Raw genomic sequence first — 269439 nt, 5'->3', positions numbered from 1 at the left:
ATACATAACATTCTCATTTTTACTCTGTCCAAAAAATAATGTTCAAGTAACTGTATACTTCCTAATAGATACCAGATTAAATCCAGCTATAGTCCCCAGAGTTTCAAATACATATATTTGGGGTGTCCTGTATCCATTTTGGTTACATTAGCCCATATAGCCTACAAAACAGTAACGCATGACCCAGATCACCCTTATCCTCACAAAGACGGCTCAGGAATGAGTAAGGAAAACTGCGGGGTCATTTTGGAGTATGGATCATTGTGCAGGACCTGGGAATCTGGCTGGCAGAAGGAGAGAGCCTTGGGTTCAGCCTCTGCATGTTTCAGCTGAAATTCTTTAGTAACATAGATCTATGTTGCTAATCTTCTAATCAGCCAAATGTTCCTATACACACTGGGCTACAGTGCACCTCTAAAAACAAGGTCTGAAACCATTTTATAAACATCTATAAACTACTGACTCCCTTGGCTACAAAGTAAATAGTATCAAATCACTTTCAGGCTATATTTAATTATTTTAGAGAATCAGAGAGCCTACTAAAGAGTCAACACTTCACTATTTAAAGTCAAGTTGTTATCATTTAATCAAATCCATGTGATAATCAGCAATAGCATAATTTTAATTCCTGATTCAGTGGTACATTAGCTTTTTGTTCCAAAACATATTTAAAAATTTGACAGTGAGTTACTCTTTTTATAAACAAACAAAACAAGCTCCTTGAATTCCACCTTAACTGATCTTTTTTATAGAAGTCAGCAAACTAACAACAGACTTCATAAATATTCACTAAAGACACTGGATTATGTGACAGACCTGAAATAGTAAAAATATCTCTACACTACTGATATTTAAGTTAAAAAAAAAGATCCTTATTCCCAGCACTGAAAAACTGCAAGACTCTTTAATGCTTGCAGCTGGATTCCTGTCAGAAATAAGCAAATAGAATCATTTGTTTCTGAAAAGGTATCTCAGAGAAAGCCCTTTAAGATAAAGGGGAGGTATGTCTGACACGGAAGATTTCCTTAGGTGCAAAGCCTTTTTCTTCCTTCTGTGTACTCAAATTCAGAGGATGACAGTATTGCCAGTATTACATGACTACCCGCAAAACTGATGACAAATCTCGTTGCAAAGTTTTGAAAATGTTGTACTTGGGAGTTGTTGAAAATATGAGCCCATGCTTTATAGTCTCAACTTTCTTTTTAATTCTTTTTATTTTGATAAACCTGGTAAGACATTTTTCCCTTGAAAACTATCAAGAGCACTAGTCAAAAGACTTCAGCTCAAGAACCTCTTTTCCTTTGCTAATAGAATCACTCGTCTGTGCTCAAGAATGCTTTAAACCAGCAGACTTCGTGTGCAGTTTATCAGATTTTATGAAGTATTCTGCAGAAATTTTTGAATGCAGTAGCTATTTTTGGATGATTCCAGACATGTAGTTTAAAAGGCTACTTGCCTCTCTCTTCTCTGAAAGCCAAGTTCTAAATTGCAATTTATGAATTCATTTTCCTGTTTATCCTATTCTGCTTTATCTAAATGATCATCACTGTGTTTTTTTTTCCTTCAGACATGTGTCTAACTGTAGTTGTAAACAGGATAAGCCACTCAGTGCCAGTCAGAATCATATTGAAACTTGTAGTAGGATTTCTACTTCCGAATTCTCGTTCTTCCCTTTTTTTTCTCACCAGAACTAGTTGAAAAAAAATAAATAAAGAGCTCTGTGGAGCTCTTGGAGGTTTCTTGGAGCCTTCTTAAATAGCAAAAAATAATCCAAGAATCTTATAATCCTACTGCCTCAAACAGTGACAGTTCCTCTAAAAATGTCTTTATCTGGGCAGATAGCTATTTTCACTTATATCAATAAGATCTGTAATAGCATAAAGACATAAGGGAAAACAAGGTCAATGTAATTAAATGGTGTTTTCTTGGCAAGACAAACCATAGATAAAGAGTCTTTGGTTTATTTTCAGAAGTACAAACTATAATACTATTGTCATGCAAGCATAACTTCATGTTAAATGCATATTTTTAACCTAAATTATTTTAAAGTATCTCTTGTTTCCCAGTTTTGTCAGTTTTGCTCTGAAGATCTGTTGCATAGTCTACTTATGCAAAGTGCGTGTCTTGTGTATGATGCTGAACAGTATTTTTTAAGAAAAGTAATGCTGAAGAGAAAGAACACTGGAGACCACAATTTAGAGTTAGTTATACTCAGTCATTTTTTAAAGAGGAGAGGTCCTTTTGAGATTTCCTCAAGCAGGGAGTAAAATTTAAAGGCTGCCTTAATTTGCCCCAGCCTTCACCTTGCAGAGAGTAGGAAGCTGTTGAAAAAGTGTTCATCATCTCCATTGTGTCTTGGTTTACAGCTGATTTCTGTACTACGAAAATCATTCAGAAAGTGTTTTTATGCATGTTGTATTTTATTCAACTAAAATTTCTGTGTGTGTGTGTGTGTATATATATAAAACACTTGTGTGCATTGTTGTGGTAAGAATTCACTAATTGAAACTCAAGAGTTCAGAGGTTTCAGTAGGAATTTACAGAAGTCACTGGTTTTATTTCTTCTTTGTAATGGTGCTGTCTTCTGCAATCACAGATGTCTTTCAGTTACCTGAGAGAAGAATCTGACTGAAGATGATATTTAAATGACGTTATTTTTTGCCACATAATTTTCTCTGCTTGGAAAGAGTTAAGTTTTCGTTAGGACTCGGTTCATACCTAAATTGCTTCTGCAGATTCTAGCTTGAAGTGTTTTATGAACATGAAGTATATCAGGAGCAGTTATGGAGGTGAAATACTAATTTCAACTTGTTCTCATCATGATAATTATTTTGCTCACTTTATCTTGTTTGTTGGGTAACAATAATTACATTATTAATATGCTTATGCTGATCCCTTGTGCAGCTTAGTGGGTTGCCTTCTCTGCTCAGAGTTTATCTTAAAATCAATATATTCTCCTCAGTCTGAAAAAGAATTTCTCATTTAAAATTCAAATACAATATTCATACTAACAGACCTAGTGCTTTATGTTGACTTCTTATAACTGTGGTAGTAGGGAGTTAATTCCTCAGAGAAGCTGCAGAAGCAGGAACTGTTCTCAGCCATCTCCCAAAATAGCATGTGCACAAGGCAACTTTCTTGTTCTGCTGAAAGTTTTGTCTTCATTTTTTAAATTAAATTGTAACCAACCTGAGATGAAGTTTGGCTTTTTTTGTAGGAGGCCGCTTCTCCTTTCATAAGAGGTCTCATTGGATTTGACTGCACAGGTTGCTCAGCATAAAAAACAGCAAACCTGCATAGGATTTTGGAGTCTGGTAACTGAGCCTAGCAATCATTGCTTATCTCCTGCAGTAATTTCAAAGGTCGTTGAAAACACAACAGATCTGTGATGCCTCAAGTTTTATGTATCTGTTTGTAGCCTCAACACTTGTGGCTGTCTTCCTGCTAAACACAGTCTGAATGACTGTTCGTGACACACTTGTGTGGTGATGAGCGGTATCAGGATCAGGCAGTTGGAAAGGACACTTTCTAAATAAGTACTAGACATTCTTTTATAATCTTTGAATTGGACATTTAAGAATAAGACATCAACTGTCAGGAAAATATTCATTTCACCTATTAATATCTCTGTAGTTTAGAATCTTGGTTCTTCTTGAATTCTGCCGACAACAAAGTGGGTGGACCCAAGGGGTATATTTGGATCGTGGATCAGAGTTATCTAAAGGGGCATCTTCCCCTCTCTCTGTGCAGCACTACGTAAATCAGTGGAGCTGCTCACACAGAGCCTCTTATTTTATCAAGTAGAGAGCTACTGGCAATACAATCTCTCTAGGAGTACCTCAGTTTGCTGGAATTATTTGTTCCTGTGTTTCTCAAATTTTTAATTTGACTTTCCTGGGGATATGCTGGGAGCACCTGGGCAGGATTAGTTGGAACAGTTTTATTGGGCCTCTTACAGAACGGTTCTTCATGAGGCAGGGAGCAGGAGAAAGGGTATGCAAAAGGATGGATGGAGAGAGCACTTATAAGGATCAGTCTGCTGCATTTAAAGGCAGTGCTTGTGAACCCGCTTCTTATCTCCACTCCCTGTGGAAAGGACATGGTGCACTCTGCAGCAGGACAGCTTCTGTAACCACCTATTTAGCTAATGCTGTTAACAAACACTCATATTAGTTGATTTCTGCTCTGCATTAGACAAGATACCAGAAATGGTCCTTTCTAGCTGTACTTTTCAAATCATGACACTTTATAGAGTGATCCAATTTATTAATTTTCTTTGTATATCTAAAGGAGAAAAAGAATTCAAAAAACCCTCATGTGTCTTGTTACCACAGTTTTTAGAGTTCTTCTGCATGTTTGTCAGCTGCTAAAGAGACATGACAAAATCTTGATAATACATATATTTATTTTATCTAGTTGAATGTCATTGAATGCACTAAAAATGTGCTGTATTTTGAAGGAGTTTTGTACAAGTTATTCATAGGAGATTATTATCTTTATAGACACCTGAACAAAAGGTGTTCTTAATTAATTTCTTCTTTATTAATTATCCATTTCTTTTAAACCTCCATGGTGCTAGAAAAAGCTTTTGTATGATTCAGTTTAGAAGGGTATCTTGTGCAACTCTCATCTTTTATTCTGACTGAAAAACATTTGATATAATACATTGACTGAATTTATATTGAAAACTCTCCAGGCTAATAGCCTAATGACTCCCAGTGAAGAAAAATATCTTTCCAGTGAACATATTTTTCTGTGGTTTTGACAGTCTAACATTTGGTCTCTAGGGGCTGGATGGGAGGAGGTTTAATCTGTAACATTAGCATAGCTACTTACCTGCACAACTGGATATTGGACCTTTTATTAATGGATATATGTAAATTCTTGTCATCCTTTCAACACTGTCTCCCATAACATCCTCATGGACAAGCTCAGGAAGTGCGGGCTGGATGAGTGGGCAGTGAGGTGGATTGAGAACTGGCTGAATGGCAGAGCTCAGAGGGTTGTGATCAGCGACGCAGAGTCTAGTTGGAGGCCTGTAGCTAGCAGTGTCCCCCAGGGGTCAGTACTGGGTCCAGTCTTGTTCAACTTCTTCATCAATGACCTGGATGAAGGCACAGAGTGCACCCTCAGCAAGTTTGCTGACGATACAAAACTGGGAGGAGTGGCAGATACACCAGAGGGCTGTGCTGCCATTCAGAGAGACCTGGACAGGCTGGAGAGGTGGGCAGAGAGGAACCTCATGAAGTTCAACAAAGGCAAGTGCAGGGTCCTGCACCTGGGGAGGAATAACCCCAGGCACCAGTACAGGTTGGGGGTTGACCTGCTGGAAAGCAGCTCTGCGGAGAAGGACCTGGGAGTGCTGGTGGACACCAAGTTAAGCATGAGGCAGCAATGTGCCCTTGTGGCCAAGAAGGCCAATGGTATGCTGGGCTGCATCAGGAAGAGTGTTGCCAGCAGGTCGAGGGAGGTGATTCTCCCCCTCTCCTCAGCCCTGCTGAGGCCACATCTGGAGTACTGCGTCCAGTTCTGGGCTCCCCAGTACAAGAGGGATGTGGCACTACTGGAGCAAGTCCAGCGAAGGGCTACAAAGATGATTAGGGGACTGGAGCATCTCTCTTATGAGGAAAGGCTGAGAGAGCTTGGCCTGTTTAGCCTGGAGAAGAGAAGGCTGAGAGGAGATCTTATCAATGTGTACAAGTATCTGAAGGGAGGGTGTCGAGAGGATGGGGCCAGACTCTTTTCAGTGGTGCCGAGCGACAGGACGCGAGGCAACAGGCACAAACTGAAACACAGGCAGTTCCATCTGAACATGAGGAAAAACTTCTTCACTGTGAGGGTGACAGAGCACTGGCACAGGTTGCCCAGAGAGGTTGCGGAGTCTCCTTCTCTGGAGATATTCAAAACCTGCCTGGACGCGATCCTGTGCAATGTGCTCTAGGTGACCCTGCTTGAGCAGGGGGGTTGGACTAGATGATCTCCAGAGGTCCCTTCCAACCTCAGCGATTCTGTGATTGGCTCTGTGATTGGGTAGAAGTGGAAAAAAGGAGTATGTAGAAAAGGAAAACAAAAATGATTCCTCTTCATAGGTAGAAGTAGTGTAGCTTCTACAGAAGGAGGGTCAGCTTCTATTTATTTTGTTTGTGAGTCTTTCTAAAATCTACCTCAGGACCAGCAGAGGCATTCCTAGCAAGTAGGAGAAGAAGGGGAAAATCCTAACAGGAACTGTAGTGAATTTCTCTTTTAAAGGATTGGAGTGGAAGAAACAGTGACTTTCAAGACTGTTAGCTGCCTTGCTTTCTAGAAAGTCAGCAAAATAATCTATTATTGAACCTGTTTAAATGACAGAAATATTCCAAATTCATGTGAGGGCTATCTATGTAGTCCCATAAAACTACTGTTTCCATATTTAAACACTCAAATGATAGCTTTGTTTTTGTCTATACAGAACCATTCTGCAAGCCTGTGAAACAAAAGAGGAAGCATGCAATCATATATGCCATGCATTTTTTTTCACATTTACTGTCAGGAATAAACTGTCAGCATCAAAGAATACAAATTTCCAAACTTCTGTAACATTCGGCATGTCAGAAAAGGTCACAAAACCAATTTTATTTCAATGTATTTGTCAGCCATTAATTTCTGATATATCTTGGTTTTACTATGTGCTGACAGAATAGTGTTAGAGATGGATTTTTCTGCAGCTTGATCACTTCTGAGTGAATGCTGGTTTTCATCTCAAAATGCCCAAGGCCACATATCCGCTTTATTTTTTTCTTGAAATCAGAGCTGGCTCAAGTGTCTAACTACAGGTCAATAGGCCATGTGAGCAGTAAAAGGCATGACAGACAGATAGATGACTCATATGTCTAAAGAAGATATTGTCTAATGTGTAGTCTGGGCCTTCAAAAGACACAGTAATGCAAGGGTGTCAGGCTACACTTCCTCCTGCTGGTTTTTTTATGTCACTTTGAAGCCTGACCCATTTTGCTATCTATGTGAGATTCTTCAAGTATATGCACGTATCATGTGAGTCAAGACAGCTATTATCAGCGCTCATAGAAGAAAGAATATTTCTTTCTGGAAAATTATTCCTATTATATTTTGGCTGTGAACATCTAGCTATATCACTTTCAAAGAGAGATGAGATCTTCACTACTTGCTTTCTACCAAGAAACATATTAAAATTTAAATGAAGACTAGAAGGAGATGATACATAAGTGCAGCAAGTTAATGAAGGAGTTATGTTGTGGGAAAAACGAGGTAGCATATCTTAGCAAGCCATTGTATAAAGGCTCTATAAAAACATGCTTGGGATAAAACCTTTGAAGTTTATAGAAATTTACTCTAAGAATCATATCATAATAGAGAATACATTTACAATAATACATTTTCTAGACAACAACTTTCTTCATATTTCTATAGAAGGATTACAAAATGTACAGGGGTAATGCCATTCCCTACTTTGAGCTCATATGATTTCCCAGTGAGAGTCTGCTGGGCAGATTGTACTGTACAGTGCTTCTTAGACATGCTTATGGAAAAAACAGCACATGCAACCACCTATACTAAGAGTCTTCCTTATCTTGAAAGATGACAGGACCTTTGATATGATCCATGTTTTCTGTGAAGCCCTGTCAGCTTTGCTGGCTGCCTGTGGGGATGGGTGAGTATTAGGGACAGTGCTCTACCTTTAGTCCTTAATGCACCAAAGCTAGGGCAAAGTTTTTAGTAGCTTCAGTGGAAGGAACACCAAAAGCTTTGCTCAAGGCCTTTTGCTCTTGCACAAAAACTTATCCATGGACAGCAAGGCAGAATTTTGTCCTAGTTGTCTCCTAGTGCCAGTTTACCAGATATTATATCTTTTCTTTCCTTCTCTATATACTAGTCATCATGAACCGAAGGCTGTAAAATAATCCCAAAGTCACATACCCCATATATTTTCTATTATTTCTGTTGGTATGTTTCAGCTACTATAAATCAAATCACAAAGAAAAAGAATTTCTAGCATGTACTATTTAACAGAGCACACATAGCAGTTGTTTCTCTGATAATATTGGCTGCCTCTTATCTTTGACACTGGCAATTTGTGTACAAATCAGGATTTGAAAAAAACTTTACAATATGTAATTAGCATTCCAGGTTAATTGCAATGCTATGTGAGTTGAAAAGTGCTTGGGATATAATGCAGGCAGGAATGATACCATCTTCTAAAAATGGTCAAGACAAGAAATACCTTTTGTAGCGGAACTGGTTTTATAAGGAAGAGTGTGCTCTTCTTGTTCTTGCTCAAAATTGGCGTAATCTCATGTGGTTTACTGACCTTAATTTAATCCTTTTTATAACTTGGAATACCTGCAACAACTTGATTTCTTTCCATAGACCTTTCAAAATTTGTCTTGTTTTTCCTTTCATTATTAAAGATGACAGTTTGAAAACAATCAGAGGGTTTATTCAAATTCTCAGGTCCATTAGAAGACTATACACTCATTCAAAGTATCCATAACAAAAACATTTCCTCTGAAATTCCGATGGAAATTACACCAAAGGAAATCCTCTGTCATTAGTTTCAGAGATGTACATTATAAGGAAATCCATGAATATATGTCGGGGGACATTCAAAAGAACTTTTAAAAAGACTAGGATAATTAAATGGAAACCCTGAAATGATCTTTTAAAAAATGTTCCACCAGAAATAATCATTTTCACACAAACTAGCAGCCCATGAATGTCTTTTGTGTCTTCACACAAACATGAACTGTGTCCTCTCTCTAAGACACAAAGACATTTGGACAACATAAAACTCTGTAAATAAAGACAGAAATGCAGTCTTTCAGTGAAAGCAAGCAACAGTTAGTTTAATGAATCAAGAGTCGGTAACATATCCTATCACTGTATTAGCTAGGAATTTTGGCAAGTTTCCTGAGCTATTTTGCACCAAATTCTGCTTTCTTCTAGTATTTTAGGTGAAATCACAAAGATTGCTTATGTATGTCAGATAAAAAAAGATTTGGCTTACTTGTCTTATCTTGCTTTGCCGTCAAAAAGTATGATATTTTTAGTAGGGGTGTTGTGGGCTTAGCTGGTCTTTTTATATAGCCTCTCCTATGAATGTTCGCCCCTTTCCCTTTCCCTTTCCCTTTCCTTTCCCTTTCCTCACTGTGGATATTAGAACTGGTTAAGACACAGAATTTTTATTTCATGAAAATTTTTCACATTCTTAATTTCTTTGTAAATGGTAGCAAAGCCAATTCTAAAAATATCTTTCTCACAAAAAGTATACACCCTTTCACCTAGATAATTTAATTTCAAAAAATTGAAGTGTGTTTTAAAAATAAGCATTTCACTTTTGATGTATTGTTTTTATTATATTTCATAATGTACCATATTATGTACTGCTATTTGGAACATCTTCATAAAAATTATACCATGTTGTGCAATTAACTGTGTCATGAATTAACGTAACAATGAAATGAATTTTTTTTTAAATAATTTCTAAAATTTTCTAAAACAAATCCATTTTCATTCACTGAAGCTCCATTTTAAATTTCTTTGTTGTTATTTGCAGAATTTTTTGCCCAAACTTGTATGACTTTTTGTAGAAAAAGACTTAATCGAAATGGCGGTTCCAACCAAAACCTGTTACGAGAAGACTTGCTGACCAGCTTGACTGCTGGGCATAATCTTCAGCGGAGCACTGCCTGATGCATTTGCATTAACTGTCAGGGTAGGCGTATAGGATGTAACACAACACAACCAGAGCCTGGCAGGGCCTTGAAACTCTGCTGGCAGCAAGGCAGTTACCACTCTTATTAGTCAAGTGCACAGTAAGTGCTATTACTTTTAATGCCAAACTGTTTATTTTATTCTTCTTACGCATCTTTTTCTATACACCATTTCTACTTATTTAGCATGTTGGCACTATGGTGCAAGACTGAGTGAAGGCTGCTATTGCAAATTAACCCATTCCCAAGCAAAGATGCCAAGCTTTTTCCACAGCATACTGAGTTTGTTTGAAAGAAATCAAGTGAATTTACATGTTCTGTAAGCACAAAGGCTAACATCTATTTTCAGATTATATCATCACAGAGAACAACATGTTATCTGATTAATGTTGCTATACTGCTTGTGATAAAAGATAAAACTCAAAGTACTTCTTTGAAGGGGAAGTCCTATTAAAATGTATTGTGAAGAAAGCCCACAGAATTTTATTCAAGTAATCAAGTATTATAGAAGTCTTATGAAAATCATTGTAGTTATATGAAGATTATTTTTACATTGTTTAAAAAAACCTATACCAGTTAAGAGTAAGGCTCGTAAGGATCTTAGCTACCTCTACTGGTGTCATAGAAGGTAGACTGAGCCCCAGGTCCATATCACATGATGGAGGATAAAATTATAACAGCAATAATATTTGGTAGAGCAAAACAGTAGCACTTGCAATTTAGATGGTATGTGAATAGATAAAGATGTAAATTAATGGAAGCTAATGTAAATTAGTTTACAAGTATACACATAATACATAAAAAAAACCTCACAGATATTAGTGAAATCATTATCTTGATTCTCTATCAGAAATCTATATTATACTGAATTTGCATTTTCCTGTCCTATTCTTAAATTAACATATTTAAACACAAAACTCGCTGAGGAAGTAGATTACGGTATCAAAGGATATAAAATACCTTGTGAACTATTAGTTTTCAGGAAACAGTTGATAATATAGAAATATTGATACTTTTTTACATTTTTCACTCTTTGTACTTTAAATCAGTTAATCACAGCAGTGAGTGTTTGGTAGGCAGGATAAACATTCAGCATTAAGGAATTACATATGCACGTAAGTTCATCTCTGCAGCACAGTCATGTGCATTTACCAGAGATAAAGACAACTGTAATGACTAGCTTCTCTTCCAACAAAAAAACATTTTTCCACCATTTTTCTCTGGAATATTTGCAAGACAGTTTGCTTGCAGCACCTGTTTCATACCTCTATGCTATTCCCTGGGGAAGACAGAATTTTATCCTGCCTTGAGAGCCCATGCACTGAATAATCCAGAGCACTCTGCAGTCTGAGCAAGTCTGACAAGCCTGATATGGCCCACAGAATAGAACAGGATTTTCTTATGCAGAACTGCTTTATCTGAGAACTTCTGGCCTACTCCTAACTAAAGGGCAAATTCTTACTGCCAGCTGCAAAATTATCCTCATTCACAGGATGATATAAGCAGAATGCCTGTCAGTATGTCTCTTTTCAATAGTGGAGAATAAGGAACTGATGCAATATGAACTTTCTATTATTGCTCCTACTGCTGGCACAGTCCCTGCACAGCTTCCCTAATACTATCCTAGTACTAATTAATCCTATATGCAGTGTAACTGCACTGTTTATTCTGCCTGAGAAGCTTGATAACACATGAGTATAGGAAAGATGGTATTAGTCTCAGTCAGTTTAAAATTTCCTCATCTTCTATTGTGTTCTAATCTGAAAAAGTCCCTGGGTGCCTTTATTAATTAAAGAGGTCATGGGAGTGTTACACACGCACTAAGGACATGCATTGTAAAGTTTATATCTAAACTGGTGGACCCACAATTACTTTTGAGTCACATGCTAACCCTGTGTCAGAGCAAAACTCCTCTGTATGTCAGCATATGTGTGTACACATGGATATGCACAAACATATACTAGCCCCATATTTTGTTTTTCATGGCAATAACAATCTTGCATGCTTGGACTAGGAAGACACTGTGGCATGTTCATCTATCATGGATCAGTCTTGGTGCAGCCCCAGAATTTGCTGGCAAGTCCGGATGACCTACTGTTGCTATAGAGAACTGATGTAGAGAAAAAGAATGGTGATGAGCCAGATGAAGAGAACAGGGATACCTCTCACCTTGGCAATAGTGGGGTCCAACCCAGCAGAACATCGTAAACCTCAGTAAAACCTTTCTTGATCACTCTATCTTAATAGCGACATGCATGCAGCATAGCACAACTTGTAACAAGGAGGCAAGGTGCCACAACAGATTCAAGATGTAAGAAGTTACAGCATGTACCAACACGTAGTTTCCATACATATATATATATATATATATACACACACATTTACTAATGTTTAAATGCATCACAGAATTCTCGTGTGCTTGTCCACCTGCACAGTAGCACTCTAGGGATTTTGCTGGCTATCCCCAAACTTGCAGAGATAAGCATATGAGAATTCAGTCTTAGTGTAAAAAGGGGCCTGTAGGAGAAAATTACAAGGCTTTTTACAAGGCAAAGGCCATTTTCTCTGTTTTCCAGGGTTTAACAACTAAGTCTTCTTGTCTTGTTAGTATTATCTTGTCACTATAATAAACAATATACACTGTTCTTTTTTTGTGCAGTGTTGTTCTCTTAAATTTTAGTTGTATTATACATGCACAGATTTGCGCATGCACACCCACAAGCCTATTATAAAGCTTTTTAACAAAACCTTCACCAGCTAAAATGTGTTAGAGTTGTCACTGATTCTACAGTAATGCTAACTAGCCTCTGGAGAACATCGTTCTTTTCTTCCCTTAGAGTGGTTAATGGATTTTTTTTCATAACCTTACTGAAAAACAGTTTTAATTTTCTGTGTAAACTAGTTACACCTAAGAAGATAACAAAACGAGACAGCTGAGTTAAGGTCTGGAGCCTATAGCCAGTTCCCTCCTTAGTAATTCACACACATTCTCTCATTGCCATCACTCATGGTATACAAGAGCCAAAGCAGAAAGCATTCAGTTGGCAATGATATAATGAAGAAACCAAAACAAGCAGCTGTGAAGTGGTCCTGCTTCAACATTACACCAGCACAGATCAGCCAGTGCACTGATCTGTCCTATAACAACCACAAGGAATAATGAAAATGGCAGAAACTCAGAGGAAAGGTGATAGAGCCAGTGTCATTTCATACAGCAAGTGTTACTACACATATGTTTTCAATGGGCTGTGGTCATTACACTTAGGGGTATTAATGGTTGATTTTGACTAGCTTTTGTAGCCTTCTGTCAGTGCGAGACTGAAATTCAGAAAAGTGGCCTTTAGCAGACAGCAGAACAAAAAAAAAAAAAAAAAAAGTGTAACTAATCTGGGGAAGGAGAGAATGAAACACTTCAGCATGCAGTGATTATAGGTTGTCCACCATCATCTATCTTTTCCGAAGATGGCAAATGTACTCTGAGACCAGGACTTGCCTGATCTGCAGTTGATTTTCTACACAAGGGCACTTATTTCTTCTTGTCCTATCTTCTCCCTCATCTGGCCTCTTAACCATTAGTGCATACAAACAGAGACAATGTCATCTATTCATAATGTGCTTATGTGCTAGCCTAGTATTATCACCTTTTACCAAGATTACCAGACATTATGAGAGCCTGTTTTTTTCAATAGATCATGCTTTTGCTAAACAGCAATTATTTAAGCTAAACCTCTCCCTTCGAGTATCTCTCTCAAGCACAGAATTTTGGAGGAGGGAAATATCAGCCCAGATGGTACAGTGCTTCTGAGAACAAGGAAATGCATGCTGCTTATCCAAGTTAAAAATAAATCTGATTACCCTCTCAGAATAGTGCCATTTTTATACTTGTTCAGGAGACAGGAGAAAGATTTATGGCTACTACAAAGCTCTCAAAACTCTAGTGACTTCACACTTGCTACAGGTACAGGCAAAGTATAGGAGATACCTAAATGAAATGCATGAAAATCTTACATTTTCTTACCACAAGAGCTGACCTTGGACCATTCTGCAAGTACTGGAATATGGCATGAAGGGCCCTTTCTGACATATGTAGAAATCACTTATTTCAGGTCCTATGCAACATAAATAAACCTAATGAGAATAAATGCATATCCTGCCCTTCTCTCATTTGCAATTAAATACCACGAGCCCAACATAAAATGTCCTTATTATGGGGAAGTAGCACCAAGGCAAGAGTTTGCCCTGGGCACTGGGGTCTGGAGCATGCATGTAGCTGAGGGGGAGAGCCCTGGGTGCAGGGGGAGCGAGGCTAGTGGCACCCTGCGATTTGGAAGCAGGGAGGGGAAGAGGGGAAGCACTGAGGTACCTCCATGGAGCAGCGCTGAGACTCGAGGGGAAGCACCGAGGTGCCTCCGTGGGGCAGCCCTGGGGTTCAAGCTAGAAATGCTGAGGTACGCCAGGCGTGAGGCACCATCGAGGACAGCGATGTGCTTTCGGTGAGGGACATGGTGGCAGTGCCATGGTCCCTCGGCAGGGACAGCCGGCCCATGGTGACAGCAATGCAGGACATGGGGGAGTGGGATTGAGGTTGGAAACACTGAAATACCTCTTGGTGGGGGGAGAGGGGGCAGCCAGCACACTGCAGTGGGCTCCAGCAGCAGTACCAGCATTGTCCCAGTGGCAGGAAGAGGGAGGATTTAGATGTAAAAATGTAGTAATCCTCTACCAGGCCTCTCAGGGCCTTTCTCACATACTGATACAAAGAGGAATTAAGAAGGATTCAAACCAACCTGCGCAGCAGAATGAGGAACTAGATGGGAGACAGACTAAAGTCTATGGAGAAGAGCTTTTTTGTGTGTGTCATGACTGATGATTTTTTTCAGCTTTATGTTTTTTGAACGGTTTCCTTTCTGAACTTGCACATGTGACTATCCTCTTTGTCACAGTGTCCAGGTCTTTTCATTTATGCTAATTTATCCAAACTGGGTACCTTGTAAGCAGAGATGTTTACATTCACATTTTTTTCACTTTCATCAATTTTTCCTTATTTTAGGCATCACCACTGTCCCAATTTGTGCTCAGCCTCTCCCTTTCTTTCCCAGTGGATTCTCACAGCCAAGACTCAAACTTCCTCCTTCTCGTGTGGAAGACATGAGATTTTGTTAAGGAAAAAAATAAAGCACTGATCAGTAAAAACTTTCCCTTACCTTTGCCTAAACAAGAAGAGATCTAATAAAGGGGTAGTGAGGGTTGTGGGGGAGTAGTATTAAACCTAAATTATATTCACCTGGAAGAGAGGTGGGCTGTGGACAAGAGTAAGGGCAGGAAGAACACAGATTTGATTTTACTATGAATTAGAGCTACATTTCCTTGTTCAGAGCTAAGCTGGCTTAATTGTTCAGGCTCTCTTAACACAGTGTCATGATCTGGAGCCAGGATACTCTAAGACTGTTAACACAACAGCTATACTGGGGTCTCCACTTCACAATGGAAAATGAACCTATGAACCAGTTTAAAAAAAGAAACCACAGTGATGTGTTGCTGAACTTAGAGGTTCTTTAAGCAGGGGTTTTCTTCTCTGCTTACTGGCTAATAGATCCAGAAATCTATTACTGTAAAAGCTAAGACAAAATAAAAGCAAATAAAAGAAAATAAAAACAGATAAGTAAATTGTAAAACAATATGCTATTTCTAGATTTCTAAAGCTGAGGGATTGTGCAGCAATATTTCAGGTTTATCTAGGGTTTGAAGAGAGTGGCAGTACAGGTGTTAAAAGAGGTAAGAGGTATTTGGGTCATGAGATAGCTGATAATATCATAGTCTATTGCAAGGAATTGGTGGTTTAGATAACAAAGAAAATTACACTGTACCTAGAACATGCAGGATATTGCTAAGCTGTTTAAGGCAGTAAACAGAAATTACGAGCAATATTCAATCAGATCAAAAGCACAGATATGTTGTTACACAAAGCGAGAAATACTGAACCAGGTTAGAGTGTCAGTGCAGACCTACTAACCATGGTTTGCTTCTCTTCCCACTTGGCCAAGGCATCACTGGTATCCTTGAATTAGCTGTCTGCGCTTTGTTTTGTTATAGGTGTTTTCCCCTCTCTCTTGTTCAACAAGTACTTGTCAGTACTATCAAAAGATATCTTGGAGGGAAATACTGTCTCTGGGAGCTGAAGAAGAGGTTACTGCTCTCTGTCTGGGAAGGGGAATGACTGCAGCTGTATAGTCTTCGTACAGAGGTTTTGAATCACACAGTTCCCCCAGTAAAGATAAAAGCCCAACCTGCCATCTGTAAAGGTCATTGATATTTTTCTTGACTTCTGTGGAATTAGAGGACAGTCCTTGGGGGAATCAACAGCATCATAAACAGGCAGATTGTTCAATGAGTGGTAGAGAGGGAGTATTGCTGGAGCATTGCTGGCCGTGCTCCTTTCCTGCTTCTGTATGGAAAGGGTTCTCTTCAGTCTGCTTGTAGGAGATCAGCCTACTTTCCCTGGGCTGAGGGGATCTCCTGGTTTACATTTGTGCTGTACAGAACTGTATCGTGCTGGTGCTCTGTAAAGCTCAGTGTCCCTCATTTTCACCTGAGCTAGACACTTGACATTAATGTGAGATTCCTGCCATCTACAGAAAGGCAGGTACAGAACACCTCTTCACTGGTCCTAACAAAGTACAACCAAATCCATGGGGTTCAAAAAGCATTCACCTAAGGCAGAGCAGTTAGAAAATGAAAGTTAATGAAGTTTTAGAGGTCTCCTATGCCTAATTATTTCAAACTATATCCTGCTCATAGACTGATACTGGAGGAAGTTAAACAAAGTTAATTAGCAGGTATTTTGGCAGTCTGCTCAGTTTAATTCTCTTTCTACGTCCTGCTAGGTCAGAGTATCCAGATGCTAATAATGAAAAAGCTTCTGAAAATGCCATCTTGGCTGAGTAGCTGCACATCATGAATGACTGCTCTTACACCCTTGCTGCATAAATTACCTGGGCAGATTTTGCTGCTAGAAATGCAACTGGACATTTAATCATGTTGGTAAGCTTGGGAAATATGAGGAATAATTTTTTCTTGATTGAATTGCTTAGAAAAAAACAGCAATAAAGCCACAGCCTTCAGTTATTCTGTTACCTGACTCACCTGAGCCTCTTAAAATGATGGAGGAAAAGGTGCTTGCAATGGCAGAATACCCTTCAGGAGATTCCCTGGGGCAAAATCTTTGGTCCCAGATATAATAATGGTGAAAAAAGAATGGTTTAACAAGTCAGGAAGATAACTTTTCGGGGAAAATGGAGAGACTGCTGTTTGTACACTATACATATACAGTCCTTGGAGCAGCTAGCATGTTTGGTAAAAAGAGGTATGACAAGTAAATCTAAAATATGATCTTATTTTTACAGTCTGAAATGCATCATTTTGATATGCCTCGAAACCCCATGCTGGACTCTAGAATCAGAAGCTCACAGTACCCTTGGCAAGTACCCTTGGCAAGCAGCCTAGAGTGGTAAAAAGCCTACAACACCAGGTATACTTTGTGCATGGGCTCCATCTGTATTTCAGTTTTGCAGAGACACCAGACATAAATGGTGTAGAACTGTGTCTTCTCCAAGCATCCACATTCATGCAGTGGGAGAGCTCTCTCAGAGAGCAGGTCTCCATGGCCATATTGAACTCACTGGTTCTCTCTGCTTTCCCAATACAGCAAATTGGGGTAAAAATCAGCCATTCTGTGCCAGCTGCTTGAGCCAATTTCTGGGCAAATCTTCCACCTGTGATCTGCATAAAGCCATGTCATGCTTGCTTAAGCTCCTTAGTTAATCCTACCACATAAAGAACTGAGTACTTTACGGGGGATAGGTGGGTAGGGCCATGCTTTTACATCTCACCCAAAAGCCAAATGTGATAATTGCCTTTGGCTGGTGGGATAGTGTTTCCAACAGGATCAGCTCTTCAGAGGACAGTAACCTTCCCCTACACAGCACTTACTCTTTCTCCTAATCTATCTTGCCTCCTGCTCTCAGTTGCACCAGCAGTGTCTGCATATTCAAAGTGTTTTCAGTTCTGTCCTAATGTAAAATGCAAACTAAAAATATCCTGCAAACAGCCATACCAGTGAAAAAAATCCCCAACTTGCAACCTGACTTCATGCCCTGACAATTTTGTATTGGGTTCCAACACTAAGGTCCAATGCAGCAACTGCTCTTTGCAGGACAAAACACCCAGCACAGGGAACAGAACTCCAACTCCAGCCTCCAAAGTCCTTCATCCTGATTTTCTCTCTAATACCAACATTTCATGGCTGTCTGTGCACATAGCAACTCCATGGGCTCCTGTGGAGCTGGTGCCTCATTCCAAGGCAATGCTCCTTCTACTTTACCTTCCTGTATTCTCCTATGGGCAGAGGTAGCTCCTATACTGAGGGCACAGGGCTCCATTCCAGCTAGAATTTCAAAAATATCAGTAAAATCTTCCTCTGTCATTCTGTGTTAAAGAATAGGATATGCAGTAGCAGCATAACACAATGAGAGGCAATATGTAACAAGTTTTTATATATATATATATATATTTTTTTTAATAATGCTCATATGCATCACAGATTTCTCATGCATTTATGCACCTGCTTAGTAGCCTTCACTGGGGATTCTGCTAGCTATCCCCAAGCTTGCAGAAGCCAGGCTTGTGGCAAATAGGTCTGCTGATGAAAAGGGACATGTGGGAAAAAATCTCAAGATCATCTTTTACAAGGAAACAGCTTTTTTTTTCTGTTTTCCAAAGCATAACAACTAAATATTTTCATTTTGTTAGCATTATCTTGGTAATAAATGACCTATACTGTTCTTGTTTTGTGTAATGTTGTTCTCCTAAACTTCTATTACTTTATATGCACTTGGCTATGTGTGCACACATGCCCAAGTTTACCACAAAATTTTATCTTGAGATCCCCATCAGGTAAAAAGCATTAGAGTTGAAGCCGGAGAAAAAGAAATCTAGGCTGGCAAGGGGTTCAGATTAAAACTTTTCTTTAGCAAATAGAGGTTCTGATTAGTCTCACATTGGTTTCTAAAACTTAATTATTGTGTTAAATCCCTTTTGAGTGATGTACTGTACACAGAGGGTAAGCATGTCTTTCAATCTGTGGTATGTTTTTTGGAAATGTAAATATTACACAATACAATCTTTGGATCTGCATAACGTCACCAGAAACATCTGCAGATCTTCAATTCCCTCTAATCTCATTACTTTCTTGACAGCTATAAACTGATGCCTCAAAATGCAACACTTTATATTGGCAAAAAGTTTATTCTCACCAAACATGATTCCTCTACCGGAGAAATAATCCAGTGACAACACATTAGCAATGAACTTGTGGCATTTTTGTGTTGAAGAGTGAGCAAAAGCCATAATCCTTTCTTTTTAAATTTCCAAAGTCTCCTTTCTCCACTGTGACCCTTAAGATATTCATGTTTTTTCCTTAAAGAATCAGCCGCTGATGACACTTGACTGCAACCTCGGCAGAGTTATTGTTCCCTCTGCAGATGAATCAAAAGCCTGAATGCAATCAAAAGGTATCCACGCTTCCAGTATTTTAATTCTTAATGTTTTTAAAACAGTTTTATGATTTCAGGTTCTGGGGAAAGGACTGCCAAGATTTTGTTTGGGCTTTTTGCAATATCTGGGCTTCCAATATTTTAATAACTAGCAAGCAGTTACAGATGCAGTGGGATAGCCCACTAGCCTTTTATCAGTATAGCTTTGTATTTTCAAACAGGGTTTGGAATGGCCAGTAGTGACTTCAGCAGGCTGCAAGAACTGGTAATTCTATAATGAGGAAAAATAAGTTGGATAAATACCTCCCACTTGTGAAATACAGTTTGTGTAGATGTTCACAATGGATAATTTAAGGTTATCATCCTTTCTGTTATCAGGTATTATCTAACATTACTTGTGCTACACTTGTGTTACCTAACAGTCACTTTCTCGCATACTTTAATCAGAAGTGACATGTATTTTCAGATACAACACAGTGAGATGAATGGGGCCGTTCCTGCCTTGTAAACCAGGGCTTTAGCTGTGCCCAGGAAATGTTGACATGGCTGGAGCTCAGTGGCACAGAATCAGTTGTGTCTTGTCTTTGCCCTTAACCCAAGCTTTCTCCTCGAGCCAGGTCACTCTGTGTTTCTGACTCATATGACAAAACAGTAAAATTGAGTTTCCTTTGATACACTGTATATGACAGTAATTTTGAGAACATAAAGGACTGTGGATTTGTTGTTACAGGTTTTTTTCTGATATTATTGTAGGACGGGAAATGGCCATTCACACTTAAGTGTCAGAAGGATTCACAAAGCCATGAAAAAATTATGTGTCTACCAGGTAATGATGGTACCAGAAAAGCTTGTACCGAAAGAAAATCTCTGCAATCCAGAATGAATGGATTTATTGCTTTAAGAACAAACCTCGACCACCCAATCTAAAGGAGACCAAAGACTCAAGAACAAGAAGATGTCAAGATTTACAACTATTTCATGCAATAATGGCTATTAGAGTGTGACTTTTTCCTCCTTAAATTACTTTTAGAAATTTAAATCAAGATGCATTTTATTTTTAGTTCGATTAATTCAGTTGGCCTAACCATTAATTAAGACATTAGCTAATTAAACCATTGTTTAATTGAAACTAAAAAGAAACTTTATCATTATATTAAACTGCTACTTGTTCAAGTCAAACTTTTAAAAACGTGTACAGAGAGGTTTTAGCAGGTTTGTCTTAAGTGGTGGAGATAATGCTATGGTCTGAATCTTATGCAGGAAGTGAAAACAGGTAATTGTAACTGTCCTTTTCAGCTTTAGTCTTGGTGAAAATTAGTCTCTAAATCAATGCATAGTAAACCGGTTAGATATGAAATTCTGACTGAGACAAGAAATGAATTGGACTGAAACTTGAGAATTCATCAATAAACCTTTAAAAATTATGCAGGTTGAATATGTTCAGCAGATCAAAGGGAAAATGAAGTATAATAAAGCTGCTGCATAAACCTTTATACTAACAGCCACTTTCACAGAAAGTGGTCAAATACGCTGAAGTTTGGCAGCTAAACTGCAACCACCCTATATAATATAAAGAAATGCACATTCTGATACTTTGCTACTATGCTAGTAGCATGAAAAGATTGGTAAAAAGAAATGTTGTTTTATTTGAGATGTGATTATAGAAGCAAAAAGCACTTCAGAGATACCAGGCCTGGATGCTTGATTAGATAAAAACTACAAATCCTATTCTGTATATTCACACTCATAATTCAAGTGTAGACAGGTCTTTCTTCTAAATCCAGAGGCTGCAGTCATCCAGGTGCAGGTGATAAACACGAAACAGTATACTACTAGTTACAAAATGTAAATGTACTGCTCTGAGGTAACACTATTTTACCTGTATGTGTTAGATAGCTGTTGTTTGATTTTTTTGACAGAAGTGAAAATTCAGCCTGTGAGCAAAAAAAGGCCTCTGCTACTTCACTTGTCTGGTCAAGTGAATAGTATTTGGTTTTATATTGTGCTATGTTTAAAGTCCTGAAAAGGTTGCAATTTTTTTGCTATAGACTGATTGCATCATTAATATAGTTCAAACTAAAACTATCATAAAGCAAATTTGTAGCCACTATCTCTATCCAAGAAAACACCCAGCATGCTAGCTATGTTTCTGTTTAGTTTCATTGACTTCAGTGAAGCTGATGTGCATGACTGCAGTTATGGTAATCTTGTCTCCCATGTTAGTGTGGATGACATTCATGCAGCAGACGTTGGAATCTCCCTGATTACCTCACTCCTCATCTTGTTCACAGCTCCTTTTGACACAGTCTTAGATCTATGTAAATGTCAAGTACTATGAGGGCAAAATCAAACTTTTAACGGACTAACCTGTAGAAGAACTTTTTACTTAGACATAACCCTGTACAAAAGGGCTGCTTAAAACCTTATGCAGTAAATGCAAGTGTCAAAACAAAATGTGTTCTCCTATCCCCAAGCTTAGAAAATCTCCACTAGCAATAAGAATTAAACAGACAATCCTAAATCCATCCTCTGATGGGCTGTGATGGCAATCATGCAAACTAACGACCTCACTGCAACACCAAAATGCAATTGGAAAAGACCTGCCACTTGTCCTTTATTAGGCTTTATTATAGCTCTTTCTCACTTTTGGAAGTGCAAAACATTCAGACTACAGTTTTCAGTGCCTTGTTTTCATAACAAGCTAGACTTTTTCAGAGAGCTTGAACTAGACCAGTTGTGCTGTCTGAGAGCAAAATAAGGAAAACATGGAGGTTTCTTACTAATATTAATGAATAAAACTGGGAGGAACTCTAGGAGGATAATCTCCAAACATACCTGCCCTGAAGAATAATACATGGCATGCAGCATCCCACTTTAGTGTGGTGCAGGCAGGCAAAGAAGCAGTAGCAAGCTCAGAGTTTTTGCAGGAATCTGTTACCCAGGACCACGAGAGGCTCTTATAGCTGTCACTGTCATTCTCACAATTTTGGCAGAAGATCATCCCAGTCTTAACTGCTTCTCTTGTGGGCATACAGTGTGATAGTTACATACGGTGATAGTTATGTAATGACACTATATTTTGTTCACCGAACTGTAGTCTCCAAAAAGGTTTTACTACTTCTGTGAGTGGATAAGTGATTTTCAGGGAACCTCTCATTCCAGTAAACCTCTCATTTGTTATGGAGATTTTCATGTATTCTGAGAATGAATTTCCGAGAATGAGCAGACAAGAAAAAAAAAATTGCTTGAGGCCATTAAACGCTGTCTTCTAAACTGAATTCTCTTATGCTTCTGTTCTACAACTACGAGCAAAGTCAAGGAGACCTGTACTTTCTACGTTTAAAATGAGTATGTATTAAATAATTTCAATATACATACTAGAGTATGTATTAAATACTTTGAAACTAAATTTTAGGCATTTCAGACTGGGTATCTAAATTAATAGAAACTTCTGCCTTTAATTTCTGGCTGTATTCTTTACTTTGTGAAAGAAAGAGAATATTATATTTTTACATCATGTGAGAGTTGTGAAACATGCCAATGCTGCATTTACAAGCACCACAGAAATTTCATGAGAAGATAAATAATTCTGCCTTTAGAACAGCATTTATACAGTACATGGTAAATATGGTAAATAAGACATAATAAGGCATTTCCTGCACATTGATCAGGAATGGGAAAAAAAATCTCAATAGCTGTTTATTTAGTGAACACTGTGCAGTGAGCCTGTGTCCTCCTTTTTCATTTTTGCTAAGTTTTTGACCCATTTCCTGCTGTAAATTTTTCATACTATACTTTACCATTCAGCAATAACTGTTTTAAGTTTCACAGAGATCAGAACTAAAAAGCTTGTGATAGACAACCTGGTAACATCATGGAAGCTTATCATCAGTTTGTAGACAAAGTTCCCCTTATTTTTATGTTGTCGTGCAGCTATAAATTAAGCAGACTCATCATTATTCAATGCAAAGACAAAGAAAAAAGCAGTAGAGTCGCATGAATATTCAATTACTTGAAATTACTTAAACCTAATAAATAATTACCTAGCTTTGGACAAATTTATGCCATGTCTGCTAAAGATCATCATCTAACATGTAATTAAACTGTCCTGTAAGTCCAATATAGATGCAATGTGCAGTAGGTTCTCATTTTTTCACAGGCTATCTTTATGTTTGAATCCATGCCATCTGCACCATACTGACAAGTTGTCACAGTGAGGTCAGTTTTTCCTGACGCTGAAATGGATAGTACAGGAGCATCAGCATCAGCATGGGACTGGCAAATTTAGGAGGAACAGAGAGTCTAAAAATATCTGTATAAGTTGCTAGTTTCTTTTCTTTAACTTAGAAAGGACAGTACCATCACCAGATGCAACTTTCAGGACTGTAAGTACATAATAGCATTTTACTGTTTCATAGAACTGATGTTTCTTAGGTCATCATATGCCATCCAAATATCAAAACACTGTTTAAACCTTTGGAGAAAGAGTTCAGTGGGCACTGGATGAAAAACTAGGTCTCCTGCTAGCCCCTACTGAGAAGCTAACTGGATCACAGAGGTGGGCTGGGGGATTTCCCTTCGAAACAAAACCCCAGCTGGGCGGTGTTCAGCAAATGAATTCGTGGTGGTGCTGGGATCCCCTTCCCTCCTCCGAGGTCACCACATCCCCAGGTCCTCTCCCAGAGCACTGTGTGCAAGGGGATGGAGCAGCACTCCTGTGCCCTGATGTCTGGCTGCCGAATGAATACTGCAAACCAAGGAAGGAAACTTCTCCCTGCTCTGTGGGATAGGATGGAAAGGCACGTTAGCACTAGATGGCACTGAGAGAGTTACTGGGCAGTGCAGACAGTGGTAGGAGAAATTATGGGCTTAGTGCTACAGTAGTGCTGTAATAGCATTGTTAACTAACACTTTTTTTGTCATCTGGCATCGCAAACACTTAAAATTGCAGTACTGATGCAACAGAAGAATATTGTCCATCACTTCTAATCTTGAAACAAAAGTCTCGTGAAACAAATTTACTACCTTGACTGACCACAGGAACCTTTCCATTTGTGTTTCTCTTTCTTTCTGCTCAAACGGAGCTTTCTCAACCATTCACAGGAATTATGTGAGCCATTCTGTGTTATATATGCTAATGGAATAGAGTTGCCTAGGACAATATCTTATTATACTACACTCTCCCTGGGGTGCAAGTCTGCCACAAAACAATTGCTAAAGACTGTTGTAGCAAAATGGTATTGTCTTTTAGGGCATTACTTGTGACATGTTCAATCTGTATAACCTTCATAAAACTTGTCTAAATCAGCTATTGGGGAAAAGACTGATGTGACTCCTGATCCTTTTGTCCAGAGAGTCATCTTTTTTGCTATGGTTCTCTTACTTTCCTGCTCTGGGGAATGACTGATATCATGGACAATGAATGTACTGACTGAAACTTCTGTTAGCAATTAAGTCATATTAAATATTCTCTCTGTGTGGGTGGAGGAAGCTGGACCTCATTAGGTGTTCAGAAGGAAAGATCAATGTATTAATTAATATATTAGAAAATGGCAACCAGGATCTCTGGATCTGATTTCAGGCAGTATTCTAGCTGCAATGCGTTATACACCAGTTCTTCCAGATTTAGTCAGAATACATTCCAGTAGAAGACTATTCACATACAAGAATTTGAATAGGATTTATCATTGTTGAATATCAACATTAAAGATTATTGTCTCCACAGAAAAATCGCCTGTATCTTTTCATCATTATGTATCATTGATAAGACTCTAGTTATGCCAACACAAAACTGAAGATGAAATCCAAACAGAATTATCCCCCATATTCTTGTAGTAGGATAGCCAAAACACTGAAAAATGAAAATATTCAATTTATTATCATTATCTTATGCTCATCTTTAAATCTTGATGAGTAAAAAAACAGAGTAGAAAACTTTGTAGCTCTTGGTTTTGTAGCTGGATCAAAGCATTTTTTTTTTACTACTGATTTTCACCACCTTCCATATGCAGGAAGGTGCTAATTTTTGAACTGGGAAACTTTTTCACAGATGATAAATCTCATGCATATGGAAGATAAAAATTTCAAAAAAGAATTAAGTTCTGGATTTTGGATTGAAAAAGGGATTATTTATATAGATAACAGGGACATCCAGAGTTACGTAGCCGTCAAGACTACTATACCTAGAACCCTGTGGGCCTAAACTACAGTGTAAGGCAATTATCAGGGTTGCAGCAAGATCTTCATGAAGGTGAGCTATCCCATGTGTTTGTAAAGTTTCTGTACTGTATTGTGCTGTAAAGATCTTTGTATCCTCTGCTGAAACTTTTGGAGGCGGTTAACACTGAAAATATAATAAAATAGACGGTCTGGAGTCCGATCCAGCATACCAATTTCTAAGCGAAAAGTTTATTTCCAAGTATTTACTGCTCATTCTGTTTTTTTGGGGTGTTAAATTACAGCTGACAGCCAGAGGAGCCAGAAAGTGTAATAGAAGCTAACTAGAAACTTTGTTCCATTCACCCATTCTTTGTCACATTTTACAGCTTTTGTTGAACGCCACTTACTTTGCTCCTTATTCCCTAAGCTTTCTATTTTCATGCTTTCACTGCTGATAAGTACTGTTTTAATGCACAGGGTTTAGCTTTTTTGGTTAGACAAGAAATGAGTGGAATCCAGAGAGTATGGTAAATACAGTTGCCTTTCACTTGCTTTTGTTTGCTTGCTTGTGTCATCCATTTCTTGCTTTTTATTATCTACACAGATCATAAGTTCTTCCAGGTAAATGCATTATAGTTTCCCATACATTCATTTGATTCATTTTCCCTAGCATTCACTTGGTTCTATTTAAATCTATTTTAATAGATAATCCCATGACAACAATTTTTATTAGTTTTGCATGCACTTTTCTGTGGGCCCTGCTTTTAACTTCTGTTTGGAAAATACTTAGTTTAACTCTTTAAAACTGTTTTTCCTTATATATTGCTTCTTTGCATTAGAGAGTTACTGCTGCTCAGACTGTTGCTTAGGTTTTGAAACCATTAACAGTTTCTTACTCCTTTTCAGATGATGCTAAAATTCAATCTCATACTTAATGATTTTCATTAGAAAAGAAATCATTTCTTAAATCCATTAATTTAAATGGATTCTGGCAAGAGCTGCTTATGATGCAGTTATTAATACTCTGTTTTCATATTGGTCATCTCTGAGCAACTGCAACTACCAGCAAGTATTTTGGGAAGTATATAATTAATGAGAGCCAGGAGCATGCTTGGCTAACCAAAAGCTAAAACATTAGAGGAAGAATTAAATATCCTCTGCTGAGTAATATTTTTTATCCCAAGGAAAGGACAGCTGATAGGCCTGGATGATGTTCATCTTAGAATCACATAACACAATGCATTTGGAAGAATTTTGCTTTTGTTTTTTGGGGCAGAAGGGGCAGAACATTTTGTGCTACAATGTATTAGTTAGGGTCTTTTCTTTGCAGGGACAGGCAGGGCTGGGGGTGTCCTCAGGGTCTGACATTAGTTTAGGAAAAAACAGAATGTTTCACTTTCTTTCCCACCAAGAAGAAAACACTATGTGTATAAACAAGAAAAAAAAACTATTTACATTGCTAGAGATGTTCAGCTATGTATAACCCCTGGTGAAGATACAGGCATACACACTTCCAAGTAGAAGTTGCAGAGCACTAACATAAAGGTGGGACCTCTGGAATGTGGTGAAATAATAGTATATTTTATAATGTTGCAGAAGAACCCCTGGAGTGAAAGGCATATGATATATCGTGAGTGAGTTTCCAGAGAAAGAAGAGATTTGGCCATTATGCTGTATTTTTGTTGACACAGTGTAGTCTTTTTGAAGATTGTCAGTGCTTGCTTGTATACCAGCTGCACTATCTGACAGGCAACAGCACAAAATTGTAAATGATGGAGGTAGGGTGAGCGTTCCTCATCCCTGCATCTTCTATACTCTGTAGTACGCATGTTTTATATTGATTTTAGTTTGATTAATAAGGTGACTTTCTGGATTTCCAATATTTTGAAGTTAGCTAGTCTCCTGATAGTGGATGAGACTGAATATTTTTATCACCCATCTAAGAGGAATTCCCAAATTACCAGAGCAGATCATGAGATGTAATCATAATATGCCTCAAAACAACACATTGGAAAAGCTTCCAAAACTGAAGCTGTCATAGTGCCAATTTGTTCCCAGATCTTTGTTCAGAAGGGTTGGCTAGAGCTTTAGTAAGCTGTCACAGATGTATGCCACTGGATGTAGTAATAATAGTGCATTGACTGTAGAAAGAAAAAAAATAGATTAGGATTATGCGTATCCTCCTAATTATTATTTGCCTACAATATATTTTCTTCATGTTGATCTGCTGTGAAGACTAAAATCGAGTATTGTGTACCAGACAGTAGTAGAGAGCACACAGTTTATGAGGTTTAAAAATAAATCTTTTCTTTTAAAAAAAGAAAGCATGTAATAGATCTCGTCTGTCATTTCTTTACCTTTTCTTCCACTTTTCTAATAACAGGATTGGAAATTTAAGACAGAAAGTCTATAAACTTTTTTTCAATAACTGTTCTTAACAAGGAAATTCGAATTCTTCATATAATAAGCATGCAGGAATGCAATATATTGCATTTTCCAGTTCATAAAGTGTAAAGAATGAACTGATCTAGAATATTATAGATGGCAGCTCCATGCCTTGTACTCCTTTGCCTTCATATATGTGCAAGCCACGTACTAAGAAGAGGATGATAACTTTTGTCTGTGCTTTTGCTTTGCTCCTTCTCCATTACCTAGTACTCAAAATTAAGCAGGCAAACAATTTTTTCTGAAACCTTTCTTGATTTCCTTATCTGCTTTGTTCACAGCAAGCACTTCAACCACATGTGCTGTACTCTAAACACTGTGTGGGGAATTCTGCCTCAGAAATGTGTGCTTCATACTATCTAGCTTCAGATGATATATGGGAAATCTAGCAACCGGCTCTTGGTTAATTTTTTCTCCATTCATGAAGAGTGACTCATGTTCCCTACCCACACAGATTGTCTTCAGTTTCTTATTACCTTTTAGCCAGAGTCTTCAACAGGGCCTTCTTCCCAATTTGAGAAATTAACTAGCACTTAAGAATTATATAACACATGATGCTTTCTCTTCAACACTGACCATGTTCCACAGGGACAAATTGCTTAGGGAATCATCTTCTGATTCATAGATAATTCTGTTTGTATATTCATTTTTGTACAGAATGTTATAATTTTTCAAGGTCTGGGGACAGATATCGCTAGGCTCAAGGGAACTAGTGAGAAACAAAGAAGCAGAACAAATAAAACAGGCGAGCATGGGTTGTTCTGTGGTTTTATTTTTTTCCCCAAAAAAAGATTTTGTCTAAGACTTTAATTTGTGAAATTTGGGGGAGATTAACTGTGTATTTCAGATGTGCAACCAAACTTTTTCAAAGCTTGACAGACGGACTGTTAGATGTAACAGTTTTGTTTCAATAAGATCCGGATTTTCTTCAGCCATTGTCACAGATAAGCTTTGTGGGCTTAAGCAAGTCATTTCTCCTGTCTTTGCATCTATTTGTCTCCTAATCTGTCTTGTTTTCCTAGGCTAGTAGTTCTTCAGCCCATTGGCCATTACTGTGTTTTTTGACTCTGCTGTTACAACAGGCAAATATAATATTGGCAGGCTCTTGCAAGCAATGCTGTAATATCAATGATTAAAAATACAGTAAATACACATATATGGAGACAAACATTAATTAAATAGTGATTAATCTGTTTTGATAAATATTTGCAGAATATAGAAGTGTTAAAGAAAAGGTCTATTCTTTTTGTTTCTAAGCATCAGAGACCTACACTAAAGCAATATTTCAGAAAAGTACAGAGGTAAAGGCAGAGTAAGAGGATGGAAGTGCACTTCCAGAGTTTGGACTCATATGATATAGAAATATATGAAGTATATATGTCAGCTAATACAGGATTTTCCCATTTTGGTTTTGAAATAAATATAATCTTCTCTCCTACCTTCACAAAATCATACTGTCTTTGGAATTCCTGTCATTGCTCTGTTCACAAAGCAGATATTCCTGGGGAAAGCAAAAGCAATGTGTTACAAACCTTCTGGAAAGGATCTGCTGCTTTGGAAGAAGATGTTGCAGGCTTACTGGTTCATGAAATGTTTGCACTTCTATATAGCTTTCACTTCAAAGTTATGAAGCAGCTTGTGGAGCATGTGGTTTGGTTCTATTTTTTAAAATACTTTTTGAGCCTTTAATGCAGTGGAAACCAATAATGATACTGTGGTATTTTCCCTGCAAGCTTCAGATTTAACCATGACTCTCCTGATGTCTCCTGAAGCCCTCCATCTGGCTTGCATGGCTGAAATGCAGCCTGTCCCCTTACTCATTGAGGATAGGAGGATGTACCGAGGAGGCAGTGTTTTGCTGAGGTACCCAGTGTACGGATTTTTTGGGTGATGAACACCTTGTTCTTCTACTGTTATATTAAATCCCACTCAAGCTCAGTTACGGCAGACTGCAAGTACAAGCATTTATTCACACCATGCAAAACCAGCACAGTTACAAATTCTTATAAAAAGATATATATGCAGAAGTGAAAGAAAACCTTCCTTAGTCTACTTACAGTAAGGTTATGTCAGAAAAGTCTCTCTCCCTTATTCACATAATATGATGTCACATAATATGATGAAAAGCTGGCATTTGGGGTTTGGATCTTTGCGTATGCCTTATGTCTCACATTGCTTCTGCTCAGTACCCTCCACCTGAGATCTTGCCAGTTACAGTTTCTTTGAGCTTCCATCAGGGAAACACCTTCAGAGTGCACCTTCAGGTATGCTAATATCTCAGGTTGCTCTCTTTCCTACCACTCTTTGGTGGAGTGCTAGCTCTCCTCCCCTTCAATCTTTTAAGGACATCCAGGCCGATCTAATCTTTTGCTCCAAAACTCAAGTTAATCTGTTCTTATGCAAGAGATAATCAGGCCATTCTTAAAGAAAACCAGAATTGTTTCCCCTCCTTCAGTCTGTATATGTTGCTTTGTTAGCTAAGAGGTTGTCACCTGTATATAACTAGCTAGTAGACACTGCTTTCCTTCAGAGAGTAAAATTCTTTTCTCTTTAAGGACTGCTTGCCATGTTTCAGTGTGGAATGTATCTTTCACTGCACTTTATATTCTATATCAATTTGCGCATTAAAACCATAACTGAGACTTAGGTGCTTGCCTGCATCTCATTATTGGCTCTCCATTGAGCCCTGCCTGGAGTGACAATCCATTTTGGTGACTGATCTCCAACTCCTGCTCCAAAGCACACAATCGTACATACTAACGATCTTAGGATAACAAAGCTATAAATGTCATTTTTTAAAACTTAAGAACATGACTATATTAGGAGAGATGTGAGACTAAATTAGGTTTTTAAAATTGATAATAATTCAGTGACTTCTGATCAAGTTAAATAGAAATACTGGAAACTCCAGATATTTGCAAAAAGTTGTATTTGAAAGACTAGACAGACCAAGTGCCATCAAACTACAGTGGAGGTAATTCAGTCTTCTATTTCAGATGCAGAAATGGCATATTTTCTCTGAAGTGATACTGATATTGCTGAAAAACAGCTTGAGATAGGAAAATGGTGTTTGCAAGACAGAACTGAATGAATACTTGATACCAGGGATTTTGATGAAGAGCAAGAGAGGTTAAACTCATCAAGTAGTTTCCATACTTTTTTTCAAATATTTGTTTAAATTTACTAAGGAATTCTGACCTGACTTCAAAGAGATTGCTTATCTTGTCAGCAACATTTCAAAATTCAAGCTTTTTGACGGACCAGATGAAATAGTCACTGTGCCATTACTGATTGAGTATATGCTTATTGATCTTGATTCTTCAAAACACTTAATTGATATCCAGCTTGGAACAATTGACTGAATCCCACTGAAACTGCTGTTAGCATGTTTTTAAATGTCTTTTGCAAGTAAAGAAAGACAGAAACCTTGTAGATCTGCTTTGCTGGATTAGATTCATGATTTATGCCTTCTCTTCATCCTCCTAAAGTTAAAATCCTTACAGCTGTTTCAGCCCTGAAAAGGCTAGAGAGTCCTAGAAGACACTGTCTTCTAGACAATCTTCACTTTTTGGGGGCAACATAAATCCTCTGCCTGAGACATAATTCCTATGAGAATTAAGCTACTATCAGCATAAATGGCTGAATGCAAATTTCAATTTTCTCTTGTCATGGCTGGGCAATACAATTGCCCTAAAAATAATTCTTTTCTAAACCAGAGCTTTCCTTCTTTCTCCTTTGTTCCCCAAATCATCTGCATTTATTCCCCAATGACAGTATTTTTCTCTTTTTTTAATGGTAGGGGAAAAAATGAAGAAAAATGACTGTTCTTTTTCTCAATTAGACTAATTTTTCAAAAGTAAAAGGTATATTACAGTTTTTCTTAAATTAAAAAAAACAGAATATGTCAAATGGAAAGAAAATCTATCTCTTGCTCCAGAAAAGTGTAAAATACACTGGTTTTATCTCTCTTTGGAGTATTTCAATCTAAGCCTGTTAGGATAACTGGAAAGTTAATCTGCAGTCTCAGCAGAAGCTAGACACTGGGCCATACAAGCTGAGTACTTAACTCAAAGAAGCCTTGAAATGGAATGATTCAGACAGTTTCTGTGGAAAAAGGCAGGTGGCAGCACATCTATGTTAGATAGTTTTCTAATCATGTGGACAGGCAAGCTTAGTTTCTAGTTCTATTAGTTTAGTACCTTTCTTACGCAGTAAGCATGCGCATATGAAAGGCTCCTGATAAAACCAGTCATTGTACAAGAGGCAAGTGCAGCCATCCTGACATCCCACAGAGCAAGTAATTTTTCAGCTAATGTCATTGTTTCTGATAGGACTGTTTGTAGAAAAAGTACTCCCTATCATGTTAAGAAGCTTCAAAATGTAGTCCTAAAGGGAGATTCTGACAAGTACAGGCATCTAATAATGGTGCACTGTCTCACTAACTGTCTCACTAATTCTCAATACTACTGGATAAAGTAGAAATATTTACTTTGGGACCTAATATTTAAGACATAGATGCCAAAACTCTCCCTCTCTCTCTCTCTCTCTCACACACACACACATACAAAAGGAGGAGAAAGAAATTGATGAAATAAAAATAATTTTCTTCCAAATTTAGCACTTTTCAGAAGAAATATGGAAGAATGTGACATTATTAAGTATTGTTCTGTTATTGGAGAAACAGAATACTTTATTAACAGACATTGCTGAGTGGAAGATGTGTACAGCATGTATAAGTATTAGTTGATTCCTGGTATGCTTTATTTTGACCTAATATTTCACTTGAACAACAGCCTTATGACAGAAGTTATCATTAAAGTACTTTTTCCTCTATTTAATGAAATGGTTTCCAGTTCTTTTGTAACTACTGTTATCATCCTGAATTAAATCTCTGACAGCAAGCTGGATGCTACACATCACAGAAAATTCAATTCCTCTCCATGAAAAGCTTAAGGTCTGATTAAATTCCCATTAAAATCAATGGAGATTTGCTCATTAATTTATGAGAATGGGACAGATTACATAGGTCCAGGTTTAGAGTTTGAATAGGCAGCTTCAGTGAATCTGAGTCCGAGATGACATTTAGCAACCTGTTCTTTGCAACTGGAATACCTATTGAACACCCTTCTCTCCCCCAGCTACCCCCCCAAAAAGATGCCTTCCACTGAAAAAGTGGAATGCCTTTGGTGCCACTCATGGCACTCAGCACAGGAAGAGCAAAGTACAAGATTTCCAGTGAGACTAGAGAAATTCTGGTCAGCTTGTTCAGCCTTCAGGATCAGCAGGAGAGGCCTGATCCTGACAAGGATCCTTCAATTTCTGAGGTTTAGTTTCAACAGAACAAGTGTAGGAATTCATTCTAGAAACATACACTTATTGACAGTTTCTAGTGACATGGACGAGACTTGCAAACAGTGATTTAAGTAAGAACTACCCCATTTGATGGAAAAAAACAATAACTAACTAGGTATGAACTGAATATGTTTGTTCATTGTCAAAACAGATCTTTTGCCCATATGGCTGCAAATTAGATTGTATTGGAGCTCTTATTTGTGCCAGACTAGCAGGAAGTAGGCATTTTCATTAAAAATGTAGGTAGTACAGAATTGTTCAAAGATCTTCATGAACAACAATCCTACAGCATAAGAAACTGATGTAGTCAAAAGAAAAAAATGCTATAATACAAACGTGTACTAATTGTAATATTGTTTATGAATGTCATGATGGACCCAAGGCCTTGTCGTGCTAAATGCTTTTCTAATATTAAAGCAAAAGACAGTTGCTACTCCAAGGACTGTAAATATAAGATGAGACAGCAGATGGACAGAGGCAGATGGGAAGGAGTATAAGGAGACAAATGCTACTGGTCAGTTGTCTCAGTACACCAAGAGCTTAACCACAGTCTTGCTATGGGTTAGATTTTTGGGGGGAATGGGAGTGGGGAGGTTAATGTATGTATTATTGCAACTGAAGGTATTAAAGCAACTTGAAGTAGGATAATGAGATAGCTCTGCAGATGCTTAGAGGGAGAATTGAGGGCACAGATAATCTCACACTGTCAGCTCTACCTTACCCTCTAAGGATTTGTAAGTATCAGTTTTAGTGTGTTATATCCCCAGAAAGCAACTACCTGACTTAAAACCTTCCCTCTCCATACTATATGCCTGCTCTAATTTGGGTCGACTTCAGCTCTCAGAGAATTTTAACTGCATAAGATTTTGATAATGGGGGTAAGGTGTATGTTATCTCTAAAACTAAAAAGTTTAATGTGAAGCGATATTCAGTCCAAGGGTCTTGTGGTATTAAATAGGTACCTGATTTAATTTGGATTAATGGGACATGCCTGTCAGCAAAATCACATTTTCCCTTAATAGGCTTTCTACAACAGAACACTTAATATTCTTCATCCTATAATATGGCCTTTCTGAATGCAACATTTTCTCATGCTGTGAGATGCTGACATTTGATTTAAAAATTATGCACCAGCTACACTACTAATAAAAAAACACAACTATCTCCTGCTACTCTGGACAGGCTAGTGTCTCCAGTACATGCTAATTTACAGTAATACTTTCACAAAAATTATCTTTGAACAAAGTTTAGAATTGTAATTGAACAGTAAATCATGTTGATTTCCAACTGCAGAGAATAAAATCTATGTTTTCTTGCTTATCATCTTAAAATGGTTATTGTCAAATTATGTAACTTTCTTCTTATTGCATTTACTAATTTTGAATATTGTATATCTAGAAAAACACTTTATTTTGTTAACTTTTAAGCATTTTTGGGATTTTTTTCCAGACTTTCAATGAGATTGATGCAAAACTATGGAAGAGAAACATAGCCATTGACCTATAATCACATTTTACCAAAACTGAAATTTAATGAAAGATAAGCAATGGTTTATGACATGTGAAGGAAACATTACACAAAGAAACTTGAAACAACATATTTAGTGTTAGGATAATAAGGATGACTCAAACAGAGCTGTTTCCAGAAGAAGACTTCCATGGGCTAAAGCTGAACAATAGATAAAACTGGTCTACAAAAAATTTCTTGCTTTTTTTTTTGAGAAAGTTTTAGCCATTTGTAGCTGTACAGCTATGATTCATTTTTCCAGTAATTTACATCTATTACTATATAATTGCAACCTATAACTATAAATGTTGGCCTTCACAGGTTTTATTATTTTTGAAAACTTTTCTGAACATGTTCACAGAGCTGAATGCTCTGATCTGAAGCTTTAAGATCTTATCAAGTTCTGTCAACATAGTCTAGTTAGGAAGCCTGTTTCAGAAGTTGATCTTCAGATGATTAGAAGCTTTATAATTTCCATTCTGAATGATCCATTAGTTCAGATCCATTTGCTCTTATAAAAGCATTTTCTCACTTGTCTCAGCTGCCTCCCTGCTGCTTCCCCCCTTGTGTGTTTATAGAGGAGAGTCATGCTCCTACGCAGCAGTTGTTTGCCACTCTGATCAAACCAAGCTCATGCTTGGTTTGTTCTAGATAAGAGTAGATAAGTCCTAAGATAAGCTTTCATCATCGTTCTTTATTCGCTGTTCCCTGATGAAGATGCTAATAGTAAATAAAACAAACAAAAGAAGAAAAGTATTCCCCAAAACATCTTGATCTGTTCAATTTCCATTTGCTTTATTTCTTCTTCTTGGAAATTCAGCTCTGCGCAGACAAATAACTAGCATTTTTCTCTGTTTTCCATTTTAAGTACTTTTTTCCCTTGAAATGTCAAGTTTCCAGTTTACATCATCTAACATGATGCATCAAACTTCAGTCCTTCAACAGCTGTGTAAGCTGTACTTTGCATTTTCTTCTTTTTAGAAAAGGGCATTCTTCTGAAACATTGAACACTAGATGTTTCATCCCAGTAACCAGAGAGAGCAAATAGGCAGTCATTTATGCAATATTTAAGTAGCTGGTTTTGCCCCTCCAGCATTACCGTCACCCCTTTGCTCAATGGCAGTTCTTGACCAGAACTAATATCCTAATGTTTGAAGTTTTATTTACATATACAGTAAACATTCTTACTTTATCTACACATAGGACTGGAGCAGAAATGGCATAACTGTACACAAGCTTTCACTTTCACTTTTTAGCCTTGGCCTAATTTTGATTTCTAGTTTCAAGAGAACAAACCTCCTTGAAAAATTGTTCTTCTCAGGAAGAAAAAGGCAGAAAGCAAATTCTTAGACTGACATGCCGTTTTCTCAGCTAGCATCACTAAATCCCTGCCCTGGACTTGCACAGAATTTTAACAAAAACATTTCTACCTAGTATTGAATATTTCCTGTTATGAAGAAGATAAGACCTTTGTCAGCTATTTGGGCCACTTGATTTCGCCTCCATAAAACTGCCACATCTGTAGCATCAGTTGTGGTCTGGTGCTGTTGTTGCATTCCTTAACTCAGTAAGTATCATCATACCTCCTAATTAGTCCTCATCAAGACATTTTGGACTATAGAAAATATCACAGCTCTGTGAGCTTTATGGCCTTCACATGGCCAGCAGGAGAGATCACAGAGTTTGAGAACTGCAGGGGCATCAAGAAGCAACATCAAGAGGGATCATCTATGGCACCTGTGCACAGATACAGAATAAATATGTCCTATGTTCCTGGTAGGTGTTTCTTTGACCTCTGCTTTAAAGTGAAGTCTGTTCTCCAGTCTCCTGAGGTAGCTCATTCTAGTATTTTGCTATGTTTTTGGTTAGTGTTCTCTAATCTCTAAACTCCCTTACTACAACTGAAACTGCCTTCTTTCTGCCTTTGCTTGTCATGCTTATAACAATCTTTTATACACTGGAAGATTTCAGGTTCACCCTCACCCCAAACTCACCTAATGAACTTAATGGTCTATTTCCTACAGTAATTCTGCTTGTTCGCCATTTGTACTGATACATTTGATTTCCCTTTCCTAATGACATTGATATGGAAGGGTTTAGAATTTAATTTCTTCAAGATTTTCATTCTCATCTTGCCTGTCAAATTATTGGTATCCTTTCTCAATTGGTACCTTCTACCCATTTTGTGGGCAAACTTTCTATGTAGCTCACATTCAACAGATAGGAATCCAAACAGACATCTGTAGGGTTTGTCCCTGTTGAAGTACATTTGAGTCCCAAATCTTACTTTAGGCCCTAAGTATTCAATAAGCCCCTGTGATATACGTTCACAGCTACTGCGAATCAGGTCATTCATTCAGGTACTCTAATATGGATTTAAGAGCTCATTTTAGGCTCCTACTTTCAAAAATCTCAGCCTATATATTTTTGCCAGTGAATTAGTGAATATGTAAGAATGGTGGTAACTTGTATGTAGAAGTAAAACACTTTTCTTACACTAGGATTGTGGAGAATGTTACTTTCTCCCTGTAAAAACAAACAAGCAAACATATATTTCACAATGTACATCTAAAAACCCACTTAGGTTGTTTGTATTTAGATTTTACATCTACCATGCAGTTTAAAATGAATAGCCAATAACACTGTCCTATCATTTTTTTATAGCTATTTTGGCCCGGAAATGGAAAATGTGGCATAGTCAAACCCAGAGCTTATCTGAGGTAAAATTTTCAATATTGGCTGTGGAAGTTGGATGGCAATTATTCTGCTCTAGCCCCTTTTAAACTTTCAGGATAGCCCTGTATCATTTAAATGTCGTGAGGCTGTGAATTTTCAGAGCTGAGTGTTGCTTCTGTAAAGAAGGTATCCTGAAGACTGACATGTGGAAATGAAAAAACTCATAGGAACAGTAAGAATGGAAGTAAAGAAAATGCTATTCAATCTTTTACTGTTCATGAAAATAGAATCAGAATTGTATTTACAGTGATTACAGAATATTATATCTGTTTTAATAGATTCAGATTTCACCCCATCACTCTTTTTTTTACATTTGCTTCAATAGTCAGTCCAAAGAGCACACTTCTATTACTGCTAAACTCAGTTTTATTGGGTATATAAACTTGAAGCATTGGCTGAGATTTGAAGCATCCTCTTATCTACCATCTCTGAAGTTGGGGTGGACACTAATATTAAGCAATAGAGCACAGCACACAGTAAAGACTGAACTGCCACAGAAAGTCAATCTCTTTCTACTGAACTGTTTGCTTACTCCAATAGCGTAAATCAATACCTGTTGGTCAGACCAGACCACCAGGAAGAGACATTCTGGGGCACAAATGGTGGCACTGCCATGCTCATCTTTACAAATGCCTGTGACATCTGCACTTCTCTGGTCCTGCTTCACTATTTCATTGTGGTGATGCAACTCCCTGCAAGGGTATTGCATTCTCCTTTTGAAAAGACCTTATAGGTGCAAATCACTTTTGTTGTTCATCCTCTATTTGGTAACTTAAACCCTTTAAAAATGTAGACTTAAAACTTTAAAAATGTAGACTTTAGGGGAGGGAATGTTACACATTGACAATTCTACATCAAGTCAATAGAAGAACAAAGTTATCTGCACTTCATTAACATGTATCATAAGCATAGTTAATACAATTTGTTCTTATTTATATTGTACTAGCTATTTTATCCGCTCAGACTGAAACAAAAGATAAGAAAGGGTTTAGAAGACTGCCATGTATGAAAGAAAAAGGTATTTCTCAGTGGGGAAAAAGAGAAGGCAATGCAAATTAGTACATGCCCTATAATCTTGCTCTTTGCATAGATTTATATGGAAAAATGCTTTTTGTTTTGAAATTTCTCTAGAGTATGCAGCAGCAAACCAGAAAATGGAATAATTTCCTGTCCTATGAAGCTGAAGCCCAGCTACAAAATGTGATTGTTTTGTATTGGGAAAGGAGAGGGTGAGGACAGATGGCCTCAGTCCAATTATTGGAAATGTTTGCTAGTTTTTCTATGCAGATACTGCAGCAGCTGTATTCAGGCATTCTGGAGTATGTTTTATTTGTGAGGCTGGTTGTCTTCCTCCCATTGGGACAGCTCTGAATAGCAATAAAGCAGAGCTTTGTAGACTTCTGCCCACACAGTGACTATAGCTTTTTCTCTCTTTAGCAACAGGAGAGAACATAATGATGGCTATCATGTTTCAGATTAAAAGAGCATGTTTTGCTCAGTGTAAAACTGGTGTGAGCACACATGAAATTCTCCTGTGAAGATATATCATATTTCATCTACATTCTGTGTTTTAGTTCCAAATTGCAGTGAATTCAAGAGCTAGGTGATCACAAATTAAATGCAACACATATCTGAGCCCCTGTAGATTCTCATTTCAAGAATCACTCTGTATTGAAAAGAGTGTATAATGTCACTATGTTGTATCACATATTTTAATACATCTTTTATTCCCCTTATAAAATTTGCAGCATTCAAATGCCAGAATCTTATGATTATGTAAAAATAATAAAGAAGTTATTTCATTCTGGGCATCAGGCAATCATTCTTATTGGTAAGTACACTAATCCATTTTTGTATTCTAAACCTGTATTTTCCAATTACCCTTTCTGGAAACTTTGACTTGGAGAGTTGTAACTCTTCTTTTTTAAAACTGAGAAAAAACATTATTCCATTTTTGCATGAGGAAAAGTAAAAGGCCTTCCCATTGGACAGCCCCACAAATAACATTTTTTTCCAAATTCAGCGAGATAGGCAGTTAGAGGTTTCAGATCTCTGGACTAAAGCTATTTTCTCCAAATGGCTTCTATAAACTTGAATTAGGAATATAAAATCACTTCAACACACTGCAGCTGGATCCAACAAAACAGATATTGCATATGGATCCACAGACAGGCAGAACTTCCTCTGACACCGAGCTGAGTAAGGACTGCTATTCTAAAAATATTTATATTGAAATAGAGGAAGTGGTCATTCCAAACAGAAGTCCCAGATCTGAGGAATATTCAGTCTAAAACCCCAAAGTGTAATAAGTGTATAACACAAAGGGGAAAATAGGAAGAATAGGAGTTCAAGGTGGGTACAGTCTTTGATATATCCATTTCTGCCACTCTTAAAGTTAGCTTTCTATCTGCCATCAGATGCCTACTTAACCACATTATGCTATAGCTTAAGAAAAAATACATATATACATATATATATATACACACAAATAAATACGTGTGTGTGTGTACATCTATAAATAGTGAGTGTGAATACAGACACACTTTAATTTTTATAAGTGAAGAGGAATTTACATACAGGCTTGTTTTCTATTCATTCATTTGTAAATTAACTACACATATCAGGCATGTTTTTTCTACTGATTAAGTGCTAGTGAAAAACAGAAACATGGTAATGTGCTTAATTGAACTTAAACACATCAAATATTTTTGACTGACTTTTCCTTTAGCTGAAATGTTTGTATTAGAAGAAACAGAGGAGTGAAAACTGCTCGTATCATAAAAATAGAACTTTTTTGACCAAGAATACAGCAGCACCTGAAATCTGCTTGCACTAGTATACCAGATGATCAGTTCTACAGAAAACTGGGTTGTCAGAGGCAACAATTAAAGGACGACAAAAAAACTACAAAATGGAGAATCAGAGTTGAAAGTCAGACATATTCATCTTCACAGACACATGCTACTAAAACCACCTGCTGTGGAGTCTTTTGATCTTTTCCAGCAAACAGGATATTAGTGGTGTCATAAAAATAACGATCTGATCTTGAAAAATGTTTTATAATTTGAAGATAAAATATTTAGATAAACAAATCTGAACAAAAATTGTTTGATCGTTATTAGGTTATTTCTACTCCACAGTGTAATATGATTTAAATCTTTAAATGAAAGCATTACTCTATGCAATTACTTTTTTTTTCATTCAGCCAATAGTATCACATACTATTTGCAAGGACTCTCAATAGCTATTATATTGTCATTCATTCATTGCTGTCTTCATCTGGTAGGGAACCATAAAAACAATTCATTTACCAGGAGTAAGATTTTCTTTCCAAAACCTATTTACAGTAAGGTCATATGCCTTACTACCATGGGTAGTAGGAAATTATGATTTCCAACAAGATTTCTGAACAGGGTATGCCACTTTGTGTCTGGAGAACATCTTGTTGATTCTCAAGGTTTATGTAGAGAAGATGCATAGAAGATGTATTTTTTTATTTAAGACTCAAAGGTTTCAGAAACAGTGACCTTATCTCTGTCCCTTTCACAGGTATTTGCTGAAGGAAATATTTGAACCTTTTTTTTTTGCAGATTTGGCAGAGAATCTTGGTTAAGTCACCATGAATCATGGTTAAGCCACCACGATCATACAGAAAATTCTCAAAAAGCCAGCTATGTACGGCATTCATCAGTTACTAAATCACAGCTCCAAGTCTGCGACAGACCTCAGCATCTGCACGTAATGGTGTTCCGTTTGCCGAGGCATAGGCAAATAAATCGGTGCCCTCTTGAACAAAGTATCATGAACTTGTCCTGATTCTACTTACAAAAGTATTTCAAGCCTTGTGTTGCTATTTTCAAGCATACATATGTAAGAAAAGATTTTATGAAATATGGCAACCTCATAGTTTATATGAATCAATACTTGATTTGAAGACTTACCTGCACTGATATGAATAAGAATTGTTACCATTTTGAGTTCACTGAAGGACCACTCATTAAAAAATTTAAATGAGATTATAATTGGGCCTAGATTATGTATCCTCTGCACATAGAGCTTGATATCATTAACCTTGCATTGCCAATCAACATTTTCTTCATGAAATGATGGTTCCTCATTACAGCATTTTGCCATTCACCATTTTCAGTTCTTGAAGGTAAAAAGCTCATCTGTCATCTTAATTCAACACCAGCCTGTGAATTCTAATTAAATCATTCTTTGAGTTTGTATGACATTTGTACAGTCACCCATTATGAGGCTTTGATACCTAAACAATAGTTTCTCTAGCAAGTCTAACATATTGACCAACTATGTCAATTGTTCCTCATTAGTAATAATAAATAACCAATTCTAGTACAAAAGTATGTAAGAAATATTGTGCAAATTCCAATTTCCTTCCATTCCCTTTCTCTGATTTGCATAAGGGAATGCTTTATACATTGGCTCAAGTAATTTTTACTGGGCAGTTAATTAAAAAAAGCATCAAGATTAGTTTTCTTATGTCACTTGTTTTCATATTGTCATTTGTTCAGACAGAGTTCTTAACAGTGGCCCAAAAGGCTGGGGTGAAACAGTTTGGGGAGAACATTAAAAAAGATGGATTTTTCTTTTTTTCTATGCAATAGGAAGGAAATAGAAGAAGAAATGATAGTGGCTTTGTAGACCTGGACCCATAGTAGACATTGCTGCTGAATTATGTGTGCTTGCTTTCCTCATGAAGAGCTTTCAAGAGCTGGCATCAGTAGCAGGATTATAAGGGACATATCAGAATGCCTAAATTTCTAGCTACAAATGCTGTTCAATCATTCTAGTGTTTTTACAGAAGTTTATTTTTTATGAGTATATGTAAATGAACATACTGACATCTGCCTACATCCCACAAAATACCGGAAGAATAAGCGAAGCTACAAACTGAAAAGTAGGGACATGTTCAACACCGTAAGAGAAACTTGATACAGCTATGGCATATAACCCAAGGATATAACTGTACAAGGATAAGAATTTTTCAAAAAAAACTTTTTCCATGTATCATATGACAATCTATGATTGTCAGCTACAACTGTGACTCAGGCATTTTTATACCTTTTTTTACATCTTTTTTACATCAGGCATTTTACATCTTACTCAATAGTGTAAATGTGTGTAACTGCATGTACATACACACACAGGTGTATATATATGAGTGTATGTATATACACACACATCTGTAAGTAAAGCACACATATATAAATAAACGACCCATTCCCTGCAGGAGATTTATTTTGGCTCAAAACTACATGTAACATAAAAGCATGCAAGATGATACATCTACTATCTTTACTGTGATTTATTAATCTGTCTTCTGAGAAAGCAGTCTGATGAGATTTTGGAAGTAATTTTACTTTGAGATTTTACAGACTGAGATGACCACCTAAAAACTGAAATTCAGTGTTGTCTTTTAAAGTTGATAAATATTGATTTCTGTTGTGCTTAACAAAGTTGCTACTTACATGTTTAAAAGTTAAAATATGCATAACACTTAACTATCAAGCTCCTTTAACGTAAAATTTCCAAGATGAGAAAGTGATAACTTTTTGTGGGTGAAGGTGTGTGAGGAAAGAGAATGATTCAAAGTACTGTACTCTAAATATAAATATAAAGTCTGTACTCTAAATATAAAATTCACAGACTTTGAATTTCTTATACTGGTGACTTTGAATTGCTTATACTGGTGATATTCCATCTATTCTTTTCCTCTGCAATCCTCCTCTGTGATCTCTTTTATTTCACATTTCGGTGTTTACTTTTAGGTTTCAGCAAGCTAAATTGTCATTTTCCTATTTATAATAAAGATCCACATTACAAATGTCTCACTTTCAACTGTAAGGAATTACTTGTAAGAAGTTCCTTTCATACAGTGGAAATATTTATCCAAATAACTGCTTGTCCATAAGAACACAGAGTTTATAATCTGTCCCAAAATATTTTCAAAAATCTCCTCCATCTTCAGAAACAGATAATAAGCCAAAAAAAAAAGATTTAGATATTGAGGAACTGGTGGGTAGTTGACATAGTAACTCTCCATCTGCTGACATTTAAACATGAGGCACTAGACAGGTGCAACAGATAAATACAGTAATCATCAATGAATCTTACAAATAAAGTGAACTTATTTCTTCAACAAAATTTACTTCTTGTTTTTGCAATTTTGAGTAAGTAGTCTGTAATAAAAACAATGAAAACATCACATTTTTACAGAGCGGAAACATTATTTGCCCCAAACATTCATAAGTGTGAACTGGCCTCCAAAACTGAGCTGAAAGTAAAAAGGCAGTTCCTCTTCCCTCTGAAACCCAGCAGCCCCCCCACCCGCAGGGTGCCCGTTTTCAGGCTTCTTTCCACAAGCGCGGCCTAAATTCGTCTGTCTCACGCTAACGTGACAGCAGGTCACGGGGCTTCGAAGTACACCTGATAGCGTGGGGTTCAGATTAAAATCGCGATGACTGGCAGGCCAACGTGCTACCAGACTCCGATAGCTGCTGCTGGCATTTTGAGTTTAAAATGGTGAGCACTTTTTTTTTTTCCCTCTCCAGGAGACACTGTTTATTAAAAAATAATTACGACAACTTGCACAGACAAGTTATCAGCACATGGCTTTCAAGTCTGAAAGGGAAGCAGCCCGGCTGCGGCCGAAACCGCGTCCCTTGTCCCCGTCCGAGGGCGCAGGCAGCGCCCCGGCCCGCGGTCCCCGCCGCGGCCCCTCTCCTCTGCGGAGCCGGGCCGGCTGCTCCGGGCCCCCCCGGCGGGCGCCCTCGCCCGTTTCCCCTTCCTGGTTTCGGGCGGAGCGAAGGGGCGGGCGGCCGCGGGAGCGGGGCGGCTGCCGGGCGGCGCTGCCGCCGCGGGGGCACGGCGGCGCCCGCGGCACCGCCCGCGCAGGTACCGGTGGGAGCCGCCGCGCTTTGGGAGCAAAAAGCGACCCCCCCCCCCCCCCGGCACTGCCGCCGAGCGGGAGCAGCTCCCGCCTCGCCGGCAGAAGGAGGAAGAGCGCGTGTTTGCGGCAGGGACCCACACGCGCTGCCAGCGCCGCTGCGAGCAGAGGTTTCTGCCCTCCCCGCCTGCTGCAGCCGCTCCCAGGACCTCGTCCCCGTCGGGGGGGGCCCTGCCCGCCGCCGCCCACGCAGGGGCGGCGAGGAGAGGTGCGTGCCGGGGGGCTCGGCGCGGGCGGGCGGGCGGTACTGCGCGGGCACCTGGCGCGGGGCGCAGGTGGCCGCGGCGGCGGCGGCGGGGCGGGCGCTCGCCCCCGCTGCGCCTGCGGGGCAGGTACAGGAGGGCAGCGCAAGCCGCGCTGCCGCCGCCGCGTCGGAGGCGCTTCCCGGGGGGGCTCCCCGCCGCCTCGGCTCGGCTCGGCTCGGCTCGCCCCGCGGCAGTGCTGCCCCCGGGCGGGGAGCGGGGGCCCCCCCCGTCGGCGGGGCAGGCGGCGGTGTTGCATAACCCGGGGCGGGCGGGGGGGGCTGACACGTCCTCGCCAGAAGGACGAGGCCCGAGGGCGGTCGCAGGGGCTTCCGGTTTGAAATCGTGGCCGTGTCCGGAGTTTTACGAAGGGACGGCGAACTTCTCTTTTTTCACCTCGCCGGGGGAGCGGGAGGGGGGAGCGGGGGCAGGTGCGTTGCGCGGGCGGGCGGGCGCCGCCGCCGCCATCTCACCTGCAGGCCGCTGCCCGCGCTCCGCCCTGCGCGGGCTCCTGCGCGGGGGGCGCTGCGGGCGGCTCCGCTTGCGCCTAGTGGCGCCGGGCTCTCGGGCAGGTCCGGGGCGGCCCGCGCCGTTTCGTCGCGTAAAGCCGCCTTATGTGTGGCGAGCGGCCCTGGGGGCGCCCCGCTCGGCCTGCGCGCTTTTGGGGGGGGTCTGGCAGTGGCCGAGTCTGCATGAGCGTGTGGGGCGCCGCTGGGCTGCCGTGCGCGCTGTTCGCGTGCCTGTGGTAGCGGTCCTGAAAATCACCGCGCTTTGTCTTAAGGAGAGCGTAAACGTGCATTTTATAACCTGAAGTAGATTCTTTTTTCACAGTAATGAGTATTTCATGCGAGCATCGAATTTATCTTTCAGTACGTCGAGCACTACATTTGGAGCATTGATGATTTTTATAAAAATACGGGGAAACTGAGGAAATAAAGGATATAACCAAAATATCAGGTTTGAAAATGCCGGAGGCTTTCTTGCAGAGAAGCTGAAGTTTTCCCATGCCCAAGTTTCCACCCATTTCAATTGAGTCTCTAGTGATTAGGATAGTGACAGAATGTATATTGTACTATTTTTTTGTTGTTGTGTCTGTTAATTATTTCTAAACTTCTGAGATGAAGAAACATAATTTTGTGTCTGTGGAATATTACTAGTTCACTGATACAAACATATTAACCTGTAAATTGTGGGGCAGTTGTCTATAAAGGCTTGAAATCCATGGCTAGAGGGATGGTGTAGTGCTCCCTGTCATTCAAGGTAAATAATAACAGAGCAACAGTCTCTTCTTATGGTAATCCTGTGTTGATTACTGTTGGCAGTAGAGCAGGAAAGAGTTCTCTAAAGACTTGAAATAATCTTAGAGCAGTTAATGATGACTGGTGTGAGCTTGTTGAAGCTTTTGAAGCATCGTGGATTGCATACTTTTTGTATTTTACATCTACTTTTGCCCCTGTGCCTTCTGAATGCTGATGAGTACCTATGAGAACATCCAAAAAGCCATCCTGGGATGTGCCAGAGCTTCTGCGGTCAGTGGCCAAGAGTAGATGCCCAGAGAAGACTGTACTGGGGAGAGCTCTTAATGATGCTGCTGCAGCGCTCTGCCCAACAGCTTGTGGCTCAAGGATTCCCTACGGATGGGAGTGTTGTCTTTGTATTTAGCAGGCCTTATGCTTTTTCTTTGATGACTTTATACAGTAGTTTTTTTGAACCTATGTAAACTTTTAGTAAGAGAATAGAAAGATTAACTGGGGAACTGATGATGGATAGTTTTACAGACATTATTGGTAGCTAATGTGACAGTTGGAAGGCAATTTCAAGTTTGTAAATGCCCATGCAGAGAAGTTACATTAGCAGATATTAATTTACAAAGCAAGATTTGTGCATTAGCCTCTGAAATAATCCATCTAAAGCAAAGTATGATATTTATAACAAGAAAAAGGCAGAGAATGTAATGCTCTTCCAAAGTACAGTAATTAAATGAATTCAAATTCATTGTTGCTGAGCTGGGAGGAAGCCATGGATGAAATGTAATGTTTTGTTAGCCTCACTGGGTTTATAATAAGTAGAGAATTAAAGATAAAATTTAAGGATTTATGCTGTACCAGTACAATTAAAAAACCAACGCAAGCTTTCAAAGCCCCAGTTCCATAAAGATAATTACTGTGAATAATGTAGTGACTGCTAATGATTTGACTGGTCATTGTTGCACTGATAAACTTTGGGCCATTAAGCTTTTGCTTAATCGTAGAAATTGCAGTACATTGCTTAGAAATGGTTTCATATCTTTAGTCGCTTAATTTTGCATGTTCATGAAAATTTTCATAACAAAATTTTTCTTGCATTGGGCTTTTCTCAAAAGCTCTGCTCCAGTACAATACTTTTGTTTCTAGTCATCTAAGGCCTTTCATCCTCTTTAAAGGCATGCTTGTCTGAGTTACAAAAATCATAGACTCAAGATATCCTGCAGAAGTAGAGAAGCAGTATATTTGTTCTCAAGATCTGGCAACAATCAAGACTTGACCATGGTCACCCCATGAATCAATAGTAGAATTAGAACATACTTCTATTTTATTTAAATTCTAAGAGTTGGAGATGATCAGATAGATTGCACTGGGCTGCAAATGAATGTGCATGGAAAGGTAGTGGTAGGATCAGGCAAGGGAGTGAGTTGTCCTAGGGGAATGCCAACAGATCTTCTCTTTCGGTGTTGCCTGGAGAAACACAGAATTTGAAAAATAGAGGCTTCAGTCTCAATACCACTGGGTACGCACAAATTTCCTGTTTATTCCTTTTGAGATGTTTTGGTTCCATGTTCTTTGTAAGATATTCATACAGTTGAAATAGCTGCTCCGGTTATTTGTTCCATCAAATAATACGTACCATTATAGTTTAGACTCTATTTACTCTGCTACATGATAGTTATGATTAAATAAACACTTTCATTACAAATTGTTGGGAGAATGCAGATGAGACTGATACCCACATCTCATGCTTATTCTTAGCGTAAATAGCAGAATTAAGTGTTTAGAATCATCTGCTACCCGTTTTCTGTTAACTTCTTACCTGCCAGAAGAAAGTCCTGTGAAAATGGATGAATGCTCATATATTAGAACATGAGCAAATGTATTCAAATTTGTGCTTACCAGAACTAAATTGATTTAATTTAGATGAGAACATAACTATTTTTTGGCAGACAATTAAATACACTTAAGACTAAGGCAGATGAAATCTAATATTTTTCTATAGCACTGAAAACCACCAGTGTATAATGTGGGAGCAGGTCTGAAAGTTTGCAGCCTCAGATTTGAATCTTGCATTCATGCAGGTTTAAAGTTAAGTCTGTCATGGATTAAAGGGTAGTGCAATCTTCTGGATCATTGATGAAGTGCCCAGTCCTGCAGTGTTTAATTACTGAATAATTTTTCTTTCTGGCAAGATGTCACGTTGAAGCTGTGATGCGTGTTTTCTGTGGTGAGGCTCTTACTAAAATAAAGGACACCAGTGATCAAGAGTGCTTGATCAAAGTTAAAGTATTTAGATGCAGCTATGAATACAGACAGTTGATGCTGTTTTGTAAAGCAGGAGTTTGTCTGGTTTCTGTAAAATTCTGTGTTAAAGATTTGAAAGAGCTGAGTTGGGAAGGAAAGTAGTAGTGGAAAAGGCCATTGTAGCTGCCCAGAATTGTTAGGTGCTTCTAAGAGGAAAAACTGCAGGACACTGCCACTTCTGAAGAAGCCTAAAATATTATGTATAAAATAAAAGTAAGAACCAGTGGGAGAAGAGTCAGAAAAAGGGTATATGCTCAAATGACTTGTGCAACTGGAGTTTTAGATAGATGACACTAGACTCCAGTAGTTTATTTGCATATTATTATTTATATTATTTAATACCCATTTTTTGGGGCACCCGGCCTTTTGCACAAACTGCTTAATTGGAACCTAATTAGATACTCAGTATAAAATAAACAATTTAGTCGCCAAGAGTCTTGATCCAATTGCTACTGATGCCAAAGGCAGTAGCTAACTTCAGGGAAGATGACATTATAGCTGTATTATTAAGGCTGTATTATTGTAACCTTCAGTCATAGTTGTGGGCCTCATTGTACTAATCATTCTGCAGGCAGCTTGTTCCTACCCTGATGAGATAACAAGCAAATGCTGCATTTGAGTTAATGAAGCACAGTATGGTGATAAATGGTGATGTGGTCAAAAATTAATATGACACAATCAAAATCTAGTTCTCCAGGGATTTTGTCCACCTTGAGAATTTAAATTAAATGTTCTCAGTTGTGCTAAATACTGTAGAGTTAAACTGTAGTCAGAGTAAATCAGATCTTTGCATGAAACCTTATTGGCAGTTCTCCCCCTCAGCGATACAATGATAGTGTCTAATCTTTCACTTTCATTGACACTAAATAAAGGATGTGTGAGACTCTCTCTCTCAGATTTTTTTCCACTTAATCTTATCATCTCATTCAAATCATTATGTTTTTTCTCTATTTGTTTCTCTGGTTATTTTCATATATGTATTTTTTGCAAATAAAGTAAGTCCTCTCTCCTACCATCTAATCACCATTCAAAATCAGGCAGAATCCTGATTGAAGTACTTGTGTCAGATAGGCTTTTGGGTATAATAATAAACAGTTTTGATGCAAGTTATGTATATCATTACAGCAATTTCATTAGCTTTTCTGAACAACAAATTGTACTCATGACTTGCAATAAAACAATGTTTTCTTGCTTTGCCAGCTGTTTTCCACAGCTGGACTTATTTAAAAATAAGAAATTCTCCTGATGTTCAGGAGATACCTGTCACCCTTGTTTCCATTTACTACACCTCATTTTCTTACTTGTGAGGTTTTTGGGGACTGACATTGTGAAAGGTTGATCATACTGGGCTTAACTTTTCTCTAGAGAACAAAATACAACCTCCTACAATTTTCTTTAAAGAGTTCAGAATCTATTGAGAGGATATTTTTAGGGCTAAAGAAGTTCTAAAATGCAGACACTTAAACAGTTCCTGACAACCATATTTGGATTTTAACCTTCTTGGTTTCTCATATTCAGAAAAATGTTTTACACTTCTTAAAAATGCTTGGTTAAAAATAATTGGACAACTCTTTGGTTAATATAAAGTGGGATCATTCCTATTCTTACATCAGTTGCAATAACTGTGAAATCCCAACTCTGCTGCTTGGAATAGCTGTAAATCTTGGACACATCCCAGGAAAGCCCACGCAAAGGGCAAGTGAGAGAAAAACAAGAAATAACATGGAAACTTCCAGCCAATTTTTTCTTCTCTCTTGAAATGTTTTTGAAATAACCCAATGGAGAAGTTGCAGTTTTCTAAATCCTTACTTCACCATTAATTTTTTTTTTTCCTGAAGTCTGAGTAAGGTCATTCAAAGGGGAGAAAGAAGCAAAGTGGTAAATCTGAGAGCTTCCCTTTTTTGAAATACAGACTGAAGGTGCAATAGTTTGTTGTTTTTTAACTTCCACTGTTTTTGATCAATTTATCAGCTGCTCTGTACTGGATTTGTTTTGCACATCGAAAGGAAAGATGTTTCTGATAACCTTTTTTGCTTATTTTGTTCCAGCACTTTCAAAATTTCTTAGTGTATTATTTTAATTCTTAATATATAATTTCTTAAACATTTAAGGAATGTTTAAACGTTTGGGAGTGTTTAAATTTAAAACTTGCCCTTGCAGTTTGGGGAAATTAAGAACCAAAGGAGTCTACATGTTAGACTAACTATTGAAGTAAGGTAGAATGGCTTCTCTTTATAGGGTGTTTCAAAGTAATCCCAAGTTCAAAGTGCTATCAGCATGACCATTGATAGGAAGACTGGCATCCAAAGCAAAAGTTTGTACTTACCTAGCCAGATGCAAATGGTTAAATGTTGTCTTGGCCTCCACTGGTACCTGATATTCCAAACATACCTGTTTATCTACCACTGAAGTGTGAATTTAGGTTTGTAATGATGGTTGAATGCTTTCAGTGGTAAGCAGAGATATTAGTTTTTGCCATCTCCTCAATTTTTTTTTTTTCTTGCAGCCTATTGGTATCGCTTTCATCTTGTCCACTCCAGCTGGCCAAATTTCACCCATTCCTCAGACTTCATATAGGCTGGCTTTGTGTCTTGACTGAGATACAGGCTAGATTTTTTTTTTTTTAATGCATCTGTTCTGTAGACCTCAATGGACAGCTGTTAACTGCCCTCTTGCCTTAAAATCTGTGTATAAAGCTGAGGGTCATGAGTATACCACAAACTCATAGCCATTTTCTTCTCACTAATATCTTCAGAATTCCCATTGGCTTCCCATAGTACCCCCTTCCAGGAAGTATTTGTTCCTGGAGTTCATGACAAATTCCTTGAACAACCTAGATGATCTCAGGAGAGACTCACTGGCTTCTGGGATTACAGTTCAGTCAGCCACATCTCATGGTTAATAGCAAAGCAGTGATTGCTTTATGGTTTTGTGTAATGCACTGTAATGCTTCTTGCTCATTTTTCTTCATCATTATTTCCCAGATGTCGGCATCACTCTTTTCTTAGGAGCATAAACAATTCAGTCCTTAATTAGACTATCTTTTTGAATCGTGTTAATTCTTGGGGTGAGAAGTAATGTTGGAATATCATTTGAATAGTGAGCACAGGCAGGACTTGCAGTGGTTAAAATAAAATCATATACTTGTCCCTTTAAGTGTTAAAAAAGTAGAGAAAGAATTATCATGGGTTTACACACCTGCTGGTTTTTGCATGAAGAACAACTACACAACTTTGTGTCCAGAAAGGACCAGTGATAGTGAAAACTGTAATGGCAAGGACTGAAGCCAAAACAAGAAAAATAAGACTGATATTTTCCATAGATTCATGGTAAGGGATAAGATGCTAATGAAACTAGATGAAGTGGTAATTTTGGAGATTGATGTGTCCCTCAAATCTTTATCCATTAAAAAATGATATAATCATCATAATATGAAACTTTCTGACCCTTAGTCATTGTGCTGTATTCATAGCATTTTGACAGCTCAGATCATTCTAGAGAACTAAAGTAGGAACAGAAAACAGACTCCCCTAAAAATACTAAAATCCACCATCAGATTACACAGGCCCATTTTTATTTGGACCTTTAGTGAAATGGTCACTGAAAAATACTCTACTTAACAATTTGATTACAGGTTTCATCTTTACATTGTTTAGTTTAATGGAGAAAAATATGCCTGAAAGGTGGACCAAGAGAGGATGATGATGAGCTATTGTGTAAATAAAAGTTTCTTGATTACTGTAGTTGCATGAAATGATTCATATATCAGCAAAATTGGTGAGGGGCAGTACCTTTCCACATTTCTGAAATCAGCCTTGGTGTTAATTCTCCTTTTATTTTTCTGAAAGTAGGAAGAAAACAAAACAGTGATGTTCTATTCATGATTATTTTTGGCTTAAAATACATGCTCAAGTAATTGGGACTGACTTAGAGGAAAACAATTATAATTATCTACTACTTTGGCTCTTGTTGGGCCTTTTAGTGTCTTTTCCCAGATGGTGGTAGTTACTGTATCAAGGGGCTTCTTATTAATTAAAGTGTATAGTTTCTACAAATAGAAACTCCCTGGCTTGGATTTTTGCAATCTTTTATCTGTTTACTTTGCCCTGACTTGTTTGTGGAAAAGAGAGCTAAATATAAGCTTCTGCATAGCTTTCGTCAGCATAGTCTGACTCAGCACTGTTCACCTGGAGGGCAGGCAATAGTTTAGCTTTGTTTTTCTTTTTCAGAAAGATAATCTTGTCCAATGGGAAAGAACCCATAATAGGCTCACACAGAAAGTAGGTTTTGTTGTTGTAGTTTTAAAGGTAGTTTTAATAGGTGCTCTTCAACTAGATGTAGAACTGGTAGTATTGAAAAGTTCGTCTTAAATTTTGGTTGACTTGAGTGGGTTGCAAAATGTTTTCCTCTTTTCCTCCTCCTGCAATAAAAATAGCTTTATACTTCATATGGATGTGGGATTTTTTTTTTTTTTTAATTCTAAGTCCTGAATGCCTCAACCTTCTTTATTAACATATTTCTTTGTGTAGTGCTTTTGGTTCCGCATAGAGGCTGGAACTTGTACCTACAAGTCATAATTCTGTGTGCAGTGAAAAGTGTGAGAAAGGTTGAAAAAGTTTTCATTACTTTTAATTGGTCTTTTATTGTACATTTTTGTCTTTCATCTCTTTGTGAGTAATGTTTTGTCCAGCTATTAGGCTTTAGTGAGAAAGGCAAAATATACCTACTACAAATAGCATATAGCAACAACAGAAGTATGCTCCTTGAGTTAATGCAGTTGTCTGGTACAACACTGAATACCATCATATTCAGTATTCTTAACTGCATTTTGTACTCTACTATTAGTGATTATTGTATCAGCTGTGGAGTGAACACTGTACCTGTAGTCTTTTCTTCATAATTAACATTTGGTTTGGGGGAGTCTGTGTGTTTTCTTATAACTTCAGTGCTACTAAGTAAATTTTGGATTAATTGTAGTTAAGTTTGTTCAATCGTCCTGATTCAGTGAGCCAAGCAGCCTTATAGAGGCTTTTGAAGGACGTGCTCTGTGGGGCCCTCATCGATCACATGACTAAGGACATAACTGCATATGCAGTTCTCTTGTTGCGCATAAAGCTCAGTGAATGGTCAAGGCATGCAGTTTACCTGCATGTACATAGATTATTCGTACAGCATGTATTGAGTATGCTTCCAGAAACAAAACAGAAAATTCAGACATTGTGCTTAATTGTGCATGCTCTGCATGGTGTACGTACACAATTCCAACATAGATTTATAGACTCATTGAGGTTGGAAGGGACCTCGAGAGGGCTCCAGACCGTCCTCCTGCCCAAAGTAGGGTCAGGAATGAGATCAGACCAGGTTACTTAGGGCTTTGTTCAGTTGAGTCTTGATAAGCTCCTCTTGAAACAGCCCTGGATGTTGTTGGCCTTCACTGGCTGCTGGGGGTGGGGACTGCTGGCTCCTGTCTAGCTCACTGTCCACCAGGACCTCCAGGTCCTTTTCAGCAGAGCTGCTCACCTGCTGGACAGTCCTCAGGCTGTGCTCTGATAGGGCGTTAGTCTGTCCCAAACGCTGGACTTCGCATTTGGCCTTGTTGAATTTCAGGATGTTTCTGTCAGACCATTCCTCAAGCCTGTCTAAGTCCTTCTGAATGGCAACCCTGCCGCTTGGTGTATCAGGTGCACTCCCAAGTTTGATGTTTTCTGGACACTTGGTGAGGGTACCTTCTATACCCTCCCCCAGGTCACTGTTAAAGATATTAGGATAGATCTCGAATTTACTTCACTCGTAGCCAGCTTGTGAGCAGAATGCAAACCATTAACCAATATCTTTTCAGCCTGATGACAGGGATTCTTTTTTTACTGCCTAGTAGTCCACCCACCTGGACTGTAACTTAGATCAACTTAGATACAAAGATGCTACAGGAGGCTGTTGAAAGCCTTGCTAAAACTAAGGTAGATGATATTCATTGCTTCTTGCTCATCCGCAAATCCAGTCATTTTATCACAGGAGGTAATCACTTTGGTCAGGCATGATTTAACCTTGGTAAGTCCATGCTGTCTCTTCCCAATCACCTACTTCTCCTTCATGTGCCCCAAAACAGCATTCAGGTATACATATGATGGAAGCAGACTAACAACTGAAGTAGGCTGGACTGAGTTGCTTTCTTTCCCAGTGATACCTCAGACTTGGTAACGTGCACAGCCCTTTCCTGCTCGTCTTCTACAGGAGGGCAACAATTAAGCATCCAGAGGTGACTGTGTACGCGCTGGTCACGGATGGGACACCTCCCTTTTGGGAATGTGATGATGAATGAGTTGGGGCTTCATGTGGCCTGAGGAAAGATGTTTGTTAGGAAAAAGGATGTTGCTGCTAGAGTAATTCTTGCACTCTGTGTGTATTTGAGGATTTTGCAAGAAAGGGAGGTGGCAGCAGAAGTCATATTAAGTTTGATAATTATGTTGGTTTGACCATTGTATTGGTGGTCTGTTTACAGCCATTCGGCTTTGTCTTGGATATTCTTTCATGGGAAGAGAGCTATTTAGTTCCATAATCTTGCTAATAGCTTAATGATCAAAAGAAATGCATATATGGATGCCAGTGAGTAGGCATGTGGAAGTCTTTATTTGTATTCTGTTATACACATGTAAAACTTTTCTCCACAGCCCTGTGGGGTGTTTTTTTCCATTTACTTACAATTTTGAAAATTTTCCCATTACTCATAATTTGCCAGGTGGTCTTTGGACGGGAAGAAAAAGAACCGAAACCAAACCCAACAAACTCAATGTAGTAAGACCCACATGAATGCAGTCTAATGCATATATTTCTTATATTTTAGGAATCTGTTTTTCATGCTTTAATTATTTGCAAAGTGTAAAATCATGTTTTCTTTTTGTCCAGTTTAATAAACTAGGCTCTATGAAAAAAGGATTAACATGCAAATATGACACTTGAAGATGGCCAAATGGATAAAGGTATTTCAGGTTAAAGTACAGAACAGGCTGATTATGAAAGAAATAACCAAAGCTTGGGAAAGAGCAATTAAATAATTTCGTAATCACACATGCATTGCAACAATAATACTGGCACACGTAAATATGAAAGCTGTTTTTGCAGTGTCTTCCTGATGCGCAGTAGTACAGTTGTCTTCAGTGGGTTTGCTTGTGTAAGAAAAGACCACCCAAGTAAGATCAAATGGATTTATGATAAGATGAATCCATTTTCATATGACTCACTGAATATACTGTATATATGCAAGAAGAATTTGAGACATTAATGTCTGTTGTCACACTAGCTCTATATAGATGAAATGATTATTCTGTATATGTCTTTTTGTGGTATTGAATCATCTTGTAATTTTTTTTTATTGATTGGGAGAGATGTTAACTTCGGTTATTTTGACTGAATTTCAGTTTACAATTCCATTCTGCTTGTATAAAAATTTCTCCTGTAGTGTCATTTGAATAAGTAGCCTACCATTTACTGTTTCAAGCATTTTAAGTATTCTCCATGTTTAAAGTTTGCTGCATTTCAGAAATGTTTGAAATTATTCTTATTTGTATGTGATTGGGAACCCTGTGCTTCAAAGTTATTGTACAGATTTTAATCTTTATTGTAACTAAAATTGTCACTTCTAAGAGATTTGCTGTGTTTTTACAGTAATAGTCTAAGTCTGACATTATATGGAATACCGATTTTTATAAGGTCTGGTATCATTCAAGTTCCCAAAGGATAAGGTATCATTAAATAAAACTGGAGGATACACTTAAAATAAATTACCTTACTTCAACTTCTGTCATAAAGAACAAGCCTAGCACATCTTCAAAAAGATTCTTGTGGCTGCTGTCCTGACAGAAATTCTTAATAAAGAGCCTGAAATAGGTAAGGGACTTTTTCAGCCTCACAAAAGTAGTATCAGTTCACATGAGATGTGGAAAATAAAAATGACCTTCAGGGGAAACCAAGGCAAGAAATTAGAGTCCAGATGGAACAGAATGCAGAGTAGCATTGCCATATGGCACCTATATAGGATGTTTATGGCCAGTGACAGAAGATCGCTTCTGCTTACAATACCATATTTATCATACAAGGTCAGGGGAAAGAAAGTCATGAAAAAATTCTCAGTTGGGAAAAATTATGTATCCTGGATTGTGTTTTGGATATGATCAGGCTGCAGTGTGCAAAAGGTAAACAAGTGAGGAACAAGATACTGCCGGAGTGTTATGACTCTAAATGAGTAATACTTGATACCAAAATTATTAGGTGTCCTAATAATTGTGAGTATGTGGTACCAGTCTGATACCAACCTGTGCAAATCCCAGTCCTATTTAGCCTGGCCTAGCTATGCCTCTGGTTGCATCATTATCTGCTTATATATTTTCCCCATGTGGCCTTTGAGAGAGTATGTATGGTATGATCTGCAAAACTTCTCTGTTCTAGTGGAGAAGAGATGTCATTTTAAGTGTTTTAGAACTGGCTATTCATGTGACAAAGTTGCCAAAATAAGTGAAATTTATGTGCATTACTAATTGAATTTAAGAGTGAATATTAAGTGAACTTTAATGTATCCAGACTGGCAAAATGTTCATATGCAGCAATGCTAAAAAGCAGTTGTGGTGGTTACTGCTATCCACTTTGCTTAACTTTAGAAGCCTAAGTTTGCAGTTTTTTTAGCTTATGTTTTTAAACATCCTTACCAGATAATATGAAGCCTGTGGTTTGGGGGTGGGGACATGTTTTGATTTGGGGTGTTTTTTGAGTGAATATTATGTGCTTCAAGATCATAAACAAGGAAAACATTATTATTTTTTTTCCTAGTAGTGATATATTTTCATTTGGTGATTGGCATTAATTTTGGCAGATGCTCAAATACCAAAGTAGGAGTAGATTTACTGATAGATACTTATAAATGTAAGTGCATTGAGCATATTAGATATTCCAAGAGAAGATAGTGACTAAAACAGTGGCATTAGCATTGTAAGGGCAAGTTTCGTCATCCAGAATTATTGTAAAATTTTAAAATACCACCTATTAAATATTAAGGACCGCAGCTGGGAAGTGTTAGCATACAGAAGAGACTGGTGCTGCACACAGATCTTCTCCAATGTGTTTGGGAGTCTGCAGCTGCAGCTGCAACATCTCCTCAAACTAATCATAACCACTAACTTATGATAGCCAGATTTCCAGTAAAACAAAATGCAATTATAAAACAGTTAAAAGTTGTCAGTATAATTTCATTGCTTGCAAACTGATTGATCCCTTACAATTTCAATATGAGCTGTTTTATGCAAGATGCTGCATTATAAAAAAGACTCATTGTTTTCACTCATAGATAATTCATGTAAGTGTTAAATGACAGTTTTTGATTTAAGTAGTGCGTAATTTGTACTTCAGAAAATAATTTGTTGTGTTATTGACTGCGCTCTTAGTGTTACAAGCCATTGTTGCCTGAGAGCACCATAGGTGAATATTATTTGATGTATAATAGTAACAGGTTAGATGGAATTGTTTTTTGAGGTGCAAAAGTAAGGAATCTGGCAAAACAACACCTCTATATCTTTTTTTTTTTTTAACTTTGTTTAAAAAAAAGTTTGGAATGAAAGGCACCTTTATTGGTTGAATCAGTGGTATGATGCACACAGGTTTGAAATTTCTGTGGCTGGACAGTCTATGGTTTATATGTGTGTGTGTACATATGATGTACAAGTATTACTCATTATTGCTAACACACAATGGAGTGTTTACTGCAGAGAGCTGGAGGAGGGGAGGGGATTTTAAAGACTGTTTTGGAATATAGTCTCAGAGGAATGTTATAAAAAGAGCAGTCTGTCTGTTAGCGATTTGGCATGCAGAGGTTAAAAGTAATTTCTAGAGCCTCCTATAAAGCACCTAGTCCGTCTCCTGCCTGTGGAGAATTAGATGCTTCAGATTATTATTGAAGTCGGGAGGATGCTGAACAGTGGCGCCCTCGGTGTCAGTACCCCTGGAGGAAGTCTGGCGAGACCGAAGGCGACAGTGTGCTGCGCTGCTGTTCCCCTTCCCAGAGCGACTGGGAGGCTGCGCAGGGCTGTCTCCAGCAACCCCTTCCTGAAGGCTGGTGCTGACAAACTTGCAGAAGAGCTGCCTAGCCTGGGCCCTGCAGTGACGTGTTTGGGATGGAGATTTTTTTTTTCTTTTTTTTTCCCCTCTTCTGAAGGGATTCAGACATTGGTCTCCCACTCCCAGCAGCGTGCTATGATATTACAGGCTGTAGGGCGAGTGCTGGTCCCCTTCCTCTCTAGAGTCGTGCCTTTGTTCATCGAGAGTGGCAGTTTTCCTTGGGCCATGAGAAAAGCAAATAAAGAAGATCCTGGCTGTATGGTTACAGCAGCCACAGCAGGTGAGATGAAGGAATGCGAGTTCTGGTTCCCACTCCGCACAGGGTTATTTTGTATGAGTCATGCATCATATGATATCATGACTGAACAGGAGCTCGTACATGAGCTCTGAGTGGGGAACAAAATCCAGTTGTCCAGTATCCTACTGTGCCCCAGTGAAGTGCAGCTTGGCAAAAACTGTGCACGCTTTTGCCCTCCTTCTCCAGGGGATCCTGGTTTATCTGGTTTTGGAGTTTTTTTTGTTGTTTGTTTTATTTTTTTAATGTCTGTTGTCAGTATGTGAACAGGTTCAGCAAAAGGTACTCCCTTCCCTGCGCCCCCCAGGCATCTAGCTATACTTTCTAGAAATATGAATTTGGGTATCCTTAGGCAATAGGAATCTCCTATGTCATTTCGGTCCGTTCTTCTGCTGTGACAGGAACCAGGTCATGCAGTCTCTTCAATACAGCGGTCACGTTGTTCATGCCTATCTCAAAAGTGGTTAGGTTTTCTGCTCTCTTCTGGTTCTTGCAGAACCTTCTTGTTCTGATGTTTAGAAGCAGCGTTCTGACTTTCAGCTTAGATTTATACATGGGCAGTGTATATTTTTTCTTCTGTCAGCATTGTCATTTAGCTTTGTTTTTCTTAGGCTTCACATTTCATGGCCTTTAAATCTTACTCCTGTACAATAGGCTCTTACTCTTCTCGTCATCCTCACATCTGTTCTAGTAAAAAATTCATGTAGTTAAGTCCAATTCTGGCTGTCCAGAGTTGCATGCTGTATTTGGTTGAGGTTATACCCGGGGCTTGTACGATGACATTAATTCTTCCCTGTTTTGAATGGAAATAATATCTCATGATATGACATAGGAAATAAACTCTCATGATACAATGTAGGCCTGTATTTGTCTTTTTCTTTGCCAGATCACATTGGTGACTCACAGTTACCCTGTGATCAGTTCATAGACTGATCTTTCCCCTCAGTATCTTCTGAAATGATCCCTGGTTTCCCACATCCTGTGTGAGTATGCTAATCACAAGCTTATTGTTTAAAGGCATGAGTGACCACCCACTACAGCTGTTTTAAAAAAAACATTTACAGTGGTTTCCACTCTGTCTTGTGATAAGCCTGACGGTTATGATTAGTGTGTCTGAGAAAGTCTACTGAAATAAGACCTAGAATGGCAGCGAAATACCTCATTATTTTATTTTGATGGGGTTTAGGTGTAAAATGGTGTGAAGCTGCTTAGTCATGGAGTACTTAGGACTGGAGTACTATTTTGTATGACTGATGGCAGAAATTGAAGTTCTTGAAGAACTTTTAAAATAAGAAAGACAGTGCCTGTTGTGATTACAAACCCCAGAATTGGCTTGTGACTGAGAAGGGTTTCCAGAATTACAACTTTGGATTTAAGTTTCTGCTATCTACCAAAGCTTCTCCAGTAGGCCGTAAGTAATTTTTTGCGTATCATCCTTATCTCTGCCTTTGTTCTGTCTGTAATATGGGAGTAAGCTTTACCTCCTACACACATTTTGTATGCTCATGTTGCAAGACCTTTAGGGAACTTGCATCCTCACTATCTTTGCATCTTGTCTGGCCTTATGACTTTCTCTTGGTTGAGGCTGTGGGAACTATCACAATTTTAATGATTATACTTGATACATTTTCATTTTATTTTAATGGCATTCACTTAATAAAAGTAGAATAGTTTGTCCCCGCAGCTCAGAAGCGTAACTTGTTCAAAAACAAACTATTCTTGTGGCAGGTGCAGTGAATACTACCTTTTAAGACTACTGAACTTTAATAATAAAATGGGAAAGACAGAATAGGCTTTGAGGTGTATTTTAGTGTTCAGCTTTGAAAGCAAATAAGCTGCTAATCTCCTTATTACAACACAGGTTTTCTTATGCTTGAATTTACTCCGTTATTTTGTATTTTGTCACATTGCAAGATTTTGTAGGGGGGGGGTTGTTTGTTTTTTGGGTTTTTTTGGTCCACTGAATAAGATACAAATGAATGCTGAACTACGTTGGAAAACTATCCTAAAGAAACTGTTTTTTGACCTGACACATTCCTTTGTTTTTCTTTTAACATGAAATAAATGCCCCAGTTTTCTTTTTAATGAAAGGAAAGGAAATAATTGTGACTTGTGTACATTTTGTACATTCTCATGTCCAAATAGAAATTTTTTCCTGGGACTGTCATTGTTCTCTTTGATAGCTATTTAGTAATGATCATTTCTATACTGCCTTTTTACAAAGCCTGTGTAAAGGTTGCAAAAGCTACAGGAGTACATGACAATAAGATTTAAATAAAACTATACAATGCACTAAAGTAATTGTTAAAGCACATTGGAAGAAGCACACAATTACAATAATTGTAGCAGGGTGATGTAAAGACTTAAGTGGTCTCTCATGCAGACTTCGGTAGCAGGATTGCTGCTGTTACTCATTATTTAAAATTCCAAAGTGCGACAGCTCACAGCTTAGTGGCTGTAACCTGCTGAGCCTCACACCTAAAGCAATCAAGGCCGATATACCTAGACTAAAATTCCCTTTGAAAAGGAGATAAATTTGTTTATTTTGCAGATATATTAGTCCCTTTCCCATTTACAGTTGACTTTAGCAATGAGTATTTTCTGTCCCTCTGTTTAGAAAGGAAAGTAGGCTATCATACCATTGAGGGAGAAAATCCCAATCTGTTGTAATAATATCTGTGTTGCCAGACTGGTATCCACAAGCTCAAAAAAATTGCTTCCCTCCAGCTTGGAAGTCACTGTGTTCTCAAATTAGTTTACTGATTGAGAAGTAGAGGAATTAGCAAGTCCTTACTGAGGCTTCATGAGGTGCCTGTCACTTGCAACATACATAGCAAACCTTTTTCAAGCTTGTTTGTGTGTGTGCTGATGGGCTACAGATAATAACAGTAACCTGTCAGAAGGTAAAATGGATTTTTCCCTACTTTGTTACATGTGTTAAGCACATTCACAAACCAGAAAATTTGAGGACTAAGTTTCCATGAAGTCACTTAAAAAGAAATTGCTTTCAGAACATAATTTCATGCATGAATGCTCAGGCAATCAGGCTAAAAAAAGAGAAGGCAAAAAGGGGGGAAGAGCATAACACAGAGTGAGGAATATGAGCATATTGTTAAAGATGCAATTCTTCATGTTGAAAGAGGAAAAACTGGGTTTTGTGCGTCTTTGGCAGTGCATTTATGGGCTGGGAGAGCCCTGGCTTTACAGCAGTAGATTTAGCCAAGAGAGTCAGCTTAAAGTATGGTGAAAAGTCAGAGCCTTTCGTAATAGCTATTTTTATGCCAAATATGATAGAGGGGCATTTGTAGGAAATCCACCTCTTGGTTGATATGTTTACAGTATAAATGGACTATGTATGAAGTCAGAACAGAGGGAGAAAGATGGAGCAGAGAGAGGTGTATGGTTTTTTGTTTTTTGGGGTTTTGGGTTTTTTTGAGTTATTTAAATGAGAAGGATGTAGTGGTTAAATGTTTTGTCACAGCAAAGTTAACGGTGTCTGGAGAGGGTGAATCATCTTCGTGTCCTATCTGTCAGCCTGTTGAATACAAAAAGATAAGAGCCTGCATACAGTGCCTTTGATTCATGTGCATTTAGAACTGCAGGTGTGTGTTTTGTCATCAGTCACTGCAGTGTGTTAATGAAACACTGATCATCAAAGTGGCTGTGTTCCCGGGGAAGCCTCGGATGACCTTCCTCAGAACGGGAGAATATACCGTTCACCGTTTGGAGAGGACTTCTCATTTTTCTCAGACTGGAGAACAGAAGAAAATTGTGAGTCTTCAACTGTGTCTTGTTCTTGTTTTCATAGTATCTATTCATTGTTATGTGAAAACAGACGTTAGGTCTCCTCTGATCTCAGAGGACCTTAATTTCAAAAACTGAAAGTCACTAAGTAACAAATAATGGTGCTTGTTTATATGGTTTCTTCGTTGCTCCCTGCTTTTTCCCATCTAGTACTGGTAAGGTTGTTACTTTGGCCTGAATTCTCCATGCTTCGAAATTGAATTTCATTCTTCTTTTCTTTCTTTTCCTGATTAATGCTACATTTATGTTATATATTCTTGTGTACTGGTTTATTATTATTATTTTTTTAATATTTTAGCATTTAGGACAAGTTTGTGACTTTTAGCTATGATTTACTGAAGCTAAGAGGTGAAGCACACCTCTGCAGAGGTATAATCTGAAAGGAGATAGCATATTTTAGAAACAATGGTAGTGGAAGGTGACAGTCTTAGGAGTCTACTACATATCTTTACAGTCTACAGAAGGAGGTTATGATGCATCTCTTAGCCACTCTCTATCTCTCTTTTTTTCATTATGGAATTTATTTTACTACAGTGACAAATTCTTTTGTCCCTGGAGCACACAGGTGTTGGGGAAAAGCCACTGATGATCACGTGTCTGATCCTTTTCGGCAGGTTGGGGAAAAATTGATGCTTGTTCCTAGTTTTTATAGTCCATACAGACCTAAACAAAGTCCTCCATCTTTCATAATAAAAAAAATTGGCCCTTTCTTATGGGATATCTGAAAGGATGAAAGGTGAAGGTGTATTATATGTCTGATATATATTAGCATGTAGGCATTATGTATCAATCCACTGTAATTGTGGGTGAATGCTTTCTAGAGTTTCTGTGCAATTATAGATGGATTATAACAAATACTAAAGCATCAGTAAACAATAAAATAATCTTTTGTAATGGATGATTATATATTGTCTGTTTGGAAGACCCAAGACATTGGTAAAGACAGTGTGTAGCAAGGTAAGTGAACCTGCTGATTTTGCAGAATGAGATGAGAACAGAGGACTTGATTTTAATTTGATATTAGGGCACAATTTCCTTTTTGAAACAGGGTCAAAGGATGTGAATATTAGGCAGCATGGTCCTCTCTGCTCTCTGGTTTGTGAGTGAAGGCACAGGGGGTGTACAAGGGAAATTCCCTTCATGTCAAGTGTCTGAGGTGTAGGTGTTGCAGTAGAAATAAGGACACAGTCACCAGCAGCAGAGCTGGAAGGCGGGACGGTGTGGTGGTGGGGCTCAGGCATGCAGGGGGCACCCGTGCGTTACCCTCGAGCTCTGGGGACGATTGCTAGCTCCCCTGTCAAGCATATTGGCCTCTCTCTTAAAGTGGAGATAATTCCTTATGACCCTCCAGGCGGATTGTCACACAGTTCATAATACTCCACAAATCTTTTGTTTTGAAGACAAACAGTGACCATGTGGTTAATACAATTTGATCATAATTGTTCAAGATTTGTGTTTGCATCAGAGAGTAAAGCATGGATATCAGCATGTGGTAAATTATGTTAGGTGAGCATTTATCTGTTCATGAAGGGAAGCAGAAAAGCCCTGTTGAGAAATTTGTTTTAAAATTTTATCTTTTCTTTGTCTTAATGGGGAGGATGGAGCTAACAGTGTTTCAGAAAAGAAAGTGGAGAGGGCTGAAGGAAGAAGAGAAAAGCAAGAGAAGTCTGAGTTACAGGAAGTATACATGTTTTAACTATTTCATTATGATTGTTTTTATAGATTATTATCCTTCTTGTTGGAGACAGACAGAGGAAAAATGTGAACAAAGCAGTCAGAAAAGACCTTAAAAATTCTTGGGTCCTGTCTGCTGTGCTTAACCCATGGCATTTTTAAGAAATAGCTTGCAATAGTGTTCTTTCTCAGAATATCATCTACCCAGGGGTGCAGCCTTTCTGCTGTGTCATAATGTTTGAATGAAGTTATGCTGATTGTTGAATGATTTTGGTATCCTTTGCAATGAGACATGATGTTAAGTAAACTACTGAGCAAGCACTAGGGAGCCCAGATACCTCTTTGCTACTTGCGTAAGTAGCATTTCAGATCTTCGCCCGTCTCTTTGAAGGGTAATATTTTAGGTGTGGGTTCATTGCTTTTGTTAGAGCTAAGGAACATGCAGTTGTCTGTAAACATGAAAATTACTGTAATGTCTAGATAGACCAAGAAGAACAAGTTTCTATTATGGAAGGCACTGTATAAACATAACTAAATACATGTATTGGTAGTGAACTCCTGGTGGCTTTTCTGATTAAAAAAATTATGGTTGCCACTAAAATCCTAGTTTTGATCATTCACATGACTGACATCTTATTCCAGATATACTGCATTATATTTTCCTTTTAGAAAGGGTTGCTCAGAGAAGTACCGTTGTGTAAGGCAAAAGCAAAGTATGGTGTAATCTAACAAGTATTACACACTTTCATGGCTAATAAAAAAAAATTAAGTTCAGATTAAATAATGATGAAACTTGTAAGGGATTTAAAGCATTATAGTTTATGAAATAATTTAACAGTTGAATTAAAAGGGCAGGACTCCTAGGAAGGAATTTGCCCATGAGGCAGGTTACCTTTATTATGTGGTTGGTTGCATCTGTCACTGAAGTATCTGACTGCAGCTACTGGTGGAATTAGCGGCAGGTCACTCACCTGATCCATCTGGAGATTTTTCTTCCATACGTTAGAGTACCAGAGTACCACAGTAAGGGAATTCTGAATAAACAGTTTACATGTGCCCAGTATCTTGATCTGTTCTGAAAGAAGGCTGAAGTGCAAGCTCTTTCCTTCTAAAGATGTATATCACACTGAAAGCCTAAAAAACCCTCAGACATTTCCAACTAGGTGCCAGCCAGTTCTAAGAAATACCTCAGCTTGCTTCCAAGCAAGCTGCATAACCTGGACCAGATGTCGGAAAAAACTTTTCTTTGTAAGTCACTTTGCTGGGTAAGCTTGTAGTTAGAACATTAATTTTGGCAGCCTTCTAATGTTGTTGTAAACAGAATTTGCACATTTCTTAAAGGTAATTTAACTCTTTTTATTTTGTCTAATAAAATAAGGATATAGTAATAAAGTATTATTTTTATTTGGAAAAGAATATTCATTAATTTGGCAGGAAAAGTTTTAAGTAAATTCCTCAAATGTTTTTATTTTCTATGGTGACTCTTCCCATGAATGACTAAGAGCATAAGCACTTGGTAAACGTATCTAGCATTGTAGCTGCACATCATTATTCACCAGCATCAGTCTGTGGTGAATATGTATTCCTAGACAAGGTAGTAATTATGATCCGATACTTGTAAATATGTAAGTACTTGCATACCTTTATTATTATGAGTAGTTCTGTTGAGTCACACACTTAAGTGTGTGGGAGGAGGTAGGATCAAACCCTTATTTTACATAACTAAATTGCTCTTTGAGGATAATACTTAACAATCCACTTGCAGCATCCTGTGATTCACGTTTATGAATTTTAAAACTAGGTAACCATTAATGTTCAGCAAAGGCTCTCTAGGTAGATTACTTTTGTAATTCCTGAATTGCTATGATTCATTAGTTGTCACTGTAAACTAGCTCCTGGGTTGAAATTTGTGTGTATTTAGAATGTAGAAAAATTATGATATTCTGTTAGATATTATAGGAGGAAAATAGACACTATTAGTATCTGAGGATTACTAGTATTAAGCTTTTCTCAGGGTCCCTTCAGGGGAGGGAGAAAACTCCATTTTTTTAAAACTGCATAACCTGAAAAGAGTAACACCATTACCTTTCTTGGTATATTCAAAAACTTTGAAAGGCAGAAAACTGTTTCTTTAGTAAGACTTCTAATTAACTTTTAAATCATAATTTAAACCTTTTTTACAAGATTGCATGGGGAGGGGAAGTGGAGATGATTAGATCCTCTTTATTAACTACAAATACCCATTTAATATCAGCAGATGGCCTGCAATGGGATAAAATAATCATATGTGTTTACAAACCCCTGTTTTTAATCAACTATTCAGTTGGAGAAAAGTAAGTTGCATTGTTTTTTATTTTTATTTGATTGGCAGATAACAGGGAAAAGTTTATCTCTTTGAGTAAGTTGGACGGGGGGCTGTTTTTTTTGGTTTTGGGGGGCGCTTTCTGTCATGAAGAAAGCAGAAAAGAGAGCTGGGCCTGACTTCTCTCAAGGTTACCTGCTAGACTGACCCTGTAAGGAAGATAAGTTGGTTGGAGAGGCCACTTTATTTTATTTCCCCAGGTGGAATCCCTGGGGAATCACTTAAGGCGGTGTGGGACAGCTTGGGTTGTTTCTGTGTCAGCCTTTTTTTGGGCAGTGCCAGGGTTTTGGCAGCAAAGCTGGTTCAGCTCGTTGCTCGGTGGCAGGACAGTGCAGAGACTGTGGGGTAGCTGCTGGCAGAGGTTCGCACTGGCTGTGTACAGCTTGGTGGTGTGAGGCATTCATTTCATGCAAAGGGGTTGTTGGGTAGCAGAAGCATTTACAGCTGGGCCCTCAGTGCCATTAAATCAGTTTATTAATGTGGACTGTCATTTCCTGTGCCTCTAGGACAGTTTTACTGTATGGAAACCAGCAGGTTTGACAGGGAATTGTATAGGCGGACTGGTATGGTATTGGGATCCTTGCAGATCCACTTTGTGACTTAAGCTTACATGTCGAATCTCGTATCTCGCAGGAAATATGAAACCTGAGTTTCATCGGGAAGGTTTAGGACAAACACTGTTGGTGTGGTCATAAGCTTGATCTCATGCTCAGGCCTATTTTGGAATCTTATTATTAAGTGATTCATGCCCAATTTGATGAGGATTACTGCAATTCTACAATGCTTCCAGAGTAGTTTTGTTTTTTCTCATTATTTTGGAGCTTCATGACTGTTTTTGTGGCTGTTTATCTGTGCTAAAGCATGTATGGATTCCTATGCAAACAAGAATATTGGTCAGCTGAATGATATTTGTTAGTGACTAGCAGCAGCTTCTTGAATATATACATAGCTGCTTAGTCTGGCAACCTATATGTTATGAAGGTGACTAAAAAGAAAATACAAATCTTCTTCCCTGTCAGATTTTTTAAATAGTTGGCTATGTGTTCCTACAATGATTATACAATGAGTAATCCTATTGAAGTGACTCAACTCATTGCATACAGATAAGAACACGCATGAACTGCGCAGAGTGTGGTCTTCCTAGAACAATAAGAATTATAATCAGTTTTTAAGTCTTAGCAGCAACGGGTACTTGCCTCCTGAAGTGAAAATGACCCATGTTCTCCATTTTTAATCAAGTGAGGAGGCATTCTGCATAAGTGTAAAGAGAAAAGTTAGGTCTTTTTATCTCTGAATTATTTTAATGTTTATATGCCTTGTGTATACATATGTTTTCACTTCCTAGTCAGATGTCTACAGAATACTTTGCACTATGCATTTCCACTTTTAGATCACTTCAGATTTTTTGGAAGTCCCCCCCCCCCCCCAAAGAGTTAAATTGCAGTTTTCTCCATTTAATAGGTAGCATGAAGAATTCCGTAACTTCTAGAAGCAACTGGCTGGTTGCTTTTGTCCCTTTGAAAAGTAGCTTTATCTCTTTGTGGGGAATTTGTAGCAAGCACCTATAGCAAATTTATCAACTTGTGTTTAAACATCTGTGTTCATTTATGCATGAAAAAGATGAAGTAAAATCTGATTGCATTAGTGTTTAATTTCTAGATACGAAGGGTAGATCATATGAATTTTAATCACATGTTGTCCCTGTGACGTATTCAAAACAATGTAGGAAACGGGAGTGCAGATTTATTTGCTTAATCAAATACCATTAGTTTTCAGCTTTTTAGTCTCTTCGTATAGATAAATCTAATACTCAGCCCATGTGCAGGTGAACTGACCATACTCCTAAACTTCTGAACAATGTTGTGGTTTTCCTTCCTCCAAGCATTTTTTTTAATTCTATTCCATATGTAATTTATTAGCATTAGCTGGCTTTCAGTGTGCCATTTTGTGTGCTTATCCTTTTTTTTTTTTTTTTTTGCTTTGTTTGTGCAGATATTTGAGAAGAAAATCAGCCTTATCATTTGTAGCTATCTAGGTTGTAACATAACGGAAGTGTTTTGTTTATTGTTTTTGTTTTCACTAGCTAACAGGTATTTTTCAACATTTATCTGGCCTAGTTTCACATTGTGGAACAAAACCATTGTTCGTCTTTGGTATCTTGTTTGGTATCTTGATATGCACTTTGGTAGTGCAGAATTGGGATTCTGCTATGCTCAGTGTTTTATGGGAACGGGATGGTTGTTCCGAAAGCTTTACTCTGAAGAAACCAAGGAGAGAAAGATGAGGCAGGGCAGTGATCAGAACAGTTTGCAAGTTTTGTGTTAGCTCCAAAGTCTATTTTCTTAAATGTATATTGTAGTTCGATAGTTATTGTTTCTGTATATGACTGGAAGAGGTTTCCTGTAGCTTTTCCATCTGATATTCTGCTTATGTTGCCAAGTAGGCAATGTCAGGGGTGAGCTGTCATTCATCGTTTGTAGAGGAGAGGCCAGTCTGAGCTAGTTCAGCTCTGAAATCCAGTGTATATGCATTTATTTGTATTTTTCATGATAATTTTCATAGTTTCAGGAAAACACAAATTGTTTGTGCTGATTCTTTCTGGTGGTTAACAATTTTGAAGACTATATTTTTTTCTTCTAGTCTTTTATAGGATGGATAGCCCTGTTTTAAAACTGTTATTCCAATTTGCCAATAAATGCTACCTTGCATAAGCTTAATGAATGGTTTTTAATTTTTCCTTTGTGAGGCATCAGAAGTGAATATTAGTGGGGAATTGTTTAACAGATACAGCGACATGTGGCAGTCAATTTTAGAGTGACTGGAATTCAGTGAATGGTAGATTGGATGCTGTAGCACCTCATTCCTTTGAAACTTTATCATCTGAGGAAAAAACTAAATAGTTCTATTAGTCTCTCCAAAAGTTCAGTTAAGAGACATGATAGAATTGCTTTTGATAAAGCACAAATTTCTGTGATGGAAGATCATAAGTAATCAAAGTCTCTATCCTTAGGAGTATCCTTTGGTACGCAAATCCACCCATGTAGCTGGGGGATTATAACCATGTTTTCCAACAAGCATGACTAAGCGAATAGCCTAGAGTTCACGCATTTTCTACAGTAGTAAAGGTCTGTTGTCCTTTTCTCCCAAACCTTTGCATAAGATTGTGCCTAACAAAATAACTTAGCCATCTGATAGTGAGAGGGTTGTGCAAAGGTTTCTGACACAAAGTTTTATAACACTATGTTTATAATACTATTGCAGAGTAATGAAATATTACTGTTAGCCCCAGAAACTGAACTTCACGGCTGAAAGTTCAATCCATAATTCTGAGAGGAAAATATCTGCTTGATACTTCTTTTTGTATGTAGTTTTAAGTTGCAGGGCTTTAAATGCTTCCTTGCATTGCATTTAAATCAGCTGAAGGCAACAACTGTGTATAAGATATAAAAACATATGCTTCTATGAGAAGAAATATGAGCATAACCAAAAGTGTCAAACAAAAGCTGAAATTTGAGTATTGTGGTTTAACCTACGTCAGGTCAGTTAAATCAGAGATACAACAGGATGAGCCAGAAAATACAAAGAAAGGGTTGACACTCCATTCTTCCGCAGCTTGTCATGAAAGTGTGTGCTATAAAGAACATATCCATTCTCACCTCCACAGCAAATTGCTAGCAGTTCAGTGTGGGGTTTTTTTACCCAGTAATTGCTGTTTATATAATAGCAAATGTGAATTCTAAAGAATTTATTTGATCTTTTATAAAAGTTTATAGATACAGATCAGTTGATAGATATTACAGTGTTTTGGTATTTTAAACATAACGTTGAAAGAGATGGCCTCTACCTAATTTCTACTGCAGTCTTGGCTTATGTGCACATTTCCCATTAAACAATTTTTACTTTTTTTTAATTTTTTTCCTTTTTAGAAGAAGGAAAGCTTTCTGGTGTTGCTTAGATTTGCAAAACAGACCAGATAAGCATTTTTTTTCCTTAGTCTTTTAAAGATCTTACCCTGAGCTGTAAAAATTCTAATTGTACAAGAGCTGTCTTTTTGTTCTGTGTCAGATAAAATTTAATTTGTGTTGCAGTATAAAGGTTTCAGTATTGGTTTCAAAAATGCTATTTTGGTTTTATTTTTCAGAGTTTGAAGTTCTGGTGGTCTGTCATGGGGAACCATGTAGGAAAACGAGAACATAGCACTGAGAAGCCAACCAAGGTAAGAGTAGAAGATAGAAGAGGCAAGGCTATTTGAGAAATACATATGTTATCAAATACATATTATGTAGTATGTAAATGTGTTTACAAAATTACTTTCACCATTACTCTTCTACAGTTATCATTATAATATACTTTAAGAGGAGAAGGTTCTGTATGGGGTATACCCAAATTGGGATTTTGCTGTGCTAGATTTAATGAGAGATGTGGTGTTTTCATGCTTCACATGTCTATCAGATAAGAAGCTTCTCAGTCATGGTGGAAATGAATGGAATGAGCCTCAGAAGAAGGAAACTGGAGCAGTTTTTAAGAAAACAATTATCTGAATAATATTCTGCTGGTTGACAGCTTTCTATTTTGGCTGTCGTTGGCTATGGCTAAACATTTATCCACAAGAAAAGAACTGCATGAAGACATTAAAATAAGAGAATTATAAAGAAAAAGATTTTCAGTCTTGAGTGATAAGCTTTAAAATCTCCTCTCCAGTAAAAAGAAAATAATTGTCAAAATTTCATTAGAAGTTGGTATTGTTTTTCAGGCCTCTGATGACTGTGTTTTGTGCTATATATTTTTGACACTGTGTATTGTAGGAGTCAAAGGCTGTTTGCCTTGTGATAATACCTTGCTTTTTTGTTTTTCTAAGTTGTACAGAAGGAATATTCACAGAAGTCTTTACTATAAAAAGTAAAGTTGCTTCTTGTTATTAGCTATTGCAAACTTCCCTCTTCCCAAGCCCCACCCAAAAATATCAGTTTATGGTCTGAGCCCACACTCTAGAAAGTTCTGTGCTTCATCTGGAGGAATACAGATGTTTTGCTTTGCTGTGCCACAGATGAGCAGCCAACCCCAAAAGGTGAACAGGCTGGAAATCATATAGCTGCTAGCTCTTTGACATCTCCTTTTGGGAAGGAGAATGTTGGAAAATCGGTAAGGACACTGGAAGGAATAAGGAGAAAACAGCAGGAAAAGAGAATGACTGGCTACGCGTGTTTTTGTTTTGTGTATGTGCAGTGCATTACAGAATGGTGTTGTGGCCCTAAGGTTCAGTTTCAATGAAAAAAAGTAATGTGTGCCCCGAGTTGCAGTGGATACCTCAAGGCTTCTGGTTACTTCCCTTCTAGGAAATTGTGTTGTCATCATCCTGCCACATCGAATGCACCAAAGAGATATATTTAGCCAAATATTTCAATTATTTTCTGACCAAGTTTGTGAGATCCTGCAGGTGTGATCTGGCAGGTATACTGAGCTCGATGGGCTGTTGTGCAGTGTGTATCCACTGCTTGGGGTTTCTTTGAGCACAAAATCTTCTCAGAGAAACACATTATAACTTTTCTCCCACTTTAGGATCACATGTGTCTGACACATCTGGGTGACAGGTGGATGAGTTGTGTCTGGCACATGGATCCTCAAACTAGAAAGGATTCTTCAAAGCAATAGCAATGGATGTAGTTCCTGCAGTGGTGAGCATAAGGTAGGTGAGCATGAATCTTACAACTAATACGTAAGACAGGTCTACAAGGACATGGATTGTTTGAATTCTTTCTTTTGCCCAACTAGTCCATACAAAATGCTGTTTCTGCAATCAAAAAAACATTTGTTTACCTAAAATATTTTTGAAGGTGGAGTTTATTTCTGTTTAGTAATATCCTCTGTCCCTCACACATCATCATGTAAAAATAAAACATAAGCCCAAACTGAAAAATAGGAAATGCTTTATCAAGATCTCCCTTTCTGTACCTAAGACAATAATCATGTTGCAAGAAATGATAGGGCCACAGATTTAAAGTCAGGAAATATATGGTTAAGGTGCTACTATATATTCTGCGCAACCAGTCAATCTTGATTCAGGTTTTACAGGCTGTAGTAAAGTTCTTAATGGTAGTAGTAGCCGTATATCATACTTATTTTGTTTTTGTTTTTTTTTTCTTTTAAACTAAAAACTCTCTTTTCTCATTGTTCAGCTGCATAACTGCGAGTTAAAATTGTTTTCCCAGCAGTCTTGTAGTATGATACGGGAGACAATTGCTGAGGACTTGCAGAGACTGTAATGGAGATGAGGAACTGCTTCTCCTTGCTCTTAATGGCAGGCCTGCAGTTAAAGAAGCTAACATTTCATTAAGGGGCCTTCTAAAATTCATTTCTTGAAACTTCAGCCTGGTTGCAATTTTTCTATTCCCCCAAAATATAATACAAAAGGAGAATATCATCTTAGACAGCTCCTTTGAACCAGTGATACCAGATTTTCTGCACAAACACTGTACTGGGTCCTGAACTGACAGACCGGTTCTCAAGATAGCTATTACATGTATGGTGACTTTAGAGAAACTGTTGGCAGACTGTTGCAATCATAACTCTTACTTGTCCAATAAATGTCCTGTAATACATGACAGCTATTACTATGTCCTTGAGTTGACATCTACCTTTGTTTTATTTTCAGTAAATTTGGGTATTTAATTGGCAAAATTATAGACAGAGAACCAGAAAGTAATTAATTCATTAAATTTTTGTCATGAAACCAAAATGCTTTGAACTTGGCAAATTTGCAAAAGACGACACAATGGCTTCTCATGCTGTCATGTTTCTTTCAAAATATTGTTGTTATCTAGATTTATAAATATGCCAGCCTGTAATAATTATTTCATAAATAATGCGGAGAGATTGTGTAGCTAATTGGATGCTTTGAAAACAGATTATCAATTTGACCTAAATAAGGAGGAAAATATTTACAACAACCCACGTTTTACTCAAAGCAATAACATATTCTGTCTCATTTTCTTTTAGATCTTTCTCTTATATTTCCTATGTCTGCATTTTTAATAGTTTTTGTAAGATACATAAAAGCTATTCAGTGAATCCAGCAATATCTCTTGTTTCTTTTTACTTTGGATGGTTTTAGACTTTGCAGTCTTGTTAATGCATTACTAAATGTATAAATCTTTATCTTAAACATTTCAAGTTTATTTAACTTTGTTCTTAGCATTAATATTTGGGTTTAAACTTACATAAATATATCTAGGAACAACAACAAAAGGATGGGCTGTTCCCCATGCCCTGACTTTCTTTAAAGACTCTGAGAGCTAAATGTAGAATTTATGGAGTGGATGACTAAAGTTTTACTGGTCTTCATTCTGAGCTGTAGTTTGTTCTGTGTTAATTTGACACCCTTAAGCTACAAATTGCTGTGTGCTCCTCTAGAGTAGCTAAAGCTGCATTAAGTATTGTGCTAGCTCAGTTCTCTTCAACACTCCTTTTTGGCTGTCTCCCTCAGAGCATTCTGTACAGCGTATATACTGCCATCAAAAAATCACTGAGCCGCCTTAGTACCTAGCAAAATTGCCTTGAATGTCATTGTTGATTGTCCAGGAACACGGGCTTAGAAGGAACAAGGTGGTCTTTGTCTCAGGTGTGCTAGAGCAAATACCAAGTGCAGTGAGTCCACACAGCCTGGTTTCTGCGTGCCTCAGGTCACATAGTGCTGGTGGGGCACTGGAAAGCAAGCTTGTGACCTATAACAGAAGATCAAAACCCACATCCCTGCCTCATCAAAGGATTGCTCAGGAAGCTTAGATGAGCCTGGAATGTGTTAGATTTTTGGAAGTATTGGATCATCTGCCTATTTTCTGTCCTTGATGTATGTTGGGTGTGCTGTAAATAAATACCAAGTAACCGAAACCAACTGTTACCTCTGTTACCTCTTTAGAACTTTGGGAAATGTGTATTTGCCACAAAATATTACTTTTTCACAGACAGAAGTTGAAAACAGATGTAGTAATAAAGCATACAATCTATAGTTTAATATTTTGTTTGAACTATAAAACCGTCTGTTAACAATGATCAAGTCTTGCTGTGTAATAAACTTATGCCTTTAATTACCCTATGTACCTGGATTCTGTAATATGTCACAGTGGTTGATTTGATAATTTTGGAAAACTAACTGGTCTCCAGCATTTAAAGGGAACCCTGCGCAATTGGGTTCCACTTAATTGCTACAGTGAACATTGATATAAAAAATTATGACAATATAAAATAAATCAGATGGTTACTATTCTAAGTTTTTTTTTCTTTTCTTCCCTCCTTTTTGTCCCTGTTCATCTTGCTAATGTTCAGAAATCTTGTACCTTGGCCAGTCTTACTCTTGATAACATTGATAGAAAATTTTATGGCTGTCCCTGATGAGAGAAAGTTGAAATTCTGAAAAAGGCTGGATCAGTAGTTGTAATGTTCACTTCATAGACACTGAACAATCTGCAAGCAAAAGGGTTTTTACACTGATATCCTCTGATGCCCTACTTCTCAGTGCTGAGACTGTTTAAAGACATAAACCATCTTTGTGGTTTGTACCAGGTGCTTCCTCTTGGTATGCATCATAAAGTATCAAGAAAGGAAAAAACAGATTAAGTATTTTTTTTTATTATTAATTGCTCTCAAGTGTTATTTTTGTAAGATAAAAAGGGGTTTTTTTTTGTATGTGCCGTTTGAGAGATGCTCGAATTACAGATTATATGGATTTCGATGTCTGGGAAGGCTTTGTGGGATATACTTTTATTGAGAACATTTACACATGTTATTTGATTTTTTTTTTTAATATGTTTAAATACAGTAGTCCTGTTATCACACATAATCAGTGTAGACCTTTTGCTTTTTACATAGTGAAGCTGTATAACAGTATCTTTCTTTTCCTGTGCAATTGTTTTTTTCTCATAGTTTTTTGCCTTTTGCTATAAAACAATAAAGACCACAGGGGCTGTAGAGTATTCTTCTGTGTAATTTGACATATTGATTGAAATACTCTGTCTTAAACCAATATCTCTCTGAAAATAAAGGAAAAATAGGAAAAAGTTTAAAATGCTGTGAGAGCAAAAGTTTTGTGTGAGAGATTTGAGCATTTTCACCAGCCAGTTTTATAGATTATGTATTACAGGAATTCTCTTGAACAGCTTCTATCCACTAAGGCTGGTGTCTGGTACAGGAAAGTACTGCTTTTGCAAGAAGCAAAGCTCCTCCTAGAGAGCTAATGGAAGTTCAATTTGATAGATGCCAGTTTTCTTCAAAGTCTGCCATTGACCTAGTTTTTGGCCTTGAGCAAATCCCTTTGTGCTTGTTCTCTCCTTCTATTTCATTTCTTAACCTTCATGCTGTCTGACTAGATTGTTTGTTGGGACAGATGCAGTGTCATTCTGTACTAATAGCAGAGTACTTTGAGACCTTGAGTGGAGCCTTCAGGCATCAATGTGCTTCAGCTAGTGAGATGGTATCATAGTGGTTCACAAATGATTGTACTGTTCAAAGCCTCTGAGAATGTGAAGTATGTGGTGTCTATGACAGCTTTCCTCAAAAAATTGACTTTGAGACCACAGTTCAGTATGGTATTGGGGTATGTGTCTAACATGCAAGCAAGTAGCTCTGCTAAAGTTAACAGGATCAATTTATGTGTCTAAATCTAATTGTATTTAAATTCTTGACTGTTCATTAAACTTTATAGGCACTAGTCTATAATTGTTAAAGTATTTAATCTTTCCAGCATCTAAAATACGCAAAGCTCATTGTAAGTGTGTGTGAAAGATGAACTGTCCCTGATTCAGAGCTGGTAGTTTCATGCTTCTGTGTTTCAACTTCTTGTTTGTGTCTGAATGCTGCTGAAGGTAGCAAGGCTTCTGCACAGAGCAACTGGTAGAAGAGTTAAAGCAGGGAGACAAGACAGATATGAATAAGGAGCAAGTTCTGGTCAGTGCTGCAGCGCCTGTATTTAGAGTTGTCTGAATAGCATGGCATTGGCAATTTTTTCACTAGTTCTGAGTTTCACTGAAAACATGAGTAAATAAGGCAGATGTTATGTGAAACACATTGAGAACATGTTTTTCTTTTGTGCACACAACTGCTAGGTACTAATGTTTCTTGATTTAGGTCTCGAGCTGGTTAAGCCTGCATGGGTGTAAAAGGAAGAGGTGCAGTCAGTGTGGTTTCGGTTGGGGAGGAGGTGGGGTCTTTGGCTTTGTTCTCCCACCCTCTCCTCAGCCTGCAGAACGGTTGAGAGAAGAGGGAAGTGCACTCTCCTATTCTTAAGGTCTTGTGCATCAGATGCCATGCTGTTGCAGTACAGTTTCCATCATATCTGCTTTGTGTCAGCTTTGATGCAGAACTAGGTGAATGTCCTTTCAAATGAGTTTAATGATAATACCACTTAAATTAGGAAGGAGTTGGAAGAACAGGGATGTCATGCACTGCCCATTCTCTGTGAACTCTCTGTGAACCTCTCTAGTTGCTGAGGTGGCTTCTGTTGTTAGTCAACCTGTACTGCAGCCTGAGAACACTTTGTTCAACATTTTAGCAAGTTCACACTGAAAAAATGAAGGTGAGGTTGTTTATATTTTTAATCTTGAGAAAGCAGCAGGTGACGTGGAGATCCTGAAATAAAGCATTTTCTTTCTTCCTCTCATTACCTTTTTGTGCTTTGACTGTTCTCATGGTTTGTAGGTCAGCATGCTACGTCATGTGGTGATATGTTGCATCACCTGCTCTGAAAGTGTGTGAGAAAGGTCAGCGTAACAAAATGGAATTTCCACTAATTATATTTGATAAGGTCCTTAAACAAAAGAGGGGAGGGGGGGAGGGTCTTGTACTGTAATGCATTAACTTAGACCTTAATTACTTCTGTAAAACTAGTTACAGTGTTAGAGTAATGGGGAGTGCATTCTCCCTGTTGGAAAGCCTGCCAAAGTTTACCTATAGGTACCTGGGACCAAACCACAAAAGAATCTCCATCTTCCACTTGTGAGATGGAAAACAACTGACTTGTAACTAGTGTTCCCTCTCCAGTGTCTTAAGGTGACTGGTAATACTTCCTATAACACTTGTCACGGTATTAAATGCCTGTAAAAGTGCACTCTGAAGTTTGCCCTCGTTTTCCTCCCCTAGTGCTAGTTCTGTTGTCTTTGATGCTCCTGTGCACCAGCTGGAAAGAAGAGCATTGGAGCCAAGTTTTATTTAACTTCCCTATTTCGTCCTTATTTGTACTTCTGATCGTGTAAACTGCCTGTGAAGGTAGATAACTTGAATGTAACTGGTTGTGAGACACCATTTTACATTTTGCATCAGTACAGAGCCAAAACCCAGACCCTCCTGAAGTCTGATGCCAAATGTTCTGCCATGCAAAAACAGAAAACAGGGGTTCTGCATTGTTAAAGCTAGGTGAATCTTGTTGTAAATTCAGCAAATATGAAATGGACATTAGAAAGAAAAAGATACAGGGCTTTCCTGTACAAAATGTCAGTTTAACAGTAACAGTAACTTCTTTTTATACTTCACAACCTGAAGATGAATGATAAACAGTGATTTCTTTAAGTAATTGCAGTTATATGTACACAGAGTAAATTTGACTTCTCTGCCACTGCAGTTCAAAAACTGTTTTTTCACTTTGAGCTAAAATGTCACAAAATATTTTTCCTTTTTACTAAACTTTGACATGCCCTGTGCTTTATGATGATGAAAATACTTAGCTAGCATTTGCTGGAAAAAAAAGGCTTTTGCAAAAGGACGTTGACAAACTTTTAAGCAGAGTAATATAGTTTAATTTCAAAAAACTCGATTTTTGAGATAAGGTTCATTCTAAGGATAATTTGGTTTTTCACTGCAGCATCCTATGAATGTGGCCATAACGATATCATAATTTGCATAGAGCTGAAAGCTGCAAGATCCGTATCACTTAACTTAGATAATTAGGGCGACTTCTGACATCAGTTATAATCAAGAGGAGACAATAATGGAAATCTTGTTTCTGTCACAGTGCCAGAGTGACATTCAACTTGTCCAACTTGTCAACTTGTATTGCACCTGGACTTGCTGATAATTGAATGATGGTTGTTTCAGCAGTGCTGAATTTAGGGAGGTTGGGGACACTTAGCTTGCTCATGAGTTTCCATGCAGTTCAAAAGCAACAGAAAAGAACCAAGAGCCAGAAGTCTTACCAAGTCTGTCACCCATGAGCTCTATCTCAAGTCAGTTATCATAAAATTATCACTATTTTTGGGTCCACATTGTGAAGTGGCATTAATTGGCAGTACTTGCATCAGTCACTCCTGATCAATGTAAGAGCTACAGGACTGGGTTTGCTGTCTTGCAGTGCTGAGATTTTACAGATGAGTCATGGAAATCCTGATATACTGGAAACATCTTGGTTAAAAGGTACTATCCCAGACTGTTACGTTAAAATCTGAGTAATTTTTGATTTTGTGGTCATAACTGACTCACTAAATGTCTAACACATTTTTCCAGCCTTTCACACACCCCCTCTTCCTTCCTCACCTTTATCTTTACCTTCCTCCTACTCCTTACACCCTCTCTTCTGTCTGTACAGTAGTTCCTGCCAGCATCTTCATCTCTGATACAGTTGAATTTCAGTGCCGTGGTTTGGTTTTTGAGATATTAGAAATAGTACTTCATTATTAACAGTGCAGTTGAGCACTCAGAAACAGTGCAGAGGTGACCAGCAGAGCAGACAGGCAGTCTTATTAGGAAGGTAAGAGCATTGCAGAAGAAAAGAGAAAATTTGCACCTGTCTGACAACACATATCCACTTGAAAAGTGATTTTCTCCTCCAGCAAACTGTCTGTCTTCATTTTGACATATAACTTTCAGCAAACTATCCCAGCCTACCACAATAGCACTTCCAAGCAACCCATTGCCAATACTCCTGTATTGCCAATATTTGAAGGAGTTAAAAATTAAAACTATCTCAGGGTTTTCTCTGATGGACCATCATCATTTATGTACTCTTTTGTCATAAAATCAAGTTGCTTTTTGTCTTTGTACCTTGTGCCTGTTAAAGTATTTGTCTTATCTATAAAACAGAAGAATTGCCGTAGAATTCTTTTTGGGAAACATTGCAAAGTGGAACTGAGGCCAAGAACTTTAAATCCCACTTTAATTACAAATGTGTGTATATGTATCCCCATGTGACTGCAAGTGTGTTCACTATATTAGTTTTAAAAGGTGAGAAAAGTAGCCTTCAACCTCACGGAGTCTTGCTATCCATTCTGGTCTCCCACTTGAACTACAGGCTAAATGTTTCCTTACTGTTGAGTCAAAGCTTTCTACTGCAGGAGAATCTACTGCAGGAGAAATTGGCCTTACAGTGCACAGTCAGAAAGCCCTGTTTGTTTGTTTGTTTGTTTTAACCTAGTAGATTATAATCACTGTCTCTTTTTCTTTTTTTTTCTTTTTTTATCCCATAATCTGAAACCCCATTTAATTTTATGGCCATTAACTATGGCAGATGAGAGGTAAGTCAATGTGGAACTCTCAATCAGCGTTTCAGATTAGTGATTGAAACACCTGAGGAACATTTATATCATAAAATATATTAAATATGTTTACAAAATTTAACAAAAATGTAGTAATAATATTTATAAATATATTATATATACTTGGTGTTGTATGAAAGGCTTTGGAGCTCACAGTGCGTGAGTCCCACTGTTTAAAATAACTGCTTTATCTTTAGTATACTGTTACACAGAAAATTCAATATGCTTAGGAAAATTCATGTTATTTCTGGAGCTCAGTCACATCAGATGAGATTCTAGATCAAAAGTTCTACATAATAAAGATTAAAACTTATTTTTTTTCCATCTGATATGAGAGAAATAACTGTCTCATGCTGCAAGATACTTGCTGATAGAAACAGGTACTCTCCTATGATGTGGTGCTAATCTTCAGTTTCTCTTCAGAATCAAATCTGTGTTCAAATAAAACTTACTTATTTTCTTTGGGATACATTTGAACCACTGTAATACATCATGTTCAGATTTGGTTTAACTGAAGCTATGTTGATTTGTAAGTGTTGAGAATGTGGACCTGCAAATTTTAACTTAAGGATTCTTGCAAATACATTTAATGTTGTTTTGGTTTTTTTCCCCACAGTTCAATGTTTCAAGAAAATACAACTCTTAAGAAGAGGTTTTTCTTTATTTATTTCAGTAATTTCTTGCCCTATAAGTACGGGTATTGGTAAGTAGAAAAAAACAGATGAAAAACTTACTTAAAATTAAGTTTTGACACTTCTTCCTCTTACTTGACCGTAGTCCTTTGTATTCCCCCTTTCTGCAGTCCTCTTAGGAGGAGAGGACTCCATTCTGGATTTTCTTTTGTGTACCTTTTCTGCTCGTTACACCCTTTTTCTTTCCTTTGGTGTCTTTTCTGTATTTGCTTATTATTGTGTTATGCTGTGCTATATAGGCCCTATATAGATAGATAAAAATACCTAAAAATGAAAGTTTTATGGAGTTCAGGGGGAAAGAAAGCTGAAAGGACCCAGGCTGAGGCCTTTCAGTTAATGCATTTAGGTGGGATGGGGAGCCATGGATTCTCGTACCCTCTCACCGTATTGTTTAGGTTTCTTGGCCAGTGACATTTAGCACCAAGTACACAAACAGCAATGGGAACAAGTGGCATGTCTACCTTCAAAAGGGGATTTTAAGATCTTTTTGATATCAGAGAGTTTATAATGCGATAATACAATGCATATTATATTGCAGTTAATGCTGTAATAATGCAGTATTGCAGCTATTGAGTTACCTGATTATGGGAGAATAAGAAAGTTGTATTTTTGAGGGTTAAGGTACTTAAAACGTAGACTTTGCATTAACTAAATCACAGGTCTTTTATCATCTCTAGTTCAGTTTTTTGAACCCTGTGTTTGGAAGACCCTCTGAACACAGCTTATAAGGAGACTGCTCCACTCAGAGCAGGTGACTTGGCTTCAGTCCCAGGTTCTGAGCGCTGGTCTCGGCAGTAGAGAAGTCATCCCATTTTATCCATGATCAGCTTGCTTTGACCAATTAGGCTACTAACTGTGGGCTGGCAGAGAAGGTGCAGAGCTGCTTTGTTCCTTGCAGAGATCCAGACGGCCAGTTAATTGTGCCAATCACTGACTAAGGTTTGGCCAAGTCTTCTGCTCCATTCTCAATTCTGCTGCTGAGCTGCCAAGTTGAGTCTTGCGGCTCTAAGAAAATGAGGACATTAGGGACATCTCTGAGCATCTGGAGCTCTCTTAGTCACTATTTAATGTGGTTATTTTCATAACTTGATATGATTCATAGCTTATTTTCCTTAAAGGAAAAATTGTCTGATGCTTAACAGGAGTAAAGACTTCTTAACCTGAATTAGGCGATCTTGCTTGTTACAGCATTGTTAGTATTGAGATATAGTTGTAACAGAGAAAGTATTTCAAGTAGGAACTCAAATTTAAAGTGTTGATTGCTCAAAAAAAAAATCTTAAAGTTGTTTGGTTGTCTGGAGGTGGAATTTTGCAGAGAGCTTATATCATGACTGTTGAGTTACCAAATTATGGGAGAAAAGTTGCAGAAGCTGGGCGGGGAGTTTTCTGGAAACCCTTTTTAGGGTAAATATTTTTAATTCTTAAGAAGAAATGGGAAGTGATTTGAATGCTGTAGTTGGGAATAGATGCTAGACTGTTTTTGTAAGTGGTTATAAACTTGCTAATAGAATTGCAAATGAAATGTGTTTGCTTATCCATATTTTTATACTTAGTCATTCAGTGTACTAACAGCAACTATACTTTACATGTAACCTCTTCATGTGGATATATTTGTGAAATGCAATTCATGAAACTCAACCAGTTGCTTCTGTGTCAAGACAATTAACTTTGATTAGAATAAAACATTTTAGGAGATGAAATTGCTGTGTGCTAGAGGCAAAGAATGGGAAGAAGCAGAGTAATGACAGTATGCCCTTTGCAGTGGTAGGGAGTTGATTAAAAGATGCCCAGATATTTCCAGCAGGACATCTATTTTCTTCTATGCTGAAGAAGCAATCTTTTGGTCCAAAGTGATTCTGAAATCCTGTGCTGGTAGTTATTCAAGTAGTTTGAATAGGCTGTCATTTCACAGGTAGTCTGTTTATGGGAAGGATCAGATATATGTTAATGCAATATAGTTATTTAAGTTTTTAAATATTTAGAGTTGATGAATTCTAATCTTTATGTCCATCATGATCCACCTGTTTTCCTCTCCCCTACATCTAGCATGTTTTATGCAGCCTCTTTTAGTAGTACTTTGACTGCAGGTCTTGTGATGCCAATTCTACCTATATATTATGTAGGCCAAAGGATTATAGTACCTCTAGGGGAGAAAGGTGCCTCTAGGGAAGAGCTTTGTCTAGTTTCCGTTATATTTGTGCAATGTCTGAAGGCTGCACTACCCAGTATATGAGCTATAGCAGAGAATCTGCTTGAGCGCTAACTTCTCTGAAGTTGTATGTGCCCCTTTTTTATGTTGAAATATTGGAAGGACAACAGCAGTGGAAGTTCTTTGTTCATGCACAATTTTTCTCTCTCCAGTTAAATTCTCTGCCTAGAGAAGCATTCAAGTCTAGCTGGGGTGAGTTTAATTTACACTTCCCTTCATGAGTTCTTCTGATTCTGGTTTACCTATAGAATTGAGGCATAAATTTCAGCCTTCGCAACACATATGCAGTAATGTAAAATTCTATTTATGTGCAGAGGGTTACTAAGTAACAGTTGCTGGGGGAAATGCAATCTTTAATTTCATGATGTCTGTGAACTTAAAAGTGCCAGCTAAGTACTGCAATAACACAGATTTTGCACATTAATGTAATGTGACTTAATGTGGGTTATGTGCGAGCAAAACCTTGGGGAAAACGGCAGCAGTGTAGTTTGAAGAGTCAGAGTCTTTCCACAGCCTGGTTTTATGGACAGGAGATGAAACACAGTTTTCCCCTTCTTCCTCCCTGAGCCACACCAGTAATTATGGACCCTGATATATATGAAGAATTCCATATGTAATCTATATCTTTTGCACATATGCCTTTCTTCAGGGTTAGTCACAAGACTCAGCCACAGTCTAGATCAGGTGTTGGTAATACAAGAAGTTTGCCTTGAGCTCTGTCTCCTCTAATAACTGTGTTTACCTCTAATTTTGCACAGGTTATCAGAGAATTTGTTTTTTCTAAGGACTTTATTTTCAAGGAATATTACTTCTAAAAGGTCGTGCGTCCAGCCTGAGATGAAGCTTATATATTGAAAAAGATTCTACCTAAGTGAACAATCTACCCTTTAAGTTGAATCTAGGATGACTTACAATAGAGATTTGAGCTGGAGTCCTATATTGGTAATTCAACAGCTCATGTTCACCAACGTATAATTCCTATAGCTTTTAACTGATTTCTCAGCTACACAGCTACTTTTCATCTGCAGATACTAGAAGAAAGTAGTGAGGGGGAGGGGCTTAATTATTGGAGGGAGGAGCAATTATTGGCATAGGAAGGTAAGATGAGTTTATTAGGCTGTGTGATTTACTAATAATAGACTATATAGAACTTCTTCACTGTAGCAGAGTTCTTGTATTAATTTTGTCAGAGGTTCATAGAAGGTGTGCAAAAATAAGTATTGATAAGTAGCTACTGCCACAGTCCTGTTACAATGGAGACATAGATACCTATAGGGCACATTTAGTCATTGGTTTCTCGGGTTTTTATATCTTGTTGTTTTAGCTGAATCCAGAGATGTTATTTGTTAATCACTGAAAAATGCATTGTAGCCGTGAGTTGATAACAAACATTATTTGCCTGGATTTTTCAGTGGCCAACGTTTGCAGCTGTCATGTCAATGGTATGATAACTTGTCAACCTTGCAAAATTCACTTTATCTATTCACAGATGGCAATTGATCTTTTTTCTTGCTACAGATGAGTTACAAAGGATAAAAGGATTAGTGATTTTACTGACAGCATCATCACTATAAAAGCTGGATGCATTGATTTTTGTGCCTAGGATTGTACATTCTCTTGACATTTTTGATAGGGTACAATTCTAAAGCACTGTCTGGTTGCATTTTTTGCTGTATTTGAGATAAGAATGTATCTGAGCTTTTTTTGTAGTCTGTCTTACAGTCCACTCAGTTTAGTTTTGAGGCCAGAAGCCTTTCCCTCTGGGGAGAAATCAGTCCTGAGTTCTTCACTGTTCAGGCACACTACTGTAACTCTCTGACCAGCTGTGACTGTTCAAGTGGTTTTAAACTGATGTATTAGCCACAGCTTTTCCCTTGGGAGGCTGTAGTCTCCTGTGACTGCAGTGACTCCAAGCAAAATATCTTTAGAGCCTACAGAAGGAACAAAGCAGAACAAGAAAAATACTTTCTCAACACAACTCTAAGTATATGTCTGTCCTGCTAAAATCCTTTCTTCTGCTATATGAGGGCTCATGTAGGTCTTTTCTCTCAAATGAACAAGTTTAGGAGAATTAGAATTAAACCTTTTTGCTACTACCTTTTTGCTACATTCTTCCTTTGCTACTTCAGTAGCTGTTTATCTGTTCCCAGCATAAGCAATACAGTCACTTACAGTCATTTAACTTTAATGGGTGTAAAAAGTAAACAAAAACATTAATATTCTGTTGCTATGTAGCATTGCTTCAGTTTAAGATATCATTCTATATAATTTCAGTTGGAAGGGGACTCTGGAGGTCATCTAGTCCAATCCCTGATCAGAGCAGGTCCAGTTGGGTCAGGTTGCTGAGGACCTTGTTCAGTTGAGTTTTGAGTATCTCCAGGCATGGATATTCCACAGCCTGTCTGGGCAACTTTTTCAGATATTTGATCATGCTCATGGTGAAAAAGTTTTTCCTGATGTCTAATCAGTGTTTTCTGTGGATCAACTTGCATCAGTTTGCCTCTTGTCTTATCACCATGCACCTTCAAGATGTATCTGGCTCCCTCTTTTCTGCATGCTCTCTTAGGTAGCTGAAGACAACAATAGATCTGTTAGCCTTTTCTTAGGCTGAACAAATCCAATTCTCTGTCTCTCCTCATGTGTCACGTCCTCCAGGCCCCTAACCATCTTGACAGCCCTCCATTGGACTTGATCTGGTATCTCAATGTCTGTCTTGTACTGTGGAGCCCAGAACTGGGCATGGTGCTTCAGATGTGGTCTCGCCAGAGCTGAATAGAGGGTGGTGATCACTCTACTTGACCTGCTGGCTACATTCATGCTAATACAGCCCCGTATGCAGTTGGCCATCTTTACCACAGGGGCATGTGGTTGGATCATGTCTAACTTTTTGATCCTCAGTTCCATTTCTGCAAAGCTGCTTTCTGGCCAGTTGATCCCCAGCCTGTATGGGTATGTGGGATATTCCCTTTCAGATGCAGGACTTTGCATTTGCCTTTACTGAACTTCATGAGGTTCTTGTCTGCCTATATCTCGAGCTGTCGAGGTCCCTCTGAATAGCAGCTCTGCCTTTCAATGAATTGACCAGTCCCCCAGTTCATTATAATCCAGGACTTTATTGAAGACATAAAATGCTATTGGCTCTAGTATTGATCCCTGAGGGCAGCAGCTAATAACTGGCTACTGATTGGACTTTGTGCTGCTGATCACAATGCTCTGAGCTCAGTGGTCCAACCAGTTCTCTACCCACCTTGCAGTCCACCTACCCAAACCTTATCTTCCTAATTTGGCTATAAGGGTGCAGTGGCAAACTGTGAAAGACTGTGTTAAAGGCCATTTTAATGTCAGGTTATATGACATCCATGGCTTTCCCCTTAGCCACAGAACCAGTCGTTTCATTGTAGAAGGTAATCAGGTTGGTCAGGCACAATTTGCCCTTGGTAAGTTCAGGCAGGCTATTCCCAATCACTTTCTTGTACATAATGTTCAGATTTTGGTGTGCTTTATCCATGGAAAACAGTTACCATTAAAACTTCTGTCTTCTGCCTGTGTTAAAAAGATAAAAACAGCTAATCATTTGAAATACTATGTATTAAGTATGGCTTTCATTTTATCAATACCTTATTGCCCTTTCATTTTAGATACAGAGGTTTCTGAGGACAGAATGTGCCCTATCTGGCCATCTTTTATACTTTATTAGAAGTAACTGCTGCATTTTGGGATAAATGACAAAAAATAGTGGAGATGAGTTGCTTTTCTCATATAGAGTCCTCTTTGTTTAAAGACAAATCCACATAAAGGAAAGAAGAGGCATAAAATGTACTTTCTAGTTGGATGATCATTCCTGCTTGCTTGAAATCTTCCTGCTAGAAAGATGGGCACGGATCACAACCTTATCCTCTACTCAAAGGCTTAGCAGCCTGTGTATGGTAACTGGCAGCTTTTTGACTAGGTAGTGTTGAGTGGTTACAGAAGAAAGGCAATGCTGGCTGACTAAGGTAACTTTTTAAATTATTATTATTAAATAAATGCTGAAAAAGAGGAAAGATTAGAAAATTAAGTACCAAAGGGAAAAAAGGTGGAAGTCAAGGGGGAGAAGAACAAGCACTCTTGTCTCGTTTGACATTGACCCCAGCAGTGAATAAAAGTGCTTGCGGGTAATGCTCTAGTCTCCCCCACAGAGCCGGGCACTCGCATAGATGGTGAGTATAAATGCTGCAAAAGAAGCACTTCTGTATACTGCAAGCAAAACAGAAAAAATAGCTCTCTCTTGATATGTATCTCTTGAATTTCAGCGTGATGCAGACATTTCTTCATTCCTGCCTCCCCCTGCCATGGTACTTTTCTTCTCTGAAGCTGTGCAGAGTTTGCATTAGAACTGCATTAATGAATCAAACTCTAGTAAAATTGAATCATCCTTTTAAATGTCAGTTTCTATTTGCTCTTTGGCTGCCTGAGTGCTAAGGTGGATGCTCACAGGTGTGGCCTCATTTCTGGATTACTGTTTCTCTTGTCTATACACGCACTTGAGACTTTCATTGCCATCACTTCCAGGATTTCTTTATAATAGTAGTACAGAGGATGGACTTTATTTTTTACAGTCAGTTGGAAATTTGTATTACCTGGTCTCTCAAATTTGTTTTTTGTTTGACTTTATGTATTTGGAAGATGGTAGTTAGAGCTGTTTGAGACAATTCTGTCCCTATAAGCTGCTCCATTTAATTTAAAAAAAAAAAAGGGGGGGGGGAGATGGGGAATACTCCTGAGGAAAAGATTGTGTATAGTATAGATGGCATATTTCTTCTTCAGGGATTAGATTATCTGCTCATGATTTTCAAAAGGTATGAGAGCAGACTTATGAAACTTCTATATTATGGAGCATATATCTTGTTTTATCAGACATCAGAAGACACTTTTGAAAACTGCTTTCTGATCATAGGGTGTTTTTTTTGGGGGGGGGTTTTAAAAGGAAGCGATTAGATCTGTAGGAAAACCTCACCTATTTCCAGGTGAGTAATTGTGTGTTTGCTGATGAATCAGGTGTCACCTGGGACTGAAGAGGCACTCCTAAGTGTGAAATCTGAGTGAGTCATTTCCTTGGGCTCTCAAATTTTGTCTTACCTCTGGCTCATTGTGGTAAGCAGAAATAGTTAACTAGAGGTGATTGTTTCTAAAAGTCAGGAATGTGTTAAACTCTAGATCAATAGGGGAAAAAATTAACATTTTATCTGTAGTCATTACATTTGAAATCACCAAGACGTGTTAAAAACTAGCAACATCACTTCACTAAAGTTCGAATAAATGCTAACAGGATTATATTTGTAAGTATTCACACCTGCATGTTATATTGTGTGCTGCATTAGTTAGGGCATAAATATGTTCCAGAAGAGGACACTGGTATCCAAAGCTGGCAGTGGAACTGGTATAACAAACTACTTAGTGGAGTGGTGGCCACAACTCCTGAAGTTCAAACCCTGTATGATGTCTAAAAGTCCCAGTAAGACCAGGTGCTCCGATCAGGTTTAAAATATATGCTAATTAAAGTGTATCTATTTCACAACTGTATAACTATTCTGGTATTGCTGCTGAATGAAACAACATATTTCATCTTCTAATGTGTAGCTTGTTTCCTGTTTTAGGGACCCTTTGTATACCAGTTGCATGGCAAGTAATGAAGTTGGCCTGTGCCATTCATTAATCTCTGTACCTCTTCTCTCTCCACCCAGCGGTCAGTGCAATTTGAATGTCAATTTAGACATTTAAACACTGACTGAACAGTTGCCTGAAAATGAACAATTAAAATGTCATTTCTCTGGATGCCTTTAGGTACCCAGAGGAATTGTTGTTTTTTTTCCCTCCCAAATAAGTTTTGCCTCTGAGACTTCACTGTAGCCTTCTGAGAAATGTGAAATTTTAGTTATTTAACACGCAGTTCAGTATTTCAGCTTATTAGCCATTCTTGCATGTATTGCAGTGGTCAGTTTTTCCCAAGATCGTATTGGTGCAGTTGTAACTCTGCACAGTAGTTTTTGTGAGAGAGCCAGTGTTGGTTTAAAGCATGGAGGAAAGCTTTGTTCTTCTGTACTGATTTTGCGAAACAAAGTAGCAGAATAAGAAGGAAAATAATGGGAAGAGATACCAGATTTTACATGATGCGTTGACATGATTCATTGACATAATACCATTTACACGTAGGTGGTTGACAAATTTTACTATGAAGGCATTCGCCTTTCTGAAAAAAACAGAGCAGGCTTTAGCGGTCAGCTTAGCAGAGCCTTTCACTGAGAGTCTCTGGAGTTCTCATCCTCACCCTGAGCTGCACCACAAAATTGATTGCTTCTGAAGCAGCTATCAAAGAAGAAAATACCAATTCATATGCAATGTCAGACTCCTAATCTCCTTAGACTCTTGCAAAAAGAGTGATCTGTGTGGGATGTGATTGGGTGTTTGCTAAGGACTTTGAGAGAACCTGTGCCATGTCTGAAGACAAGCTAGCCTCCAAATGATTCCAAAATTATAGTCTTTCTTAAAAAAACAATAAGCCATCATGATCTTAGTGCACATGAACCCTATAAAAGAGAAATGATCATCTTAGTGTATGGGTTTGCTCTTCAGTTTCGTTAAAACAGATACTGGAGGCTGAAACCAAACAAAGCAGTCAATGGTGGCAATTTCTATTTGTGTTGGGATCTTTTTTGTTTGTGTAGTTTTTTTTCTTGTTGTTGGAGTAGATTTGGGGGGGGGGTTAATTTTTGTGTGATTTTCCTGAGTTGTGTTGTATTGCTTTGATGTTAATTAGGTGTATATTTTTTTGTTACTAATTGTATATTTTATGACAGTCTTTCAGATGCCAGATTCAGTTTAGACGGTTTCTTGAAGAATGCCTGAAGCTAGAATATTTCGGAAATTAATCTTCTCTTTAGATTTTGTATTTTGTGGTTAATAAGGTACTTGTGAAAAGGGTCCTTCTTTTGTTCTTAAACTCCCTTAGGCAGAATCTTCAACTGAGTATAGTAGGCTTCCTGAAATTGCTTTTTTAATCTGATATTCAGATAAGTGTGCGTTTATACATTCAGTGTTTGTTCTTAGGTTCTAGGATGATTTTATTTTTTTTTCCCCCCTAAACATGTATGTAGGGTAAAAAAGAAGAAAATGATCAGTTTATTGGGAAGGAAGAAGCAGGAAAATAATCCAAAGCACATTAGTTGGTCAAAAAAATGAATACGAGCTCTAAGATTTTAGAACAACAATGTGGTACCAAGAAACTCCAAACAAGTGAAAAAATCCTAGATGTTTCTCTGTGTTCTAGTAAGTTGTTTCATTTAAATAGATGGCATGAATTAGTACTTGTTGCATCTACTGCTGATGCGTAATCTTATGATTATAGCTTTAAGGAATGGAACTAGTATCATTCTTTGAAGGTATGTGTATGTGTGTTAGTGGTAGTGCCAGAGGAATATAGTTGATTTTTGCTTTATTTACTGAATTTCTTTGAAGCAGAGAGAAACCTTTTATGCTAAAATGCTAAAAAAGAATAAAAATGGTTTGCGGGAACCGTTATTTGTGACACACACTTTCTTACTGAGTTACAGCTTTTTGATTTACAGGGGGAAAAAGACAGGTCCTACTTCAGGTAATGGCTTTCCTTTGCAATTTGTGCAGCACTGTGTTAGGTAACTAATGCCCCAAATCTCTGAAGTTGCTTCTCTTTCAAAGAAATACAAAGTGAAGATACCTAATTTGCCAGCAGTTATTGTTTTAAAAGTTTATTTATGCCCACTCTTATTTTGGAGGCCAGTCTGCCTGCATATCTCCCTTTAACAAATAGCGATTACAGGATTTAGATCCAAGTTCTTAAACCATCATATTTTGTTGATACAAGAAGTGGGAAAGCTTGATAATTTCCTAATTTAATTTTTTAATCTGTTTTCGTTGAAGATTTCCAAAGGTGACTGGTATTTGTAAGAACATCTGTTTTGCAGCGTGTCTTGTGAGGAATGAGAAAGGGAGATAACTTTTGATTTTTGAATATGTTGAAAAACGAATGCCTCTGAGGTGCCTTAATATGATTCTAAAAATTAATATCTATTTTCCATACTCTTAAATTCTAGGTCATTAGTTTAGATGAACATGCAATTACATTTTTTGCTGCCCCTCTTTAAAAAAGAGGGAGATTTGGACCCAGGGCATCGTGGAGAGGCTGCTGAGGCTTGTCCGGCCCTCGGGACTGTTGCCTCTGCCTCCCTTCCACGGGGGCACCAAAGCTCTCCTGGGAAACCAGCACCGCTGGTGCCTCTCCGAAGCGCCCCTGCAGCAAACGGGAGGGAGTAGAGGTCCGCGAGCAGTTGCAGGGCCGCGATCTCCTTGGGATTGCAGAGCCACAGTGGGGTGGCTCACACAACTGGGATGCTGCCCTGGCTGGATGTAGGCTTTTTTTTTAAGGAAGGACAGGCTGGGACAGCGAGGAGGGGGGGATAGATACAACAGATACACCAGACTGACTGCACAAAATCATTTCCCTAGTCTTGTTAGCCTTAGCCTGATCACTTCTCTGTCCCGAGGATTTAAGTATCAGTTTCCTAAGCCTTTCTGCAAAACCATATACTATTTAAGTGCTTCTTTTAAATTTACTTAATCAGGAGTTAAGTGGCATCATATCGGTGTTTGTTAGAATTACAATATAGTTTGTGTCTTTGCCCGTTTCCTTCAACTAAAATAAACTTACTTCCCTGCCAAATGTATTTCAAAACTGTTATCTAAAAAAAAATCTTTAGTTACCTTTTGAAAAGGGCATACCATGTTTTGATTGTTTTATGCATTTATTTACACTACTCATAGGACCGGTGTTGCTCCTGGGAACACAGTGTAATAAAATTCAAGTTTTTTATTTCAAGCTCCTGCATTTAATATTGGCCTATTTAAATCAAACAAGGGGAGAGGTTAAGCTTGCGTCATTCAGATTTGAAGTCCAGAATTTTCTGTCTTTCACGGATAGACTGTAATGTGCCATGGCTGTGTGCTTTGTGAACGGCAGCTAGTTCCATGGCTGCTTCTCGGCGCTGGCCCTCAGGGTTGCATCTGGAACCAAACCATGTGCAGAACAGCTCATTTCTCCCATTAAAACTGGTTGTGGGGCTGCGTGGTGAATGGGAGCTAGATCAGAGAGCTGATGTCATTCAGTTCTAGCCCCCTCTCTCGCTCTCTCTCTCCTCCCCCAATGTTATTCACAAGATTATTTTTGGCCCAACTCCAGTCCCTCATCCAGCTCACTCTGGGCCCTACAAGCAGTTGTGCGAGCCTGGTTTGAGGGAATGGTGGGGAGGTGGGAAACTGGCCTGGGAGATGGGACACTGAGGAGGAGTGCATGCTAATAGGAGCTGAAACTTTAATTTTTCCATGTTAAAATACTTTGCCTATTGGAAAAGACAAAAACAAACAAACAACCTCCCCTCCTCCCCCTCCGGCCCTCCCCTCCCTTTGAACAAGGTTTAAGAACCATTCAATTATTTTCTCTTATTAAGGTACAAAACCAAAAATCATTGGTCAGTTCTGTAGTAAAAACTTCCCTTGAAGCTACAGATCTTGTAGGTAAATATAATATATTTTAAGAAGAGGCAACTTTTATGCAAAATTTCCCTTAACTGTGACCTTTTTAAGTCACAAGAGTGAAGACTGCCAAGTGACCTCCAGCAGTGAAAATGATCTTTTTTTCCAAATCCCCTCTAATATTAACTGCTCTGTCTTTTAATTAAAATTCTTATTTTAATTGTTGGCAAATAAGTGTAAAGTCTGTTATTTATTTATTTATTTATTTTTGATACTGAAGCTATCTTGGTAGTTTTTAGGGAGTTAAAGAAATGCAATTTTGAATATAAAGTGCTTTTACATTGCAGCCTGTGAGCTTGCTTTCGTCATGGGCTAAGTATTGGCAAATTAAAATTGAATTAAATTCAGGAAGTTGAAAGTCCATTTTGCTGTGTAGTGGAAATTGTTTCAGGACATGTTTTCTACTCAAATTATCCTAAGCTCGGGGGAATTTTGTATTAGTCTAATGTATCGCTGTGAATAGAACAGTAAAAAAGGTCTCTAAAGTTGTCTGGTCTTTTTGCCTTTTTTAGTATCTATTTATATATATATCTATTTTTATTTAGTTCTGTTACTTAGTAGAGGAAGTCTTCAACTGCATGTAGAAATGATCCAGAAGTATGTGGTGGCGTATTTATGTTGAGCGCCGAAGAACTGGTTCTTTCATGGAATGGAATTGAGAATGAAATTCCAGGAGCAAAATCCAGCCTCTCTGAAACCAGGCTTGCTGCGGGGGAGCTGAACAGACCTAAATCGTTGCGCAAGGTGCTGATTTTCTGCTGTGCATGTTTAGGTGATGCTGCAGTTATGCTGCAGTTATTTGTAGCCCACATAGTCGTGTGCTTTCTGTTTTGCTGCTGGAGGCCTGTGGAGTCAAAAATGGACATTGATGCATGAAACCTTCCCTGTTTTCTCTTAACACAGGTCATGCTGGCTGCAGAATCAGGATGTCAGTTGTGTTGGTTTTTGTCAAAGGTATTTGTCTGCTCTAAATTGATCTGGAAAACCGCAAAAGCAAAAAGGCTTTTCCACCTGGAGGCCAAGAAGAGTAGTTTTGTTGTTGATAAGGTGGCAGACTGGACTGTTGCTGATAGTCTTGTATCATTCTTAGGCCTGATGCTTACAGTGGATATTTCTAAAATGCTTCATAGTAACTTTTATTTCTACGTAGGTTTTATTTGCTTGAGTACTTTAGGTCCACGCATGATATTTCACTGGAAATACCAACCAGGTGATTGGAGAAAGAAATTAATGTTTAATTCAACTGAATATTTGATTTTTACTCATTTAGGACACCCTGAGTGTCATCTTGATCCTGATGTACTGCAGGCATCCATTTGTGTGATCAAACAGGTTTGGACTTTTTCAGGCTTCATTTTCCTCCCCTCTCCTCCCCGTAAGTAGGAGGCAAATGCAGCATCATTAGAGCTGTTGGTCAGTAGTAGCTTGAGAAAGGGCTGTACTCTCTCTCCTCTGAATATCATGACATCAGGTAACCTCAGTGCTGAATCATTGTTTTGAATGATGAAGTGTCCCCAGCTTGCTTCCTTACGGCCAGCCACTTCTGTGCACAGTTTCCCCATAGGGAAGGGTTATCTCGGTGCCTTTGCTTCCCAGGCTGCTCAGTGTGGCTTTGCAAAGGCACACGCGAAACTGTGCCACGCAGCTCCCGGCAGGAACCCTTGCCCTGCTGCTTCCAGGCAAGTTGGTGCCTCTGCCAAGTGCCCTGCTGTCCCATTACAAACCACTGTCTGTACCATGTGCAAGCCATTACCATTGTGCTGCGCTTTGAAAATTGCCATTCCCTTTTCTCTCCTCTCTTCCTGTGGTTAAAAGGAGCAGATCAACAGCTCTGCTGCCACGGCCAGTCCTGTATAGTCACCTGTGGAGAACTCTAGGCTGATGAGCATCTCTGGTAAATACGCAGTGACAAGAGTTTCATCCTTGGTTCGTTACGAGCTGCCAAACTCATATCCGTGTTGCGAGAAGTTCATTGTAGGAGATTGAAAGGCAAATTTTGCCTGAAAAACAATATTTTTAATCTTGTATTCCTGACTAGTGAATACCTAGCCTACACTTTTTAAAATCATCCTAGGCTTGGTTGTTTTGCTCAAACTATTGTGCATCATTCTGTAGCTAGTAGTTAGTTTTTTGGCTCACTGTCCTGCTTTACATAGGACGGATGCTTAGATGACCATTTTTTATCACTTTCTGATGTATCAGATATCCATACAGATTATTTTTAATCAATTTGCTGGAATATATTGATGGATTTACTAGTAAAAAGAAACAGGATTTCTTTATTGTATTTATTTATTTATTACCACCCCTCAGACCTCAGGTTGTGGCATTTTGAAAATTAGTAGTCTGTTGGATTTAGACACTTCCCTTGTTCAATGTATTTGTGAAGCCGTTAAGAGATATGCTGAGAGAGTTGAGGCTGCAGCATCAACATTGTGTTTATGACTTAAACCACATCCTTTTCATCAAAAATTAGAGTGAAATATTTGTACTTCCTTAGCATGTAGCTAAAATGAGAGTAAATTCGCAAAGACTCAGTGTAGGTAGGATAAAGGTGATGAGTGGACTAGGAAAGCATCAGTATTGATAACTATTACTCTTCAGCCTACTCTGGACGATCTGCTTAAACACCTTTGGTAAAAGACGTGTTACTGCACTTGATGTCCAAATTGCTTATTTTTGGTTTCCTCATAGATTCATTGCATCGAGAGCTGCGTCCATGAATGTGCCTACCAGAAGCTTTTCACAGTGGCGCTGTAGAAAAATGCCTAGGTTCAGAGCAGAGGAGCTCATGTGCTTTAATAATGTTAGTTTCAGGTCAAGTGTTGCAGAGACTATCAAAACTCAGTTAATTTCCAAGTACAGTTTTAGATCCTTGCTTTGATCTGCACTGTCTTGTATGGTATGTGCCACTGCACTTACTGTACATCTTATGTGTTGTTGCTCTTCATAATCAGGGTGGGATTGGTAGAGGAAATAGCAGTTCATATCTCTGCCTGAACTTGTCTGAATTTTATGTGATTCAGGTTTCCTGTGTATGGTTTCAGCATTGGTGTGTACAGAGTGAGAGTCATGATGGGATTCTTGCTTCAGATTAAAAATATTGGCCTAAAGCATATTTTTATGTTGTCTTAACTTGTTTTGCAAATTCCGTGTTGTTTTATGGGAACTCCTGATTCTCTTGATGTCTTAGAGTGCATACAGAGCAACAGGTCACTCGCATAGCTTTTCCCTTCCCTCTACCCCTATGCAGAGGATACTCTGGTTTTTTTTTCTTCCTCCCTCCCTCCCTCCCTCCTTCCCTCTCTCTCCAGTTCATAGTATTCATGGGAAAATCTGTAGAAATTAAAGTTGAACCGAGAAGTTAATGTCTGCAAGAAAATTGAAGACTGGTTGCGGTTAGCTTGTTTAAAAGAGTTATTTTATTTATCTGAAAATTATTGCAAAATTTTTGAAACTTTTACCTGCCGGGTGGGGAATTAACTGACATGGGTCCCCTGCAACATTTTCAAGAACTTGAAGAAATAACCTGAGTCCAGCCTGCAGTCTGGACTAACTGTGCTCCAAATGATGACTGTAATCTTTCTCAAGAGAGTGAAAACTAAACTGTCTGATATTGTTAAAATTCACCATTCAGGATCTGTGTAAAAAATATGGTAACATGTATAATGAGTTCCAGTACTAATGGAAATGAGAATGAAAAATCTCCCCAGTTAAGAGGAATTACTGACAGAGTTCAGGAACATAAGTTTGCGCTCTCATTGATGCAGGTGCAAGGAGATTGCTGGCCCCCTGAAGAAGACCAGCTAGTGTTCTGCGAATTCTTGCTGCTAATCAGGATCATCAACAAGATCTGTTGGGTTGTGTTAAGCTCTGCCTGTAAAATTCCTCATAGTGAACAGAGGCTAAACACTTTGAGACTGATGGGAGTCTTTGAGAAGAAAATAACAAGGAACTTTCCTGAAATTCATTCTAATGACTTGCAAGATAGCAAAGCTGTTAGTATTTGATCTTGGGGTGCAGAATACAAGAATGGCAATAGTGGCAAAGAAAATTATTACTGTTAAGAATGGCTTATCCCCTGTAGCGCCTGCTAAATAACGCCTGTATTCAGTATCCAGAGAAATGGTCATGCATTTCGACTCTTACTGGTATGCACCTCTTTATCATGCTGCTGTCACACTTTGAAGGAGCACATAACCATGATTTAAAGGGGTGTGTGTGTGTGTGTGTGTGTGTGTATGTATATATGTTTTTTTTTCTCTAGAACTTTGTGGAAGGTCACTTAGCTCTGTTGACAGGAGGCAACACATATAATATCCCAGAGGTGTGCTATTGCCTTGAACATCCTATGTGCATTGTGTGACTATTAAACGAAAGGCAGCTGTATGTTACGTAACTTAAGTGGATATCACTACAGAATTGGAAGATTAGGAATGTTTTGCTGAGTTCTCCAGCTGAGGCTAGAGTTGTGTGAGCTATTGCTATGGACACAATTTAGATTATTGCCTTCAACGGTTTATCTTTTTTGTGTTCTTCCAGCATGGAGGTGTATTGCCCCTCAGATCTGGTTTTGTCCACTCACTGGTGACTTTTGATTGTCTTTTGAGGTGGATTTCTGTTATTTATCTTAAATAATTTTACAGATCTAGTATAGAGGAGGAATCAAATGTTTTATCATGATATTAGTTCTGCTAGGTCTTGTGGAGTTGAGTGCAAGGAAGGTAACCTGGTATGGACAGTAATGGATGAATAAAAGAAGGAAATGGATAAATACTGCCAAAGCAATAGCTCATGTATTTGCAGCATGTGATGTTTTGTCACAATCAGAACTTTTGATTTCAGTGTGGTACTTTTCTGAAGATAAAGGGAAATTTAAGTGTATTTTCATTTGTTCCTTTGGGATGGAGCAACAGCTAAATGTGCTAAGTACGTAAATAAGAAAATGAAAATGTTGCTAGATTGTAAATGACAGGAATGAAAGCACAGACAGTACAAATACTATTGCTTCAAATTTAGTGGTCTTTTGGATATAACATTAATCTTTCTAGAATACTTAACTGATTTCTGATGAAAAGTTTTGACTTTCCTTTGTTTTTTTTCTTTGTAAAATCAAGTTATTGAGTATTAGTTCTATGGTTAAAGGAGAGGAAACAAGCCCTTCCTAACAAGGATGCAAATATGGCAATGTAGTTAAAAAGTTAGCTTGAATATTCCAGAGTACAACTTTGCACTTCCAAGTCTGCATGTTTTCTTGAGGAAATCGGCTTCAGTAAATGTAATATGTTTCACTGCAGTTTCTAACCTGGCCTGTTATTGTAGTGTCTGCAAAATACTTCTCTTTGCAACTCTGCATTTCTTATTATTTGCCTTTGAGGTAAAGATTCTATAAATAGGCACTGATAACAACAAAACATAAATAGCCTTGCTGCTTGAACTAATTTGTGTATATATAGCCAAAACGGGCTTTTGATATTGCTATTAGTTTGTTGCAAATATTTTAGTAGCTGCCAATTATTCATACATTTACATATCAAAATTTTTAAACGGGATATGGAGATTGTGGTGTTCACTTGATGCATAATGGGGTATGAATATAATGGAAAATGGGTAAAGTGGGTCATGAGGAAATAGTTGCTTCAATGGGAAACTGGTCCAAAAGTGGGTTGTAAAATGCAGTTTTTGTTTTTATCAATGATGAGTCAAGAGCAGCTGTATATATACATATGCACATATATACAACTGCAGTATATATATGCACCTCTTATTTTATAATTGCTTTATAATACAAAAGGATCCCAGTATTTTTAGATTGCAAGATCCAACTGTGACCACCTATTATGTTACATTAGATGCTGACCTGGTCCTTCAGCTATTTACAGCCTTTTGGAACAGGAGTGGCATGATTACCAAAGCACATTGGAGCCATGTTTCTTATGTGAATGGTCTGCGCACTAGGTGGTTTCCCTTTCGGTGTCAGAGCACCAGCAGAACAGAGCACATCCTCCTCACTTTCTTTGAAGTACAGGTCTGAGGCGTTAGTTCAGATAAGTGAGCATATTCAAAATTCTTATCCTTAGGAAGCTTCACTCTAATTCCAGTTTGAAGCTATTTTAATGGTGTTCAAGGAGATGCTTTGTGGAGAGAGATACTTTCTGTGCATTTAGGCCTATATAATTTTTATATCATGCTAAAATCAAGTACCTTCTATAGTTCTTGGAAATTGATGCTGAAAAATAAATCTATTTCGTCCTTCACTTCTGAAACTACATTGGGTGCTCAGCCAGAAAGACCTGTAAGGAATTACATTTAAGATGATATGCACAAAGGGCCTTTATTTTATTAAGAGCCACAAGCACTTTATAACTGTGGATAAAGAATCCCTCTTGGCACAGCTCAGACAGTGTAAGGGAATATGTTTTCACCTTTTTTGTTCATTGCTTAGAAGGATTGAGAGGCATTTTTAGGACCCTGGAAAAAAGAATTAAACAATGGACCAAACCTGACTTTTAAAATGCTGCTTATTATAAAAGAAATCATTTTTAAAGCATCTGGATCATTGATTGGTTCTTGCAGTGATTTTTCTTGTACTATATTCTGTTTGTTAATATAAATGTTAGATATGTCAGTAATAAAATGGCATGTAAAATTTTTAGTGTAAATAAAAAAGCAAAAGAAACCTTTTTAAAATCTACTTTTTTGTGTAAGAAGCCATGCCAGGTGGTTTTACATCCAACTATATGCTATCTTGCTTAAAACTTACATTCTCACACAGCTTTCCTGCCAGCATCTCAGAGCTGCCATCCGTCCATACCAACGTTGTGGTTTATCCGGGGAGCAGACAGCACAACTGCTGTGTAGTCTTCCTCAGTATTTTAACTCAGACTAAAACACCTCGGGACTCAGTCTTTCTAATTTCCCTGAGACTGCCAAAAGCATGTTTTTAAAGTATTGGAATGCAGACATCACCCTAGTAAGGACTTGAAGTGACAATTCATTTCACATGCACCACTGAATATCTGCTGGATAGTGTTTTTTTACTACTGCTCTTGCAGCAGCAGATTACAGATTCTTTGAGCCACTTTCCAAGTGTAATAAGACAGATTAACAGGGAATAGCAGCCCCTCTCCTCCTGCACCACCAATTTTACAATACACTAAATACTATGGAACCCATCTGAAAATGGAGCTACCAAGTGCTATCTTTATACAAGCGAGAATAATAGCTCTGATGAGGAACTGCCCCCTTCATCATGAAAAGCCCTGAACATCTAACAGTATGAAGCCCTGATCATCTTAACAGTATGAGTTTGTCTCCTTGGTGATGCCACAGTTTTTAGTGGCATTTTGCTTTGGAATTGACTCACTTCCCTGTATCAGGTGGCCAGTTTTGCTTATTTCAGAGTGGAAGGCTGTTCTCCATCTCTTCCTACAAAGAAGAGTTAATTGAGTTGACTTTCATTGTAGCGCAAACTAAAAAGACTGGAGATCCCACCTTTTAATTTGTAGCTTACTGGTCACTCTACTTGCAAGTTGTTCTGAAAGCCAGTACAGACACTGTGGACCTTGGCATGTGCCTCAAGTGTGCATGGACAGCACCTAACACATTGCAAACTTGGTGGCTCCGCAATTAACAGAAGATAGCTGTGGAAAGAGGACTTGACTTGAAGTATCTGCGCTGCTTATGAAGTTGTTTACCTAAAGCACTTGTCTCCCAGTACAGCCACTGCTGTTTTTGACTGGGTCCTTCCATCTTCCTGAGAGACAGTAGCTCACCCAAATTGAGGTGAGCGTCTGCTAAAACTGACTCTCCTCGGCTTTGGGTGTTTCATAATGGATGGATTGTCTTCATGTGATGTTCAGTTTGGTACCTTGAGGAAATGCAGAACCCCTTCTCTTCTGCATTTGTTTTGTCCTCGGAAGCACATTTTCTCACCTTTCCTCTTCTCTCTTCTTTCTCTAACTCCTTCTGCTCCTGCATGGCACCAGTAGGCTTTGTAGGTCTTACTTTCATTTTTTTCTGTCTAAAACTTGCCGTCTTGCTTTGAATCTTGAATTTCGTGCCCAGGGATTGACTCCTGTGTTCCATAGGGAGGTTGGCAGACTCAGTCAAACTGCTTTCTTGTATCTTCTGTGCAGTTGTTAAAAAGGAGAAATAAGAGATCATTTACTGTTTGGAAATGTGCTACAGTTCTGAGGGCAAAACTGGTAATTTCTGTAGAAAGACTGTGTAGCAGCAATTTTTTTGACTCTGTGCTTTACAGGTTAGGTTTTCTTCAGATGTTCCTAGCTAGAGGATGAAATGCTTTGAATTCTGGCAATTCAAGTCCTGAAGCTGTTCATGTAAACTCTAGGCCCAGTGTTACAGTACATAGCTAACTAGTAGATTTGTTTCAGAAATAAGTAAATTCTTGTACTTCAAATGGTAAGGTTAAAGATTGGAAGAAAGCTGCTTCTAAAGAAAAACAGCTGTCTCTAGCTCTCTTACCTGTACCCTGTAAGAAGAAATATATGTGCACTGTCTTCTGATCTCTTGGTTTACTAAGTCAACAACGGAAGATGTTAATAGAAAGAAAAGAGAAGAAGGAAAGAAAATGAAATATGCGAAGGAAAGGTGGAAACTTAGAAGTCTGTCCTGTTTTTTTAAGATCTTGCTCTTATTCTAGCTAGTTTAGATGTCCCTTACAGTCTTGCATCTTATGTGTTCTAGTGCTGTTGTAGTGTGGTTTAATATAAAGGGCGGTAATATGGGCTAAACAAGAGTGTAAATTGTAAACTGCTCTCTTTTATACTCATTGTTACTAGTTGAGACTCGGTGAGACACAGCAGTAAGGGTGGTATGGCACTGAATGTGGGGAAAGCTTGTATTACAGAACTTGCTGTCACTGAAGAAGTTATTAAACTAATCCCAAGTGGAAAATCTTAAACAAGTTCACATATCAAATGTTTAATTTAGCTTTGCTAAATGAATATTACTTGAGATTTTTCTGAAGTGTTTAGAAATACTAGTTCCACTGTGGTTAAAAAGAGAAAATCAGTTAAAAATAGGTTGGACTTGGTCTTCCCTGATAACAGTGTTTTTTGAAGGGCCTTGGTCTTTGGTGTTGGGCAGGCCACATGGGGAACTTGAAGTCAGTGAGAATTTTGCCACTGACATCAAACTGATCAGAATTTCACTTGAGCTCTCTCTCCAGTGAGTTTAATGAATGGACAAGAAAAACAAACTTAGTAGACAAATACCTAAGCAAGATGTCAAAGGCACACGTCTTGGCTATACCTTAGGTTTTTTAGATATATATTTTTTCCTCCCATGTCCAAGTTATTCACTGTTCTCTTGCATCACTTTGTTAGTATCCCAGTGCCAGTCTCATCTATTTATTTTTCACAGAAAAGAGAGGAAAATTATTTATGTTCTAGGACATAGCCATGCTTAGCAAGTGGGAGGATTTTTATTTAAATTAAAATGAAGTAGAGGTGTGAGGAAGTTATTGGTGAAAAGTTCCATAATGACGCAGCAGAGAAAATGCATAGATATGGACTTATGAACAAATGACTGGAAAGTAGAAAAAAAGAGAAACAAAAGTCAGATTAAAATGAACTCAGTAAAATCAGTGTTCTTTGAGTATTTTCCATCTTTATTTTGCAAAAAACACATACATATGAAAGAGTAAAGAAACCTACACCCTCTATGACAGTGCTTCAGTATTTTTTAAGACGATACAGCTTCCATAATTAAGAAGTTTGAAGGATGTTTTGAGTTGATGAATTGAAAAAGATGGACCTAATCTAAAGAAATGTTTGTTATTACAGAATGCTGAAACCAAGGTGGAAGAAGCAGCTAAAGAGAGTCCAACAGCAGTCAGAGTAACACAGCAGTCTTCAGAGGATAATGAAGTATTTGGTAAGTTATACAAACCACTGGAAAATGTTATTTAATCTGTTAAATCCTACTGAACAACTGATTTAACAGAAAAGATAGTTCCTCTCAAAATCCTTATGATGTATTTAGCTTTCATGTTGGTGCACAGCATTCAGTTATGGGCACTGCGGTTCCAGAAAGATAAGGAAAGGTAGAGGCTGAGAGGAAAACAGAGAGAGGGATCAAAGGTCTAAAGTGTTTCATCTCTGAAGAAGGATTTGTGGTTTGTTACCATAAAGAGGAGAGATTGAATGCAAGTCTTCAGCAAAAACAAAGATGTATGCAGTGAGAGGGAAAATGAACTTCTCTGTCCATGAAGGGTAGGACAAGAAGTGTTTAAATTGCAGAAGGAAAGATAAGTTTAAATGTTGGGAAGGATAATCCTTAAAAAAAACAAACAAACAAAAACATTGGGATGCGTTATCTGGAAAGTGTGAATCTTCATCATTGTGGGCCTTTTAAAAACAGGGTAGACAAAAACTGTCTGAATTGATACAGATGTAGTTTGTTTTGTGGCTGATGGATAGACTAGATGACCTTTGAGGGTGTTTGGAGGCCTAGATTTTAGATGAGCTCCTTTCAGTAGTTTTCTGAATTTTTTTTTTTATAGTTTTTTTGGGGTTGTTTTATTATTTGATCTGAAGGGTGTAAGTAGCTCTTTCTTTGACGTTAAGATCTGGAAAAGTGGAAGGGAACCTTTATCACTCCACCTCTATGTTGATTTTATGCTAGTGTAACTCCACTGAAAAACAATAGTCTAAAGAGAGAGGAGAGGGCAAGTCTGAAGGTTTATCAGTTAATGTAGTATTTGGCTCCATTATGTTTTGAAGCAGAAACTTTAGATCTGCATAAATCACGTGGATTTTATTAAGACTGACTAGCTTAAAGACTTGTGGATGATTCAACTAATTATGAGTACAGTAAGCTTTTTTTTTTCTTCAAGGTATATAAGGAATGGAGTCTGAATAATTATGTCTCTTACTGCAGGTGGAAACAATGCGTGTGACTGTTTAAACCTGTAGTGGATAAAACTAGCTTTCCTCTTTGAGTTAATGTCGTGTGATTGGCGCGTGAACCTGAATTCCTGGTGTGAATATTTCCAACATTGGTCATGTAATGCCAGTGTCTGAAGAATCCCCAAAAGTGGACTTAAGAACCAGGTTTCAACTTCATGAATTTAGTGGTGAGGGAGGGGCCTATCACCTGATTTCCTCTATGTCTGTTCACAAATTATTTGCAGTAGATGCAGTGCTACTGGTTATAGAGGTCTGTGGCAATGTAAAATGTTTCTGTCCTTTCTCAGTTCAGCTCTCTAGTGTTCTTCCCGTGGGAGCAACAAAGCAAGGAGAGCTCAGTCTGCCTCTTCCTACCAGCAAAATCTCAGCCTTATAAACAAGACCTTGGAAGTTGACCTTTCCTCTGTTCTGATCATTAGCCCCAAATAGCAGTGAACTAAACTAGTAACTTATCAAACCTGTGGCCCATACGGGTACTGGGAAGTAACAAAAAAAATAGGAATTAAAAAAAGCAACAACATAAAGCTCACTATTGATAGGCTTAAATTCACTATCCAGTGATCCATACCCTTCCTACTAATTCTTTTTTAAAAAAAATTAAGGTTGATATTCACTGTACTAAATGTCCCTTAAAGTTAATAATTTACTAACAATTTGCTACAAATCTCCGTGTACCAAATCTGTGAACTGAACTGCTTATCTAAGATAAGCCAATGATCAACCTTTGCTAACTTGGCACTGCAAAATTCCTTTCCAACTCCAAAAACAATCGGAGTATAGCATCTTAAATCAACTCTTTTATCACTTCACAAATTGCAATGTGGTTGGTTTGGTTTGGTTTTTAGGTCAGATCAAAACTGGAAAGAAAGAAAAGGAAATATGGGGCAAATGGAGTCTCTTTTCACTCTGCTCAAGTGAAGAAGTCAGTGTCCTGGAGTTGTAAAAAAAACAATCACTTTATAGTGTGAGGCTCCCTGAGAGTCAGGGAGGAAATTTTGACATATACAAGTTTTTATGTCTCTAAGAATTGCAGTGTTGTATATCCCTGCTCTTCCCAGCACTTCTTGGCAATATCTTAGAGGTTCATATCCATCTCTTGAGGAATAAATGATCAAAAGTTTAAAACCTCTTTCCCTGGGTGAGGTATTTGTTATCCTGAGATTTAAATGATTAGATTACAGACCCTGCTCAGTTATTTTCCCTCTGGCTTGCTCTGTTTCAAGCCGTCCTTCATTTCTTCCTCCTTTCCTTCTCCCCAGTGATGTTAATTATAATGAGCATCAAGCATGCACCAGGAGTTGGTAAATTTATAGCTTCAACTTTGACTAGAATCCCTCTTCTGAAAATTTTCGGTAGTCTCCAGTGAGTGGGTGCAGCGCCAGGCTCCCGTTTTCACATAGATCGCTCTCTTCCCTGCTTTATTTATTTATTTTCTCACAAAGATCACTTTCTCCAGCTTTCGCTGGCCAATGCCACCCCCTGCAGAAAGGCTGGCACAGCAAGCAAAGCAATTCGTGCCTGAGGCAGTGGCTGAGCCCTCCTAGCGCCTTGGGTGGCCTTTTGCTTTCCTCCCTCGGGCGCTGCCGGGTGCCGGAGGCGCAGCTGGGTCAGAAGAGGCAGGTCCCCCGAAACCGCTGGCTGTCCCTCTTCGCCGAGCCGCCCGGTGGCAGCAGCTGCCTGCCCCTCGCAGCCCCGGGAGCTCCTGGGCTGCCGGGATTCGTGGCTTTTTAACAAAGGATGCGGAAACCTCTGGCTTTGCTCTGGTCTCTCCAAGACTAGTATTATCTCGGACCAGGCAACAGCAGGATTTATCGGGAGAAGGGAACTTTCTGCACTGTCGATAACCTCGAATAGATGCAATTGCACAGAGAATTTTGAGGGAGCTGTGCTATTTGAATGCTTAAATATTTCTTTTGGAAACATTTGCTCCCAGAGGGAGCGTGGTTTCTGCAGTCCTCACCGTGCTTGCCCCCAAAACCACATCCAACTGTATTACTAACTGAAAATGTTCTGGTGATAAAGGGCCAAGTGGGACTATCTCATGTTTCCTAGACCCGTTAGTGCGCTTTGTGCTCCTTGTTAGTGCTCCTAACAGGTAAGGATTGCTCCTCTGCTGTGGAGGGCCCTTTGTGTGTGAACGCAAACGTCTTCACATTTTCTTCTGCTTGAAATGAGTTGGAGTTGGGAATTAACGCTACAGAGGCTTTCTTGCCTTTTTCTTTAATATTCATTTTTGTACTGGAGTAGGGCTGAAACGTCCCCATCAGCAATGGGGCCACACTGTACCAGGCACTTCTCAAAGACACAGGTGTGTCCTGTGTTTGAGAGAGCTAATTGTCAAAGGCGATGAACTTCTTAGAAGATGTGAGGCAGAACAATATGGGAGAGAAAAGAGAATCTAGCCTATACAGTAATGGTATGTGCAACTATGAAATTCTGAATTAACAAGTTTTGTTTATCCTTTGAAAGGATTTTTCTTACAATACCCAACAGAGTGCTGTTGTCTGTTATATACTGAATATGCATGTATGATGAAGAACTATAACATCTTGCTTGCTACAGGCTTTTGTTGAATTCGCACACAATTAACATGGTTTCCATTGCTTTATCAGTATGTAATCATAAAAGGATTGAGAATGACAACTTACTCCAGGGAAGATAAAAGTGATGCTGGGGAGAGTGCTATGCATTTAGAGAAACAGACCAGGAGGAGACTGCTGGCCTTACTTTCGAAGATAATTTTCAGAAGTTTATTTTGATCCATTGCTACTCCACAACTGTGAGGCAAAATCAGTGGGCCCAAATGCCTGTCATTTTGACTGGGAGATTGGACCGACCTTTGATACAATCCCATATTCCATTCAGTGGGACAAAAGCAGATTTTTATAGATACTTTTCTCCATTGGCTTGAACTAGCATAAAATTACAAGTAAGGAAAATTCTGTGTGGGGGAACTATAATGTGTTGACAACATACTTTCCTTTCTAGTTGGAAAGAAGAGTCAAAGTGTACTAGCTTTTCCAGATGTGATAAGCCTTGCCATTCTGAAACAGGAGAGTTTCATTTCTACTTAGTTCAGTACTATAATTGTATCTGTGGAAGTGGCCATGGTTCTTCATGGTTTAGTGTTTTCCAGTGATCTGTGCTGCATGGCTGGAGTTGCAATATTTTAAGGGTTTTTTTTAAATAAAAAAAGGTAAAAATGAATGTTCTCCTTTAAAAAAAAATAATTGTAACTTTTTTTTCCCTCTTTCATTTAAGCGGGTGGTAGGTGCTGTTGTGAGTGTGACAAAGCACCACTGTGAACCCAGCCCCATCATTCTGCCAATTCACAGTACTGGGGAGATCTTAAGATACTTGTTGTATGCAAAACTCAGGGATATGGCTAGAAACTGTACATACAGTGCAATTTCACAAGTGCGCTTGGGCTGAGAGGCTCAGCAACTGGCTGTAAAGAGGAGGCAAATAATACTAGCGGTTGGCTGGAGAGGGGACCCTGGTTTATTGCTTATGCTGAGGCCTCCTGCTGTGTCTTATGCACGATGTCCCATGGTCAGGTGCATAACCCTATGCAGGCTGAGGTACTCCTATCGTGTGGTGTCAATCTGTTATGTTTTGACAGCTAAAGTTGTTGTTGCTGTTGGCCTTAGCATGGTAGGACAATGGTAGCCCCGGTTGCTGCAGTCCCACTGCTGTTCACACCTAGCAGTTCTTTGGATGCTGTATACCAGGTTTGGGTTCTTTTAGTTCAATGGGGATTTAATGATGGTATATCAAGCATATTCTCCCAAAGCAATAGATAATGATCTCTTTACAAATTAACAAGTGGCTGTATAGAATGTTCTTGCAAGGTGGGAATGTATATAATTATGTATAAGATCTGTATGTATTTCACTTTTTTTTTTTTTTTTTATTCTCTTTTCCCCTTGGTTCTTACTTAAACGGAGAGGGCAGAACGCAAAAGGATGAGGGGGAAGGAATTTTAACAGCTCCCCTAGTTGCACAGTCTCTTTACGCGGAGAGGGTGTGGTGTTGGTACAAACTGTCTAAAAGCTGAGGGTTACTGTAGTTCAGTGACCTTCTTACTGGGAAGTGTCTCTTCTCATTCTAAACACGATCAATCGTGGGACAGAAGCTATGGCTTTAATGCAAAATAATGGCAAGCTGGCACAAAAAAATCAATCCAGTGAGACATCAGATTATCTAAAATAGATGTTATTACCATGGTGCAATTATTCTCTCTTGCATGAGAGGGAAATGGGGCAATTTAGTCTTCTATAATTTTTCATTATAGGCTAAGTAGTGATTCTGGTTTTCCAATTGTCCACACATTTCTACTTTCCTTCACCTGCTTTTTCCCTTCCCAGTTTGTTATAAGACTTTATGAAAGCTGTCATTGTGGTTAAAGTTTGGCCTGCCTGCTTCCATCCAGAGGCCACTGGTTTATGAAAGTTGCACCAGAAAGCCAGGACTAATTTTCAGAGGTGGAAGGAATAGATTTACATTTCAACAAAAAACTGTTTGGCATTTTTTGTACAGTTGTTAGAACTCAGAAGTAGGTCATCTGTACTGCTCAACCTTTCTCTTTTAGTGCTGTTTTTATGTTCACCGTAAGTTGGGTTTTTTTGTTTGTTTTTTTTTCCTTCTGGGGAGAGGGATGAAATTCTGTTCTTACAAGTGCTCGTGTATCATAAAATGCTTTGTGCAAACTGGATGTAGGGAGTCTCGCCCAATTTTCATATGGCCAAGAGAAGCCAAGGACTAGAGAACTGTTGTGGTGGAAGGAGACCCACAGGATTTCAGGGATAGCAGCTGGCTGACTGGATTTTTATTAGTTTAGGGTTTGAGGCTTTTTATAAAGTATAGCTATTTGCATGTTTGATGTTAATTTAGTGGTTTGTTTGGTTATGGCTCATGTGACTGCTCAATTTCATGGAGAGTATGTGTACATAGTGTGTGGTAGATCACATACCTAATGGGTCAGCTTTTTTTTTTTTTTTTTTTTTAACAATAGTGTTCTGACTTTTTTTTTCTGGAAGCCATTTGATATTTTAATAATAGTGGTAGCTTTTGGACGTCTCACTAGCTAATATGCCAATACACTTAATGTAGTGCTCTACAATAGCATTTGAACCTATAGGATGACTATTAGCATGGCACTAATTGTTGCTGCAAAATTAGTGCATAAGCACTAGGGGCATTTTAACAAGTCTGATCTAGTATGATTTTTTTTTTCCTTTTCTTTCTTTTTTTTTTCCCCCCCAACTTCACCACACACAAGCTGCATGCATAACAGGTTTGGGGTTTTTCCCTCTTTCATGTACTGGAGTTACTGCTAGATTTGTCAGCATAGGCAGGGACCTGAGCCAAAGATGCCTGTATTTTCAGCAGGGCAGGGCTGGCTGGCTGTGCTCAAGTGTAATACTGAGCACCATAACAATAGAATAAATGACTTGTTCATTATTTTAATATGTACAGTGTACAGGATCTGCTGTAATTTTTCCTCTTGTTTATTTAGTATGAGTGAGTCTGTATGCGAGGCTGGGGAAAAGCACAATAGGCACTTAACTTGTATTGTTATCCAGCACACACATTGTAGCTGATTGTATAAGTTAGGATGGCTAAGCGTGGCCTAGTGTCACATGCTGCTGTGTTATGATTATGAGCCTTTTGGCTAATTAGCTAACCATGAAAACAAGTTACTCCTTTCCCAGTGTATTTTACCCTCTTTGTCCTGTGAGCAGGCTTCAGCCCAAGCGTATTCTGTCTGCACAGCAGACACAGGCTCCTTAGTGTTCTCCTTCACTGATCCTTATGTACCAGCCAGTTTGCTTAAGGCGTGATTTTATCTGTATATGAATTAGAAGTGCTTCTGAAAGATCTTTATTTTGGGGAAAGTAGATGGGATATTGCTGTTGTCGCATTTCCAGTTTTGTTGAAGCTGAATAAACGCTCGGTTCTGGTTTGAGTGAAATAAAGAGCAGAATACTCCACTGTGGGCTAATGGCTGTTCTATCATGTTAGCTGAAACAGATGTTGTCATTAAAGTTTAATTATGATGTGACTCACTCCTTAACCAATGGCTAGAAGAAAACAAGAGTGAGTTATTGTACAATCTGTTATGATAATATGTGCCTGGAAACACCAGCTGAGATTGATAATCCTTTGTGTCTTAAAAGGAGTATTAAAGCCACCTCTTTTGGCTTCCTGCGTAACAAGAATTACGGAATTTTTTTGGTGATTCCTGGATCAAATCCATAATCACTGATTTGAACTGAAATAATGCCATGTTGTAAGAATTGTATAAATATAATGGATTCTCCACAGGCTTTCAGTAGTCAAGTTATCCTGATAAAAATAGACATGTCTGAACTGATGATCTAAATAGACTGTACCCCATAAGTACCTCTGAGTACCTCTGATTGCGAGGCCAGACCCCATCAGGCAACCCACAGCACAAATCCTGATTGAGATCGCAACCCGAATTGTTTGCTCTCTGGATGCAAAAGCTGGACCCTGGGGAGGGGGCAGGGAGGAAGGGAGCGCAGAGGTAAATATCTTTGCCTGCGGAAATATGGCAGGTCAGTATTCAGTTGGTGTTTCCCATCCATTGTACTATTGATAAGGTGAAATTTAATCCTGACAAGGAATAAAAAGGAATTAAGATAGAGCTAGGGACTCTAGTTCTCACTTGTAATTCTTAAAGTTAGTTTCCACTCACATCTCTGTTTGAGCCTTGTCCATTGGCGGTACTGCAGTTAGCTCTGTTTGCTTTGACAAAACCGTAAAGATGGTGAGCACAGCTTAAAATAAACAAAAAGCTATCAAATTGCCCTCCACCATGAAAGGGGAGCTGTGGACTATGAAATGTTGTACAATTATTTTTAGGTATTCCAGTTGCTGCCCAAGGAGTGTGGAAGAGAGGCAAGAGAGGTATTATAGCTATATCCCTCTCTTCCAGCAGTGTTTCTTCTGTCAAAATAGCAGGCTTGATATGTAATGGATGTAATTCTGAAAGCATTACAGAGAGCCGAGCAGCCCTAAGCCTGCGGCGAAGGGATTATGAAAGCAGGGAACGGCAGCATATTGTAAACACTGAAGAATTTGCCGTGTTCCCACGCAAGTTGTTTTGGTGGTCAAATGACCCTGACAGAATATTTTTATTTCTATACTGGATTTATCTAAATTATGCTTCAGTCTAAAGTATGCCATTTGTAACCTTGTCTGCAAGACTGAAAATAACTCTGGTGCTGTGGAAAGTGGAGATGGAAGGCAAGAAGGAACGCAGAGTGTGTGACTGAGTAAATGAAAATGTGCAGGACTTGGCATCTGTCCACTCTGGGTGCTCCCACCTCTGCATCCTGGCGCTCTGTGGCCCTCCAGGGTTCCAGGACCATGTCAGGCAGCAAATTCAATCCACACTTGAAGCTATCATTTTCTTTTGGGCATCTGTTCAAGCAGGCTGTCTGTGGTTTGGCTTAACTTCTTAAAATACATAGCTTAGCAGAACTTGTGCAGTAGCTCAGTTTTATGAGCATGGCAGTGTCCGTTTAAGTGTTGACAAGGAGGCATAGAGCAGAAATTCGCATCTGAGGTATTTATTTTTGATGAGGAAAATAGAAATGAAAAGGACTAGTATTTTCTGGTGCACACACTGGTACTTGTACCGAAACATCCTGGTAGTGACAAGACTGCAGTTGCTTACAAGCCTTGCGAGTAGCACAGCACAGCCATGATAATGCTGCTCTTTATTTCCAGTGCTGTTCACAGCAGGCTCACTCGTTCGTGCCTTCCCTATGCTTCCGTTCCCAGCGAAAAGCCTGGATTTCTTTAATATTCCCTGTTAATTAGAAGGAACTTTTTCTTTTTTTTACACTAGACGCAAAGTATCTTCATCCAAACATGAACTATAAATTAGTGTGAGTGATTTTCAGTAGCTGTAATCCATTGTGTGGGTTTTTTTTTTCCTGTTATTCTTGCTGTAGCATTTTAAAATTATTGTTGCATGTGATACTAACCATGGAGAACTACTGTTCCAGTGTCCCTGGTAGTGCTAGCAAGGAGGATCGCAGTAGGAATCACTGTGGTAAAGACTGAACTCCGTTATTCAAACACATACATGTGGCAGTTATTGCAAAAATACTTCTAAATCTCATTTTATCTCAAATGACTTTAACAGAAACTGGCTAAAGATGAAAGACATTCACAAGTGTTATAATTTCTGTTTTGAAAGATTTGTAATGTTCTTTTTAACCTTTGTTTGTGGAAAAATGATTGAATAAGCTCTTGAAACATAAGTGTGATAGGTTTTGGACACCTAATTGAGCCACGTAATGTAAATAGGCTTGGTTTCATTGAAGTCATGGAGACAAAATGAAAATATTGATGCTTCTGAAATGGGTACTTCACATTTGAGAAACTTTTTCTTTAAATAAGTGGGATTCCCTGAATGTTTCTCAGGACGTGGTAACTCTGCCTTGATTTATCTATGCAGGAACTCCTGTTTTTCCAGCACAGTAACTCTACTGATTTCAACAGAGTTTGTAGTGATTAGGCCTATGTACTTAATGAGGACGTGATTGAACTTAGATCCACGGTACAAGAAGTTCTCCATTCTGCTAGATTTGAGGAAGTTGTTTTTCATCTGAGACGTCCCGCATGCTGCTGGTGCAGTTTCCGTCAGAAAGAATGCTCCGTTTTCCTGCCCACATGTGTGTTGCAACCCAAAGTCAAATGGATAGCTGTTTGTGGATTACGTGGATTAGAGGAGCTACAGCCTATTAATTTGAGAATTTTATTCTTGAACTTTTGAAGGGCTAAGTTTCAAATGCAGTTTGGCTGTTTATTGTTTTAAGTGGGCTGAATTTTTTTTGAAGTCTATTCAGGCTGAATTAATTCTAGATGTGATGTGTTTTTGCCTTCTGTTTCACTTATTTGTCAGGACTAAAGCATTCCAGTATTTCATTTTTGAATGCAGGGTGATGGCATGAGCAGCACTTAGCCACATTAGAAGCATTATCCTATTTACTTTCTTTCAGGCTGCCCTTCGATTTCTTTGTCATCTTCAATCTCATATACAAACTGGCCGCTTTTGAAGTAACAAGTCCCTCTTGCTGAGTCTCCAGATTTTATTGCTGTAGTGTCACATTCCTTCAGCATTTGTCAACAAAGGAAATCTATTACAAAATAGGATGGAAAGGAAAATGTGCTGTGTGGACACCAATTTTACAGCAAGCCCAGTTTCAGTCCAAATCCCCTATTCAGCACTACATACAAATTCTGAAAGTTTTAAGCTAGACAATAAGAAAAGACACAGAGGCAAAGTGGAAGAATCTGGCCCTAAAATAACTCTCTGAGCTAAAGTGAACCACACAAAATGTTTCTTAGTGTGCAGTGTGCATGCAAGGAAGGGCAGAGCAGTAATGTATTGTCTGCGCTGCTTTATGTTGGTTAAATATTTGGTCTAGCTTAACATTTAACCTTACTTTAGGATTTAATGTTTGTTCTTTAAATGTCTTACATTTATATGCTATAATATTCCTAGAGCACAAAGCAAGGGCACTATCTCAATCGTTGACACTGAGCAGAAATGGAAAGAAAGGTTTTTTGTTTGTTTTTCAGGCCTGTAAAGGAGACTACTTATATTTTATTTCGTTCTCCAAAATTTCTTGAAATTATTCTAGTACTCTGTTTCAAAATACTTAATTCTGATGTGAAGATCTGGAAGCAAATCTGCTTCAGAATCCATGCTGAAAACCTCCTCAACCAAAAGCTGTCAGGGAGAAAAATGAAAGCTGCTCTCTTTTACTCAAAATTACACTGCCATTCTTCTGAGGGATCAGTGGCTGGCCAACATGATCATGATTTGCGCAGCCTCCAAAGGAACCTGACTGATGAAACTAAACAGAGGAACTTCCCCAGATTTCAGCAGAATTAGGAGTGTGCCTTGGAGTTTTGAAATACTGACCAGATTTTGATAGAGGTATTTGGGTGAATCTGGGCCTAAAATGGAAATCAGAAAATTGGGCAAAAAATAAATTTTCCACTTTCCCTCTATGTGATAAGTTCCCCTAGGCTACAGCAGAGAGTGTTATCTCTGTTCGTATATGCCAGCAACAGTAAATCTGTCTTCTCTTTCAAAATCGGTGCTCATCTGATTGTAGAAATTCATATTTAGTGGCCTGTTTTCAAGAGATAGATTGGAACAATCAGTGGGATTGAACTAAATTGACAAGATTTTCTGAAAGTGAGAAGCCCAGGCAATAAGCTTAAATACATGCATGCTTGGGTTTTTTCTATTTCCTTTTTAACTGGTTTAATTATTGTGATGGTGCACATGATTTTTTTTTTCTTTATTACTGAAGTTGCATAATCCATGTGCACATTCATTTCTAGCATGATTTCAGTTGTTACTTGTAGTACAGAAGCACCTAGTCATGGACTAGGACCTCACTGCGACTGTTGATCTGTAAACATAAGGGGAAGAATGTAAAGGAAGGTGCTTTACATCAGTTAAAGCCAGTTCCCGTTTCTTATGGTAAGTACCTCCTCTGCCAGTGAGAAATGTATTTGCCCCAAGGAGGTTGTTGCCCTCTAACTGTAGCCAGACAACTGAATTGCTATAAATTTATATTTAAATTGAAATTCACATGTACAAGCCTGTTCTAGTTGTGAAAAAGCAGTAGCTGAATCACTGCAGTACAAGTACCCTGCTGAGACCTTTGCTCTGTTAGCATCCACTGTACATGCCGGTTTTGCTCTGGACAAAGTTACAGCTGCAGCATTGTACCTGTACCAATATAGTTGTACCTGTACCAATATAGTTCTACCAGGCAGTTCTCCCTGAAGGTAGACCTTTAAATTGTATATTTTTTTTCCCCTGCACTTTTGATCAACAGTCTTTTTATATCAACTTGCGGTTTCTCTTTCTATTCTAAATAATTGTAGGGGTGAAAAATGTCTCTTTATTTTCTGAGTTACATTTTTCCCACCCACATTTTTTTAATATGTATGCTAATTACTAATGTCTCCTGCAGTGAAAATAGGTGGCCTTTTCTAATGTATTTTATTGGTTCCCTTGTAAATGACCTGTTTTAGCTCTGCCCCAATGCCTTAACTTAGGGCGCCTATTATATGATTCCTAGGTCTGAATATTCTTGTGAGTTATTTTCAAGATACCAGTAAAAAGAAAATAACAAAAAGAAGGCATGCAGAGCTGTTCCTTCAGGAAAACATAAGTGAATGAATGGAAATCAGCATGTTACTCAAAATCACGCATTAGTTTGGCTAGTCATCATGACTCCCAACCTCTTTGTAATAAATCACTAATGACATAAAATCTGACTTTTCTAGTCAGCTCGTGTTTTTCAGAGCATTGTAATCATGTTCTTCATCAGGAGTGAACTGTGGGGGAAAAAGCCTATGTTTTGATTCATAAACAGGCTGAATATCAGCAAGTTGGACATATGGAGTTATAAAATTAAAGCATTTTCTCCACAATTATATTAATCTGCTTATATTGACGTAGTTATGATGTACCACTGCAACATAAAGACTTATACTTTAAGGGTCAGATTCACAGTTCAGCTGTTCTGATTTAAATAAAAATATAACCCCTTTAACAGACTTTTTTATATTGAAAAAGTAGAGCAAAATTTGATCTTTATAATTGTTTTGCTTAGGATTTTCTGTTTACTTTTTATGGCTATCTGTATTTTTTAATTAGGAATTAAAAAGGGGTTTTGACATGAAGGTTATCAATCAGAATGTTGGACATAAGATTTCTGAAATGTGTAACTTTGACCTGTAATTTTAAGAGAAAAAAATCTGTGCAAAATAACATTTTTCCAAGTGAAACATCTTCAAATTTCTTGGCTGCAGAACTTCTAAGGTCACATCTTTTTGAAAAGTATAGTTTATTTGCATGAAGTGTAGGTTTTTAGAGTCCAGCAGATCTCCTTAAAATGCCATGATCTCAATAATCCATTTATTTTAAATATATTATTCACGCAGAAAAATCAGAAATCATGTTAATAAGCCATGTTTCCCACAGAGGGGAAAAAAGGAGCACTCAGACTGGGGGATTTTGTAAGGTGTGTTTATGTCTCTTTCATGCACTGTAGAAATACCTGTTTAATTCATAGTGGGGTCTAGTTTGTTTTCTGTGTTAATTCAAAAAAATGGTAATGTGCAAACAATGGAGATGCATAGACAACCTAAATCCTTTCTTTTGCATCAGTCTTCTGTGAATTTTAGCACATACTAGTATTGATTCGAGTTCTTGCCTATTTGCTTTTTGTGCTAAACTGGCATGAATCAAAGGGTTTTTATTTACACATGTAAGGATAAGAGCCGGAGCACTTCATTTTAGAGATTCTGGTAAGTAGTTTCATGCTTCTAACAAAACAATTCAAGAATCGTTAAAAATGCATCGTAAGACTACCTCAGTGATTTGAAGAATGGATTATTGTAAAACAAATTTTAAAAGGTAGGAAACAAAAACTTGTATAAAGCTTAGGAGACGATAGGACGGGGCAGCATGGAGTAACCTTGTTGATTGTTAATTGCATTAACTGTGTGTACAGCTTTGTAGCCTCGTGCAGGGTTTCTGAGCGTGGGACTTTCCTTGTTGTTTGGAGGGGTTTGGGGGGTCTTTTGTTGTTAAGTATCTACTTGTATTAAGATTCTTGGATTGAATGCACTTAAAGGTTTCTGCCTGTGGCTTTGGAGAGAGACGCAGGTATCTGAGATTTAAAACATATCTGTATCTATTTTTGTCACTTTTAAAAACTGCTTTACTATTCTACACAGAAAACTCTTCAACTTGAAATCCTTAAGTAAAGGCTTGCTTGTACACTTATACCTTCTAAATTAGCCTGGCAGTCAGCAAGTTCAACTTTCATCAGAAAATGCAGGAGATAAATTCCAGGCCTGTGAAAAATCCTTCACTGAAAACGTCCTGCCATCAGTCCTACCTCAGCCTTTATATGTGATAGCCAGCGTATCTCAGATGATCTCAACTCTCAGGGGAACATGAGAATAGAGGCATTCTCTGAGTGCGTGAGTGGTTAGGAAAACACTACGCTTAGTGATCAAATGAACAATCCCTTTGAGCTTTCGAGATAGTACCCCCTCTCACAGGGCATCGGAAAGCATTTCTTTAACAATTATGCAACAACAAAGCACAATAGCATCGCTGGATGCCATGATTTCTTTCGGAGGAAAAAAAGTCAGAGTTTGTGTGTTACCTTGTTGTTATGATCTCAAATTAAACCACTTCAGCAGTCAGGGAAGACAACCTAATCTGTTGTCAAATCCCCGATATTAGTGAAATAGACTGCAGCATAAATAAGCATTTCAGATCGATTTTTTTGTTTTGTTTTGTTTTTTGTTTTGTTGTTGCATATTAACCCATGGTTTTTTGCAAAGTCGTCACCTGCTGGCTGCCTTAGGCTTGTTTCTTTCAATCCTAGTTCTGGCCTGCTAGCTTTGCATTACCCAGTTTAAAAATCCACCTGGAGTAAATAGGCTTTGTACCACAAACTGTTCTTTTTATATGCTCTAGGCCATTTCTCCAAGCGGCTGTTCTCCCTGTTTACTACTACTTGTTCCCAGCGTGTGACTGTCCTATTTGACTGCTGTTGTCCACTTTCACTTATCACTAGTCTTTTCCCTGCGCTTTTCTTCCTGTATTTTCTTCTCACCTACTGCTCTCTTTCCCCCACCTAACCTTTTGCTGCAGTTGTATCTGACCATCTGGTTGCTTCCTTCCTTTTCTTCATTACTCTCTTCCTCTCTTCACTTCATTACGTGTCTTCCTTTACTGCCAGGTCAAATCTATCTCTGCTGCTTTCTAGCAGCTCTACTATCTCTTCCCCACATACAAACCCCTGAAATTCTGTTCTAGCAAGCTTTTTGATTACTAAGCCAGATGTTACTACAACTGTATTTCAGTAGATCAGCCATTCCATCTCTCTTCTTACATCACTGAACATTGCATAAAAGTCTGTATGTCAAGGATCAATTTTTAGGTTGTTTAGATTTTTCTTTTTTGATTTTTAAAAAAGAAAAGGTCTCTTCCTTACTTGTAATAAACCAAAAGGATGTATAGGATGTATCCTGCATGTGAGCTCCTGCAAGCCATATACCAATGAATATTCCAGGCTTGCACAGATGAATACTGTTGAGATGACCTGGGTTAATAGTTACTACTGTCACAAAGGAGCGTGAGTGGAAAATAACGTTGTGAGGTGGTAAGACCTGTAAAAATTTAAAGCCGAACAAAGCCCCTTCGTACAACTTACACCAGCCTTCTTCCTCCCACCATGGGGCTACTCGAAGCCCTCGTGACTGTTCTGCTGTTGAAATAACAACTTCTAGTCGAGACTTGAAACGTCTTCCTGAAAGAATTTTTATTAAGTGATTTTAGCAATACACGGCATCCCTGAAAAGCTGAAATTTAAAGAAAGCAGTAGTGACTTACCATCCGTCTCCTCAGCATGTTAACAGACCGCGTGGCCTATTTATGATGGTTGAGTGTGTGTATTCAAAGGGCAAAGGAATTGGCTAACTTGAGAACTTTAAAAGATGTTAAGTAACTTAGCTTACTTTGGATTTTTTTTTTTTGAATCTGAAAACTAATGATAATGTTCAGATTTTATTATTTTGTGTGTACACACAAACATGTCTGGGTTTTTTATGATGCACAGATGATGCCCAGTTTGTACTCAGTAGGATACATATAAACATATTTGTATTCTTCCTCATTCCTAATCTTTGCTAGATTGGGGAGTAATAATGGAAGATTGTAGATTTCTTTGATTTAAAATGAAGATTAGGTGCATACTTTTTTGCTAGCTTGATGGTACAGTGCCAACACCTTATTAAACTCTCAAAAGAGGTGGTAATCTTGGTCAAAACCACTGGTTCTCAGCCATTGTGTAGCACACTGTTAGGAAAGACTAGGTGCTTATTAGGCTGGGATTCGCACCTTCCTCTGGCTCTTGACAGTGCTGGAAGATTAGGAGAAAAGAGCGGACAACTGGATAAAGGATGACAAGTTATGTCCTAACTGGTGTTCATACACATGATGCACAGCCTTGGAGGTAGTACACAGAATCTCACATTTGTAAACTGGGTAAAAAAATAATGCATTAGTATCTTTCTTTCTCCACTGAAGGAAAATCTGTTCAAGCAGTGTCTGGATGAGCCAAAGACTAAAAAAATTCAAAGCGTCGATTTTGCTTGTTTAATTTTGAGCTTTGTAGGTAAGTGTCTGAAATAGAATGAGTCAAAGATTACTTTGCATTTTAATGAAAAATCTGTAGAGAATTCAGCTGTCTGTTTGAACCAACTCCGTTATACATCTGTCTGTAGCTCGCAGGCCATTGGAATGAGCGTTAATTTAATATTGATGTTTCTTGTGTGTGTTAGTTTTACAGGCTTTTTTTTTTTTCCTGTCTCTCTCCCCCCGCTAATTAGATTGATGCTGCCAGTTTGGCTTCTTTGGACCAAGAAGCATCTTCCTACTTTTGTATCTGTATTGTTTATATGTACTTCAAGTTTCTCATCAATTTTTAGGAGAGGGAATGAATTTCTATCTTAGCCCTAGATTTCCAATATGACCTACTTATTATGGCTGGAATCTGTCCTCATTAGCTCTTGCCATTGATGCTGGTAGTTTGAGAGCATTTTTTGCTCTGTTAGTAATTCTAAAGCATCTTGTTTGTTGTCAATCCTTGTGCTCATGCTAGTGCAGAAAAATCAAGTATGAACTGTTACCTGCATGGAGTCTAGAGCTCTACTTCAGAATCGCTCAGTGCTATTAAATTTGGCAGAACCGGGCTGAGATGGGCTTGCAGCTTCCTTTGTCTGAAAGTGATTTCTGTGTAGATTGAAACATTTTTAGTCTGCGCTCTAATGAGCCAGTCAGCTTAACAAGAACTTTGTTTCACTGCATAAAGGTTAAATGTTTCTTCATACTAGAGAAATTGCTGTGAATTTCCTGTGTTATTTTATTCTGCTTAAAATTAAAGTCTAGATTTTATTAAAGCAGAGATTCTTGCATTGGGAGGTCAGTAGTTTTGTGTGTATAAAGATGAAAATGAAGCCCGTTTTTATGTTGAAAGTGCATGATGTCAAGTATTTTAAATCGATTTTGGGCTTAAGATATTTTTACACTTGGTTATTCACTTTCTCCTGCCCTGTAACAAAATATATTCAGCATTGCAGTCTGTATTCTGAGGTGAGAAACCATCTTGCAGAATTTGGCATTTTGCTGCATTTTGGGCTGGATTACTCTGCCCAACTTTAAAGCTTTAATGTAAACCTCTGCGTTACTTTATTTTAAAAGATGTCTGTGTTAATGGTCTACTCTAACGAGAAACATTCACATAGATAATATCATTGATGCTGTAGGACATTGTAGGACAACATTCTACTAACATTTCCCTTCTTCCAGCTCATCCTAATAAAGGAGACTGTCTGATGATTGACTTCGAGCTGTTCACAATAAGGAAATCCAGAGATTGTTAAATTTGGCATCATTAGAGTGCCAGGGGCTGGAGAGGGGGACTTATCAGTTTGATAATTGATTTGATTCGATATTCTTTATATGTTGTTATATGTTCTGTTCTCTCCTGTCCTTCAACTTTTATAGGCCTGTAAGTTGATTAAATATATAAAGGTGCCTTGGACACTGAGTTTTAAGTTTTTGGCTGGGAGAAATTTTAGAGTCAGTAAGCGAGTTTTGCACTTCTGTTAATGAATTTCACTAAGCATACATGCTGAAGAGGCTACCGCGAGCTGTGCTTTATGATCCCTGCCGAGTTAAAGCCACACACAGCTCACACTTCTCGACCTTGTTTTCTCCTGATGGAGTAGAACATGTCCAGTAGCGAGTCTAAATCCAGGTGGTTATTTAGGTAGCGATTTATCTTTGTGTATGTTTCAACAAAAAGCTGCATAGCTGTGATCCCATGGAAAAACGCAGAGAGAGGTGAGAAAGTTGGGCTGGTTTTGGTTATTAACACAACCAGCGTTCTTAGGGTTCTGCTGCAGATTTGTCAGCATATAAAGAAGTAGTTTTAGTGTCTGAGTCTACTGCTAACCTTTTTTTCCTTTCTGTTTTATTTAATATATATTGAGTCCTCTGGATGGTTAGTATCTTGCTTCAGTTTTGAAGTTTAAATAAAACAGATGAGAATGAATGATAAATTAACAGCTCATTACCCTATCTGGTAGAGCATGAAACTGATACAATACAAAAAACACTGATTCAAAATTGTTAAGCAAGCAATTTCTTGTGTTGTGGTGGGTTTTCTGAAAGACCCAAAGGGAACTTTTTAATTCTTTGGAAAAATTATCTTAAAAATCATATTCTATGTGTGTTGTAAATAACTAAGAACATGTAAACACAGAAGTGAACTTTGCAGAATATCGTAGAGCATTTACACTTTTGTAGTTCAGTATCAAAAACAAAATTGTAAATGGAAGGGCAAGACGAGAAAAATCTGAATCATATGAGCATTAATGATGAGCACTACGTCAGTAACAGATTCTGGGAGCTCCGAGATGTGAAATAAAATTTGACATTTGGGAGTCTGTGTAGGGTTTTTCGAAGGACAAAATGGCTGATGCCAGACCACATATGAGCTCTAACCTAAAAGATGAAATTCTGATACCACTGATTTTTTCTGGTTTTGCTGGTAATAACGCCACTGACTGTATGGTGTTTTGCAAGAATGATGCTTAGGCTGAACACACGCATAGTGTTAGGCAGCAGCTGTCTGTAACATGCAGTTTCTCATTTGCTCTCTACAGTGTGCTCAAAAAGCAGCAGCAATCTGTTTGGAATGGCTGGTTAAGTTAGCAGTAGTGCAGAAGCAGAATTTAACAGCCTCTGCTTTACTGCCATTTACTGCCAACTCCTCCATACAACCCATTTCTAACAAAGCCTATTTTCATGGTGGAGTGATTAGATGTTTGGCTTGTTTGTTTTTAATTTCTGTTTGACTTTATTGCCAGAATAGCCTGGGATACCAGTGACTAGGCTGAAAGAGAACTTTACTTGCTAACAGTCATGGATGTTTGCCTTAAAAAGCAACTTGGTGAAGAGTCATACAAAAGTCATCTCCACAGAAGGAGGAGTTTTAAGGCAGTAACCACACAATTAAAAAAGAAAAATTAATTTCATTTTTGGAGAAATCTCATTGTTTAGATTGCTCCAGATTAGTGTCATACTGAAAGCAGGCACATAGCAGTTTGAGAGTAAAAAGACATGATTTTGTTATGGCTGCATGGGACAGAAAGAGAGGGGAGATGAGGAGTTGTACGAGTATGGAGAATGCATTTCTGCTGGTGGGTAAACAAGGCATCTCCTTCTTCTGCAGCTGCATCTTGGTCTGAAATTCATGCTATGCATCTCTCGTGCTGCCTGTGACCATGGGTGGAAGGCTTTAACCACTTGGCTAATTTCTCTCTGACTGCTTGTTTCTGACCAGATACGATACCAGAGTGTTCACATCCTAAACGGGGTAGAAAAGTTGGCTGATCAAGCACATAACAGAGGCAGTAATCTAAAGGTTTATTCCTGTGCTTTGAAATTCTTGTTTTAGTGATTGATTTATTTTATATGTACACCATTGAAAACACAGAAGTGTTTCTTCCCCCTTTCAAATTTAAGGAATAACCAGATACAAAGGATCTTGCTAAACTGCAAGACCCCAAGAACATCTTCCAGCCCTTTTTGTGGGGGGAAGGCGGGGATCTATGCCCTGGCTTCTCCCTGAAGGCATGGACACACAATCTCTTCCCTCCTCCCTTGCCAACCTGGATGTCCTTGTTTTCGTGTCAGAGAAATCTGAATGTGCAGGCTGGGTATTGAGGGCTTTAGAGCATGCTTCCTGCCAAATAGTAAGGGCACAGCTTCAGAATCTGAATATATCAAAAAAGCAAAAAAAAAAAAAAAAAAAAAAAAGTTTCTTTTTTTTTTCCCAGTCAGGTCATTAGCAGTATGCATAACATTGTCTTCTCATTCTTTTGAAGTTTACAGCAATTACTGCACTTGGTCTGTTTATAGTTTGTGCATAATAGATCTAGGAAAGATTAAGACTGCTTGGAAAATACAACTGATGCTTCCCAACTGTGTGTCACCTTAGTTCTGAATTATGATACTAAGTGATTACTATAGAGGAAGCAAGTAGTCCCTGATGTCTGCTTGGTCAGGTTTCACTCTTACACATTTTTTTGAAGGCTTTTTACAAATCATTCAGGGTGAACGATCTTTCTGTAGAGGAGCTCTTTCTCTGGAATTGTTGGCATCACTGGCATCTCTTCAGTCAGCATTCAAGCGCGATGGTATTCACTGAACATTATTTCTTCAAAAGCAGAGCCTCTTGCTCTGTATCAGTTGATGTTACAAAACATGAAAAGTCACTCTCTTTGGATAAATTTCTTTTCTCCAATCACTGAGCTTTATCTGTGTTTTTCTGACATTTTGAATGCTTCTCTGACTACAACTCCAGGCACATTTGAACTAGATAGCTAGCCTTCTGCAGTCTTAATGCTGCTGGTATTCTTGAGCTGTTAATGCTCATGTTCATGTAGATACTGTTACAGAGGCTGTGCATCCCCGCTGTGAGAAGCTTCACTGGCAGCAGGTAACTTGGTGCACTGGTCAGGGCTGTGTTGCCTCTGCATTGGAGTACATCCACTCTCGCGTTTTGCTGACTTTTATGCATTGGCTCAGGGCTTGTTTGTTAAGAGAATTGCCTTTATTCAAGCAGCAAGTGGGCTGGGGTTTGCTAATAACATCAGATTTGTGTATGTGTGCCTGCAGAGTAGTGATGACAAAAGGCTCCTTACTTTATGCAAAAGATTAGTACGTTTTGTATGTCTGAGATCTCATGGGTCTACGTTGTCTTGTAGCTGTACAGATTTTTTTTTTTTTTTTTTTTTCAGAATGGCTCAACAAACTTTGAGATTTGTGGGTTTTTTATACATTTATCCAATTATATTATATTAATTGTCTGGTTGTCTTAGATCCCACCACTAGACTGAGGGTAAGTGACTTGTAATGACTGGAAATCTAGTCAAAATAATTTTAAAGAAAATAAGATCTGTGCTGCAGTGCAAGCAAAACACTGGCTAAAGATCATGCAGTTTTTCTGCTGGTTAATTATGATGATGATGGTGGTAGTTAGCACTTAGGCAGCCCCTTACAGCTTCAAAGGACTGCACAAATAATGTGTTAGTTAAATGGAGAATATCCTCTCCGATCACTTCTACTGTAATCAGGAGACTTGGAGCCTTTTCTGAAGTGTAGCAGACCTGTCAGTGAAGCAGAAAAAAATGTAACCAGCATGACTTCCACTTGCAATCATCTAGTCAAACTGTAACGAATCATAAATTAGATTTGTATAAAAAAAAAATAGTTGCCAAGATAATGGTGTGGTACAGCCCCAAATCAAATTATCCTGTACCTTTTTCTCATTTTCTATATAGACTGCAACACACCACTTATACCATCAGTAGGAATTAGAGAATAATTTGACAATCACTGATTTCAACCAAGTTGTGTCAGCTAGCTGCAAAGAACATGGCCCGTAATTTTATTCCTTTCAGGCACACAGACAATATTTTCATTGTCAGTATAGAAAATCTCTCAGTTCAGAAATTGGGTGGATGTTCTTCTATTCCAAATATTAGGTCTCTCCTAATTTCTTTGTTGCTTGATGGGCCTGTCTTATTTAATGTCACAAAGAGAATTGTCAAGAGGAGGTGTGGGCAGGGAGGAGGGAGTTTGTTTCAGTAAATGCCTCTTTATGACGCTTTCTGAAAGGCAAGCAGTCAGAGCTGTAGGCTTTTGCAATTGCAAGTTTCTGTCCTAATTGTGAACTACTTAGGTTTTGTAAAAAGGAAATATCCTGTTTTGTTAATCAGAATGTGATTGCTTTCTCTTGCTTTCTTTTCTTAGACAATGCTACATCCCCTGGGGGCTGCTTCGCTGCTAGATGGGATATGCTTGAGGTTCAACCCCTCCCCAAAGCTCTCATATTTTATTTATGTAATTAGGATAGTTCGTTATATGCTAGAGGCAATTCTGCGTAAATTGGCATTGCAGATGGAAGCACGACAGAATCCTGCATTTTCCTTGTGCTCAGCAGATTGAACCCTGATTAGTTTTCTTTCAGCAGCGGTTGAAGGCTGAAGATAACAAATTAGGACTCCAAAATAAGTGCATTTGCTTTCTGAGTTTTGATGCTTGAAGACTGTCAGGGAGCAGCAGGGAGTGACCTGCCCCGCCAGGGCCAGCAGGAGGGGACCCCATGGGTGACCGCAGGACAGGGACCTCACTGGGGAGAGGCACAGCCCAACGGCTGCTGCGGTGGTGGGGGCAACTCGGCAGGGCCAGGTCAGCAACCGAGCAGCCTCATCCCAGGTTACGGCTGCCCTGCGGCAGAGCCGACCCTCATCACAGGCTGCTAAACTCCTGCAGGGTCGGGGGGAAGAGGTTGCAGGGCCTCCTGCGCGCGGGAGCCTGGCAAAGATAACCTCGGGCCGTGGTTTTTCAAACTATTCCTCACCATTACCAAAGCTAGAGTTGGATGCTTTTTTTTGTTGTTTCTTTTGCTTTTTCTTCTTCCTCTGTTGTTTTATCATCATCTCTTGATTCCAGTAGTTCGGGCTTTCAAGGGAAAAAACTGAGACACTCAGTAAACGACGAGCACAGGTCTGGTGGTACACAGGCGATTTGCTTGCTGCCCCTTCCAGTACACTGGGCCTCTCAAACCTGCGGCACCCCCTCGGCAGGCTGCGCTAGTTATCCTGGTCTCTCAGGGTAGCTAAAGTCCGTGATTCACTACCATGGGCTGCCTACAAAGCTGAGAAACTGAATCAAATTGCAAGGGCTTTATAAATAGGTTGCAGGGGTTTTTTACATTTACATATTCTCAAAGGACGGTAGATAACCTCCTGGGATAGCATGGACACAAGCAAAGCAAAACTTAACTCTGAATACGAAAGACTTCTTATTTTGCCAAATGGTCACAATTTATGGATACAGAAATGTTCTTAAAGCATTTACTTGCAAAACAACTGATCTTTTATTTTCAGAGGTAACACTAATACAGCCATTTTCAGTCTACAGAGCATTTTATACACATTCGTGAGTTGCCTGCACGGTTTCCCATGAGGTAGAAAAATGAAAGCTTCCACCTGCGAAAATTGAGGCAAAAATAGTTGTCTCTGCTCATTTCAGTAATGCGCGGAGGCTTGCGCTTTTGCAAGACAGACACATGCGCACATTTCTTGCCACATGTACGCAAATAGAGCGTCATTTAGAGCTGTGGGTTATTCAGTCTTTGGCAGGCTGCTGTACCTGGACAGTTGTCATCTGAGCATGATGTGCCTGGGGTTCACGCAGCACCGAGGCGCTTCCAGGGGTGAGTGGGGTTTGTGAGCCGTGAGTCGGCACGGTGCTGCCTGCAGCCCGTCTGCCGGGCTGGCGTACGCCAAGCAAGCCCTGCCGGTGGCCAGCAGGCAAAGTGCCCCTGTCCTTACGGGGCTGCGTATTCCCTTAGCGTATCTGGGAACACAGGGCATGTGCTCAGTTCGCGTGCACGCTGCTCTGTGATGCTCCACCTGCTGCATTGCCATTAGGCTCCTCATAAATCACTCCAGAAGCAGTGGTTTTCCTCATTATTATGCTTCCTGGGTGGATTGGGAGGAACATACCTAATTTACACTTGGTTTAAAAAAAAAAAAAAAAAGTATGTAACATTTCTCCTATGTAAAAATATTTCAGATAATATGTAGCTCTGTTTTACTGTTTACCATTTTAGTCTTCAAAACTAGTATTTCTTTAGGTAGAATGTGTTTTTACATCATATAAAAAGTGACTTTATACACACTCAAGTAGCAAAATAAATTAAAGTTTGTGGATTCTTTTTTTTTTTTTTTTTTTTTTTTTTTTTAATAGCAGTAACTCCCACGAACTGGTACAAGGCTTGGTACTGTGCAAGCAGTTTTTCACTCTTAGAATGCTGCTACTGAAAAGCAGATATTGTGTAAAGTACCATCGATCACTGCTGCTGTTTTATACAGTTTGTCACCATTGTTCTTCGTATAGCATTGAGTCACATTTAGAACTATGGTACAGCTCACAAGTGTTCAGCAGGGGGAAAAAATGATTTTTTTTTTTTAAACTCTTGTTTTTTATAATCTAATATTAATGATAGAAGACGTGTCTAATCTGGCCTCCTGTATACAGTACATGAGAACAGGTTTATTAAAATATTTAGTATAATGTGGTTTGTAATGGTGGAGTGGGATGGAGCTTCTGAAGACTTTGGATAGCTGAGGTTAGATACTAAAATACGCAGCAGTCTAAAAGCCTCTTCTGACAGATAGTTAGCTCAGAGGAAGGAATGAACTTTGATTGTGCCTCTAGATTTACTAAACAGCTTTGGGATTTCCTAATAATTTCCTGGGTATTTTCTGACTAGGAGCATACTGTATCTTACAACTTTAGCCAAAATCCAACAGAAACGCTAGGTATATGTTGTCTATATCATATCTATATGTTAATCTTTAGTTATCTGATGAGTTGCATGATTTTTGATAGCTTTTTGTCAAAGGCAGGCCGGTACTCCCACAGTGCCACGGCGCTCTTTGGACTCCCTGGATGTGCTCCGAGGCACCGTTAGCTTGTGTTTTCATCAACTGAGAATTCTGAGTCTATTACAGGATTCAGGTTTTTCCTGAGATTTGATTTATTTCTCCTAGTGTGACTTTGATTTAATCAAACTGTTTCCTTGTGAATGTGCTGTAGTGATTCCACGGAGAATTTTTTCTTCAGCTCAACAGACTTTTCTGGCTCCGTTGATGGGGATGGTACTTGACACTACCACCATTGCCTTTAACCACAATAGAAACGTTACTGCTTTTCTTTATATTAAATATGCCTCAACTTGTTTTAATATATGTATATATAACCCGCAGCTGGTCTCTGTGCATTCTGGGGAGGGGAAAAACAGGATTAAGACCCTAAAAAAAAAATTTCTTTCAAAGATAAAATAACCTGAAAAAAAAGGCAATTGGAAACTTTAAGGAATTCTTGGAGGCTGGAAGGATGTAATGGAGAAGAGCATACATGTGCATCGTCTTATTGCAATTTTTATCTAAAAAAAATATTTACAGACTGATAGCAGTTGTCAGCTTGCAGTAAGGAATCGGACCAATTAATCTTGCTCTAATAAAATAAATTTTCCTTGTGTGTGCACTTATGGGAATTCAGCAAACATAGATACTTGTGGAAGATTTTATTTTAGATGTTTTAGGCAAAACAATTATCAGATAAAAGAACTGAAGTAAATCTGCTGCTGCACTGAAGATCAGTGAAGGATTAGTAGAAAGATTGGTTTGTGAAAGCCTGTAGCATGTATTATAACCAAGTTGGTCTGGAGTATATTGGTATGCGTGAGAAGAGATTGGATATTATCTACATGTGTATGGAAAAAAGTTTGATATCAGGATAAAGTACTGTTGTATGGTGAAATGTGGGTATTATTTTTACAAGCAGAGTTGACAACAGAAGACCTTGAGATGAGCAAAAATAACATAGCAGGAAGGGAAGGCAAGGTGAGAGATGTAGAGAATTTTAATTGTTATGTTCCCTATTAGTATGCAAAAAGTAAATATAAATGTACATATAATAAGTCTGATATCCAGGTATGCTGTCCTTGCTGATAGAGTTTACAGCGTAAAAGAGATCTGACACACACTAGAGCTGTGATTATTTCTAACACAGGACAATAGCTGAGCTGTACTTATAAAGTTAAAAGTAACAAACCCCGTGACTACCTCTGTGCTAAGTTCCCATTTTTCCTTTGATCTGCTGGGGGGGGGGGGGGAATTGAGTTTTGCCTGGGCTGTGTGCTGAAAATTAACCTGGAAAGAACGTGCAGTAGGTCCATGCACCACCATTTTGTCCAGTTTAGGCATGCAGCAGGACTTGGAGCTTGCCTGCATTTTATTTTGCTTGCAGGTGGCCACATTAGCAGGTGCTAACTTCAGCTAATTGTCAGGATCTCTTCAAATTGAACCACTTATCTCATGACTTAGAAGCTGTACAGTTTTCAGTTGGCCTAAAGAGCATGCCAAACAAGGTGACTTTGGTTTGATGCATGGGCAGAGCAAATTTGTTCTTGGTGTGGAAAAGCTCATGTAAGTATACTTTTAAGAACTTTGAGATATCACACTGTGCAAATGGTACCAATATATGGTACTACTTTGTACACCTCTACTTTGATTTTGCCACCTCAGGCAATATAGAAGGCTTTGTTTTCCCTTCATGCACTACCAGAGGAGCAGCCATGGAGGAGGCATTGCAGTATGATCTTCACATCATGTTGGCGCAGCCACTTAAATTCCTCTGGAAGAGATGAGAAATGAACTGTTTCTTCTTGCAGTGCAGAAGAGACAAAGTTTCAAAATGTGATCAATCTGCACTTCCAACTGGTAGCAATAGTTAAGAGCTGATAAGATGCTTGTAGTTAGAAGGTGATCTGGCAGTGCTCTATTAGCAGAGTTGCAGAGTATTAGAGACCGTAGAGGGGTGATGGGATATTAATGGAAAACCTTATGTGAAATGACTCTAAAGGCTCCGACTTAATGTAGAGAAACGTTAATAATTCAGAGCAGAAGAAGGGTTTGAGAAACTGGAAAAGGCCCTGTGGTATTTGTTTTCAGAGTGGGAACCTGTTGAATTTAGATATGTCATGGTAACTTCTAGTACCTAAGGTACACATGTTTTTTAAGCATTTGACAGTAAAAGTTAGTAGAGGCAGCATTTTACTCTGTAACTCTGTTCACTGAGTTAAAAGTGAATATGTCTTGAGTTATAAGTGAATATGAACTTGTACTAGCTATTGACAACTGTGCCTGGAATTGAGCAGGTGGGCTTTGCAACCATACTTTGTAGGTGAATTTGGAGTTTTGTCCGGAAGTCTGCTAAAGTCTCCAGCAGTACGGTTAGGGATCAAGATTTTTGTGTAGGTGGATTTTGTGGAATTGGGATAGACTGCATGGCAGAGAGGTTCGGACAGCAGCTTTCGACATGGAGTGTAGTGAGGAGGAGGTGGGAGGAGGGACAGGCAAGTGATGTGGGAGGCAGAAAAGGGGAAAGGCTGCTTGATACAGGTGAGCAGCAGGACAGTGTGACAAATTTGAAAAGCAAATGCCGTACTTTCCTTCAAGGTGGAAAGACTTCAATCCAGACACTTTAACACTGCGGATTCTGTGATTCACCATCAATTCTACAGTATTTCCATGCTACCTTTTGTAATATGTTTCTTGATTCCCTTGCGAATGCTCAGAATTGCTTGAAGGATAAACAAGTTCATTAGCATTCAGCTCTAAATGTTTGAGTTCATGTTTCTCTTTAACCTTTTAGTCATCGAAAGAAATGCTCATCTCTCTCTCTGGTATTTTTCTTTCAAATATTTCATTCCCGGCTGTCTGCTGCTATTTTAGATTCCTTCTGTGGAATAATTTCTCTGCTGTAAGACCCTGTGCCAATTCAGTCAGTTCAGACTGTTTTAGTCCTTTGTATTTGTTGTTGCATTTGCTGGAACTTCCTGCTTGGTTTCAAGTATTCTTTATTCTGTTTTTAGGACTGCACTTGAGGCTATTATAAAGAAGATGCTGCCTGCTGTAAACCCTATGATAAATTCTGGAGATAGCATTTCCTTGTAGTGTATCTTTTTCCCAGGCAGGCAGACAGTGAAATCTAATATCAGTTGTTCAAGCATGTATTAGAATTTCCTTCTGAAAAATGGTTCTGTGGATACTAAATTTTGTTACTGAGGAAATCTTAAATTTTTATGCTGAACTAAAAAATAGTAAGAAAGCTCTGAATAGTTTACCATTGCTGTGTTATCCAAACTACCTCTATTTTTTTTAATGTGTATAGGTTATAAAAATGCGAAAGCCTTAACAAATATTTTAACAATGTCCTCCGTTAATTACATATTTTACAGTATTTTCATACCCTCTGCTTATTCTGCCATAGCAGTTAAATAAGTTCTGTCCCTAGATCTGTGCTGACGTACTTCATTATGCAGCTTCCAAACAAAGCCATTTAGACAAGCAAGATCGAGCATGATGACAAAAATCCTGTCCCTTGCTTCACAATAGTTAATAGGATACAAAGTCCTCAGGTGCTGTGTTCCTTGTCCCAATATCTGGAGAAAGATTTTCAACTGTGAGACCAACCAAATGCAGGCCAAGGGATTATGTGCTCCGGCAGCATCCTTGTCATAAATTCAGATGTGGGGGGTTTTGGTATGTGACTTTGGAAACAGCACATGGAATTTGTTTGTCAACTGAGTAACCTGGCTTTTGTGTTCCTCTTCAAAGCTCAGGATGATTGTTTTCACGGTCACCCTCTCGAAGCCCAATAATATAAATATATTTAAAAAAATTGTACTGAGTGAACATCGTCAAGCTGCCGAAAACTAAAAACTGAAACACTGAACATCCTTGAAGTAATGCATCTGTGAAGTGTTTACTGTATTTTTAAAATTTGCAGTTAGCTGCTTATCTTTTAAGCAGAATGAGGTTTTCAGGACTTAGCAGGAGCTGAGATTTGGCTATGTTGATGATAGAGAGCCACAGGAATGCATGGCGCTCTGCCTAGGATGGACAGTGGGCCAGGCGAGAGCTTATCATGGATAATAAGTTTATCATCACTTTGACGATAGTGTTTTAAGTAGAAGAAGGAAAAGCAAAGTTTAAACTTTAAGAGAATGAATCTTCTTAGACTTACACTTCCCATAGTCCATTAGTTTCCAGGATGTGAGTAGCTAGTTTTATGGTGTTTAATGGCTTTTCAAAAAGGAACTGTATGGAATTGGAAGAAAATCCTGCGCTCTTTTGCTCCTCTGTCCTTTCACCGCAGATAGAAGGTGAAAATTTGATTCCAAAGTGAAGATAATGTGAGACCAATACACTGTCTAACAGTTGTGGAATTGTCTAAATTGCAATTCTGTACAGTCAGAACAACTCTGAACATCTCTACAGTCACTTTTTGGCTTTTAAAAGATGCTGTCTATTTTTTTCATCAACTTCCATGTAGCTAGAACTTTCCTTTTGCTTTGTGTGAGCAAGGGCCTACCACAATGTAAAGTGGACTATGGGCTCATTTGTGCCTCAACATTTCAAATATTTATACAGAAATACTAGCCAATAAGTATTTCATATTCTGAATATCATTTATGGCGCTGCAGTGTCTCTTGGACTTTTCTGGAATAAGGTCTTCTACAGACTACCAGATGAAGCAGCTCCCTGCAGTGCGGATTTCATACTGACCGTGATTCTCTAGGACCAAGTGGGCTTACTGTTTAAAGCTTCAGTTTAAAATATATCAATGGTGAAAATGCAGAAAACCACAGATACAGCATGGTATGCCTGAAGTATGCATGAAGATTTCAAGCACGCTGACTAAGGCATCCTGCAAATAATGTATAGCTACCAAATACACAACATGTGTTGTGTGCTATTCTCTGTAGAACTGAGCAATAATGTCACTGTGATTTGTTTTTCCTGCTCTATATAAAGCACTTCTGGAATTTAAACTTTAAAGCGATGCTCCCAAAGCAGTAAATCAGTGCAGTATTTTGGGGGAGCTAGAGGCATGCATATTTTCTTTTTTTAACCTGTGAAGAGCTCATATGCAATACTTTATACTCTAAGTGTTTTGTTGGTTAGTTTTAGTTAGTTGGTCTTGGGAAAACTTAACACACGTGAACAGTTTTACTCTGTAGGGCTAAAGCTGTTTATATGAATAAGGGTTTATGGCCTCATGCTGTAAGTGTTTTTCCTATGATCATAATCCAGGTATTTTTCTTAAAGTTGGCGTGTTTGGTTAACATGTATTTGGTTTTAACTATTTTATTCTACAATTTATAGCTTACCACACAGAGACTTGACCTCTGATCAAGAAAAAATAGTAATGTTACTAAGCACTTTCTTCAAGCTACTGCATGATGGTTCTTAAGAGCATATATTCTGCAGCTGTTTTTTCATGCTGCTCATCATGCTCTGAATGACTTACTTTGAACCAGCTGGCTCAGTCACGGTCGTTACATCACCCGTTCCACCAAAATCTGTTCTCTGCTGATTTTAAGGCCCTGTTTCCCTATGGTGTTACAAAAGAAATCTAAATATATTATTGTTTATTCAGCAGTGGCATTGACAGAAATTGGTTATTTTTCAGAAAACCATAACTGCTAAGGAAAAATACAAAAAAAAATGTGTGTTATTGCAAAATTTGATTTAAGTACTAGTAATGTTGTTGTGCTATTAGTTTTCTTTTTTTAGACGTGGACAAGTTTTGTAACCTAACAATTGTTCAGGCTCAGTGTGACAACAGCAGAGAAGATGAATAATCAAGCAATCTGTGTTTAATACTAGTCAGTCGACAATTTTTAAAGAAAACAAATGCTAATGGTTCAACCAGGTGATTTAGTTTCTCCGCTTCAAGTACATGAAATTGTTTTTGTTACCAATGATGCCCCAGCTCACTTCACTGTGGGAGTATTCTTTCCGAGATACTTAAGATTAAAACAAACCTATATATTCTAGTAACACAAAGGAACATTTTTCTTTGAAACTGGTGGGTGGATAAAATTCTTTTGTTGAAGTTTTTTAAAAAAAACTCTCTGCGGGTTGTATGGAGAATTGCCACATGCTTCTCATAGATTCCAAATTTCTGCCATAGCAAGTCCCACTGGTTTCAGCCACAGGCTTTTTTGTTTTCTGTGCTCTTCTTTGTAACCCTAAGCAAATGGAGGCAATGCCAGAATTTCTAGAAAACAAGAGCGAGAGGCCGCAAGCCAGGCCTACGCTGCTGCATTCCTTTGCAATGGTAGGCCACCGTGTGGGCTTCCTTTCGTCTCTTCTTTGTAAATCAATGGCAGAGGGAACGAAGTGGCCAGCTGTGGAAATAGGCAGAGCACAAGGCAGCTACTGCAGTGGAGTGGCTTTATTTTAATTACAATATTCATATCAAAATTAATTTCCCCACATAGAATATTTTTAACTTTTTTGACTGATTTTATTTGCATGTTTCTGTACTTAAATATGCTCAAGCATACAACATTTCCATATAGCCATGAGGCAAATGAGAAAGTTCAGCACAGTTTTCTTTTCCCTGTGATTTGTGCCAAGTAATCCCAAATAGGTAGTTTTGTTTACATGTAGATGCTCAGTGCAGATATGTTAAGGCTTAGATAACTTGGCTGGATAGAAAACTTTTCTGAAAGGCTTCTTACAGTTGGAGTAACTGGTAATTTTTTTACAAAGATGCATCACTGAATTTCTGCAATATATATAGCCTGCACTACGTGACACCATTAGAACAGGGGAAGGGGAAGGAATTCAGCTCAGTAGAGCCACAGACAACAGGCAGCTTCCCTCCCTGCCACCAGCTAATTCCTTGCATGAGGAATCTGGTGGCAGTGTGACTTTTAAAGTTGGTTCAACAACTAAACAGGCAAACAAAATCCTCTGTTGTACCTCTGGTTTTAAGTTTCAGCATCATCTGTTATGGGACAATATGTATAGCTGGTATGTGATCACATCCATCTTTTAGCGGTGGGTCCCTGTAAATTATATGGACAAACTTAGAAAAGCAGATAAGACACATGATACTTGCTGTAAAATAACATAATTTGAGACACATTGCATATAGTTTAGTTTGTCTCAGTATAAATATCACCTTGGAAAAATTGTTGCCATGTTGAAAGAAAAGTGTGAGTATTTATTTTAAGCAGATTCTGTAGCACTCATGCAAACTGGTACTGTTTGTACAAACAATGCATAGAATAGGCCAGTACTTTAAAAATAAAATGTCTTTTTGACATATTTTTCATAATTTCTGGAAGAAAAGGAGACAGTTCAAAACTCAGCAGAAAAACATTACATTTCTTGTGGAAGAGAAAACAAATATAAATCTGATGAAGTAAAATATAAGTCCTTTCTTGTCCCCAAGCTGCAAACCCTCAACTCTTGAAACTTGTATTAGAAGACTAGGAGCAGCAAGATGAGATATAGCTGCATACAAGTTCAATATTTACAGAATATTAAAACAGAATATCAAAACCTGTAAAAACAGGTCTGTTTTTACAGAATATGGAAGGCTTTTGTTTTCTCTCATAGGCAGTCTTGTATTTTTAAATGAACTGATAGAAAATTAGACAGATGGTCCTGGTTGTGTTACCTCTTCAATTTGTTATCTACAGATAAAGGAACTAGTCTTTGAAACGGGATAAAGAAGCTAACGTTAAATATTCAGGAAGGTAGTAGTTCCCCTAGCTGAATTTTCTTGGAGGTAGGAGAGTCTTATCTAATTATTTCTTCACCTTTTTTTGCTCTAATACTGAGCTTTCGATTTTTCATTATTTTGTGGCTTGCTGTATGGAGTTGCTGGTTTTGATTGTTCTTAAGCAAATCAACAGTGGCTCTAACAGAGAATGTTTCTGCCAGACGACCTCTCCAGTATTGGTAGCCTTCAGCAGACACTACTTCACAGATAGGTTTTTCAAATTTTACTTCATCAACTCTGGGAATTATGTTTAATGTAGCTGAGGGAAGTCCTGAAAAATGGTGCATCTCAGGATTGTAATCACACCCACTCTTGTGCAGTGATGTCCATACTTAAGGAAGTGAGAAGAAACTGTTGAGTGAGCTTGGAAGCTATCTTTTTTCCCATGTCAGAACATGGACAGACACCTGTGGCAGCCAGTAGGTTTTTCATTTACTGGCCCTTGGAAAGAAGGTTGCTAATCATTTCAAGAAAGATTTTACTAAGTGTCTTAGCTAGTAAAACAACCAGTTATGAAGTCATGCCAAAGTATGTCAGATATTCCAGGGTTTTTGCAGATCTGGAATACATTTCAAATTACTCTCAGAACCAAAGTGAGAGGAACTACACTTTTTTCCTTTTTTTTTTTTTTTTTTTTCCCTTAGTGTTGTAATTAGTATCTATTCTTGGCAGCTTATGAAAGAATTCCTGGGTGTCATTCTCCTGTGCAATTTGATTTTTTTTTTTTTCCTACAGCTTAGCTTTCTACTTCATATATCTTTTTCAGTACAGATAACACCTCCTATTCTGCTTGAGTGAATGCAGTACTTATTTCCTTCAAAATACAAACATAAACAATGTGGACATACAGTTGCGCTTTTCTCCTGCTAAACTTGCAAAGACAGGTACTTGCATAATAGGATGTGAACTAGCACTTCCCCCATGGCTTCCCCCTGCCCCCCCTCCCAACATTTTTTATATTTTTGTGCTGCAAGGAGGCTTCTGCTTTTCTGCAACAGCAAGGCTCCAGTGGAAGAGGGCCAGGGAGGCATGGAGAGCTGAGATGTTTTATGAGGCAGAAAGCGACCGTGCTAACACTTAGATATTAGGGAAGATTAATAGATGATATTTGATTTGTCAGTTTTGATTCTAGCAGTGGCTCCAAGATGACATAATATTGCATGCATAGAACAGCTAAAACATGGTGTTCCATAAACCATCAAGCACCCAGGGGAAAGCAACATTTGTCAGGTGCTTTTCCTTGTGAAATTTTAAATGAAAATTTCATTCCTCATGGCCACAGCAATGCAATCAAAATGTCAACTCTAAAAATGTGTTGTGCCTTTATCAACACTAGTAAAATTCTTTTCAGGAGGCTCCTCCAATGATCTCTACTAACACAAGATGTAGCACAGAATTAAACCTGGTCTTTTATTGAACTTAGCTCAATGGAAGTAAATAAGTCTTTGCTAGTAACACAAATAGTTATGAACCTATACTGGGTAAGGGTTTTTCTTTTGCACTCCTTATTCTGTTTTTAGTACTATAGCTATATTATAAGGAAAAACCTGCCAAATTGGACCCATTATTCACCGCTTCATCAGATCAATATAGAACTGTGTTAGACTGACTGATAGAATGGAAAATTGGCTCCTTCATCACTTTTTGTTTGTCTGTTCAGATCCTTATATGCTTTATAGTATCTAATGTATACAGTAAAGGAGGAAAGTCAGAGGAGGGCATCTTACGCTTAGCAGAAGGTTCCTTATTTTTGTGGAGGTTTGGTCTACAGGCTGACCTGACGAGCCCACAGGGAAAGCCGAGTCTCCTGTGCAGGCAAGCATTCCTCCGGTGCTACAAAGCTATGTTGAAACTATAGAGAGATCTTTATTTGAGGGCCTGATGCAACCAGCTAGCATGATACTGTCTACAGCCAACTAAACCTCACTTTGGAAATAATGTAAGGCTTATGATATCTTATTAAAATATACTGGCTACACATAGAATTCAAGGTACATTCAACTTATTGTAAGATATGGGTATCTAAAAAGTAATTTGCAAACATTATTCAGAAGTACGGCATGTTAAAAACAGCACAGGCATTGATATCAAAGTTTGAAAAGGAAACAATTCTTGAATTATAAAAGACCTGAGCCATTTTATTCTGTCCTTATGCTGAATATTTCAAATGTTTCTAACTTAATTTTATCCTCAAAATTTACCTTTGGATGGAATCTTTTTCTCAAAAGTGGTAAGCTTTGGCTGGGATGGAGGTAGGCAAGACGGCTGCAATGGAAGTGGTCTCTTGACTAACAGTAGGAGAGTTACACTCATGTGAAGTTGTGTCATGAGGCATACTGGCATTTTTCTCTGCATTCATTTGGTTAGGAAATGGGAAAATATTTGAGTCATGGCTGAATGCACCAGCAGATCAAGTCTAGTTGTTGTCAGAGAGCTATGACCAACTGTTTGTTTGGAATAGATTGCATGCAACATATTTACAAAACAGATTTTTTTTTAAATTGATTTTCTACAATTTGACAGGCATCAGACAAAAACAGTAATTAGATCTGTGAAGTAAAATGTCTGATGGCATATTGCCTTCTAACCACATTAGTGAAGTTAGGCTGAGAGCCAGTTTTTGTTTGTAGTATTTTAGTACAACGAAGATGATAAATCCAGTTTTGCAGCTTAAATTTAACGACGCAAACATAATTCTTTTCTCCCTCTCCCAAATATTTATTTAGTGAAGCCTAAATGCTACAGACACTCCTCCATTCTGCTGTGCGTTGCACTGCAGCAAAGCCCAAAACTCGGAGCTAGTTTGTACCTGGTTCTTTCATGCGTACTCACAGGAGGAAGTAAAACCTCCTCAAGAAGTTCGATCGGTAACTCCTGTATTTGCTTAAACTCCTCAGAAAGCGACTAAGGGATCTGCAGCCTTGTTGGCCGAACCTTACACTGCACCAGTTACTGGTCTGCACCCCTGCTCTATCTCCCTTTCTCCAAGCACACTGGTTGGGTTGGCGGGTGCTCGCCCTGCACGCTGAGGCATTGGCTGGGGCAGCACTCCTCTGCGCCGTCTCCAGTGGAGAGCTCTGGCTAGAAGCCACCCCTGACCTTGTTATTTCTGCCGGATGACCTACACCAGTCCACAGCATAAAGAGTTATTGCTGCACTTGCCTTTGATACTTGAGGCTGCTGAGCAGCAGACAGGTGAATCCTATTTCCAAGGAAATTAAGGGTTGAATTGGCCTGGTTTTTATTTGATCCTGGCTTTCATAGTATATCATTGTGTGTAATTATTGCTTCGTGTTCAGACTCCTCGTTTACCTGCATGCACAAAGCTCCATTGCCTCAGCTACTCAAGAACTTTAGAGTTTGAAGAGAAGTGTGTGATATTGGAGGAAAAAATAAAATTATGTGACTTCATGATAGTATTTGAAACCGCAATTGAAGTAGGGCCCCCTGTGGTGCTTCATGCTGTACTTGCTGCAAAGTAATTCCTTAAGTTCCTTCTTCTAAAAGACTTAACTGTCTAAAAAGAAAAGACAAAATGCTGAGAAACACTATTATCTTAAAGCAGTTTGAACCCAGTGAACCTCAACTGCAGCCCATGTATAGTGATCATAGACTTGCTTTTTCTATCCTTTCATTCTTTCCAAATGTCTTGATATTACAAGGAGCGTTACTAAAAGCCCCATTTTCCAGAACAGTATTTTTTCAGCCTCTTAAAGTAATGCAAGGCAGACTATTACTACGACACTGCATGTACAGCTTACTATTACAGCTTACTGAAGATATTGAAATCTTAGGTGTTACGAAGCCTGTGCAATTTTTAGGTGTAAAGCATAACCTCCTGATGTTCAGATGACTGAATACAGGTAAGTCGGTGCAAAATCCCAGATGTTTTACTTTAATAATATTTTAGCGTCAGCATTTCAGTAACGTACTGAAATGCAGTTGCATCAGAATTATCAGAACTGTGCTGCATTATATTTGACTGCCCGATTGGCTCATCATAGAAGGGATAGGATTAGAGAAATTCATCATGTTAAATAGTAAGGGACAAATACCTGTCTATTTCATACGCTGAAGAGCATCACTTATATATATCACTTAGAAAATGAAAATAAAATGTTGATCTAAAAGGTCCCTAAAATTGAGACAATTTTTTTTTCATGTTCATATCCTGAGAAAAAAGGGACAACAAAAAGGAAATTAGTAATCAGTAACAGCCACCTATAGTTACTGTACAGTGTATTAAAATATTTGTAGTCTTAAAAATTTAGTTAACCTACTTCTGGTGTTTATAACTAAGGAAATAGTACCTAATCATTAGGATTTCAGACAAATATTTAAGCTGCTACCATATATCATTACAGTTAATATTTGCAGTATGCTGTGACTGTTGAACTAAGTTTTTCTTGAGAATCCAAACTAAAGGAATACACTTCAGGTTTTATCAACTGTTTTCCTCATTTACTTCAGAACATTTGTAGAGGAAGCAGCCATAAGAATGGGAGCTTTGGTGTAGAAGAATTACAAGTAGCTGCAAGAAAGCAAGACTAGAAAGGGGTGGAGGCAGATTTAAAAAAAAAAAAATGTAATCCCATGTTAAAAAAAAAAACTTTTTTTTTTTTTTTTTTTTTTTTTTTTACTTAAAATGTTAGAACGCATAGCAGACAACCTGGAAAGAGGTGTTTGAGCTATATGGAAGAAGACTACAGACTTGTATACACACAAGGAGGGAAAACCGTAGAGCAGCTCTACCAAGTGACCCAAAAGGGAGCATATTTCTTTCCAAGGGATCTCCGTCAGAGATTGTGTGTTGTATAAAACAGATCTCCACGAGTCTTGACAGCAGTTACAGTTTGAACCACTGGTCCCAGCTAATTTGAGGCTTATATAAGAGCTTTATTTTGCTTCTCGAGGAATAGGGTAAACTATTAATGTCAAACTGAGCACTAAGACAAAGGGGTTTGAGAAGTATATCGATGTGGCCTAACCCCTCTTAAGGGCAACAGTGGTTGGTTTTAATCCCGATTAAAAGCACTTTTACGATTTCCATAAATTTTTGTCTCATTAACAGACTGTTCCAACATTTTGGTCTGCCTTTATTCCTTCTTTTTGGGAGTGACTGTGGATGCAGGGAACAAATGGCTCGTTCACTCCGTGACCGACATGCACAGGGAAGTCTGTGCCAGCAGCAGGCTCGAGAGCAGCGGGAAGGTGGCATTGCCCCCAGGAGCGCTCCTTGCGCTTGGCTGAACCCCCGCTTGGCACGTGGCTCCCTTGCGCAGCTTCCAAAGACTTTATTCACTTAACTGTAAACAGACAAGTATACACTATAATAGCCTTCTGATAATGCCTATGGCAATGTGTTCTGCTGTACTTATACTTAACATTGACCCATTTTACAAGAGGATTTAAAAAAAAATGCCTGAAGCCCTCTTCTTTGCTGGGCAGCGACTGATGCACTGCGGGAAGGGTGACTCTTTCGAAGCAAAGCTTCATCTAGCAAGGAGAAATCAAAAAGGGAATCACTGTCATAGGCACTAGACTCATAACAGGCTATTCCTTTAAAATAAGAAATCAAAATATTTGTTTCTAAATGAACAAACATGTTTACATGACCTATTCTGGGTATTTTTAAGGCATTATTAAAATCATCTGTTTCTCAAAATGCACACAAAGACTTTGATTAGTTAGCTCAAATATGAACCATGTTTCTCTGCTATATATTTTTAAAAACTAGAGAAGACAGTGCAGAAAATTTGGAGAAAAACTTAAATGCATGCTTTCTTTACTAAAATAGAGCATACACAAAAGATTTATACTTAAGCTCACTGCGTATGCATTGGGAGAAGCTACTTTTGTGGCACAAATACCCTTCTTTGTTGCTTACAAATAACCGTATTCAGTGACACAAAGCTCAACTGTTGTAAAAAAATATTAGTATGCAGATGCTCTGGTGTTTTGTTAATGCATTTAATTAAATACAATAGCTCTTTTGTTTTATTTTTTTTTCTCTCCTTGAATGAATTTCTATTATGGTATAGAATCTAGGCTTATAGCTTCTGTTTAAAAAGTTTTGCAGTTTCAGAAAGTGCCATGTATCAATGTTACTTTCTATTTCATTCTTTCAAGAAAACCGTTTGGGAGATTTAATAGTTTCTACTAAGTTTGAAAGCACCTTTTTTTTTTTCCCTTCCTTTTTTTTTTCTCTCTCCCCAGGAAAACCAAAAATCCCAAAGTTGTCAGCAAAAACTTTCATTTTCCCAATTGATGTGGTCTTAAGTGACAATTAGCAGTGGTTAAATAGAATTGTATTCCTGAAAAATACATTCAAACTTTTTAACTAAAGAGAATTTTCTTGAAGTTTATCATCTAGGTAGTGCTTGAAGTTGCACAATTGAATTGCATGCTATCTTTTTATATGAAAAGCTGTACAGAATTGTAGCTGATTGACTGACTACAACAAATTGTAACCTGACAAACACTAGGTACATATCTGCAGAAACCATTATTGCTGTCTTGTGTGGCTATCCATAAAATTATTTCAGAATAATTCTAAGCCTAAATGAGAAAAGGTTTCTTTAATGCCGTATGTGGGTGGGAAAAGCAATACAAAATGACTGTCATAAAGTCAGAAACTGCTCTGGTGAATCAGCAAAGTGCTTGAGCCCCAAGTACTTTGAAAACCTAACATTACCAGGTCCTACCCTTTCATGGCAACAAGGACCAAATCAAATTGGGATTTAATAAGGTATTCAGAAGACACTGAAGGTAATATGTGACTGACTACCTTATCTCTGTAACATCAAGTCCTGTTAACTCTAAAAGAAATTTTATCTTGTCTGACATGGGGTGAGTGTGAGAAGTGTCTAATTTGACGCTTGCTTTTCAAGCAGGAGACTACTGAGTGCTTTTGTGGTGCTCGTTGTAGGTAAGACATATTCCTCAGTTTTCTTTGAAGTTGCTCATAAGTATAGAGACGGTTAACTACTGCTTAAAGAAGGAGCTACTACATGTTTAGGTTTAAATGTGCTATAAATCTTTTTTTTTCGGGTAGAAAAAAATGTAGAACTTGCATTCTACATTAGAACACAAATGTAGAAAAGTCAGCAAACATTTCACTCATACCAACAAGGTCTGCGTTGGTGCCTTTCTTGGCTGAGGGCTCATCTGTTTCTGAGAATTTTTTTTTTTTTTTCCTTCTTACAAGTCTTCCATGATAAATCAGAGTTTTGCACCAGGCCTTCAGGATCAGAACTAGGACACTGTACGTAGAATTTGGAGACCATCCATGAGGAAAACTTTTGTGTGAGGCCAGGCAGAGATTTCGGTTATTATTCTCCACTTCTTTTTTTTAAATGAGGACAATTTAAGTAGTTTTTTTTTTTTTAAAAAAAAGGCCCAACAACCTCATTAAACCTTTTTTGATTGTTGATTCAAGCTAGAATGAGGAATTCCAAATTGGGACAAAACACTCAGGTACAAAAGCTCCAATGTTATGGAGAGAAAATGTGCAGTTGAAAAGGCACAGTCCTTCAACATCATTTTTTTTTCCCCCCATTTTGAGGGTGGGGGGAAAAAAAGCACAGTTGAGTTCTGTTTTTCAAGGGAAAGTACTGGAATTTTAGTTGTCCACACATTGTAACTGAAAGCCTTATCATCAGGAAGCCTTCTGCATAAATAAAATGAATCTCAACTGTGCTTCTAATAAACTGTATTAATCTATTTTGGAAATATTTCCAATTTAAAAAAACACCTAGAAGGACAGCGAACTTTTTTGTGAGAACATCATCATCGTTTCAGCCCCAAGATAGCTTAATGTTCTTGAAGGCTGTCAGGGGCGAGAACATAGTTTCATTACAGCCGCACATATTACGGGGTTTGTATGAAATGACTAACTCAAGGCAAGGGAAAGAAAGCAGCATTGTTGCAGGGCTCTGTTTGTCACAGGCCTGTATTCATATCTCATCCTTGTTGTTTGCAGGAGAGGCAGATGTGAACCAGAACAATGGGACCTCCACGGCGAGCCCAGCGGTGACAGACCCCAAAGGCACAGCAGACCCGAAGAATGCCTGGCACGAGGCCAACCCAGCTGACACGACCGGTCGCCCCCACTTGATCCGCCTCTTTTCCCGAGATGCCCCAGGGAGAGAGGACAACACCTTCAAAGATCGGCCTTCCGAGTCAGACGAGCTACAGACCATCCAAGAGGACAGTGCAGCAGCTTCAGAGAACTCGGATTTGATGGCTTCACAAAAACGCTCCTCTTTCCGGCACGGATCAAAAATGGCCTCTGCGAGCACTACAGACCACGCCAGGCATGGATCGCCAAGGCACAGAGACTCGGGTCTACTTGACTCGCTGGGCAGATTCTTTGGAGGTGAAAGACACGTTCCCCGGAGGGGCTCAGGCAAGGTGAGCTCTGAGGAATAGAGAACTGCACAGCTACAGCAAAATAAAGTACAATTAAAAAGGAAGGGTGGGACTAAAAGCAAGGTGTAACTACTATAATGCAAGAGTTGACTTAGCCAGCAGGAGGGTGCTTGCAGTTGTGTAATTTAATCCTTGGCTTTAATCTGAAAACAAAAAAAGCACAGATCTGGGAAACATGATGAGCTATTTCTGGGTAGTAACAAGGAGTATCAGAAATCCAGGTGGCTCTAGAAACATTACTGATGGGCATTTTTATGAACATTTAATGAGGTGCATTATATGCAGTTGTATGCTGTGCCATTTAGAGAAACTTCAGTCTGCTTTTGTGTTGTTTTTAAACATTTGCAAAACTGAACTGAATGAAAGCACTAAATGCAAGACAATCTCTAGCTGGTTTGGCACTAACTGAGGAACAGACTTGGAAATAGATATTAGAAAAGTAAAAAGAACTGCGGCCAGATTCTGTATTCTCAGGCTGCTTGCACAACAGCATGTTTTAAGGTCAGCTGAAAGCACTGCGGAGGAGATGAATTAACGGATATTATCCTGAATCCCAGGTATACAAGATAGCCCAGCTGTTTTATTCTGGTGGGAAATGAAGACTTATTTCAAAACATTTCATATTAGAAATTGCATAGCAAAACACCTTCTTCGTTATGAATTTAAAAAAGGTGTCAGTAAAAGGATACTTGTATTCTTTCGTGTTCCAGGATTGACCTGCATCCTTTGGTAAGGATGCAGATAACATGTTCACTTTTGAGCAGCAAAATTTAAAATGTTCTTTGCAACCTTTGCCATATAAATGATAAGTCAAGTCTTGTGTTTGTGTGTTCATATGCTACATAAGCATTTGAATGGAACTACCCTTGTAAGGCTGTAAAAACTTTATTTAAACGCGGTTTGATGTGGTTGCTCAAATTTTGTGTGTTGCAAAAAGCAATGCTCATACTTGCTGGCTGGGCCCAAACTGTTCAATAATCTGTGACAACCTTTGCTGCTTGCTCAACAGTTCTAACCTGTGATGCTGCCGGGGATGGGTTAGTACTTGCAGCCTTCCCAAATGAGCAATCTCGGGTGTTGCATTGGAACATTGTGCCACGACTGTGGTTTAAAGCTGTTTGACTTGCGCTGAGCTGAGGTTTGCAGGGTGGCACTGTACCTCACAGCTCTGCACTTGGAAGCACAACTTGCCCCGCAGTCCTGCCCCAAAGGGTGGTTGTAATGCCTAGAAGAGCACTGGCTGAAAAATGCTCTAGAACCTTCAAACCACAACTATAGAAGCATCTCACACTTGTTACCCAATAATAAGCCAGCTGTATATTTAATCTTTGTTTCTCCCATTTACAAACTGGGGACAACAATGCTCATTGCAAACACCGAGCAGTTGCACAGACGTTTCTGTAAGTATGTAATGTTCGTATATAGCTAAAACATGCAGCAAGTAGCTGCTGTGAGAATAAAGAAAAACACTTTTCTTACTATTGTTGCAAATATCACGGACTGTTCCTAACAGTGCTGTACTCTGGAAGCTGGTTGGCTAGCTCAACTCTTGCTATTTTATTTATATACTATATTCCTCAACAAAAAATATACACCAAGGAACTGATACCAAAAATTCAGATTCTGCATACAGAATAGACAGAGGTATGTACATTCTTGCTTAGCAATAAAAAACAAACAAAACCACATTTTAGTAGGCTGACTAAAAATGGTAGCAAGTTGTACAAATTTCTGTATTTTATCCTTTGGTGTGAACATGATCTCTATGATTTTCTACAGATCTCTGCATAATCATGTACTAGAGGACAAAAATACCATCTGTCTTAACTCTGTTGCTGTTCAGCAAACTGTTATTTTGAGGCACTTAAATGTCTACAAAACAGTACAGAATTACGGACAATTCTAACAACGGTTTTTTACTTGGCAAAAGCAATTTTTTTAGAAGGCCTGCTTTTAATGTTACAAAGTCCTGACTTGCAGATTTCAGATGAGTTTTGTTGTCCTGGCAGAAGTCAGTCACGTTAGCACTGACTTGCAGTGCCAAAGCATCTCTGTCGCTGTTTCCCACAACAAAAAAGTTGATGATACACAAAAATTTGTCCTAGGAACCTATTATAGGAGAGTTTTAGTGTTGAAAATACTGAACAAGTGCCACAGACAGTGGTTTCGGCTGTTATTTATTTTAGCCTTTGAATCAATGCCTTTTGGTTTCTTGTATCAAGGAAGGCTTGTGGTGTCATTTATTTATACATGTGTATAAAGAGGAAGTCTAGATGGCTAATAGTCTTATTTGTACTTAAAACCTAAATAGTTGTCGTTTGCTGAATTTTGTAGTGTGTGAGCGAAAGAACATGCTGAAGGTATTCATGGAATAGCTGAAAAAGAATAAAAAGTCCCTTGGCAGTTTTCCAAACTCCACCAAGGAAATAGGTCTTTGGTAAATAAGATACCATAAAAAGCACCTTAAAGAATGAATTTAAGGGTTGAAATAGGAAAGTTCTTGTGGCTGTACTGTTTGTTTGTTTGTACTTGTCTGTGGTTAAGTTTTGAGGCATTTTTAAAGCAATGCTGCAGCTGCCTTTCTTGCGGTCTTTTCCTCTTTCAACCAACCCATGCCCCAGTAGGAACATATATCTGAACTACCCACACCACCAAGCACGGGAATGCGAGGACAACACTTGCTCTTTGTACGTGTTTAGGGCTGACATTCAAACAAAACACATTATAAATTCTGTGTGGAGGCATTTTCCTCTTGCAGGCGTGGCTGAGAACTACATTAATGAATAATACGTGCTATTGTGTAAGGAAAGGTGGGATACGAACAAAGAAACAACTGTTCTGTGGCCTCCTCTCCCATGGAGCAGGTTCTCCCTTATCTTGGAATCTTGAAGTTAAATTCAGAGTGTGGGGGAGGCCCATGGGAGTAAATAAAAATAGAAGTACTGGAATGTACAGAAACATTTTCTCCTCTAAGGGGCAGCAAATGCATTTGCCATTATCCCCTCCATCTCTGCCCCATGAAGATTTGATAACTGAAATGCAATCAAAAGCAGCTTGAATTTTGTACTTTTAAGATTTTTTTTTTAAGGTAGAATATGCCAGACAAAGCTGCTATTGCACATAGCTTAGTTTTAATTGTATTAAAGAAGATTAAAAAGGGTGACAAAAAAACTGTGGTACAGACTTTTAAAAAGCATTCCTAATGCAACACAGTAGTGTAATTACAAATTATTTCCTCTCTAATCTTTATGGAGTATTTATCTAAACAATTGTAAAGAGTATAAGGAAGCTTCTGTTAAAATGATTGCATCTCTGTGCCTCCTAGGTACTAGTCTGTATTCAACTTCAGTATGTACTGAGTGCTGTTTTGTTTCCTTTTTGAGAAGGCCTGCAACTAAATTAGTTGTTTATGCTTCTGCAATTCTGTTGCTTATGAATTTTTTTCTACTAAAGTTTGGATTGTGAAACAAGAATTTTTATGTCCGGATTTAACATTAGGCATTAACTTACTAAACTTAAACTACATTTGTGTGATAAATCCAACAACCAGAGTATTGTGAATGGCAAAAGTAATAGGTCAGGGCCTAACTTGCTGAAAGACTAAAGTCCATATTAGTAAAACCATTTCTCTTCTTTTACATTTTGCTTCAGGTTTGTGTGTAAACTTGTAATGTTCTCAGGTGTTGCCTGTATGAAGCCTTGCTCCTGTATTTCTTTCCCAATGTACAAGGCATTTGGGTGCAAGGAATATGGAAGGCGGACACAGGGATGATTCTCTTTCCTGCAGATAACTGGTATCTGGAGTACTGCACTGCTCAGATTGAGCAGAGCTGTGGTTTAGGGTCTAGGCTCAGCATTTTGGGAGTCACAGTCCCAAAGCCTAACCTGGTAAGCAGTCTGTGCAAATGCTGTCATAGGGATCTACAAAGAGGTTTGTGATAAACATGCACAGCCAAAAAGTTTAGGAACCACTGTTAAATGATGACATGGATCTACACCTCTGTCAGACTCTTCATGCATTTTTTTTCTTTTTGGGCTTGAACTCTATCCGTGGTTTTTGTCCAAGCTTTAATATATAATACATTCAGTGCCATGAAGACTTTGAAAAGTAGTTAAATCAGTGCTAGTTTGACTAGTAGATGATGTGCTTAAAGTAAATACTGTGATCTTTGATTTCTAAGTCTTAGTTTTCAAGGAGCGATATTGCTTTGTGATACACTGTTTTGTAAAAACTGCAGTGCAAGTCATAGGCTTGTAAAAAAATTTTTGTTATAGCTTATGGTGGTTGTAACAATTTTATCTTAATCTTTTGCTTTATGTGTGTTTTGTTTATATATTCATTAAACTGTTTAAGTCACAAAACTGGTGTACTAATGATTTAATTTTCTTTTTTTTAATACATTAACAGAACCTGCAACAAACTATTATTTATGGTATTTATGGGATACGGCATCATTAAGAGAGGCTGAATGTCTTTCCTCAAAATTCAGTTAAATCAGTGTATATGACAGAAGTGAATAAAACTTACTTTCTATGAGGAGAGGATTAGTTTTTAAGTAGCTGAATGTGGTAAATCTGGTATTTTCCCTTTGCAATACTGTGAGCTGAATCTGGCCTCTTTTCATAGGCGGTAATAATGGATGATGAGTGACCTAAAAATGAGTAAGTAGGTCTGAATTGTCTTCATTAAATGTCATTTAATTTGTAAGATAGGCCTCAAAGCCACTTTGGGTTTGTCTGTTTAAAAAAAAAAAAAATCTGTACAAAACAAGCAAGTATCAACAGGTAAGTACCACACATCACCAGAGAAGTGAACTTAATATGTTTGTTTAACATTTAACAGAAGTAAAACCATATACATGTTATTCATACTTAACATTTAACATACTATTTAACGCACTGGAACAAATAATCTTTTGCATTTTCAGGAAAATTACTGCCTGGAACAATTGTTATAAATTGTAGGAAGAATTTGGAAATCAAACTAGTTTAAATGCCATGCAAGAGAGGCTTGGAAGAGCAAGCACTAACTTTGGGGACAGTATTAGTTATGCATTGTGCCTAGACTAATTGCAGATGCATGCTTAGATGGAAGGTTTATTCAGAAATAGGACAAAGTAGTTAGGACACCCAGATTTGTATTGGAAATTGAAGAGAAGTTCATGACTGGATAGCAAGGAAAAGCCTATGCATTTACCTGAATATACTGTATGTTATACTCTCTTCCATCTTGAATTCAGACATGTATTCCATAATTTATTCAGGCTAAAATATTAGTTAATCAACTGAAACATTTTAAAGATCACTGTGTCTGGTCATTCTATAGCAAACAATTTCCATTTTTCATTAAATTTCTAACAGTATCTTCCACTTGAGTCTTTGCTATTATATTGATTCGTCTGTCCACCAGTATGGTTTTTTCAAGCTGAGTCATGTTGATAAGTTATACCAATAATCCTGTGTTTAAGAGAGATAAAGGTGCTCTCAGGAAGGTATCCAAGAATTCAGCGTAGTGCTTGGTGAAGACACAGGTGCCTCAAGGTGCTTCCCGTTCGACAAGGCCCTCGCGTAGCTGCGGTGCAGGTTCCCGGCTGTGGGAGGCAGCTCTGGTGCGCTCTGGTCAGGGCTGGTATTGTCTGCTCCTCTGGTTTCCTGCTGTGAGGTATCACAGCGCAGTTGACGTTTAGGTCTGGATATGATTTTGCTATGATATACCCAAGAGCACCATTATGTACTTGGTTAAACATATAATTGCCTTCTGTTGGCAAAGGAAGGGAAAAACCCCAAATCAGATCAAATTAATGTGTTCAGAGTTTAGCATAAGGCTTTCCTAGTGTTAATTTTTTTCTCATTATATTTGCTTTCCTCTCTGCAGATGAGGCAAATTCACAAATAAGGAACTTTCTATTAAAATCCATTATATTGTTTCTTTCTTCACACGTACATATTAATTAAAACTCAGTTCCTTCCAAATAACTTAGTTCGTTATCCTTAGCGCTTTCCATGCTAGGATGCCAGAATTAATGATTCTGTTCTTTAGTTGTTTTGAGATAGTATAATGGTAAACACTAACTGCCTAACAGAAAACTGCAGCAAAAGTTAATAGGATTTTTTCCTGACCTTTTTATTTCCATCATCACAGATCATTAGTGACAGTTGCTGGCTTGATTTTTATGTTCTGATGCAAAATATCTTACATAGTTCCTGAAATGGTCTCTGCTTAAAGGTGTTCAGTTACTCATTTTACTTTAAAGTTACTGTTTCATTTTTGAGCTATACAAATTCCTCCACTGCCATTTTCAGTTGTTTTTATTGAACTTTAGCCAGAGCAATTAAAAAAAAAAAGTTAACGAAACATACTCACTGCTGGAGACGCAGTATGATCCTTAGCTTGGTTTTTGCCTTTCACTCATTATGCCTCTACTTTTTCATTTCTGTCATAACGTACAATGCACATGCCTTGGAAACTGCACAGGCTTCAGGTTTGGGGTGGGTTCCCCCCTGACCCCCAATTTCTACTGACTACATCCTTGGAAACTTTGCCTCTGATGATAGTATTTATTCCAAAAAAGCAAGTTATTAACCATGCAGTGTCTATGTAGTAATAGTGAACTGTCCTTACTCTTAAGCTTGTCCATTAAACTACAGTAATATAGGCAATAATACTTTTTTTACATAATACAATACAACCTGTACAAGAGTTTAGTCATTTTCTTTACTTTAAATAGAGAAAAGAATTAGAATTTAGCCAATCCCCTCTAAGATGAGAATTGATATAGTAGTTTCAGGGGGTAGAGTTTGGGAGGTTAGTAACGTGTTATTGACCTGAGAAATAGAATGTGCATTTAAGAAATAAGCTTGTTGTGTATATATAGCATTACATACTATTATTATTCAGCATTTTTACCTCTGATCAGGGCTGGAACATTCTCCTTTTCCCCCTTTTTTTCCCTCTGGTCAGCAGCTACAAAGGGATGTATACACCTGATATCTATAGCTTTGTTTTCTAAATAATTATCATCTTGTTTACTATATGAACTTGCTGACTATATACAACTAGTATGCAACAGGCCTTTTTAAAGTTTTACAGATTTCTGCCTTCTTACTAATCTAATATCCAAAACCACAATGTTATGTTGTTTTGCTGTAGCAGCACCAAAAGATACTTCTCCACCAAATACATAGTCTATCTATAGAAATTTATCATTATGAATATTAATCTATAATGCCCTTCATATTTTTGCCATCTACATTTAAATCCTGAAGAATAGTCCCATAAGGTTTGTTGGTGGCAGAAGCTATCCCAGGAACTATTTCAAGAATACCCAGTATCCAAAATCTCTTTACTGCTGCAGCAATCATTCCTAAGGCACAGGATTTCTGTAGTGGATTATTTCAACAGTGTTTAATCTGTTTCATTGTCTGACTGATACCAATGTGAAAAAACATCGCAGAAGAGAATACTGGATACATATCAGAGACAACATCCAAGCAGAAAAACAGCTCTATCAAGAAAAATACATGAATAAAACTGCTTTTCTTAAGCATTCTTCTGCCTAGCATTAACCAAGGTAAATTTAACCATCTTCGTCTCCTAAAATCCTTTATGATACATCACAATAAGTAAAATTAACAGGGAGGAAAGAACAGCAGGTGTGATGGCACTTTGTTTGCAGTCCAACTACTCATTGCTTGAGCAAGGAATCAGTCTCTCACTCAGGACCCACCATAAAATTGAACTATTATCCTGAACAACCATTAAGGTTTTTTTTTTTTAAATGATTCTTTACTCTTACCTTCTAACCTGTGAGTCACAATCGCCAAGGCGCCAGGGAACAAGAGGGTTATAGAGAAATGTGGTTCTGCATTATCGATTATCACTTACCTCTCTTGATGGTAAGTGTTCTCCATGGTTTCCTTCTTCATGCTTAACCTTGTCTTTCTTTTCATTCTCCCTAGGTCTATTACTTTTCAGTCATCTCTATTATTTCCTCCAGTGTGTTTTGCTTCCTTCTTTCTGCCATAGGTCCTTCTCTTTCTGTTCACTGTCTATTCCTAGATTTTAAAAAAATACATTATATTACTGATCTCAGCACAAGACTGGAAGCCAGAATCTCCTAGACTTTTTTTTTTTTTTTAACCCATCTGCTGTGTCACTCTAAGCAAGTCATTTCCTTTCAGTCTTTAATTTCCACATCAGTAAAAATGAACAGTACCATTGCAAGGATGTATTAGTTCATCCTTTCTAAAGTGATTAGAGAAGCTTGCTGAGTTAATGAAACATTTATAATGTCACCTTCAGACTAGCATGTGGGGAAGAAGTCAATATCTTTCCATCATTTACAGCAACAGAGCAGTAAGTTGTGAGCAGCCTGCAATAATCACCATCATGAAGAGTAAATTGGTACTCAGGTTGTATGCGACAGAAAATGGAATCAACAGCTTCAGTATTAGTAATAGAATAAGCACACTAGACGTGCTATTCTACTGCTGCCTGATGAGAAGCTCGGTAATAACATGAGAAGTCTGGCTGAAGCCCAGTGTCTAGTATGGCCAGCAAAGCTAAGCCCTGTGTGCAAAGCGCTTCTGAACCTAGAGATGAAGCAATTTCTGTATAAAAACATCTGCCCATTTTTCATTGCTCTACTCAACCTGCATATAATAAATTTCCTTTTGTTCTTTTTTTAAAAAAAAGTGTATATTTTCATTAGAAGGGTGCACCTCTGTAAATTCCCATTTGCAATTCTAACTACAAAAATTCAAATCCAGATATGAAGTTTCTTATGCCAAAAGACAGTTTGGATTCAAAATCCATTTCAAAAGCTAACACAAAATTAGCTGAGTGGTTTATGAATTGTCTGGTGTTCTTTCATCTCGCTCTTCCCACAGACTAGCACAAATGGTATTCATCACTTATGGGCTAGTTTTTCTATTGCTGCTGTTGCAAAGTTCTTAATGGGGTTAAGCATTACGTCCTGTAGATTCTGGAACAGACAAGACAATATACATGTACTTTTCATTTATATGAATTTGAAATTCATCAATTTTGTAGTACTTATTTTAATATTATTCATGCACAGTAATTCATAAGGTATCTTTTCTTAAAGCAACCCAAATGTGTCCATTGTTGTTCATTCCTAATAATGTCCAGAATGTTTACTTGATTTGATTACAGTTTAAATCAGTTATAAGATTTTGTATGTATTTCCATTTTGCTAATACAGAAACAATATGATATCTTTAGATTTTCATTTTATATCTTAAAATAGGCAATACAACTACACTGTGTATTAATGATACTGAAAGGAATTTGAAGAACTATGAATTGAGTACTCCAGAACAATATCTTGATACTAGTATCGTCACTAACGCATAGCATTTACTCTTGGGGAATTAGATCTCTAATCTTATATTTATTTGTATATACAATCCTTAATTATATAAGGAATCCTCTTGTGGAGGATGAGAATTCTCAATGAGAGCTTATATGCATTTGAAAATCTTCCATAATCAGCACGAATTACAAGATCTAATATAACATTTATGCTAAGCAAAGTTGGGTATGTATTTCATGGAATCTCTTAATATCACTAAAAAAATATCTGCTACCGCTTATAAACAAGCATTATTTTTACACCAAAGTATCAAATACAAAAGCAAAAACAGATAGGACAAAGAATACTTGACTGCATTGGGTTTTATATGAAAATTAATTTAATCCCCACAATCTTACTATATCTCCTGCCACCTGTATACATATGATCACAAAACTAGTTTATCAAACTCAAGTGTTCAAACATTGAAACCAAAAGGGCCTACAGATAATCCACTCAATTTATCAAAAAACACAAAACATCTCCCACTAGTCTCTAGCAGAGTTACAGTACAGAATATAACCCCTCCTCAACCAATTATACAGCACCACAGAAAATACCAAGAGCACTGGTTAGGTCTACAGTATCAGCAAACTGAACAGCATATACGCAGGTATCTTCAGCTCTATTAGAAATGTAATAATCTTGCACAAAAGCCAAAATGAACATACTGAATTACATATGGATTCTTGTTACTGTGTTAGAGAAACAGCAGGTCTTTTTCAAACAGCTCCTCTAAGAATGTTTACATGGACTGTGTCAGTAGATTTAATCAGTTTGGTGTGAAAGTAAATGGCTACCAGGGAACACAATGATACTGTTTCAAATTAATGCAAAGAAAGCACACAAGTATTTTAATTTTTAAGTTACTCTTTCATGTCTGTCTCAGAGGCCAACATACATAATGTAGTTGGCATAGCAGAATAATGCAACTTTCCTGTGCATTAAAGAGGTCTTATTCATTGCTTAAATGTGCATTTCAACACACTCAAAACCGTAAATATTTTTGTCAGTAATTTTACTCAAGGGTTAACTCACAATAATGGACATTTTGAAGTCTGATAGTTGATGAACAGAAGTCAAACTTCATCAAGTGCTGAAATGATGCAATAAGATGTTTTAATAAGTCACCACTGCTCAAGAGGCTGGTAATCCAAACCACCAAAAATATGTTGCAAATGGCAGGTCTGATCTGTCACAGGCATATCAAAGCCTTTGGACTAAGGAACAGTGGTTTATGCTCAAAATACTCAGTTTTGTTAAAATGAATACATTGATGCTTTTAAAGTCAACAGAATCCAACTAACCAAGTATTTCCAAGTTCCCCCAGATGATGACACATGTTTAATAAATGAAAGAGCCAAGATTTTCCAAGATTTGGGAACTGAAATGTCAAAGCCTTAAAGCTTTCTCTCAAAAAACCTGCCACACGAAGCAGCTCTAAGAAATTCTAGAGTATCATCAAAAAGAGTAGCAAAGCATTTAGCTATTAAGTCACTCCTGACTACAGAATAACTGTGGTTATTTTATATGCATTTATATGTGTATATATACATATGTATATACATTTATATACTTTGTGAGTACATTTCATATTATAAAGACATGGAAACCAAGCTTACTTTACTGGTGATGCTCTTAAGAATGAAATTAAAAAGCTGTAACAGATTTGTGAAGCATGGGAAGAGCTCTCTGGAGTCATCTGGTAATAACGGCTGGACTACTCATCCATAAAACATGTATCGTAGCTCCACCTGGTGAGAAAGACCAGTAATGTAAAGAAACAACATAACGTAAATACCACCCCTTTTCAAAATGTGGTTGCTCTGTTGTGTTCCTATTAGGTTTTAAAGTTAATGCTTAATTTTCCAAGTGTTTAAAGCATATTTAAAAATAAATGGTGGTCTCCTGCACATAAGGTAACATGCAGTGACTAGATAAGCTCATTTTTTAAAAGTTCAACTGTGTAACAAAAACTTGGTAGACTATCTTAGCAGAATAAACCATTTTTATTTTCTTTTCCAGTTAGAATGCAAACTATTCCCTGAATCCATTCAAATTTAGCTTTTAAGCCCTAAAGATATGAGTTATTACTCTTTCGAGTGAATTTATTTTCATACATCACGTATGTGATCTCAGAAAAAACACTGTATTTTTCCCCCCCACACTTAGAGTCCAGAAATTGAAAGAACAAACCACAGATGGAGGAACAGTTACAGCTGCTTATAAATTAAAGGGAAATAGATTAATTACCTGGTAAAAATCTGGAATAATCCTAGAAGATTCCGACTGCAAATGAAGTTTGATGATGATAATATGAAAGGAAAGCACTTCATTTGTAACACTGGGAAGCACAATATATTAAATTCATACAGAACAATCACTGAGAATGGGTTCAGTCTCACAACTACCTGATTCACTTTAAAAAGGGGACCAAGTCAAAGACTATTTCAACATTTGGCACTGCAGATAGGAGAAAGTTTCTATTTGTTATGTGATACCCTTTTTCAATATGCAAAATTATTAGCACATAATAACTGATCAGAGAGCTAGATTCATGGAATTCAACCTCATCTAAATTGCAAAAAAGTTATTATACCAGTTTCTCTCTGGGTCTGGTAATCCACAGTCCACTGAGGAACTGAAGGCTACATCCAATCAAATCTAATTTTGAAGTTTTTTATTTCACATACTGTAAGAGTTTTGTGGTTAGACAGCAACCAATTTATCTGCAGCCAATACAGACATTATGCTCTGCAACACCTTTCGGGGAGAAGTATAATAGAAAAAGGACCATGGTATCTATCCCAAAGAATAGTCAAATAGTTTCCAAAGCAAAGCACAGATATGGATTGGGGAAAAAAAACAAACAAAAACCAAAAAACAACCCCCCCCCCCCCCCCCGCCACACACACACACGGCCAAAGTAACTTCTAAACATGCTGATATCTTAACTGGGTCCCTCTTCCGCCAACCACCCTAACCATGACAACTGTGGAGAATAGTCCAGCAACGTTAGAACTAAGGGGATTCTCTCCCGGTGACAAAGTATAAGTTACTGCCCAGGTATAAACAGGACCAACTGCCTGACACTATACAAATCTCAAAGACAACACAAAATTGGGAAATTCCTACTATTTAAAGAGTAAATCTCCATATAGTGTCAGTATGCAAAACAAACAAAACCAAAAAAACCACACTGATAAAATACTAGCTGAACTTCTCTGCATCAGCTACTCTTTTTTCCAAAAGGAAATTCATCTCCTAAGCAATATACCTGAACTCTATTTCTAACTTACAGGCACCCCACAAGATGCATACTTCTGACTCTCTTTAATTTTGGATGATCCAACATAACATAAATACATCTCTTTCTATATGACAAAATCTGACTGAAGTCATCAAAAATAAAACTTCCATTTAGTAGCTTTGAGCAACAACATTCGATAGTTTCATAGGACCTTTTAGCCAAAGATCTCAGAACATGTAAATCTGTGTAGCCAGTTTTCAATATTAATAGCTTGAGGCATTCAGGCTCATTTTGAAAGCTATTTATAGCTTAAAGGCATGTCATTAGACACCTCAAAATGCAAAAAGTCTCCTTTGAAAATGTTCTACAGCTATTAATTTATTTTTCAAAGATCATCAAACCACCAAAATGTTAGAGTTCTGCTCCAACAAGACAACCAAGCGTTTTCTCTGGAAAGTTTATGAATTTTTTTCTATATATGATGAAAGCAAATTATATTTTAAGTAACTTTTCAGACTGTTTTACAGTCAACTGTTGATTCAGGTTGTACCATTAAGGAAGTGCTTATGTGAGCTACTGTCTCACTACAGAAATCTATTTGATGTTAAGAGAGCAAACTTTTTAGTATCAATGTGATGCTTATAGCATCGTATTTTCAGGGAATTCATTACATGAAGAGAACCATTCTGTTCCTGTTTTTTTCATTTTCTCCTTCCTTCTTTTCCCTCCTGAACACAGCTTGGTTCTGTGCAACTGACAGTGAAAACTGGTGTCTCTGCACTCACAATGATGGCAATATGTTCATGTTTGGCTCACTCATATACACCATTCCTTTGTAAACTTAGTAACACCAGCATCAGTATAGCAATAATTACACATATTTTTGGACACTATTTTCACTGCAACAGATACCTGTCAAGGTATTCACTCTTTGCAAAGTCATTATTGTCCTTTTACCTTCACTTATTGAACTTTTTTCTGTATTGCCACTAGAAGCACTACTGAAAAGAGGAAGTATTGTCAGTCTCATTAAATTCTCTCATTCACAAAAAAGTTGTTCTTCCAAGTTCTTCGGTGTTATATAATGCATGAAAACAGAGATGATGCACAACCCATTCTTGCTTTTGCATGGAGGATGACCCAACATCATTATAAGTTTTTTTTCCATTTCAGGTTTCATTTCTAAAATTACATTTTATGATGCTACTTACAAAGTAACAAAAACTTTAAGGTTTCTGCTATCAGAACCCTCTAATAACAGGCAAAGTTCCACCACACTCGGCTCTAATGTTAAAAACATTTACATATATGCACAAAGTAACATGTATGGACTGTCAATTTGCCATTGTATTAAAAAATTGTTCCACCAGAGCACTGACAATTTTGGATTGCAAACTCTCTAGATTAATTAGGCATTTTTCTCCACTTTTCCTTTTCTTTCTTTACTTGGTGAAAATGAGCTTTCCCTTCATACAGTTGCCAATTACTTTTCCTTCATGGTTGACTTGGCAATATACCTATTCTGCTTTTCAGGATATACATGCAGGCAGGGCTAGCCACGTAGGATCCATCCCCCAGAGGTCTCAGCATGGGCGGCCTGGTGATGACAACCCTGTAGTCCACTTCTTCAAGAACATTGTAAGTCTCACCCCTTCTTGTTGTGTACTAGAACTGTTTAGGATTCATCAATAACCAAATACGCCACAATCATCACTGGCCGTTATGTTGAACCTGGTGAACTGTACAAGTGTGCCTTTGAGTTAATCCTGATATTTGATACAAAAGTAATTTTATTGGAAAACAATAATAAAATGCTACAAAAAAGTGGGTGAGCCCACCATGAGCATAGTACAATTTTAACAACAATTACAATTATATGGCTTCACCATTTAGAAGTTTTGTGATTTCATCTTTGGAGCTGGCCATATTTAGGAATGTCTTCTGTTTAAAACCTTATCAACTGTGTGCTAGGCAAAGTCTAGTAGCGTATTTTCTTAGTGCTTGCTATTCCTTAGATAGCACTTAATGGATGAGGTAAGTTTACTCCCAACTATGAAACAGTTTACACTCTTGGATACCATTTGAAACCATAAGCAGAATAGCCCAACCTCTTTTCCCTGATGATCTCATTTAAGACAATAACAATTTTGTTCAAGCTCTGAATTTGGCTGGTTTTACACCACTAAAACTCTCACAGAAAATATCCAGGAAAGATGGAATTTCCTCACAAATTAAATTCTTGAGCACTGGGTAAATACATAATGAAAAGCAGTATTTTGCCCTTTAGAACAGTGTATAGCTACTATCCAGAAATGGAGACTCCCCATATTATATTCACAATACATCTCATCACACATTTTGATCTGTACAGCTGATACTACTGATTTCATTCTTCACTTTTTTCTCAAAGGTCTCAATATTTTCATGCCTAAATGTTGAATAAAGAACCTGCAAAAGATAACAATACCCTAAACCAGAAGTATATCTAAATAGCTCTATTAATATCTCTATTGATAACCACCTTCACAAATCAAGTTTCCCAATGTTGACATTTAAAACCCTGAAAGTAACACCTTATCAGTCTGGAGCGGGATGGAGTTATCACTGGATTTAAAGTGTGAGACCTACAACAGTTTTTTTTTTTTTTTTTAATCAATAAAGAGAAAACTTTTATGATGGAAAAATACTAATACTTGCGATTAATTTTTGAACTATCTGTTAACAATGGGCATTTTGAAATATTCACAAGGCAATGAAGAGCAGGATGAAATTAGACAACAACTAATAATAAGGCATAATAACTCATAGACGATATGCAAAAGGCTTGATGATTCCATACATTTATTGTTGCTTTGTTTTAATAAAGTTTTTGTACCAATTTCCAGGTCTCACCCCGTACTCCTCCCCCAATGCAAGCAAAGGTAAGTGTCTTCAGGGGCTCATGCAATATCCAGTATCTTTTGTGGGCTAATTGGTATCAATTCAACTGCTAGTCTGATGTATTTTCTTTTATGGTATAAATACTAACAATAGTTCCTGTTTGTTACTTTAAAGCAAGAGATTAAGATGGAAAAGCTATGGTTCTCTTTCCCATGCGTTTCCTGATTTGCTGCATGCTCTTTAACAAATCAAAGCCATTCACAAGGACCGGTTTTATTCAAACTCTGCTGTGATTACTTATGTAACTAACTAATAATAGGCAATGCTTTCAAACAAACTTCACACTCCAGAAACTGTCCTTATGTTTACTAGACTCAACTGGCTCCTTAAGTACATGATACTGACACACCATGGCTAATGAAGTTATTTCTTGTCATTGTAATTGAGAATTTTGCCTTTTTCATTTTATGGAATAACTCTACACAGATTGTTGCTTTCAATGCCTCATTACTGGGCCAACGTTTTGTTCTTTTTTTGCTGCATTTTCGTCTTTTGTGTACCATACACCCCAGATGCTATGTTCCATAGTGATCATCATGTCATTGTTTCTATTTCTTACATGTACAGGGAAGAGGATTATCCCTCGCCAGATTTAGCTGGGTAGGTGACGAATGTGCTTTCAATAACAGACACTTTATTTACCAGGCCAAAGCATATCTTGCTCCATTGCCTCAAGCCGCTGCAGCAACGTGATAATTTTGTTTTGTCTCAATTTTGCTATTTTGCTTTTCCTGTCCCACTTTCCTCCCTCCTCCCACAGCAGTTTAAGATGGTAATTTTGTTGCTTGCTCTCATCCAGCAACTTCACAGCCTTGCAGTGATAATTTCTTCTGCTTTAGCACGAAAGGAGCAAAATCCACCGCATGGCAAAACTCTCTTCCTTTGAGATTCCTGGAAGACTCATCTACCGCATTTTTCTTTTATGGGAAGGGGAAAAAATAGAAGGAGGGCTGGGACAAGATGGGAACTTGTTCCACAGTTCCAATTGTTCTTAAACACTAAATGCTGCAAAACTAACACTGTCACTAATTCAAATATTTTTGTCTTACCTTTCCTTGCAAACATCCTTTAGTAAGAAGACATCTGCCTAAAAGGTTGTTAGATTTCTTTCTACAGTTGTCTCACAACTAATTAAATTCTACTTCTCTACAACAGGTTTGATTTTATATATGAGACCAACATGTAAATTACTTGTGTTTTAAGACAATGTATTAAAGCTTTAAAGCTGTTAAGCATTTCTTTTACCATTTATTAGTAGAATGTGATTTAGTTGATGTTTATCATCTTAGAACCTGTGAAATTGAGAAATATAAGTGCTGTCCTGTCAGTTAATATTCTGATATATTTAACCTGCTTTCATATTTTTTATATTCTCTACAAAGCCCAAGGTCTTTAACTCATACTCAGATAAAACTGTTTGAAGCCAATAATCAGTGGAATTTCTGTTTCCTCAAGGTCTTACAACATTTTGACTTCAGAATGTGCAAACCTCCTTTCCGATTAGCGGCAAACTGAACTATCATGCTGGTTATTGGCAATAGGCTACTAAAAGCTTGAGAAAACATCCATTTTGATTACTACTTTGTAAGTCACCTGACATTTTCTAGAGGTATCTCTCTCATGCTACTCATTTTATGGAGCAGGCAACTTTTCTCGTGGGTATCCTTCCACTTTGTATCCTTTTGCTGAAATTGGTGCAGGTTCTAAATAGCTGCATAATTAGTATCAAAATCATCATTACTACAGTAATTACACAATCATACAGCACTCAGACCCTATTGAAAGCTAAAGAGGACTCACTCCTGGCTCTAAAGATAGGGGATTTTGCCATGTTGTCCTTTTTAAAGGACCAGGCACAGTACTTCCTAGATAAAGAGTTTCCTACAAAAAATCAGAAGTTCAGAAATTAAGGTTATTCTCTACAAACAAGCTAGTCTTCATTCTTCATTAGCAAGCCTGATAGTACTAGCATTATATCCTTGGCTTATGCTTTTACCATTTTAGTGTATTATTTAACAAAACCAAAACCAATTCTAGCTCTTAGATTAGAAAGACTAAACAATTAAGCTGAACTCCAGAGTATCATTCTTGCTTTTCTGACTAAGCATTATAATTGTAAAAAATACCAATTTTGTGGATGGCATCTGTGATTTTGATACCTTCATCCTCTGCTTTAACCATTAGAGGTTTCAGGTGACATTTGACAACAGTACAAAATCACAAAATGTTAGTAGTCTTAATAACCAGGCCCACAGATTACAATAAACATACACTGAATTACATCTCTAAAAACGTCCTCCCACGACAGACACATGGCATTGCTTGCACTGAAGAGTAATGTGGTACTCGAGTCCCGCAGTCCAGCATCTTTCATAAATACATTCAAAAAAATAAAAAGACACAATGAAAAATTATCCAAGCTTACTGTTCTGCTTTTTGCAAGTCCAGAACAGAAATCACTCAGCAAACAGAAAACAAGTTAAAAACATTCTGTGTTTAAAATGGATTATCAAGGGTTAGTATCTGCAATGTATGTTGACTTAGTATCATGACTGGAAGCAGTTAGGTTTTCTTGACTTGATTACAACACTAGGCAAGTTGGCACAAAGCTGACAGGCTTTCCCCTGTGTGGGATAGCCCCGTGCTTCTGACTGTAGAACTAGCAGAGATATAGCATGCTCAGGTCAGTTTGTATTTAATGACACAGACATGGCCAAAATCACAATTTTTATTTAAAATCGTGTTTCTTTCAGTTGTATGAAATGAAGGGCATTTGAGAAACATTCTTTTACAAGACAGAAACAAAGTGTCTCAGGTTTTTTTTTTCCTCATAACTTGCATCAAAGAATAGACAGGACTAAAGAGTAATTTGGAAATAATCTGAAATGTAAAGTCTACTCTGAGAACAAACATGATTTGAATCACGGTAAGTTTTAATTCTTCTGCCTTATCCTTGTGTGCCATTCAGTATATTTTTAAACAGAACTCAAATAGACAAGGCTTCCTTCTCATAACCTATAGTTGTTGTTACTATTCTTCAACTGTTTCATGATCACTTCCTGATCATTTTCTTCCTACCCCACATTTGAGTATCCACTTTTGATTAATTCCTCTTTTGCAGATTGGTGCTTGCCCTCAGATTTGAATACGTTCAGATCCTAACATTTTCCTTCATCCTTGTTCATTACCTAAAGGATTATTTTATTTCAACACTTCCAAATTTCTAATACAAGTATTACATTTCAGCAATCATAAAGATTACAATGTGAATATGATAATTTGAATATGATAATTCTTAATACATGTAAAAATCTTTCTTTGCAGGGTGGTGAAGGACACAAGCCAGGATATGGAGGAAGTGGAAAATTCTATGAGCATAAATCAGCTCACAAGGGACATAAGGGATCCTATCATGAGGGCCAGGGCACTCTTTCCAAAATCTTTAAACTGGTAAAGTACAATTGAATTTATTATAAATACAAAAATTGAGTCTAGGAAAAAAAGAAGCCAAGCCTCTCCAGAAGCTGCCATGTTTAACAATACTACATTTCCCTAAGGCTTCTGAAAATTTTCATGGATAAAACATAAGTTTATCTCATGGCCTCGTAACTACATATATGATAGGAAACAGACGTAAAAATAAATTGTCAGGCATCATCAAGAAAGAAGGTAAGTTAGTGAAGTCCCATGAAGACCTACAGTAGGATCTGTGTTTATCAACAGACCCACAAATGATCTAGAACTCAGAAGATGGCTGAGGTGACAAAACTTGCTGCTGCTGAGAAACTATTCAGAACAGTGAAAACGAAAGTAACTGAAAAGTTCCTGAAAGGTAGTGTAGGGCATAATTTGACAAATACTTATTTCAGTTGCAATGGTAACTCCAAGAGACCCTGCTTGTTCCCACTCCAGGTGTGAGAACTCCTATGGTACGTTGGCACAGTGACTTATAAAACCAGACGGTAAGGCGAATTAGAAAACTCTGTCATATTAAAAATAAACATTTTGCCAGATCTTTAATTTGGTTCAGTTCCCCAATTTGATTCACCACACCAACACAGCTAATAAATGAAAACAGATCAGGAAAAGAGTAAGTCATGATTCTGCTACCAAGAGAAACGTTTATCAAACTACAGTCTAAATGACTGAGCAAAAAAAGGCAAGAAGATAAATAGTGAATGCCTATTCCCTACCTGCCTTATAAAACAAGAATTAGAAGCCTCAAATGAAATTACTAGATAGAAGGCTTAACATAAGCAAAAAACAAACACCTTTTTCACACAACATATAATTCAAATTTGGAATTTACCACCACAAGAAGATGCGAATGCCAGCAGTATGTAGTATATACGTTTAAAAATACAGGAGAGAAAAAAAGGTATGAAATAAAACACATGGAGGAATATTAAGGTCAGAATATCCAAGAGTCATCAAATTTTATATTTCTAGAAATTGGGAGCTATGCTGGAAGAAGTATCACTGCACCTTTGCTCTTGCACCTAAACTTTTCCAAATGAGCTTCTAATGGTCATACAGAAGAAAGGATACTGGCCTGGGTGGCACTTTAGCCTGACACAGTATAGTGGGTCTGACATTCTCAAATAAACTTGCCTTATAAAGTCATCTCATAAAAAAGGTAAACAGTTTGTCAAGAGCTTAGTCTTCAGATTTTTTTTTAAAGTACTACAAGACTTTAAAGACAACATCTGAAAATGGAAAAATTTTCAATTTTTGGATGGAATCATTAGAAATATGAAAGAAACACTTGGTTTGTCATTCTGCATTTCAGGACAATCTCTCTCTGATAAAAAAAATTTCCAAGTTGACTGGATACTTCCAATACAATAAACCTGCATTTAACATTTTTTGTAGTTTATACTTCAAAACAAAAGAAAAACACATCAAACAGTTAAGCCTTGTTTTTACCTGTGTAAATCTCCATTAAAATCATCAAAGTTACTCTGGTGTAAGTCCAGAGCATCTCAGCAGAATAGAGCCCATAATTTTTCACTTTCTATGTGAGGAAAAAGACATATGAAGAACACATCATATCCATCTGCAAATGACTGCATTTTTTCCTCACAGGCATTGAAGCATTCACTTGTAACAAATCATCTAATATACTGTTCTCATATAAAGAATGAAATCAGCAGTAATCTTAACTTCCAGACAGACGGTCTGAGAACCATTAGCATAACTTACCATTTCAAGCTCTTATTCTCCAATAAGAGACATGATGGCACCTTCACCTTTAATAAAAATACCCTTTGCCATGAAAAAAACATATGCATCTTTCACTGTAAAACTGTTTCAAACATATGCAGCACCAAGAGACAGGTTAAATACTTCAGTGAGGTAATAAGAATTCTTAAGCTGGAATTTAAGAAAATGAATGAATTCTTCAGATGCCTTCATTCGTCATACACTCATAAGTATAAAATTTAAGTATAATTTTCTGTGCACTTGCAGCTTTTTTTGGTGGAGTTCAGAGACACATTAACAATATCATGGCTATTCTGATACATTTACATTATTTGTACAATTTGTCTTTTGAAAATCTGAAAATATCAGATTCTCCTATTTCTCAAAATTTAATATTCCCTTGTATTTTTTACTAACTATCCCAACTATTTTAACATGGATTTATATGTATCCAATGATAAACATGTATCAGCTCTACTTTTTAGATAGGCATTTCTGAGTCATAACTTATATAACTCATATCAGAGTTTTATTCAGGCCTAGTGGATTTGAACCTATTATTTATTCCAGGAGGCACCAATAATTATCTCTTTATACACTTGTGCAGTCTTCTTTATAAATTACAAACCTGTTACCCATTCTTTGCGATAATTTCAACAGAAAAGATGCCAATTACCTAATGGATTATACTAAATCTTCCTTGAAATGGCTTAATAAAACTAAGGAGGCAAGGTATGAAAGATAAAAAAGGAAGGGAAATATTAAGAATAAAGAAAAAAACCCCAACAAGGTAGATGTTTGCTTAATATTTTTGAAGAAAAAGTAAACAGTTCAATCTTCAACTGACTACAGTAACAATTACCACTCTACCTCACAGTTGAGGTCATAACCGTATGGTTTAAGATTTGCCTAGAAAGTTGCTAAAACTACAGCAGAAAATACCCAGTTAGCCAAAAGAGTAGTAACGCAAAAACTGAAATGCCAGTACTTCAGCTTCGATTTCATCTTTGCTATTAAACTGCTGCAGGGCAGTTATAAACTCTTTTCTCAATTGCAAATTTACAAATTGTCACAAGTATACTCAAGATAGAGAATTATCTTTAAAATTTTTTTTTTCCTATTTCAATGTTATTTTCTGATTATCTGATTATTTGTAAAAATAACCCATAATTCAGCCCTTAATCTTATTTTTTCATATTTTTATCCTGTATTTGCATTTGTGGTTTCCATGAAAGACTGATGCTGATATAACTGCATAGGTTAGCAATTTACCCTAATAAATATTACAGAACAGAATGCTTACATTTCAGTTCTCTCAGATGCGAGATTATGACAACTTGTATGCAAGGTTTGGATTTTTAAAGTATATAGACAGTTCAAGGGATAGCCAAAAAGGTGTAAATTTCTAAAATGTCCAAGGAAATAAGTTAATTGCTTTCATTAGAAAGGCCTGGATAAAAGCAGGCATCTAAAAACATTTCAGGAGAGGCTGTCTAGCTCTGCATAAGAGATTTAATGAGAATAAATTAATCCTATGTGAAAAAATACTTATGAAGGCTTTTTTCCCCTCTCTTTGAAGTAGAAATTCAAACAATATTTAGCAAGACAATAGAGGTCTACCCAATAAATAAAGTGTAATTACTGCAGACAGTTTTCATTAGATAATACTAAAAATTTTGTAATACTACAGATTGATATTTTTAATTTTATAGCCATAAAAGTACAGTACCTTCCAATTAGCTTAACTTTGTTCTTCCTTTCACAGGGAGGCTCTGGTTCCCGACCTGGATCGCGATCTGGTTCACCAGTTGCTAGGCGCTGAAGCTCTAAGATGCCATTCAAGGATCATGTACTCTGCTTCATAATGTAACTGCCTTAAAATTAATAACAACTGCAAGAATTACCTAGATAGATGCAATCCATTACTTAATGTCAATTAAGTTCTGCATGCAGTAGATTATACAAACTTCTATTGGCAATCCCTGACCAACAGTTGAATGAAAGGAACACACAAAGTAGCTTTACTAGATGTTTTCCTTATTTTATGTAAAGTAACAAGATCTCTGACTTTACTCATTCTTCTTCAGGATGCCCTAACTGTATGCTGGACTTCATTATTTCTCCCACGCACCTAATTTAAGTGCAAGTGTTCTGGTTTCTTTTTACTGAGCATCTGAATTATAAATACAGAGCTAATGCCTTGGATACCGAGTGCCACAGTTAGTGTTCTGAAACACTGCTGTAATTAAAAAAAAAAAAAAAAAATCCGCTATGTGCAGAAGCTGTAAGGACTGTTTATCCAAATACTTTTTTTGATTTGGGTTTTGTTTGTTTGTTTTTGTTTTAATCTTCCTTCTCTCACTCACAGAATAATTTACTTTTCATAACAGGATTAGGCAGTCACAGAAAGGTTACCAAACACTGGGAGTTCAAGGTATGTGTAGTGTGGGAGGGGGCAGATGTTGTAGAATCAAAGAGATGCAGAGCAATAGTAATAGGGAAGTTCTTTCCATACTATAAATTGCTCATCATACCCAAACTATTAGAACCAAGAGTGGATGAGGGAGAGAAAGAGGATTTCAAATTTGAGTTAGACTAATGTTAAGAAACAAGGGATATTCCCAGAGAAGAAACATCTAAGTTTGCACATGTGACCACTGAAAGTCATGGTTGCTCCACACAAACTTTGCTGCAACAGCATTATCTTAGCAGTATATTAAGTACATAAATAAATAAGTCTAATTTCTGAAAGAAAGAAAGCCCTTCAGTACTGGTATTTAAGATAGTCCTGCACATCTCATGTTAGAATTTCAAATCTTGGTACTGCAGCAGTGTTATATTTGGTAAGCTCATCTTTTGACTGAACAACATCTGGATGCCAGTTAATGGCAGTGCACCAAAGCAAACTCATAGTAAACTACTGTGAACATTTAACTGTTGTACTGTAGTTGCCTTATAGAAATAAATAACTGAGTTAGATATAAATATTAATTGTTCACAAATTACTAAAATGAATGTGTGGCAATGGTATTTCCAACCACATGTAGGGGGGGAAAAAAAAGGCTCTTCTGAATTGCACTGTTTTATTACTTAAACTTACTATTTCTTCAAACTATTCTCCAAGTGTCTGATTAATTTCTTTGTTTTAGCCTATACTTTGTAGACTACAATTAATGCTTCCCAGGTTGAAACCGCATTCCTAATGAGTGCCCAGTAAAAGTTACCTATATATATTATGTTAATTCCATTTCACATCTAAATCTATTGTAGGTTTAAACCAGTGTCCATTAATATGAAGCAATGAAAAAGGAGAGGATAGAAAAGACATAGAGACTAAAGAAAACATAAAAACATCAAAATTATTAAGCATACATACACCTGTTACATCTTCTTTGATCTACATTGGTTGCTATGTGTATTTTTCTATTTTAACTTCATTCAGACGTATACTCTGCAACATAATAGTCTATTTAATTTGAACGTGTATTGTTCTTATAGGAACACAGCTTTAAAAAAAATTCATTATTGAAATAAAGTAATCAACTTGTAATGAAACTTGGACAAGTTTTGTTTTGTAACATAAAACTTTTTATATAAAATGTTCTGTTTTTCTCTCAGTTTATGAGGAATCTTTAAATACTGAAAAATGACACTTTGAGCAGAACTCAGTTGCCTACATACAGGCTTCTAGTCACATTGCAGCTGACTCAGCACAATGCACACAAATGTTTCAGATATCCTATGACACCCAAGACATCCAAGACATTAGGCTAGCAATCTGACACAGGATTTATGGGAGACCACTGTCTCTGTGAAGTGGCAGGCTAAAGGCCAGGGGGGTACTGCAAGGTGTAAAATGCCCACATTCAGGCAACAGAATCCTCCGTTCATAAACAAGTACAACCCAAAATATCTTCTTTGAACTGGGTATGTGAAAATCAAGTTAATTTTGAAAGCGGCCTTCAAAAATTGGAAAGAATATTTAAGGTGAAAAATTGAAAGATAAATCCTTCAAATTGCTGCATTGCAGAACTACAGAACTTATCCAAAGCTTTTTCCTTTCCTTCATCACTCTCCTCTTCCCCTAAATGATCTTTCTCAGAGGCTGGTAGTGGGTTTTTTGGCTTTACTTTCTATTAAAACAAAAAAAAAAGTACAGTATTTCTTATAATGATATAGCACTTTAAAACAACATTTTATCAACAGAAGTCTCTTGTAGGAGACTGAAGCTTTAACTGAAACTTATTCTTTTAGCTTTGATGAATACGTGTTCAAACAGGTACATGACCTGTAAGCAAATGGTTCTTTCCTGAAATACAAATAGACAACCTGTACTTTTAGTAGCATGTAGTAATGTGTGTCATTTCAAGTACAGAGGGAATGGACATAAACCAAAAGAAACAGTAGACAGACACAAGCCAAACACCCTAAGGCTATAGGAAAAGGATTCTTTCTGTTTCTTAAGGAAAGAAAAACCTATCTACTTCAACAGTGCTTTTGAAAATATCAACACATCTGTTACAGTTTCTGTATCTGTACAGAACATCAACAGACATTGCTTTGAAAATTTCCAATTTGATTTTACTAAGTAATCCGGGCCTTGCTGCAGAACAGCTCTTTCTCAGTAAAGGAAAAAAACCTCTATGTCAGAATATTCAAGACTGGATTCTTGAAGTTCACAGTAAAAAAGGCAAATCAAATACCATGTTAAAAAAAAAAAGTTTAAAACATCTATTTATTGTAACTGACAGGACTTCAAATACTGAAGGAGTAGCAGATTCAATTCAGAAAAAATGTTGAGGGGCTACTTAACTCATGCTGTTTATTTGTCATTTCCAAGATTTGTAACATGCACTCATTTCCTGTAATCAAGATTGCAAAGCACTTTGAGAACTGACCATTTTAAAATGGTATCTTTTTACTCATGAGATCTTCCTTTAACGTATGCTCATTTAGTGTCAACCACTACTGGTTTTTACTTGCTGGCAAAGCAATCACAGCTAGGATAGATAAATTCTTTTAAGCATTCAGGAATTACATTCCTATTAAAAAGAATAGAATTACACCTGGATGTGACCAGCTGTAAAACAATTTTACGTCAAACTATAGGTGGAAATCTCTGGAAAGTGTCATTACCTATTCAAGCAAACAAATTCCAACAAACTGCTCTGCGTTTATGCAGTATTCACTGAAAAAATAGTGCAAAGGTTTTATAGGCAGTACATACAATCAGCACATTTGAACTTATTCAGGGTCAAGATTACATAACTTGAAATACTATATTATTATAAACAGGGTGCTACACCATGGGCTTAGTATGTCCAGACAATGACTGTAAAAGTAAAATATCTCTTTCTAAAACAGTTAAAAGGCTAATACCTTACCTAGAATGAAAAGCACTGCTGCAAGAACTTCATATGGTCTAGACTTATAAACAGGTTTTTTTTTTGTTGTTTTTGTTTTTGTTTTAGAATTTCCTGCTATCCAGAATCAAATAAAAATACACAAAGCAGAGTTTGGAAAAAAGTAGTATTATTTAACAAGGTTTTGAATTAAATATTCCACATAACAAAAGTGTTATTTTCATGTCACCAACTATATTACTTATATACATATGCCAAGGAGTTAACAAAAGAATTAAGAGATGCCCTATCAAAAACAACAGTGATTTCTTGCGTCAAGAATCTGAAATACTAGTTTGTATCATAGACAAAGTATAGACAATATTTACAAAAACGGGCTTTTTGGATCTGCGGGTAATTATTTTTCAGAAAGTAAATTAAAAACCAACTCGGTACTATAGTACAATGAATCCACCACTGATCTAGAAGTGCTTGCATGAAACTGAGAAGATGAACTTCCTGCAACTGGGATTAGTATTTACAAAATATACTGATCAGCCACACAGAGGCTCATATAACCTTTTATATATATACATACACACACACACATATATGTAACATATAAATAAAACTCAAAAGAACAAAATAAAAAAAAAGAAAAAAGCTTCTGTCTTTGGAATGTCTCAACAATGACTATGTTTTTACTCCAGTGTTTCTTTGTTACAAATATAGTTAACAAGTGGCACCTTTCAAAGCAGTACTTGGTTAACTAGGTAGTTTTGCTGAAACAACTATTTAAACAACAAGAAGAATGTAACATATTTCCAGAATTCACAAAGAAAATAATGAGGAATTTACAGACTTGAAATAATAACTGTTTACAGAACTGGTGACTTCTGTATAATACAGGTGACCTAGTGCACAGCTAGCTTTCTGACTGCTGCAAGCACAAAACTGTATGTTCACTTGCCAGCTGTAGTATATGGCTGTGCTTTCCACAGATAATGAGATATGCACCTGCTGATCCAATACAGCAAACTTAAGAGGTTTTTATTTTAACTTCTTCTAGTTTGGATTCTCTTTCAATAATTATTGCTGAGTTTAAAACCTCAGACATTTTAATGTAAAAAGTATCAACTACCTCTGCGGTTGGAATGGAAATGAACCTGCTCCCTCTTGCAAGAGTTTAGCTGCAGAAACGCCCTAAATTCATGGCAATTTATTTTTTTTCCACAAATTCTCATAATGCACTAAAAGAAGCTTAAAAACAGAAACATAGCATTTTCCTGTGCCTTGTAAAAAGAAAAAAAATACTGCATGCATCTACTTCGTAACATTTTGTTTCCAAACTCAATTATTTCTTTAAACCATTAGAAAAGCTGTTTCATGATTTTCCCATAAAGTTATTTTTCACCTTCTTTAAAAATGGGAATCATTCTATTCTGATATGAAGTTCCAGTTTATTATTCAATTAGATATACTGACTGTGAATTAGAAGATGAAGAAACTGTATATAGTATTACCTGAGTTCATTGATTCATAGACAACTTAGCACAGATTAAACGATGTTTTCCCAATATTCTTCTACAAGCTTAAAAAAGACAATGATTCTTTTAGGCAATTTCTGGAAATAATTAAAAAAACTATAATATATTATTCTATTGTTAATATTCTCAATGCTTGAAGCTTCAACTGTAAAATCCATCTTTTACTTTTTGAAAAATTATTTAGAGAAATTCAAGTCCTGAAAGCATTTTCAGCTTTCAAATATTAAGGTGTCATCGAAAAACACTGCCTATACTTTGCCATTCATTTGAAGATTCTTGTACCACCTCTTCTAAATTCAGAGCACGACTGATATCTTCACCTTCTTGTTCTTGATGACTAGCAGGTTCTTGTACAGGACCTACCAAAGCACACAAGAAAAAGAAGGGTGAGTACATGAACAGGCACATAGTATAAGAAAAATGCAGATACAGCATTTTGGGGATAAAGAAATTATGCTGGGAAAGGTATTGCACAACTACTACAAATTCTGTAAATCCGTTAGACATTGCTTGAACATTGGGGAAAAAAAAGTCTAAGATAATGGATTACTTCCATGTAATAGTTTTTGAATGCTGTATTTTCTTAATACAGAGCTCTACATAAAAACAAGGAACCAGAAGCACTAAGCAATCTTTGTTTCAACCTACTTCTGGAGTTTTGTGTTCAACTGCTAGCTTATCAGTTTTGCTCTCTGGCTATATGCTTAATTCCTCTATAACTCAGAAGTAGTGTCCTGTGCTTTCCTGGTAAAGAATATGGCTTTCTGCACTCGCTATTATTATGCTACATACCAGTGTAACCATGAGCCCGTTTCATATGGAGTTTCATATTGCTTTTCTGTGTAAATCCCATTGCACAGTAATCACATTTGTAAGGCCTCTCTCCTGTGTGCTTTTTCATATGAACTTGAAGAGCACTCTTCTGGTTAAAAGCCTTTTCACACAGTGTACACTGAAATGGCCGTTCCCCTTATAAAAGAGAAAGAAACACATTTAATAACCTCTCATTTCTACATAAATATATGGTTCAGAATACAGTAAAAAACATTGTTAAGATGACCTAGAAATTAAAGTAGACACAACCATTTTTTCTTGAATCTATCTCAAAACAGAACTATGAGTCTATATTATCAGCAACACAACCCAAATGAAATATCAAACCATTTAGAAGACTCCTAAACCACTGCATGTTAAACTGACATTGTTATTTTTCCTATATATTATAAATTATCTTAAATCAAGTGCGACTTGAATAGTTTTAAAAGTCTCTAGTTTGAAACAATGTCTTCACAAGCAGAAGAGTGTGCTTTTATAACTTACCTTTAAAATAAACTATTTAATACAGAAGTAAAAAATCAGATTACCAGTTTTAATTTTCTGTACTCAGGAGGACCATCAACTTTTTACATCATTTACCAATAATACAGATAAACCAATATTCTAGTATTAACTAAGCTGAAGTTTGTATGAAACTAGAACTTCAAAGCTTTTGGGGGAAAAAAAAAAAAGAAAGAAAGAAAAAAAAGACTTCTGGTAATTCTACACATGACCTGTGGTCTCCTATGCCAATAACTATTAGTGATCCACCTAACTTACCAAAGCAAGCATATTCTTCCAAATCTGTCAGAATATTAAATTCTAAATATAACCTCAAGAATATATTCATTAAAAAAATCCAAATCTACTTAGCAAAACCAGACCATTGCTTCAACACTCAACATCACAGCCTGGGGTGTCAACACAAGTCACACTGGTGTACGTCATTAAGAACTTATAAAGAACTTTCTGAACTTACAAATATTTTTTGTTATTAGTTAGCACAATAAAACATAAGAAGAAGCATAAATACCTTTCCACAATTTTCCTTAAAGGAGTAATTTCTCTCTTCCTGCATTACCAATATGCTAATATCCTCACATGCATTATAGCTCCCAAGCGAAACCCAATTCTCAGGCAATTAATAAAAGGTCTTCTAAAGCTATAGGAACTTCCCAAGAACCTGATTATCAGTAAACTTTAAGTAGAGTATTAACTAACTAGAACCACAGGTCAAATAGCAACGAAAGAAGTTCTTATTGTGGTAAACACCAGACAAGCAGCAGGATGAATGGAAAAGGAGAAAAGTCTCCAGCACAAAAAATAAGCAAAAAATAGCTCCCTAATAAGCAAATATTTCACTTTATCTCACTTACGCCTGCACTTGTTGCTACTGAGTATAGTTATTATACCTGGCAAACAGGAATGGAAGTTTCTGTGAAAATCCAGTCAACACTAATTTCCTACCAGAAAACAAATGTTGTTGTTACCTCAACAAAATTAGCTGCTTGAATGGGAACAAGGCAAGTTAAGGCTGTAAGAAAAATCTTCTCCGCAGGAAGCAGAGCAGTGTAGCTTTAGTACACAGACCCAAACTGAAATCGGCATTAAGAACAGACAACAGGCTTCCTGGCTAACTGAAATGCAAGAGTGTCTCTGGGACAGTGAGAGATCAGCATTGTGAATTCAGCTTTTCCTTTTTCTCCCTTTTGCATCTTTTGTATGAAACCAGTTGAAAAGTAGATGATTTTTCTTGGATTAGGACATTATTTCCCTTCCTACAGGGATATCTGATTTCTGGAGGGCTAAAAGCATGGATCTTACTGCTTTGTTTCAAAGTACTCCTGGGGCATCCTAAAGGAAGTATATTAGTATAAGAGAAATTAGAGAAGTATATATAATTCTATTAGAATGCCCTTCTCCCATGAGTACCTGAGATGCTTCTGCTACTGTGTGTTACCATGAAGCAAATTATTTTCTTATACCTTTATGTCAAGCTAAGCTATGTAGAGAGAGGACAGATTTGGATGGTGAATAAACTGAGAAGAGATGATTACTGTTCAAACACTGCACTAATTCAGCTACCAATTAAGGTAATACATCTTTAAATCTTGAAAACAAAGCTTCTAAATATATTTCTACTGTGACTTTTGAGGGAAAATTGGGCAGGCTTGCAGAATATTGCTTGTACATACCTGCGAACCAAAGGGACATGGTCCAAGAAGAAGGTTTTTGGAAGACTACTGCAACAAATTCATTCAGGAATGTAATCACTGCACGGCATTTCCTCTAAGGCTTCTGAAAACAACTGCGTGCAAAGAATCACTTCAAGGAAATCACTCAAGCAGTGAAGTTCTATATCATTACAATCTTCATTGCTGTGGCAAAATTATGGTCAAAGCCACACCAACTTTAGATACGTGATCTAGTAGGTATGAATTATTTCCAACCAAAGTTCCTCCACTGATAGATCAACTTTTTCAGAAAAAAATGCTGACATGTTTTCTGGGTGCATAACATAACATTCAATTTTTTTTTTCTTTTTTTGTAAGACTAGAGGATAGGTCAGAAAGGAAAGGGGAGTCTTAAACTGGAAATGATAACCCCAGCACAGATTTTTTTTTTTTTTCTTAAGCTGATTTCACTGGCTTTCACTTGAAGGAAAATTTATCTATGTTTCCTCAGATATGGTTGACTCCAGGTTTTCTATTCTGCTAAGATAAGCAGCCCTTTGGTGCTGTGTAATGGCTTACCATATGGCTGTTTTGGTAGAAGTGGAAGCATCTGCTTCCCTCTCATTTCTGTAACATTTCTTCAGACTGCTCTTCATTGATGAATATGAATGCACAAGATATTTAGAGATATTCAGAGAAACAACATGTTTTTCTTGTGGCCACTGGTTCAGTATTTATTGCTTGTTATAAATTGTTTAGAATTGTTTGATCAAGATAGGAATCACAAACATTCTTTCACGGACAAGGACCATACCTTTAGGAAAGCTAATCAGTTTATACTTAAATGAGGCCTTCCTACCAAAGCTTATGTAAGAGCACTTATCTAAAGATGACCTCTGTGCAGCACATATTCACTGTTCTTGTCTTAAAGGATTTTTAAAAGAATGTTCTCTTCGAAAAGAATAACCACCATGTGAGTGGAGTTGCTGCTGTAACAACTTCAGGCATCAACAGTAATATAAAAATGAATTTAGTAACAGGAAATTATGAGCCAGTGATTAGTCAGAACTACACTCGATAACATCAAGATACAAGACATCACCTACATAAGGGAGCAGCAACTTGAAGACCCTTATCTCAAGGGAGTAGCACTTATATAAATACAAATAATTCCAGTGTGCAGCATGAAAGGAAGTGGGAAGGTGGGGCTTTTTTCCCCACTTCCCCTGCTTTCAGATTATTCTGTGAAACTTCTAACTAGAAAACTGCCTTTTTCTAAACTTTGTATTATTTAAGTCAGTTATGCAGGAAACAAATTATCAGGAATTTCAAACTCCTTGGATTTTAACTTCAGTCACTTTTCTCCTGCCCCTAAAATGACCTGAATGTTCATTTCCATCAGAGGCACCCCAAAAAAGCTCTGTCCCCCCTTTCTTCAGTTTTACTCTCACAAAGAGCAATCAGCAGTCACCAACAGCTGAAAATTCTCTTTTTGGGGAGGGAGGAGGCATGTAAGCAGTTTCCTCTACAGATTAGTACACACAGGCTCGACAGAGACCTCTAGAACATAAGAAAAGCTGTGCCAGATCAAAGGTTAGCTCCCCACAGATAAGATCACCTTCAATCCGTCACTGCAAGCACCTAATACATGGATTATACACACCTGTAGTATGGTAATTCCAACTGGCAGCAGTTGATCAGTGATGAATTATGCTGCTTGCTGATAAACTGCTGCAAATACCCATCACCATGATCAAGAGTTACTGCTTACCTACCAGAAGTTTTGCTATAACTGGATGACCAAGCCCACTAATATTAAAGTCTATCCCGTTATACTTGCATTAAAAACTTCCCTTCTGTTAAAATACACTTCAGCCAACCTAACCACTATATTCTCCACCGCCCACTGCAGTATTTGGCAACCTGCTACATAAGGATTCCACCCCTTCCCAGCTCAATACTCACTCATGTTCCTCATCTCCTTTGTATCCCCCTTATCCTCCCCATGCCCTCCCACTGCAACATCTCTAACCTGCTCTCAGGATTCCCAAATCTCAGGACTTCTGTAGCAAAAGGACTCATTCCATAAATTCACTAACTTCATGAACCCTGTATTCATCCTCCTATCCTTTCCTGCTTAAGGAATATAATCAGCAGTTGAATAAAATGTGAAATGACAGGACCAGCACCTGCAATCTCTCTTGCTCTCAGTTGCCTAACAAACATCAATACCCCAAAGCTCAAACACTAATGTGTAAATTGCTGCTATTTTACCTTGGACATCATATGGATCATGTGCTGAAATTAGGAAACTGAAACAGGCCAAATTCATTTCACCGTAACAAAGCAGGAAAAGCCATAGTAGACTGCATGATATAATTCCTACACAGACATCTGGAATCCCTGAAAAATAATTCTCCAGTTCTTCCTTTTTCTTTGGTAAATCATTTCTTTGCAAACCTTGTGGGATATTGCAAAAGCCAGCAAGAAAACACAGAGAGAGATTGAGCAATGCAATACTAAAAATTGCAAGACTGAATCTGAGGATGCAAAGTGAAGATCCAGTCAAAGATGAAATTCAGATTATACACCACAATACAGGCAAGTGATGCTAACCAAGGACAAAATGAGAGAGTTAACAGAATAGCTTAAAGGAGATTAGGAACTTTGTTTTAGATGCCTGAACATCAGCCAATAGCTAGACATCAGAAGATGATGTTGGGTATCCAGAAAGTGCTGGCTGACTAGCTGAAGGAAAGAGTCATCCTTTTCTGGGAACCTACTTCTGCTACAGCACATCCTGTCCAATTTCTTGGTCCCCTTAAGCTTTGAAGAGATATTGATAACTGCCCCTTTCCTTTTTAATTCCATGAGACCTCTTGATTGGTAACAGTGGTACAGAAAAGAGAAGTTGTTTCAGAGAACTGGCTTGTAGACTCAGCACCCACGTTCTTAAGAACTCTGTTCTTAAGATGCAGAAGGTGAAGCTGAAGGCAGTTTGACTGGAGTAACAGCTTTCTTTTTGTAGCAGGCCAGAGGCTGCAAGCTGAAAGAGCACTTTTAACAACGAAAATGAGTGCTCCCTTGGAGAAGACAGTACAGTTCTTAGAGTAATAACCGTGGAAAATAACAGCACAAAAGAACACAACAAATTAAAAGCACTAGCATTAGAACTAGATAAACCAAATCATAAGTAGCAGTCAGTATCAGCAGTCATTGTCCTTTATTTAAGCCACTGAACCCATGCAAGTCATTTGCACATTCTCTCCTATATCCTTGAAGAAAATCAAATCCATTTTCTTTAAACCAATTTAAACAATGCTTTAAAATGCTTTTATTAATCTGTTTCAATGACTGAAACTTTAAGTACAAGCTCAAGCATTCATGTCACTGTTGTACTACAGACAGTCCCAAAATATGCAGAAGTGGAAGGGGAGAGTAGTCTTCTGGCTTTAAACAAATCATCACAATTTTTGACATTTCAAGTCTGGTGTTTCTCATTTTTACTTCTAAACACTCTGTGTTAGAAGTTTGTGTTTTAGCTTAAGTTGGTATTTTAATGCAGTTACCTGAATCCATGAGCAAGCATTCCAAATAGAACACCCATATTCATGATAAAATCTTACAAGACAAAATCATTTCTGGTGTTACCTGTGTGAATGCGACTATGTCTCTCCAGCTGACTTGGTTTAGCAAAAGCTTTTTCACAAGTATCGCACTTAAACACTCTAGGCTTCTGGGAACTCAGTGAAGGTCCAGCCTGGTGGGTTTGCATGTGTTCCTAATCCAGTATAGGAAAAGATACGTTTTAGACCATTTCAAAAAGACTTCAGTATTTAACATAAAAAAAAAAGTTAACACTTTGAGGACAGAAGCAGAGCATCTTAGTCATCAACATACAAGCACTAGGAAGATGGAAGCCCTTTTTTTTTTGAGAGAGAGAGAGAGAAAGAGAGAGAGACACTGTTTTTGTAAATTTTCTCTTTTGTAAGGCTGAGGTGTCAGTAACCTCACGTTTCTGAAAATCTCCATCAATAAGTGTATGCATTGCTTTTTTGCATATGTTAGTCCTTCATAAACTATCTGAAGCAAAATAAAAAAATGTTACATCAAAACCATAGCTCTTTGAAAGTTCACATACAAACACAGATTTTGGGCAATTGTGCATCTCAACTTAAAATTGGACTTTTTTTCCTCCCCTCCATAGTATCTCTCTCTCCACTTTGCCTGATGCATATGTATTCATGCTCAGCACCTGAACAAGTACCATCCTAAAACTGTACAGGCCTCAGAGAGAGAGAGCTGTCAGAGCACACACACAGCTGCACAACATCAAAATGCAAATGGAGCCACTTCACAATGAACTGCTGAAGTAATACCTTAAAAGTAAGAAAGAAGGATGAGGGTATTAAATATTTTAATCTTTATCAGGACACATTAATAGCAGTTCTAACTTCAATGCTTTAATTCACAAATGCTTGGCCCAAAAAAGTTTTAGCAAATTTAAAGGGAGTATCTTATGTTAACTATCAACCTTTTTATTTCAACCAGAGCAGTATTAATTTGTTTATTAATACCAAGATGAAATTCAGATAATTAAAGAAAATAATATAGATATATTTAGTATAAAAAATTCTAATCATGAACAGCATGCAGAATAGTACTGGGAGTGCTTCCCTATTTTCTCAAATGCATTGATATTCTTTCCTAGTCTTTAATAAAGCCTTTTGTACACCCAAACAATAAGCCTTCTTGATGTCTAATAAGGTCCTATTCCTCACGCCATGGAGGGAAGCAAAATGTTTTTGTAGAATTTGTTTTCACTGGAAAAATCACCAAGAAGACTTATACGGGGATAATAAATTGTCCTCTCAGAAAATCACAGAAGATCCATAAACCATAGCTTAGTTGCAGATGAAGAAAACATCTTGTTTTTATCTTGTTCATTACTTCCTGAAGCATCAAAATGCTGGAAGCAGGTAAAGACCGGCTGCAGAAAGTATCTGAAACTGGCTGCTTGTTTCTGTCTGCCATAGAAAAATTTTTTTGTTTTGTACTTGAAAGCAAACAGGTGAGCATCCAGCTAGCACCGATAAAACTTTCTCTGTCATCTTTTTTTGAAGAAAAAAATTTGATGTAATTCTGCTCCACTGATCTCAGTCCCTTAAGCTTTTCCTGTAAGACACAGGCTACTGAAAATAATTCAGGGGAATACACTGCTCTGAAGTGCAAGCACTTCTTTGTACAAATACTTATTATTACTTCGATTGCTTGTATTAAGTTGTGTAAGTTTATTTGCATCATTTTCATAATTTTCAGTCAGGAAGTATCTCAGGATCCCAAATTACCAATATCTAATTAGAAAATAAGAATATGTAATTTTCTTTCTGAAATAGCCCTTTATCCCCAACTCATGTATTGGTATGCAACCCCTTGAATAACAGATTATTCAACACTGAACCTCTCCCAAGGCCACAGTTCCATTAATCTTTGTAAAACTTCCTATTAAAGGCTGTTCGCAGCTGATGTTCTGGAACATCTTAATGAAGAAACCATTAATTGGAGTGGTTAAGCTGGCTGAAAAAGAGTAATAGTGCTTTTAGAGGATCAGCCATAACAAACTCTATCAACTTCTGCCAAATCTTTTGATGAAATGCCCCAAGACTTAGCTAGTCACTCTGCTAGTTTGCACATGTGCGTGTGCACATAAAGGAAAAGAAACTGTTAAAACGTCCTCATCAGCTGGTGAGTTTCACTCTCCAATTTCTGAACATATTGTACAACATTATTCTCCTCCCTAAGGAACAAACAAGATGCCATCTTTGGCAAACTCTGATGTCTTTGGATCTGGTGATTAAAAATGGCTCACTGCAACAAGCAGGAAGCACTTTCTCAAACAAAGCTGTGGTTTCAAGAAGCATCCCAAAGAAAGCAAGTAAGACTATCAGAGAACACCCAGTTAGGAAGGCAACTTTCCAATCTCAGTGTTCTTCTATCATCCCTCTATAGTCACCTAACAAGAAGTTGAACTACAGATTTTATCTGAACCTCACTTTTGCAGAAAAAAACTATGAAAGGGTCGAAGGTTTAATTACATAGAAATATAAGATTAGTTCTAAGAAAACATGTCTAAAAGATCGAAACCTGCTTTTTTGCTAATTATTACTCAAGGAAAACAATTCTCAACAGTGTATTTCAAAATTTTTTGCTGGTAAATTCCTACTAAACGAGAAGTACTGATTTTCACAGCACATAATTTTATGACAGTTTCCCTAAGAAACAATAACCTGGTTGACATACATGATCATTGTCAATGTGGTAAACTTCACAAATGGGGTTTATTTCCTTAAAACATGATACAAAAGTAAAGGGAAACCTGCTGAAAAGCTCTCCTAAGAGCTACTAGATATAAAGATAGCATCTCTGCTACCAGAAATTCCGTCCTGTAAATTCTGGGAAGCTAGAAGAAATCTGGGGAAGATATATTAAAAGCTTGCTCTTTTCTTGAAATTCTTCTCCAGGCACTGGAGTTTAGTGTCTCTCAGAGATAGGATACTGGCCTGGACAGACCAATTGTCTACTACATATGGCCCAATAATCCTACTAGGAAAAGAACATTCTATAATCATAATTAAAAAAAAACCACCACTGAATTTTTTGAAAAGACCTATTATCAGGCTATTCATAATCTACAGAAAACTACAGAGAAAATTGCACTACACAACAGCAATAATACAAGGCTATTTTAAAACAAATGCTTCCTCTGCAGATATCTCTCGTACTCATAGGACAGAGCATCTAAAAATCAAATGGAGTGCAAAGAAAGAAGCTTCTGATCATTCTAAAAGCGTATCTGCAAATCAGGATTGGCAGTGATGCCATATATAAGCAAATAAATAAATAAAGTGAACTCCTCTTCTGACATTCATATTTTTCATCCCATAGTTAATATGTGCATTAAAATCTTCTCTACGCTCCAAAGTTCTGTGTCTGTATACACATTATCACTTAGACTCCTTCTCCCAGATGCATACTTCACAGACTATAAAGGGATGACAAGTATCCTTCAATAACATGGCAAGAAGTCCAAAACACAAAAATGAGAACATATTAATCAGCCGTTATTACCAAATACCTTGAGATGTGTTGCCCGCTTAAAGGCTTTATTGCAGACATGGCAAATATGTATCCTCTCTTTGCCATGGACTTCTTTACTATGGTGCATCAACATAGTTGCAGAAGAAAAGGTCTGATTACACTCATAACACTGGTGCACACGACCTTCTTTTTCTGCTTGACCACTTTTAGCTACATTAGGAGAAACCTCTGTCACCTATAACAATTTAAACACAGTCAAATAATTACACAGGCATACCCAACAGTGGTTTATTTTTCAAAATCTACCCCAACTTGACCAAGGTTTGGAGAGTACTTGCAACCAACTTGCTAACACAAAGGGGAGAATCAAATTGTAAATAAATATAAAATTATATTTCAATGCTCAAGAATGATCAACTATATGTATTTTAGAAAAACAAAGATCACAATAACTGTGATCAACATTCATTTATGTCCTAAAAATAGAATGTGTTTGAATGTACAATATTTTTCCTATACTGTTCTATGTTCCTGTACTTCTCAGATGACTGTTTTCTCCCAAACAAAATTCAAAGAAAAAAATATATTTCAACCAAAGAAGAAAATATCTCTGATTTCATAAGTTTTCTACAGTATTACAGAAATATTTTCTATTTGTTTAATTTTCCATCGAGGAAGCTATTTTCAAACGGAAGTAAAGCTCTGAGCTGCAAAAATATAAAGTTTCAGAAGTACTAAAACTGAATAAAAAGTTCATAGGAGTTGAGTTTAGGGTTTGGGGTCTTTTTGTTTATTTTTTCATCAACGAGGGTGTTTGAAGGAAGTGACATTTTTCCAAAAACTGGCCCTGGATCATATAAAAATAATTTTTAACTAATTCTTTCCTTCTCTTCACAAATACTTGCTCAAAAACCAATACCACTACTGCTAGCCTAATATTTTACATTTGTAAAAGATTCTATTAAAATTCAAATACATAAGAAGTTGAAGAGTTCATGTTATCCCATTGTTAAAGCAGCTTGGTTAAAATAAAGAGACTAGAAAAGGCATAGCAACAGGTATTAATATTTTCCAAATCTCTCAATTTAATGTATTTTTATAATCTAACTAAAAATTTACTAGCAAATTTTTAGAGAATTCTGCATTCAGAGCATGGTGCTGTAATTTGGAAAAAGATGCACACTACTGATTCCATTTCTTTTTTGTATATGAAAGAGAGCTTTTTTTAGCTCAAAACTGAGAGAATCATCATTAGGAAGTCACAATGAACCTCTTCCCAAAAAACTTTTTTGAAAATGACATCAGCCTTCCTGCTTCAGGATACAGAGGAATCATTTTAGTATTTTGATTAAATAATGTCCTTTACGTGCAAGAGATATAGAAATAAATAGTAGCTACCTGGTACGTTATTTCATCGGAGCTTGCAGAGGCTGAATGCGGTGTATGGCTCACCAGTATGACTTGCTGCGAGCCTGACCCACTTTGGCTAGTGAGACTGGAGTCTGTGAGAATAGCAGGGAACTGCTGACCCTGCCAAAGGAGAAAGGGGGAAGCGGGGAGAGAAAAAGAAGAGCAACTATACTTAAACAGTTAACTGCAGTCAGGTAAGTTATTTTTAATCACTCAAACCTACTTTTTTTTAAAAAAAAAAAAAAGACTATTCCAGAATCTCATCTGAACAAGTGCTACTGTTTTCTCTCCTTTTCCCCTTCTACTTTTAAAGCCAGCAATTTAAGCAATTAAAGCAATTTAACAACAACTACAAGCCTGTAAGGGTAGAGATTCAGTCCTGATTAATTTTTCCCAGCCTTTTGTCAACTGCTGAATGTTTCAATCTTCCCTCATCTTTGTCTCTTTAGCCGATACTTCATCTATTTAACTCTCTTCTGCTTCCTGCTTTTCCAGCTTTCTTTCTCACAATACCTTACTTTTCAAACATCTCTTAATTAAACCTATTTCCAGAACACACAAAATTAAGATACACACGTCACAGAACTATATTAACATCCCATTACTCATTCTATTTCTATATTAAAGACCTTTCCCCCTCCCCAAGGAAATGCATTACCTTTATGTACTACCTGCCTATCTACCAAGATGCCTACAACATGATCTGTGTTTGGATATTGCCAAACACAATGAATTTCATTTTTATTTGACTTAGCACTAGGCACAATGTCTTATTAATAAACATCAACTTTGCCAAACTCACATTGCTTAAGTTATCACAAAGTCTGAAATTAAACTTCCTGTTGCTTTGTTACTGTGATGTCAGAAATCACAAATGTGTTACAAGAACAGTTTAATAAGTATTTTTCCCCTCAGAACAATACTGCAGAGAGAGAAGAATATAATCATCTTCAAAGACTTGGCTTCAGCATGTTTAATCACACCATATACTGGACAAATAGTCTTTCATTTACATATATATAAACATTTTAATACAGGTCAAAAAGTAAGTAAAATCAAATCTAAATCCAGTTCTGCCAAGAAACCAGAGGAATACAGCACAAATTTTCAGATGTCAAATCCACTTGGAGATGCCAGTCTCACAGTGACCCCACATTTGCACTAGATAGTCTTCTAATATTATATAATTATTCTTTTTGTTTTATCCCTTCTCTATACATTCTATTTGCCAGCATACCTTTGGCTCTTGATGACACCACAAAAATTCTTCAGTTATGATAAAATCAACCTAATGCTGAAGGCACCTGGAGAGAGGACTGGCCACACAGCACTACCTGACATAATTTCTAATAATCCTAATTTTTATTAAAGACCGTAAAATTAAATTCATTCCTGTTGTTTGCTGTGAAAGCAACTTTTGCAATTGCTCTCAAGTTCATACATTCACAAGCAGGAAGAGAATTTACCAGATTAAATAATTACGTTTGGAACACTAAATGATATTACTGACTACTGCTGCTGAAGTACTCACTGGCATTCTCAAGGTGAAAAGAGTGATCTTATTTAGATTTCCATGAGTAAGATTTTAAAGGAAGGTGCTATATTAAGGTCTTCGTAATGTGTCTACTATCACAAATTTACTAATCTGCCTCAGATCAAATAAAATTATTTTTAACCACCCTTCAACACAGGACTGTACGATCAAAATCTGAATCTTTACAAAACTGAGGAAAGAGAAACTGGCCTTTGCCACTTTGCCCAGTAGAAAAATTCATAAAGTAGTAATTCATATACCACTTTGTATTGAATGAAATGTACAATCACAGTTTAACCAGAAGAAAAAAAAAAAAATATATATATATATATAATTTTAAAGCAAATAGCTGACTGATAAGAATTAGCTTTTTTTTTTCATTATTTATCCCTCATGTACCCCATCTGAACACAGGATAGATGTTAGATTCACTACTAATATTTCTAAAATAATTTTTACAATATAATTTGTTCCAGTCCTTGAGAAAGTAAAATCTAAAAGCTCTGTGATTTAGGTAAGAAGTGAACTAAGAGTACCCACAACAAGCATTCACTACTAGCCTCCCTCTTCACTTAACAAGGGAAAAACATGAAAACTACAGTGAGAAGAAATTGTTTCCAGTATTTTTGAAACAATAATTAAGCTTTGTCTTTTTAAAGACTTAATTGTACTAGCAATACATACAAGCAGTTCATCAAGAAAACTGCTCACAGAATTTCTGAGATGGTAGAACCACTGTGCTCAATGCAAAAAACTGCAATATTTAGTTGCAGTTCTATTTAAACAATTTAAATGGTTTATTTTTCTAGATATTACTATGCTCATTCTGTTGGTAGAAAGAAGCAAAGGTTACTGAATTTTTCAAATGCTATGTATTTACAGGACAAAATTACTTCCTAACCAAAATTTCAAATTCCTGCCCTCTAAGACAGTAACATTAGTTTATCGTCAGTTCAGAAGAGTATTCCCTTATCATAAACAGACTGACCTGTGAAGTAATATTAAGTGTAACTGCATCAAGACCACTGGACAACATTCCCTGAGTGTCAGCAAGAGTCAAGGTCACACTACCATCTCCTCCAACTCCTGATGAAGACATTACCAAGTTCTGGGCAGAAACTGTGGACTGAGATACGGGTGGTGTTGAAGGAAGGTTTGTTCCACCCGTTGTATTAAGTTCTGGAAAATATACAGAATATTTAAAAAAAATCTGTTACAGAAACTCTCATTGCAGACCTTAATTTAGCTTAATGATTTCTATTTTTTTGCTGTGCCTTTACGATATGGTAGCAAATAAATAATTTAACAGCTAAAAATCTGTCAAAATCATAGGAGAAGTCAGATGAGAAAAATTACTCTGTTCTTAATGTAGCTTAATAGATATCACATTGCAAAGACATAGCTTTGCATGTGTGGTATGATTCATTGCCAAAAGAATACCTGAAGAAATTTCAGGTCACACGTTACATAGTCTGATTGCTTTCACAATTCTCAATAAAATGTCCCATAACCTAAGATATTAAAAATAGAATTTGAAAACTCTGTAACACAGCATGCCCTACCCCCCCCAAACAGCTGATAGTCTATATTAACAAAAAACAACAACAAAAAAAGGACAGCGTGCCACAGGTATTTTATAATAGTTAAGATTCTACAACACGTGAGCAGAGGCTCTCATTAGAAAGTACAACACAGAACTGTTTGTTTAGACTACTTCGTTTACTAATTCATTAAGCAAGAGCATGCCTTAACCTCCAAATTCTACTGAATATTCTGGGGTAGGTCTCTCTCAACAGTCTCACATTGAAGCTGATTTGCTTTATAGATGTATATATGCACTAGAGGAAGCTAGAAAAGGAGATGAAGGGAAAAGGAAGACAAAAAAATAAGTATGCATATTCACTAAAAAAGTGAAGAAACTGATTTAGTTCTTAAAGCATGAATAGACCAACAGACCAAAGTATTAGTGTAAACATTTCTGCACTTTATATATACATAGATATATATGTATATATATAATCTCATATGACTCGAGTACTACAGGAAATTTGATATAAAAAAGTATCTATCTGCAACAGACATCATATTTTTTGACCCTGCAATTTACAGAAATAGTTCTACAATATTCCTCTAGAGCCTCAAAGTTCTAACTGTAAACATGTCTTCTCCTTTTCACTTTTTTTCTTCTTCTGCCTAGAAGAATATTTAAACAGCGCAAAACAGAGTTTAACGCCAGTGAGGAAAAAACAAAGCCATTTAGTTCCTTAATTGCAATGCCCAAGATTATACCATTTCTGATTTAGTTAGCTGACCTAACACCTATTTTTTAATAAAATGTAATTATTTTTCTTAGAAAATCATTGTATGCATACCTGGAGTGTTTAGTGAAGTGCCCTGAGAAAGAAGCTGGTCATTGCTTATAGTTAATGTAGCACCTGCAGTCTGACTGTTGATTGTTGGCGCTGTCAGCCTTAAGCTGCCATTCAGATCACTGCTTCCAGAATTATGCTGAATAAGATCTTGGCCTAAACAGAATTAGTCCTATTAATAACTGGAAATGTCAACATTATTCTGCTACTGTACTTAGAAGTATAAACAAATAATCATAAAATAATAAAAGTAGAAAATGCAATCAAAATATAAAAATTGGTTTTTGCACATGCAGACTTTTATGGAAAGGGCAGACAAGTTTTTAATACAGATGTAATTATGAACATTTAGACACCAATATGTAGATAAACATGCTTATTGATATTTAGGCAAATATTGATCTCAGATTCAAGGCACAAACTTCATGGAACTATAAAATCTAGTGAACTAAAGGTTAATGGTTAAAATGTATTTTTATATTTTGTATGTCTACTTTTTTTATTTATTATACAGATAATTGATTGCATTGAATATGTCTTCTTTTGGAAAAACAACACTTCACATGGTGTTAATTCTGTGGAATGGACAACAGGCATAGAACATACAGAAAATGAAAGAAGATTTAATCAGTCGTTGGACAGCTGTATTCCATTTTCTTTGCAAGACAGAATATGCATGAACAAGCTTGTCTAGAAAAATGTAGGTAGGTGACCTTGACATCTTAACCTGGACATTGTTGTCATCACATTTAAAAAACACTAAGCATGTTGCAGAAAAGTTTTCAGCATGTAACATAGAACAAATGAGTCTAAGTACCTAGCAAAAGAGTTTCAGAGTTCTTGCATCGGAACTAAGTTGAAACTACTGAATTTAAGAAACCTCCAAGAAACAATGAATTCAGGTTTGGAGCCAATATTTATATGCAGATTTTCTTTGTATTAAAGCAGATATTTACAGATTTTAATATTTATATAGTTTTGAACCCAAACATTAAATAGCAGCGGAAATCTGATAATAGCTTCATCACCCCTATGCTGAAAAGAGGAAACAATTTTTTCCACAACAGCTTCCCAAATAATTTTTTTTTTTTTTTAATTTCTGAATGTTTTGGCCTAATTGGAGAGTGTGTGCTCTTTGTGCAACATCTAGAAAGGGCTACTACAATGCTATGGCCCATTGGCAATGGGGCAATGCAACATATCTGTCTATTGTTCACCTTTCTATTATTTTAAAAAATTGGAAAGGTGAACACAGATCAAAAGCACAGATCAAAAATCTTTCCTTTTATCACTGTAAGTTCTAGAGCAGCTGTACACTTCCAGTATGCATTCTCACCCTGGTTCTTCAGTCTTCCAGTACTTCAATTCCTTCATTCAGTACGCTACTACTTTTTCCTCATGAAGCAACCAAACTCTACCTGCTCAGAGTGCTCTCAGCCAAATCAGGCTGCGGCAGCTCCTCTGCCTCAAGCAGAAGTGACCAAATTTGGCAGTGTGTAACTTGGGGATGCAGGGAGAGACAGAGAAGGTTACTGTTACAGGAATGATGCTGGGGAGTCCTATAACCCAGATCTAATCTCAGCAGCTGCCAAAGTTGGGCAACCTTACCTTACAAAGACAATCTTATTTTTTCATAATATTTAGCATCATCTTTTCATGCATTCAAACACTGTTTACTTTTTAACATAACTTCTTCCAAGGTGGTACCAAACTGTCCATAATGCTTATCAGCTCTCTCCTATAATGAAGCCAAATTTAAATATCAAAAGTATTTTTCTATACCCAACTTTTTCTATACCCAACTGATTCGCTTTTAATTTTCTGTAAAACTTTCACCAATTGTTTTGTTGCTCACTCATAAAGTGCAATTAAGTGCTTCTACAGTAGTTCAGAGTCTTCTCAGGATTTGTCTTATCTAAAAACTAAAATTTGCAAATCTACTTAACCCCACCACTCAGACGCTCCTTTCTTATCATTAATGTATCTACCACCACCACACTTTTAGGGAAAACAGAAGAAAGGACAAAACCTGAATATTTTATCTCTGCTGGTTTTATTCTGGTATTTACCTCATTTTTTTTGTTGCAAGACAATACATTACCTCTTACTGAATGACTAGTTAGTTTTTAGTAGCCTCTTGTGAGAGATCTCAACAAAAGCCTCTTTACATAAAAGGCATAGAGAGAGAAACACTAAATATTCCACTGGATCTAATAAGAAAACGTAATGATGCAGATTACAAAGTGTCTTCAGGGGAACTGGAAAGCTATTCATACTACATATGGGATGAGACTCTTAGAAGCAGTAGAAAATTTGGTCTCAAAGAAACCTGAAGCATTAACTACATATTATAAATACTGAATAGTACACCCCAAAGAATGATCAGAACATGGTTTCACAGGCATTTAAGCAAATCTAAATTAAGCAGACTCAGCCCCAACCCCTATCCTGATCTACTTGTACCCATTTCAGCATTATCTTTGAGTTGCACTATCCCAAATGAAGGTACAGAAGGAAGCAGGAACTGCTTACTTATACTGGCTTTGTCACTGAGAAAAATATATGTTGAATCAAGGCTATGAATAAAACAGGGAACCCACCTAACGTGTCCTCAAAGCAAACACAGTTAGTTTTCAAAAGCAGAAATTTGGTTACTCTTTTAAGGCTGACAAATTTGAAAATACACTGAAAGAAAGCTGTGGACAGTGGAAACATCCTCAAATGATACTGTGTTGCAAGATTATAAACTGGAGAGCTGGTAGCATTAAAGATCACTAAAAATAACAACCTGATATTGTAAGAGTGATTTCTTGAGGACTTCCTGATGAGCTTGTAGCAGTAGTACCTGTAGCATGAGCTAGAACTTGACTCAAACTGGAATTATTTATGGTCAATGTTATCTCATGTTGCCCATTTGAAGAGGACACCATACCCTGTGAAGTCATGACTTGAGAGATGTCCTGTGCACCTAAATGTAAATGGGTAGAACAACAACAAAACTACATGACGACCCTTTCTTTATAACAGATAAAACTTTTTAAAAACAACTGCTACTTTATTTTCTGAACTACTAAGGAAAGTGTAGCTAAGGTAAGATATTTGAGGTTAAAATCTAACAACAAGAAATTGTTTCCATGCCTAATTTATTCCTCTACAGGTTAAGATCTTTCAAATAAAAAATCTTATGTTTCTAAAGACTATAAATATTCTTCAATATTTGCATCATATACTCCACCTTCTGAAAAAAATAACTTTTTTGCAATTATAGGTAAGATAAAGTCGTAAAATATGCCAAATATGCTGTTACAAAAAGTATATGCTTTTTTTTTTTTTTTATTAAGTAAGGTATTTTTGAATAAAAAACAAGGAACTGCATCTCAATTTAAACAGAATTTCAAAATCTGTCTATGGTTGTCTACGAGACAAAATTTGACTTTTTCAGACGTCACTTATAATCCTAAAGCTTGAATCTATTTAAGTTCTATTATGTTTTTTGAACAACCAAAATTCTCTTTGTTGACTTTTACCTTTTATCAAACTTAAATCAGTAACTGATTTATTGTCAATCTATTTATCAAATAAAAGTTCTAAGATACGAATCACTGTGGGTAATATCTCAATTAAACATAAAAAACTCAAAGTGTAATAAGACTACAGATGCTGCTTACCACTGGTATTGGTTGTCAGCACAGGCTCTTGCTCAGATAGGGATCCTATTGTCATATTAGCTGAAGATGTTACTGTGGGCTGTAGAGACAGGCCTGATATAGGCTGAATAACCACATTAGCCGGCATTGCATTTTCTGTCGTCTGGAGGGAGGGATTCTGTGAAGCCATACTGGGATCCCCAGTTAGCTGCTGAGCAAGTATATTACTCTGTTGTAATGTCTGCTGTAGAATACTTGGATCAATCTGAAAAGCAAGTTTTCAATCTATCAATCTGAAATTACCAAATATGGGTCAAGCAAACATTTTAAATAAAAACCCAGAATTCAAGAGTTGTATATAAAGTCTATAAAATATTTAAATTTTATAAATTTAAACCTAAACTTTATTTTAAATAGTCTCTCTATATAGAGAGTCTATAAAGTCTATATGTGAACAGTCTATTCAGCTTCAGGTATACATTTTTCCCTCTCTTCACCTACAAGAGCAAGCAAGATCAACAAAATGTTTGGGAAATTGTGATCACAGTTACATTAAGCATGCTGGCCACTGGGATGTTATCTGTAGTGTCATGTATCCACAATCCTGGCATCCTATATTGTCTCACTGCTGCATGTAAGGCTTATCATCATTTTCAGGTCTTTGAAAGTGAAAAGGCATGGAGCAGAAGTGAAAACTGGTATCAGAAGTTATCTGTTTTTTTCAGCTCCTATGTGGGTCCTAAATATCCTACACAGATTTCCATTTCACATTCATACATCTGTTCTCAATATTTATAAGTAGACTATTTACTTTTTAGGGATAACTGTTTTCGGAGTAGGGGGAGACAAAGCTAAAGCACAATTTTATTTGGTTTAGGCTTAGAATTTATTGAATACTCGGGCTTTGAGCACCCTAATGCAACTTTGATGATGATTCTTCTCTGAGCTTGTGGTTGGATCAGGTGACCTCCAGAGGTCACCTCCAACCTAAATGATTCTGTGAAACTGAAAGCACAAACCAGTTCATCAAATCTATTCTTTCACATCATTTTAAGTATAAATGTTGAAATTGAATTATCTCCCCTTTTTCTATAAGGTATTTTTATTGTCCATTTTTATCAGCTCAATAAGAATGTAAAATTTGAATCTAAATATAGAAAGCCTGCCAAATAATGGAGGCGTTGTTTGTTCAGGTACATTCTCTGCAATAATTTGGGCTATTTTGGTGGGTGGGCGGAAGAGTTTACAGCAAAATGCTTTTACAATTAAAAGACAAAAGGCAATTACAAGAAAAAAACATACATTTTAAAGCAATCAGAACGGTGATAAGAAATCCTGAAAAACTGAAAGAGAAAGAAACCAAACCAGAAGAAAAATCTGTGCAGCTATTGTCTAATCCTTCTAACATGATACAACTGATATAGCATGGTATTGCTGCACAGCACGCTCAAATCAAGGGAACTCTTCCAGAAATATTTATGTTCATTAAGCTTCTTTCAGCCCTCAAACTGACTCTATAAAATTAAAAGCAAGAAATTGAGAACAACCTACCTGTAATGTTATATTGTTAATACTGGTGGCATCTATTCCAGAAATTTGAACATTTTGTCCAACCAGATTAGCAGCAAGTTGTAACTGTATTCCTTCAAGAGAGGCCAAGCTACCATCTGTTAAGGACACAGTTAAATCACCTCCAGCTACCAAAGAAAACAGTCATATTATAATGTTTTTCTATATCATTATTGGCCTCCTCTTTTAGCTTGCTTATTTTTATAAATGAAATCAAAGTTACATCTATACATTTATTTAAGAAGAATAAAAGTAATCTGAAGCAGCTGACTGCCTATTTTAAAACTTCATAAATTCCATGTAATTTAGGGGTAGTTATTATTTAAGCACTAACATCTTCCAAAATAAAACTACTCCAGAGTAGCTTTGGAAACCTGCAGAAATTTGGAACAGATTTTTTTGGAGAGTGTATTGTCCCTAAATACAAGAAGCACTTACACTAAATAGGTACAGGCTATGACCCTGAACATTCATATATAAGACCAAGAAGGTTATTGCAATATTTATGCATAGTACAGAAATACTGTTTGAGAAAGAATCAAAAGCTATTCTACACACTCACATGGGGGGGGGCAGGGGGGAGTAAATTAGCATTTGAAATCTAGAATCTTTAGAGTTTAGAAGCTTCTTGTGTCAAAAACTGAACAGACCATCTCAAAAAAGTTACTTAGTGAATGCACGAAAAACACCATCTTGTCTTTGACACATCTCCCAACACCTTTAGTGTGATCAACTAGTCTCCTTTGGTTGATGCTTCAGAAACATCTTTCTTTCCCTTTCTATAATCCTGTATCATAATAAATTTGCTTTAAAATGCATCCAACAGAAAAACCTACTCTAGGCAAAATGCAAGTCACAAATCTTTATTTAAAAAGTTTCCTGCCACTTTTTAGGACATCTAAACATGCTAGAGACTCCTTATTCTGTTCACTCAAAACTCCAGACAGTTATTTATCACAAATTTATCACAAAAGGAACCTGTCAGTTTCTTTTGAACTCAAGTTTGTCAGTTTTAGACTCATGTTAGGTCCAATCAGATAAGCTAGAATGACTGTAGTTAAATATTGACTGATATATTAATGTGAATTTGTGGGCGTACTTTCAAAATCATACATATGCACTGACAGAAGTGTCAAAAACAGTACAGAAATCAAAGTCTCGTTTTCAGAAGTGACAGACAGGGCCCAAGACCTACACTCTAAGTAGTACCAGGGAACATTTCCAAGTACCAGAACTTTATCTACTCTTAAACTGTCCCTGTCCAAATTTTGCCTAGGGGCTAACACTAACACAACTCCCAAAGTAATTCAGAAATTAGCAAGGATCATTTTCAAAAGGTTATTTACTTGCAACATTAAGAGAGTTTAACTGAATGGATGCTGGCTATTTAGTGCCAGTCAGCCTCAGAGTCAGAGACTAGTGTGCAGCACATTTAATATGCTAATACAGCTGAAGGCTTAGGCTCTTGACATTTAATTAACATACATAGTCATACTGATAGTTTTTTCATATCTCTCAAGTGCATTTTTTTTAGTTTTTACTCTGAACTACTCACTATGGGAAAACACACATTCAAGTAAGCATGTACATTTAAAACCTGCTCTTCATATTAATTATGTAAATAAATAGCGTAGACAAACCTTTCTTTGCTTTATAATCTAACCCTTGAGTACAAAAGAAATCTTTTGAAATGGAAGGCTTACAGAGCAACCATTTTGCTTCTGTCTCCTTTTTAAGGAAAGACAACAGGGTCTAGCTAAAAAAGTACAAGTACTCTAGCTACTTCTTATCTGTATTTTCTTCCTTCCTGTAGTGTAACACCACAGCTGAACCGGAGAGATTTTTTTTAGTTTAACTGTGACTAGTACACATTGATCTCTTCATTCTAAAAATAAATGAATTTCTATTGGTGTTACCATGCATCAAATCATGAATTCAGCAAAAACTCTTACCTGTTAAGTAGTAGTGTTTGGCATAAGTTTGAACTCTAACAGAAAGCAAAGTTCAGTAATTGATCTAAACACCAACACCAAAAAGTCATTCATTTTTACCTGACACAGAAGCAGGAAGGATAGCCTGGCCCACAAGTCCTTGTTGAAGCAAATTTTGATCAAACTGACTTGTCAAAACAGAATTGTTCATGATGAAAACATTAGAGTCTGTTGAGGATGAATTAAGAAGACTGACTGGTTGTAGTCCCTCAGCTGAAGTACGTGTGACAGGCTTCCTAACTTTCTTTGTCTCTGGTTTATAATGACACTGTATGTGGGTTTTTCTGCGCCCTGAAGTACGAAACCGTAAATCACAGTGTGGACATTTAAACGGCTTTGCTCCTGTATGCAGGCGCATGTGTACTTTTAGACTCCCTTTGGTAGAAAAGGAATTACTGCATACATGACAACTGAAGAGCTTCTGGCCTGGAAAAATTTAAAAGAGAAATAAAAATGATAAAAACCCTAAAAAAAAAAAAAGGACGTGTACAACAATTTAAGTAATTATGGATTTTAAGCTAATTGAACAGAATAAATTTGAAATAACCGGCATTTTTCTTTATAATTTTGGCTGCTTTTCAAATGAATTAAGAATCTCAGTGAAGGATATCTTTTCACTTCCTCCCCCCTCCTCCCCCAGTTTTCAAAACTCAGTAGTTTGTTCCTACTGCGCTGTTAAAAACTCTCATTCCTTCTCCTCATCATCTCTCACCTTCCTGACTAACCGAGTTGCTCCAACTACACAGTTCATAAAACTGGAGATTCCGTGAAGTTTCAGCTCTTCAGAATTCGGCTCCCCTTGCTTAGTCGCTCATTTCTTCTTTAATTCAAGCAATTTTACTCTTGTTTCAGCCTTTACCTATGTAAGCCTCCTCTATAGACCAATCTATAAAGATCTCAATCCTTAACACTCCCAGCATGCTCACAGAAAACTGTCTAGCAATACCGGCTCGTACTAATGGATTGCAAAAAGGAAACCAATAATATCTATAAATTTGAGAATATTCAAAAAAAAAACTTCTGAAAGAAAAAAAAAATACACAGAAGTACACAAGTCTGGCCTGCACATGTATAATTCCTCTTGCTATACTCTACCAGACTGCATAACATCTGAAAAAATCCTTTGTCTCAGATGGAATCCTGTATGCTCTACTGTTACACAAATAAAAACAGTAACTATGTAGTTCATTTCATTAACTATACATGCAATTGCACAATTCACAAAAAACATAATGTAAGTATCTGGCAGAAAACATGCCCTTGATCACTGCAGTTGAAAACCCACAGTAACTCCTGAAATTCCCAGGCCTTTCAGTATCATATTGCTTCCTAGTTAAAAAGGGGGAAAAAAAACCCAACATATTCTGGACAGCTGTCTTACCACAAAAGAATAAAACCATGATTTCTCTGTAGTTGCGATAAGCTAAGAGTAAGTGACTAAATTAACCATTTTACTTGGTAAACCTTTAGATCAACTGTTAAACAAAGCTGACTCAACTTCCACAGCAAAATGTACAACTGCGTTTTGGTGGTTAGTTATTTACAGTTGATTCTCAGGTCACAAAAACAAGTTGTGCCTGTAATTTCTGCTATTGAGTTCTGTCTTTCATTCACACAGAAGAATCTCTCAAATTCCTGAATTATAATTCAGCCTATTTCAAATCACAGATTCAGATTAAAAGGCAAACACTGATGGCATTTTTTGTTCAACAAAGCAAGTGTCTGGCAATGTTCTATTTTAGCAAATAATGGACCACAAAGAGCCTCAGAACATCATGAACCAAGGAAAAAAAGGGGAGCTGGGCTGCAGCAAAGCTGTCTACCTCATTAAGAGCACCATGAAGAAAACTATCTTGCACTCCTTCCCATGAAAAAAAAAACCACCACAAAATGTGAAATATTTTTTCTTCTCTAAAAGCCTAGGAAAGCAAGTAAAGGTCCCCCAAAAGAGCATGGGTTTCTCATTTTACTTCATTAAGACTCATATATATCCTTACCTATGCAGGAGACAGGTTGTATATTAACATGTATACAGCACAAGTAAACTTTAGTCCTTAGAGATGTATCAAAGGTGGTTAGGGTAGTCTTGAGGAAAGAAATGGCTTAATTTAGAAGAGCTTCAAGAGGAATGCTGGAATCTGAGTGACATGTCAGTGCACACCCCTCTCTCTCATCCGCCTGCGTCAATGCTGCTAAAGCAGAGAAAAACCATGTACAGAAGAACAAAGCTGAAGAGGTGACTTCCTCATCACAATTATTTATTTCTTCAAAGGGAGAAAATGCTTTTTAGGATGGAGATTTCAGATCAAAAAAAGAATGTGTGGACATAATGTGTGTTGGAAGCAAAATATACTGTTAGGTATGTTGGTAAAGATCCTAAGTAGCATCCACTGAAAAGTTTCTGGAGATACAGCCAGGAATAAAGGCATAGTTTAATGCATAGCTAAGAAAACAACATAGGAAAGAGGATTTTAAATGTAGCTAGGATCTGGGAAAGATTTTCAGAATAGATGATATACTGTTCAAGAGGAAGCTCTATCTAAACCAAAAGAGAACTAGGCTCTTGGTTGGCATAACTTAAAAAATTAGTATGGGTGTTTACAAACTAAAGCCAACACTGAACAAGGTATAAAATTAAGGATGATCATGAGAGTGAAGCTTTAGAAGTTTGTAGCTTCAAAAAAAAAAAAAAAAAAAAAAAAAAAAAAGACCAGGAAGAAATTAACAAAATTAAGTAGGAAACAATGAGGAGCTAGCTCAGCATCTGAAGTCCTGTTTAAACAGACATTAAAACATTTGATCAGTTCAAGACCTGACGTGCTTTTGTGCAAATACTAGAAATCTGAATAGAAAGAAAGACAAAAAAAAGAAGAAAAGAGATGGATGAACTAGAATGTTAAACTAAGTCAAGACAGGGATGTACTGGACACACCAGAACTTGGAGAACAGATTGTCACAGCTTGGGATGCAAAGTTATACAGGAATGACAAAAAGAATGACAAATGCCAGAGAAGCAGCATTGCTTCCTAATGAAGTCAAATTAAGTGAGCTCACTGCATCTACAAGATTACATCATACCACTGGCTACTCAGATAAAATATTAACAAAGACTGTTACACACTACAGGAATTAGAAAAGCAGTGAAGGCAGAAATATAATAACATGTGACTTTAGTTATCTACATGTATAGTACCTGCTATGTCAGGATGAGATACAAGAAATAAGTGTTTAGCCAAAGAACTCACAAAATTTGACTTAACCTTCAATGGCTTGTAAGACCTAGTTTTAAGTACTATTACAAAAAGGTCTCTCTGTAATAGTGATCACACTACAAAGTTCTTTAGAAATCTGAAAGCCAAAAACAGTGATTAGAGCAACGGTTAATTTCTGAAAGGAAACATATAATGAGAATGCTTGTTAAAATAAATTAACACCATCACCCAAACAGTAAATAATTTCAGACAGCATGGCAATTGTTAACAGACACTATACTAAATGTTCAGAAAAAAACCCACATATTGCATATTAAAAGACTTTGATCTATTAAAAAACAAAACAAAACAAAACAAAACAAAAAACCCCCCAAAGCTTAAGACAGTAAAAGGATGTGACCAGAAATACAGACATATTTCAGAAGTCCAACTGAAAAAAAGAGAATAATTTCTGGAAAGTTAAGTTCACGCTGTAATACAATAAACATCCAGTGCTAATGGTGTAAAACCTACAGATTTATTTTTTTTCTCCTAACACACAAAAAACCCCCAGTCTGCTGGTTTGAAAGGTGATGATACCATAAAAGCACTCAAAAGTAAAGCTACTGTACAAAACCAGAATTAATTCTGTGCATCAGTTTTCATTACGGATGAAGTCAGTAGGTTCCCATAGAGGCAACTTTCTTTTATAGGGGAGGATCAGACGAGCTTTTCAAATTGAACTGTTATTAGGTGAATTTAAGGCAATTGCATTAAAAGACGGGAGAGGGGGGAAAAAATCACAAAGAACAAAACAAATACGACTCAACAGAAAATTGATGAGCTGTAGATGTTGCCCACAGCCTAAAACAGCCCTCTGAAAAGGGATCCAGGCTCAAATGCAGAAACTGTGCACCAGTTAGACTGATGCCCATCTGAGGTAAGCTGGTGCAATTATAACAGAAAACAGTATCAAAAAAACACAAGATCAAGTGAGTTGTGTAGGGGAGAGTCAATGGGGCTTTTGTAGTGAAAAGTTACACTTCCCAAATCTATGAGAGCTCTTTGAAGGAGACCAGATTCTCGTTGACAAGAGTGTACCTGGATTTTCAGAGTTTTAAGGAGTATCTATATGAAAGGGCCTTAGAAAAACTGTCACAAGATGAAAGACCTTTCCTGGATTAAAGAAAAATAGTTATATTACAGAAAACAGTAAGAAGGAATAAATGGGCAGTTTTCACAACGCTGAAAGTCACTAGGGGAGTTCTCTAGGCACCTGAGAGGACCTGAGCTTGTCAGCATTATCATAAAACATAACGTAGAGAATATGAACAACAGGTTGGAAAAATCTGTTGAGGATATTAAAATACTCACTCTAAAAAACTCTGTTTTACACTAAATAGAAATCTATAAAATAATAAAAAGCTTGGACAAAGGAGAAAAAAAAACCAATTCCCTCCTTATTCCTCATGCACAAGAACCAGAGGACGTAAAAATGAAACCATCAGATGGCACACTGAATAACAAATTCAAACAGAGGAACTTATTACTCGGGATGTACTGGAGACCCCAGTTTGGAAGGGTTCAGAAAACAATTAAACTAACGTAAAAATAGTCCATTAAAGGTATTAAGCAAAAAGATACCACCTCTAGTTCACAGAGTCCCACAAGCTGCAAACTGCTAGCAGCTGTAGGAACATGACCAAACCCTTATTTCGCTATTTTCATTTCATCTGCTACTATCCAGGACAAGATACTAGACTAGACAGAGATCTGGCTTAACAAAACAGAGTAGTACTTAGGCAACAACAGTGCTAGAAATACACCGTATACTCGAACTGGAAAGGGAACTTCCATGAGCAAAATAATGATACATTATGGCATTATAAGCTGTCTTTTTCAGCATTTTCAAAAAGAATATTTCATTCACCTTATCAAAACTGCAGCCAGTTTTAGAAATTAATAAATTCAAGATTTTCTTACAGAAGTTGAATAGTAAGAAAAAAATTATAAAATGCTAATTAGAGAGTTTTTTTGAAATTATACAAAATTGGAGTTGAAAAATATTACTAATTAAAACCAGATCTCTCTCATAGTAATACAAAAAAACTACTGCAACAACTTAAAAATCACGGAGGTTGGTTTATATTCAACTTGCATGACTAAAAGATCAAACTGTTCAAAATTTTTGTAGTCTTATTTTTCAAACTATTTAGCAGCACAGACTCAAACTTTTAGAATCTTTTAAATTTAATTTTATAAAATCCTCAAACTCCACCCTTCTTACTCAGGAAGAACATTTAGCCTTGCAATTTTGCAGAATGTTTGAAATTAAAATATTTTAGATAAATACATACTTTTTCAATGTGCTGAGACAACAGCCACTTTATAAGCCTACTGATATAGAATGTTGTTATAATACAGCTTATTCAAAATTCCATAATATGACTCGTTTAATGATGTTGTGAGTGCCAAATTTCACCTAGCATTGCCATTTCAGGTAAGAGTGAAACACACCATTCCTTGCAAAACCTTTAGCCAAAAAAGCCTGTTAAGGAAGTAACTGGGCTCTAAATACAGACGTTCAAAATCTTACTTACCTGTGTGTGTTTTAACATGACAATCTAGAGTAGATTTTACAGTGAAACTCTTCCCACATTCTTCACACTTATACGGCTTCTCTCCAGTATGGATACGAACATGCCTAATAATTCCAGAAAACATGAGTATGTGAATTTCTACTTCTGCACAAAATATCTCAGCTACTAGAATTAACTATTTTGCATCTTACTAATTTTAGAATTAGCAGAATACTTACATTTACACTGCACTAAGCAGAACTAGTAAAGGGAAGGATTTCAGAATTTACTATTTTTCAAACTGATTTTTCATGCTTTTATATGCATATCCTACTTCAAGAAATAATTCATTTATGATAAAACTTTGTAATAATTACTTTAGTAATGTAGGAAACAAGAAACATGAAAAAGCTGTTTTAGTCCTGTGTAGACTATAAATTTTCTTTGATGCATATTTTTTAAACTATTTGTAACATGAAAAGTGTATATAAATACTTGTCAAATTATAGTTTAGACAAAAAAAGGTTATATGAAACTGTTACTGCTAAGTGTCTGGTGAAGAATTTAGGAAATTAACAGAAAACTTTTCTACTCCTTACCTGACTAAATCACTGGGTTTTTTAAAGCTTTTTGGGCAGTAACTACAACAGTTAGCATATTTGGGCTCTGCTTCCAGTTCGGCTTGCTTATCCTTGATCTCACTGATTCTGTCTTTTTCTGCAGCAGACTGGACAAGAACTTTTTCTGAGACAGTGGCACTTTCCCGAGGTCTAATTTTTGCCAGTTCTGCTGTTTCTTCTTCTGTAAAAGTTATGACACCAGGCCGTGATTTTCTGGAAGTTCTTTCAGAGTTTTCATCATCATCTTCAACACATGTAACTATTAAAAAAACCAAAAAAGTCTGTTTAGTTTAATCTGTAAGCTTAAATTACAAAAATATTAGGGTTTATTATTAAACACACAGTCACTGCACGATGTGCTTGGAGTTAAATCTGTTTCAATGGTATAACCATGCACGTTTGCATATCTTTTTAAAAAAATGATGGATTTGTAATTATTGTTTTTACCATAAATTAAACACAGCTATGAGTAATTTGGGGCAAAAAAAAAAAGTATACTCTACTTTAGTGGCACACTAAAATAACTACATGGGAAAAACACACTATTACTGTCACTTTTAATACACTGGAGAAACTCTTGGAGAACCAACTTCTTTCAACAATTGAGATAAAATAGGAGTTGCAGTGGCTCTAGATACTAGACATTATCCATACTGAAAGGATAATTTATCGCATTATTGTTACAGCATTCATGTAATTCACTGAAACATTTTTACTTGTTATGTAGTAAGGACAGTAAGAGTACAAATGAAATAATTTACCTCCCCCTCCTGTTTCTGTAGCTGCTGCTACAGCTGAGGAGACCGCCTGATGTTTTTTCATATGTTTTTTGCAGTGAACAGTTGTTCGAAAGCTTTCATCACAGAATGGGCACTTGTAAGGCTTCATGCTCATGTGAGTTGCCATGTGCCTGGTAAGGCTGCCATTAGTTGTGAAGGACGTATTGCAAATGCTACAGCTGAATGCTTTAACTCCTTAAAGTAACAGGAACAAGTAAGTAGCACACAGTTTGTCTACATTTACTTATACAGGACATTCACAATACCCAAACCTGAGTTAAGCAAAATAGAGCTCATATATTCTATTACCTGTATGAGTCTTCTCATGTGATTTAAGAACTCCTGAGGAAACAAAGCCACGGCCACAAAGCTGGCATTTATAAGGCTTCTCACCGGTATGTGATCGTACATGTTGTTTCAAATGGCTGGATTTCTTAAAACCCTTATTGCAATATTCACATCTATTAAAAGAAAATTGTTGTCATTACTTGCATATAAGTAAAAACCATAAAATATTCAGGCAATTCTGTGACAGAAACTAGAAATTAAGTGTAACAGACCTATATGAACGCCTGCTTTGATCTTCATTATCCTCAAGAAAATGAGGCCGTTGGGTATGCAATTCAAGTTCTTCTTGTGATGACTGATCTTGTATCAAGCGAGTAGTCTAGAAATCAAAGAAGCTTCAAATAAATTTCAGTAACACAACACTGAAATAAAGCCACACACATAAACAAGAAAAATTTACAGCATTTATAGTTAACATAAATAATAAAAATTATACTAAAAAAATCTATTCTTTCATAAATTAATGACAAGAAATTAAGTGTTGTACAATATCTCTCTCTCTTCCAAAGTGAAAAGGAAAGCAACAAAAAGTGCAGCTACTGAATGTGAATAAACAGACAAGGTGGTGCACTTATATCCCTCCATGAATCTAGAAAAACGTGTCTCAGTTCTCTCAGATCTGACATTTGAGAGGTCATATTTAACACTAAAGAAGCCTTTCTAAACTGTATGATCCCCACATTCAGTAGCAAGATACAGAGTGGTGCCAACAGTTTTCAATACTTTTTCAATGATCTTTTTGCGCAACAACGACTACAGAGCAATACTCCAGAAGGACAGCATGTTCTAAGATTTGAAGAGAAGAAAACTCCAAAGCCTGTAGACTGTAGGCTGAAATTAGTCAAATCCTTGCAGGATCCTAAAACCCAGTTCAGTTCTCAGATTAACATTTACCCTTGCTGAAAATATAAAAAGGGTATAATTTATGCAGCTCAGTATGATAAAGGTAGCCTCAAACTACTACAGATGGTCTTCATGCTAGGTACTGTTAAGATAATAAAAAGCAGTATTTAAACTGTATTTTTAGCAATCAAACTCTTTTAAAAGTCTAACCAGATGAGTACCATGAAAGAACATCATGCATTGCAATATGCAAGCTCCATGAACGATCAATATGCATTTGCAATGTTATTTTTATTGCTTGATCATATCTATACCCATAAAACATTTGTCTAGAATTTAAGAATTAGGAAAGAAGACAGTGCAATGAAATTAGATTATTTTATAAGATTAGGTCAACTCCTAAGTTTTCGGTTTATGATTTTACTTTTTACTATTATATCCTTTCTTAAATCTAGAACATCAAAACATACAATTCTTTTTTAGAAACATACAGCCAGGTCAATTTATTTAGTCTTCCCCCCCTTGTTTTTGGTTGTTAAGCAAAAGCAATCTAGAAAAGAAATCTGAAACTGACCTGATTTCTCAGAGTTCACCTAATCACCTATGTTTACAAGAAAATCATCACTGAGCACAGAACAATGGATTCTGCCTTCCAGCAGTACTTACTACATTAATAGTGTCTGTATTTGGAACTTGAAGAAGGGCTGGTGGATGGTAACTTGTTGAAAGAGCCTGAGATTCAAGTGTGCTCGAATCCTGCAGCTGCTGCACAGCTGGAAATTGAGTCTGTTGATTGTAGCTGTCATTCACCGTAAAACCTGCCAAAAATTAAGACAGTCACAACTCCAGAAAATATGCACAACAGGACTTTGAATAACACCACACTTTTTGGAAGACTATCTTCAAATGAGATTAAGTAATATTACAACAGAGTAATACTGATTTTATACTCTTCTCTGCTGAGGGGCAAAATACACAAATGTTTCTGGCATCTACATAATATGCATAATAGGGTTACTTACCATTGGCTGGAATTCTATTGGACAATCTCCTCCACAGAACAACACTGTTTGAAGTTTCTTCAGGATGCCACAATTACCTTAGAGCCATTGAAATTTTGAATTTCTTGTATGTAAGCATGCATGTGTCAAACAGGTTGACCCATCTCCCTTTATCCACGTTGGTACCACGCTCCCTTAACTACACTGGAAGCCGATCACAAGGATGCAAAGCTCAGTGGGGAGGATGGCGGGTGAGTGGAGGAGATGACCCAATAGGAGAACTCCAGTTTCTGATAAAGTAACCCCATCTCCTACTTTGGATCTCCTCCACATATTCCCACTCTTTAGATAATAGTAGAGTAAGGCCTCTCAAAGGCAAACTGCAAAGTAAAAATAAAAATGTGTTTATTCATATTCCCAGTATAAAAACTGAAATTTGTATTTGTTTTTGTTCTTGTAAAATATCAGATCCCAATTATCTCCTTTTCTAAATGAATGAATGAAATGACAATATTGCTGATTGAGAGTCAGGAAAATATACCTCAGATTGCAGCTGTCTCTATGTTATTAGAGATGCTCTTTTACCAACCCACCTAACCCCTAATACTTCTAATACAAAAAAATTCAATGTTATGCAGAAAAAAATGAAACCGTAATTATCAGTAACTAATATAAGAGCAGCCATTTTATTATTTCTATGCAGTTTGCCTTTAATGGACAACAAGGATGAAGATTATGAAAACGGGGTAGAAATAAACCTGTATTAGATGACCATAGCATCAAAGGTCAAAAGGCAATGCTTTAAGAATGTTTTGAATTACAATATATCAAACACTGGGATATGCTTTAAGCAGAAATTTTCCCAAAAGATACTTTTCACAGCAGAAGAATACTGCTATCAATACAGGAAAAAAAAATTTGCTTATATGCTACCTCTCACATCATAGAATTAAAAGTAATAAATGTAAACAAACCCTGAAAGCATTATTAGTCAGGTTATAACTTATTCACAAAATCTAATACTGAAGCCTGAATACTAGCTTCTTCCCTAGAACTAACCAAGACTAGAAGAGAAAAAAAAAAAAAAAGACAAAAAGATTCAGTAAGGTAGAATTTAGATGATTGTGTGATTTAGTTATACACACAAAAAAATTTCAACTAGTGCTAGCTTTTCATGATGGCCAAAAATGTGAACCTTGCATCTCAATTATCACCTTAGTGGAATGACAAAATAAAAAAGTAGCCTGAAGAACAGCCAAACAAAGCCTTACAGTGACAAGATGGCCACTAATTACTATTTTCAAATAAAATTTAAAAGCAGCCTTATAGAAAAAAAGATATGCAAGCTACATTTGGTAAGAACACCAAAATAAACCTAGGCCCCAAGAACCTGAGAAGCAAAAGTGACACCACTTCAAGGCTCTCCATACAAGAACGGAAATAACTGTTAAACATATAAAGAAAAGGTTACCTAAAGAACTCGAACATTTTTATGTGGTACCTTTCTCACTAGCTAAGAAGAAGAAAAAAAGTTATTATACCTGTTTCACTTCACAGTGTTTTAGTAATAGCAGTTATTGAAATCCTGAAAAATTTTCCAGGAACAATCCTGGAACAAAGTGCTCAAGACAAAAAGTTCTGAATTTAGAGATATTTTTGGGCAAAGTGAAGAATGAAATACTACTTCTGAAAGCAGTTCTGGAATAAAAACAAACCAAAGCTGTAACAAGAAAATATATGATGCATTCTTATTCTGCTCAGTACCTGGTATGAAGGTCAAATTCCACTCAAAACTTTAAATAGATCTGACATCTCTGAGTATGCTAAAGGCTGGCTGAAGCCAGCATCATCCTATTTTGACAGAACAGCATTGAAAAAACAGAAATTCAGTCTGAAAAACAGACAGAAATAAAATTCAGATCCTTCAGTTCCTGGTCTTGCTCTTCCTCCCCTGTATATCGTTTCCTAGAAACTTAGTCTTCTTTAGACAGGCAAAGAACAGAAAACATCTTAAGCTCTGTGTAGTAGGAGGGATCTTTTACTAAAAAGTCCTCTAAACTTGGGATGAGCTTTCATATTATTTCAGTATAAGTACTCATATGCAATGCTTGTTTTTCTTGGCCTGAGGAAATCACCCAAGCTATTCTCTTCTACATTGGCATAACTTACTGAAAAGGGTAGAACACTCCAGGATCAGTTCACTAGCAGAGATGCCTTGCATGTAGGAACCATAAACCAATAGTATGGTAGTTCCCAGAAAATACAGTATTTTGGTTTTTAGTCACAACCTAAAGTCTTCATTTTCCAAACTGACATTACAAACATACCTACATGCATCTGAGCATCTCTGTGGAGACCAGAGACTAGCAATTAAATGTTCTGTATGTTTGCTTCCCACAGAACGTCTGGAACCAGCTCCACAGTAATCACTAGAATCAATGTGTAAACAGTTACTGAAAGAATCAGAATTTAAGTCCTGAGATTACAAATCAAGTTTGTAAGAAAGCAAAAGAGCAGTCTGTTGGCAAGGATATATTCATATGGGTTACAGAATTGTATCGTATTTGAAATTCTTGTAGGTTTTCAAGACTACTCCCACATCATTATCTCAATTATCAACATCCAACCACGCTTACAGGGAGATTTTTAAAGGAAGAAATGGTGACATAATTTATATGAAAATACGTCTGATGTCAGATGATGCTCAATAAACCAAAGCCCTTTTTTGATAAAAGATCCATTTGGTTGTTCTGACCTCATTAAAAGGTCAAATGAAGAGGCATGAATATGTAAAACTATCAAGAACACTGAAATGCCTTTTCTCTCAATGTCTTCAAAACTACCTAAAATGAATGATAGATTATGATACAGTAGCACCCTCATGCGATCCATACTTCTTTACAAACTTGAAGCATACCAAAAGGAAAATTTATCCAAACAAAACAGAAATTCTCTTAAAAATATTACTGCCATACCTGACCAAATAAACATGTAAAGTTTTCACAGGTCTGTGCAGACCTAGAAATCAGCATCTTTTGTCTGGATATGATTTTTTTTCCTTAAAAAAACAACAACAAAAAACCCAACCCTCCAGTGTTGTTTTATTAATGAAGTTAAACACTGAGCCAAAATATTTTTGTAAAAATACAGCCTACAAGTATCAAGAAAAAAAAGATACAATATCTGGGTCTTGAATGTCCTGCCTAGCTGCCAAGAAAAAGAAATTAGGAGCATGAAGCACAGATGCAGACATAGGGAGAGGGTCGACCAATTTAACGCATGCATCCGCGCATATGCTTACCTACCTGAAATTCAAAAATTTTGAAGGGCTCCAGGATCTTCAAGGAAACTTCAAAGAGTTGGGAATCTGTGGATGAGATTCCAAGTAGAATAGGAGAAGTCTTATACAAAAAAAGTCTCATATGAAAAAAAAGTTCTGGTTCTCTGTACCAATTTTATAATGTATCGATGAGCAGCCTAAATTTCTCTGATGATGAAAAATTGTTTCTGTAAGATCTACAGGAGTCTTTATTTTCCCTGAAGAAAGCACTTAGTATTCATTATTTTGTTAATGAAAAAATGCACATGCAAAGAAACTGAAGTCTAAATAAGATAACAAAACAAAGGTTACAATTTGAAAACAGCCATAAAAAACAAAACCACCACCACCATACTGAGAGTAAAAGTTTGCACTTTTTTCTGTAGTGTCTTCTCATCCATTTGGAAAACTGTAAAAGGCAACCAACAAAAGTTAGTGTTTTAAATGGGGACCACAGTGTTTTAAATAGGGACCTGGTTCAGTTTTGTTTAATGAAAGTTGAGACATTGATTTCTTTTCTCAGTTACGCACAAAGCAGCACAATCTAGAAGATTAAAATCAGCAACAAATTACACTATTTCTTCACAGTATCATACAAATTAGCACAGTCAATTACATTTTTACAAAAGGCGATAACTAAGCAAATTAAAAACAGAGAGAAGTTTAGTCAACAACTGGACAGAATAACAATTACTGAGTATTAGCTATAAAGATACAAAACTTCTTTGCTAGAATCTGAAACAAGGAGGAAACAACTAACCGGTCAGTATGCTTCCTTAAAAAACAACCCCCCAAAAAACCAAAAATCCCAAACAGTGAAACAGCACACACTAGCTTCCTATCAAGTAAACAACTTAAAGAATCCTACAGGGCACAGCAAGGGAAGGCAGTCATTTCTTCACTTTCTCTTCAAGCTAGATAAGCATCCCTTCCACATATTTCTGAGTATTTTATAGGCCAAATAAAAAAAAGTTTCCAATTGTTTCTAATACCTTGTTAGTTATGTAGCTTTGTAAAATATAGAAAAAACTGCTGTGGTTAGGTGAAAGTATGAATCGCGACAGCTACTCAGTCAAATCTATGACTCTCTCTCTGATTATCTCAGGATATTATGCAGATATATTTAAGGGAGAAGTTGTGTGGACTGCCTACTATTATAGCAACTTCAAAAAGAATTGAGAGAAGAATATAAAATGCATGACTATAAACCCCAAATTGTAATGACTAAACATCAGCAAAACCTAATAATTAAGCAGGCAAAATACTCTTCTACCAGATATAATTTCATAATAGTAATTTAAGATAAAGTCTTCACAAGTTCTCTTTGCATTGTAGTTGTATTGCTTTCTGCAAGTCCAGTTTTGAAATGCTTTATGATAGCAATGCTGTAGAACGAAATTTATAAAGATCACTTTAAAAGCTTTATTAACTACTAACCTTGTGATAAACCTTGTTGATCAAATGACTGCTGTGTTATAGCTTGTTGTTCAAATTGAGTGATGTTTTCCTGTAAAGCATGCTGGGATGTCACAAACCTATCTGAAAGACATTGGGGGGGTGGGGGGAGCAAAAAAAGAAGATGTAATTAACTGGATAATTCACAGTTATTCCCAAAGAGTCACATTCTATAGTCATCTGAATTTTCATTACATTAAAAATAAATAAAAAATGATTAGTTGAACAGGTAATCCTACATATTTTAAATCCTTGCTTACTGTAGGCTTTGTTTATATTCCTCTGCAATGGTTACTAATTAATTATAACAAGAAAAAGTCCAAATAAACAAAAGGGAAACACTTCATTTCACTATTATTAACAGAATAAATTAATAAAATATTTTTGTATTCTCCCACTTTGAAACACAGACATAACTTCCTAAATAACACTGCTTTACAGTCTACTTATTAATAATGGAGGTGATGAGGAAAAGTTTTGTGCACATCGCATTATTTTCCATATATTTAGAATATCTTTAGGAGTTCTGTTAAATAAAAGGATTTTTTTTAACATTATACCATTTATTTTTATTGTTTTAACACTTCTTTCATTCATTAGTGTGTAAGTAAGTCATAGGTATATTCAGCAGTGAACTATTCCATGTGTTTTTCCAGTTACTTACATGCATTGTCTTGAAACCATCATTGAAATTTGTAAAGAAAAAGTTGAGAAATTGTGAACTTATCTCTTTATAAACATTGCCATGTTCTGAATACTTACCTTCATCTTGCTCTAACGGCTGATCAGCCAATTGTTGTTCTAGTCCCGTTTCTTCTGTGCCTACTACTGGCTGCTGGTCTAACTCTAAAATAGCCTGCTGATCTGTTGTAACAGCTTCTGACTGCTGCAGCTCATCACTTTCAATCTCTACTTGCATCTGTGTAGAAACATGAATGCTCTGCTGATCTACTGTGGAATCATCTATTGAAGCAGCTTGCTGATGCTGCTGAAGTTGCTGTGCAAGTTCATACCTGCAAAGCAAGGTAAGAAAGAAGATCATTCCAAGGCTTCAATTAGGCACTCTTGTAACTATTTATACAAGAGAATTTTTATTTTTATTAAACAGTGTTACTTAGCATACCTTCAGATCTAGCTAAGTATTTCCTAACCATAAATAAATATCCTTGTTCAGTTATTAATATTTACTACAGAGAATCTCCATTCCAAGCCCATAAACTTAAATGACAAGGTACTTACTTAGTCTTTCTTCACTTTAGTTTATCTCTAATACATTAGTAGAAAATAATTGCTTTTGAGAACATTGATTAGATGGAGTCAAGTTCAACAAATTACTGTATCATTGGAAGTAAAGTAATTGTTCTCTCAGAAAGAAAACTCATTCAACTTTGTTTTTTGTCATCATGGCCTGACATGGCCAATATAGTTTAAACTCTCTTGCAAGCCAGACTCTTAAGCTCTATATACCAATAAACATACACAAAATTAATTGAACTGGAGATTCAGAGTAATAAAAAGAACAAAGCACAGTTCTTAAAAATACTTTGAAAGAGACCTTTTTTTTTTTTTTTAAACAGGAAGGACTACTGAAAAATGCCAAAGGATTAAAATAAAAATTGTATACCTACCTATGGGTCTTCATGTGTTTTTTACAGTTTAGTGATGTTTTGAATGTTTTTTGACAATACGGACACATATATGGTCGAAGATCATTATGGATACCCATATGTCGCCTAAGGCTACCACCAGTAGTGAAGGCCCCGTTGCATATAAGACACTTGAAAGCTTTCAATCCAGTGTGTGTTCTAATATGTGCTTTCAGCACTCCAGCCGACACAAAACCTCTTCCACACTGAGAGCATTTAAATGGCTTTTCACCAGTATGTGACCTTTTAAAGAGAAAACAGAATTTAAAGCAGATTAACAATTTTATTCCAAAAATTATTTAAAAACTGAGTTTTAAAATGAGCAAAATAAACCAAACAAAGGTAACTTCTTTATGGATGGAACATGCCTCAATTAGCAAAAGCTGGAAATTGAAAGCTTTAATAAATTATACATGCACATGTCTTGCATGTCATCATTGGCAGGGCTAGAAGCAATGACTACTAATGCTGTCTGACAGTTTTCATTATGTTCTGCAGTCTGACCTCATTTGCTGGTCAGACTTTGACAGAATTACCCCATTTGGGTTGAATTTTTCTATGTCAGATGTCTTCTTCAGACTGAGGTATTATCATCTATATATTTTGTTAATTTCAGCTAAAACAATTCATCCACGTCCACAAAAGTTCAGAAAAAAATATATTGCTCTGCTCGTATTAAATACTAGTCTGGCAATCTCCTAAGAAAAATCTCTGACATCTTTATAGTTTGGAGAAATGACTTGATTTCAGCAACAGGGAAGGCTTTTGTGTCTGTGATATATCTTCTGTGACTTTTTAGTGAGTAAGTTTTAAGTCTAAATAAATTCAACTTGTACCTAATTTTCTAGAACCTAATGTTTAACAACAAAGCTCTTGGAGAGGACTCTGCCCATCCTGAATACCCCTGAATAAGAGCCAGTATAACCAGTACTTTAGACTGCTACATGAAAAGAGTATTCAGGTAGAGAAACTCTCTTATCTGTACTCTAACTCCACTTTTCCCAAATCTTTCCTTCAGGAGGTGTTAGAAGAATTTCCCCTTAGAACTACACTGGAATATAAAACAAACTGTAGGACAGTTAGGAAAAAGGGAGCAGAGTGCAATGAGAATTTTATGAGCTACAACTGTATAATCCCAGAAGTGAGAAACAGAAGGCAGTTAGGGTAAATGTTAGAAAATGGAAGATAAGGGCAGTAGGATATAGTAAAATAAGCATTTGGAATTGGGAAAAGTTAGGGATGGGTTAAGACTACAACAGCCTTAGAAGTCTATGACCACCACATCAGCTACTATAACAAAGAGTCTGCGACAGATACCAAATTACTACTCCATTACCAATAAATATCTATGGAATTAATGGTAGAGTAACCCATCCCTTCCTTGGTGTGCCTGTGGGAGAAGAATCTGACATACTGTTCAGTCACTGCTCTGTCAACAGTATAAATTCTCCTGTTTTGCAGAGGAACACAAGCTTTCTAAACAATGATCAGCACCATTTCACGAAGGCAGACTGACAATACAAGTTTAAGGTCTTGTAATTTAGGTATAGCAATGCCTGTACTTACAAAGAAAGAAGAATATGGAAAAAGGGAAAGTTGCTCTAATTCCTCTATGGCCATAACAAAGCTAAGCTAAGCTTCACCCACTAAGTACTCTGTTACAAATATCAGTGAGAAGAAAGCATGAGTGGCTCCCCCCTCACATCTTCATACTTCAGTTTGGGAGAAAAAAAATGAAGATGCACAAAATAATTAATGAGGCACTTAAAGTCAACTCATTTTGAGCTGAAGTACATGTATAACCAACAGTAGAATGAATTTAAGCACAGGCATTTGAAGAACAGGTAATTTTCAAACACAAAATGTATTCTTACAAAAAAAATACATGAGTATTCAGTACATGAAAAGTAAATTAACTAATAAGCAATCTATGTTGTACGTAATTAGAATACTTACAATTTCTATTCAAAGAATCCTGACAAAACCACAAATAAAAAGCAAAATGAACTAGTAAATAAGTCGACTACACTTCTCTAACACAAATGAAAGATGCAAAAACTATGAATCTATGTAAAACTCTAAATTACATAACTGTTTTAGTAAAATGTGCATAAAAATTAGGCTAAATATAAGCTAAATAAGACCCTCTTTAGGCTAAAAAAAAAAAAAGCCCTCTATCTGCAACTAACATTTTAACAGTAACTAAACAGTGAAAATTATGCTAAGAAAATAAAGAGAAAAGTGTAAAACAAGATTAAAATCAATTTTAGTCAATTTCAATCAATTTTAGTTAAGTCAAGGACAACGATGAAGGTGGTAATGATGCAAATCAGCAACATTTACTAATTTAAAATTATTTTGATTTAAGAGAGTCCAGCTTGATTGTATCTGCAAAGGATAGTGAAAAATCTAGATAGGGTATTACAAAAAGCAAAACATATTGCAAGGCTTTCCCGCTTCTGATTAGTCAGCATATAGAAACCAAGAACTACTTCAAGCCCATTTGAGAATCTCCACCAATACAGAACTCAATTTGTAAGGGAAACATGAGATATTCACTATAATTTGAATTAGAGATGGAAGAAAGTGGTACAGAGCTTACATTGCAGAAACAAGCAGGTAGCAGTATAAAATCTTTCCTTGAATCCTGGTAATCATGAAGTTTTCCCATATTTTCTCTTCCAGTCATGCATAGTATACAAAGCAGGGAGCAATGTTTGATAACTAGTGAATTTCAAAGCTCACAGCCTCAAAAACTTTTGACAAGGCTCTGAGCAAGCTGATCTAACTTTGAAGCTAGCCTTGCTTTTGAGGAGGAGGTTAGACTAGTTACTTCTACTGGTTCCCTCCAAACTAAGTTCTTCTGTGACTCTGATCTTGTGACTTTAAAATACACCCACTACATGGCACTTGAACTGAGCTTCAGGCAACAAAATGATGCACAAAATTGTTTGCTCTGATTATGGCTTAAGCTTAATTGTTTCAGGTTTAGTATGTAGAAAACAGCACACAAAATGACAAGTTTAATCTCCTTTTCAAATAACAGCAGTTACACACAAAGCAGATTGTCTGGAGTACGCAATTACACAATTACTACAAGAATTTGCAAGGCACTACATGCACTTTTCCATATGTAGTTCAGGGGAAAAAATGCCGTGAGTGTTAATAGGCTACACTGCACATTAAACATCACCATTTGTACCTCTAGGACTGTGCATGTGTACAAGTTAGTCCAAAATTTCTTTGAACTTTACCAGAAAAATTAGTATCACTGCTTCCGTAGTTAAAGGCAGTAAAATAAGAAACACAAAGTCTCTTCAATGAATGCTATACAAGTTTCATGCTTTTCCATAAGATTCGTTATTGCATGCATTTCCTTCCTCCTGTGTATTTACTTTACCTGATGTGTTGTTTAAGATGACAAGATTTTTTATACGCTCGATGGCAGTAAAAACATTTGTATGGTCTGTCTGCATCATTCACAAAATTATTATTAAAATAATTTTGGAAGAATTGGCTATTCCTTGGGATTGGCTGGATAAGACCTGCACATATAAACACACAAAAAAGGAAAACTGGTAAAGTTACTCAAAAGTTGCAGTAGTCTGAAGAGCTATTATTTGAAAAAAAATTGTATTTTAAGTGACTAAACTCTTAAGTATGCAATAGTGTAAAGAAACTGAGCATCTTTTCAGCACCTATTTAAAATTAGGCATGCATCTATTTAGCAAAATACATGCTATATTGCACATGCTATCCACTTCAGTGTTTGGTTTTTTTTATTCATTACAGTCCACCTCATTACATTAGGCTGCACAGATGTTTGAAATAGACATTAAATTTAAACAGAGTTGACAGTTGCTAATTCACTGCTCATTAGGTAACGTTTCACTCCTGCCTCAATTTTAACCAAATGACATTTAATTAATGTATGCCAGTTACATATGATAACTTGATGAATATTTAATTTGCATTTTGCCTGAGAAATACAGATCACCATGAGATATATATACCTGCCTTTTACCAAAAAAAGAAGTCCATTAAAAAATTGTTATGCTTGAAAAACATCTACCTTTACTAATCCCATCAGTCTTGCTATATGTCTGGGTACCTCCAAAAATTTATTGGGGGGGGGGGAAGACTTGAACAGATGCCGTTTATACACTGGAACCTGAAATCAGTCAATTCTAACTCTGGAAAATCAGATGAGAGTTCCTGCTACTAAATGTGCAACTGCTAATCTAAGTGTCTCTGGAGCTGCCAACAGAAACACCTCATCTCAAAAGCTGTGACATGAATGGGGAGGGCAGCAGATTTCTCAAGTGAACAGATTCATCATCATTCACACATCTTTAAACCCAAAAGTACTGATCATAATACTAACATACAATAAATGAGTGAATGACACAAAGTTTCTGCTAAGAATCAAAAGATCTCCTTATACTACTAAATAGCCTTTTATGTCATCTTTTCATTCTTCAAACTCTTCATCTAACAGTCTAAGTTCCACGTTCTGTTCAGAAAGGTAAGTACAAAGAGTTACTGTTGACTTCCAAATGTAACTGAAAAGAACAGAAGACAAGGAGAGGCAAGTTCTCTCCATTTTGACTAGAGATGGCAACAAAAATATAGAACAGATTTCTCCGTCTCAGACTTGAAAAAGATGTGGGTGTGTATATATACACTTATATACACACACAAAAAGTTCCTTCACTTCCCCCAACTGACTCAGTTGGTCTAGTAAAAACATTTTCTCTTCCAAAAAACCCCCTTGCTTTCTAAATTTCTTCCAGCATTCCTTTGTGATGATAATTAGAAGAAGTCTATAGGAGACGACATCGGTCTTCCAAATCAGAATAGGACTCCATATGACAAATCTACTCTCAGTTATTTCTGAATCTTATAATTCAGTAAACTCTTAGAATGAATGACAGCAGACTAATTCATATGGATATCCCAGCTTACAGTGGTTCTGGTTTGCAGAAACACTGCAAAACAGTGGTTCTATCCTCAGTCTATCCTACTATATTTGTCCTCAATCAATGAAAACTTTTGCGCACTTGGACAGCTTGAACATATGCACAAATATCTGGAAAACAATTAATTTGCAGTAGCGCATACAAAAACTACAGCAACGTACATGATAATGAAAAAAAGAAATTCAAATCAAAACTGGCACCAACACCATTCTAATCATCACAATGAGCTAATATTTAGAAAAGTAATGGCAACCCCTAAAACAAAACACATCCAAATGAGATACTCAACCTGTTCAACTCAATTATTGAAGCATTTTTTTTTAATTGTTAGGACAGTTAAAGGTGGCTCTACCCTAGATGTAGCAAGTCAGTGAAATAATTTTGAGTGGGATCTTTCTACAAAAAGGTATTTTTTCTGATGTCAATTCAGTCTTTGGAACTATAGTAAATGCCAGAAAAATTACAACCATTTTTGTATTTCCTAGTCAATAAATACCATCAACTAATAGAATGAGAAATTAACATTTAAACAGGCAGCTCTTTGAGAATAGCCTTAAAGCCCTTTAAAAAAAAAATCTTTGTTTTAAATCTTTTAAACAAAATCTAAACCTACATCTTTGTTTTTTCTTTTTCTCATTAAAAGGTACCACTTAAAGACTAATATGAGTAAAGAGCAACAATACTAGTTTCTTGAATTCTCTCAAAGAAAGATTTATTCTAGGAAAAGTGGAAATATCACCAGTGGGTTGACAAACATGCCACCTTCTAGGGAGATGGTGGAAGTTCTTATTTCCACATTGCACATTCCAAACCCAGCAGAGTTCAGGTGTTATCAAGTATCTGTAAGAAATATAACTTTTACAATATTTCTTTTTTTTATTAATATTGCTTCATTTTTTCCACATACACCCAAAAAAAAGATTTTCACTACAGAGATCTTGGTTTTATTGAAAAATTTTTTCTTTAATATCAAGAAAAGGACTGTAACTGTTCTTGAGGTTCACTCTGGACAAAATTATTTTGTGATCTGAATATCTGAAGCCATCAGCCAAGTTTTGTTGTTGCTTTTTGAAAACACTGTGTCAGATATAAGAGACTTGAAACAACTATTACTCTTGCATACAGTAATTCTTGGAACTAATGAAAACAAAAGGATTTTTTAAGACTAACAAAGAATTTAGGATAAGGATAGTACTCTATTGCATAAAGATGACAATACAGCAGACAAGGCAGGGGTTAGCAGACTGGTGAGTCAAACAGCAATGAGGAGTAAACATCTTGTCCAATAATCTGACTTCAGCTGGATGATAACATTGTCTTCATTAAGCTGTAAGACAACTTACCTTCTTCCAAAAGAGTGGGTTTACAAAACGATGCAACAGTTTTTCTACAACAGAATTATAAGGACTCTATATGAATTCTCTGTCGCATGTTCCAGAATTACTGTCCTTTATTGAAATGTTACCACTAAAGATCATTTTAATTCAGTTGTGATCACAGCTACACCAAATTCACCAAAACCATACAACACACTTTGTGACTCATTCATATATGCAATTAGAATAAATTTGATCAGCTCAGGAAAAATCTAGACGTTATCACCTTTTCTATACCAACAATCCAACACTAGTTTACATTCTTCTGCTAATGGAATGTAAAAATGCATACATATTTTACAAATCCTACAAGATCTCTCTGTAAATAAAAAGATTGATTCTTATTAATTCAGAAAGGACAGAGGGGATTTAGTGCAAGCAAACTATGAAATATGGATCTTTCTGAAGCCTCTTTATTTCTACTGACTTATTTCAAAGTGCATCTTCCTGAGTGAACTCTGATTGCCTCTGATTTATTGAACTGTGACCTCTATTTTCCATTGAAACCCAAATTTCAAGTTTACAAATGAGTACATATTTACTCACTCTTTACCTAAATCAGTGATGAGTATCGGTTCTTGCAAAGGAATGTCTGCTACTGGAACACTGGTCTTTCCCACTCGAACTTTTGCAGGTTTACGCTGATGCCTCAACTTTCTTAGTTCAGTATGCTTAAAATGTGACGCAATATGGGTTTTCCTGTGGCCTGATGTTCTAAACTTTTTATCACAGTGAGGACAAGCGAAAGGCCTAACACCTGAAAAAAATTAAAAAATATTAGTTCATAATTTTATTCCCATCTCCCTAGAAATGTAGATTTGAAATACCGGTATCCAGTTGGAGGTTTTCTTTTCTCTATTTTCTTCTGCTTTTTTTCTGTCAGGGTGTTATTGCTAAATATATGCTTTATAAAAATATACTTTCAGAAGAGCAGAACAATAAAATCCACTCAGAAGTAAATATGAAATGGCTGAACTTTTAACTGTGGTTGTAACACATCACTTTAAGCAAGCTTGGTATCAGGAGAACGGATGATGCGAATATGATAGCAATTTTTAAAGGGTTCTGGGATCTATCAAAAGAACTGAAGATAACCAGTCAATTCTCCATGCAAAGAAAACTGTTAAGAACTGTAAGAAAAATGAATCAGCAAACAGACAAATGAGATAATAACAGGATGAAATAGATGAACAGTGATGTGACAAAGTTTAGAGAAATTCTAGATAAGTCCATGAAAAAAAAAATCAATTCAGTGCTTGATAGCAGTCAAAAAAGCAAGTCAACAGGAATTAAGAAAGAAAAACTTTAGTACTCCAAAACCTGGTATCATTTTGAACAGGACATTCAGTTCTGGAAACACTCTCTTTTCAAAAAGGATATTAGAGAACTTGGTAAGCTACAGAGACAGGCAAAGCTGATCAAACATATGGCTTTTGTTCAAAGGGAAATCCTGGACTCCTAAGGCCAGGACAAAAAGTTCTATAAAATCATTAGTGGAGAAAAAGCACAGGGAATAAGGATGAACTGTTCCTCACAATACAATAACTAAGGAATATCAAATGAAACTGTTAGGCAGAATATTTAAAGCAAAAGAAAGTACTTCTTCACATGTAGTTAAACACTAGAATTCATTATTTTAGGTTGTTCTAGTAGTGAGTTCACATGGGTTCAAAATTAATTAGATGAATTCTTGAAACAAAAATCTACAAAGTCCTGCTAAACACAGAGATACCGTCTGCTTCAAAAAGTCCTTGAACCAAAAATTAGTGGAAGCCAGGCCTGTATAATGGTAAGAAGCATAACTGTAAGCTTCCCCTCTTATTATGCTCTTCTGTAGTCCTCTACTACACATGATCATCAGAGACAGCACATTAGGCTAGATGAACCTTTAACCTGACCCAGTGAGCCTAACCTGCTGAACAAGATAGCAGCAAACATGATTCTCTGACAGCAAGAGCAAGCATGCTGAATGATGGCTAACTACATGCCGGAGTTCCACAAACATTGGACTACCCAGTTTCAAGCCACCTAGTGCTTTGGCCACTTTAACTCTGACTTCTTACATAAAATGTTTCAAAATGTTTCAAAGCGACAGATAAAGCACTGGTTTACTAGCTTAAAGTTCCATAACAAAGCGAAAAATTCTCTGTAGACAAGTCTAACATTGCCATTTCAGATTAAAGGCAGCTGGCTCTAAAAGATAATGGACACCAGTAACGCTAGATTATTGAATGTCACTTGTGAAAACTTAAATGAAGACATTTGCCAAAGTAATGCCTAACAAAGACACCAACAGGCAGCTCTTCTTAAAGGAGAAACTATCATAGGATATTTAGGATGTACTCAGGTGCAAATATGGAGCTATCCTATATGGTGCATGTACAAAACCATCAAACCATTGGTGTCATGAAAGCAGGCAGAGAAAAATTATGGACTTTTAACAGGAGAAAGTAAACATTAATATCCAAATTATAGTATCTACACAGAGGACACTGAGTGTTGTCACCATATTGATGCAGAAAATGTGAATGAAAGATGAATCATGGAAATGAAACAGGGAAAGTGTATGTTGCCAATGAATGATAAAGGGAGAGACCAATGCTACAAACATTTTTGCAGAATTCAGTATGAAATTGTGTTTTTGAGAAAGTGCAGATGTAAAAACAGGAGAGAAAGGAAAGAGTGTCACATTTATGAGCTTATCTGGCTGAAAGTATATTTACCAGCAAGAATAAAGAAAAAATAGTGGAAAATGACATTGTAGTTCAGCAAGAGTGGAAAATCCATTTTTCTCCATGCAGAAGACAGGAGTTTGGCAACACAAGGTGTTGAAGACTACATATTTTATGTAATAGTGAAAACAAAGACCATATAAACAAAGGTGTAAGCAATATAAGATACTGAAAACAGCTAAGTGGATGCAACACTAATCAACCAGTTACCGTAGAAAATAAAATGGAAAGTGACCAAATAGTCCTGAGTGATGCAGTAAAATTATCCAAGATTGAAGGGAAGGGAAGGGAAGCAAAGATGCAGAGTAAATACAAAAGATGACTGGGTGTAAGTAAAATCAGAATGCAAATTCTAAGAGTATGGCTTTTTATACAGCACAATCACATACATTAACAATAGCGATATTAAAAGGGAGCAAGGGCTGAATCATCATGAGAAAACTAAACATCTATGTCTTTTGTAAGAGCCCAAACAATGTTTCAAAGCCATGAAACACTATAAAGTTATGACAAAAAACTTAAATTTATCGGATAAGATGCTAAAAACGGTTTATTCTACGATAGATATCAATCGTGATAGACACCTTTGTAATTCAAGTGCTTCACATTGCCTTTTTTTCCTCAAGATCTCACCCAAATCATATACAACACAAAAGCAATTTTGAGGCCTTACCTGTATGTAGACGAATGTGAACTTTTAAACTCCCTGAGGTGGAAAAGCACTTCATACAAAATTGGCACTTGAAAGCTTTAATCCCAGTATGTGTTTTTATGTGTGCTGTGAGTGTACTCTTGACTGCAAAGGCGCGGAAACATTGGGGACACTTGAATGGCTTCTCATGAGTATGAATGCGAATGTGGCGCACTAGGTCACTTGGTTTTTTAAATTCTTTAGAGCAGTAAGGACAAACATGCCATCTTATTCCATTTTCTTCACGTATAGAACCTGAAATAAGGAACAACATTAAAAATGAGCATGCTGGAAATGTTTTAGAAGTTTTTCAAAGGTTCTACGACACTAACACCATCATACGACACTCAACACACTTTGTAGACAATTAACTTCTCTACCAGATAGATTTTACTTCACAAAAATAGTGAAGATTGAAATGAGAAAAACAAAATCCAAGAGAATCCTGTTGAAATTCATATATATTTATGCTATTAAAAAGGAGGAAGGAAAAAAAAGAACAGGAAACAAGCTAAGAAATGTCCAATATCAAGGAAGAGAAAGCAAAGAATGCAATTTGCATGCCACTTAGAAAAACCGAATGTGCATGTAATGCAATATAATAGACCAGGTAACTCCTTAATACTACATGTAACACAAAATTATCCAACAGTGAATACAACTCCTCAACCATAACCACACCAAACTACTTTAAGTACTAAACCTTATGTAACTCACTGGTTGGGATACTTTACATGGCCCTCTCTTCTCCAAATTCAGTAAGGATATGAATCCCTCAAGTTCTCCAAGGACCCTGCTGGCCTTGAAGTTGTGTTCTGCTTTTATCTCCATTACTAACTCAATTCATGGTATAAGCCACAAGCACAGCTGCTGCAGAAGAACTGAATACTTTAATGGAGAATTACAGCTCCTATTTACAAACAGTACGGGTTGAATTTGGACTGAAGATTTGAAGGAGAGGAGTTTGACAGATATGCAGGAGTTTCACTTTAGCCCAGTATGGCCTATGCCATTTTAGAGAACACAGATGTACAGCTTAAATCACTTGTTTCAGATAACAAACTTACATTAGAATTTATTATAATTTAGTATTTTAAAAATAACAAAAGTTCTGTAGAAAGTCCTTCTGAAAGATTTATAATTTAAAGCTACTTCTTCATACAAATTGTTGTATGATCCAAGAACTCTAAGCACTCTCCTACAGCAACAGCATACCTCTGCTCAACAAAAATGAAAAAGAAACTTCTAAATCATATCAGGGGTTTCTATTAATTTCTGTTAATCAATATCAGATTAGCTTATTAAATTAAAATCAGTTCACATAGTTGTTCTTTTGATAAACCACGTCTATACACAGAGGTCAAGTTATTTCACTAGAAAATAATGGTCATGTTGTTTGACTGTACAGTAATGACCTTGTATTTTATTTGCAGTAACAGTTAGAGCATGTTGTTACTGTATACGCACACAGCACAAAACAGTTTTATTGCTACCAGAGGAAAAAATTAATGTTGATTTTTAGCACCGTTACACTGGACAACATGAGTTTTCTACTTTGGATCAATCTCTGCTTCCCTAGCAAAGAAAAAAGCAACATGAATGTACCTATGAAGTTATTACCTATGAGCTCGATGACTGCTCATTGTAGACTTGTCTCCACTTGGTCAGTCATTAAACTATGATGGCCGTACTTGGAACAAAAACTTCTAGCAACCTTGAACTAAAGTTGCATTAAAGCACAGAGACAAAATCCAAACTTGTATACGCACCATACAGTACGGATGTAAAATACTAACATATATTTATGATGACACCATCACATCATGACTGCAATTCCAAAGATAGGTAACATCAAAAGCATTATCCACTATGCCGATCTTGCATCCTTCTCTACATGGCCTAGATCAGTAAAGATTGGTACGAAGAAACAGCACTGTACTTTCTTTGTGGACTCAACTCCAAAGATGAAGTGTAGAGCTTGCAAGAACTCTCTGCTCTGGGGCAAACTATGAAATCCCAATCCTCCTCAGAGAAGGCGGATGGAAAAAGGAGGGGAAGCAGAAGATTTCTGTTCTTCCTTTTTCCTCCTTCCCTCAAAACTCCACTGATCCAGCATATTTAATAGTATCACATTACTTCATAACATTCTGGCACTTTTTTTACTATAATGAAAGATATAAATGGTATTGATCATAATTAATACATATCACCTATTTTAGATAAAAGTAGATAAGTACTGATTTAGTGCCTCTGGAAGTTCATACTTGATACACACTATGTTTGGGGAAATCCCTTTATAAAGCCACTAACACACCACAAAACACTATAGTCCTTACAGCACAAAAAGTAGCAAGCAGTAGCAACATTACCAGGTAAAAACGGTGACTTTTTCTTAATAACCTTTTTTTCTTTCTTTTCCAGTTTATCTGTACTCTCTTGCTCCTTATTTTGTTCTGCAGTATTAGAGTCAGCCTGATGATTTGAGAGAGGCTGGACATCTGGATTTTGATCCTGGACCCCAGGTGTCTTAGCCTGACTGCAGTCAGTAGAATGTGTAGAGACAGGAATTGAAGACAACCCACTGTTCTCTAAAGCTTGCTAAAACAGAACAAAACATTTATATTAGGAAAGAAACATTCCACAATTACTACAACTTTATTCAAACAAGTATTTAGAAGACAGAATATAAATGTAACTATATAAATTCTATCAAATGTCTTACCCTCCCAGAAATTCAGTTGGGTTTCTAAGCTGTTTCTTACACAATGCTAACTTTTGACAGTTATGTTGTTTATGAGATTTCAAGTTGAATTTCCTGCGCTAATACAAGTTCCAACAACTAACTTTCAAAACAGTGCCAACTTTCTCTACAGAATCAAGCATTTAACCAGGAATACAAAAGATATCCGATACGCCCATTAAACGAAAGAGTAGTTCCCCTTAAAAGGGCAAATTTGAAGCCTCAGCTTGGTGAGAAGCCATAGATGGTATAAAAGAATTAATAGTAAATCAAAGAAAGGCTTGGAAAAGCTCAAAAGCCTCTGTTAACAAATTACAGATAACCATCTGACTGACACAAGAGCAATGCCTCGCTTTTTATATCACATTGAAGGGACTGCAGTATGGACACCATTAAGGATACTATTGTGTCTGAAAAGGCTTCTGATAATTACTACAAACGCACATTTCAGCATGAATGTGCAGATATTTGATCACTTTGAAGAAAACCAGTTTTCATTTTTATTTTGTATGCCAATATGCTTAGCAATTAAATGCTTATCCAACAATTTGAAGAATCAACCTCAAAGACTGATTTTTTTAAATAGCTACCAAGTTACATTTCCTATTATAATTTACTGGAACTACATGCAATTCTCCAGATATCACAGAGCTCAGCATAGGTAATAGAGTGAATCTGCAGACAGTGACATGTAACATTCAGGTCTTCCAGAAAGAAATTCAAATGGTGCTTAAAAGACTAGAGATGAATAAATAGCTTAAAAATTAGCAGGCTACCACCAGTACTGAAGATGAATATTCCCTGCCATGTTCCATCCCATTTGTGCCTTTAAGCAGTGGAAGCTGCAGAACAAGTATGGACAGTTGAATTACTGCCCTGCATCTCTTCCACACAGAGCATTTCCTATTGCCACTGTCAAGGACAGAATACTGGGTTAGACAAACACGGGTCTGACCAAGTATGGAATCTTTGCACATATAGTCAAGATTGAAATATTTCACATTAAACAGAACAGGATAAAGGCCCAGAGACACTCTTATTTTTTAACTAGATAAAAATGCATTTTTTTCTTAATTACAGTTATGCTTGAAGAATGGCATAACTAAAGAACGTGTTGTAAGATGCTTCTAGGCAACAGAAAAAGTAATCAATAAAATGTTCATGTATGGGTCTGAACATTTATGGTATTCTTCTAGATCATCTAATCAATATTTATAACCTTGCTTTTGTTATATTACACAAAAAAATCTTGGCGTGTTCTGTAGCCGTTCAGTATATCTTTACAATTCTTTTTTGACCAATAATGAATCATTTAGAAATGCAGAAGGAATGCTATCATTGAAAATACTGAGAACAAACTTTACTAGAATAAAAACAATGAGAAAGAAACCACTGAAATATAAAACTGCTGTCATACACAGCTCCTACCTGCAAAATGTCTCTATTGATTCCCACTGTAATGTTGAGTTGCTGACCAGGTTGCTGAGGCTGGTTATTTTCTACTGGACCTGGTTCTGATAACTCAAGGAGCTGCTGGATCACATCAGTTACAGCCTGCTGTCCCTGATGAGTGGTAGCTGAAGACACCTGGTTTTCTGTCTGTTGAAGAAGTGGAGACCGAAAATGTGTTGCCTGAAATATACAGCAGTACACTCGTAAAGGAAGATGAAAAGTACTTATGAACCTACCTGATAGGCTCCATTATCTGAAATGTCTGTTAATTGTCCACTACAAGGACATCCACTTGTATAAGACACGAGTATTATACAAAGCTGTCTTTCAAGGTCTGCTCATTCTACTAAAGAGCTGCTTCTGTATATCCCTTTCCTGGAGTTCTTCCCAAACTGTGTAACTGTAAGCTTGAATTAAGTTTATCATAACTACTGAACCTTCAATTAGTTGAAAAAATAGAGACCAATTACTTAATTCTCCAAACAGAGGCCACATAAAGTAATTCCAAAACAGAAAAAGGGTACTGGGGTGGTCTTTTTAAAAAATTTGTATTTTACTTAGCCAAGTCCTTTGAAAAAAACCACCTTTTATTAGCTGGCATTCTTCGTGTGAAATTATTAGTGTTGCTACATCAACACTCATCAGAACAATCAAACTAGTAACTTTTTTGGTTTAATTTTCTCCTTTTCTCAAATCTCTTAGCTTTAAATGAATGTCTTCATATCCTAAAATTTAAATATACATGGGGCTTTGTCAAAAACACACTAATAATAATTTTAGCTTAATCCTAGTTATATCCTGAGAATTAGATGAAGTATTCTGAATGCCTTCGCATGAGACAATATAAAACAAATCGCTAACTCATTTCTCTTGCATGCATGCAAAAGAGTAGCACTTGCCATTTTACTGCTTTTAGTATTAGCTTGTCTTTTTTTCACCTCATTGTTTGACCAAATAAAAGGACTTCATCTCTTCAGATTAAAATTTGGCAAAAGTTCTATAAACATTTCAGTTATTTGACAAAATAAAATAAATCACTGCAGTGAAAATGCATATAGACAGAAACTGATGCAAGATGTTTTGCAAAAGAGTACAAAAGCTCTTTAGAGACTTTTTTTTTCTCCCTTAAAGCAGAATGAAGGAAGCTCTTTAGTAGAGTGGGAAGCCTAGACTAAAAGGTCTACAAAGACTAAAAGGTCTACAAAATTATCCCTGGCTTTAGCAAAAGAAAAAAAGTTGTTAATGAAGAAACTGCTCAACATTGTTTGACAAGAAACTTACAGTATTACATGTATTTAGCTTATGTATTCAGCTCATGTATTCATGTATTTTATAGAAGTTTATGCATATTCTCACAGAGGTAATCTTTTTTGACAAATAATACATATATGTGTGTACACATAAAGTTTGTTACCATTTCCATTAAGCTATCCTGTTCATTATTAAAAGCTTCAGAGGTCTCCTTCCAGATCTCACTCAGAATACTTACATATGGGACTTAAAAACAGCATAGAGAACGAGGATTGTATTCTCCATAATTCCACATTTTTCGATCAGAAGAGTGGACCTTGTGATCACTTAGTCCGATCTGCGACATAACGCAGACCACACAACTGCCCCGAGTCAATTACTCCTTTACATAAAGTAACTGTACATAAATTACAGTATTTTTAACCTAATAATTGGGTATGGTAAATTTTTCTATTGCTAGCAAACTTTGACAAAGTGTTCCAACAGTTAGTCATCCACACTAAAAATGTATACTTTATTTCAAAGTGTGAATTTGTCTAGCTCCAACCCTTAAAACTTTTTTTTTTCTGTATTAAAGAGATTATAGATTTTTTCCCTTTTCTGCAAAACAGAAGCTCGTCATTCTTTAAATATTTTATCTGATGAGCAAAATAGATAAAGCTTCTTGAATCTCTTCAATAACAAAACACATCATCTAATACTTTAAAAATTCTATAGCTCTGAATCCTCTTAAAACTTTGAATACATTCATGAACAGCAGATACTATAAACAGACAAACAATAAAAGCAGCAACTGCCACAATCAAATATAGAGTGCATATTAGCTCTTCACTTCTATGCAAGGCTTCTTCTTTATACAGAAAGACCACATTAATCTTTCCAGACAAGGAAAGCTGCACTTTCTGCTGATTTATCCATTATGACCTTTTCAATCCCTATTTCTAAAGGTAAAATCCTTGTCAATCTTTAACCTGCAAATACGGCCTATTTCCATTCTTTGATGTATGATTTTGTTCTTGGCCATATCAAAACATATAATGCTTGTTTGCATCCAGCTCACCAAGAAATCCAGATCACACTGTATCAGTGACTTATCCTCTTCATAAATTACCTCAATCTTTGTATTACCTTGATCAGTGATGATTTTATATTTTCTTCCAGGTCACTGATAAAACATTAAGTAGTGCAGGGTCAAGAATTAACTCCTAAGGGACCCCACCAGAAACAATGGTGATTCCCTGCATAACTACATTAAAAGTTCTCTCAGAAAGTTTTAAAACCACGCAAGGTGTATCACAGTAAGTTAGTAGGTCATTCCATTTGAAAATACAAAACACATTCTTACTTTCAATCACCTCTATTAAAAGAGGGAAAAGGAAGAATTAATAAGTGTCAGTAACTAGCTCTACTTACCAAAAAAAGGTAATGTTGAATAATAGAAAAATACCTATACCTTTGTTAAAGCCACGAGTAATACATAGTACAGATCCATGGAAAACTCAGAGCATTACCTTAGGTCAACCAATCAACAGCAACTGCACACAAAAAAGCAAGCTGTGAATTTGAAGGCACAGAAAACAAGCAGATAGTATATTAAAAGAGGAATATTCGAAAACATGGGAAAAAATTGCTGCTGATTCATCTTAGTATTGAGGTTTGTCAATATTGGTTTTGGGGTGGTGCCATATGTTCCTTTTCCACAACATTGCCATATGCTTTACACTAGCTAGTTACTAGTTTAAAAACAGAAGGTCCCCTGGCAAGGGGGATGAGAATTCAGGTTTTTCTCTAACCACTAGACTAAAAAGTACCCTTGCTTGGTTTCCTAGACCCACCACACATCAATTGAAGCTGATTCTGCAGCACACGTTCACTCTTAAACTGCTTGGGGGCCCAGTAACTAAGGCATTCTCTGGAGAAGATACAGGTTTGAAGACCTAAGGCTAAGGAAGGAACTGGACACAATTCTCCCACCTTCTAGGCAAGAGTAATAAGCAATTCCAGAGGAGGAGGTGGGAAACTGGTTCCATTGCTACTGACTGGCACCCATCACTGGGAAAGAGCCTGGCACTCTGCATCAAGTGAAAGGGACCACACAATACAAAACACTGATGGAGGAGCCTAATTCCAATATTTAGATTCAATAGAAAAGGACAACAACTTCCTCTTCATTCATAATCTGAGAAAAAAAGTAGGTCATCAGTTCCACTTCGGAGCTTGCTTTGTTTGAACACTTTTGAATATAATCCACCCTATTCATAAGGCCTACGCAAAACAAAAATCAGTTAATTGGGGCAGAGCAGGGGGAAGGGATGAACAGGGGGAACCTATGCAAGACTTGCTCTTCAATATCCCATTGTTCTTAAAAAAGCTGTTCTAAAGAGATCAATATGCACTGATAGACCATAATGTTCATAGTCTGGACAAGCTTTTTTCCCTTCTAGAACATCAGTCTGACACAACTATATGCAGATTGTAAATCTACTGGATTAAGTTCCCAAATAATTACAATTTTAATCATAATAAAAGTCATTTTAAATTGATGATTATCTTCTTTGCAGACCTATGGTCCTCTTTCCCCCCAGCATCACTTCTGATACCACTCTGAAGTTCCTGACAAGGAAAGTAATGTCAACTGGTTAAAAAATGAAAGTGTATTTAAAATTAAACGGCTTTTGAAGAACAGCCATTTTTAATATTTTTTAAGCTTTATAAGGAACATTTTGTATAACTATTTGATACGACACACAAGTAATCAGTTAGTTTACATCAGTTTTCTTCAGTTTTAAGTCAGTTGATCCAAAAACACTGATTTCCCAGTAAAAGAGTAAAAATAAAGTGGATAGACTGGTTATGGTGACTTTAAAGAAACACTGGCACATTTCCTAGTCCTTGATTCTGTGAACTCTAGTAGGTGAGCAGAGAAAAAGTGGCTGACGGAAGGGAAGGGGGGAATTTAAGTCATGTTAGTCTGCCACTAGGATACAGTGCTGCAACCCACAGGCAACAAACAACTGCTGCAACAAAACATGCTACCACTCTCCCTGCAACCAACACCTCAATATCTGCCTGTCTCCAAGAGCGCTACATAGGGCATTCTGGAAAGCCAGTCCCTGTGTCTTCCTCCCACAGCTCTGCAGGCTCCTCCTGATCCACAGGGCTCCACTGCTACCCAAAGTCCAACCAGCTGAACAAGCACAAATCAAGCACCTTCCCTCTCCACCCAAATCGCAGCTCTCCTGTGAAGTCAGGTCAGATGTGCAGGATAGTCTGACACTTACGAGACTCCTTACTCTCCTCTGGTCTTTGCATACAGCAGAATATTTGCCTCCGTTTTGAAGATATAGTGAACAGAATTGTGTGTAAAACTCATGAACATAAAATGAATGATCCATACAACACCTGTTTCATTCACCAAGAAGTCTGCCTTCACATATTAGCTGATCAACTTATCACAGAGGACAGTATCATATCTTCTTTCACCACATAAAGAAACATTTACAAAATTCTGAAAAGTTTCTCCCCCTTTTAGTCTTGATACAAAAATATAGAGAAAACTTTATACTTACATTCTTCCATTTGCTATCAACATGTTGCAAAAGATTAGCAGGAGATGTCAGAGACTGGGCGACAGAGTCCTATACAGATGTAGGAAAAAAGGATTTTAAGCCATTGTACAGAAAGACAGTTAATATTACTCATAAAAGTAGAACCGTTCATTTTGCTATAGTATGGAAGCTTGGAATAGAAAAAAAAGGAGATTTTATGGGACAGATAAAAATTTACGTAGGACTGCCAGTGTTGTTTCATAGTTTATATATGTTAAATAAATGCAAATTACAGAAACTGATACCTAAGCTATAAGCACTGACAAGACAAGATAAGTAACAGTCTTAACAGTAAACATATTTTACAAGACATATTCATGTACCAGACAAGAATGCATTCTTCGGTAGCACAGCACTTCAAAAGCCTTCAACCTTTAGAACCACGTAACAGAGACAAAATCATTGCTCTTCCCCTTGTCCATACTAAGGGATGACAGTGACTAATCAGAAACTTCAGTAAGGTGGAAGTATTATACTTGATACTTGATATACTGAAGATTGATGTTAAAGAAGCCACAAAAGTTGTGACCAGAATGAAGAAGCTGGTTCTAAGCTAAGAATACTAGCACTAATTTAAGAATGTACCATCTCTCTATAGCAATAAAATTAATTAATTAATAAATCTCTGCAGTTTCAGATACAAAATTAAATACAGAAAGAGTAATATTGTTTTAACATGTCATTAATATGTCAGTCATCTTGTTCTTCCTTGTTAAATTGGCATTCTTTTTAAAAAAACATTCCCCGTTTTGCTGATACTACTGTAGGGATGTATTCTATATTTTTCCACTCCTTCATGCAAGCAGAGAAATATGCACGAGGCAAAGAGAATGGCAGTATGCTTCTGTGACAGCAATATGCAACTGAGTTACTACGATGCAAAAACAACAAAACAAAACAAGAAAAACACAGCTGGCCAGCAAACATTACGTAGTATGACACCTTCCACTTCCATTTGGCTTTTAAGATTACACTTATGAATGCCTTACAAAAAGATGTAGAGATTATATGTATTTGTAAGCAAAGAGGACACATTAATCTTTTTTTAATTAACCTGAAGAGATCAATAGCATCTACCATATTAAAAAAGTTATGAAATTTAGAAAAAAACAAATGGTTCTCCAAACACCACTAACTAGACACTTGTTTTAAACAAGATACAGCTGCATAATGAAGGTGAGACTTTAAATATTTCACCATGTTTATGACATTGTCAGAACTCTTGAAATTTAAGTTTTCAAATTTTTTTTTTTACAACTTTAACCCTCCTCTTCAAAGACTGAAATTGCATGTCATATGTTGAACTTAAAAGCATAAAAGTTGGAAATGATGAGGAAGAGAGTGGAAAAAAAGATAGAAAAAGTAGAAGGTCTCTTCAAAGAACATATTAAATAATATTAAACATGTATTGGCTCAAAAAATGAAATGGGCTTATGAAAGACGAATTGTTTTCTTCATTTTAACTTTTTCTTGTATCTTGGTGAAGTAAAAAATTTGGTGATTCTAACAAAGCTAAGATTTTTCCTTTATGATCTGTCAAATAACAAGCTAATATTTAAAACAAGTTATCAAAAATACTGAGAACAAGCATCTAGTCTGTGTTCATATGGACTAACATTTTATCAATAATTAACCTCTGCAAATGAGTTAAAACTAATAAATAGTTTGAATAGTCTAAAGTCCATTGGTCTGGTGAAGCTTCTCAATTATTTTCATGTTATCTACAGAGAGGAAACCTTCCCCCCCATTGCCACCATCTGTAAGTAGCAAAGTTGTATTTTACTTAGTTGCAGAATAAAATTGTTAATTTTTCATCTAAACCCTCATCTAAACTCTCAAACTGTAAATCCTTTTTTTTTTGCATTTGCTGTGCCAATATTTAACTAGATAAATTGATTCCAAAAAAATGACACAAAACTTCAAAAAGATATTCATAAGACAGCTACAGCTTTTGTAGTTCTAACCTATCTGAAGAATTATGGGAATTAAAATATAAAATAATTAAATTCTTGAAAGCATTTATGTAATATAGCAAGAAAGGCTTACCGCTGTACCATGAGATACATCTGTTGAAGAGCTTGCAGAATTCTGTGGACCACCCATATGCATCTTGCTGATATGTGTATTTAAGCTACCCAAGCTTTTAAAGACACAGCTACATTCTGTACAGTTATACGTAGGGCCATTCTTAACCTTCAAGAAGACAAAAAAGTATATTTTTCCTGAATATACCTAATACTATCTTTCTTATCAGCATAAAAAAATACATTATAGAACTATGAAAGAAAGTTAAAATGTTTAATTTCCCCAAGCTGCTGATGTCCAGTTATAGGACAGGTCTGATACCTCCCTGAAATCAAGCAAACTGTCATCTACGTGCATGACAGTCATGTCATGACTGCCTCTCAATTTTAGGAAGCACCACAGAGCAAAACAAATGTCATTTGGCAAATGAGGCCTTGGACTTTTCCCTCCTTATAACTTCCTAGAATTACACACTTAGAAACAAAATCCAAAAAGCAACTTCACCAATTAAGACTTGCCTGAAGATGTAATAACATACATATTTAACACAAATGAAAATCAGGAGATACGAAGGGAAAAGAGGCAGATAATTTATCTTCAAATTTTGTTTTTTCTGTTTACTTTTACAAAAATCTCTTTTATAAGTTTCCAAGAAAAAAAATCTGTTTTTAGGTAACAAAGCAAAATGAAGGTGAGATGAACTGGGTCAAAGACCATAGGGACTGCATGGAAAAATTAAAACAAACAAACAAAAAAACATGTATGAAGGGCAGCAAAGTTTAATGATGCAGTTTGAACTGAGGGAGTACAGACAGGATCAGAGAGTAACCAGCAGCAGCTTGTTTGGGACTTCCACAGCAAGGACTGGAGGAGTGTCCACATGAGATAATTAATATAAGACAAGGCAAATAAATTTCCAGTTTCCAAACCATCTTCCTTTCCCCCTGCTTCTCAGATTATCACGAAGCTGTAAGAACCAGTGCAGCGCTTTCCACAGATGGGGGACAACTCTAGCATAGCAAGACTCGGTAGTCCAACCTGTAAGCATGCATGGGGTAGGGTAACAGGACCAGCTCCTGGGGTTACAGTACACACAACACACTGCAGGCTAGGTATCAACTACAAGTCACTTATTATGGCCTCACAGGCTCAGTTTGGGAACACATGCAAAAAAGGGATCTGTACTTAAGCTGTTTGCCAAGTAGATGTTTTTGATGACAAGATTAGCACACATTCCATTGGAAAAGAGTTAAAAAGAAAACGAAGGAGGAGTTTACTGTTTTTGAAGCAAAAGATCCTAAAGGTTTATCAAGCATAAGGAAAGATTTGTGAAGTTGTTTTATAAAGAAAAAAATTCTGATGGGATATTATAAGAAAGGTACAGTGGGAGAAGAGGAAACAGTCACAGAATTTCAGTGCTTAAAGTCTTCAAAAGAGCATATATTGCACTGCTGTCAATATAATATGGAATACTGTATTCCCTGACAACAAGCTTGAACTGGTAGGAAGACATTTCAGAAAGAGGCATCAACTCCTAAAGTACAGGTAAGACTGAACAGTGATAGATTAAGTGAGAATCAACCTGTTTCAACTATCAACTGTTGTGAGTTTCTGTGACTGTTTCAGAATAAAATCAAGAATCAACAGAGTCCTGCAAGTGGGCTTGAGGGAAACTCAGCAACAGCAAGAAAGAAAAATTAATAAAACAGCCAAAGCAGTAACTAAAATACAGGTTCAGGACCAAGAAATGCAATAGGATGCGATGAAGAGAAAGCACTTAAGAAATAGTGGAGAAAAAAGCGCAAAATATTTTCGGTTGAATCCCAAATACCCCTGTAATATTGAAAAAAAAATCAGCAATGTAAATTAGGAAATTATTTCTGCTGTATTTTTCATGCTGCAAAAAGCTATACTATATAGGAAGCTGTGGATAATGAGAAAGACTAGTCACACTAAGTCATACAAAATGTAAACATATGATTTAATATAATTAAGTGAAATATAAAACACTAAGACATATTCTACAAGGGACTGTAACTTAAAAAGCAGAAACTCTAACACCCTGAGGGATCCTTAGGAAAAAAACTAATAAATAAGATCTATCATTGTAACACAACACTGGAAATTGAGAAAGCATACCTTAGACATAGAGTTAAGAGAAAGAATGAGATCAGAGAGATGACATCCTGCATGCGGAGGGGTGGGGGGAGCTGCCTCTACCCACTTGCTTCCTTTCAGATCAAAACTAGGTTTCTTTCTATGGGTATGTTCAACCACAAATTGCCAGAGCTGATTTTGAAGGAATCACTGAACAAAGTTCCACTGTCAGTGCTGCTCAGGAGATTGTATTACATTATCATAGCAGTATCTTTTCTATCTTAAAAATCATTTGTCACAAAGAGAAAAATGTATCAGAATAAAGAGGTCTGAGATACTACTGTTTTTTGGTTTTATTTTTATCTTCTACTGTAATTTTCTCCACCTGTAACTGAAAAGCCTCTGAAAAGATTTTTTAAAATCAAATCGAAACAACGTTCACACAAGTTAGCGGGCTCCTATTTAGTTTGAAATTTCTTACCATTTTCTTCTTTGCGGCTTTTGGAGAACCTGCTGTTTTAACCTTCATCTGATTCTAGTTCTCATTCTCCCAAGGCTGATGTAAATGCATTTTTATATATCTAAAAACACTAATAGATTATCTATCAATGTACTGAAAAGACAACAGTAAATGAAGATTTTCCTACTTATCCTAAGTAGCCATTTATTCAGATTAAACTATTTTGGGAAAGCTGAATTTGCAGGTAAAACCAGCAAACTAGAACGTATACTACAGCAGGGAATCTATATTGGCTGCAGAATGCTCCAGTGAGCTTCGGAATAGCAAACAGGACAATTTAAATACTGAGAAGGTTAAATACCAATAAGCAGTATATTAGTACCAATCACTTTATGAATAGTTGTATTTACCTCTGAATGAACTCTCTGTATGTGTGACTGAAGATTGCCTTTCTGAGAAAAGGCTGCAGGACAAAAGGCACAAGCGTGAGGTTTTTCACCAGTGTGCTTGATCATATGGGTCTGCAATGCCCCCTTCTGGTTGAAAGCTTTTCCACATTCGCTGCACTTGAAAGGTCTTTCACCTAAAGGAAAAAAGAAGGAACTAAGGCAAGGGGCTTTACATAAGTCTGTTAGCAATTATGCGCATCTACAAGAAAAATCGTATCAGATAAAATATTGCATATAGATATACATACAAACATACCAACACATGTTATCAAGTGTTTTGACAATGAAATTGTCTATCTCAACCACTAATTTCAGTATCTAATATGATTAAGATGTACCTTTGTGAAAAAAAATTTATGACCTAGCTGATAATTATTAGTTACAATTGGTAAATTAAATGAAACTTGTATGAAACAACTGTTAAAAACAGCTTTCCTCAACCTGCTGTTTGGAAGATCTTAGAAGCTGCTATGCAAAAACACTTGAGGAAAAGGGGAAAAAAAGAAGATCAAAAAAACATAACCTATTCTTCTACCCCAAACTCATAAATCCACAGGTAAACAGGGAAACACACACACTGGGGGGAAATAACAGTAATAAACAACTAATATTCAAAAATTTAGCTTATTTAGTTTAAAAATTGTGTTACAACAACATTGCAAAAATGGCCCGTGGTCCCCTCCCCCAATGAATATTAATAGTCATTCATTTCTCTTTACCATCACCTATCAAAAAGCTGCAATAAAATGTTTTTATTATTTGAGATATTGTGCATCCTGCTCAAAAATAACTTAAAAACATCTTTTTTTTTTAATATTTCATACTACTATTGCGTAGTAAAGAAAATCCTAGGCAATATTGTTACAGGAATGCTGTCACAATTTCCTGATTTTAGTATTCCCAATGTTATGCATACTCATAATTATTTGTACATTAACAGATTAAACCTGAAAACCTTCCACAAATCCTTAAGTGAAAAATAGAAATGTATCAATATAAAACAAAGGTGAATTTAAACAGACATTAAGAACAAAGTTCACTTTCTTACCATCTTCTATCTTAATTGAGTACTGGAAATGGCTGTTGTGAACTCAATATTAATCTTTTTTCTTTTGGTGAAACAGTTTATCTGTGGTAATTCCAGCATCTGGAGAAAATTTAACTCTTTGCTTTGTTACAACATTTCTATAGCAAAAAAACTATAGTTGCTGAACATTATATCTGCTATACCAATAAGTTCTACTATGCGCTAAGCATTATGCACACAAAAGCAGTTTTGATGAGTATTTTTATATTATTTTCAGGTATACTGATAGCTGTAATTACACATAGTTCCAAATGATAAATTCTTAATTAAACACCATAGTATTTGAAGTAAAGCAGCTATTTTCTGAAATAGATTGCAAGAATATAATTTACATAGTACTAACTATGAAAGAATGTATACGTTCTCTACTGCTGCTAAAGGTTTTTGAAGATGTGGGGTTTAATGTGTTGTTAAAATTCTTAACATCGATTCAGTTCTTGTTGAAGGACAATGACAAAAGTCCTACTGGGATTTCATAGGTCAAATGCGTAGCCTCTACTAATAGCTACTGGTGGGCCTATAAAGGCAAACTTAAGCTAAAGAAATGCTTCTAAGTAACTTCCATTATACAAACTAAATCCTAATTCTGTGAGGAAATGTAAAATTCAAGACTTAAAGATTCTAAATTCTTTAAAGCAGAGATCTTCTTTCCTACATATTTTAAAGAACCTCAAGCAACTGGATGGATAATAATCCAATTAGCTACAGATTTAAAGTAATAACATACTTCATAAATTAAATTAGTATTTACTATTTGGAACTAAAATGGCCCACTGTCATGTGCAGATAGGGACTATATCTTCTATCTGTGATTCCTCCAAAAGACAAACATCTCTCTATTCTTCCAGAAGAATTACAAATGCACTTGAACTTTTTGAAGCTTTAAGAAAAGTGTCTACAGTGTTATTTCTTTAATTCTAGCTACAAAAGCTAAAATAATGTATCAGAGAATAGACTCTAAAATAAGAAAGTTATTTTTCAATGACTTTTTGGATATTATATTGAGGCAACTTTTAAAGCAGGTAAAGGGTGACCTCTTGTGTCACTGTTTTGTAACTAAAATCTATAAAGCTTCGAATGATTCATATTAGAGAGTCACATAATGGAATTTGTTTTCAGCAAACAGGTAACAGCATATAATTTGCCAAACTATTGCTTCAAGTCTTAACACAGAAAAGTATTTAGTATTTCAAAAGTAATTGAATTTTGTAAAAACAACTGCAATCTAAAATAATTACTTCGTCTTACCTGTATGTATTCTAACATGTCGAGTTAACTGACTTGGTTTTTGGAAAGTTTTTCCACAGTGCGGACATGAATAGGTAAACCCACTTCTGTCAATGTTTCTGTTATAAGATCTTGTATTTGACACCCTGGCAATAAATTAAAAAATAAATAAATAAAGATACCTTAATCCCCATATTAAACAGATTATTTAGAAGAAGCTTATTTTACTACACCATTTTTAACATACAGGTTAAATTTGGTGACAATGTGCAGTATCAGCTATATCAGTAAGTTTTCTTCTACTGATATGAAAAGGGCAACGGTAACAGTTGTCAGTCTTTTTCAAATCCACCTGCACAACAACCACCAATGATTTTACAATTATTTCGATAATAAACCTGATACATCTCAGAGGTTTTCCAGAGACATTTTTACTGTAAATTCATGTATAGAGTGACTTCACAATTACCATTCTGGTGGGAATTTTGGAATTGTTTTCTTTTGCTTCAACATAGCAAGATCTTTTTTCTTAATTAGAATTTGAGTATCTCATGAATTAGGACGCAATTACATTCTCTGCAATCTAACAAGAACAGGTTTAGCATTTAACACCCTAAATATTCACCACCAACCCACAAATACAAATTATACGCTCCACAAAGTCATGATAACTGATTATATAAACCCTCATAATTCATTTCTCCACAAATAAACCTAGTTAGTTACAATGACTGCTGAATGCGGAAAAACAACATAACTGAGTTTATGCTGGAAAAAAAAAAACAAAAAACAAAACCTAAACCTAGAAGATCTTACAAGCCTTTACAACAATTCAGCTAAAGCAGCTGCAACAAACAGGTAGTGGGCAAACCAATATGGTATCTATAACACTACACATATTTTCTAAAGTGCCTGAATATTTACAACTATACAATAATTCAGTTTGTCAGTATTGATTAAACACTAACAGAAATTACATAAATTTAAATACCTGGTATTTTCTATGCAACTGAGAAGCAGGAGTTAACTAACGTGGAGCAGGTATGCAAAATATACCACCACCTTCATACTCAGGGTGGTATAATAATAATAATAATAAATTGCAGAAAATTAAGAGTATGTGCAAAAGCCACAAAGTCATTAAACTTTTACTCAAATGATAAATCTTTCTACACTGGAAGAATGCATATATTTAGGGCCTATTTAAAGGATAGCACATTCTCCCCTCTGATTATTTCAAACAAATTGTATGTACATTTTTAAACTCTGCATAATCTTGCAGAAGCAGAGGAGTGACCATAGAATTTGGGTAATATTTTTACTTTTGAATATTAATTACATCTGCTAAAATTTACTAAAGTATCCAGAGCAAAATCCACTGAAGACTAAACAGCAGTGGAGAGAATAGCATGGATTTTAGAGCTTCTAGTTTCCATCTCAAGGCAGATCTAGACCAGTCTGACTGTCAGAACACACACTCTGATGAGAAATGACATCTGATTGAACTGTTAGGTGTGACACCTTGCTATGGAAATGTTATCATAACCAATTTGGAGACAACTGTGGAGATACTCCTTCAAGATTAGACCACTGCATTAAATCTAAAATATTTCATCATGCATAGTTACACTGACAATTATCTTACTAATAAAGGATAGACACTAAATTTAAATTATAATTCCTATAACAATTTTCCATTCAAATGTTTTAGGAGACAGAAGAGATCTGTTGGGGAGGAAAAGTACAACTACTTCCTGAAACAACTTAAGGGAGGAAAGCTTTCTGTAATTTTAAACACTAAAATAATTTTTTGAAGCTTCTTTTACGATGAAAAGCAGAAATCATAAATAGTATTTTTAACTACTGATTTATATTCTTTAAATAAACATACTCTACACATTCAAACAGCTAAATAAAATATTAACTTTTCACTAATTCATATAAACAATATGAGACAATTATGTTAAATCAAAAATCAGAATTTCCATGTTTTTCCTTCCAAAATCATTTCTACTTTGGACATTTAAGAAAACTGAAACACAGATCTGAGCAATATTAGCTTTAAGATTAGGGAAAGTAGGAATACTCACGCAATTCATTAACCTGGCTCATTAATTTAATTTATACAAGTTGTCTTGGTACTGTTGGTAAATGACAGTAAAGAACAGCTACGGACAGTAGTTTCTTGAATGCTAATGCAACACTTCTACACCTGAATATTTTGGCCGGTGTTATAGTCCTCAGAGATCTCTATCAAACCAAAGTGCAATTCCTTCAGATTGATAAACAAGGTAAATCTCAAACAAGGAAGCTTTGGATCAAAGAATAATCCATGTATAGGAAACTAAGGATAAACAAATGATGGAGCTTTGCTCTCTTCTGCAAAGTCAGAAAAGCCGTTCTTAAAGAAACAATCTGTGAATTATATGCAGCATAAAATTAAGGTTGCACAAATGATATTTTCTCCTATTCTGTCATCGAGCATCCCTTCCCACCAAAGATTAATACCATGTCAAATTCTTTTTTCTTCCTTGCTGAAAAAGCCTTTTCAATCTTGGACATTTTTAACAAAAGTACAGCAAATGAAACACAGAACTAGACTTAGATCTCATTCACATCTTGCACACTTTGAACAAAACGTACCATGCATAGTAATCTCTCAAAATCACTGCCATCATATTATATTCACTCATCTATTCTTCACTTATTCATCCTAATTTACACAGGAGGTATTCACAAGAACTATTATGCTGTGTAATATTATATATTTATGTAAGTCAATACAAACAAAATATAACTTCATACTTCAAACCCTCAATTTTCAGTTTGCAAATGGAAAGCTGCAACAATTCCTTTTGGAACCTCCTGGAACATAACTATTAAGACCTCCCAATATCCATCATCTGCTTACATAAAGAAAAGGAAGTATCTGATATTTCTCACTTTTAAATATATATTGTTCCCCTCTGTTGTTTGTAGAAACAGAGTAAAGGTTAAAAAAACAAGTCATCTGTCAAAATCTTACATTTTCCTAAGGTGTAAACTAAATCAATAGAAACAATTTTTTATTTCTTCTAACTTAAAATAATTCTCACCTTCTTAAAAGTAAAGTAAGCTAGACAGCTGAAAAAAAGGACAGAACAAATATTCACCAAAAGAAAGAAGTGAACTATTAGGCCTCTTTTCCCTTGATTTTATGCTTTTTCAGATTTACAACAAACTCAGGGCAGGTTGTGATGAGGACTGTTCGCAAGAAATTAAAAAAAAAAAGAAAGAAAGAAAAGAAATGAAGGAAATTGCAAGGAATAACTTATTTCATTGCAGAAACTATGCATTAGGATTTTTCCAATTAAAGTAATGCCTATGTAAAATTAATATACATTTGTCTCAATGTATTTACATTAGTCACTAAAAATCACACATAAACACACTTCAAAAGCAATCTGTATCAGAAAAGACTTAACCTATATTTAGAAATAGCTAGTAGATGGAACTATGCTTATTATGGGTCCCTAAATACTAAAAACAGCAAAAATGGATCTCAAAAAATCACCACCTACTTCAACAAGGAATTTAAAAAAAGCCATTTCTTAACACCGTATTAAAGAAAGGAAATGATCTGCACAGATCAAGGTATTCTGTTGACAGGAAAAGCTACTCCTGCTTTCCCTAGCTCTCACCATAAAAGTAACATCTGCTCGTTTTGTTAAAATCCAGTAACTGTCACCTTATTTTAAAGTGAGTTTTCATATGCTCCTTTAGCTGTGAGGAAGTTTCAAATTCCTTTTTGCAAGATTTGCAGCTGTGGATTCTACTGCCAGCCAACTCTTGACGATGTTCTTCCATGTGTATGGACAGCTGACTCTGTAAAGTAAATTCATCTCCACACTCTGAACAGATAAGATTCTGAAAGAGATAATAGAGACTGATTTTTTAAAAAATATTCACAAACAGCAGCACATATTCACAAGCTTTGCTCAAATAGATGAATGTATCCTTCTATGAACATGGGCAGCTGGAAGCAAGCAGCAATAAAAGTTTAAAAGCGAAACAAGTTTGTGTGTCCCTAATATAAATCATGAACAATAATAAGTGCATGCTTATCTTTTAAGAAATCCACTAAAACTGAATTCTGAAGAAATTCTTACAGCAGCAAAAACAAATGCTTCAGCACCATCATCACCACTCCCTATTTCCTTGCTAGACTATTTCAAAATACACATGGAAACTTACCTTATTGCCTTTAGATTACAGTCTACATAAACATTTTTGAAAACAAACAAACAAAACAAACAAAAAACCCTCCAACATTTTCTAACCAAAAACATTATAATTTTAGATTCAGGATCTGAATTGTAATTTATTAGTTAAAACTATACAAATCACTGCTTATTCTTTAGCAGAAATTCTACCACAGTTACTACCAACTTATCTCAAGCTATCTCCACATACAAGAAGACAGAAATAAGTAGGGACATACAATATTTCTGACAGATAACATTTAAACCCATTAATTTTACAGCAGGGTGAAACATGCCACTTTCCAGTTAAATCAGTATTCCATGCCATTTAGCATGGAAATTATACTTGCAATGTTTAATGCAAAAGCATTGGTGTTTCTCTGAAATTCAGAGGAGGAATCAAAGTGAATTAGTGTTTCAAAAAAAGCTCAAAGTAATACATTTATTTGACTTTTCTTTGCTTTTCAAACCATTAATTTTATTTCTCACAGCGTCTCTACAAGAATCAAAGCACAGGATTAAGAATAAATGTCAAAAATGTTCACCATCTCTTTAGCAATACTTCTGTTACATGTTCCTTACTGGTGTAAGCAAGCAGCTGCAGACAGTTTTGGCCCCATTTAATTTTACAATAATTGTGTTTATTATCACTGCAAATGGAAACTGTTTCTCTGTTCTTCTCCTTGAATGATCAACAACGCAAAAAAAGTGTTCATTTAAATAAAAGGTGTTGATAAGAGTGTTTAAACAAAAAGGAGCAGATATGCAGTGCTATTTTTAAATTGCTTGACAATAAATTTGTTCCCTAAGTCTGGAAAAAAACCAAAGATTCTGTAATGCTACCAGAAAACCTTTCCAACCCCAAAATTTTAAAATCTGAAGATGAGTATTCTAATGAAATACTATCTCAAAATGACTTCTTAGGTTTAACCTAAAGATTATAAGTATTGGAATTAAGTTATAATGTGGGACAATAAAACTACTTTTTTTTCTACTTTCACATCTGAATAAGAATACTTCTTATTGAAGAAAGGTCTTATTCAAAGTTGCTTTATAATGATCCTTTTGTACAAGCGGGGAACAATTATCTGAAGAAAAACTTATAATGCATGCCACACCAAGCACATGGCCCTCCAGATACAAACTGTGTGTCACTCCCTTCTCAGCATCTTTCAGACGCATACATCTATGAAGTTATGTTCTCTTAGCACACGTCCTATTAAGCAACTTCATGAACAAAAGAATGGTTCAGGAAGCATTTCAGACAGCTAAAGTATATGTATTTTTATTCATTATTTTAGAATTCAATGCAGCAAGACAAGAACATGGTAAAATAGAACAGCTGTACAAAAAAACAATAGATCAAGCCCAATAGCTTACCTCTGCAGTAGGCAGTACCAGACTGGGGGTGGGGGGGTGTCACAGAATCAGTGGTTACACATTGATAACCTGACTATGGTTAAACCCACCTTCTAACCCTCACAGCAACAGGGCTGCCTACGCACTGCTATGTAAGACTTAAAATTCCATACTTCAGAAGTTAATTTTATAAGGCTTTACTCATCTAATTCTGCCCATATTCACTATCTTTGTTTTATCACATCCTATATCTGTAGGAATCCTTTTAAACCCATGATCTTCCTCTCTTTAGTATCAATGACTCCTAACATCTGTAAAAGATTATTTTAATTAGTGATTTTTCAAAGCCCACTGCTTCTGAATTACAAGACAGGACAAACAAAATACCTTGTCCTATCTCTTTTGTAATGTTCATTATATTTGAATAACTGTAATTGTACTTTACATCCACCAAACACATCAGTTTCAACTTGCTCAATACATAAAGGTTTTCCTAAATTCCAACAAAAGCTCATGCTACTGGAGAGGGAAGATATATCAACAATTTTAATGCAATAAATATTCAGTTTGTATTTAGCATTCCTGTCTCGCCAGGGCAAAAAATTACACTGGATGCAACTGTCATTTAGTGGAAGTGGAGAGAAACAGGAATCCTCTACAAGACTGGGCATATTTACACAAGACACATTCTTTGCGACTTGCTAAAAAATTAAAAAGGTAGGACTAGTTTAAGAAAGTTACTTGAAAGTGAGGAATTTCAAGTGTGGGGGATTTTTTGTTCTTCATTACACCAGTTTGTCACACAGAAAACACCAAAGAACTTGAGGAGAAAAGCCTCTCACAAGCTAGATTTAAAGGGTTCAGAAAATTCCTTTTGGTACATCTCACGGGAGCAATCATCAAAACTTCTATTTCAGCACAGACAGACATGCTCTCCTAAAGCTAACTGCAGAGATTAAGAAACCAGCAACACTAGTTGCTTGTTACTGCCCTTCTGCTCTCATATGTAGATAAAGCTGACTGATGCAGCACAAAATCAGACCACAATCATCAAAACAAACCAGCTTTGTGCAGTAGCCTCCTCACTACTACTTATGTTCCCAAAGTGAGCACATATCTACTCTGTTTTCAGGTTTTCAACTATTCTAACAGGAAGAAAGTGACAGCAAGCAGGAAGAAGAATGTATGCCACTGCTAACTGCAATTCTTACATTGCACATTCAGAAAAACTGCTGAGTGACAACCACTGCTATGGTCAAGACCTTATGTTTCAAGTTCAAATGGTAGCTCTCCTATAGGCCCTGTGTATAACCACTGGGAAAGTCATTCCTGTAATCCTCTGTGAATTAATCCTTGTTATGATCACCTCCATTTTATCACAATTATGATACATGAATGTATTCATTAGCAACTGAAAGGTGCTGATGTTTTTATAAGTTTAATTTTTAAGCTGCAAATGGAGTTTTAAGTTGAGGAGTAATGTGCATTGATGAAAATAAGATACAAAGATACAGAAGAGTAAAAAAAGTCTCCCTTAAGCATATTAGCCGTGAATTTTCGTTAGAATTTCCTTATATAAAAGTGAGGGTATTAAATATTTCACCTGCTAGAGAAGTAGATTCAAATTGAAATCCACAAATAACTTCTTTGGAACTGTGGAAGTAGTAAGAAACAGTATGCACCCTGCCTTTCATTTTCTACACAGGAGACTGAAACTTCATGTGAATATTTTCACGGCATCAGTAAAACAACAATAAAAAAAGAATTGATTATTTATCACAGAATCACAGAATGGTTGAGGTAAGAAGGGACCTCTGGAGATCATCTAGTCCAACTCCCCTGCTCAAGCAGGGTCACCTAGAGCACGTTGCACAGGATCGCCTCCAGATGGCTTTTGAGTATCTCCAAGGATGAAGACTCCACAACCTCTCTGGGCAACCTGTGCCAGTGCTATGTTATCCTCACAATAAAGAAGTTTCCTCGTGTTCAGACGGAACTGCCTGTGTTTCACTTTGTGCCCATTGCCTCTTGACCTGTCGCTAGGCACCACTGAAAAGAGCCTGGCCCCATCCTCTTGACACCCTCCCTTCAGATATCTGTACACATTAATAAGATCTCCTCTCAGTCTTCTCTTCTCCAGGCTAAACAGGCCCAGCTCTCTCAGCCTTTCCTCATAAGAGAGATGCTCCAGTCCCCTAATCATCTTTGTAGCCCTTCGCTGGACTTGCTCCAGTAGTGACACATCCCTCTTGTACTGGGGAGCCCAGAACTGGACGCAGTACTCTAGATGTGGCCTCACCAGGGCTGAGTAGAGGGGGAGGATCACCTCCCTCGACCTGCTCGCAACACTCTTCCTGATGCACCCCAGGATACCATTGGCCTTCTTGGCCACAAGGGCACATTGCTGCCTCATGCTTAACTTGGTGTCCACCAGCACTCCCAGGTCCTTCTCCGCAGAGCTGCTTTCCAGCCGGTCAACCCCCAACCTGTACTGGTGACTGGGGTTATTCCTCCCCAGGTGCAGGACCCTGCACTTGCCCTTGTTGAACTTCATGAGGTTCCTCTCCGCCCACCTCTCCAGCCTGTCCAGGTCTCTCTGAATGCCAGCACAGCCCTCTGGTGTATCGGCCACTCCTCCCAGTTTTGTATCGTCAGCAAACTTGCTGAGGGCGCACTCTGTGCCTTCATCCAGGTCACTGATGAATAAGTTGAACAAGACTGGACCCAGTATTCATCCCTGGGGGACACCGCTAGCTACAGGCCTCCAACTAGACTCTGTGCCACTGATCACAACCCTCTGAGCTCTGCCATTCAGCTAGTTCTCAATCCACCTCACCATCCACTCATCTAAATGACACTTCCTGAGCTTGTCTATGAGGATGTTATGGGAGACAGTGTCAAAAGCCTTGCTGAAGTCAAGGTAGACAACATCCACTGCTCTCCCCTCATCTACCCAGCCAGTCATTCCATCAGAGAAGGCTATCAGATTGGTTAAGTATGATTTTCCCTTGGTGAATCCATGCTGACTGCTCCTGATCACCTTCTTATCCTTCATGAGCTCGGAGATGGCCCCCAGGATGAGCTGCTCCATCAACTTTCCAGGGATGGAGGTGAGGCTGACTGGCCTGTAGTCCCCTGGGTCCTCCTTCTTGCCCTTTTTGAAGACTGGAGCAACATTTGCTTTCTTCCAGTCTTCAGGCACCTCTCCTGATCACCATGACCTTTCAAAAACAATCGAGAGTGGCCTAGCAATGTCATCCGCCAGCTCCCTCAGCACTCGTGGGTACATCCCATCAAAGCGAATGGACTTGTGGATGTCCAGTCTGCTTAAGTGATCTCTAGCTCGATTCTCCTCCAACAAGGGAAAGTCTCCCTTTCTCCAGACTTTCTCTCTTGCCTCCAGGGTCTGGGATTGCTGAGGGCCAGTCTTAACAGTAAAGACTGAAACAAAGGCGGCATTCAGTAACTCTGCCTTCTCTGTAGCCTTTGTCACCAGGTCCCCTGCCCCATTCAGCACTGGGCCCACATTTTCCCTAGTCTTCCTTTTGTTAATGATGTATTTGAAGAAGTCCTTCTTGCTGTGAAGTCCTTCTTGCTGTCCTTGACATCCCTTGCCAGATTAAACTCCAAATGGGCCTTGGCCTTCCTAGTCCCATTCCTGCACAGTCGAACAACATTCCTGTATTCCTCCCAAGTGGCCTGTCCTTGCTTCCACCTTTTGTACACTTCCTTCTGTTTGAGTTTTGCCAGGAGCCCCTTGTTCATCCATGCTGGTCTCCTGCCCCCTCTTCTCAGCTTCTTGCTCATTGGGATGCACCGTTCTTGAGCTTGGAGGAGGTGATCCTTGAATATTAACCAGCTCTCTTGGACCCCTCTTCCTTCTAGGGCCCAATCCCATGGAATTCTCCCAAGCAGGTCCCTGAAGAGGCCAAAGTTTGCTCTCCTGAAGTCCAGGGTTATGATCCTGCTCTTTCCCCTGCTTTCTCCTTGCAGGATCCTGAATTCCACCATCTCATGTCACTGCAGCCCAAGGCTGCTCCCAACCTTCACATCTCCAACCGGTCCTTCCTTATTTGCCAGTACAAGGTCCAGCAGTGCACTTCTCATTGGCTCCTCTATCGCCTAGGTCAGAAAGTTATCATCAGTGCTCTCCAAGAACCTTCTGGATTGTTTGTGCCTTGTTGTGTTGTTCTTCCAGCAGATACCAGGGTGGTTAAAGTCCCCCCTGAGAACCAGGGCCTGGGATTGTAAGGCTACTTCTAGCTGTCTAGAAGGCCTCATCTACTTCCTCTTCCTGATCAGCTGGCCTGTAGCAAACACCCACAACAGTGCCACCCATGTTAGTCTGCCCCTTAATCCTTACCCATAAGCTCTTGATCTGCTCATGGTCCACCCCTAGCCTACCACATTTATAGAAAATGTGTTCATCAGACATCAACTCTACTATTTCCTTTGGCTTCAAATTTTCTCTGAATTAATACCATTTACAGTTTGTAGGTACACAGCACAGATTGAGGTTTCTTAGTCTGTAAATACTGTTTCTTTCACTGACATTCTAATTTATTTCAAACCAATTTATTACTACTTAAAGTTACTTGTAACCAAATACCACCTATATATAACTTATTCTTCTGACATCTGCATAAACCATCAAAATAATCAGCAGCTGAGTTGGATGCAAAATCACTTAGTGATACAAATGAATTCTAAAAAGCACTCTTAGGCATCTTTCTTGACCATCAATTTCCTTACTTTGATCTTTTTAGCAATCCAAAAAATACTCCCCTCAATCAGCATCCATTAACCTGTGCCCCATTATAGATACATTAACACCCAACACAATTGTACTTAAATCCTCCCATGTTAGCTCTGTTGTGCACTTGATAAAATGTGAACTGATACCAGGATTAAAGATCTTCCCAAGCTCACTGGTCAAAGCTGCTGTAAGCTGTCTGCAGTCGATATGGAGAACCGTACAATCTTTACGATTAGAATTTTGGCAGTGATTCAGCTCCAATTCTCCAATGCAGAATGCAATTTTCAAAAGCTTTCAAAGGAGGAAGAGATAATAATTGTTTGTATTTTGTATGTAAAACTTTGTATTTTGGGCAGTACAATCAACTCTGGTAACTGGAGTAAAGACTACAACAAAGTCTCAGAAATAGTAACATGTATTAACTGTTTGTTGAGAATGTAACCAATAACTTATCAAAATGGAAAATAAGACTGGAGGAGGGAAAAGGAATGGGCAGTCCACTCAGTTGAAATGACTGCTACCAAAAAAGAAAAAGAAAAAAGAGGGTTTTTTTTCTAGATAACAGAAACAGCTTAAAGATGCAGGAAATAGATGGTGAAAGGGCCTCAGCAGTAATCAGAATATACAAATCAAATACAGACAAGACCACTAAGAACAGGAATTTTCTAAAGTGACCTCTGCTGTCAACAAATGACCACCCTGACTACTACACATGGGCTTCTTGAAGTACATGAAACTACAGAAACTGTTCCAAAATAAAAATATTTGTAAAGAGTTAAAAGACAGCCCAATTTTCAGGTAATTTAATTTTATTTACAGTATATTTATCAGTCATGATTTATTAAAACCTTCAAATATGCAAAGATCCTCTGTGTTAGTAAGAGCAGGCCTGGACCGGAAAGTCTTATATGTGGTATGTCCATTATAGCTAGTATTATTAAAATATGTTCTCCTTTATAAATTCTGTGCTTCCTTTACTCAACCTTGCAATCCAAAGCATACAGCTGCAGATTAAGTATAAGAACCACAACATGTTCATCCTTTTACAAACTGAATTATCAAGCTTAATGAATTACCTCTTCTTTCTCATGTAGCATTATATGAGCTTTCAGACTAGCTACTCTGGAGAATTTCTTGTTGCACACAGGACATGTAGGATCTTCACCATTGTGGGTACATTTATGAAGTGTCAAGTTGAATTCAACATTGAATGACATTGGACACTGGTCACATCGGTGAGGCTGTTTGTGAAAATAGCAAAGATAAAGACAAAATTCAATCTTCCCATAAGCTACATATGTTATTGGCAACACTTGCAAGCATACAAATCAAAATTTTAAAGAAAGTAATTCAAGTACCAACATCCAATAACGATGCCTAAGAATATACCTAAGAATATACCAAACAGTCTTAATTATTTTCTCTTCTTCAGGTCTCATTACTGAAAACATTCATACAGTATTTCAAGATCATTTGGGTAAAGAGGACAAGGGAACTAAAGAAAAAGGATACTCAGAAATTGAGACTGTTCTGAGGAGCATGAAAGTAGCAGGAGAGAAGAATGAGTTACTGGAAGAGCCAGTAATACATTATCTACATTAACTGAGATACTAAACTCTCCTTAGGCTCAATTAAGAATCCAACCAGCAAAGTGAAGAGCCCTCCGAGAATTGCAATCTTAGTTTATGCTAGGATTACCTGCTCTTTGCTTGGTATCTGCACAACCAGTTTTCATTGTTAAAGAGCTTCTTATCTTTTACATATGATAGTTCTTACATGAGTGTGGAATACTAGGAAGCATGATTTCAAATTAAAACAAAAGGTGGGGGAGTTAATGTTATCATCTTTACAACATGAAACTTGTACAGTAGCTCTTCATATTTATGGATTAACTTCTCAAAATTATTGCATTTTGTAAGATTTAATATATACCTATCACTACCTCAAACACTACTAAAATTATTTTTCCATCATATTTAAGGTAGTTTTAGCTTTGTAAAATAGAAACCAAGGAACAAAAATTAAATAAAATGCTTCAAATTACATATTAAACCGGTGGCAAAAACTCCATTTAATAAGTCAGCAGAGTCTTAATCACAAAGTTGTATTTCCCCCATTCTTTCCCAAACTAGACTTGTAAGCAACTGAAGTGATGAATTAGTCTACTGAATAAAAATATACTAGACTACATACCTTGACTTTATTGAAAATAACTGTAAGAGATCAGCTGAGTCCAGTTAATCAATACAAACATTATTTTCTTTTTATTGCTAATGTGCAGAATCAGTTTACAAATTCATTTAAAAAGAAACCATACATTTTCTTATCTATTTGAACATTATAAAGCAAAGAAAACTGCTACACTACAACTAAAAATTACTGAACTGGAGACAAGTTTTTAACTAAATTCTACCAAAGTGTGGTTTCTCTCCACACTCTGAAGTCCCGAAGTGGTAATCATCAGTGACATGATTAAAGAAAACCTTGAATATGATTTCCAGTATTAAAACACTTGTATCAGCTTTACTTGTCAGTATACGAAAATATCAATATACATTGGTATTTTCTAAGTTTATACCTACTAAAATTCTTTTCTAAGTTTATACCTACTAAAATTCATACCTTGTCATTTTGCTCATGATCCCTCATATGGCGCTGGAACTGGGTCTCTTTTGGAAAAGACAGTAAACAGATCTCACACTTATGGAAGTTAGGTAATTGGTAGGGAAAGTTATTGTTCTCTATATTCAGTGTCAGAACACCATCTACAAAATAAGCATCAAAAGATTTTGTAAAATGTTTTATTTCATTTACTTATAATTTATTATAAGAACAAGAATTCTTTGAAGCAGAAACTATTCTGACTCTTGTAAGATTTTGATGTGTACAAGATTCTGACTTCACTGGATCTTGAAGATCTCTGGCATAAAAGAAGAGCACATTTCTGCTTCAACTGACCTGCTATTTAAGGAATATATCCACCTCTGTAACTGTCAGTTAGTTAGGAGATGAATAAACACCTTTTCCTAGTAATTTAAAATCATTTATTTCTCCATTTCATAAATATCCCATCCAGTTTGCAACAATATAAAATGCTGCCAAATACACTAAGCATGGAAGTTACTTTTAATAACTTTGCATTATGTGTTTCTAAAAAACATTTTAATACAACATAGTCAGCAGTTCTGACTACGCAGGTTTTCTCTCTACTTCCACTCTTTTTTTTTTTAGAAGACTAATTTAGGCATCTTTTCTTTCCTCTACTTCTGGCAATGTAAAACCCTCATCAGCTACCTTTACAGTTGTAAAACCAAGACCAATGGTTCAGCTAGCTGAGAGAGAGACAATCAACTGCCAGTCAAACTCTGCACACATGCATTCAATGGAAAACAGGATTTTTACAGACCGAAACTAACCCCATGCAGTTTTCTTGCTCTGAACACGGTCATACGACTTCTGATAAACAAATTGGAACCTTCTATATCCTATTGCTCAAATGGCTGAAGTAGGTCCTGTTAATATTCTCCTTATATCTTGAATACTTTTCAGATTATCCAGAAAATAGAAATTGAAAATCACAGGTTCCAAAAAATATAAACACATTTTACATTTGAGAAGATACCGTACTATTAAGAAAATTAATTTTATTTAAGACAACCTTTAAGAAAAAAATTGCCAGGAGAGGGTTAAAAAATGTAAGATCCTTCAATGCAGTATTAATAAAATAACAATAAAAATCAGTTGACTCATGCTTCAGATTGAAGACTACATCAAAAAACACAGAATTCAGTTTTTACCATCACCACAATAGAACAAAATATATCAACAACACAGAAGAAAAGAAAACATTGATTTAATTATCTAGCTACGCAAGGGGTGATGATTTCCTCTTGGAAAAGTCAGTATTCTGACCACATTCATAAGAATTTTGCAAAAGAAACTGCAACACATCTAATAGTTTACAGCACTCTCCTTTTCCCTCTGAGGAAACCCAAAGATTCATATTCATATAGTATTCCTGCTCAATACTAGATCTACCTTAAAGTCTAGTCTCATTCAAAACATCACTTAAAAAGGGCAGCAGCTTATGTCCTGATCACCTTTTTGCTTTCCACGAAGACTCTCAAAATAAATCTAAAAAGCTTGTAGTTGAAGAAGCTCTAGGAAATATTCCAGGAGAAGATTTTGGGGGTGAAAAATCAAAATTGAAAACAATCTTATAAGGACTTACACTTCTCATTTCTGGACTATCCAAGTCCTGATTAACTTTTGCTTTGCAAAATTTAGTTAGGCATCCTTCTGTTAGAGAGGAAATAATTTGCTGGGCATCACAAATCTTTAACATGTATAAACTTAAACCTACTGCATCCTTTAAAGAACTCTCAGCTGTAAATTCGTGGTATGCGCAGACACTATTTTTTCCTTCCCTGAAACGGTCACAATTCTTCGAAAGCTAAAAAGCACATCTTTAATTACAATAAATGGTCATTCAAGTGTTTCTCTGATAAATATTCTGAGTAGAATAAAGTGCACAAAAATCAGTTTATATAAATATTAGCATGACATGAAAAGGAGAAGGGAAAGAAAAATCTACTCCAATAGTCGGACTATATGAAAACTTAATGCAAGAAGCTTTCCTCTCCCCTGGAAAAAGGAGCAACTGTTCAACCCTATCAAGGCCTGACCTCTCACTCTAAATTGACAACTGAAATATGATACAAATCATGACTTTAAAAAGGCCTTTAAACTTTCTTCACAAACCAGGGAGATTAGCACCTTTAAACATTCACTCTCAAGATCAAAGACACCAGACAACACATGAAAATGATGCCTAAGCAACCCAGCTTGCAAAAATATGACTTTGAAATAATCGAAGGTGGTAATATCTCTCCTACAATTTTAAACACAGAAAAAGCGAAGTGTTCACTAACATCTGAATAAGATTACCAAGATGCTCACTTATTTGTCAGTAAAATTTCTATAGGATTTTCATCAAGATGTGTATCTATATCAACCACAAAATTGATTAATCTATAGACTGTAAATTTTCTTACGTAATTCAAACAAGACTTAAAAGGAATTATATATTAATGAAAAATCCTTGTGATGCTTCAAAGGAGATATATGAGAAGGAGCACTTCACTTTTTGTTCAAAAGTAAAAAGGAAATAGTGAGTAGAAAAATGACTACCACCAAGATAAATAGGAAAGGGTAACAAAAGCACAATCTTAAAATATTTCATAGGAAAGACTGAAGAAACAGCCTAAGCTTTGGTAAATTAGCAGTTGAGCATATCATACCCCTGTATCACAGTGTCAGGAGTTTCTCAAGACTAGTTCATGAGCGACTGTAAACCCTGAGCTGCCTGCCTGCCTTTCTGCCTTCCTAAATGCACTCAGGCTCCAAGGAAGAAGAGGTAGAGCGCATGTGTTTAGAAAATTAGTTGCTTACATCTTATATCATCTTTCAAAAAAAAAAAAAAAGAAAGAAAGAAACTTTGTAACTCTATGCAAAGTCAAATCCTAAGCTTTTTTATTCATATCTTTCATAGTGTCCTGGAGAGCAAAAGAGAGAAGTTTGGGGAGTCAGGATTGGATCCTAGAGATCAGCAACTGGACCATACACTCTAGCCTGAAGGAGAGGGTTGCTTGGCAGAAGACTCACATTGCCGAAATGAATCTCAAGGTCTTAGGGCACAGCAAATAAATTTAGGTTAGATTCCAGAATCTTCAAAGGATCTTCAGGCTTAAAACTGCTCTAAGTACATACAGCTGGTACGAATGGCTCAATTTGGACCTACAGAACTTTAAGAGTTCAACTCCTTCAATTTCACTCAAAGGACAGGATTGAGATCTAATGCAGATAAAAACTGAAATGTGAATCCATTTCTTCATTAATATTTTGTTTGAACTAGTTAAAGGAAAGATGAAATTATGATAATCTTTTTTCTCATTATATACTTGCTCAACTGTAAGTCGGTCCTTTATTACCTACCAAATACAGGATATTTCTGAGAGTTCCAAAGCTCCTTATTATATAATATGCAAGAACTGAGTTTTTATTTTATTCTTCCAGTAACAAGGAGAATATTCAGAATACCCTGATGAAATCAAGAAATTAGTAACCACAAGGACATAAATGTCATGTTGTATTTAGAACTGGAACAACAGAAAAACAGAAAAGACACTGTCAATAATAAAAATAACAAACAATTGAAATATATTTGAACTTTTCAGTTAGGCTTCACAACCTCATTAAATATGATTTGAACCAGTCTTAAAATCACTTATCTATAACAATGAAATAAGTTTGACAGACTTTTATTGTTAGAAAAATTAATAATCAGATGAAGACACTATTTATACCAATATCTGTATATCATAGCAAGCCAAAGTAACAACTTACATTACCAAAGTTCTGGGAAATCCAGCAATGAAACCTAGTTGCATGATTTTCTTTACTTATTTCAGAGAAACAATGCTTTTAAATGCATCGGCTTGAACCACAAAGCAAGCTGAAGCAAGTTAAATACTGCAAAATACTAAACCCATCTTAAACACCAATATTTTTGAATACCCGAACACATGAAGACAATACTAATTCAGAAAGTTAGCAATGGGATACAGATCCTATACTTCTAAATGAATTAATCAAATCTGTTCATTAAAAAAAAAAAAAAAATCAGAAAACCTCAGTGACATCAAAACATTCCCTGTTTACCAAAGGGAAACAAAATTAAAATATTGACATAAATAACAACCTACTTCATCATCTCAATTCATCATTTATCAGATGAGCAACTTTATCATAAATAGCCGATTTGGTACACAGGCTCCCAGAAAAATGTAAATATTGACTGGGTACACAGACTAAACAATCTATCTATCTTTAGATATAATCTGTCCTGATAAAAACACAAGTCTACTGTCTGTTAACAGAGGTAATGGTGTCATTCAAGTCAACAACACAGAACTAAAAGTTATGTTTCTATTTAGAGAAGACATTAATTTATTCAGCATACAGCTTCAACAAAAAACACATGAAAATGTTACATTTTCTTAGAGAATAGAGAGAAATTATTTATTGATGACTATAAATGTACAAAACACACACACACCGCAAAGTAAATTTTAGACTAACAAATCTCCTGAAAAACAAGCTATTCTTTCGGGTCTGCACCCTACTATAAATAATAAACCTCACTGAACAGTTGCAAAGTTTAAAACACTGCATTCATTAACTGTGAAGAAACAGTGCAAAAGCTACTGTAATTTTCTGGGTTTTGTGATTTTAACCTTTGCCAGTGGCAACATAAATCAACACTATTCATCACAGCTTGAGAGAGACAGTCAAGTATCAATACAATTAAACTAAAATGGGAGCACTTAACTCATTATGTACTGTCAAAGGAACATTTTGTCTGTTTCTTGCAGTTTGTCCAAAGTGCAATAGGAGAAGAAAGGACACCAAAAAGTACCAAAAAAAACCTTGCCAAGTACATATCAAAGATAATAAAATTCCAATTCAAATACAGACTTATTCAAATACTCTTAATGTCACAACCTTCAAGTTCTCTTGAAACTTATTGTGCCTAACAGTGTTAGCAATCAAACTTTGGGTCAACTGAGCTATAGGTTTTTGTAATACAGCCTTCTGAAAAATCTACCTCATGATTTGAGTCAGCAAGGAGGTGCTCTCTGCTATAAGCCACTGATGGCAATGTGGAAGGAGGAAGACAGAACTAGAGCAACAGGGCCTGCACTCCTAACCATTTCTTCCTTATGTAAGCAGCACTGTGCTTCATGGCAGTATGCAATCCTCTCTGTGCAAGGCACAGATGGAATCATTCAGCTGTAAACGCAGCACAGTCTTATTAGAGCTCTGATAGCTTAGCAGCAGCAGACTGAGAGAACACCCCGCATAAAACACCCATTCAAGCTCAAGGAATTCACAGATGAAGAGCTGTCACTGAAGCTAAATGGCAGCTGACAAGTCTAGGGACACCATGAGGATCTGACCCTATCAAAATCTATTTGGTAACTTATGAGCAGAAAGAAAGTGGTAGGACAACAGAACAAAACAGGGATGCTGATATTTATGATGTTTCCTCATACTACATCAGAAATCATGAAACACAGATAATAATGAATCATTCAAACATTTTGCTTTGTTCTTTACTGATAAAAATTCAGATTATTCTAAACCTAACTCAGCACTAAAAAAAAAAAAAAAACAAAACAGTCAATAGCTATTTCTCATCTCCGCTAATGGGGTAAGTGGGAAAGAGACTCACGTTCCACATACTGGACCAAAATCCGCACATTAATTAAAATTTGCTAATATTAAAAAAAGTGGGATTATTATTCTTTGGTCAGCAGTCAGTCTGGGATTTAAGTACTACCAATACAGACATTTTGCTTCAGGAGCATCAGATAACAGAAAAGAGACATATCCTCAGCCAACTCTGATGGCTTCATCCGACATTCAGACAAATATTGTTTTTATTCCAAAAAAGGCATTAAGCTTTTTCAACAGCTGTATATGAATACACCAAGTTAACCAGCATGCACTTTTCAACTGTTTATTTTCACATGATTTAAATGTCTCATATGCTTGAGACCCTGATCCTTACCTATATCCTTGGTAGGAATTTAAGGATGAACTAAATTTGCTTGATGTCCTTCCCTTTTCCTGACAGAGAACACAACCAAGCTACAGCAGAATAATTCTAAAGAAAGAGACAAGAGAGGTCTCAAACAGAAATATAATTATATTTGCAAACACTAAATGCATAGGAATTAATGAAATATGAAGGGTGTGACTGTAATAGGGGACAAAGTAATGAGGACTCGCAATGAGCAGAAAGATACAGAGAAGAGATTGAACAAGGACTGAAGTTATCACATATCCAGAATTTAACAAGTTATGTAACCACTTAAATTACGGGGAAGAAGACACAGACATGCCAAGCATAGTGCAGAATTAATATGGAATTAAAAAAACACCAATGTGATCTAAGTCTAATGACTCTTAGCAGACACACAATATACAGCCCATGCACATACTTGGATCCTGCAGTTACTGTAGAACACTGAGATGACAGAACAAAAGTATCACTGTTAAAGCCTAAAGATTCTCTTTTCTAAGGCAAAAGTTTGAGCAGGGTGACCCTCCTGTATGGTTTAAATGGGAATTACCTATAGCTATCCTACACACAAAATTAAGCCCACATCACAGACCACAGTAGTACCACACACAGTACCACAACCCCTTCATTCTTATCTACAAGACATCACTTACCTATTTTTACTTTCATCTATAAATCAGAGCTCAACACATAAAGACCTTAATGTACAACTACTAAAATAACCTACGTAAGTCTTCACTGAATTGATATAAACCGAAGAAAAATGCATTTTGAACTGGCCAATAACATCAAATTGAAGAGTAAAGCCTCAAAACTGACTTTCCCCTAATGCAATAAATCCATACCCTCACTGATGCCAGAGGACAAGCAGACACCAAACAGAATACAGGCAGCTCTGTGAAGGCTGAGTTAAAGCTACATTGCACAATAACATTTCTTAACTTTGTGTATTCACCATCCTTCAGTCGGGGAGTTCTGTTAAAATTCATGCCCTGTGAAGGCACAAAATACTCAGTTTTAAATATGCTCATCATGGAATTAAGTTTAAGCCTCTGTGAAAGCAGTCTTTGGATTTAAATACGGGCTATACACTCCAGGCTTAAAAAACAGTTCAGTACATTTTGCAAATATTTCACTTTGCTGGTCAAAGACTTCCTAAAAAAATAGCCACTTCCTCTCCTGCTAAGTGGAAACTGTCAGACAGCAGTGAAAGTCAAAAAATGCTAATTTCATGTTGCTGCTATTCAAACCGTGACAAACCATACTGGGACAAACAGAAAAGACTTTCATTCTGGGTAAGGAAGATTCAGGAGAAGAAAAAGACTGAGGGTGCAAGAACAGTAATAGAATCCTCAAAGTGTTTCTCCTACACCTCAAATAATGACAGAAATAGTGAACAGTAACTACCAACTCACAGAAACAACTACACCTGAATTGGGGAAAGATGAAAACTCTCACAGATTAGCAGAAAGAAGAGGTGACAAAGCATCAAGTTTTCAAGAAACCACCACCCACAGACCTATATAAAGCATAAAGCCTTGTTCACTAAGATGACTAATAAAATAACCATAAGCACTCAAGATATTATCTTTGATCTATAACAAATGTCTTCACTTCCTTTTCATTCAGTATCTAACTGAACAATAAATGTCTGGTATTTATTTAAATTTCAGCTTAATAGCAAGTGTTTGTTACTAAATTCTAATTAAAACATAAAAAGACATACAAAACAACATCTTCACAACATGAGACCTACTGTATTTTTTAAAACTTTTCTTAATGCAAAATCATATTGGCATCTTCCCAAACACTTGCGTGTTTTAAGATCCCCCCTCCCTCCCCAAGTTTCAGGTATCTCTTCTCGCAACCTCCAAAAATAATTAAAATGAGCATCTCTATCATGCTAACATCTTAAAGTATACAATGAGTATCTTATGCAAAGCCAGTAAGTAAAACTGAAAGGAAACATAACCATTTGGGGATTATAACCCCCCAAAAAAATCACTAAGATAACCAATCTTAAATCTGAAGAAGAAATATATTCAACAAAGGAACATTAAAAAAAAAGCATATTCCAAAATAAATAGAATACAATAAATGTTCCCCTGAATGCATTCTTTGTGCCACCTTAACTGCACAGTAAGAGTGGAAATCGCCCTCTAGTGTCTTACAGAGAGACTCCTACAGAAACAGAATTGCTCCTCAGCCAGTGGTTCTCAAATGAATTTTGGCAATGGCACACAACCAACTACAGAAAATTTGCATGGCCTGCATTTCTGACAGTTCAAATACTGTCGTGATGGTTATTTGGAAGTACAGCAGCCACTAGAAACTCTGAGGCCACACACACGAGCAATTCTTCTGCAGCTTTTTTCTCAATTTAGAGGCTATGCCAGGAGAACCTGTGAGAACCTGTGCTAACGTGTTATTAGTTTGTTAATACCATTTATGTGTTAACAGCTGCTTGTACTTTTTTTTCTTTAAAAAAAAAAAATCTACATCTACATGGAGTAGCACTTTTTCTAATGTATTTTTCTTGCTTCATATATATTCACGGTTACATCCTGAATTTTTCAGAAGAGCAAGAGCCAAGAATCTGTTGCACATCTGTACAAAATGAGATATATAACCAATAGGACCATTGCTAAGTAGCCAGTGCAAAAATCAAGGAGCATCAAAATCCCATGATCAGTTTTCCAGTCCATCAGCCTGCACTGAATAGGGCAAAGAGCTAAACATACTAGAAACACAACTGCCCCAAATGCAAGTTGTCCTGCTCAACCAGAGCTTCTTCATTCACGACTTCCTTCCAGCCGTGTGTGACTGTGGACAAGAATATGAATCTTGACAATTGCTGACTCTGCCATTTTCCCAAGCTGCTCAACCCTCTACAACCAAAGACTCCAGAACCCACAATATTTGCCCATGTGGGATGGAGTCCTTACAGTTGTGGACCATGGAAGTCTCTGAATCCCCTGCGTAATAGTCCCAGACCCTGTAATTCTGGACTGCTTATCTGGAATCAAACTCCCTCTATGAAATAATTTGATTAATAAATCAGCAATTTTCTTTGAAAAAAAAAAGTTAAATACATGAAAAATGCAAAATATGTGAGAATTAGACATCAACTCACAGTAATCCCCTTCAGCCAGAAGGGTCTGAGATCAAGGTCCAACCAAGAACAAAGTGGACACAGCTACTAGGCACTTGTTTTGGATAGCTTGTATCGTAGTCTTGATCTTTTTCTTATTCATATATAATGCCATTGTAACAGGGACTTAACTGCATATCAAATGCTATCCTTATAAGAAATATTAGCGAATGAAGTAAACATTTCAGTTAAAAAGAACTTCAAAGAAAAAAAAAATCTCAGCTTCCAAAACTGACAGTAGCCAAAGTTCTTTGGGTCCTTCTTATATTCTTATAGTGTTAAAAAGCCAAGATCAACTCCTCCAACAAAACAAAAGAATATAATCTTCTGGTTGGAGCTTGTGGTCCACAGATTTCCATATGGGAGAAAACATTTTACCAAACTTCCCATCACTCATGTTATAGTACAGCAATTTTTTTTTTTGAATGCCAGCACATTTCAATTCTGCAAAAAGTATTCCAGACACAGAAGGTTCACCTACACATTCCTCTCAAAGAGTCAGAGCTCATCTGCAAGCATTCAAAAAACCAGACATTCTAAATATATATTGCAAATATTAATTAACTGACTTTTCAGGACTGAAATAACCATGGTATTTGAAGGATGTTTTGTAAAATCTCTCCCCCTTCTATTTGGAAAAAAATTTACTCCTACACGCATGTGCTTAAAGAGAAATCATTGAAGATGGTTGCAGATCTACCTGAAACAGTGTTTTTGCAGTTTGTGGGCTTTATTTACATACAACTAATAGATCCCTGGTAACATCAGCAGGAATGAACTACACAAAAGATCCATAAAACTCACTAGCTAAAAATTAGTGTCAAAAAAACCCACAAGCCCATCAAACCAAGTCTGTTCTGAAATATTCACTAGTCATCAGTGACACTGAAACGCAAAGAACAAAAAAACCCATGAGGGTGCAAGACAGACTAGTACGTGCTTGGGAAAGGCAGTTCTTCTTTCAACATACGTTCACAAAGAAAATCACTAGAAAGGTGGCTTTTAAAGCCTCAAAAAATGAAAGGCTTCCTTTGCAATTTGACAGAAAAGTTGAATCTTATTTTCATTCGCTTATCGTTATTTATTTGAAGCTGCTATGAATTTCGCCTGGGGGAGGAGTGCGGGGGGAAGGAAAGGAGAAGCGGAAGGATTGGAAAACCTTCCTGTGCTGCCTGCCGCGAGCGCGGCCGGGCTCTTCCTCCTGCCCCTCACCGGCCAGCGCGGCGCCGGTACCGGCGCTCGCAGGTCCCGAGCCACAGCTCCCGGGCGGAAGAGGAAGGCAAGGCCGCCGGCCCGGGCCGCCAACCCCTTCCCCAGCAGCTCTCCCCCGCAGCCAGCCTCGCGCCCGCCCCTGCCCCGCGCGGGGGGAGCGAGCGGCGGCAACCGCCGCGTCGCGCCCGGCTCCCCCCGGCCGTGGGGGAAGGGGCACTGTAACGGCCGCCGCCGCTGCCGGGGAGGGGGAGGGCGGCGGGCGGCTCCGGGCAGGCCGCCGGGCTTGGCGGGCCGACCGGCTCCTCCAGCAGCGGCGGCCGCCCGTCCCCGGGCCGCCGCGCCGTGTGGGGCCGCGGAGCTGCCCGCGCCGTATCATTCCGCAGGGCCGGGCCAGGCTCCCTCCCCTCCCCTCCGCCCTCTCGCCTATACACTCACACAATAGACCCGGCCTCCCTCCACCATATCCGGGGACTATATGCGCGGCCCGCGGAGGCTTCTCGCCTGCCTCGCGGAGACCGGCTTCCACCCCAGGGCGCGTATCGCGCTCGCCCGGCCGCGCTCGTTACCTGACTCGGCGTCGGCCTTGCTAGTCTCCCTGCTGAGTTTGGGAGGCCGCCCCCTCGGCATGGCTGCCCCCTCCCTCCCCCCACCCCCCCGAACGCGCGCGCGCGCACACACACACACACACACACACACTTGGCAACGGCGGAGGAAGAGGCGGTTGGCAAAGGGAGCGAGGGGGCGGGGAGGAACGAGCGCACCCGGCCCTATACACAGACCGCGAGCGGCTCAGCTCCGCGAGGCGGGGGCTGGCGCAGGCGCACCTAGGCCCGCGGGGGGGAGGCCGGGGGGGAGCGGGGCAGAGGCGCACTCATGGCAAGGCCAGGCGGCGCAGGCGCAGTGCGCGCGCCTCGCGAACGCGGCCGGGGCGGGGGGGGGGAGGAACGGCAGCGCGAAAGAGGTCGCGAGGGGCGGTGGTGGTGCGGATGCTGCGCATGCGCGCGGAGGGGGGGGAAGGGAGGCTTCGTGGGCGTGCATACCTCAGGTGGGGGGGAGGCCTCGCTACATCCGGGGACCGCGGGGTCCTCGGGGGCGCGCGGCTGCCGGGGCATGCGCGGTGCGGGGGCTCCCGGCGCCGGCGCCGCCCTGCCGCGCCCTGCTTGGGGGGGGAGCTCGGCCTGCTGCGGCCGGGGCCTGCGGCGTGAGGGCGCCGGCGCGGTGCGGCGCCGCCAAGGCTTTTACCTCGGGCGGAAGGGCTGAAACTTCTCTTTGAAAGCAAAGAGAAGAGGCGGGGCGGCCCCTGGCAGCGGCTGCGCCGAGGCGGTGGCGGCACCCGTGTGGCAGGCGGGGTGGCTCCTCGTCTGCAGGGTTTCTGTCGCCCGTCCGTCCCCCTCCCCCCCCCGGCATCCTCTTTGTAAACTTTGCTTTCGCCGTTCAGCCTGAGAGATACATAACGTGTACATGCGAGCGTAGGGGTCGTCTCCTTCCTCAGTGAGGCACCTTTCCCCTCGGTGGGCAGCCTGGCAGGTTTTGCTGTGTAAACGGTTGCAGCAAGTGCTGGCTTCTGCCTGAGCCTCCAGGACTCTGCTGCCTGCGTGGCCTACTGTGAGGGGAGGGTCCTCTGGCCATAAGAGACCACTGGATCGTTTAATTGCAGTCCTTGAAAATCATAAGCAATAGCATTTAACCCTGTCACCTATTGCTTGTGTGTAGCTAAAGGCTGCCCTCTAGAAGTGACTGATACAGATTCAGCTGCTTTCCTTAGCACCCTATTCCAGCACTTGATGGCCTTCATGGCTTCCAAGCTGTGTTTCCTATTTGAACTCACAGGGCTTCAGCCTCTAAACTGAGATTTTTATCTTGCCTTTTTTTTTTTGCTACATTAAAAACAATTCTTTATGCAGTATTTTTGTTTGATGGATGACTTGACTAATCATTTTTAGATAATTAAATAATTTAACCTATTTAAGTCTTTTTTCTAAAGTACACTCTATGTGTTACATTTTCTTTCTTCATGTTCTGTGTTGGTTTTTTTTTTGAACTATTTAAAAAGTGGACATTAGTATAAAGAGAACTCCTATAAGAATACTGCCAACATTGATAAAACTACCATTTCTTTTAAGGCTCTCCCACTGCACCAGGTTGTGAACTGTAGTTGCTCAACTGTTATGATGGTCAAACTCTTCTCATTGTTTTCCGGGAAGTATCTCCCCCCACCCCATATGGCCAGTGTCTGACCAGTTTCTTTATTCCAAAATGTATGATGTGTCAGTAGCCTGTATTGAAATACTTAATTTGAAGTAGGTTGAATTCATCAAGCAATCCAAATGACCGTGTCCTCATCATTTACTACATTTATTACCTTTATGTCAGTCTCCATATTTTCTGCAAATAGTATTAACCAGGTATTTCAGCTCACTAATCAAAATAATAGGGCACGCCAAGTACTGATGTCTGTAAACTATAGTAGAAAAACATTATTTAATGTTTTTTTCCTCATCTTTGGATGTTAATTAACACTTTCTTAATTCATTTACCATGTTCTATTGATAATATATGGATTTTCTTTTCATCAGTGCTGAGTTAAATGCCTTTCAAAAATCTAATTAAATTAGATCTACAAACTTGCCTTTAGCTACCAAATTTAATCATATCAAAGAATGAAATCAGGTTTTTGGAATGAGAGGTTTCCTTTTTTTCCTGAAGGCTAAGGTTGAGTAAGCATATTTAGTTAATTTCTTCTGTCAGTAAAAATTGTACTATATTTAATCTGCTCTGCAGAAGTGCAGCATTGGAGCATAAAGATGGAAAGGAGAACTGAAGCTGCTCTGACCCTTGTCTGGAGTTCCTTTGAACTGACTCCTTGCTGCATGCAGCCCAGCTACACACAGATAAAAAGGCAAAGAGCAGCAGTGGCCTCTCGTGGTTATAGGCTAGTTCTGTCCTGAAAACTGCTAAGGTTGCCTGTCCGTTCAGCAGTGAACTGCAATTTACAGCTACATGAGACAAGGTAACAGCTGTTCACAAGATCTTAATAAGACCATAGTGACAGGACACAAAAACAAAGAACCCCCAACTGAATCAATATATAAAAAACTGCACAAGCTCATTAGTCTTAAGTAGTTGGCCTTATTTTGTTCTAACGTTGCTGTAAGGATTATTTGTATTTTTTGAGGTTTTATGTATTAGGATTAGGAACTTTGAATCTTGAGTTCTGTTTCAGTCTTGAACTGAACTGATGTATACTTGACAGGAACTTAAAGTGGGATTGCATGTGCAGCAGCTTCTGTCTGGACTGATTGTAAGGAAAATTGTACCTAATTTTTCAAGTCTAATGGGAAAGCCAACTGTAGTTTCTATTTTGGCTTTTCTGCATCATTTTTACCTGCAGGTCTTTGTTCAGCAGTAATTCATAAAATCATGGTTAATTTTGTACAGCAAAAGTCTGTGCTTCGTCTGTTCCAAAATTATATGGTATGTTTGGGGATGCATATCAGTGTTCTAACACTTCTGCATCACTCCCTCATTCTGTACAAAACTACCCTGTATAAAAGTAAAAAAAGACCCCGGATTTTAATTCAGAGAGTCTGTGGTACCGGGAGACAGAAAAATAATTCTTTCTGAAGAGTATGTAGAATATGTGATGAAGAGTATTTAAAAAAGGGTTTTAATAAGTAAATTCAGTGGTAAACAAGATGTCTAAAATTCTGTCTGTCACTTTGCACAGCCATTTCCAGACTTCTGAGCTGTTTAATCTGTGTGTAATTTCCCATCTTTGTGCATGATTGATGTAATATTTTTCATCTGCACTTTGAAACTCTTGAAAGAAAGGCTCTGCATTAATAGCTAAAACTGTTCCTCAGCTTGTGAGTGGATCTACGTTTGCAGAAATGCTGACATTTCAAAATATTTTTAAAATATTATATTTTGTAAATAACAAAATAATAAACAGTCTCTAAGTTGCTGACATTACTCCAAAGGTGCTGACCTACACAGAAAACATCCCAGTTTTTGGGTGTGCCCTAGTATTGCAACCCAGTATTGCAACTCTCAGGTGAGACCCTGCCATACCATCACTCATGCTCTGCTTCCATACAAAGGAAACATGGGTCTGTTCCCCAGATGGGATCTTTAAAATAACACAGAGGGAGCGCTAGTTGGAGGGTTAGCCTTTAACTCTTTCCATCGTGAACTTTATCTAGTATCACTAAATTTTAAAAGAAAGAATGAGCAGTGTAGTTTTGGTACAGTGTCAGCCCTTAAAATATGTAGCATTAAAAATTATGCTTGTTTTTATTTACAGATGAGGAATATAGAGAGAATATAGAGAATATTCTTTCCACAGAATACAGAGAGAATAAGTCGTTCACGCAAGGCCACAAAACAAATAGAATTCTAGGTTTTACTTCTACCTAGTAGTCCTAAATGTTCTACTGCATTTTAAGGCAGACTGATGAAATCTGGTGAACCATCTCAGTAAAGCTATTTATGCTAAATAGGATACTATTTACTATTACAGTTGTCAGACCCTTACCATTTTAAGATACTATTTTCAGTGGCTTATGACTTTGCCATACTTCAACTGTTTGGACTAAATTTCCCATGGCAGCTATCTAACTTCAGTTTGGGTTTGGTTGATTTGAATAGATTGTTTCTATTTGTCAAATTATGTTTCAAACAGTTTTTTTTTAAGAGGGCACAGAGAATTATTTGCTGCATTCAGAAACTGTAGCACTCGTCAGTAAAACCGATGATTTGAAATTTTGACTCTAGCATGACCTTTACGTCAGGATGAGTCCCTTACTCTCCCCAGGAAAAAAACAATCAAATTTATCCTTTTTATGTGTGTTTCAAAAAATTATTAGCATAAGCTCAATAAAGATTTCTTCCTCTTCAGGAACTGTGTTATCTAATATCTGTCTGTGCATGTTTTCCAAGTGGGAGTGCACAGGATTTTCCCTGAGTTAAACCTGTAGGTTGCCATGTAATACTCTAGGCTGGCTGTTTTCTCCATAGTTTGTTTTAAGTCACGACATTTATTTAACCATAACATCTTTGGAGTTCCTTTTTTTTGTCTTCTATGTTTTGAATTGTCATGTTTTAGCTTTTGTATGTCTGAATGCTTGTGAACTGGAAATGTATTTTTAATTAATGCATTTTTATATCACGGTTTGACTTTAAGGAATGGCTCTTTAAGAAAAACACATCACAAGATTCACAGCATGACTTTTAGAGATGGAAATACTGTATTTCCCTGTTCAACCACAAGTAACAGAAATAAAGACCCCTACAGTATTCTATGTACAGAGTATAGCCATACCTCCATAGACAGGCTTGTTGATAGCTATACCAGCACATTTGCCTGCTGTAGGCACAAAGCAGTAAATGCACTTAGGACTTACTCATACGTGCTACCAAAATGAAATAAGCTGTGTGAGAAAGAGCAGTGCTATCCTGATAGGACATAACCTGAACTAGAACCTGCAGTGAGGTAGAAGTGTCAGTAAAAGTAGCACTTTTCACTCATGTTACTATGTTAGCAAAAGCTAGAATAGACCTGGCAAAGGTTTAACGTGTATGTAATTGTTGAAGTTGTACACTGTAAGAACTACAGTATACAATTGCTATGAAGAATTTACTAAAGTAGTAGTTTTCTAATGTTAACATATTAATTTCCAAGGAAAGGTAAATGTGTTCTGTTTCACTGGGTTGGTTTGTTCATTTATCAAAGAAAGGGTCCCTCCTACTCTTTCTTTTTTTGCTTTTATGTGGATAAGGGACTTGGGTTTCAAGTCCTGTCAGCTAGCTTGCTTCCAAAGGCATTATTACAGTGGAAAATAGTATCTTGATGAAAGATTGATACCGTGTAGAATTCTAACACGTTTATTACAAAAGCTGTTTAATGATGGTCAAACAGGTAAATGAAAATAGTGTTAGACACTTGAATAACATCCATAAAATTATTTTTGGTGATGATAAAGCTGTAAGTCTGTTCTGCAAGAAAATTCTTTAGAATACTGAGATACAGTCAGATAGTACAGCTGTATTAAAGGTGACGTCTTAGTGTATTTTGAAACTGAGACCACTAATCCAGTAAGAACAACACTGAGTTTAGCAGCTTCTTTTAATATGTGCAACTGAACATAGATATCGTATGTCTATGTAAACTTTCACCTGCTGTCAGCTGGGCCCTAATTCAGACTGGTTGTCTAAAAGATAGAAGTTACCTTCCTTTTCAGTGTTGGAGTACATCAGACAATCAGAATTTGATAGCTATGAATCCCTACAAAATAGTAGTATCTGTGTGGGGTCCTACACTGGATTTTTAAGATACATTCCACATTTAAAACTGAAAACAGATAACACATTTGCTTATGCAGCTTTCCTAAATGTTCAGTTCTTACCATGATGTTGATCAGTATGAGGCTATATGACGCAAGCAGTGTCTTCGTTGTTGCATTTGTTGCTCCCATTTTTCTTCTATTTATGTAATACATTCACTGCGGTGCAGATACTCCACTGGCTAAACTGCTTTTTTCTGTTTTTAGGTGTAACATGCCTGGAAGACATTCCAGTCATTCACATAGAACCTGGTAATCTTTCAGCAGCATTGCTGCAGGGATGCCAAAATGCATTATCTACCCTAGATATTATGAGGGTTTGGTTTGGTTTTGCTTTTGTATCTGTTTTAAGTCATTTGTCATAAATTTACTGTAATGTGTTTCATGATTTCTTTTAGTGACAGTAGTTTCTGTGTTGTCTGTACTACCTGAAATTCCAGCCTCTATGCTTTCTGTATGTTTTTCTTTCTGGATCTTTTTTTTTTTTTTATTACATGATCCTTGTGGTTTTATGATCATACATTGTATAATTTTAATCTGTCTTTTTGTGGTTGCAATCTTGCTTTCCACTCTCGAGTAATAATATAGGAGTCTTCATAATCTACTAGGTCCACTAATGTCTTACTGTGTATTTGGCATTTAATTTCCTGTTTGTATGCTGCCTTGTCTTGATGTCTCATGATACGCTAAGGTTCATATTTTCTATTTTATGCTACTTTTCTTTCTTTCTTTCTCTCTCTCTCTCTCTCTTTCTTTTCCCTTGTCTACAACCTTTGGCATAATAATTTCTTTTGCCACAAGTGTATGACTCCAGATAGAGGATTTGTCAATCATTTTATTTTTCTTCACAGTACAGCATGAACTTTTGTTCATGGTTGTGTGTTTTGCTCATCTTCTCTGCTCTGTATTTGCTTTTTTTATGATTTTTAGTTGCTATTTTTCTGTATTTTTCCTATGTTATGTGCTGAATTATCTCTGAGACTGCTCAGTTTATTCTCTGATTTTAGAGGAGGGTTTGTTCTCCATATTGCACTTGTCTGTATCTCCTTGTAATGTTAGTGTGGGCTTCCTGACTATTTTCATTCAAGTTCCTGCACCTTCATTCATGTTTCTAATTTATCAGGACTTTAATCGGATAATTACAGAATTCAGCTATTTTGTGTAATTTTGCAATGTACTAGTCTGTTGCTTCCCTAGATTCTTGACCACAACTGTTTTTTTTGTTTTGTTTTTTAAAAAAAAACCTCTCACGATTTTTTGAGAGAATGTAAAATTCTAGAAGGTCTCCAAAAGCATGAATTTCCCTGGTCTTCTCTTCATGTCCAGATGTTGCTGGAATATATAGTGTGCCTTTTCTAATCCATTCCTATAGTCATTTTGTTGTAAAGAATGTCCAGTTACTAAGTTCATTATCTTCATGGCTACAGTGAGTTTATGGTTGCAAAAGTAAATTTGTTTCTGACATCATGTACATATTTCAAACTTCGAAAGAAAGAATACAGTCTCGGGACTTTATCCTGTCTTCCACATATAAAGACCCTTTTACAAAGCAGTTTCTGAAATGAGGCTTTCAGTTCATACGAATTATGCTTTACTTATTTTTTTCACTCTGGATATCTGTTTGGATAATCAGTCTTTTCATGTGAAGGTATTATTGTATAGAAGTCTTGTATTTAGACATATTATTGATTTCTGCTTAGGCAGGAGAAGCTTGACAACTTAAGTACATGGGAATTATTTTTCAAAAAAAATTTTAATAAAAACAAACTTACAGCCTTTAGAGAACTGTTTGTAGGAGTTACCCTGGAATAGGAATTTAGGCTAAATAATTTCATCCTGAGGAAGAAAAAACAGTTGCAAACTTCAGCAAGGTGGGTGAGTTTATCTGCCATAACCAAAAATGTTCATTCATAACTTATTTAGATAAGTAGCTAAGAGGTTTTTATGATTTCACAAGGATATATTTTTTGTTACTTGTTGGTGAGAGAATCTGTCACAAGATATCACACACACAGATATTTATTAATATAGAGGAGCACACAGTGAGAAAACACAGAGAGAAGTTGGGGAAGGTGACAGTAAGAAGGTATACAATTATATTTCCTTAAACAATGAAATTATGTTGCCTGTATTAGAAAAATCTGATAACATTAGTTTTATTTTAAACTTAAACCTGAAATTTTCTAAATCAAATATATTTATCTGAATTTTCATCCTCATAGTCTAGTAATTTTCACAACTTACATGATCTCAAACAGTGTAGTGTGGTCAATTGTTTTGCATTTTTATAGCATTAATTCATGTAAGGGAACATTACTGTATACAGAGTACTTCTGGGGACATAACTGCACACCATGAAGTGTTTGGTGGCTGTTCTCACTTAGGAATTCCCTCCCTGCCATTGTTTTTTCTGTCCCCACAGCTTGTCAGCCTTGGTTTTGCTGGCACAACTCAGGGACAGAGGTGCCCTTTACTTGAAATAGATCATGGAACTGACCCAGCTTTAAAGCACCCTGCTAAAATATTATTTCAGCAAGCACAACAGTATTGGTGTCAAACACACACATCATCTTCTTGTCCAGGTAGTAAAGCTGCAAAAATCAGAGAATCAGATTTATCAGGATTTGGGAACACTGGCACTTAAAATCAGGAATATCATGAATGAAGTTTTAAACTAAAAGGTGTTGGGAAAACCAATAGGTGCAGAAGAGCATGTGGTTTGGAATGAAATTTCTAATATGGCTAATGTTACAGAAATTCTGTATTCTCAAGTGATATAAAGGCCAGAGGGAAGAAGACAGTCAAATAGGAAGTTGAGACAGAGTTCCAGTTAAAGAAGAAACCAAACATGGCACATACAAATGCTTGAAATCTAAGATATAGGATGAGGGCATGTCTAGCCCTAAATGAAAGCAGTGACATAGTATATATATCAGAAACTTGATAGAAAAAAGATAATCCTTAAAAGATTGCAATACCAAAACAAAAAGTATACAGGAAAGCTGAAGCAGGCCTTCTTTGTGGTGATATGGTGTTATAAATTAAAAAGACATTAGAATCTAATTAAGCTAAGAAACTCCCCACTTCAGCAAACAACCCTATGAATCCATATGGATTGAAATTTCAAGCCTAAATCAAAAAATACATTATTGGCTTTATGTAACTGCCCAGCAAGGATGGTGATACTGATTACAGTATTCTAAGAAAATCAGAGAAGCAGCCAAAGCAGGAAATGGAATAATAATGTGCCTCTTCAGCTACCTATATAAATAGGGCAAAAACTACATCAGACCATAACGTGGAGATCAAAAGTTAGACACCATCAGTTGCTGTTTCATGGAACAGTAGGTTAGGGAGAATACAAGAGGATATGCAGTCCTTGATTTAGTTCACAGTAGTACACAAGTAGAAAATGCTGCGAACCTCATAGTTGAAGAGTCGTGCTGTAACAGCAACCATAACATCCTTGGCTTCAGTAATTTTGTGGAAACAGCTACAGGGCATCTACGTAAATAGAGAAAGCATGTTGAAAATGGGCAGCTAAGAGAATTAAACCCTCTTAGTGCACCTGTGGACAGCTTAGGTCACCGTTTTGGAAGCATGGGCCCAACGTGCCCTGCTTATTAAGAAAAGTGTGAGAGAGGATAAAAGAAAACCAGTGCACCTAAGCAGCAAGTGACAAACCTCATAAAAGCAAGGAGACGTTCTTCAAAAAAGCAATGTTCAAATTAAAAAAAAATAGAAAGGATCATAAATTGTGGCATTTAAAATTTAAAAGCACAATAAGACAAGACAGAAAAGAGTTTTGAGGAGCATCTAGCAGAAGGATTCACAAGTAACAATAAATTTTTCTACAAATATATCAAAAGCAGGAAGCATGCCAGAGAGTTTGAAGGGCCAGAATTACAGTCATGGTATAAAGGGTGCACTCAAGAGAAGGTTAGGCAATTGCAGAGAAGCTAAATGAATTCTTTGCATCATTGCTCACTGCACAACAAATTGGGGAGGTTCTGAAGTTAAAATCTTGTTTGTGAGAGACTCTTCAGAAGAACTATCTGAAAAAGAAATTACTACAGAAGGCATTATGGAGCATATAGACAAAATGAACAGCAAAAAATCACCAGGACTATATTGTGCTCACCTAAGAGTTCTAATGGAACTGAAATATAAAATAGTGGAATGGCTCCTCAAACATGATAGTGTGTAACTTCTTGCATAAAACTGCCTTGGCACCTACAAATGAAAAAAATAGAAAATCTGAAGGCAATTTTTTTAGGT

General features: G+C 37.1%; 2 protein-coding genes and 1 long non-coding RNA gene across 3 annotated transcripts; 1 reads left to right on the top strand and 2 right to left on the bottom strand.

Moving 5' to 3' along the window:
- Positions 1 to 44495: 44495 nt before the first annotated feature.
- Positions 44496 to 166166, top strand: MBP (myelin basic protein). The gene is made up of 9 exons (XM_067290775.1): positions 44496 to 44649; positions 70612 to 70686; positions 102298 to 102388; positions 142788 to 143218; positions 157394 to 157498; positions 158746 to 158781; positions 159368 to 159400; positions 162125 to 162250; positions 165768 to 166166. The coding sequence occupies exons 2-9, from the start codon at positions 70636 to 70638 to the stop codon at positions 165822 to 165824; spliced, it is 930 nt and encodes a 309-aa protein (XP_067146876.1). The 5' UTR covers positions 44496 to 44649; positions 70612 to 70635; the 3' UTR covers positions 165825 to 166166.
- LOC106484061 (uncharacterized) lies at positions 147914 to 154432 on the bottom strand. The gene is made up of 3 exons (XR_001292513.1): positions 154233 to 154432; positions 151122 to 151291; positions 147914 to 148940 (listed from the first exon to the last, which is right to left on the bottom strand). It is a non-coding gene; the product is annotated as an uncharacterized lncRNA (long non-coding RNA).
- A 3053-nt stretch (positions 166167 to 169219) lies between the features above and the next one.
- On the bottom strand, positions 169220 to 259447 carry ZNF236 (zinc finger protein 236). The gene is made up of 33 exons (XM_067292159.1): positions 259387 to 259447; positions 248433 to 248575; positions 246887 to 247051; positions 239182 to 239360; positions 235476 to 235600; positions 233102 to 233274; positions 230156 to 230302; positions 228071 to 228139; positions 223227 to 223430; positions 221428 to 221656; positions 219041 to 219313; positions 216189 to 216392; positions 212681 to 212825; positions 209263 to 209523; positions 208397 to 208647; positions 207617 to 207718; positions 202526 to 202677; positions 201229 to 201335; positions 200978 to 201129; positions 200651 to 200863; positions 199869 to 200148; positions 199291 to 199394; positions 193560 to 193925; positions 191491 to 191636; positions 189961 to 190204; positions 189081 to 189260; positions 186296 to 186448; positions 184912 to 185102; positions 182378 to 182509; positions 181017 to 181214; positions 177533 to 177662; positions 171684 to 171860; positions 169220 to 171250 (listed from the first exon to the last, which is right to left on the bottom strand). The coding sequence occupies exons 1-33, from the start codon at positions 259445 to 259447 to the stop codon at positions 171123 to 171125; spliced, it is 5784 nt and encodes a 1927-aa protein (XP_067148260.1). The 3' UTR covers positions 169220 to 171122.
- Positions 259448 to 269439: the final 9992 nt, after the last annotated feature.

Source organism: Apteryx mantelli, chromosome 2, assembly GCF_036417845.1.
Source record: "Apteryx mantelli isolate bAptMan1 chromosome 2, bAptMan1.hap1, whole genome shotgun sequence".
In the NCBI taxonomy this organism is placed as follows: Eukaryota; Metazoa; Chordata; class Aves; order Apterygiformes; family Apterygidae; genus Apteryx; species Apteryx mantelli.
This window is presented reverse-complemented; position numbering and strand designations above follow the sequence as displayed.

Bases quoted from the DNA above. Each gene is read 5' to 3' on its own strand.
- MBP (XM_067290775.1), top strand. From the start codon at position 70,636: ATGGGGAACCATGTAGGAAAACGAGAACATAGCACTGAGAAGCCAACC. The intron at 102,389-142,787 runs GTAAGTTATACA...TGTTGTTTGCAG, and splicing joins AGAGGATAATGAAGTATTTG to GAGAGGCAGATGTGAACCAG. The intron at 159,401-162,124 runs GTAGGTGACGAA...CTTTCTTTGCAG, and splicing joins CCCTCGCCAGATTTAGCTGG to GGTGGTGAAGGACACAAGCC.
- ZNF236 (XM_067292159.1), bottom strand. From the start codon at position 259,447: ATGCCGAGGGGGCGGCCTCCCAAACTCAGCAGGGAGACTAGCAAGGCC. The intron at 233,275-235,475 runs GTAAGACGAAGT...TTTTTCCTTTAG, and splicing joins ACATGTTAGAATACATACAG to GTGAAAGACCTTTCAAGTGC. The intron at 212,826-216,188 runs GTAAAGAGTGAG...TTATATGTGCAG, and splicing joins GATACTCATCACTGATTTAG to GTCTTATCCAGCCAATCCCA.